Raw genomic sequence first — 288,358 nt, forward strand, 5'->3', positions numbered from 1 at the left:
TTGAAGAGAGCATCAAGGAGGAAAAAAGAGCATGAAGGACTTTAGATATTAGCTGAGGATTCCTTGGCCCAACACAATGTTTGATGAAGAAGACTCAGCCCAAATTTCAAAAAGATTGGGGCACTTTTTGCATTTTTGAAATTTTTGGCACAAAAAATAGGATTTTCTGCCCTATGCCCGCGCCACGTGGCGCTCACTTTTGCTAGGAGGCTCCAAATGATAAAAACTCAGCATTTTTTGATTTGGCATGAAATAATATTCTTGCCTACCAATGGCCAAGAAATTTGGATAGGTTTTGAGCCCTCAAAAAGGTCAAAAACACTCAAAAAATGACCTCACTGCCCCTATTTTGACACACAGGAAGTAGTGTTGGGAGAACTGACTTTTGGAGGGGAAAATAGAGGCCAAATTGAAAAATTCCACTTGGGTTGGAAATTAGACAGGTAGACCTTTCTAACAAGCACACTTGGAGCTAATTTGGACACAAGGAAGGCCTCCAAAAGTGGGTCCAAACAGGCACTATGCATAGAGAATCAGGCGCAGTGCATAGGGAAAATTTTGCGAGTTTGACCAAGTATACTCTGTTTTTCGCCTAGCTTTTGTCAGTTTGAATTTTCACTTTATTAATGGAAAATATGTGATGTAATGTAATGTACATTGATGGATCATGATGTAAATGTGTCAAATGTTCACTTATAGAGGTAGATTCATCAATTTAAAAGTTGTTTGAAACTGAATGAATCAGTGCCCTTATTTCTAGAGGCATGCTGTTCTGTTGCCTGATTTCTAGTTCTCAGTTTAGAATTAGTTGAAACAGCTCCTAAACATGTGAGCTCGACTGCTAGAGGCTAGGATGAGCTATGGTCTGTCTATATTATGTGGTTTTTAAGTCATTAGCATGGTTGGACTTTTGAGAAAGCAAGGAGCTTCATTGTACACTCATATCAACATTTTGGCTAAGGAATTGAGACCAGGGTTTGCAACACTCTTTGGGATCCATGTGGCAATTTGTCTTGGTACAGTGCTTTCTTTTGTAATTGTGAATTTTCTTATGTCTTATGTATGCCATTATCTATCTTGTTTCTTCTTAACTAAACAAACATGAGTGTAAGTAGAATCCATTGAAATTGCAGTGCTCTACTTGAGGTTTTCTTTAGTTTCTTGATGTTTTTAGCTGTTTGGAGAGGATCCATGAATTTCTTTGCCCTCTTCAGCTCCTCACCTGTCTAATCCTTCCATCTCACTCAAATTGAAGTGCCAAAAACAATTGCCTACCTTGCCCGATTGAGATCTCTGCAAGACTGAGCCTCCATCCCCGCACCCAAAATCTACCTTTCCATCTGAGCCAACAAAAATATCATTTTATTCAGTCAAAATCTCTTGCACATATACCTAGCCTAAGATCAGTATTTCTATCAGTCATCTCAAGCCCTCATCGATCATAATTTGCTGAGATTGACCCAGAGAGAGCCCTCTCCTGACCTGGTAGGGCTAGCTACCAGGTTAAGCGTGGTTTGATGTTGGTCTTGGAATCATACCTTTCTCATCCTGAGGTAAATCTAGGCACTAATAGACTTTTGTTGTTAGCCTCCATCATGTTGTTCCTCAGGCTTCTCTGATTCAAATATAACAATATGTTCCTCGTGATTCTCTACTTTATTTGTAACAATGTATTCCTTAGGTTTTAAGGTATCTTTTCATGCAACAACCACTTGTGCCCTTTTGTTTGGGCTCTTTCTACCAATTGACTATTTCAATTTTCTCTTTTTCACCTTCAACTTTTCTAAAGCATCCCTAATTTCTTCAAAAATATTTATTTCTTTAGTTTTTGTTTCAAGTACCATTATAGCTTCAACAATTACTTCCTATGGTTTTTCTTCTTCATTATGGAACTCCTGATGGTCCTTATCCGACGATTCACTAGAAACCTCCATAGGCTCCTCTGTTCTTGCAATTTTTCCTCCTAAAGATGTACTAGAAGAAATCTTAATAGAGGTCCACCTCTTACGATTTCGACGACCATGTCTAAGAGATGTATAAACCCTACCTTTCTTTGAAGCTACATTTTTTCTACTCTTAGAGGGTGTGGCTTATTTTATTTTCTTAGATGTTGTAGTTGTTATACTCTTAAGGGGTGTGACTAATCTACTCTTGGGTGTCATTTCAACACTATCCTGATGCTCCTCACTCTCACCATCCTCTACACCAGCACAAGCTATTTCTATTAGGCCATTCCATGAACTTCCTTTCTCTTGTAACGAGTAATTATGATCAAATGATAAGTGCATGGTTGGTCAATTAAGTTTCTATATTTTTTCCCCTCTCATTACCTCTTCCATATGCTATAATGATTTCAACAAAAAAATACGGAAAATCTATCCATTTCCCTATCCTTAGGTGTGCCACCAATTAAAAATGGTAATTGAATATGATCATAAAATGACCCTCATAGGTATTTAATTTCTTAATGGAAAGGGATACATCTTCCCAAAGGTGGGAAAGAGATATTTTGTCAAAATCCCTACCCTTGGTTCTAAATTCGTTTCCTTCCTACAAAAACATGATCTTGGCTGAAGGATTTTCCACCTTCCCTGAAAACAACCAAGGCCCTGTTTGTGGAATCCCTATTACACATTCGATTATTTATTCTGTAACAAAAATTATAAAACCCCTGACTTTAGAGTTTTATTCATTTAGGTCTTGAGAAAAATATAGAGAAACCAACTCACTAAAACCCTGCAATTTCATGAAATAGGTCAACCACCCTGAATTTCAGAAAATTTCCAAAGCCTTCAGGTATCGTAACAACATATTAAAAGAGTCAGGTTCATGCCTTACCATGCTACTTCCATGACTGACTAAGACTATAATTTCTCAACACTGCTAGAGACCTGTTACAGAGTTGCCTCGATTCACATAGACCCTTGCTAAGGATAGAATGTCGAGATGTTGGAATTGCTAGAGAACAAATTGAGTTTTTAGTAAAAAATAACTTCACACAACTACACAAGTTTTTAAATATAATAATAAAGGTAGTAATGGTAAGGGTAACCATGGAAAAAATAATTTCGGTTACCTTGATCCAATTATATGTGAGGGTAAAAGCTAATGACGTCTGAAAAGTCCATTCATACATTATTATAAGGGGTGAGGAGATTTCCTATTCAATGATTAATGATTCAGGTGAAATCATAGTGTATCATTTAATGACATGATACACTCATCCCCCCCATGTATTATAACAATCGTTATCAACATATGTGCATTAGGGTAATTATGTCACTTCTTGAGTAAAAATCTCACAAAAGAATGATAAAATAACAAACTTGTCCTTGGTTTACCGTTATGATGACATGGGACTGAACTAGCCAAATCATGTTGTGAAGATATCCTTATGGCACAAATTCAAAGGTGAAATTTTATTGGTATGATGAGGTGAAATATCCATGTTGTGATAATACCATATCAGCTTTGGGATCAAACTGTTAATTTGAAGCAACAACAATGAGTTTCAAAAATGTTTTGAACTATAATAGCAATGTTAGTAACAACCTGTTGTAGTTGCTGCAACAACCCCTCCAAAATTTTTGACCCTTCAAAATTTCGAAGCCCCTTTACCATCCCTATAGTGGTAGCCTATTTTCGAGACCTTTTCAGGATCCTTGAACCCTCTTCATCTGCGAACCCAACTCCCAAAATCCTTCAAAACCTTTAGATCTTGTCCTAGTCGCGGATCGCATCAAAACAACTCTTGTAAGATGAAAAATTGTGACCTTGCAACCTAACCAAATTAATTATCAACTCAAGTCACTAGGTCACAGTGAAAATTTTGCGACTTATCTTTCCTCCATACGACCTTGCAACTGTGTGACCTCTCTAGGTTGCAAGGTCATAGGGTCGCAAATTGCATGTCCATGCATTGTGGGACTAATGTGATTTTATGACTCTATGACCCTTGTGGTCATGAGGTTGCAAGGTGGGAAAGGTCTAGAGAGAAAACAAGTGCGACCTATGTGACCCTCTGACTTAGTGACCCCTTGAGGTCTCAAGGTTGCAAGGGTCACAAACCCCTAAAAATTCACTTGTGAGACCCTTGCGACCCATGCACGTGCAACCAAACTTATAAATATTAGGCTTTGCTAGTCATTTCGGCAACTCGCCTGGTCACACAAAAGACTGAGACGCTCGGTGACTTGGAGGAGGCATGCGACCTATCAGGTAGGTGACTCTACCCCTCCCTTGCTAATCATTTCACTTTTCCATTTGTCTACCTCTACCACCCTCACCTTGCACATTCTAGAACAAGGGGTTTTTTATCTAAATTTTCAGCTCATTTTTAACCAGAAACCCTTAGGTGCATAATTTGTTCCTTAGGAACACCTCTGAGCATTTTCTTTGGCCATCCTCATCCCAAATTGGCCTACATTCCCCCAAGACCAAGCCAACTAATCCTAAGAGGCCCCAAGAGTCCATCCTGAGCCTCATTCCACTCATCGAATCACCTAAGGAAATAGGTCACACGGCCAAAGGCCACGATAGGCAAATGGGTGCGACCTTGTGACCCTTGTGACCTCATGACCCCTATTAGACATCGATATTCATGACCATGTGACCTTTGCAACATGTGACCTGTGTGACCTAGCCGTAGTTACTGACTTACCAGTCGCCAAGTCGCGTGCTCATCTGTGCGACCCCCTGATCCCCACGACCTTGTGACCTACCAAGAAAACACTCTCCCGAGAATCTGAAAAATGTAATTTGTGCTTGCTACTAAAATTTATTATTCACGTTGTCTCTCTCATAATAGGATTGTTTGATTGACATGGCAGGTGAAATTGATCTTGATTGCGTTTTTTTCTCCTCTTTCGACGGCAAGACAACACCCGTAGTAGCGAAATCTTCCCATAGGAGTTTTGAAAGAATTGTGTAGGAGATTCACCAAGATCCACTATCCCCCATCTATGTGGAAACCACATGCACTATCAACAAAAGCACCAAGATCTACTGGTTTAACATTTACGCAAAATTCTCTAAACAAGACATCCCTGAAGACCAGGAGGATTTCCAAGTATATATAAATGTCAAGAGGTTGAGACTCCACAAGGTGGCCTCACATCCCCTGATTTTTCCATGCACTGATACCATTGAGTGGATCATACGAAATATAGACACACATCAGTGGATGGTAAGGGATCACTCACGCACACCATTCGCAACTATCTCCTCTACAGACATCGCTGCATATTACAAATTTCCCGAAAAGGAGGAGTCATTTAACACCCAATGGCTCTTAAATTTTGTAATTCCCACCAAGGACATTATGAGGGAATGGTGGGAAGACCCCTCCAATTTATGGGTTAGAAGTGATCAAATTTATAGAACAGAGGGAATAAAGAAGGTTTATCCGTTGATCACCTCAGGATCGACATTGATCTTTTTCTCAAGATATGGGTCCCTATCATGTACGCCATCGCTACTAGGGGTAAAACTTTCAACTGGGCCAGCGTCCTAGATTCAACACTAAGAAAAAATATAGTTGCAACTAAACATCTTGATCTAGACCAACTATCAGAATTCTATATGGCATCATACCTCCTAGATGCAGTGTGTGAAAGGTGCTAGTTTTACCACTGGAGATACAACTGGACCATGGTTGCAGTAGAGTCGGTGCATGAACATTACAAGATATTTAGGAAACCTAGCTATAAGGGTATGCTCAATACCATCTATGAATCATTTACTACCAAATTGTATCAGGTGATTTTCGTGGAAGAACCCCTTTACATGCCAAAGAGGGCCATGGAGACCATTGTCAAAGTAGCGCATTGGTTCCCAATCCAGGAGGAGACCTTCATCAGAGTTTTTGGATATTACAAAACCCCACACACATGTCCTTGATTTTCCACAAATAGAGTTCTCATGCAGGAACTGTGCTATCAAATGATCCAAGGGTTTTCAAAGGAAATGAGCAAAGGGGAAGAAGAAGCCTTGGCATGCTTTCCCTCTCATTATTGCAGCTTACACTGCGGAAAAATTCAAGGAAATGGAGGAAGAGGCCAAAGAAATCAAGGGATGTCATTTTTTGACTCTGAACCATTGTACATATGATCTTGAGAGGGCAGTAGTGGCTCACTGCAAAAGGGAAAATTTCAACTAGTCATATCCCATTCCAAGCATGCTCACGAAGATGGGATTACAAACTGGTACAATGCTACCAGGTAAATTAGCCCTAGTAAGCAGCAATAAAGATATGATGAGCAACTTGAACATTCCCAGGAAAATGTCATCCTTCAAGAGAGATCAACGTATCTAAAGAGGAACAAGGAGTAGCATAAGCCAACTTGGAAACTTAAGAAACGCAAGGAAAAAGAGGTTGAACATTCCCCATGTAACCAATAGTAGAGAAATGCAACCTTGGAAAAGAAGAAGCAAGACATCAAAAAGAAATGAGAAGAAGAGCTCAAGCAATCGCACGATTCAGGTGACCAACACTCTAAGGACCAGCTCGAGAAAAGAAAGTGGCTCGAGGAAGAAGAGAAGAAGAAGTAGCTAGAAGAGAAATGATTAAAATAATAGGAAGAAAAAAGGCCAAAATCAAACAAGAAAGGAGGAGACTAGAAAAAGAGTGGAAATACCAAGAAGAGGTACGCAGGTGTTGGGTGCAGGAATTGCACTTAAGCAAACTCCTCAACACTTAATTCTCAAACCAGGGTTTCGTAAACTTAGAGACGAAGAAAAGGTAATGCCAGAAGTGGTATGAACTTTTCCTATTTGTAATCCTACTTCTTAAATGAAATGTTTCAAAATCAGACAGAAAACAATATTAAATGAAATCGACACCAAAGTAATCTTAGTGCTGTAATGTAAAAGAATAATTTGCAAGGAAATCAAGTAAAGGAACTTTCACACTACTAGAATCAAGCCTAAATGCTGAAACGAAATACTATATTTATCTTTAGTATAGATGGCTAACAACTAACAAGTGGGCCCTTGCAAATATCTATTTCCCAAATGATTTTACTTCTACACCAAGCAACCTATTCTTGTACTATTGCAATCTACTTGCACTAGTGCAGGTACAATACTTATGTTAAAAACTATATTTTACCTTCTTTACTGAAGATTTATGTCTTTGTGGAGGTGATTTAAGCCTCAAGGCTTAGAGCACTTTGTTCCTATGACAAGAGACCAACTCTTCCACTGAGACAAAGTTTCCTTCACCAAAGTTTCCAATTTACATCTGAAAGAATTAAAAGATGTGTTGAAAAGAATTGCAATTGCAAGCTAGATTTTGAGATAAATTACACCTGAAAAGGAATGCTTTAATTAAATGAACTTTGCAATGAAAGTAAACTTCATAAAGCAAAAAAAAATTGGAATAATCAAAGCAACAGTCAAAGTAATTTGCATGCATCAAACTAACTTTCAGCGATTCACTCATAACATTTCTATTACTTTTTCTTAAGTCATAAAATGCAAGTGTAAAGTATGGTGTTTGTAATAGCATCCTTCCTTAATTCACGTAGAAATTCTTAGATTCTTCAGAAGTATAACTATTAACATTAAGAAAGATTACTTGAATTAACAATACTTTTGCTTGCAGGAATAAATGAAATTATAAGCAGGAAAAGGAACGTAACACTTACTGTGAAGTAAATGAATAAACCAGAGTGCAGGAAACTACATGCACTGATATAGGAAGAATCTTCCTACCTGACCCGAGCGGAAGCAAACTAAGGCAAAAATTGCAGGAGAAGAATTGCAGGAAGGAAATTGCATGAAAGTAATTGCAGGAAAGAAATTGCAAGAAAGAAATAAACTGAATTAAACTTCAAAACTTCAGATCCGTTCACTCTTGAATATGAAATGAATTTAACTCATAACTTTTGAAATAAACATAAGAACAATCCAAGCCACGCAACTGCAAATGAATAAATGTTTACACAAACCTTTTAAATGGAGAAAGCACAAGGGTAAACGAGATGGGTTGGCTAGGCCCTAGCCAACCAGCTTGTTTCCCATTTAGGAAACGAAATGGTTCAACATTTAATCATGCATGAAATAAAAATTAGACACAGCATGAAGAAAACATGGCATGTTCTTTGTATTAAAATTGATTAGCAAATATACATGATAATGCAATTCCAGCCCAGAACCGAGGACAATACCAAAGTAGAAAGTAAATGAAATTACAAACTCAGATATCGCTAGCTTGGCTCTACCTACGGTCTACATTATATACAGTCTCTTGGCCTTAGCCATATTCTACTAATTACAGTCATTTCCTATTCAAGCCTTTCGGCCGAATGGACTAACAAAAAACATTGCAAAACCGGCTAATGGTTATAATAAAGCACGAACTTTGCTGACCGTAGACCATATTCTTGGCAAGTATCCCTAACTATACGTTGCTAGTATCCATCTTCAGATAGTTTGCAACCGAACTAGGATTTGTGGATAAAAAACGCCCATGTGGAAGGATTCAAACTATCACGGAGATCATAGAGTAACATCATTGGCGGTGCAGGAATCTGCCTGCACTGATCACGCTAAATAATGATTAACACTTAGTTCTTCAATTACTTTTAGGAAAGTTAAACATAAGTTACAAGAGATACTAAAAGGCATGAAATCTATGTAAAGTAATTAATAAAGCACTTAATAAATCTTAATTATGAAATACGAAGTATATGTAGGAATAGATGATTATCTTGGACTAGTGCAGGAATGAGAGGGTTAAATAGAGATAAAACAGAGGTTAAGGTTTATGGGAATAGGGTAAAAATAGAGAAATTTGGGACACCAACATCCTCCCATCCCTAAGCTATTGTGTGTCCTCACACAACATTTTACCTTTTGCAAAAAATCTTCAAAAATGGGTGGCCAGCTCTCAATCCTGTACTTCAATACTTATCCTACTTTCACTACCATAGCTTTTTACCTCGGGCTCCTTTCAGCTGATTAGTCACCTTCTTGAGGCATTTTTAGCACTTGGAAGCCTGATACTTCCATAGTTTCACTTGTTTTTTTCTGCTTCCTGACCTCTGCGAGTAACTCCACCTCGCCTTACTTTTGCCAATTTTGCTCCTTCATGACCTGGTTCAAAACCTCCAGGTTATGAACTTTCTGCTCCAATTCCACTATTCGATTGTTGAGGTAGAGGGTAGAGGGCTCCATGCTCAGATCCTCTGGTGTAAATACCTTCTCTGCAATGGACTCAAAGCAAGTCCCGTCATTGTCAAGATTAAGGTCATCTAGCATTTTCATTATGACATCGCTAAGAGTTTCTGCACCCGGGGTTTCCTTATCACTGAGGGTTTTGGTGCCCCCCATAGCCTTCATGCCAAGGGTTTCAGTACCTTGTGCACTTAACTCCACAAGATTTTTAATGCATTGTTCTTCCAATTCTTTAGGGGATTTAGTACCCTGTTCATCAACAACATTGAGGGTTTCCATGTCCTGTTCATCGAAATTGTTGAGGGTCTCCATGTGCTATGCCTCATCATCCTCGTGACCCTCTGCTTGAACTTCACCTGCACTCAGTGTCATCTTCTTCTTTCTTAATCTGTGAACAAGGGTAGACAACAATATGTCATCTTCCTTTTCCATGTTTTCTTCATTTACCATGGTGTGGGCTGCTGCATCTACAAGCATTGAAAGGTTATGGTCTTTAGGTGAAACCTGAGGTGATTCATCAATCACAATCAGAGAGCTTGAACAATACTGATTCGTCCCTGGAGAGATAGTCTTCTTCTTTGTCAGGGTTTTGATTTTTCTTTTCCTTACTGAGGGCAGAGTGTCTTCAATAGAGTTCTTTTCTACTTGCACTAGCATGCTTTTACCCTTTTGCTTGGTAGGGAACGATGTCTCTACCTTCCTTTTCTTGCTTACACTCATCCCAACAGACTTCCCTACACTCCTCCCCTGAAACTCCTTCAAGAATGCCTTCCAGGCCACTCCCTTTTCTTCCAGCACTTTCTTGGCGAGGATTGTGATAAGCCCATGATGATATAGCTTATATGTGACTTGGCTTGCGTCCCCATTTTGCACACCTTTTTCCATTTTCTCGAGACTTCGGAGTAGGTAGTAAGGAAAATTAATAAGTTTCCTCAACTCAAAGTGCAACAATAGCCGAATGTGATATACAAACATTAAATAATAACGTCCCTCACAGGTTAGGAACTTCTATAAAATGAATAGGAGGTCTCACCATTTTCCAATCATGGCACTGCATGGAAGCCCCTTCTTCCAATCAACTTTGAGCTTTCTATCAATCACAAACCGACGCCATCGTTTCTTTTCAAGCCACACCTTTTTGAACCACTACTCCCCTGTAGTTGGAAATCCTATAGCTCACATAATGGACTCCTCCATGACTTTGAATTCTAATGAGCCGACCCTAGCTCGGCCTCCTTCAAACGTCTTCACAAACTCCAGTAGCACCACGGCCATGTCGAAGCCATTGAACTTCTGCAAAAATGGAAGGAATCCAGATTCTTGCAATAGTGCAAGACTGTTTTGGTATTCTGCAATCTGATCTATCTCCTTCAAGGACGATGGCTCATTCCTTACGGGTGCCATGTTCGAATTTGTCACAATTCCCTGTCACAACCTCAAAAGGATTTCAGTGAGCGATACCAACGGTTGCTGAGAATTTTATGCCGGAGGTTCATCCATCCTCCGTCTTTTTAGTCCCATCCAACCAATCATGTTTAATGATAAAAATATGGCTCCTCGGATCAGATGCAGATATGTATCATCCTCCTATGGGTGAGTAATAATGATTGGATGGATGTGGTGGAGGCTTATGCGGCGGTGGTGTAACAGTCATAATGATCAGGTTATGGGGTAAGACTGATGACAAAGTGATGGGAGAGTGTTTCAAAGGAGGTGAGTATGATTTTTTGGAGAATCTGTACTATCCCACAGTCTACCAAATAATTCAATTAAGACATATTTCAGTACTCATTTAAAAAAATTAGATTTCAGAACCCAATATATCTTGCACTTTAAAAATTTCCCTAAGTCAGTTAATGATAAAACAAAGTATTAATTAAAATATATAACGCTATGATCTATCAGTGCATGAATTACTCATGTGCAGAGTAATAAAATTCCATAAACATTCTTCATAAGACGCTCCTGGAGTGTGTGAATTTTGTTTTGCACTTGCTTCCACAGTCGATCGTGCTCCTGCACTGATCCTACTTGCACTGCACAGTGCTTGCACTAACTACTTGCACTGCGCATCTTGCACTAGGGATTTTACCAAAATAAAAATTCTGATAGAACACAATTCTGTAGCTGGAATTTTAAAAAAAATTGCCTCAATATACAAGAAAAGTTTTATTTGCCATCCTTTGGTGTTTCATGAGCATGCCTTCTAGATTGACTGCATCAAATTCTGAAATCAATTTATGATGGAATAAAGAAGTGGGAAAGGGGTAATTTTTAGAATGGGAAGGAACATTAAAGCAGGGATTCCAAGAATATATCACCAAAGGGGATAAACGAGAATGGGATGTGGAAAAAACTCAAGGGAGAAAAGAGGGATTTTATGGAATTGGATAGGGATAATTTTATTTTAGAAGAAAAAGGAGGGTGATTCATTATGGGATTCAGAAAAAAAAAATAGTGGGAATTACAAAATGGGAAAATAGAAAAAGGAAGAATTTTATCTTCAAGGTATGCCCTCACTGGTGCCGGAAAAAATAATTGCAATGGGAATTAAGCGTTTAGTTGGATAAAAATTTCCATGCTAGTTACCCCAAACTTGGGTAAGGGTTGGGTTGCTTGAACCTGCTTCTTCTTGGTGGAAGCCAGCATATCTAAAAAATCAAGTAACATTCCTTTTTTATTGAAATTTCGATCTTCCTACCAGCATGCTGGTTTTCAAGTTGATTCGTCTGGAACCATGTCAGTCAACTGATTTTCATAATTACAGGAAAAAAAACGATACTTTTTAATTTTGTCATTTTCTTCTTTTATTTATTTTTTCAATGAGGAAAAGAAAGAATCAAATCTTCAATAGGTTGGTGTTACCACCTATCAACTCCTTTTTAGATTGCTGTTGGACTTGCTGTATAAAATCTCCTTTAGTAAGGGGCTGAAAATATACCTTCAATCTATGCCCATTTACTAGGAACACAAAATTCCATCCATCAATAGTTTTAATCTCTACCGCTCCATTTTCAAACACTTTGACCACCTCATAGAGTCCCATCCAGTGTGTATGGAATTTCCCTTTAAAATATTTCAATCTAGAATCATAAAGGAGTTCCCAATCACCTAGTTGGAATTGCTTCTTTTGAATAGACTTGTCATGCCACTTCTTGCGCTCCTATTGAACCAAGATGTTTTGCTGAAAAAACATCTCTTCGGAATCCATCTAACTCATTCAATTGTAGAAGATGTTGTTGTTGTGCTTCAGAGAGATCTAGCCCCAATTGGACTGCAGTCCTAAAAGTCTTGATCTAGAATTCTATTGGCAAGAGGACTTGTTTCCCGTACACCAGCTCATATGGTGTGTGTCCTATGCTGTTCCTCCAAGTGGTTCGGTATGCCCACAATGCTTCCAGTAATTTGTCAGCCCAATCCTTTCTGTGCATATTTACTATCTTTTTGAGGATGGCATCAATCACCTTGTTTGTGGACTCCACTTGACCATTTGCTTGCGGGTGATACGGTGTAGATTTCCTGTGCCATATTTTGTAATCCTCCATCACACCCTGTACTAGATTAGAAATAAACCACAGTCCATTATTAGAAACAATTTCTCTTGGCACACCAAATCTAGTAAATATTTTAGTAAAAATAAAATCAACAACAAATATTTCAGTAGCAAAAGAAACAGCGTTAGCTTCTACCCATTTTGTAATGAAATATATAAAAACCAAAATATGCTTTTTATTTAATGATGTTGGATTTATTGGTCCTACAAAATCAAAGGCACATTTTTCAAAAGGCTTAATCATAACTTAAGGACATAAAGGCATTCAATTGGTTTCATTAGGCTGGCCAAATCGCTGACAACTGTCACATCACTTGACGTACTGTTTGGCATCCTTAAACAAGGAAGGCTAAAAATAACCATCTCGTAACACTTTGTATGCAGTCCGCTTATCAACAAAGTGACCGTCACAAGGTTCATCATGGGAAGATTTTAAAATATCAAACACTTCTTCCTCTCTTACACATCTATAGATAATGAGATCTGCTCTAGTGTAAAAGAGGTCTCCTTGAATCCAGGGATATGAAGCACTTTTGTGTATGATATTTCGCTTTTCATGAGCGGATAAGTGAGGTGGTAATTTTCTGGTGACTAAATAGTTAACTATGTCAGCAAACCATGGGGATTTTGTTGACACAACAAAAAGATGTTCGTTAGGAAAATCATCATCAACGGGAATTGCTTCTCCAAGATTATTTAATCTTGAAAGATAATCTGCTACTACATTAGATTTTCCTGGTCTATCAAACACTAATATTAAATTCTTGTAACAATAATAACCACCTAGTCACTCCATTGCTAGTTAATGGTTTATTCATCAAATATCTTATCACGGAATGATCAGTATGTACAAAGACTTCATATCCTGTGATGTAGTGTCTGAATTTATTAATGGAAAATATTACAGCTAAAAACTCTTTCTCAATAACTGTGTAATTTAATTCAGTGGGTGACAAGGTTTTACTAATGAAGTAGATGGAATAGGATTGTTTACATTCTTCTTGTACTAAAGCTGCACCAATAGCAGTATTTGAGGCATCAAAGGAAATATGAAATGGTAGGGACCAGTTTGGTCCTCTCAAAACTGGTGCCTGAACTAATTTTTCCTTCAATGTCTCAAAGGACCGTTGGCAAGCTGAGGACCAAGAAAGCTCACTATATTTAGCCAAAAGTTGAAAAAGCGGGGTTAGCTATCCTAGAGAAGTTCTCAATGAATCTCTTATAGTAGCCAGAATGTCCTAGAAAACCTATCACTTCCCTTTGAGTTTTGGGTATAGGAAGACTCAAAATAATTTCTATTTTTGCAGGGTCAACCTGGATAGCTTTGTCAAAAATAAGAAGGCCAAGAACCACGCCTGCCTTGCACATCAATCTACATTTTCTGTCACTCAAGGCGAGATGAGCTTCTTGGCAATGAAGAAGCATTTTTTCTAGATTCTAGATAGCTTCGTGAAATGAATCACCAAACATAGAAAAGTCGTCCATTTAGATTTCCACACACTCAAGGTTAGCAAAAATAGCTAAGACTGTAGAAATTTTGAATAATTTAACACATATTCACAGAGATTATCCTGATCATACAATTATAAGCGGAAAATGTATAATACATAATCTCCTCTACGTTGATCATCAATTTACAGAAGCAGAAACATTCACAGGCACACATAGAAGCATCAATCAAACTCATTAACATAGTATGTATCCCGGGGAAAGCATCTCGCTAAAATCCCACACTATCTGTATATTATATTAATTGAATCATGTGACATTACAAAGTACAATGCTTATCACAAGCAATCCAGTACCAGCTCCACCTGTTACACACAATACAACTCAGATCTGATCTCCAAATCTCCCCCGCTGCTTGCCTGCCTCCACAGCTCAATACCTGCTCAAGAACTGATAAGAATGGCTTACCAAACTCGTATTTGACCTGCAAATAATCACTCACACTCTATTGGACGTGAGCACAGGCTACAATTCTTGATATTGGCCAATTCATTGGCATACTCAATCCCTCTGATTGTGCAAATCATCATGCACAACTATAGTGACAACTGATAGCAATCTGATCCTCTAACACCTGTCCCTGCTGAACTGAACATGCACTGACATGCAACTGAGTTAACTGATGTATTCTATAGTTGCATTATGAGTTAATAACTTGTGAATTAATTAATAACTAATTCACCCAACTCATCTCTAGTCTATTGATCAGTTAGACTAAATACAACTAGTTTAACAAGGCTAAACTGAACACAACTCCATCAACTGCACCTCCAGTCCACTAAACTCAACTCACTTGAGTTCTAACTGAAGTCCTGTATGCAAATATTAGTCATCCCATAGGTAACCACGTATTTCCCTCTGGGATCTGCATGTAACACATCCGTAGCTCATCCTGAAGTGCTCCAAGAGAATAAGATCAAGTTTATAGTCTAAATATTATTATGAGACAATAATATTTGACTTTTCTATTTTTGACAGCCAGTCTAAAAATAGACTTTGATCACTCACACTGTGATCACTCACACTGTGATCACCCACACTATGGTCACCCAGACTGTGATCACTCATACTGTGATCACCCACACTATGATCATCCACACTGTGATCAAAAATAGAACTTGCGCCATAATTTGCCTGCGGGCCCACTTAGTGAAGGCGACTCTTTTCACTAAGCTCCATCATCTTGTTGCATTCTCAACAAGCATTTCTTGTTGCACACTTTTCAACACTCCCTCTCAACAAGAAAGGCTTCCTCTCAAACCCGATCCTGTAACTCTGGGATGTTCTCCATGCAACACATCTGGCCGGTCCACTTGCTCTGTCATCAAAGTCTTTGACTGCTATTGCCTCTGTCGACTGAAGACTCTGCATCTCTATGCTCTTGAGTATCTGACTGCTCTAGCCTCTGTCACTTTGATCTCTGACTGCATCCATGCCGCTGCTGGTTCTATCTCCCAGCATTGCATCCGAACTGCACCTCCCAACTGACCTCCCTGTTGGGCAAGAAACACCCTCTAATGCTGAAGCTCTACCTACTGCTGACAAGTGCTCCCTCTCTGAAATCTGCGCTACTGCAACATCTCCATGCATCTCACACCATTGCACACTTCTCTGTGCCACCTAGGACTGTGCAAAACACGTGTGCCTCTCGCATTGCTGCAGCCTGCTAGCTACGCGCTGTCCTGGGATTCCCTGCACTGTCGCTCTCTCTGTCGCTCCATCCGTATCTGTCTCTACCCAATCAGTCAGTTCCTGCTACTACACATCAGGGCTCCCGTAGCAAGGTCTCATCCAAGAGGTTGGGTACCTCAAGGATCCTGCCCCTCCTCCTTAGGATGATCAATCCACACCACCCCACCTCCTACCTGGAGGTATGGCTGCATGCGATCCCTTAGCCCACCTGGCACAAAGTTTTCCCCTACTGGAGGTCTCTTGATGAGTAGATGTCTCTACTCGATCTCCTCTCAGCTTCCCTTGTTGTGGCTCCTCCACAACCTCCTGAAGCTGTTGCACCAATTGTGGCTCCTCCACAATCGTCTGAGACTTCTTCTGGCTCTGCATGTTGAGAGGTAATATACGCTCCCCCTCAACCACCAAGTCTCCATCAGTTGCCTCGCTGCTCAAGGCTTCGCATGCATCTTGAACCTCAAGAGCATATAGGTTCCTGACCTGTGAACCAATCTCATGACAATGAAAGCATCTCACCTTCGACTTGTCAACCTTCTTCCCATCACTGGAAGAACTGGATTCGGAAAGAGAAACCTTCTTCTTTCCCTTCTTCGCCTTACTCACTAAGGCACAGTTCTCCTCATCATGCATAGATGAAGAACTGTCTCTGGTGCTCCGTCTAATCTCCTCCTGCATCAAATCCGACCATAGTCGTTCCCAATTTGGCAGTTTCTCCCTTCCATTCACCGAGTCCTGGTAGCTATGCCAACTCTTAGGAAGGTCAAGGAGTGCTAGACTCACCATCCTCATCCGAAAGTCACCCCCACACTTCCTAGCTCATCCTGGCATTGGGTGAACTTCGTGAGATACTGGGGCATACTGTCTCCATTCTCACACTGAATGTTTCTGAGTTTTGCTCTTGCTTTGGAATTAAATTCGAATTCCACCAGCTCAAAACTCAACTGCTTCCGATCTAAAATTCGTGAGAACAAAGTATTTCTTGTACAGAGATCGATTGTATGGGCATTCACCAGATATCTCACCTTCTAAAAGAAGGATGAATCCAGAGGCTACCTGGCCTGATTATAGACTCTGCCTGAAGAAAGAAATTGTAAACACTTTCTGAATAGTAGATCTGATAATCAATCCTCGCTTTGATATCCTGTAGAACTTTTCCTACAAATCAAAGGGCTCCGATACCATGTAGAAATTTTTACTAATTTAACACATATTCACAGAGATTATCATGATCATACAATTATAAGCGGAACATGTATAATACATAATCTCCTCTATGTTGATCATCAATTTACAGAAGCAGAAACATTCACAGGCACACATAGAAGCATCAATCAAACTCATTAACACAGTATGTATCCTGGGGAAAGCATCTCGCTAGAAACCCCACATTATCTGTATATTATATTGATTGAATCATGTAACATTACAAAGTACAATGCTTATCACAAGCAATCCAGTACCAGCTCCACCTGTTACACACAATACAGCTCAGATCTGATCTCCAAATCTCTCCCGCTGCTTGCCTACCTCCACAGCTCAATACCTGCTCAAGAACTGATGAGAATGGCTTACCAAACTCGTATTTGACTTGCAAATAATCACTCACACTCTGTTGGACGTGAGCACAGGCTACAATTCTTGATATTGGCCAATTCATTGGCATACTCAATCCCTCTGATTGTGCAAATCATCATGCACAGCTATAGTGACAACTGATAGCAATCTGATCCTCTAACACCTGTCCCTGTTGAATTGAACATGCACTGACATGCAACTGAGTTAACTAATGTATTCTATAGTTGCATTATGAGTTAATAACTTGTGAATTAATTAATAACTAGTTCACCCAACTCATCTCTAGTCTATTGATCAGTTAGACTAAATACAACTAGTTTAACAAGGCTAAACTGAAGACAACTCCATCAACTGCACCTCCAGTCCACTAAACTCAACTCACTTGAGTTCTAACTGAAGTCCTGCATGCAAATATTAGTCATCCCATAGGTAACCACGTATTTCCCTCTGGGATCTGCATGTACCACATCCGTAGCTCATCCTGAAGTGCTCCAAGAGAATAAGATCAAGTTTATAGTCTAAATATTATTATGAGACAATAATATTTGACTTTTCTATTTTTGACAGCCAGTCTAAAAATAGACTTTGATCACTCACACTGTGATCACTCACACTGTGGTCACCCACACTGTGGTCACCCACAATGTGATCACTCATACTGTGATCACCCACACTGTGATCATCCACACTGTGATCAAAAACAGAACTTGCGCCATAATTTGCCTGCGGGCCCACTTAGTGAAGGCGACTCTTTTCACTAAGCTCCATCATCTTGTTGCATTCTCAACAAGCATTTCTTGTTGCACACTTTTCAACAAAGACTGCCCTTTGAAAGATAGTCGGGGCATTACATAGCCTAAAGGGAAGCACTCGGTAAGCAAATGTAGCCCATGGACATGTAAAAGTGGTTTTGTCTTGATCCTCAGGTGTAATCTATATCTGCTTATACCCGCTAAAGCCAACTAGAAAAGAAAAGTACTTCTTACCAGCAAGGGTATCGAGTACCTAATCGATGAAAGGAAGGGGGAAGTAATATTTGAGAGTGGCTTTATTCAATTCTTTGTATTCAATATAAATGTGCCATCACCCATCTTTTTTCGAGACTAATACCAATGGAGAGACCCACTGGCTGTCAGAAATAGGATAGATAAAATTAGCATCTAAGAGTTTTTGCAATTCTTCCTTTACAGCATCTCTTAGAGCTGGGTTCATACACCTTTGGGGTTGTCGGATAGGTCGAGCTCCATCCTGAATATAGATATGGTGGGTACAAGTTTCAGGAGGGATTCCTTTCATATCTTCATAGCCCCATGCAAACACATCAAGATGGTTTCGCAAAAATTTCACAAGCTGCTCTTGCTGAGAAGAAGCCAAGTCTAAACTGATATGCAAGGATTTACCTGGACTAATCTCAACAAGAGTGGTATCAGGCTCAATAGTACACAGAGGTGTCGCTAGAGATGGTGGCGAAGGAGGTAGAGAGTCATATCTTTCCTAAAATTCTAGACTAAAATTCTAACTCAATGACTCAAAATTGGGCATGGTGTCTAGATTGTTTAGGAAGTCTTGAATCTCACCCTCCTGCGAGAACTCAACATTTTGATGTATCAAGGAAACGGGCTGAGTCTCCTCATCACTAATGTAGTCTAACCATAAAGTGTCTCAGAGCTCTTGAATGGATCTAGCAAGTGGATACAAGGTGACCTTCTTCCTAGAATGTCCATGGGAAATATACATGTCACCAGAACGACAACCAATATAAGCTTCGGCTGTAGCAAGCCATGGTCGTGCCAAAATCAAGGGATGTCCTCCCACAGTATTCTTTGGCTAAAGCACAGTGAAGTCTACGGGGTAGGACCACATCATCCAACACCCCTTTCGGCTTGATTTTAGATATGTCTACTAGTTCAAGCACAGTGGGAGTAGGACAAATATGGACCAATCCAAGGTGATCCATGGTTTGCTTGGTCAAACATTAATGGCTGCCGCTAGGTCTATAAGTACATTGGAGACAGGTACATCACCTATCTGAACAGAGACAACTGGGATTCCAGGGTCAGCATATTTCTACATGTACATACACCCTGCCATTAACTCTGCTACTCTACCAACAAATTGAATAGTTTGAGGTTCTAATATTCTCCTTCCCGGCTTCTTGAGACAGAGTTCCCTAATGATTTTTGTGCAAATGGGGATCTCTTTAATAGCTTGGAGAAAAGGTACCTTCATGAAAAGGTTCCTAAGCTCAGAAGCCAGGCTCGACTTAGGAATGGGGTCTTTATTCTCCACAGCTAACCTCTCTGGATAGGGAGGTTAGTTAGAAGAAGATGGAAAAGGCTCAAAAGGTACGAGGATAGGCTGGATGGTGTCATATTTTTCAAAATGGTCAGGAGTTTCCTCCTAACATTTCTTATTGATAATCACCATAGGCTTCTTTTTATTTTCTGAGGTTACTATCTTCCCTGATCTCAAATGGAGGTCATTGACTCCAACTAGCATGTACTGATATCTGGATGAAGAAAGTGGGTTCATAGAATGGATCATTTGTATCGCTTTGTTATTGGGATTGGGTAAAGGTTGGGCAGGTAGCTAAGGAGGTCTAAATGGTGGAGGTAAAGGTAATGGTGGCATTGGCTGACTCAGCTGAGGTAATGATTCTTGTGGCATTGGGTAAGGTGCATATGTAGGAGGGTATGACTGCATAGGTGTAGGATAGGAATGGTGTGAATGGTTTGGCCCTCTCCATCCTTTTTGCCAAGATAGGGAGGTTTTTCCATAATGATATTGGTTCCCATGCTGCGAATGTTGAGAGTGACTAGTATTAGGATAGGAATATGAATGTGAATTATAACCAAAAAAATGCAGTGGAGGTTCAGGAGCCATACCTGCACTTACATGAGGCCAGTTTATTCATGCTCCCATAGCATGCAGTGATTCGGCTTCAGGTTGTCCTCCTTCAAGTACAACTTTCAGCCTGGATATGGATGGACATTTTTCCATGGCATGGTTCTCTATACAAATTTCAAGTTTATTAGTTTCTTTAATATCAAGAGGACATTCTCTTAAAAGATGCTTTCTTCTACATTTTGGACAAAAAATAGACAATGACTCTTGTTCCTCTACAAGTTTTTGCTGAAGATTCAAAGAGTCTATTTGTTTACTAACAGTATTCATTATTTCAATTTTCATATTGTCCATTTTGTTTTCTAATCCAATAATCATAGAATCAATAGATTCAGTTTTCTTATTTCTATTTCGAATTCCTTTACCAGATCTATATGGGTTCCTCGATAATTTCTTGCACAAGTCACAGATTTGACCAAAAGATTTTTTAGCAATATCCGCTTGTCCTAACAGATTTAGATTATTCCTAGCATCATCAGTAAGCGCCCATAAGAACAAGGTTCTAATGGTACTTAGATCAAATTTGTGCTATAACCTTTAGAGGATGTACATGAATCTCTCTAAGTAGTTCTCTAGAGTCTCATCATCATTTTGCACAATAGTAAAGATTTCATTTTGAATATCTCTAGTCTTACAATATTCCTAATATTTTGACAAGAACACTCTCTTCATTTGTTCGCAAGAAGATACAGTGTTTCCTCCTAGTCCCATGAACCAACGGATTGTTGCGTCCTTGAGAGTTGTAGGGAACAACTTTAACTTCTAGGCATCAGATGAATAATCATAACTTCTACACAAAATATCAAACTCAAATAGGAAAGAGACTGGGTCTTCATGTACCTTACCATAGAAATGAGGAAGAGTTGATGGTGATTTTTTTTTCATTCGTACTTGTGTATCAGGATCCACAATTGGGAATCCAAAAGTGAACTATTCCTCATGTACCTGATTTTCACCAGTTCCCTTTGCATGGTCTTCATGATCTTCCATTGTTGTTCCTCCAAGAGAACCACTCTCAATAGGATGAGAAATCTGACTATGGGTTCTAATAGTCCCCTTCTTCCCCTTCGTGGGCTGTGTCAGACCTGGACTATTGTTGCCAGAGTCCAAGTAGACTGTTCTTGTGTGATTAGTCTGGGTTTGGTTGGACTTTCTGCCTGCAAAAGAAGGCCCAATATGAGATTTTATTTCATATTGACCAGTATTTCCTCGGCCCTTAGTGGGCTTCAAACCCCTACCTCTTTCAGGCATTCATCTCAAAAAATGACAAAACGAAATTCAAATAAAAGCTGCAAATTCAAAAATAACCTAGCACCTATAAATTCCTTAAAACAATAGAAGCACACTATAGGAAAAAATAATAGCAGACTTACCCCTATTGCAAAAAAAAGAAAAATTCTTACCAATTCAAATCGCCTTCCCAGCGACGGCGCCAAAATGTTGGGTGCAAGAATTGCACTTAAGCAGACTGCTCAACACTTAATTGTAAACACGGGGGTTTCGTAAACTTAGAGACGAAGCACAGGCAATGCCAAAAGTGGTATGAACTTTTCCTATTCCTAATCCTACTTCTTAAATGAAATTTTGTAGAATCAGACAAAAAACAATGTTAAAGGTAATCAACACCAAAGCAATTCTAGTGCTGGAATGTAAAAGAATAATTTGCGAGGAAATCAAGTAAAGGAACTTTCACACTACTGGAAGCAATTTGAAATGCTGAATTGAAATACTATGTTTATCTTCAATATAGATGGGTAACATCTTAACAAGTGGGCCCTTGCAAAGATCTATTTCCCAATTGATTTTCCTTCTACACCAAGCAACCTGTTCTTGTACTATTGCAATATGCTTGCACTAGTGTAGGTATAGTACTTATGTGAAAAAGTATATTTTACCTTCTTTACTGAAGATTTATGTCTTTGTGGAGGTGCTCTAAGCCTCAAGGCTTAGAGCACTTTGTTCCTGTGACAAGAGACCAGCTCTTGCACCGAGACAGAGCTTCCTTCACCAAAGTTTCCAATTTACTTCCAAAAGAATTAAAAGATGTGTTGAAAAGAATTACAATTGCAAGCTAGATTCTGAGATAACTTACATGTGAAAAAGAATGCTTTAATTAACTGAACATTGCAATGAAAGTAAACTTCCTAAAGAAAAAACAATTCAAAATAATCAAAGCAGCAATAAAAGTAATTTGCATGCATCAAACTAACTTTCGACAATTCACTTATAACATTTCTATTCCTTTTTCTTAAGTCATAAAATGCAAGTGTAAAGTATGGTGTTTGTAATAGCGTCCTTCCTTAACTCACATAAACATTCTTAGATTCTTCAGGAGTATAACTCTTAACATTAAGAATGATTACTTGAATTAACAATACTTTTGCTTGAACAAATAAATGAAATTATAAGAAGAAAAAGGGATGTAACACTTGCTACGAAGTAAATTAATAAACCAGAGTGCAGGAAACTACATGCACTGGTACAGGAAGAATATTCCTACACGACCAGAGTGGAAGAAAACTAAGACAAAAATTGCAGGAAAAGAATTGCAGTAAGGAAATTGCAAGAAAGTAATTGTAGGAAATAAATTGCAAGAAAGAAATAAACTTAATTAAACTTCCAAACTATGTATCCGTTCCTACTTGACTATGAAATGAATTTAACTCAGAAATTATGAGATAAACATAAGAACAATCCAAGCCAAGCAACTACAAATGAATAAATGTTCACACAAACCTTTTAAATGGTGAAACCATAAGGGTAAACAAGTTGGGTTGACTGGGCCCTAGCCAACCAACTCGTTTCCCATTTGGGAAATGAAACGGTTCAGAACTTAAAACCCCATGAAATAAAAATTAGACATAGTGTGAAGAAAACATGGCATGTTCCTTGTATTAAACTTGATCAGCAAATATACATGATAATGTGAGTCCGGCACAGAACCAAGGGCGATACAAAATTACAAAGTAAATGAAATTACAAACTCAGATATTGCTAGCTTGGCTCTACATACAGTCTACATTATATACAGTCTCTCGGCCTTAGCAATATTCTGCTAATTACAGTAAGTTCCTATTCAAGCCTTTCGACTGAATAGACTAACAAACAACATTGCAAAACCGACTAATGGTTATAATAAAGCATGAAATTTGTTGGCCGTAGACAATATTCTTGGCAAGTATGCCTGACTATACGCCGCCAATATCCATTTTTAGATAGTTTGCAATCGAACTAGGAGTCGTGGATCAAAAACGCCCGTGTGGAATGATTTGAACTATCACAGAGATCACGAAGCAACATCGTTGGCGATGTAGGAATCTGCCTGCACTAATCACGCTAAATAATGATTAACACTTAGTTCTTCAATTACTTTTAGGAAATTTAAACATAAGTTACAAGAAATACTAAAGGGCATGAAATCTATGTAAAGTAATTAATAAAGCACTTAATATATATTAATTATGAAATACGAAGTATATGTAGGAATAGATGATTATCTTGGACTAGTGCAGGAATGAAAGGGTTAAATAAAGATAAGACAGAGATTAAGGTTTATGGGAATAGGGTAAAAGTAGAGAAATTTGGGACACCAGCAACAAGTAGGTTGAGGAGCTCAGGAACAAGAAAGAGAATGAGGAACAAGAAAAGAAGTGGCTAGAGGAGGAGCAAAGGAGGAGGGAAGAGGAAGAAAAGAGTAGAGAAGAGGATGAGAAGTTAAGGAAGAAATAAGAAGAGGCCAATAAGGAATCTCAAGAAGACTCTGAAAAACAACAACAACATGACAAGAAAGTTGAGAAACCTCCACTCGATGTTTCCCCATCCACTCCCCTCACGAGAGGACATCTCCCTCTCATAGAGCTAGGCATTCTTGAAGAGGCAAAAGAGGAAGTACTGGACCTGACCAAACTCACTTTTTTTCAATAAGGAAAGAAGGAAGTGTAATGCCAGGAACCTTGAAGAACCTATATCAGTGACCATGGAGAAATAAATTGTTCTCAACAACACGATTAATCCTGAGATGATTGCTTCTGTCAGGAATGCTTTTGTGACTACATCTAAACTGAATGTTGCTAGGACAAGCAAACAAATAACGGAATTCCAGAACAAGCTCTATGCATATGAGAAAAGGGATGTGAAAGTAGAATAATATAGAAGGAATGCATAAGAAGAAAATGCGGCCATCCACTTGATTCACTGTAGTCTAAAAGAGCTACAGGTTACAATCAAGGATGAAGCTAAAACCCTTAATGGATCCATCATGATGGTTTATTTGGAAATGTAAAAACTACATCATACCATGATTCCAATTCTAGCCATAAAACCAAACACAAAGGAAAGGTCTATTATGCTAAAGGAAGTCGTCGCAGCTTTGGATATCATGCATGAGTGGTACACCAAGTACCCAAGTGCACCAATATTACTCCCAATAAAGGATTCGATCACCACACAAAATGCCAAATTCCAGCTTTGCATCAAGATCCAATCATGAGATAAACTAGCTAAGGATGTTGGCAAAGTGTTGGCTTCTTATACACACCTTTTGAGTGGTTTGGAATTGGTGATCAAGAACCATGGTGTTTCGTATATTAGGGAGATCAGGAAAGTAAATAAGAAGGAGAAAATCTCACAGGAAGTTTAGGCATTTGTCAACACCTATAGGTAGGCTGCTAACTCAAATGACCTACAAGTTAAAAAGGAGAATACCACGTGATACATGGTGGAACTGGTGAGAATGTACATAAAGCTAATGACCCTAGCCAATCAGGTGAACGTAAAAATGAGCACTCTCATCTTGGATGCCTTCGAGTGTCTACACAAGAATGACAAAGAACAATTGAAGATATCCCCCATAGCTGCTAAGTACAAGATTTGGCACACTTACATAGTGGTGCAACTACATTTAAACCTCCCAGAACTGTCTATTAAGTTAATAGGATATGATTTGATTTTTTTATGGGATTAGAAAAATAGAATAGAGTAGGGAAATAATAGAAGATCTGAAGAGTCATAAGGAAGTCTAAAGTTCATGAGGTAGTCGAAAGTCCATGAGGGAGTTCAAGAGTCAAGGGTAGACTAAAGGTGACCTTATCTTCTATAAATACACCCTCATGACATATTGTAAGGGACTTTTAGCTTGGGACTTATTTTGGATATATATTTTTTCGAGAGAACTTGTGCTCTTTTAATAAATACAAGGAGTGATAGTTGTTTTCCACTATTGGATTGGATGAATACTTTATTCTGCAATGCCATGGATATTATTAGCTCGAGGTATCAAAGGTTCCTATGAGTATTGATGTGCAGTCTCCTCGTATATCTTCCTGTGCTATGAATCGTGTTTTGCAACACATAGATGGTATATGATATGCTAACTCTATACTTAAATTGATGAACTATTCTATTGGTATTGACATGATTTTATCATAGGGTGTGAATTCACTTATTCTTATTGACGCTTACGTACTTTGAACTTATTTATAGTTGTTAACCATATTATTTAAATATGCATGATATTGTTTGAAGTTTTGTTAACAATGCTTTACTTAAGGTTCATGTTGTAACGTTCTAATGCTGCTATTTATGGTATTCGTGTTATGAAAATTCATCGGTTATTTCCTTGTGTTTGTTTAATTTCATGTGTTCTACTTAGTTGGTATACCACCTCTATCCGAAGCAAACTCAAATCACCTGTACAATAGTTGGGCCTAGATACCGAATGTGATCCCCAAAAAAAAGGTGTAGAGTCTAATTAGGATTCTACACCGAGGAGATCCATTTTCTATTGGTGGAGAATTACAGCCCATCAACACAACCATAGGGAATTGTTAAAAAATACTAACATCTTGGTCATATATTCACCTATAAAAGAAAAATCCAAATGAGTTGCAAGCTAAAATATATGCACAAAATGAGTCCCAAACTGAATCTGTAACAAGAAAACTTGAACCATTAAATAAATGTTTAGAAATAATTGTTATAGTGCTATTACAAAGAAATAAAAAAGGTTTGACCTTTAGCAAGCTAGCTTTCGATCACCACAATCATCCAATAAAGCCCTAAATGGGTTTTCAACATTGAACATTTATTTAATTTTTATATTTTATCTTTTTTTAATTTATTTTTTAGTTTTCTTTTCTTAAAAAAAACCAAGTAATTGGAAGCATGGGAGGAACCTCCTCTTCCCCAACAACTTTAAGGTCTCCACTTTCAATTGATATAACATTCAAAAATGAATCCTTCGAGGCAAGTTTATGATAAAACCTGAGACGATGTCTATTCACTACAAAGGATACTTGAGAATTATTAATAGTTTTTAATTTTACAATCCTGTTGTCAAAGACTACTTCTACTTCATAGGGACCTAACCACCTAGTTTGGATGTTACCTATAAAATTCTTGAATCTAGAATCATAGAGTAAGGCCTAGTCACCCTTCCGAAACAACGTTTTTCTAATATGCCTATCATTCCATTTAGCATGTTTTCGTTGAATAATTTTTTTTTGTTTCACATCAGTTGGGTTCTTTTCCTCTATCTCATTCACTTGTTTTAACCTTTTTTCTTGAGCTACAGTAAAATTTAAATCTACTTCTAAGGTAGTCCTCAATGTTTTAATCTCAAAATCAATGGGGAAGGTGTGATTCTTACCAAAAACCAATTCACATGGGAAAAACGTGTAGTATTTCTCCAAGTTGTCATGTAATCCCACAATACCTCAAGAAGTCTCTACACTCAACATTTCCTATGTATTGCCACAATTTTTGTAAGAATTGCTTCAATTACTTTATTAGTACTTTCCACATGTCAATTTTCCTATGGATGATATGGCGAATTATTCATATGATGAACTCCATATTTTCTAACAAGATCATGTATCAACTCAGAGATAAACTATTCTCCACCATTTGTTACTATTTCTGTTGGCACTCCATATCGAGAAAAACATTATTCAAATAACAATTTTGCAACATCATGATCAGTTTCCCTAGTAAGAGCCTTGGTCTCTATGCAATTGGTAACATAGTTTGCACAAAAAAGAATGTAAACCTTCTTCTTAAATGTAGGATTGATCAGTCCCAAAAATTTCAATGCCCATCTCTCAAAAGGCTCCACTGCCAGTTGGGGTTTTAATTGAATTTCGTCTGATTATGTCAGCTCACACATTCTATGGTAGTTGTCACAACCCTAAACATACCTCTTTGTATCTCAGAATATGGGCGGCCAAAAGTATCCCATCTGTAACATCTTATGTCCTTTAATCCTATTTTAAAAATTCCCTCGTCAAGGTCTATCATGGAAGGCCTTGAGGATCTCGTGGATTTCATCTTCCCTCACATACCTCCCCTTTTTTTTTAATCAAAAGTAGTCTAAAAGAGGCTTCCATCCACCTAAAATTTTTTGGAACTCTGTTGTACAATCTTCATTCATTTTCTAGGAGAAAAGTGATGAGGAAACTTTCTTGTGGCGAGATAATTAGCAATATTTACATACCAGGGTGAGTAAGTGGACATTACAAATAGATTTTCATCTAGAAAAGAATCCTCAACATTCATATCATCAATAGCATTAGTTAGCTGAGAAAAAAATATGCAACAACATTATCTTTTCCAAATTTATCTATGATAGTAATAACAAACTCTTTGAGTAACAAAAACCACCTAGTAACCCTAGCATTTCTAATAGGTTTATTCATTAAAAATATGATGGTTGAATGATATGTATCACAAAAGTTTGGTAACCAATAATATCGGGCCTAAATTTATTAATAGTGTGTACAAAAACATGAAATTCGTTGTCTATGATAGTATAATTTAGCTTCATAGGGACCAAAGTTTTGCTAATGTAATATATGGTGTATGGTTTATTTCCTTCTTGCTATCCAAGCACAACTATGTTGTGTATATTAGAAGCATCTAGAGAGATGTGGAACGACAGATTCCAATTTGTTCCTCTCAATAAAGCGGTTGTTGTTACACATCTCTTCAACTCTACAAAAGAGTTGTTACACTTATTAGTCCACTCAAACTCCTTATCTTTTGTTAATAAGGAAAATAATGGTAATGCAATTTTAGCAAAATTTTCTATAATTTTTTTGTAACACCCTACTTTTCCTAGAAAACTATGTGGCTCTTTCTGTGTTTTAATAGTGGAAACTTTTAAAATTACCTCTATCTTTGTCGGATCCACTTGAATACCTACAATAGAAACATAATTTCCTATATAAATACCCTCAATCATCATCATATGGAATTCCTCAATGATGAGAAAGAGATGTGTTTGAATGCAATGCTAAAGTACTTTTTCAAGGATCTCCAAGGCTTCATCAAATTCACTCCCATAGGGTGTGAAATCATCCATAAATATTTCTAGGCAGTAATTAATCATGTCAATAGCTCGATAAAATACTTTGAAAGGTTGAAAGTGCATTACATAACCAAAAATCTAAGACTTTGTAAGCATAAGTACCCCAGGGGAAAGTAAATGTGATTTTATCCTAGTCTTTAGTGACAATCCGAATCTGGTTATAACCACTAAACCCATCCAGAAAACAAAAGAACTTCTTACTATATAGTAATGAAAAATGGTCCTTTTGAGTGGAATTATTTAATTCTCTATAGTCTACATGCACTTTCCACTTCCTATTATTCTTAGGAACAAAAACCATTGGAGATACCCACTAACTGTCTGAAATATGATAAATGAAATCTGCATCTAGAAGTTTTTGGAGTTCTCATTTTACAATAACTTTCAAAGCTAGATTCGTTCTTTGTTGAGGTTGCCTAACATGTCTGGATCCTTCCTTTAATTAAATATGATATGTACATGAAGTAGGATGAATTTCCTTCATGTATTTGTAACCCCATGCAAAAGCTTCCTTATATTTTCCAAGTAATAACACTATTTTTTCTCTTTGTTCAGTAGATAAATTAGGATTAATGTTAAATGTTTTTAAAGGCTAAAATTCTAATGGTATACCTTTAAGACTGAAGGTATTAGGTATATTATGTGTAACAGTTTCATAAATAAATTATTCCTCGTTAATCTTATCTATTGAAAATTTTAACAACTAGGATGTACAAGGTGTACCAATAGAAGGGCCACTGGTAAAATTACTAATGAAATCATCTTTAGTCTCACTTTTAAATTGTTAATATTTTCTTATACTGACTACTAGACGAGCATCCATTTCTTCCCACTGAAATTCTGATTCTATAGGGTTTTCAAGTTTAAAACATGACTTAGAAAGAGGATATAGGACAAGATTATTGGTGATATATCCATCTGAAATAGTCATACATCCAAACCTACATCCTATATAAGCATCAACAGTTTCCAACCATGGTCTTCCTAAATCAAAGGGTGTCCACCTAGACATGTTTTAAGTTGAAGCAACATGAATTCTACTGGGTGCTGCCAAGAGTCCATTGAAATAATAACATCTTCTAATATTCCCTCAGGTCATATTTTTGACTTATCTGCTAATTCTAAAATAGTGGGATTTGCTCATAAGTTAATAAGCCCAAGTAGTTCCAATTCTTCCTTAGTCATTATATTGATGGCAGCTTCCAAATCAATCAAGGTAATTGGAAGAGCTATTCCACCAATATGTATAGTCATAATGGGGTTCTCGGGTTCCTCATACTTGGTAGGCACATTATTTCCTAATATTAAATCATATAATTTACCAATAACATGCATAGTAGGAGGGTCTCGAGGTTTCCTACCTGGATTTTTGACACACAAATCCTTAATTGTTTTAGCATAAATAGGGACATCTCGAATTGCTTGAAGCAAAGGAATCCAAAGATGCAAATTCTTCAATTCTATTAGAAAGTTAGATTCAACTTGGAGAACATGTTTTGCCTCATTCAGTCCTTCAAGATAACATGGGCTCAAAGAAGTCTCACTTCTGGTAGTTGTTATAGGTTTCACAGCTAGGGAAATATTTGTTGTTACAATGATGTTAGCTATTACAGGAGCATTGTTTGGTTTTACAAGAGCACTGTTGGTTCTTATAGTCTCATCCACATTTTCAACACTATGTATGTCACCATATCTTACAAGCTATTCTTTTCCTACAAAACCTTAAATCACATCTCCTTACCCTAGTATGTTTTCTTCCTCATTTTCTATTATGTCAGGGGGAAGAGTGGGGGTTACTATCCTACGTGATCAAAGTTGAATCTCATTACATTCTACTGGTGAAATGTAGTAAGTAGGAAAAATTGAGGATCATACCTATTGTACCACCTTATTATTAGGTTTACGATTAGGTTGTGCATGCAGTTGAGGGTGCAAATAAGGGGCACTCATAGGAACATTGGAATGTAGTTGTAATTGTTGTTGCATTGGTATTCACACAAGAATCTCATTTGGGAGAGAAGGTCCATGACAAGGTTGAGGCCATGAAGAGACATGCAAGTAGGGCCAAGGCATCAGATATTGAAATAGATATGGGTTACGGGGGCTTCCATGAAACTCCTAAATATTAAAATTGTTGGGGTGGTTATTGAAAATTATATACATTAGACCAAGAATTAAAAGGAGAAAATGAGTCTTGCATCATACTGAGTGGTCTAAGTTGCCAAGGATTTTTAGATCCAACAAATTAAGTTGCTTCAACATCTTCCCCTACTTCTTTATAAATCACCTTTAGTCCAGGTAGTGAAGGGAATTGATCAGTGGAATGATCACGTTCACATATGGTGAAACTATTAAGTGGGAATTCCTTCAAGGGATGCTTCTTTAGACACTGAGACTATAAAATGGCCAATTCTTGCTCAAATTCTCTTTGTTTTTTCTTTTATTTTAATACATAAAACGGAGAACACATCAAACTCATTATGTCAATTTTAAAGTTATCCAACTGATTCCCAGGTTCTACATGAGTTTCTCTAGTATTTTCTAACTTCAAAAGCCCAATAGAGGTGTATGTGTCATGATCTGATAGCTAGTAGATCTTTTCGACCTCCTTCAACAAAGTTGAACTATGTCATCATAGGACTCCTTAGATATATCTCCTTTCCCCAAAAGATTCAACATATTGAGGAAATCATCCCTCATTCCCTTAATCAAGATTGTTTTAACTATCTCCTTATCCAAATTATTGTGCTGAAATCTTTACAAATTATACTGAAGACATTTAACATATTCCTCCAAATTTTAATCTGGTGTCTAAGTAATTCCAAATATTTCATCCTCCAAGACCCTAGAATAATAATAGTCCTAGTACTTTTCTAGGAAAACTTTCTTCGTTGCATCCTAGGTACCAATGGACCCCCCATCGAGTCCCATAAACCATTTCAATTTTTCCCCTTTTAATGTAGTTGGAAACAACTTCAATTTTTGTTCCTCAGTGGTGTATTCATAACTTCTACAAAGCACATCAAATTCAAAAAATAATGTTTCAATATCTTCTAAGACAATACCTTGAAAATTGTTAACTGTAGATATGGGTATATTCTTCGTTAAAGACTAACCTTGAAGATTTCCAATGGGAAAATCAAAGGTGCTAATTGAACTTTTTTCCATAGTGTTTTGTTGAAAATTCAAAGCAACTGTTATAGACAGTCCCCTTGGTGAAGGAGACTATTTTTACCTTCGTGACGGAAGTTTTACTTCCTTAGGTGATGGAAGTTGTTTGGGCTGCTATAGTTGTTCAATTGGTTCAAGATGATCAGATAGATCCAATGATCCTGATAAGTCTTTGTTACTTTGTGTAACAACAATTTGTTTCATTTCACTGCCAAAGTCCAGAGTATGATGACCAAACATTTTTCCCTCGAGAGTAGATCCTTGGCCAATTAAGTTTTTATCCCCATAACCTTCCTTCTTAATTTGGTCCTATCCTCCTGTTGCTACGGAAGCATTAGAGTCCCTAGGGCTTGTTTATGAAGGTTCCTCAAACTCTATCTCTTTGCATAATACAGATGCATCAAGAGATACTAGCTTCTGTGGGGTGATGTTAATAGGTTCTTTCATTTTTATCACCTTCCCTTGAGTGGAGGATTCTTCTTCATCCATCAAAATAATTTCATATATATAAGTTGTCCTTCCCAAATCTCGTTTCTTTTTCTTCCTTCCACATCCTCTTTCACCTACATGGTTATTTTTATTGGGGGCACCATGTTTTTCTTCCTCACTGCTCATGCAATGAAATCTGATGTGCCCTAATCCTAGCGAGGTTGAGACTATTTCAGTATGTCAAAGTGATGCCCAGGTTCTTACCTGTCCTCTTACCACTTGAAAACTTTAGAGTCAAGAATACATCTACCTCACTTCCACTCAGTGCATGCAAATAAGTTAGTCACACATATGCACCTTAATAGCCTCCTCGTCAATGATGCCAAAAATGTCACATGAAACAATTGTTCCTTTAAATTGGAGAAACATGTCCACTTTTACATTAATTATCAATCTAGGTAGGATTTAATTAAGGCTATCACACAAATTCTATTCAAGGGAACTATTAACTAACATAATGAATCTCAAACCAAGGTCATTGCACACTCATTCTTAACAAACATTCAAGTGGTTACACGCTTCAATACAATCGGAAAAGAGTCTCATGATTGCAGAATAAACTACGTTGTTACATAACCATTCTCACTCAGAAACAACACTCCCAAAACCCATCAATCACTCAATAAAATGTTGAACACACACATTCAAAGAAAGTGTAATCCAATCTGTAAAATAAAAGTCAATAACATGTTTCTATACTAGTATGAGGGACCGGTCCATGACTATATTGTCACACCATTTAAAATATTTTTGCAATCAATAACTCATAAATAAAATAAGCAGTAAAAACAATCACATAATTGAGAAGAATTAATGCAAATAAGTAATATACTTTAATTAACTAGCGATCCTTGCTAAGAAGGGGGCCCCTTCCTCATCGCCAAGGGTTGGTGCACTAAACTGCACATAGGTTACTTAAAGAAGAAGAACATCATGAGAATATTTTGATTCTCATTTGATCTTAAAATAAAAACATATCTTAATAATTGATAAAGCAATTTCCATGCTAGGGGTGAAGCTATAATAGTTTCCCTTAATTGCAGTGATTTTTACAAAGAGACTCGGCTAAGTGATATTTCTGCTCCATTAATATCTCCCAGTAGTTGAACTAACTTTGACTTGATGTTCTCCTAAATCCGGTCCATATGACCTATTGGAAAAATATAGCATGCATAGGAAAAATTGTTCTTGTATCAGCAACAACTCACAGAGCCTTCAATGAACTTAATAAAGGGAATTCAATATGCAATCATGTAACAACAACTTCAACAAACCACTTAAACCTGGAACAACACATATATTAGTTTTGTAATAAAAATCACCTAAGACAGTAGTTTTGATGCCAAATTATAAGAAGAATTATACTAATAAAGAGACATATGGAGAAGGACATAATTAGGTTAATAAATTCTATTAGAGTGGTAGAATATGGTCTCATTGGTCAAAAAGGAGGAAAAAGAAATAAAGAAATAGATGCAAAAATATGACAATTTCATGGACCAACAACACTTTCAGCTAGTATATGGGCCCATTGAATTGAAATTAGTTTCCTTTCATTTAGTGTTTCAACTGAAGAATTTAAAGAATCTAGTTTGATTAACAAGTATCATCCTCTATTGGCCCTTGATGAGCAATGAACTTCAACTCTGAATAAGATCAAAAAGAGGAAACATACTCCCAGTAAGTATTTTCATAAAATAACTAAAGTTGCAACATTTGAAGTAGGTCAAAAAGTATTATCATTGGATTCTGTCCATGCAGATAAAGGGAAGCATACAATGTTTCAAGAGTTATGGATTGTTCCATATGAAATAACAATGGTAATGGAAAATAATCCATACCTACTAAAGGATGATGATGATAGGGTTCTGTGATGCCCTACAAATGGAGCACATATCAAGCATTATGTTGATCCCTCTTTAAGGTCAATTCAACCTTGATCATTCCTCTACTCTTGTTTCTTTGTTTTCTTTTATTGTTCTTATTTTATTGTCATTTTTTATTTTTCTTCGCTATTATTTGTTGTTCATTATTTAACGTTGTTGTTGTTCATATGATCCTTTTGAGAGTTTTATTTGAATTGTCAAATATATATATATATATATATATATATATATATATATATATATATATATATATATATATATATATATTTAAGATGTTTATAAAGAACAAAATACAATTGGTCTGGCCAAAGTTCGCATAGAAGATGACGACAAACAATACTATAATTAATTGTCAATTATTGTTAGTGGCTTTTAGACATGGTGTTCATCTAATCTATTCATTCCAACAATATTTGAAACTGATGTCTCCTATATTTGTTTTGGTAAATACTTGTGTTTTATGAAGATTTCAAATGATAAGCTGAGTGAATATTTATTGTCTATAAGATGGGTTTTGGGGTGGTTTTACATATTTTCTCTTCTATTCTTCAAAACCATAAATCATAAATTTAATATAGTCACCTATATTTCCCTATGGATTCACCCATTGTTAATAACGATTTCACTAAAATATAATTTTTTATTAAGCTACAAAATCCCCCCTCCATCATTGCCTTGTGCTTCCTTAAATGACTCTAATTTTGATTTGTTTCTTTTCTTGACCTATTTCATGACCAAAGGAAGGGGGACACCATATAATAATACTTGATATTTCATGAATGTGTGCTATGTGAAAAATGCCTTAACTAAAAAATATGGAATATGGATGTGAATGATCAGTAATAATGATATGCTTAATGTGATTTCAACTTGTACCTATGGATTCCATGAAAGCCAAGTGCATGAATACAAATGGTATTGGAATAAATTTCATGAAGAAATTTACAAAGTCTAAAGAAAAATTGGTATATTCTACCACTCACTTTGATTGCAAGTGTTGGAATTAATTATATGATGGTATTGCATATGAAAAATGTTGACATTATATGCTTGAAAGTTTACATTATATGTATGATATGGCGGCTCATTATATCGGTGAGTGAATTATAGGTATTCTCATAGCTTTGATATTGGTTTATATGTATGGTGATGTTTTTGGCACCACTATTTTTCAAATCTCAACAAAATGTATTGTTGCAGGACCATTGTGAATTTTTCAAGGTGAATTTAGATATGCACCACCTACATATTTGATCCACATGGTAATGCATATGTTCTGGTATTGTTTTAATGTTTGGAGTGTTGTTGTTTTCATGGATGTTGAAGATGAATAAGATGTTGATTCACTCCAGAGAAAAGTTAGGTTACAATTTTGAGCCTGATTAACTCGTTATTTTCATGCCATTTTTGCATCCACCAGGTATGAAGTGGCTTGACACCACTGTCAATATTAAATGCAAATCTTGAAGGTGGGAATTAATAATAGACAATCATTGCACATGTCCATAGTGTTGATCAAGCGTTGATAATTTTTTTAATTGGAATATCTAGGATTGCCTAGGATAAGGATTTTTGCATGCAAATAGTTCACTATAAATTAGGAATTTGGTGATCATTTTGAAAACCTTTTATCCACTGTAAGTTTCTATGTTATCTAACTTGTTGTCATATTAGGTTCTAATTGTGAGTGGTAAGTAGTAAGTTTATTTGTTAAGGCCATGGAGTAACTGTTGTACCACATTTGTAGGCCATGTGTTGACTGAGAAAGAGATAATTTAGGTAAGTTGGTATTTACATGGTTAATTGCAAAGTTGGCATGTATTCTTGATGCAAAATGATGGCTCTCTATTTTCTTTCATTTCACTGAATTTTCCCTTGTCTCTAGCTATACTACCAATGGAAATTGTATATTTTATCATTCTTTATCATGTCAGCAATATTTTTCCCAATAGACTATTTTTTAGTGAAATTAAGTTTATAGTAAACCTTATGAAACTAGTTTTGAATCTCTGAATAATTAAAGGCCCTATTTTGACCTAGGGTTTTATAAATAGCTATGATTATGAACATTACACATTACATTTTCTTGAGAAAATACTCTCAATTTTGTAGCAATTGTGAGATCCCTCATGCAAATAATGGTTCCATTCATTCTCAAAACCCTCATTGTAATTGTTAACTCTTATGTTCATGAATTTCAATGAAAATTTACCCTTCTCCACTCATTTCTCTAGCCCATCAGCTTAAACCCTCATATTCTACAAAATCCCTAACCCTAAGAATTCAAGTATCATGCCTTCTACCATTATTCTAAGCTGTTTCAGATATATTTGGAAAAATTATATCCAATTCTTAGAAATTTTATAATATGTTATAGGACTCAAAGAGAGGTTGAACCTGTGAAGAAAAAAAGAACAAAATGAAGAAAATCAATATTAAAGCATAATGACATTTGTCTGAAATAAAAAGAGCATGTTTTGAAATATTTATGAGGCATTCCTTTTCCAATTTGATTCTTTGTTACCTCATTTCACTAAAATTCTTACTCTCACCTCAAAAACCCTCATTTTCCCTCTGTAAGTGAGCTCATTGATTTGTTCCTTGGATGCAAGATCATTGTAGTGATTTAAAAGGTAAATGTGATAATGTTTTAAATATCAACCTGTTTTTTGTTATTTGTTATTGTTGATATTGTGGATCACTTGCAGATGTGATTTCTCATCCATGTATACCAGTCATGATGGGTCGAGCTAGAAGAAGTTGGCCTCCTAGTATATGGGATAGAGGGAGAAATAAGAAAATATATTTCTATGTACACTTTAATGTTCGCTCAAAAAAAATTCATCAATTAGCCACCATGGGAAACTTGTTCCCTGGTTCTCCAAATCTCACCTGTTAACCCCCAGTATCTCAATGGAGTTCTTCTTCGCCTCTCAGGCCTAATTATTCATGAAATCCTTATATAGAATTTTATAAAAAATCCTAAGTTAATTTTCATGAGGATGGTTGGAATCCATCACCAGCCCCTCCTCACATAGAATACAAAGGCCGAGGAAAAATCCTACCCATTCCTACTCACAATGTGCATGCTCATTCTCACTTTTCAACCACCGTAACACTTATTATCCATCTAGAGTGTCCAGCCCCAATTCCAATCTCAAATATATTATTCCTCTTGCTACTAAAATTACCCATGCTACTCCTACTAATGCTTTTTTTACTAGAATTCTTGTTTTTGTTCACCCAATTTCTAAACTTGTTGATTCTAATCCCCTACCAGTAGACTCTACTAGTCCTAATATAGATAAGTCTTCTCTTCATCCCAAATTCTCTAATTCTAATCCTATTTCTATAGTTGCGTCCCTAAAAGAAGGACACAAGGGAAAGGAGATGGTGTCTAATGAAAATCCTACAAAATTATTTACAAAGAAACAAGTAATTTCAATTGAGAAGCTTTTTTTTGAAACAGCACATAACTCAACCTTTTTCTCTTATAGATTTTTACTTATTGAGCTACTAATATAGTTTTAGACTCTTATTTTTTTGTGGTTATAGTTTTTGTGATGGTTTTGATAATCATCTCATGTGGGCATTTTCAATGCACTTCTTTTATGGACATATTACATATATATTTTTGGAATTACGGGATGAGAGTCAATATTTAATGATATACTATTATGTGGTACATGCCTATGTGGAGAACATGAGGGATTCTCATGCATAATTTGAATTTACTTTAAATTATTCTAAGAAATATGATAACATAATATGCCTATGGATGCAGGTAATCCTTCCCTCTTAAGGCACATAATGTTTCCTATTTATTAGGAGTCCAACCTTAAGATTATTTTTCTTTGTTGCCATTTATGTGTGCTACTGTGTTGCAGATGTGTGGTTGATTTTCATTGATGTCAACCTAGTTGGTTAGGCTGAATATGTGTTGGATATGCATGACTATAGGTGGTTGCCGGTGGCTTGTGTGTGGATAAGTTGCAGATGGTCCTTAGCATGTCTACTTGCTTAGACTAGCTTGGAGATAGTCCTTGGCTTGTCTACTATCTGGAGATGATGGTTGAGGTGTAGATGGTCCTTGGAGGTTGGATGATCATGTGTTGCACCAGCGTGGATGCCTTTCCATGATGATTGTCTTTATGATCATGTTGTTTCATACATATGGTGAGTGTTGCTACAGGTTTCAAAGATATTGAGGTTGCTGCTTGAGGAGCTGGAGTTGTTGATCTTGGCCCTAAAGTTGTCAGAATAGGTCTATCATTTCATAGAATTGTTCCTCGCTTATTCATCAGTTGTATACCTATTTTAGAGGCTTGAAGGAGTGTATAGGAGTAGAGTAGATGACGGATCAAGTGGCTGAGGTTCTGTAGTGAAGGAAAGATGTTTTACTTTAGTTTTAGGCCCAATTGTTGAGTATGGTGTTTGTATAGAAGTGGTAGTTTTGGATTGGATTATTCGGGAAAATGAAGATAAATTTCAAAATTATAAGACATGGATTTTGTGCAGAACGGACCCAATCAACTTCCTTATGAGATTTTTTTCGAAATTCAGTCTAGATTGAGAGGAAAAGAAGGTTCTTTGCCTTGGACGTAGGCACAGAGCCTTGTGGGAGCATCTAGAAGTCCTTGTGTGATGGCATAGAGGCTTGTGAGAGCATCTAAGGCTCTGGATGCATGCAAAATGTGTCATGGGAGAATCTGAGCCTGTAGATGATTTTTCTTTGTCTTTCTTGCACTCCTCAAATGTTTTATTTTCTTTTTATGTTATATCTTAATCGAAAATTTTGAGTGTGTGGTCGGAAAAGGCTGTGGTGTCTCTAGAAGAGAATTAAGTTTGAAGATATCAAAGGGCTAGTGGAATTAGTGATTTATTTCGTCAAGATACCCTCCTAAACCAAATCTAAAGCATGTGAAAGGAGTGGTTAAGTCTTCCATGGCCTATAGCATTTACTGAGTTAATCATCTTAGGAATTTGATAAATAGAGGAAGACATTGAGTTTGTTTGGTTGGTTGATTAGAGAGTGTGTGAGCATGCTAGTGCGAGAGAATTGTGAGTGAGTAGAGTATGTAGCAACTACTCACATATTCTATGCAGAGATAGATTAGAGATTTGTGAGCAGAAATCATACATAGAATTCATAAGAAGATGCAGAATTTGTGTGTTGATTGTGGCAAAAATTTGTGCCTCTTGCTGTGTGTTTGACAGAGGTGTTTTGGTGTGTGAGAAGTGAAGAATTATCTTCACCAGAGTAGAGATTTGTGAGCATAATGCTAAATTTATTGGGTTGCTCATGTTGAGCAAATGAACCCAGTATGAAATATTGTGAAACGCGGTTCGCATGGAGGAAGTGAAGACACATTGAGGCTTCAAAAGATATAGTAATTTGGCAGTTCATGGTAGGAAGAGATTTCTCTATCCAATAGGAATTAGAGAGTCCCATTGGATTTGGGCGAGGATCATTCATTGTGGGAGCTTCCAGCAGATGGTGGTTTGTAGATCCACAAGAGGAACAAATTTCTAAAATAATAGATGCTAGCATACTATAGTAGAGTCCAAGTCTTTCATATTATGGTTGTAAGCTAATCCATGTATATTTGTTCAGCATATTAATAAAATTTTTGAGTAGTGCAACAACACAAGGGTGGTTTTCTCCTGAAAGGGTTTCCAACAGAAATATCAGTGTTCTTATGTGTGCGTGCTTCTTATGTGTGTTGATATTTCTCATGGTGGTTTCATATGTTGTTGTAATTTCAGTTTATTGTTGCATATATGTTTTATGAACTAATGGTGTGGATATGCATGGATAATAGATATTGAGACAAAGTTTAAATTGGTGAAATTTGATGAAATTCCATCACTACTGATTCACCCCCCCAGTAGGTGAATATATTTCCAACATCCTTCTTACATATTCAAGTGATTTTATTTATTCAACTAAGTAAACGAAATAAAAATGATTGAATAAATATACAAAAGGAAGCTTAACTACAAATACTTGCTTGAGGAAGGAAAATGGAGTTGAACCTTTACATAGAGTATGGTATGATTTAGTTTGATTAGGTTGATTTTGGGATAATTTATTGCATTGTTTATATGTTTGGTCTCATGAAACTCTTGTTGCACAACTTATTTTAAATAGTAGCAATGAATGGGGGTCTGAAACTTTCACTTGCTAATTAAGGTATATTTCACTTTGGCCATTCAAGATATTATAATTGTTGTATATTTGTCATTATTGATAATTAGCATTTTGTGTAGTAGTATACCAATGTCCAAAAGGTCTCACTAAGCTAGCTATAGCAAGGCCAAGGCTTATTTATTGTTCTTTGTTACTTGCATTTGACTTATACGATTCATAGACATAGTCATTTGTAAAGGAGATTCTTGTCACAAATTATCTTTAATCTATTGAGTTTGAGTTTATTATATCTAAACAATATTTTCAAATATACTCAATGAAGGATCTATTACTCATCTTACCATATTGTGGCTTATTTCTTTTATTTCTTTTATTTACTTTCCTTATCATAATATCTTTTGTGTTGTATATATCATATCTCTTGTTAATAAATTTTTATTTTAAATACAAGTAGTGAGTTTGGTAAAGTTTATGTTACATGATCATCACTATGTGTTTGATAATCTATCACATATATGTTGTGTTCTATACTTGCAAAGAAAATTATTTTCAACCACTTTGATCCTATTTCTTTTTTGATTTCTAATGGTATTAGTGGTCGCTATAAATATTTAAATAGGTTAGTAGTATTTATGTTAGTTGTGCACACGTGTTAGGTAGTTAGCTCAAAGTTGTAACATTTTTTAAGAAGCCTATAAAATTTGGGTAACATTCCGATATTTCTTGGTTTAGCTCACCAAGGATTCAAAAAATGTTGAATGAATAATGTTTATATTTTTTTCCATCAACAAAATTCAGTCGATAATATATATGACATGATTTCCATTTCTTTTACAGAATTTTGGATGCTACAACATTTCACTTTCTTAGATTAACACTATTAACTTAAGATGATTCTTTTAAATAGTTACAAAAGCTACAATATTTCACTTTCTTATATTGAAATTGATAATTGAATGTAAAGTGGACTTGAGTCATATGAGCATGTTATCCTTTTTCATTAGAATGTATTTTAATTTTATTTAGTAAGCTATGCAAGTGTGTTTCTTTTTTCATGCAAGTAAGTTTTCTTTTGAACTAAATTATGCCAAGCAGATGGCATGGTGACAACAAGATCTCAATTGGATGAGGACTTCAAATTGTAGTTTGTTTTAATTTTTCAACTGATTTCATTTCATTAATTTCAGTAGGATTCTAAAAAAATAAAATTCAATTATTTTTAGGTGTTGTGAGAACCCCCCATATACTAATCCATGAGCTAGACAAGGATTGTCAACCGACAAGAAGAATTCAATCATGTTCAATAATGTTTTGAGTGAATAATGATCCTCTAAGAAATATATGAAATCCTAAAGAAGTTGGAAACATTTATGCATCTTAGGAAGAGAAAATCTTGATAGTAATCAAAAGAGTACCTTCACTCTACGAAATTATAGAAATGTATAAAGTCCATGATCAACATCAAGAAGAAGATATAGAAGAGACCAAACAACCATGAAAAACATTTGATGAGGAGAAGATATTAGAACCTAAGATTAAGGAATTTCTACCATGCTTGTCAGCAGATCCTTTATGGATTTAGGAGACCAATCATCAAATAGTAGAAGATTTACATCGCATGACAAAGGAGGACATGCGAAATGGTGCTAATGAATAAGAAAACCAAGAGCATCATAACTACATTGAACTTTGGTTCCAAATAACCATTAGTTCGAAGAACCAATCTCTTCTTCAAAATTTATTGATATCATCTCAATCAAAGAAGTTGGTCCCTATTTTGGTATGTATCAAAAACTATATTACAAAATTGAATATCACTACATTTTTAACCCTATTACACACTTGAATCCACTAAAAATACTCCTACACTTGATAAAATGTTTATTTTTTCAAGTAAATTGATTAAATGAATATAGTAGTAGAGATAAAACTAAATCTAATCATGAAAACTAGTTTAATCACACAACTAGACATGAGTATTACTTGAAAACTAGGCATATAGTGGGAAAAGGTCTGAATAAATTTATGGAAATTCATGTTGGTTCCTCAATTTTGTATTATGGTCCTTGAAACCAGTGATGTTCAATTCTCATGTTAGATGATGGGGGATTTCCTATGACCATCCTTATAGCAAATATTGTCTCATGTTGGTTCCTCAATTTTGTATTATGGTCCTTGAAACCAGTTATGTTCAATTCTCATGTTAGGTGATGGGGGATTTCCTATGACCATCCTTATAGCAAATATTGTCTCCTCAACTTTAGCACTTCAAATGGGTTCAAGATTAGATATGTTTTATAGTACATTGGAACTTGCATACATTAATGGAAAGCCTCCTCATTGACAACAATGGGAATACAAAAATGTCTCTTGATTGTCAAACCTTGCAGGTGATTCAACTTTATCTCCCTTATTCATTCATATCAAGATGTACTTTTCTACCTTGACACTCATTCTCATTAATGGTGAGTTGTCTCACATTAGTTAATGGTATATTCATTAACTATTGACAATCCAACAAATTCGTTCTATGCTTGACTCTAGGAAATTTATTCACATAGATTGAGCTGGAAAAAAATCAATTATGGATGAAGTTTGCATTGTCTCATGAAACTAAGAACAACATGCAACTCTTAGAATTGTTTAAAAAAAATGCTAAACAATGTAGTTTGTTTAAAAAGAGGAAGCCCTCTATTGTTGTAGCACATTTCTATGTTTTGGTAGTAATTTTCAATAAAAAATCTTCTAAATAACAACACAACAAACTTTCTAGAATCTTCTAATATAAAAAGTTCAACACACATCTCCATGCATCACAATAAGAATAACCAAGTTAGAGCAAAAATAGCAAAATCCAAATGTATATTCCATCTACTTTATTCAACATGGGTATACACAACATTAAAAGTTCTCGCATCAATAGGTAATCAAAGGTAAAAAGATATATATATGTATATATATATATATATATATATATATATATCAAATCCCTTACTTATCCATTTAAATTCCACCTTATAGCCATCTGATTTGTGATGCATGCTATGTTGTCATTCTCGTACCCTTGATGCATGCTTATTAAAGAATTTAAAATATGTCATTATCTTCCTATTCTCAATCTAAAAATTGATCTCGCCAACTATTTTTTGTTTTTATAAAATATCTTAGAAAAATGCATGATGACATGCATCATCCACTGTGGGGGAAAGGGAATTTTTTAATGTGTTTAGTTCTATATTTGACATATTTTTGCCACAATTTTGTACATCCTGTTTTCCTCCTTATTTATCCATATTGACCATTTCACCATTCCCCTCACAATACGATTGTCAATATGTTATGGAATTTCTTATTTTTAATGAATTTATGAATTGAAATATGTTTTTATTATTTCTTGTAATGATGAGTTTGTATGTCAATAGTGCAACGTTGAGAATATTTTGTGTTGATTAGATGAAACCTAGGTTTAACGAGGTCAAATCCAGTTCAATTAAGTAGTTGATTTTTACACAATTCACCTTCAGTTTGCAAATTTTAGTACTGGCAATTTGGTTCCAAAAAATGGAGGAAAAGAGGTTCCAGTCGCAAATGTGACGTCATATTCCTATAATAAAGAAGAAGACAACAATATGATTCCAAATTTAGAGGTTATCTTCGGCAAGGTTTTGTACAAATTTATTGTAATCATAGTTATTTTCATATGCTTATGCAACCAAAGTTTAGACCAAAATAGTTTCTGTAGCTAAAAAAATACCTATAGTAGCCTCTTTAATTCCTATAGAATCCTATTTTCAAAGGAAACTTTTAGGAATTATTTGCAAATCAAAGGGACCAAAATTGGACAAATACAAGACATGGGTTTTCTTAAGAATATAGTAATATGAGAGAAACTTGAAAAATTCTCATAAAAAAGAATATTTTAGGAATATTTGAGAATTTTTTTAAGGTATATTTTTACCTTTTACCATTATACATGAATAAAACAAGAATTCATTTTTTTGCACAACAACCTCTCTTCTTCATCAAAATGAAACTTGGAAGATACTCTATGGTAAAGAAGGTAAAAATACATCATCTTCATTTTGAAGCTCTCAATTTGGACTTAAAATAAACTTGTGGTGTATATTTTAGTGCAATTTGGACAACATGGAATATGAAACAAGGCACAAATTGATTTGAGCATATCTTGTAAATCGTGCATATATTTGCATTTGAAGGATAGTAAATCAACACAAAAAAATAAAATAAAAAATTCTAGTTTTTGAAGAAATTGGTTGGACCATCACCTATAGGCATTTCTCAATTTTCACTAGATTTGTGCATTTATTCACTGTCATTTTTTGGTGAGAAGATGCATAAATGTAATAATTTACATAACAGGTTTCAACATTATCATATTTTTGGTAGATATCATGACTAATCAATACCAAAATTTTCATGCTTTACAATTTGAGTTCTCTTTAGTTGGTTTTTAGCAAATATCGAAGCAAATATCAAAGGTTGTTTTACCTAATCTTCTAGAATTTTCCCATTATCCTCATTCATTAGTACCCTCATTACCATATATTTGTCCATCTTCATCTCATACAAACTTCATAAGACATATGAGAAATAATATAGATGATTTCCATGATTTAATGGTTACTTCGAATGGTTGTTGTCTTTTCCTAACTTTCCTCTAAAAGCTTGGTGTTTTCCAAATTTTCTATAGCTACAAATATTATTGAATATCTACATAATATCGTGTAGTAGATAGTTGGAGAAGTAAAGTTTCCATGTTATTTATAAATTAATGAATAAGAACTAGCAAAATATAAAATATGGGTTTTGTGTAAAATATGGTTGTTTAGGTGCATCATGAAAAAAAAAACTAAAAAAAATAGGGGTTTCTTGGATGAAATTTAAAAGTATACTTATTAAAATTATTCCTTGAAATTACCACCTCCATGTTTGACGTGCAGTTCTTGTGTGCAATTTTGGGAAAATGGATTTTATGAGGTTTGATGTCATTTGATCTTCTTATGATCTCCCCATGATGTTCAAAGGAACTCTACATAATGTTGATCAAAGAGAACTATTATGGTTATCTTAAACAACCCCTCGAATCTCAATAGGGAGAGTGAGATAGTGGGATAAGTATTCCCATAATTTTATGCCTTGGTGTCGTGATTGATTTAAAAAGGAATTTACGAGTTTTTTTTATATGATAAGGAAATTTTATTTACAGAGACACTAAGACAGAAAAATGAAACTAATATATACACAATAATTCCCTGAAATTCATAAAGATTCTAAAATATGAATATGCTAATTAAAATTTAGCAAACATAAATTGAAAAAAAGGAAGACATCCAAAGCAGCAAACTAACCAGTGTTTTAATTTTTTTTAGGCCTCTTAGCACTATAGAGACTTAAATTCATTAATTTACACGTTAAAGAAAATAAACTACCAATAAAAAATAAGACACGAGATATATATGTACAAAACATAGAGAACAATGTTTCTCTTTAATAATAAAATGTCTACAAATACAACATAATCAAAAAGGAAGATTCCTATGAAAAACCATTGACCAAATCATATTCTAAACATCTACAATGTAAATAATCATATAGAAAAGTCTAAGAAAGCAAAATAAATCATGAGAGAACCTCTAAAACACCTTCATATGATTTGATATAATGGTAGACAACTTATTTCTTTGCAAAATTAATAGTTCTTAACACTTGTTAGGTAAAACATAGACCTTCAAAAAACATGTAAAATGAAAAAAAAATCAAGTTACATAAAATAATGTGTCCAAAGGATGATTGGATTTTCTCATTAGTTAGTATATTCCCTTTGAAAATGATTTTTTGCCACCTATTGGTTTAGACCCTTGTAACTCAAAAAATCTCATAATCAGGAGGAATAAATGACAACTTGAACTTGGTACATACCTCTCATTGTAGTATTCCCACCTATCCTTCATAGCCCCATTCCTATTTTATGTCTCCTCAAAGTTGTTGGGGTTTTGAACCACTTGGATAATTAATTATGATGCATTCACTAATCAAGTTTCTATTATAGGTCAAGGATGGGGTTTTAAAGGTAAAATCAAAATGAATTAAGTTTATAAATTATATATATCATTTTCCTAGAAGATGGTAACCACCTTATTCCATAAAATTAAGTCATTTAATATGAATTTTAACCATCATAATAATATGTTCATCATAAAATATGTGTTTCATATAATAAAAACAAAAATAAACAGGCTACTATATAATGTTCATAAGCAAACACATTCTCTATACATCCATAAAGAACCATAATCATTTATGCATATGTATGTTGAAATAAATATCATAAAAAAGAAAAGCATAATCTCCTTGTGCCTCCTAAAAAACCCCTTGTCTCTCCATCATCATGATGATCTATGCATGAATGCGCCTCCAAATGGATGTGCAATCTCAATTAAATGTAATATATGTATCATAAAAACACTTAAAAATGGCATGCATATAAATAATTTTAGTGAATATATCCATATCAATATAGAAAATGGCCATGAGTATTTATAAAATAGCATTGATTTAATAAACCAAAAATTAGAAGAAACAAACCATAATTCATCGAAGTCAAAACTCGATCTAAAAGCATGTATGAGTTGTCATTCTAATCTGTGAGAGGGAGAACTTTCAGGTTGTTTCTCTTGCTGGCCAAGATGGGATGTCAAAGAGTGGGGGGGGATGACTATCAGAGGGATCATACATGGTGACTTGAGATTTTTTTGTTTCATTGCTGGAAACAAGTTGAGGAGGCTTGGTAGCATACTTTGAGGATTGATGTTGGGTCATTATAATACTAGTGATTACCCCATTACTATTGTAGTTGTATCCCTTATTAATATTTTTGTGCCCCTATTGTCTCCATATTGTTATTACTGTGCCCCATAGAATCCCTCTATTGTTATTTTTGTGGCTTTATATTATTATTGTTAGGTCGGCTGGGTTATATTGTGACTCCTTAGACTCCTATATATAGAAAGGAGGTTTTGTCATTTGAATCATCCAAGAATTGTTCATTTGTGTAATGTAAAGGAGGTTTCCCCCTCGAAGAGGCTGAATTCTAAGGCGTTGATCTCTCTTTTCTATCTTTTTGTGAGCTGGTTTCATAAGATTTGGTATCAGAGCTTTGGATTCTAAGGTTTTGCTGCTCCAAACAGGTCATCGTGGCATTTTCACTATAACGTTTTCTGCGACGTTTCAAAAGCTAAAGAAAAACCCATTTGAGCAGAAATTGCGCTGAATCTCGAGTTCGAATTTCAGAGCTTTTCGCACTATATTTGCAGAGATATGATTTGAGGAATTTGGTCTTTTTGTAGACTCCTGAATTACATTCCAAACATGTGACCTGGGGAAAATCGTCATAACTTTCTCTTTAGCATCGGATTGAAATTTCGTAAGAAGGTACAGAAAGAGGACAGACTGTAGTTTATTTTATATATTTTTCAGAGCCAAAGCTCAAAACAGTGACTCGTGGCACATCGTACAAGTTCGCTCTACTGAACTAGTCTATAATCAGGTCATCTTAAGAGATTGTGCATAACTCTTCCTTGGAGAATCCAATTTGGATCAAACTAGTGGCATTGGAAAGAGGACATAGAGGGCTACTACAGATCACAATTTCAGAACTGAATGATCCAAAATTGCAGAGATAAATCAGATTCAATATCAAGCTTCTACAAAGTGATAAAAGGTGTGTAGTTTTTTTTAAATTTTTGTATAAGCTTGGTTTGAAAAATTAGTTTGAATTGGTAATTGATGCCCCGAGGAAAGAAAATGCAAACACCTAGTAAGCAACCTAAAACCTCTAGCATGACTCATCAAGAAGAGGAAGAAATGCAACATGATATATCAAAATTACAAGACCAAGTGCAACAAGTGTCACTTGCACAAAAAGCAACAGAATCTAAGATGGATGGTTTAAGGAAAGATGTAGAAGCTAAGATGGATGGTTTAAAGAAAGTTGTAGAAGCTAACATGGATTACTTAAAGAAAGGTGTAGAAGCTAAGATGGATGGTGTTATCACTCAAGTTGTCCTTAAAGTTCCTTAAAGGATACGGCCGAGGTAACCACAAACCAATCTTTGGACTGCAGGTCCTAGCCTACCAGCAGTCGGAGAGGGCTCTCTCTTTTCGATTTAGCTTTGTTAATGGTGATTTTAGGCTAGTTATTAAGTACAAGGGGTTTTGTTTGAATTTTGGTGGGAAGGGTGATGCTTTCAAGTAAAGAGGCAGGGATATCATGAAAGTTTTAGAACCATTGGGCGTGGAGTCAAGGAGTAGGACTTCTGGTGCGTTTTCTTGGTCACAAGAGGAATATGGAGCAAGATAACTACACATGAAACAACTTTCAAGGTAAATGGAGATGGATTGAAGGCTAAGGAATGAGAGGCAATTAAGAATCTCTCATTAGGCTTAACAGAAGGAAGGTGAATGAGCTCTATCTAGGAGCAATAAAGAATCCCTAGATAACCGTCAAACATGAGTGAATTAGGGGAAATATGAGCCACCGGGAATTCATATTCATTTCTAATTCAGATGAAAACATATAGAAACAGCAGAAATTGAGCATAGAGGGCAATTAAACCAATTCTAGACTATTCATTCTTTCTGCTATTTTGGATGGTACATCAATGGAAATCAAAGGTAAGAAACACTTATTGAGTCATATCGCAGCACAAGAATTCCACATTCAATTCCTGAAAACATTCATACACAACACACAGTCATTCCTCCAAGCTTTTCAACAGTCTTTGATTAAGTAAAACATCAAGTATACAGAGCGAGTCTCTCTTGGAGCTATACAACCAACCAACCCCTTTAAACAATGCATCAAGGTGGTTTATATAGGGAAAATATCTAACAATATTCATTACAGTAGATCTTAAACAGATATGAGGGAAATGAGTTTTTAATCTAATCTTGTCGTGAAATAAATGCAAGAAGCTATCTAGGCGCCACACTGGGAAGCTGCCTCAAAAATATGATTTGAAATCTATCCTTATGGCTCTGTGCGGTTCATTCAGCCATAACTGTGCTTTGGGCTTTGATCCCCTACTCTTGAGTGGATTTGATGTGTGTTAACTGTGATCTGAGAGCCTTTAAACGGTTGTACCGCTTTCTTTGACTTTGTTTGGGGGCTTTTAATGTTCGCCCGCTTCGAACTGATACTCTTTAATTTAATCCGGGCTTCATCTTTCCTCTGATACTCTTTGACACTTGAATCGGGCCATTTTCTCTCCCTCGGCGTGTTTGAAACTGTCAAATCACCCCTTTTCTGCCCTTTCAAGGCAAGAATGGTTGCTGCAAATGATTTCCGTGGCTTCTAGAATGCTATTGGCGCTAGCCAATGTAAATAGGAATTATAAATGGAGAAATCCTGTTTAAAACTGTGAATTTTCGGGCCTCTTGGAAGCCAAACGATATGAGGCTTTCCATTTTGGTCATTTTCGTGCATCGAAAACTGCCTCAGATTTTCATTCCAGGCTCTCTTTGCTGCGATTTGCGCCCTTCGCGCCTTCCTTTAGTGATGACGTCAGCATGACGTCAGTATGACGTCAGCAGGGGGTCCCAGTACGATAGTGACGTGGTAGGATGATGTGGCAGTACGAAGGGGTTTTAACTCGGAGATCAGCAATCGGCAGGGATAGAGGACAATGGTTTTTATATATATGATGCGATGGGGGCGATCGCCGATTTCGGAAAGGCGATATGGCATGCGACGGTGTGATAATGGAAAATATTGCGAAAATGAATGGATCACGATGCGATATACTTTCGGATGCGATAGCAATATCGCATCAGCGGATGAGAGGGGGCGTATGTATATAGGTAAAAAACCTTGCGACTACCGATCGCGAAATCGCATCGGCGAAGCGATTTCGGGGGACTATAAAGGGGCGGGCCGATGAATGAATGCTACGAGGAAGACTTATCGGAGGGGAGTTAATGTGATCGGAAAAGGGCCTTTTAAAGCTTTGGAAGGGTTTTTGATGCATCGGAGTGAGTTCGATGGCATTTGAAGGGGGTTTTTATGTTTTGGAAGGAGTCCAAAACATCTTAGGAAGATGGTTTTTTGAGTGAAATGAGGGTTCTTACTAAGTTTCAAGTAAACTTAGTAATTCCGAAGCGATACTTATGGCTATATTTGAACCAGAGGAAGGGATAAGTATATAGGGGAATTATTGACATAGTTTTAGTGGGGGGAGGGGAAAAAGATAAGGAGTTACATAATAAAGTTAGCAGTTAATATGAAATGTGATTTTAGGCTATTAAGGGGAAAATGACTCGTATAAGAAATATAAGCATCCTTAAGCAAAGCAGATCTTTACTTAGGCAATGATATGGCAAATGATGAAACTTAAGAGATATCAAGCAGATCTTGACCTCTTTGGGGAAGTTAGTGAATGATTTGGGGAATAAGAAGAAGGGGGAGTTAGTCATGTCTCGCTTGAAGTCTTCCACGGGAAAATTGCTTTGCATTTGTGATCTGAAAAGGTATAACAGTTGAAAGCATGAAATGGATCACACAGCTTGATTCTGCAACCACCAAACTACTTACCCAGCCTACTTGCCTAACATTTTTTCTTCTTTTGGTTTGGGTGCACTTGAACTAGCATACCCAGCTTTTCATTCTTTTCTTCTTGTTGTCCTCCTATCTACATCTACACTTATTTCATCCAGGGGCTCAGATTAAGCAGTTGAGCATCCTTGTTTCTCTACCTATCTACAAATCTGCCAAGATTAAGCTGTTTGGACAGATGTTGATTCTCTAGATTCTACAACAAGAAGTTGAAACCTAGGGAGACCAAGATTAAGCTGTTTGGACCTCCCTTAACTGAAAAAACTCATCAAAATGGAACAACTCATCAAAAGGGAACATAGCAGTGGCATTTAGACTAGCACACTCTCATGGACACTTCTCTGGCCTCTGTAGCAAATATGGAGCATTGCAGCATGCAAAGTATGACATATTTGGCATGTAAAAATGTCGATCATGAAAGATGAATACCTGTTGCAGCAGGAGGCTAATAGTGGCTCCACTTGGGGATGGATTTTCCTTGTGAAAAGCCAAGAACAGCAGGTCAGATTGCCTTGATCTTCTATTGTTGCTGTAGGACTGAGACTTTCTTTGTGTTGACTGTTAAATGCATGGGACTTTGACGTATGAGCAGCGCTTTCCCTCAACTGAATTACTGCGAATATGAAGCACTACCTGCTTTCTTCTGCGCGCTTGATATTACATGCACTTTTTCTTGAGAATTGCCTTTTGAAATAAACACAAAAAGGGAGCAAACTGGAGCAACTACTCTTAATGTTGTTTTTTTAACAAGCTGTAGATGTAATAGTAAAAAACGCTCCTCTGTTTTGATACTATTGACTGAAGAGTTGGAAACCCTTGGAAGTAACTTGATAACCGAGAGCAAATTTTAGGTGCTTCTCTTTGAAATTAACTTCAAACAAATAGAGGCTTCGAATGTTGCGCTCCTTTGGCTCTTTTCTTCAGAACTGTGCTCTTTTCCCAAAATCAACGCAAAGACAGAGCTTTGAAATGGAGGACTTGCACTACTCTGTCTCCATACTATGCTGCATGGCTACTAGCAATCGAATTGCTTATGAAAAATAAAAGTAAAGCTCTGATATATACAAACACTAATGTACAGATATATACAGGGGCACCGTATCCCTTAAAAGGGGTCTCGATAATGTTTCAACATTCAACCATTTACAGGGCCATCTTCCATTTTGCTGTCATCTATAGTTTTGAAAAAATACGTGTTATTGCCTTGCACAGCACTGATAACAAATGGGCCTTTCCAAAGAAAATCAAATTTTGCATGCTTTCCCTTGTCTTCTCTTCATGAGTCCCACCTCAACACTTTATCGCCAATAAAGAAATCCTCAGCTTTAGTCCTTTTGTCAAATGCTTTCTTTAGCCTTTCTTGCACAATTTGAGCTCTATCATACACATGCTCTCTGGTTTGCTGGAGATGAATGGTCTGATTTATTTTTCTTTGAATATTATTTGGTTCTGCTTGGATCTCTTCTAACAACTTAATGATAGGAATGCCCAAGGAAGATGGAAATCTGGCCTCCATGCCATATACCAGCTCATAAGGGCTCATCCCAATGGATTTCTTTGTTGAAAGTCTGTTTGCCCACAGGGCATTTGTGAGCTTTCTATGCCAGTTCTTCTTGTTGTCTTCTAAGATATTTTTTATAATATTGATCAGACTCTTGTTGGATGATTCGGCCAAGCCATTACCTTGAGGGTAATAGGCTATAGAGTGGCCTAAGATGATATGAAATTTATGGCAAAAGTTGATCATCTTTTTGGATTTGAAAGCAGCAGCGTTGTTAGTGATGATCTTCTCCGGGCAGCCAAATCTGGAAAGGATATTGCACTCAAGGAATTGGATAATTGTGGAGTCATTGGCTTGCCTACATGGGATGGCCTCAATCCACTTGGTGAAATAGTCGGTGGCTGTTAAAATCCACTTATGTTGGCCTGAGGAAGAGGGATGGATTTCTCCAATGAAGTCGAGACCCCATTGTTGAAAAGGCTTTTCGGTTGAAATGGGATTGAGAGGCAGAGGCAACAGCTTTCTTTTGCCCTCAAAGATTTGGCATTTGTGGCACGAGGTAGTAAACTTCTTTACATTTGTAAACAAGGAGGGCCAATAGAAACCAGCCCTTAGAATTTTATCAGTAGTGGACTTCCAATATAGATGTCCTCCACAGTCCCCTGCATGGAATTCTTTCATGACATTGTTAGTTTCATTCATGGTTAAACAATTGAGCAATATGCCCTCATGATTTTTCCAAAATAATGCGGTATCTATGACGCAAAACTTTGAAGCCTTCATCTTTAAAAATATTTTCTTGGTTCTAGACAATCCTGGGGGAGCAAACAGGTTTAACAATACAAAGCATATATTAGCATACCGTGGAGATTGCAAAAAGGTTTCACTGATTTGTGGAGTCGCCAGCTCCTGTTCATTGTCTAGTTGGTTAATGTCTAGGGCTTCAAAGTTTGTTTCGGACATCAGTTTGGCTAAAACTTGTCCCTTTATCAGCTTGGTTGGTTTTATTTCAATGTCATACTCAAGGATACTAGCAATCCACTTGCCTCTTTTGCCCTCTAATCCCTCTTGGGTTAATATGTCTTTTACAACAACATTTGGGACATAGGCAATCACATGTGAATATAAAATGTAAACTCGGAAATCTTTGATTGCTTTAACAAGAGCGTAGGCCTGCTTCTCCATGATTTGGTACTTCAAGGGAGTATCTCTTAAGGCTCGGCTGAAAAATGCAATTGGCTTTTCAGCTCCTTGATCATCCTTTTGCAAAAGGACAGCAGCTATGGTGTGCTCAGATGCAAATGAGAATATGATGAAGTCCCTATCAAATTGAGGACTTGTGAGGACTGGGGCTTGGGTTAAGGCAGATTTGATACTCTCAAAGGCTTGTTTGGTTTCAAGAGACCATTTTACCTTGGCATCCTTTTTTAACATGTTGCTTAACAGTCTTATCAGTTCAGCTAGATTTGGAATAAATCTCCTTAGGAAATTGATCTTTCCTAGGAATGCTTGCAATTCTTTTATATTCCTTGGATATGGGATTTGCAAAATGGCTTGGATCCTTTCAGGATCTATTCTAATCCCGTCTTTTGAGATGATATGGCCGAGGAGTTTTCCTTCTTCAAGGCCAAAGAGGGACTTCTTGGGGTTCAAGGAAATGCCGTATTTCCTACATGTCATGAATATTTGCCTCAAATGTTTTAGGTGCTCTTGATCAGATTTGGAGAAAGGGGTTAAGTCATCAAGGTAGACAACTAGGAAATCATGTATTTCCTTGGAAAATGCAATATCCATTGCCCTTTGAAAGGTAGCACCAACGTTTTTAAGTCCGAAAGGCATCTTCACATACTTAAATGTTCCCCATGGTGTGGTAAAGGCTGTCTTGTCTTGATCGTCCGGGTGAACTAGTATTTGATTGAAACCTGAAAAGCCATCTAGCAAAGAGATTCTCGATGACCCCACTACTCTTTGTAGGATGTGGTCCATTTTTGGCAAGGGGTAGTGGTCTTTTAGGGAGACTTGGTTTAAATTTCTTAGGTCTACACATAGCCTAATCTCACCTGTCTTCTTTCTTGTGGGAACAATATTGGATACCCATTCAGAAAATCTGATGGGTGCTATGATACCTACTTCAAACATCCTTTTCACTTCCTTTTCAATCAAAGGAAGGAGTACGGGATTAATTCTTCTAAGTTTCTGTTTGAAAGGATTTTGATTTGGTTTCAAGGGAATGGTGTGTTGGATCACTGAGGTGTCATAGGACTTTAAATCCTCATAACTCCAAGCAAATACATCTTGGAATTCTTTGAACAAATCAACATATTTGGGCTTTTGATCAGTTGGCAAAGATTGAGATAGTTTGATCATTTTGGGCTTCTCTGCTGTCCCAATGTTATGTTCTTCTATAACAGTGTTTAGGGGCTATATTTTTGGCTTTTTGGGAACATCATTAGCATCAAACATATCTTCTAATGGAGTAAGGCCAGCAGGGAGAAAGTTATCCTTTAGATCAATGATCTCGGCCTCTGTTTTGGCTATTTCCTCCAAATGCATCTGTTTCAGCTCTTCTATGTTTGCATTGTCAAAAACAGTTGGGTTCAACATTTGTTTGGCTGTTACAGCTGTCATAGCTTGCTGATTTTCATTTGTTTGCTGTTGTTCATCCGTCATGGTATCCATGTCAATGTTAGTATTTGAAAACTCATCCTCAAGAGTGAGGAAATTGTTAATTTTTTCATCGCTTTCAAACACTTGCCAATCTTTAACATTATTTGGGATAGCAGGCCTATGTTTTATCTCGGCAGTGAAATGGTGATTTGGCTCAAAGGGAAGCTTGCATATACTAGCAAAAGTGGCTAGACTATGTGCATGAATGTTATGATCTCTTGAGATCTTGGCAAGCATGGATTCAGTGAATGTATTGAGTATATTAGTGGCAGTAGTCCTATAGGCCCTCATTCTATTGTCATTAGTAACAAAGTTGCCTTTCATTTGTTGGATTACTAGGTCGGAGTCACCTAGAATAGACACTTTGGCAGCTCCTAAAGTTCTGAGCAGCCTAAGGCCTAGGAGGAGTGCCTCATACTCGGCCATGTTGTTGGTGCATTTGAAATTTAGTCTATATGCATGACCTTGTGCATGGTTGTTATGTGTGTTGTGAATCCATATTCCAGCCCCTGCTCCTAACTTGTTTACTGAACCATCAAACTCTAAATACCATGTGATTTCTTGCTTGTGGTTAGTATTGAGAATTTCAGTCATTTTAGAATTGGGCGGACCTGAGTCTTGTGTTTGGCGAGGTTCTTCTTGTGTGCTGGTTGCATTGGCTGTTGTGACAGTCTCATGGGTATGTGCAACTGATTCTTCATTGATGTGTTCTTGTTGTTCTAAAGCCAACAGCTTGACATCAGTTGAAGGGCGGCTATTATTATTAAACAAAATAAATGAATCCATATCAGTATGGATCGAGTAGATGGGGAAGTTTTGTGGCTCATCCTCGCTACTCACCATATATTTCATGAGTGTTTCTCTATATAGTCTTTTTGGTTGCCCAAAGACTGATATAGTGGCGTAAGAGAGGTCTAATTGCAACGATCCTTGGAGTTTTGCTCCCCAAGATCTTGATAGGAGCATGCCGTATTTTGGTGGAATGTCAGCAACCACCACATCCATGAGGATTGTCTTGTTAGGATATTGGACTAAGGAGACACACAAGTCTTTGATTAAGCCTAAACACTTGACTTGACTTGAGTCAAAGGAGAATAAATCTTTGTATGGCCTGGTTACGTCCAGGTTTAGTCTTTCCATTACCGCTTTGGGAATAATATTGTGCGATGCACCTGAGTCAAACATTGTGTTATGTAAAATTTTATCATGGATATGCAAACTGATATAAAATGGCAAGACTGCTCCATGGACTGTTTTTCCATTGACTTCTGGGCCAAAGAGTAGCTCTCGGGTATCATCTAAAACATTTACATCATCCTTAACCTCTGGCATTTGTAACGATCTTTGTATTTGATGCCTATAAACATCATGCTTGGCAAGCTCTGAGAGGGGGATGGATATCTTAAGTTTTCCAATCTCTGCCTGTAAATTAAATGGCTTTTCCAGTGGAGTCTTGGTGTTGATGATGGAAGATTTCTCTTTTTCGTTGGAATTATCAGCGATTTGCTCAGTTATGGGCAGGCTTTTTGGAACGCTGTGCACGTCTTCCTTTGAGGCAAAAGGCACGACAGGCTGTTTTTTAGAAGGCTATTCAATAGTTGTATCATCTATGGTTACGGGCTGTGGGTTTGGGACAGATTGTTCAACGTGTTCTATTATAATAGCCTTGCCTTTGATTTTATCGGGATGTTGTTTTTCCTTTGAATTGATGGGCTTGGGCACATCAATTGTTCTAGTTCTTAGCTTATATTGCTTGTTTAGCTCATAAACGGCTGGGTCATAGGATTTTTCAAAGTCAAAAGATTGTTGGGTTTGAGTTTGGCATTGATGCATGTTATCGTTATTTTGGTCTCCTTTAGTTAAGAAGACGTGTTGCTCGTTCTTCAAAACCATTAGGTTTATGTGAGTGTCTTCTATGGGCTCATTAGCTGTTGATGTCTCAACGTAATGTTCTTGGAAAGGAGGCCTTATTTCACGGTCTGGGCTCACCCTTTCGGCATTTGGGTTGTGATTCCTTCTAAAGTTCGGGTTCCTAACAGCGTTGGTTTGCTGCCCATCCCAAGATGATTTTTTCTCAACATTGTCCACTCTGTCTACTAGCCTATGCATGCCATTGATAAGGGCATCTAGCTTTTGGTCTATGGCTGAGGGTTCTTCCTTAAAGGTTGTTCTCCTCTCTGTTCTGGCTCTGTTTCTTTTGGCAATTAAATTTGCCTCCACAGTGACAGCCACGTTTTGCATTTCGGCAAGGCTGTTAGGGGCTCTTTCTTTTAATTGGTAGGCCATATCTGGGTCAAAACCATCAGGGAATTTATACAAGGCAAGGTTAGGTGGAGGTCTTAAGTTCTGTGGTATTGTGTTGTAGACATTATTGAATCTTGCACAATAGTCCAAAACAGTTTCTTGAGGGCCTCTTTTAATTGTATCGTATTCGGCTAGTATGTGCAAGGGGTCTTTCTTTTTCTCCCATCTGTTGATAAATGACTGGTACAAGGCTTCTGGGTCTGCTATGGAATTAGCTGGGAGTGCTCTAAACCAAGTCCTGACATCGCCTGTCAAACTTTGGACAAAAATCTTCATTCTCACCCCATCATCGTCAATCTCATAGCTTTCAAAGTAATCCTGCATTTTCTTTGTATGCTGAAGGGTTGTGCAGGCATTCGTGCCATCAAAATAAGTTATTTTAGTCTGGTAATCCTGAGGCATAGCCCCGAGGTTAGCAGGCAGCTGTAGGGGTGCATATCTATTAGCCATATTAACAGGTATAAGTGGAACGACTGGAACAACTAGGATAACAGGAGTAGTAGTGGTAGCATGCATAGTGAACGAAGGTGTGGAAGGAGTGCTTTGAGAGGTGGATAGGGAACAAGGGGAACTAGGAGTTGAACGAAATAAAATTTTGACCGGGGTGGGAACACTGCTTGGCCAAACTATGTCAGGATTAGAATGAGCAAAGTCTTCTTTTCGCTCTAATTTCCTGAGGTTTCTTGGGATTAAATTCGGATTTTCAAAAACAGCTGGTGGATTTGGGTCTGGGTTTGACCTGGTATTATGTATTTTCTTCTTAGGAGCCAGCTTCTAAGAAAAGTGGGTTAGAAAGAAACTTTTGGAGGTCAGATTCCTTCTCAGTGGAGCTTTCCAACTTGATTTGTGAAATTAACTGAAGAGGTCCCCAGTGGAGTCGCCATTATGTTATCACTCAGGTTGTCCTTAAAGCTCCTTAAAGGATATGGCCGAGATAACCACAAACCAATCTTTGGACTGCAGGTCCTAGCCTACCAACAGTCGGAGAGGGCTCTCTCTTTTTGATTTAGCTTTGTTGATGGTGATTTTAGGCTAGTTATTAAGTACAAGGGGTTTTGTTTGAATTTTGGTGGGAAGGGTGATGCTTTCAAGTAAAGAGGCAGGGATATCATGAAAGTTTTAGAACCATTGGGCGTGGAGTCAAGGAGTAGGACTGCTGGTGCGTTTTCTTGGTCACAAGAGGAATATGGAGCAAGATAACTACACATGAAACAACTTTCAAGGTAAATGGAGATGGATTGAAGGCTAAGAAATGAGAGGCAATTAAGAATCTCTCATTAGGCTTAACAGAAGGAAGGTGAATGAGCTCTATCTAGGAGCAATAAAGAATCCCTAGATAACCATCAAACATGAGTGAATTAGGGGAAATATGAGCCACCGGGAATTCATATTCATTTCTAATTCAGATGAAAACATATAGAAACAGCAGAAATTGAGCATAGAGGGCAATTAAACCAATTCTAGACTATTCATTCTTTCTGCTATTTTGGATGGTACATCAATGGAAAACAAAGGTAAGAAACACTTATTGAGTCATATCGCAGCACAAGAATTCCACATTCAATTCTTGAAAACATTCATACACAACACACAGTCATTCCTCCAAGCTTTTCAGCAGTCTTTGATTAAGTAAAACATCAGGTATACAGAGCGAGTCTCTCTTGGAGCTATACAACCAACCAACCCCTTTAAACAATGCATCAAGGTGGTTTATATAGGGAAAATATCTAACAATATTCATTACAACAGATCTTAAACAGATCTGAGGGAAATGAGTTTTTTAATCTAATCTTGTCGTGAAATAAATGCAAGAAGCTATCTAGGCGCTGCGCTGGGCAGCAGCCTCAAAAATATGATTTGAAATATGTCCTTATGGCTCTGTGCGGTTCATTCAGCCATAACTGTGCTTTGGGTTTTGATCCCCTACTCTTGAGTGGATTTGATGTGTGTTAACTGTGATCTGAGAGCCTTTAAATGGATGTACCACTTTCTTTGACTTTGTTTGGGGGCTTTTAATGTTCACCCGCTTCGAACTGATACTCTTTAATTTAATACGGGCTTCATCTTTCCTCTGATAATCTTTGACACTTGAATCGGGCCATTTTCTCTCCCTCGGCGTGTTTGAAACTGTCAAATCGCCCCTTTTCTGCCCTTTCAAGGCAAGAATGGCTGCTGCAAATGATTTCTGTGGCTTCTGGAATGCTACTGGCGCTGGCCAATGTAAATAGGATTATAAATGGAGAAATCCTGTTTAAAACTGCGAATTTTCGGGCCTCTTGGAAGCCGAATGATATGAGGCTTTCCATTTTGGTCATTTTTCCTTAGCGATGCGCGATTAGTGCTAAGTGCTAATCGCGCATCGAAAACTGCCTCAGATTTTCATTCCAGGCTCTCTTTGCTGCGATTTGCGCCCTTCGCGCCTTCCTTTAGTGATGATGTCAGCATGACGTCAGCAGGGGGTCCCAGTACGGTAGTGACGTGGCAGGATGATGTGGCAGTACGACGGGGTTTTAACTCGGAGATCGGCAATCGGCAGGGACAGAGGACAATGGTTTTTATATATATGATGCGATGGGGGCGATCGCCGATTTCGGAAAGGCGATATGGCATGCGGCGGTGTGATAATGGAAAATATTGCGAAAATGAATGGATCACGATGCGATATACTTTCGGATGCGATAGCAATATCGCATCGGTGGATGAGAGGGGGCATATGTATATAGGTAAAAAACCTTGCGACTGCCGATCGCGAAATCGCATTAGTGACGCGATTTCGGGGAACTATAAAGGGGCGGGCCGATGAATGAATGCTGCGACCTCCAACAGTGATATCGCATTGGAGGAGAGGAAGACTTATCGGAGGGGAGTTAATGTGATCGGAAAAGGGCCTTTTAAAGCTTTGGAAGGGTTTTTGATGCATCGGAGTGAGTCCGATGGCATTTGAAGGGGGTTTTTGTGTTTTGGAAGGAGTCCAAAACATCTTAGGAAGATGGTTTTTTGAGCGAAATGAGGGTTCTTACTAAGTTTCAAGTAAACTTAGTAATTCCCAAGCGATACTTATGGTTATATTTCAACCAGAGGAAGGGATAAGTATATAGGGGAATTATTGACATAGTTTTAGTAGGGGGAGGGGAAAAAGATAAGGAGTTACATAATAAAGTTAGCAGTTAATATGAAATGTGATGAGAGAGCGCTAAGTATGTAATTTTAGGCTATTAAGGGGAAAATGACTCGTATAAGAAATATAAGCATCCTTAAGCAAAGCAGATCTTTACTTAGGCAATGATATGGCAAATGATGAAACTTAAGAGATATCAAGCAGATCTTGACCTCTTTGGGGAAGTTAGTGAATGATTTGGGGAATAAGAAGAAGGGGGAGTTAGTCATGTCTCGCTTGAATTCTTCCATGGGAAAATTGCTTTGCATTTGTGATCTAAAAAGGTATAACAGTTGAAAGCATGAAATGGATCACGCAGCTTGATTCTGCAACCACAAAACTACTTACCAGCCTACTTGCCTTACATTTTTTCTTCTTTTGGTTTGGATGCACTTGAACTAGCATACCCATCTTTTCATTCTTTTCTTCTTGTTGTCCTCCTATCTACATCTACACTTATTTCATCCAGGGTCTCAGATTAAGCAGTTGAGCATCATTGTTTCTCTACCTATCTACAAATCTGCCAAGATTAAGCTGTTTGGACAGATGCTGATTCTCTAGATTCTACAACAGGAAATTGAAACCTAGGGAGACCAAGATTAAGCTGTTTGGCCCTCCCTTAACTAAAAAAGCTCATCAAAATGGAACAACTCATCAAAAGGGAACATAGCAGTGGCATTTAGACTAGCACACTCTCATGGAAACTTCTCTGGCCTCTGTAGCAAATATGGAGTGTTGCAGCATGCAAAGTATGACATATTTGGCATGTAAAAATGTCGATCATGAAAGATGAATACCTGCTGCAGCAGGAGGCTAACAGATGGCATGGAAGCTAAGATGAATGGCATGGACGCTAAAATTGATGGCATGGATGATAAGATGGAAGAATTGAAGATAAATATGAATAAGTTGCTACAAGAAATGGTCACTAATGGTGAAAGGGTAGTAAAGGAAACTCATGATGAGAACAAAAGAAATGTTAATCATGATTCCATAAACTCTAATGTTGGATCAAAGACCTACCATATTCCAAAAATCGATATGAGGAAGTTTGATGGCAAGGATCCCACAACATGGATATTACAGATGGAGCAATTTTTTGATCTCAATAATGTGCAAAACACACAAAAGGTATGTATTGAAACTTTATCTTTCAAACCAAATCAGTTTGTATGGTATCAATGGCTTTGCTCTCATAAACAAATTATCACTTGGGCAATTTTTACGGAATAATTGACAACACATTATGAGGATACAAAAAGCGACACTTTTTTTAGCCAATTGATAAGTCTCAAACAAAAGGGTTCAATAATGGAGCACATTGAGGAGTTCCAAAAGTTGAAATTAAGGGTAAAAAATATTCCAGAGGAGCATAGGATTGATGTGCTCATAGGGACTTTAAAGGATAATATCCAACATGATGTTCGCCTTTGGGAACCTGATTCATTAGAGAAGGCATTCAGGTTAGAAAGAAAAATGGAAAGCAAAATTATGGCAACTAGGAAGCATACCACTCACAACTATAAAGATGGAAGTGTTGTTGCCCCTAGTCTTCCACAACCTATAAGGTTGACACCACAACAATTGGAAGAAAAAAAAGCAAAAGGGCTTTGTTACAGTTGTTATAACAAATACATTAAAGGTCATAAGTGTGTTGAGAAGAAATTATTCTACATATATTGTGAGGAGGAAGAAGAAAAGTAGCAATAAAGGTCAAAAGAAGAGGATATACTCGAGGAACAAAGCCTAGATAAAGAATAAATGAATCTAACCATATCTTGTAATGCATTGGCGAGAATTACCACTCAAACAATCAAGAAGAAAAAGGTAATAGTGTTGATTGATTCAGGAAGTACCCACAATTTTATTCATTGTAAGGTAGCAAAAGAATTGAATTGCTTCTTATATCCAGCACCAGAGTGTCAAGTGATGGTTGCAAATGGAGGAACAATAAATTGCTTTGGAAAGTGCCATAATATCAAGTTATCCATGGGAGAATATGTATTGACTAGCCCAATGCTTTCCATTCCAATGGGAGGTACTGATGTTGTACTAGGAGTCCAATGGCTACAATCCTTGGGTACAATAGCTTTTAATTTTCAAGAACTTTTCATGAAATTTTCTATGGAAGGAAAGGAAGTTGAATTAAGGGGTACTACAGGGAAACCGGGAAAGATAATCAGCTCTAACGGTATGACAAAGCTTCTAAAAAAGGAACAAAGAGGTGTAATTGCACAATTATGTTCGCTAGATGTTTCCACGTTGGAATCATCTATATCTCCAGATCTCCAAAAGGTCTTGGAAAATCATTCCAAGGTATTTGAGACTCCCAAAGGTCTCCCACCTATTTGTGATCATGATCATGCTATTCATCTGATTCCAGGAAGTGTTCCTCCAAACATCGGGCCGTACAGATATCCCTATGCCCAAAAGAGTGAAATTGAACGTATGGTTGCAGAAATGCTAGAGGCTGGTATAATTCAATCGAGTCAAAGTTCTTTCTTTGCTCCAGTAGTATTGGTGCACAAGAAGGATGGATCATGGCACATGTGTGCGGATTATTGGGAGCTCAACAAGCTCACTATTAAAGATAAGTTTCCCATTCTTTTCATTGATGAATTACTGGATGAATTGCATGGATAAATTTACTTCACCATGTTGGATCTTCATTTAGGATATCATCAAATCATAATGAAGACTGAAGACATTCTGAAAACAACATTTACAACTCATGAGGGTCATTATGAATTTTTGGTCATGCCTTTTGGCCTTATCAATGCACCTTCAACATTTCAAGGTTTGATGAATTCCATTTTCAAACCATTCCTTAGAAAATTTGTGCTAGTAATTTTTGATGATATACTAATCTACAATAAGTCTTGGAAGGATCATGTTGAACATGTTGACATGGTGCTAAAACTATTGGAGGAGAAACAATTATATGCAAAAAGATCCAAATGTTTCTTTGGAGTAAAAGAGGTGGAATATTTGGGTCATATTGTATCTCATGAAGGCGTTAAGGTAGACCCTAGCAAAATTAAAGCCATTAAGGAATGGAAAATCCCCACATCCATAAAGCAACTGCGAGGATTTATCAGGTTGACAAGGTATTATCACAAGTTTGTTCAGAATTATGGGAGAATAGCAACACCTCTAACAACATTATTGAAGAAAGATGCATTTTCATGGACTCCAGAAGCAACAAAGGCCTTCAAGCATCTTAAAAAGGCAATGTGCCAAGCACCAGTCTTAGCTACACCAGACTTCACAAAAACCTTTATTGTGGAATGTGATGCTTCATGAAATGGAATTGGAGCTGTTTTAATGCAAGATGAAAGACCCATTACTTTTGAAAACCATCCAATCAAGGGAAAGTTTTTACACAAAGCTATTTATGAGAAGGAAATGTTGGCAATACTCCATGCACTTAAGAAATGGCGACCCTACCTAATGGGAAGACACTTCAAGGTAAAAACGGATCATCATAGGCTTAAATACATTTTAGAACAAAGATTATCCTCTGAAGAGCAACAAAAGTGGGTCACAAAGATGTTGAGTTATGACTTTCAAATCATCTACAAAAAAGGGAAGCAAAATGTGGTGGTAGATGCACTCTCAAGAAAGGATGAGGATGTGGAAGCATTGTTGTGCGCCATTTCTATTATCCAACCAGATTGGATAAACGAAGCAAGGGAGGAATGGAAGAATGATGAAGAAGTGTGGGCACTTATTCGAAAGTTACAACAAGACTCCAGTACATCTGATACATTTATCTGGAAAAATGATTTGTTATGGTACAAAGATCGCTTATACCTCTGTAATAATTCCCAGCGAAAACAAAAGATTCTTATGGAATTGCACACTTCTCCCTTAGGAGGGCACTCAGGATTTTTAAAAACTTACCACAAGGTTAAGAAGGAATTTTTTTGGGAGGGCCTGAAATCAGATATTCAAAATTTTGTGGCGGAATGTTTGGTTTGCCAACAAATTAAAGTTGAAACAATTAAGACACCGGGTCTATTACAACCTTTATCCATTCCAAGCCAACATTGGGAGGAGGTTTCAATGGATTTTATCACAGGTTTACCCATGTCTGAGGGAAAGAGTGTCATCATGGTGGTAGTTGACAAACTTACCAAGTATGCACACTTTTGTGCATTATCACATCCATTTAAAGCCAGTACAGTTTCTACTGCATTTATGGAAACAATTCAAAAGCTACATGGAAACCCAAAGATTATTTTAAGTGACAGAGATCCCATTTTCACTGGAAATTTCTGGACAGAATTATTTTCTTGTCTTGGTACTTAGTTAGCTCATAGCTCATCTTATCATCCTCAATCTGATGGGAAAATTGAGATAGTAAACAAATGTTTGGAAGTATATCTTCGTGCTTTGTATCTGATAAATAGACACAATGGGTCAAATGGTTGCCTCTGGCTGAATGGTGGTATAACACTTCCTTCCATACAACAACAAAAATGACCCCATTTATGGCACTTTATGGATATCAACCACCATCCATCACATCATATTTAAGAGAAAATTCTAAGGTTCAAGCAGTGGAACATCACATCGAACATCAACAACAAGTCCTCCAACTCTTGAAGGATAACCTCGTGTTGGCACAGAATAGAATGAAACAACAGGCAGATCAACATCGCAACAAAAGAAGTTTTGATGTAGGTGATTGGGTATTCCTACGGCTACAACCATATAAGAAAATGTCCCTCAAGCAAGCTAAGAAGGATAATAAATTATCACCAAAGTATTATGGTCCGTACAAGGTGTTGTAAAAGATTGGTACTATGGCATAAAAATTGGAGCTTCCTGCAGCTTCTCGATTGCACCAAGTTTTCTATGTTTCATGTTTAAAGAAGGTTCTAGGCAACAAGCTCCCAGTTCGAACAATATTTCCAGAACTTAATGAGGAAGGAAAACTTATATTGGAACCAGAAGCAGTCACAGAAACAAGAACTCGATAGTTATGAAATCGATCAATTTCAGAGTATCTTATCAAGTGGAAGAACTTATCCGCTAAGATTCCACATGGGAGGATGAGAATTTTATACAAAAGCATCCATAACTACTCAAGCATTGAGGACAACACTTTTTTGGAGGAGAGGGGCATTTTGGGTCCCTATAATACTAGTGATTACCCCATTACTATTGTAGTTGTATCCCTTATTAATATTGTTGTGCCCCTATTGTCCCCATATTGTTATTACTGTTCCCCATAGAATCCCTCTATTGTTATTTTTGTGGCTTTATATTATTATTGTTAGGTCAGTTGGGTTATATTGTGACCCCTTAGACTCCTATATATAGAAAGGAGGTTTTGTCATTTGAATCATCCAATAATTGTTCATTTGTGTAATGTAAAGGAGGTTGCCCCCTCGAAGAGGCTGAATTCTAAGGCGTTGATCTCGCTTTTCTATCTTTTTGTGAGTTGTTTTCATAACAATTGACCAATGGGATGAGAAAGAAAAACGGTATGTCTAGAAATTTGAGCAATAAATAAGGAGGTTGGTCAGTAAGTCTAGAGGATTGAGGTGTTGCTTGTGGAGAGGGCACGACACATGAAGCGGTTGACTACAATTGATGAGAAACATAAGGTTTAGGAGTAGGAGGTGGTGTTAGTGAAGTTTTTTCCAACCCTAAACTAAACGTAATGGTTGTGGTTAGATTATATCTTACCAACTATCATTAACTCGTACTGTAAGTGGTGTACAAATGTTTGGTGGCATAGGGATTCCAATGTTTAGCATGTTTTGAATTGAAGGTTATGGAGGCCAAACTATAGGATAAAAAATGGATTGAACAACAGGTTAGCTAATTATATTTTATGATGTTAGTTTGGAGTGACTACCTTAGTTCCTCCAAATCTCTATCAAAATGAACAAAAACCCTAGGCCTTATTTCTCTTCTTACCCACAGATTTTTATCCCTGTTATTTCTTCCTCTTCCCCTATTTCTGTTGTAAAAACTCATGCTGTAACATAAACATTAAATAATTGCATATCATGAGGAAATGAGGCTTTCTAGTGTCAACCAATTTATTATTATGAGTTTTTGAAAAAATAAACAACCAAGAAAAGAATTAACAGGGACAAGATATTTGCTTGACATATCAACAGAACTTAGCTAGCATTATAGATGTATAGAGTACTGCAATTTTTAGAGGTGGTGATATATGTATATATAGATAATAATGTACTGTGAGAGGAGAAGACTTGGAGTATTCAACCCTTTGTTTAACAAATGATTGTATATGATTATGCAATGATGCAAGAATGAAACTCTTCAACATAAGTTCGAGGGTTTCATAGATTTGTTAGCAAACAAATATGGGGAATTTTGTATGTTGAGCAAGGTGATAAAGTGTACAAACTCTTAATGCTTTATGGCTATAGATTAATCAACATTTTGTCCTATAGTGGGAGAAAACAATGACAACCCGATGGCCACTAAACACACAAACACAGACATATCAACAAAAATACATATATGAATCAAATGGGTATGCAAATAAATTTATTTTTATCGAGTGAAGATTCTAATTTACATCACTGATGGGGAAAACAATGGTTATTCTTTTTTTTTAGTTGAATCTCAGAGTACCCATAGTAATAATCATGCTTGTCAACATTTCAAATCCCAACAGGGATCCATCATGAGGACAATTACTGAATGATGATAGAAGAAGAGCTGAGTGAGAGTATAAATAGTATTAAGATATTTTTAAGATCATTTTTATTTCAAGGAGATGAGGTTGGCTTGAAATTTTATATTTATATTTATTAATTTTTATTTATATTGTTTTATTATTTAAAATAATTATTAGCCATGTTTTAAAGTTTTATTATAATTTTGTAACAAACTGTATTTTCATATTTATATTTATATTATTAAAGATATTTTAATAAATAGTTTTTTTATTAATATTAATAGATTATGTATAATGTTATGTTATTATAATGTGATATTTTGTAATGTTTTATTAGATTATTTAGTTAGATAGATTTTTAATTTTTTAATTTACTATTATATTTTAATTCTAATAAATTAATTAATTGATTCATAATTATTATAATAATAAAATTTTTATTTGATAATGATTTATTTTATTTTATTTTATTTTAGTTACTGAATATTATAATTGGGTACTAATTACTTGTATAGTAAGTTAAATGCTATTATAATAATTAATTTTTCTTATAAATATTTAATGATGCTATTACTAATTATTATAAATGAAATGTTCCTATTATTATGATAACTAATCTTTAAATAATTATTATTCTTTTAATTATAATAAATATTAACTAATTAATTGATTATTTCTAATACAATTGGTTATATCATTATAACTTAATACAGTAATTATTATTATATATGAAATATTCTTATTATTATTGTGAAATAATTATTATTATAGTATAACTAATCATTAATGGTTATTATTTTAGATACTTAATAATAATAATAATTAATTATTATTAAGAATCACAGTAATAATTATTTTTTATTTTTTTATTTTTAGTATGATATCATAGAATTATAATAAGAGAGGAGAGGAGTTACCTGGCTACCTGAAATATACTGGTGGTCCTAATCCCTTTGATTAAAGGAAGCCAACTTCCACTAATCTTGATACTGTTGTCTCTGTTGAGATTATATGGATGTTTTATGATTTCAAGAGCCTCCCTAATCTTTCATCTATGATATTGTTCCTCTCTTGTGATAATTGAGGCGCTCTCCAAACAAACTTGGTGTTTCGTTTTTGAGGAATGCTCTGCAAGGGCTCACGTATGAGACCTTCCATTCTTAATATCTACCCCATGTTCTTTTATTCTTTTCTGTAGAGAGCGCCCTATTTCACCAATGTAACACTTGCCACAAGAACAATCAATTTTATAAACTCCTTTGAGTTGATGTCTATTAATATCATCCTTGACAAACCTCATACCTTGCTTAATTGTTCCAGTTGCTGAGAACTGAGTGACTATGTCTTTTCTTTTTAAGATTTTGGAAATCCTATCTGACACCCCTTGAATATATGGTAGGAAAGCTCTACTACACTGAGGAAGGTTTTGGGTCTTAGGTTCCTCTGAAAACGCTCTCCTTTCAACTCTTTCTATAGCTCTCTTAATATCTTTTTCTCTATATCCTATACCTTTAAATACCAAAAATAGATGCTTCTTCTCTTCCTCGAGATGATCAGAGTTAGAGATTCAAAGGGCTCTAATGGAAAGAGTGTTAATGACAACAAGCTTCTAGGACGGGTGATGGTATGATTCAGCATGGAGATAGCTTTATGTGTGAGTTGATTTTCTAAAAACTTTATGTCCTAAAGAGACATCCTCCTTTCTGATGATAAGAACATCTAAGAATGGGATCCTATTGTTTTCCTCCACCTCCATAGTAAATTTTATTTTTGGATAGATAGAGTTAAGGTGCATAAAGAACTTATCAAGTTCTGTCCTACCATGAGTCCATTTTAAGTTGGTATCATCGACGAATCGTTTCCACCAAACTGGCTTCAAAGGGTATGTTTCAAGGGCTTTCTTTTCAAAGTATTCCATATATAAGTTGGCCACAATTGGAGAAAGGGGTGATCCCATTGCCACCCCAGATGTCTACTCATAGTAATCTCCTTGAAATGTGAAAACTATAGACCGTAAAGAAATCTCAGCAAGTTTTGTAGTTTCTGGTCAGTAACCTCATTTATAACTTGAATAACTTCATCTAACGGGATCTTGGTGAATAACGACACCATGTCAAAACTTACCAGGATGTCATCCTGGTCTACCCTCTCATTTCTTATAAGTTTCACACATTTGACACAATCATATATTTGTGTGGCTTAGAAGCATAGAAAATTTTAGGGGCGAATGTTCGCCCTTTGGTGAAATTAAGGGGTTTTAAGTTTTTAGTGGGTGAATATTTTGTATCATAGCACGTTTTTACAAATCACCTCAAATAGCCCACCTTATCTTAAGGGAGAGGGTAAAAAAGGTAAATTTAGCCCTTGAAATGGAGTTGTAACCCTCCATTCGCCCATTTTCAAGAATAGGTTTTATTTAAGGGAATCCTATGGGCCAAATACCATATTTATAAAAGAGGTATGGTAATGTTATCTCAAAATCAGGCCCTGGAAGACTGCAGACTAGGAAGACTTCAGGTAACTGTTTCAGACCAATCTTTTAGCTAAGGCTTAGCCTCCTTAGCCTGAGAGGGCTCTCTCAAAGGATTTAAGGTTTGTGATTGTGATTGAGATGGCTAACTCTTTATGAAACAAATAGGAATGAGGCTGGTAAAATCTAAATTAACAAGCATCCATTGGGCTCATGGAGTCATATGTCATTTAGTATTAACAGTGAATTGGCTTTGCAGTAAAATCAAGGCATTCAGACTTCAATATATATAAAGTGCAGCAGACACAAAAGGGACAGTATATGAGTAACTGAAGGAAATTAGAACACTGCAAGTGATTTCTAAGTAATCAAGTACTCATCAAACTGTAAACAACATGAAACACAACAAGAGGAATTCATACATTGAAGTCACTATGATTCTTGAGCAGCAGAAGCCATTACTGTATTACCAAAATAAACAGAGTCTTTACATAAGCTTGACAACAGAGCTTTTTTACATAAACTTCCAACCCCTATTACATTTCCCATTCTTCTATATATAGAGTTCCTCCTTAAACATTAAGGGAACTCGAAAACTACTTCTAATGACACCTGTTTAACTTTTAACTGTCTATTTAATGTAACAAACTTCAACTAGACTTTCTAGAGGTCTAAATCAAGTAGGATTCTAACACCATGTTATGCTAATAATAGCCTTGGTTACAATGGTCCTCGTTCTTTGACATCTGGTTCCTTTTTAGTTTGGCTGTGATGAATGTTCAAAACTCCATACTGGTCTTCAATGCCACATCTTCTCCATTGTCCTGAAACATAGGAAACTACCCTTGCTCATCGGTCTTTAGTTTGCCTTACAATTTTCGAATCCAAAGAAGCATGTCCTTTATCTTTGATTATCCAAAATGTAACAGATGGCCACGTCTTTGATGTGCTGTCCACTTCCTTTATGTGTAAAGGCAAAAATTCTTTCAAGCTACTTTGACATACCTTGCACGGTGATAAATGTGCTCACTTTATGACAAAAAATTTAAAGTTGGATTCGAATCCATATTTTTTCCACCTATCTTGACCTGGTTGAATGTTGAAGCTTCAGATGATGCCTTGTATATATTCCCCTTTCAAATTTCCCGCTTATGTTTCAAAACCGGTTGATTGATATTGGATTATTTAGCTTCAGCAGTTTCGTAGCGCGCTACGAAACTGCTGAGTTGTTTCAAAAATCACAGTTTCAACCCAAAACTTCGTTATTTGAGCACTTTGCTGTTAAAAATTCTTTCAACTGTTTCAAGACTTCTCAAAACTGAATGGGAATGTTTGAAAAGATTATACCAAGCAAAACTATCAAAACTTTGAGACATATCCTTACTTGAAGTGAGATTTCTTTATGGAGATTCTTTTTGCTGGTTCAATTGTATCTTTAAGTCTTCAATTTGTTTCTTCATTACTTTGATCCCAGACCTGAGGTTTGTATTGACTTTTCTGATAAATTGAGCTTCTTTTATTGCAGGAGTAGTCCAGCTTTTGAATTGAACACTAAATTCAACCACTTCAGGAATTTGAAAAGTTTGGTCCTCCCACCGAGCTTGCATTTGGTTGAAATAAGCCTCCTTAACTGCGAATTTCCTAGCAGCTTTCTTCAATCTGGCGATCTCAAAGTTGGAAGATTCCAATCTCCTTTTCAAGTCTGCCACACCACCTTCTTCTTGAGTGGCAACTGTTTTGCCTTTATCCTTTCTTTCATGTGGCCGTGTCACCTCCCCTGTTTCATCAGCTCTTGGTGGTACCTCCTGTACTTGTTTGAACTTCCTTGTTATGGGTCTCCTGGGCTTAAAAACAAATTGATCAACTTGATCATCAAACTTGAGTTTCTTTGAGGCCTTGACCCTCTTAGCCTTTTCTTTTCCTGACTGCATCAAATCAGCTTGAACTAGTGGGGACTCTTCAATGTCAATTGCTTGCAATAAATCATTTAAGTCTCCCTTTGAAACAGGGCTTTCTTCAATAGCCACTGACTTACCCTTTTCTTTTGCCATCTGACTCCTAGTCCTTCTTCTTTGAACTCCTTTTCCTGTGCTTGATTCATGTGCAGTTTCTTTGACCTGAGTTTTTTCTTTCATTGACTGCTGAGGTGTATCCTGAATGGTCAGTGGCTTGGTAGACTTTCCAACTTGTTTCCTTGCTTTTAACTTTGAAACCCTCTTGGCTCTTGTTTCTGTTTGAGGACTGGTTGTTGTTGAAGGTTCTTTTGCCGCTAGAGGGCTGAGACCGGTCTTGCTTTTGAAACCGGACATGAATATGAATGTGTCCCAGTCTCTGCCTACCCTCTGGAGTTCATGCAGAACCATTAACTTAACCAAGCCATGGTGGAAAAGTGAAGTCTCACAGGCTTCTTTTCTTAGTTGCACTTTGTCACACATTTTACTTAAACTGCGGAATAAATAAAAAGGTAGATCAATAGATGTCTTGCCTGTGAAATGCAACATCAGTTTAAAATGGTATGAATACACTTTGTTATATCTCCCTTCACAGGTTAGATACTTTTGTATACAAGTAAGCAATTGGGCATATGATTCTTTAACATAACTTCTGGGAATAGAATTGCTCAAATATGAGTTAATGACTCCTTCTTTAGAAATTATTTGCATGGATTCATGTCAAATTTGAAATTCTTGAACCAATTTTCTTGCCCTCTTGGAATTTCTGTAACTGTGGATATCATGTCTGGTGAGACCTGCAATTCCAGCATGCCTTCCTTTGAGTTTAGCCCTGTGAAATTCAGTGCAAATTCCTTAGTCACTTGTGCATATCCTCCCTGGAGCTTCTTTCAAAAATTTCAACATCCAGCTTGTTTAAATGCCTGTTTGACCTCTATGTTCTTCAAGGTTATATCCAAACCTTCAGGCTCGTTTCTCAGACATTTGCCTGATCTATGGTCTTTCCTTTCTGCCGATCCCTCCATGAAGATTCAGTGACCTGTAGGCTGGAAATGCTAGCGCTGCTCAAACTCCAAACTCTGCCTCGCTTGAATGGCTGCCTCACTTGATAGTTGCCTCGCTTGATGACGATGTTTTCAAATTGAAATCTAGTAGATTTGTTTCTCATGCAAGGCATACAATCATCATTAAAACTGAGCATACCTGGCCTTTCTTGGAACTTGTATTTCGTGTGTACCAACGTACTTAGTGATTGCAATAATGGAGATAAGCGGTTGGAGATGATATATGGAATGCATAAACTGACAATGAATGACGTAGCCATAGATTAACTTGACAGATTTGACAGTTGGGAAAGATTCGCTGCAGAATGCACGAATCTCCGATTTCGCAGCGCGGTCAGTGTAAATTTTGAATGATGCACTGCGAAATCACCTAAAACCTATCGCACTGCGAAAACACCTAAAGGACTATTGCGCTGCGTAATCACCTAATGAACTTTTGCACTGCGAAACTGCTAAACAGGATTAATGCGCTGCAAAAACACTTCAGAATGGTTACATGCGCTACGCAATCACCTAAAAAGGCTTTGTGGTACATAATGATTTTTAAACCAAACTGACACATGGCTATGAGATCGGTGATGAATGAGGGTGACCAGTGATAGATGAGAATGCATGCTTGACTCAAGACCTCCTAAGACTCAGACTCTAAGGACAAACGAAATCAAACTTAGACTAACACTGACCTTTATCATCAAGCTAGTATGAGAAATTTTGTCATTAGAATTTTTAACTGATAACAGGTAAATTAATAAGAATAAAATAAATGAGAGGTATGGTAAATAAATAAAACATTTTTTATATTTACTCCATATATCACCTTATACACATGCAAAGGTGTAAACAAATAAAAATATAAGTAAAGTGGAGGTATGGTAAATAAATAAAACCTCTTTTTATACTTACTCAAAAGGTATGGTAAATAAATAAAAATATAAATAAACTAGACGTATGGTAAATAAATAAAACCTCTTTTTATATTTAGTCCATAACCCTCGTTCTATTTATGAAGGCTCAAGAAAGAGGTTTTATTTAAGTGAATCCTATGGGCCAAATACCATATTAGTAAAAGAGGTATGGTAAATTAATAAAAATATGAATAAACGAGAGGTATGGTAAACAAATAAAACATTTTTTTATATTTACTCCATAAGTCACCTTATATTTACGAACACTCAAAAAATGCGTTATATTTAGGTGAAACCTATGGGCAAAATACTATGGGACAAATACCATGGACTAGATTGTCATTAATAAAAATAAAAATGGCACATGGTATTCACCCATGGTATTCACCAAAATGGCACATGGTATTGACCCATGGTATTCACCTAGAATGTAGCCTATTTAAATGGGGGAATTAAACCAGCATAGATCCATCTTTACTCTGGATCTACTAATCCCCGAGAGGTATCAAATATCGTGATATGCAAACTAGCATAGAGTGAAAAAATATTTGATCCCTCTCGGGGCTTGGTGGATCAAGAGTAAAAATGGATGTTGTAATTTAATGTATGTTAAACATTTTAGCTTGGTTAAAATAAAAAATAAAATAAAATTCAACTATTAATTTTATTAATTTTTATAAATTACTAATAGTAATTTTTAAGCTCCAGGTTTATGATAACCCATGGTATTGACCCATGGTAATACCATGGTATTCATGTGAGCATAGACTATTTAAAGGGGAAATTCTATTATCTTAGATCCATCTTAATTCTGGGTCTACCAAGTGCTCAGAGGGATAAATAGGTTTCATGCCCCTAAGAGTGGTAGATGTGGAGTTAAGATGGATATAGGTTGGTTTTTATGATAATGAAGATATTAAATAGACTTAGGAAATTATATTGTAAAAACATATTAAGGTGAATGGTTAAAGCATAGACATTGGACAAGTATATTTGTGTACTTCTGTTTTAAACTGAAACAAATCCAAGGCTAAAAGGAATGGATTGATTGCACTAGTCATCCTTCTATAACTTTCCAACATATGCTGGAGTAAACAGATTGTAATTTGGGTAATTTTTCTAACTACAAACAGGAACATACTTGTGTATTGGTAGGGTGGTTACGAGGTCCCTAGAAGTGATGAATTTGAATTTTTCTTGGTTTTATATAGTATTAGGTTTTTTCTCATGCTTTCTGTGAATGACACGGGTGAATTTTATCCTACACCCACTAGGTTATTGATATGTAATTTCAGTAATTTTGATTTCAAAAGATATTTTAAAGAAATGCAATGATTTCATTTGTGTATTCAATAAAAACAATATTCTAATGGAATTCTACATTTGTGGTTTACCTATATAGATTCCATGGAGAAGTGTTAGTGGTGTGACATCAATTGTCTGCAAGCAGAGGCTTTAGTTTTACTCTTTTTGGAAGCAAATACTTTCTTCCAACATTTTTGAGTTCCATGAAAAATTTGAAAGTCCTAATAGTATTCAATTATGGGTTCAAGAGAGACATAGTATTCAATTATGGGTTAAAGAGATCCACACTGAATGATCTATCGGCCTTATCTTCACTTAGTTTAAGACTATTCACTTGGAGAGCCTGCATGTGCGCCCACTTCAAGAGCATAGTAAAGTCATGTAGAACTTAGAGAAGCTATCTTTAAGCTTTTAGTGAAGAATGGAAAAATGTCTGGGTTCAATAACAACCAGTCGAGCATTAAGCTTCCAATAATGCTAGATTTTAACCTGGAGCACTTTTGTGATTTGGAGGAGATGCCCCCTTGTATTTGTGACACATCTTCAGTTGTGAATTTGACTATTACTAACTGTCATTTCCTTCGAAAGTTACCTGATGACTTGGGGAACCTCAACTCTTTAAGAATGTTAAGGAAGGAAAGAAAGTACATTATGCTAAGTTCTCTTATGCTTTTCAAGTTTTTCTTGGATATCTACAACGTTTCAGGTAGGAAAGTACATTATGTTAATGAAAATTTGTCTTGATAGAAAGGCCCAATTTCAAATTCTAATGCTTTCAAAAAACATTGTATAACTGTAATGTTTCTAAAAGGAAAGCATATTTTTTCAATTTAAGTATCATGATCCCATGTTCCAACTTATTTTTCAGTAACCCATTAGGCTTTGTAGCTTTGAATAAATCCATGTCTTTTGATAAGATCCTCTTCCAAATTAGAACGCAATTTCCTTTTGGCAATAACCACACACAATGTCTTGATTTTGTTATTGAGAAAATAGAGGTTGTGAAACAAGCTTGTGCCATACAAGGACTTGATTCATTGATTATGTATCAATAATGGCTCTTGATGTAACAATGTCTTGATTTTGTTGCTTGAAAATAGAGGTTACGCTTTACTATTTCACAAAATTTCTTACAATCTTTCCATAAGTATTGATTTGTAATCTCAGTCACTGAGGGATGACAGTAATGAAAAAGGTAATATTCCATGGTTTGAAGTTACCCTCTTACTAAATATTTAAATATATCACCACAATTTAACTGTTAGTTAAAGGAATTGTATTTGATTTGTAAACAATTCATTGCTTAATTTATAGATTTTGATTTTTTCCCTTTTTTATTTTTTTCTCAGATTTGGTATGAGATATATTCCAATATTTGGGTTCCCTAGTTTCCCCACCATAGCTATGAGGTTCAGATGCTATCACTAAATATTCTTAGAACGTTACAACTTTTCTAGTAAGTGTACTTTGAAACATTGTTGTTGCTTTTCCATGGTGTTAATGCAAATAAGCACTACAACTAGTGCCATTATTTAGATTAAGTGCCGAAATCTAGGTGGTCTTGTAATGAGGGAGTGATTGTTTTCTAGCTACTAAGGCCATATGCATTTTTATCTCTTATGTTGTCCTAAGATATTCAAAGTCAAAATAAGAATTGAGGTCTCGTTTCCACTATAGATTGCAGTCAGTTTCTTGAACATAATATATAGTAGATTATTGTTTACTAATCAACTGTGGATGTGATCCCTCATAGGAAAGGAAATTCAAAGTGACTTTGATTTCACATTGATTTGTCAAAACATCCACACAGGAAAGGAGATTCAAAGTGACACTAATTTCACATTGATTTGTCAAAATGGAGGCAAGAGAAAAGGAAACTTTGTATTCAACAATGCTCTTAATTTCATATGTACATGCATAGACATATTAGTAGAAAATATTGAAGGGTTGCCTAAGTAATATTTTCCATTCCACTACATTCTTTACAGCTTGTAAATAAATAACTCGGAACAATTCATTACACTACTTGTTATTCTTTATTAATCAGTGGTTAAGATTTTGATATTGAACTGACTAAGATTTTTCTTCCTTCTGTGAAATTGTGTGTTCTATAATGCTTCTTTTCCATTCACTATGTATAGCATATAAAGTGTGTCTAATGGAGTAGGAAGATTGGAAAGTCTTGTGATCCTTGAACTATGTTACAAGGTATAAACCGAACGGGGCAGGGTAGGTACATCCCCACAAAGGGGTCACAAATACCAAAGTTGGTATTGGCTAGTGCCTTGAGCTAGAAAATTTCCTTTACCCTTGTATTAACAATGAATCCAGAGAGGATTCTAATATTATCTTTATAAGATTTATATTAGTTAAGATTGATGAATAAAATTCATGAGACATGAGCTAGGATTTCCTTGCAAGGTGGTTGTTGATTATTGGAAGATATGATGGCCATTATGTCAGGCTAGGTGGTCGCACTCCCTTGATCATGAGCACGATTGTGATCAAGATGGAAGACTTCATAGTCTAGTTTGATTGTTTAGTAGTGATAATTAGTGGGCTCATTCACAAAAGCTTCTATTTCACTAATCCTTTTTATAGAGTTGCTAGATTCAATTTCCAAAGGTTTTAATTACACTATAGAGTTGAGTTCTGAGAGAGTTGTGATTCACAGTGTTATGTATAGTAGCTATGACACTTGAATGAAGACATGCATAGTAGATGTATCAGACTCTGTTATAAGCTTACCTGCATATTATAAGGGACTTGGTTGGCTTTTTTATACTTTTATAAACAAGTTCCATTTCGTGTAAATGTGAAAAAAATAGTAATATTTCCACCATGTGGTTCTTGTCATATATGGTTTTATACTTTTTCAAAAAATTCTCTAAGAGTTCACAACACTAAGATTCACTAGGACCTTACAAAGTTTTATTATTTAGTGAAAGACTCACCAAGATCTTACAAGATTTTATAATTGAGTAAAATATTCACCATGCCTGGTGAGAGATTCGCCAAAAAATTATATATACATATTATATTATTGATAAAATCGCCTTCCATTTTTCCTATATACCATTTATTATACATATAAATTTAGGGGGGGTTCTTAAAATTTTCCCTGCTTAGAAGTTGAGTGAATTGATTGGTTTGTTAGAAAATTGAAATGAAAGCCCCCTCCTCCTTTTTATTGAACTAATAGAAACATAACAAAATTTATCATTCAACAAATGTGTTCAAGAATTTTGTATAATCGAATGAACTAGTGTTATGAAAAAAATTATTCTTCCTCGGTCATATAAAATGAACAAGGATTTTGCACACTGGTAATGTCACCATGATTTTGTGCCCAAGACCTTAGGTTCTTGAGGGATCCCATCGACATGTGGTGTGTAAAAAAGAAAATAACCAATTTCCCTGTAAGGTTTAACGAACGGTATATTAAGATTCAATCCAATGTACCATTGTTATCATAATCATTAAACTATGTGTTAAAACAATGACTACCATTATGTGTCAAAAACCATTTCAAATTATAGAAAGAACATAGTATGTACTTTGTGTTTCTATATATATTGATTTTTCTTTTGAAAGTTTTCTATAATAGAGGAAAATCATATCAAATATGTTGTAGTTCAATACTTTAACAAGTGAAAATGTGCACAGAAGAGACCTTCTAGTCGAGAACAGAGCGTGTAAAACAAGTTGAATGTTTGATAGCTCATTGAAACACTGAAATAGAGGTGAAAGAAGAGAAATTAACAAAATAACAAGTGCTTTTGTTCCCGAGGTCTCAGCCTCAAGGGATCATACTATGTAATGCAAGAGCAATTAAATAAGGATACCACGGGGCAAGACAAAGCTTTAAAAAACTTCACGATGGGCCTTTTAATCATGCATACAAGTAAACCCTGACTTCAAGAAGACATGCAAACATAAAAGAATGAGTCTGATGAACTTATTAACGTTTTTAGATAATGAGGAGACATGATTGTAGAAAATATTTGTGATAATATCAAGAAACTAGTGAACAAACACAAGGATAAACCAATGCAGGCCATAAAGAACTCCGTGTAACCATGAACTCATCAATAAATGGAGTAGCTTATTCATCTTCGACATACTTGGAAACTTAGCACTCAAGAGAAAACAATCACAATGCAACCCAATCCCAGTCTTTCCTCCCCGCCCTCAAGAAAAGAATTCAAAAGAATTTGCTAATGAATAAATGAAATTGCAAAACAAAGTATTACGAACACCCCCTTGAAAGATCGTGAACATGTGAAAATTTGTCATGCTATGATCGAGGTTGAAGAGATAGCGGCGAGTAAATGTTGGATTAATGATGAATGGCAACATGGGTAGCTATATTTTCCTAACAATTTGAAACTCAAATGTCATGTAGTATTCATAACAATGTCAATTGTAGTGATGGAAAAGAGGACTGTGCTATCTAAGGAATCCCTAAAATGTCGAGGTGATAAGGTGGAAATTCTCTTCAGCAAAGGGTTAAGCTGAAGTAAATGAGAATTTGATCACAATGGTAAAAGCGGGATTTACATTTAAATCGATATCATATGGAGATTATGGAAGTAATGAACGATATAAATGCTCTAAATAATGGATCTTAGGTGTCATGTGAATGAACGCCCAAAGACATCCACAGTCAATTTCCAGGTAGTGCGAAATTAGCTTAGATACTTATGAACTTTCTGAATTGCTATATATATAAAAAACATAGTTCATGACATGGTCAGATACCATACCAATTCTTTGTTATAATTCCATCCAATATTTGTTCAATGATGGAATAAATATTGCTCCAAGACCATGGACTCATATATTATTGTCATTTGAAATATTAAAACATAAAACCAAAATCACAAACCCTTGCATCTTAACGATAATCAATTGAGATACCATATAATCCAAGTTAAGAACCATACCAAATTATGTCTTGAGATCAAAATTAAATATTTTTAGCACTAGCCCTCACTATTACCTTAAGTCACACATTACAATATACTTCATGAGCTCGACATTAGTATAAACCATATCCTTCAACCATATATATGAATGTGTATGCCATAGCTTTTACATGCTTATATATATATATATATATATATATATATATATATACATATAAAAGCAAGATTGGCATCATAAAAATACATGTTTAGGTTTATTTCACATCTGTAGTTCTCATAGCAAGGACTTTTTGCCTAAATTGCAATCATAATAAAAATTTGAAGCATGCATTGGTCACAAATCATTACATATGGTAGATAGTTTATTTGAGTTAAGTTCCCACCTACTAGTTTTATTTTTCATATATTTTTCTTTTAAACTTTGACTTTAAAATGGGAAGACAGTCGTTATGATTAGCGATTTATTTTTTAATGTTGACGTGCATTCAACACATAATTTTCATATGTTCTTCACATCATCTCCATTATTCTAAATATAAGAGAAGTTTGTTACATATCAATTTATTAAGCGAATTGTTCTATCTTGTTATGCCATAAGGCGTTCCCCTATGAAATGAAATTATCCCTTGTCCACTTGTCATCATTGTGTCCATTAGATTATATGTTACAGGATCACATGATTTTCAGCGGTTTGATCAAAGGTAGTTTCAATAATCGGTTAGATCAATTGTTTATTGTTTATCGACCTACTCTGAAAAATGATCCTACATTCACCTGCAAACAAAAATGTGACCATGATTCTCTTCTTTTGGGATCTCTCAAGCACACTCACAATGCGTAGATTTTATACTTGTGAGATTTTGAGATTGTTTCATCCACTTGAAATTAGGATGAATCTAGAAATTTACAAGTTGCCAAGTAACCATCAACCTCATGTTTTTTTAATTTCGAGATTGTTTGATCCAGTAGATGAATCTAGAAAATTTATAGGTTTTCAAGTAGCAATCCACCTGATGTGAAAGAATTTGCAGTGGATTGTTGAAATTAAAGATATGAAGAAGACGACATTTGGAAGTGAAGTTAAAAGCCCTCCATTCAAATTAAAAGTGAAAGCAATTTCACTTCGATCTCGAGAGGTATCCACTTTCGGCTCTCATTTTAATCTCCCTAGTACAATGCATTTGATTGAAATCATGTTTTAACTAACAAGTGTGCTTTTACCATTTTAGCGTCGAAAGGTCTAAAAGATAAACGATTTTTTCCCTCACAAATACCGTAGCACTGAAATCCATCCAGTGCAGCTCATTTTCCCAGCGAACAAACAAGAACTCTCTAGGCAATTGGAACAACAACAAGAGGTGGTGGGAACAAATCCTACCATTTTCTCTACAATTATAGAGCTATTACCTAAAGCCTAACCACAAGTCCTACATATAGATGTCTGTAACCTTGAAATACCCGTTAACTCTCGACAGATGCGCTTTTCCCTTTAGCTTGAACCTTGGAAAGTGTGGTCGAGGCTAGAACCATACCGTTTGAAAATAATGGTACAATAAGGGGAAAATATCATTTCATTTCATTCCACATTTTTGTATAATCAAAACTTGTTTCTATCACAAAAAATCTATGGACATGAGTTCAAATCACAGGAAGAGCCATTAAAAGTGGGGTGCGGCCCTAATTCAATCTGGCCTAAATTTGGAGAGCTATAGATCGATTATTGTGTTAGGTAGCCATAAAGAAACGAGATCAACCCATTTGAGGCACTTAATTGTTATATTTTCCACTCATTTTTCTTCAATCAATTACAGTAATCCAGAGATAATTTACATAGATAGATCGAGGATGGCCATAACAAACTTCATCATGACAATGTTGGAGTGGGTGTTGTAGTCCTCCTCCTCAGGAGCGACGTGAAGCAGTCCGCCAATATCTTCAAACGAAATATGCACCAAATACACACCTAGCTCGAGGAAGAGTCCAATGTTGTCTCTAAGTAAGCTAGCTACTCTTTTTTCCAATCCAGTTTATTTTTTTAGCATTTTTAAGGTTAAAATCTCGAATTCTATTTGGTGGTTTAATATTATCCTAGAAAATCATTTATGCATTCCAATCCAGTTTATTTTTTGGGCATTTTGAAGGTCAAGGTCTCGAATTCTGTTTGGTGCTTTAATATCATCCTAGAAAATCATTTATGTGTTTAGTTCATATTCCCTCTAAATACCAACTTTTATCTCGACATGTGAGAAGTAAAAACTAGTAGAAATATTGTTGCATAAAATATAATATTTTTCTATAAACAAGCCCTTGAATCTGGCATGTATAGGACCAAGTTCTCTCTTGTGACCTTTCATCTCTTTTGTTCCAAAATCTATTAGTAATCACAAATTTCAAATCCCTTGAATATTCAGACACGGTAAATCATGTTCTTTTTCATTACCAAGAATTAGTATTGATGCATGTGCTCAATTAAATTGATGTAATTCAAATTTTGAACAAACTACTTACTCTAGCCACAATGGAACCTCTGTTATAGCACTATCCAACAACTTTTATATAAATGCTTAATTTGAATCTTCAATGCAGAGTGGAAAGCTTGTTTTAAATCGATAACGTCTAGAAAATTCAAAATCCATCTCACCTTGGATGTGAGCTAAGGGTTCTCCAATAGATTTAAACTCAAAAATTTCACATCAATATTAAGCTTTGACCACAATGACTGCCATTAGACTATTCAAAGTACTGTTGTACAGTTAACAATATTTCCTATCGAAAATGACGCCATTCTTTTATCACCGTTTTCTTTTTACACAAGAGAGTAGACCATAATCTTCTTTAACAAATACCAGTTGTTGATGGCTTATTGATTAATGGCTGTCAAGTTCTAGGTATGTACCTTCCACTATGGCAATGCTCTATTTTCCATATGCGTTATTGGATTTCCATCTGAAAGAGCATTCAACATGACAACTTTTCCATCAAATTTAGCACTTCCAAAGAGGGGATTGTGTAGAACTTTGCTTTTGTAGAGTAAAGAGATTAAAAGTCAAGTGCAGGAGTTTTCAGTACAAAGGTCAATTAAACTAAGTACCTCTCCATGTGCATTGTGGATTTCTTGTTATCTTAGTGCCAAAGGAAGATGAAACATGGTGGATGGATATGGACTACCCTGCATGGAGCAAGTACATTGTTATGAGCAAAGATCCACTGCTCCTAAATTAATTGATCAATTCCAAGGTGCACAGTATTTTACAAATCTATATTTAATATTCAGTCAACATTAACCCAAAATTTGAGGGAAAAAACATGCAAGACAACCTTCAAACTAAACAAGGGTTGTATGAATGGTTTGAAATGATTGTTAGGTTGCGTAAACAACTTAGCTTTAAAACTTACATCTTCTCTGCATGCTAGGATTTGTATCATCATGTCATAGATTTCACTAAGAGGGAGATGTATAAGCCTAGTAAATCTAACATTACAAATTATTCTAGGAAGGGGAGGTTGAGTGAACAGAGTTTTTTGAAATGAAAATAAAATGTCTATTGACATGCAGAACTAATGGTGAAAGCCACGTGTTGAGTCCTTAACTGTCTTAACTCTACTAGATCGGTTGTCATGAAATCACTGAATCTATATTTCTCATGCACTAATTGAACACCCTTATTCATTACTTTCAAAATTGCTAATTGAATAGCCTTACTCATCAATTTTTGATGATGCAGACTTTTGTCTTGCAATGTATTATCTGGTACACACTTTTTTTGTTTTTTTTAATATAGAAGTGCAAGATACTCATAGTTAAACAATTCTCGGGCTTGATAATTCCATTGGTTATTTTAAATTTGGATCAGATGTTATGTCTCTGGATGGAAGAGCATCTACAGACTAATTCTGAGATAGGTGGAGATGGAAACTTCACGTTATAGTGATGAAATCATCTTCCTCACAAGGGAATTCTTCTCCTACTATTTCAGGGAAAACTAGTGTCGATTCAAACTGCTAGTCCCACTAAGACAAGTAGCTATCTTAGAAACAAACAATGAAAGTTTTTCAAGATTTCCTTTAAGTGTGATAGATGGAAGAGAAGAAAAGAGGACCAACCTGGATCTTCTGCTTTTATCCTAGCTTGATTTCTCCTTTCCTTGATAGAATTTGTCACTCTTCTCCTACTTGTCCCACTTCAAAGAGTACCTGTAGAGTCAAAGTAACAACAAACTATTAAAGCATCTCTGTCTAAAACATCATAAACAATGTGGAATCAGAAACACATTGACCATACAATTTCATTCATAAACAATAAGATTCACAAATACAAGATCATATGGAGGAAAACTCAAAGAACTTTATTAATAGTAATGTAAGAGAGGATTACAACCCAGCTGTCTGATCCAGCATCATCCTCCCAGTTGTAGAAGCCCTCTTCACCTCATGAACAAGCAAATCACCCAACAATGCAATGTCTCTTCTCACCAACAAACCAACAACACTTCCTTACAAAATACAAAATTCTAGCCTCTAGATCTCTCAGATGAGGGATCCATTTATAGATGTCTTGCAAGTGTATGAGTCAGCTTTGGGTTTTTGAATAGAGTCATTCCACTGATAGTTCTTGGTTCCACTTGGAGATTTCATGATGTCTTACTCATCCCTAGGTGAATTCAAAGAGGTAGGTGTCACAGGAGAAGTTTCTGGAAGATTCCATGATCATCCACCTTGAAAACTATCTCTGCCATTTGTCTATTCTCACTCATCACACCCCACAGAAGGCTATTTGAGTATTCATCGCACCTGGCCAGTTAGGCAGTTAGTATGCATCGCACCTTGCCCATGGAGCAGTTTGTATGGTCCAGTTTTGGCTAGTTCTGAGTAGTTTTTCAGGTGGAACTTCTGGGAAATGATGTAATCAGTTGACCATGATCCCTTAGGGTGTCAAACAACACTTTTAGGGACTTAAGGAGCCCTTAGTTTATGGACATATGAGTTTGGGGTTGCAGGTCCCAAATATGTCTATAACAGCTGACCCCTAAAGCATGAGGTCGTAAATCTTCTGATGTCGGGTGAAATTCTTTATTCATGAGGATCTGAGGTATTCGAACTGGAAGGTGACCTATATAAGATACAATACAATACATCATAATCATATTATTTTCATGATCTAGCTAAGGCGGGAATTCCCATGCTGAGCTTTATAAATTCATTTTCATGTACATAGGACAGACAATCATCCGTTGTTGTAGACTTATGATTCTTCGCATGAAGAATCATCTTCCCTAGTTTAGATGACCATCTGTGCAGCTTCCGTGTACAATTGATGTCTTTATTTTCCTGAATATATCATAGCTCTGATGGATGAAACTAGATCTGGGGTCTTCAAAACTCATACAATCTTCGCCTGACGTACAAGTCGATCCATGTGAAAAGATGTTCTAAAGTCGAACATGGAAAGACATCGCCTGATTACCAACCAATGATGTAAGCTGTTAACAGACACGAGAGGAGTCACTGATAATTATGATGACCCTCAAGGTACTACAGTACAATTCATGTGGTGTGAATATATGAGCCAATGTCGAACACCACGCAAAGTCTTTCTGTCGAAGGTCATTCATGTAAACCTGTCACCAGAAGTGAGAAACTTGACATTGAGGCATCCAAGCTTCAAAGTACTGAAAGGGTTGTTTCTAAGTCAACTTCTTGGATAGTGAGCTGATGTCGACAAGAAGTGACCTGTCGTAGGAGGGCCTTGATGTATCCCACATCTACGATGTGAAATGGAGCAAATGATTTTTGTGGAGGTGAAAACGATCTGATGATATGAGATTCAGGAATGACGGTCATGAAAAATGAAGCATGGATGTAATGCAGTGGATGAGGCATTTTCTGGATGGTGAACTCTCTGAATGACTTGTCTTGAACATATTGGCAACACTAATATGTACTGGTAGTGTTAACCCCATGGATGGCACGACGAACCAATGGTGACAGTGAATGGAAACCCAACCCAAATCAATCACGGTGATGGAGTGAAAGTGTCATGTTGAAGAGTGACTTGCTAACAATTGAGTTCTTCAAGTTTTCTTCCCAATTTTTCCCCAGTCATTGCTGACCAGTACCTCTTTATTTTTGACAAGCTCAACGAGGATAACATATGCTTGGTCTATAATTTTCCCTTCGGGCAAACCTGTTGCTTTGTGTTTAGCGAGCTTAGCATCAGTGAGACTCGTTCTTGTCTGGGTGGACAAGTTTGTCGCTATTGTTTTAATGAGTTTAACGACAAAAATAACTCGGTCCTTTTCTTGTTTAGAGAGTCTAAAAATGGATGAAAATGAGACTTCAATGGTCCTTTTTCGTGGCATAATCCCTTAAGTCCGAAAAAGTGTAAAATAATACGAAAGGGATGACTTTTCGATAGTTTTAACGAGCCGACAATGACAAGCACTCGATCCTTTTGTTTAATAATCTCTCAAGTCCAAAAAAGATTAAAATATATGAGAGGGATAGCGTTCCCCTTACTTTAACGAGCTGGGAAGGCTAATAGCTCGACGATCTTTTTATATTTAACGAGTCTAAAAAGAGTTTAAAAGAGGCTCGTTTTTTAGGAATGAGTGATATTTCTAGGTAGCAGTTGGTTACAGGTAAGTTTGGAACTTCTCAAAACATGGCAGTGTGAAGAGGGTGGCAATTAGAATCACTCATCGTAGATGTTCCTCAAAAGGGTAAACAATCAAGTGGAAGCATATGGTCAGCCGCATGAAATGGAGGTGACGGAAGGAACACAACCAAAGTTCACAAAGGGCAGATAGCAAAGCGATCACAAAGGTTATTTACCAAAGGCAGGCTTATTTTTTAATGAGCTTGAACATTGTGCCAACATGTGCTCAGTGCAGGTTGATTTTTTAACAAGCTTGAACCTTGCAGGAACATTGCTCTTACCAGTCTTTTGATAATGTCTCTTGGTAGATTTATTTTTTAACGAGCTTGATCACTACTATAACATGTGCTCATGAACTTTTTATGTAAGCTAGAAACAACCAAGCTATGAGGTTAAAGGGTTAAGAACCTACAAACTAAGAAAATCAAAGGTCGCTTTTCACTTGCATGCCCCTAGGTCTTTCAATAAAAGGAGAGTTTCTAGTTTACCAAATGGAAGTTCCTGTGGTTAGGCAGGATTGTTTCTGTCGACCGACAAAACTCTTCCTTTGCTTTGCCCATCGAAATGGACGAAGGTGATTGCTGTAAGCCCCAATCACATAACGTACGAAGATGAATGTTGTAAGCTTCACAATCGTACAAAGGAAATAATTGGTCAGACTGATCACATAACCTATACGGGAATGTTATTTGATCCAAGTATTATGACCTTTCAAGAAAATCTCTCTTTTCCTCTGGGTTCGCCTGTCGAAGCAAACTAGGGTGCATGCCCCCAATCTTCATCACACTCACCACACTACTCGTGGTAATTAGGTGGATGGGATGAAGATGGAAGAGACATTGTTGATGCGAAGAAGCCATTTAGGGATGATGGTTGATTTATGGCTGTGTTTGAACCAGGAAATGAAAGCTGGTCGACAAGTTGCACCAGTCTGCCTTCATGTGGAAAACACATCACTCGAAAGAATGTGGAAACAATGGCTTCCATGCTATATATATAATCACGTCCAAGGAGTAGATTGTAATCTAGTGGGCTTTGGACTACCATCACGTTCAAATGAATAGTTTTCTTTCTCAAAGTTATCGGTAAACTTGGAAGGATCCCTAATGGTCGACTGGTTCCTTTGTTGAAGCCTGAAAAATTTTGTTTTTTAGGCAAAAGCGATGGCGAACCAAGTGCTTTCCAAGCAGTTGAGGAAAGGATACTCACCGAAGCCCCTTCATCTATGATTGTGCTAGACACAATCATTTTGTAAACTTGTACTATGATTCGGAATGGTACATTAGATGGAAGTCGAGGTTTCGTTAGTTGATTCCAATCAAAGAAAACAATTAGACTGCTCAGAGGAGGTACCGGATAAATGTCTGGATAAGTTTCATGAGCTAGGGGGGTCTCTTCCTGTTGTGAAGAAATGGGCGGATTTCCCCCAAGTTCATTAGACTCTATATCGACAAAAATAATTTGAACGGTGTCGTTCTCATCCTCTTTGGAAACTAAATCATTTGAAGGTGGATTTTCTGAAGGCAAGACTGGGTCGACTACCATCTCGACCAGTTGACTTTGATCCGGTATGGACTCAGAAGGTTCACTTTCAATGATTGGCAATTCGATTCACAATTGAGTTATGTCAATCGGGTTTTCAACTAGCGAAGGACTTGGTAAGAGTTTCTTATATCTGGGTGGAAGCTGCTGCGGTGAAGTAGGATGGTTATCCAAAATGCTTTTGGCTTCGTCCAGAAAAGGACAATGGTGAAGAGTGTGATCACCTTCAAATAACCTACATGGAACTCTAACTTTTCCTTTTTGTCTGTTGACTTCGCTTTCACTAGTTGATGGTGTGCTGTCAACCTGACTGTCAGGGGTTGATGACACCGAATGGTGCAACCGGGGAGACCATTCTCTCAAGATCCACAGAATGCAAGGGTAATCTCGATGGTAATGGTTCTCTTTGAAAGTTGCACATGGAGTTTTTGGTTTGGAAACTTTAGTGTGTGGATTTTCACCAGACGATGCTTTGGTGTTCCCTTGTTTAGTTGGCTTCTTTTTCTTCTCCTTCCCTTTCTTTTTCTTCTCAGCTACTTGGTTTTTAGTGTCACTAGTTTCACTAAGCGAAGAGGAAGAAGGGGAAGGAGAAACAAACGAAGTAGAAGGTGAAGGGGTAACTTCAATATCACCTGGTTGCTGATAAGATTTTTGAGGAATTGTAGTGTTTTGAATGATAGAGGTTGATAAAAGCCATACCGGCAGGCCGATTGCGATTCCTGGAAGGGACAATGTAGCCATATATGGAGAACCAATATATCCCCAAGAGGAGAAAGGACCAGGATTCCCCCCCAAGGGGGATTCCTTGATTGGTAGATTCCATTATCTCAACCTCAGATCAACGTAGGAACAGGGATTTTATTCCATTGAAAATAAATTTTAAGACGCTTTGACGCAACTTTCTTTTTCAATTTTTAAGAGTCGAGAAACAACTAAAGGTGACTCTAGTCGCCTTCAATTTTTAATGAGCCTGAAGTGACAAGTGCTTAGATGGACCTTTTCTTTTAAGGAGTCAAAAAGGAATGAAAGTGACTGCTCTGGAAGTCTAGATAGAGGGTTTACCAAATCGATCGTAAAACTGCAAAATACACCTTGGTGATAAATGATAGAGAAATTACCAAGGACTTATGTACGACAGTCAATCTTCCTGAATGTTGTGTTCAGTGCATTACGATCAATAGGGTGGCAGACACGGCTTCCTAAGGATAAAGGATATCAGCCTATTATGGTCTCCCAATATATACTCGATGGTATGGGGAGCACAAGTCTGTATTGGCACTTGTCGTATCAAAGAGGAGGAATCACCCAGCCTTTGATGAAAATGATAGTTACTAAGTTTTACGACGGCGCAACACGTCTCTAGCCTAGACTTCTAGATGTGTTGCGTTAGATTCCAAAGCATTTTTATGTTCATTGAGGTTTTTTTTAGAGTTGATCTTGCTTGGAAGTTTGTCTTTCAATGTTCACCGCGTGATGTAGATGTGAAATTCCTAAATATGCAATCTAAAATGAGAAACAGTCGTTTATTTTCTTTTAGCAATGAAAATCCTAGATACAAAGGAAAGAAGATAATGATTTTCTTTCACCAGAGAGCATAGAGCACACACTAAATGCACTTTCCTAAATCAAACTTTGCAAGTAGTCAAAATGTAGATGCGCTTGCCTCCTTTTTGGTTCAAGGCTTGCAAGCTATGATTACAACAAGATTTCTATCCAATGGTGACATTTTTCGAAGAATTTCTCCAATTATCACAGAGGAATCACCTAAGACAACCAATGATCTTACCTTAGATTCCTTTTCTAAATGGAGACCCCTTAGAAGGGCATACGTTCTTTCCAGATTGTTTGGTGCTACCCCAAGGCACTTAGCATATGATGCTACTTTTTCCCTCTGGGATCATAGAGTATCCTCTTTCACTTGCCACCCTTTTTATTTTTAATGGACATGGGGTAGGATTTGATCCACTTATGTGAGCATGGGTCATGACTTGTGTGAATATTGTGCTTAACTATGATAATCCTATTGGAATGTTTGAAGTCTACTACAATAGAATATAAGTTACAAACTGTTTTGATATATGATACTTGGGTGGAAAGGAGAACTCTTGAAAGCTGGCCTTTTGAATTTACAGGTTGTTCATCTAAAATGTATAAGTCATTCTAGTAAAATGTTGGAATGGATGTCAAAGAAACTCCTATCTATTTCTCATAAATATAAAAAATAAGTTACTTCTTCATTCCATTTGATTTTCTATATTCAAATGGTATTTTGTATCCATGATTGTTACATAAATTGCGAAAGTGTAAACTTGAAACCATTTATTTATGAGTTCCAATATATTGGTCAACTTTACACCTAGTTTGTTCTTGACGACATGGTTAACATATGCTCGTATGTTTGTGTATGATAATTATTCTATCAAACTAGATTTTGTAGGCCATTCGCACAGGATGGGTTCATCCTACTATCAACCTAGAAAATCCAGAAAAAGATGTGGTAAGTAGACTTTGAATTTTCTTTGTTTTGATGCATGTGGAATTTTAACATATAGAAAATACTTAAGTATAAATTAGTTCAAAGTGATATTTAATTTATGGTTCTTCCTTCATAGCATGGATACATTTGTACAACCTGACTGATTTCGAAAAATTGTTTTCAAGGATATGAAATTCATTGTTGGACCAAAAAAGGAGAGATTAGACATTAAAATTGCTTTATCCAATTCTTTTGGATTTGGAGGTCACAATTCCTCTCTCGTTTTTTCTCCTTATGAAGAATGTAATGAAAACTAACCTTTTCCTTGATAATTTTATCATGTTATATGCTCAAGGTTGGAAGTGGTTTGGCCTTCAACTTGGATTGTACTGAAATTTCCAATGGGATATCTATGCAATCATTACTATTATTTCATGGTGAATCCATTTTTTGCATTTACAAGGAATTTGTATATTTGTTTGAATAATTTCACACTTAAAACTCATGTGTATATGTCAAATCACAAGAGCATCATAGATATAAGAAAAGCAATTGAAATGAATTCGCTTAAAGATAACATAATGTAGATACTCCTTGTGTTCTAAAGGGAAATACAAAATTAGTTGTGGTTAGATGTTGGTAGATCACTTCTCTCAACAATAGTATACTTGCAAATGCTTTTCCCCTTCGCTTTGTTTGTTGGACATAAAATATATAATCTTAGTATTACTTCAGACCACAAATTGACCGCCAATATCTTCAAACGAAATATGACCCAAATACACACCTAGCTCGAGGAAGAGTCAAATGTTGTCTCTTAGTAAGCTAGCTACTCATTCTTCCAATCAGGTTTATTTTCTGAGCATTTTGAAGGTTAAAATCGTGACTTCTGTTTGGTGTTTCAATGTTATCCTAGAAAATTGTTTATGTGTTCGAATCCAACTTTTTTTTGGCATTTTGAAGGTCAAGGTCTCGAATTTTGTTTATTTCTTAATTATCATCCTATAAAATATTTTATGCGTTTAGTTCATATTCCCTCTAAATGTCGGCTTTTATCTGGGCATGTGAGAAGTAAAAACTAGTAAAAATATTATTGCGTAAAAGATAATATTTTCCTATAAAGAAGAACTTACATGCTGCATTTACAGGACCAAGTTTTCTCTGGTGATCATTCATATCTTTTGTTCCAAAATCTATTAGTAATTACAAATTTCAATTCCCTTGAATATTTAGACGCAGCAAATCATGTTCTTTTTCAGCACCAAGAATTAGTATTGATGCATGTGCTCAAGTAAATTGATGCAATTCAAATTTCAAACAAAATACTTGCTCTAGCCACAATGGAACTTTTGTTCTAGCACTATCCAACAAATTTTATAGAAATGCTTAATTTGAATCTTCAATGCAAAGTGGAATGCTTGATCTAAATCGGTAACGTCTAGAAAATTCAAAATCCATCTCACCTTGGATGTGAGCTAAGGGTTTTCCAACAGATTTCAACTCAAAAATTTCACCTCAATCTTAAGCTTTGAGCACAATGAATGCCATTAGACTATTCAAAGTACTATTGTACAGTTAACAATGTTGCCTATCGATGATGACGCCATTGTTTTATCACTTTTTTTTTTTCACAAGAGGGTAGACCATAATCTTCTTTAACAAATACTAGTTGTTGATGGCCTGTTGATTGTTGGTTGTCAAGTTCTAGGTATGTACCTTCCACTATGGCAATGCTCTATTTTCCATATGCTCTATTGGATTGTTGTTTGAAATAGCATTCAACATGATAGATTTTCCCTTAAATCTAGCACTTCTAAAAGGGGGATTGTGCAGAATTTTTCTTTTGTAAAGCAAAGAGATTAAAAGTCAAGTGTAGGAGTTTTCAATAGAAAGGTCAATTAAACCGAGTACCTCGCCATGTACATTGTGGATTGTTTGTTATCTCAATGCCAAAGGAAAATGAAACATGGTGGATGGATATGGATTGCCATACATGGAGCAAGTACATTGTTATGAACAAAGATCCCATGCTCCTAATTTAATTGACCAGCTCCAAGTTGCACAATATTTTACCAAGATAGATTTAATATTCAGTCAGAATTAACTCCAAATTTGAGAGAAAGAACATGCAAGACAACCTTCAAACTAAACAAGGGTTGTATGAATGGTTGGAAATCCTTTTCAGGTTGTGCAAACAACTTAGCTTTAAAAAGTACATATGCTTTGCATGCCAGGCTTTATATCATCATGTCATAGATTGCACTTAGAGGGAGATGTATAAGCCTAGTCAATATAACATTACAAATTCTGCTAGGAAGGAAGTAGTGGCTAGGAAGGGCAGGTTGAGTGAATAAAGTCTACTGAAATGAAAAGAAAATGTCTATTGACATGGAAAACTGATGGTGAAAGCCACGTGTTGAGTCCTTAACTATCTTAACTTTACTACAATGGTTTTCATGAAATCACTGAATCTATATTTCTCATGCACTCATTGAACACCCTTGTTCATTACTTGTAGAATCACTAATTGAGCAGCCTTGCATGTCAGTTTCTGATGATGCATACTATTGTCTGGCAATGTATTATCTGGTACACACGTTTATTAACTTTTTAATACAGAACTGCCAAGATACTCATAGTTGAACAATTCCCGGGATTGCTAATTCCATTGGTTCTTTTAAATTTGGATCAGATGTTATGTCCCTGGATGGAAGAGAACATTTGCAGACTGATGCCGAGATGGGTGAAGATGGAAAACTTCATGTTATAGTGAGGAAATCATCTTCCTCACAAGGGAATTATGCACCTACTTTTCAATTATTTCAGTTATTGAAATGTATCAAATCCTCCCCTCTTGTAAGGTCAACTAGCCATCATAATATAGACATATATTCTCTTCAATCCTCTGAGGGTGACCATCTTCAATAGAGAAGATTATGTTTCTATGATGTCAAGCGGATCGATGAGCCCCCTATGATGAAATACAAACAATGAAAATAGCCAAAACAACAACCCACATGTTTGTGTTGTGAATTTTGTTCATTCTTCCCAAGGCCACAAACCCATAAACTTAGTGGGTGTTGCATGGTGAGTGTACCTAATTTTTTTCAAACCTATGTTTGGTTAGTTTGGTGGCCTCCTTGACCCTAGATATTAGCTTCTACATTGAGCTCTCTCTTCATGCAGTAAAATGAGATTTTTCTTAATGTGCTTGCCTCCTTTTTAGTTCAAGGCTTTCAAGCTATGATTACAACAAGCTTGCTATCCACTGGTGACATTTTCCGAAGAATTTCTCTAATGATCACTGAGGAATCACCTAAGACAATCAATGATCTTACCTTAGCTTCCTTTGCTAAATGGAGACCCCTCAGAAGGGCATATGCTGCTGCCAGATTGTTTGGTTCTACCCCAAGGTGCTTAGCATATGATGCTACTTTTTTCCTTTGGGATCATAGAGTATCCTCTTTCACCTGCCACCCTTTTTATTTTTAATCAACATGGGGTAGGATTTGATCCACTTATGTGAGAATGGGTCATGACTTGTGTGATTATTATGCTTAACTATGATAATACTATTGGAATGTTTTAAGTCTACTAAGTTACAATACTTTTTCTATATGATACTTGGGTGGAAAGGAGAACTCTTGAAAGTGAGCCTTTTGAATTTACAGGTCGATCATCTAAAATGTATAAGTCATTCTAGTAAGATGACAAAACAAATGTCAAAGAAACTCCTATCTATTTCTCATAAATATAAAAAATAAGTTACTTCTTCATTCCATTTGATTTTCTAGATTAAAATGGTATTTTGTATCCATGATTGTTACATAAATTGTGAAAGTGTAAACTTGAAGCCATTTATTTACGAGTTCCAATATGTTGGTCAACTTTACGCCTATTTTGTTGTTAACGATGTGGTTAACATATGGTTGTATGTTTTTGTACAATAATTATTCCATCAAATTGGATTTTGCAAGCCATTCACACAGGATAGGTTCATCCTACTATCAACCTAGAAAATCCAGAAAAAGATGTGGTAAGTAGACTTCGAATTTTCTTTGTTTTGTTGTATGTGGAATTTTAACATATAGAAAATACTTAAGTATAAACTAATTCAAAGTTCTCTTTAGTTTCTGGTTCTTCCTTCATAGCATGGATACATTTGTACAACTTGACTGATTCTGAAAAATTGTTTGCCAGGATATGAAATTCATTGTTGGACCAAAAAAGGAGAGATTAGATATTAAAATTGATTTATCTAATTCTTTTGGATTTGGAGGTCACAATTCCTCTCTCGTTTTTTCTCCTTATGAAGAATGTAATGAAAACTAACCTTTTCCTTGATAATTTTATCATGTTATATGCTCAAGGTTGGAAGTGGTTTGGCCTTCAGCTTGGATTGTACTGAAATGTCCAATGGGATATCTATGCAATCATTACTGCTATTTCATGGTGAATCCATTTTTTGCATTTACAAGGCATTTGTATATCTGTTTGAAGAATTTCACACTTAAAACTCATGCGTATATGTCAAATCACAAGAGCATCACAAATATAAGCAAAACAATTGAAATGAATTCACTTAAAGATAACATAATGTAGATACTCCTTATGTTCTAAAGGGAAATACAAAATTAGTTGTGGTTAGATGTTGGTAGATCACTTCTCTCAACAATAGTATACTTGCAAATTATTTTCCCCTTCGCTTTGTTTGCTGGACATAAAATATATAATTTTAGTATTACTTCAGACACAAATTGATTGCCAATATATTCAAATGCAATATGCCGCAAATATGTGCCTAGCTCGAGGAAGAGTCCAATGTTGTCTCTAAGTAAGCTAGCTACTCTTTTTTCCAATCCAGTTTATTTTTTGAGCATTTTGAAGGTTAAAATCTCGAATTTTGTTTGGTGGTTTAATATTATCCTAGAATTTTTTTTATGTCTTCCAATCCTGTTTATTTTTTAGGCATTTTCAAGTTCAACGTCTCGAATTCTATTTGTTTCTTTAATATGATCCTAGAAAATCATTTATGTGTTTAGTTCATATTCCCTCTAAATATCGGCTTTTATCTAGGCATGTGAGAAGTAAAAACTAGTAGAAATATTATTGCATAAAAGATAATATTTTTCTATAAAGAAGCACTTGCATCTTGCATGTACAGGACCAAGTTTTTTTTGGTGATCTTTCATCTCTTTTTTTCCAAAATCTATTAGTAATTACAAATTTCAATTCCCTTGAATATTTAGATGCAAGAAATCATGTTCTCTTTCAACACCAAGAATTAGTATTGATGCATGTGCTTAAGTAAATTGATGCAATTCAAATTTTAAAGAAGCTACTTGCTCTAGTGACAATGAAACTTTTGTTATAGCACTATCCAACAAATTTTATAGAAATCCTTAATTTGAATCTTCAATGCAAAGTGGAATGGTTGATGTAAATCACTGTCATCTAGAAAATTCAAATACATCTCGCCTTGGATGCGAGCTAAGGGTTTTCCAAGATATTTCAACTCAAAAATTTCAGCTCAATCTTAAGCTTTAAGCACAATGAATGCCACTAGATTATTCAAAGTATTGTTGTACAATTAAGAATGTTGCCTATCAATGATGATGTCATTGTTTAATCACATTTTTTGAACACAAGAGGGTAGACCATAATCTTCTTTAACAAATACCAGTTGTGGATGGCATGCCTATTGTTGGCCCTCAAGTTCTAGATATGTACCTTCCACTATGGAAATGATTTATTTTCCATATGTGTTATTGAATTGTCGTCTGAAAGAACATTCAACATGGAAGCTTTGCCATCAAATTTAGCACTTCCAAACATGGGATTGTGCATAACCTTCCTTTTGTAGAATAAAGAGATTAAAAGTCAAGTGAAAGAGTTTTGAGTACAAAGGTCAATTAAACCATGTACCTATCCATGTGCATTGTGGATTTCTTGTTATCACAGTGCCAAAGGAAGATGAAACATGGTGGATGGATATGGAATTCTCTGCATGGAGCAAGTACATTATTATGAACAAAGATCCCCTTCTCCTGAATTAATTGATCAACTCCAAGGTGCACAATATTTTACCAAGCTAGATTTAATATTCAGTCAACATTAACCCCAAATTAGAGGGAAAAAACATGAAATACAACCTTCAACTAAACAAGGGTTGTATGAATGGTTGGCAATGATTTTCAAGTTGTGTAAACAACTTAGCTTTAAAAATTACTTGCGCTTTGCATGCCAGGCTTTGTATCATCATGTCATAGATTGCACTCAGAGGGAAATCTATAATGCTAGTCAATCTAAGATTAAAAATTATGCTAGGAAGGAAGTACTGGCTAGGAAGGGCAGGCTGAGTGAGCAGAGTGTGATGAAATGAAAAGAAAAAGTCTATTGAAATGAAGACCTGATAGTGAAAGACATGTGTTGATTCCTTAATTGTCTTAACTCTGTTACAATGGCTGTCATGAAATCACTGAATCTATATTTCTCATGCACTCATTGAACACCCTTGTTCATTACTTTCAGAATCGCTAATTGAACAACCTTTCTCATTAGTTTTTGATGATGCAAACTGTTGTCTTGCAATGTATTATCTGGTACACACTTTTGTTGTTTTTTTAATACAAAAGTGCCAAGATACTCATAGTTGAATAGTTCCCGGGCTTGCTAATTCCATTGGTTCTTTTAAATTTGGATCAGATGTTATGTCCCTGGATGGAAGAGAACATTTGTAGATTGATTCCGATATAGGTGAAGATGGAAAACCTCACGTTATAGAAAGGAAATCATCTTCCTCTCAAGGGAATTCTGCTCCTACTTCTCATCAATTTCAATTATTGAAATATATCAAATCCTTCCCTCTTGGAAGGCCAGATAGCCATCATAATATAGACATATATTCTCTTCAATCCTCCCAGAATTTGACTCCTAGGGACTCTAGCTTCAATAGAGCAGATTATGTTTCTATGATGTCAAGTCAAGAAATGAGCCCCCTGTGATGAAATGCAAACAATGACAATAGCAAAAACAACAAACCACATGTTTGTGATGTGAATTCCCTTCATTCTTCCCAAGGCCACACACCCATAACCTTAGTGGGTGTTGCATGGTGAGTGCACCCAATTTTTTTCAAACCCACCTTTGGTTAGTTCGGTGGCCTCCTTGACCCTAAAGATTAGCCTCTACATTGAGCTCTCGCTTCACATGGTAGAATGATATTTTTCTTAATGTTCTTGCCTCCTTTTTAGTTCAAGGCTTTCAAGCTATGATTACAGTAAGCTTGCTATCCACTGGTGGAATTTTCTGAAGCATTTATTTAATGATCATTGAGGAATCACCAAGGACAGTCAATGATCTTACCTTAGCTTCCTTTGCTAAATGGAAACCACTAAGAAGGGCATATGCTGCTGCCAGATTGTTTGGTGCTACCCCAAGGCACTTAGCATATTATGCTACTTTTTCCCTCTATGATCATACATTATCTTCTTCCACCTGCCACCCTTTTCATTTTTAATGGACATGGGGTATGATTTGATCCACTTATATGAGCATGGGTCATTACTTGTGTGACTATTGTGCTTAAATATGATAATCCTATTGGAATGTTTGAAGTGTACTATAATAGAATATAAGTTACAAACTATTTTTCTATATGATACTTTGGTGGAAAGGATAACACTAGAAAGCTGCCCTTTTGAATTTACAGGTTGTTCATCTAAAATGTATACGTCATTCTAGTAAAATGTTAGAACGAATGTCAAATAAACTCCTATCTATTTCTCATAAATATAAAAACTAAGTTACTTCTTCATTCCATTTGATTGTCCACATCAAAATGGTATTTTGTATCCATGATTGTTAGCAAAAGTGCAAACTTGAAACCATTTAATTCTGAGTTTGAATATATTGGTCAACTTTACACCTAGTTTGTTCGTGATGACATGGTTCACATATCCATGTATGTTTGTGTATGATAATTATTCTATCAAACTAGATTTTTCAGGCCATTCGCACATGATGGGTTCATCCTACTATCAACCTAGAAAATCCAAAAAAAGATGTGGTAAGTAGACATCGAATTTTCTTTTTTTTTTGTATGTGGAATTTTAACATATAGAAAATACTTAAGTATAAACTAATTCAAAGTTCTCTTTAGTTTCTGGTTCTTCCTTCATAGCATAGATACATTTTTACAACTTGAATGATTATGATATTTTTTTTTTCAAGGATATGAAATTCATTGTTGGACCAAAAAAGGAGAGATTAGACATTAAAATTTCTTTATCCAATTCTTTTGGGTTTGGAGGTCACAATTCCTCTCTTGTTTTTCTCTTATGAAGAATGTAATGAAAACGGACCTTTTCCTTGATAATTTTATCATGTTATATGCTCAAGGTTGGAAGTGGTTTGGTCTTCAGCTTGGATTGTACTGAAATTTCCAATGGGATATCTATGCAATCATTATTGCTATTTCATGGTGAATCCATTTTTTTCATTTACAAGGAATTTGTATATCTCTTTGAAGAATTTCACACTTAAAACTCATGCATATATGTCAAATCAAAAGAGAATCAGAGATATAAGTAAAGAAATTGAAATGAATTCGCTTAAAGATAACAAAATGTAGATACTCCTTGTGTTCTAAAGGGAAATACAAAATTAGTTGTGGTTAGATGTTGTTGGATCACTTCTCTCAACAATAGTATATTTTCAAATGATTTCCCCCTTCACTTTATTTGTTGGACATATGTTGGCTTAGGGGGTCTTGACCCAGGTCCAGAGTTAGTTGTGCCAACCAAAAAAAATCTACACTACTGGCCCTTTCCGCAACAACCCACGTAGTGTAGGTTGCAATCTCACCCAAAGCAATATGGGGGGATGCGAGAACCAAGTTTCTGCATCTAGAGACTAGTGTGATGTCTTCCAGCACCTCAGCTCTTCCTTCGCACATATCAATACACTCTTAGGGTACTGATGAGGCTCATCATTGGGTAAAATATATGGACCTTAAGACACCTCCAAGCTTACTAAAATCAACTCTTCAAATAATTCCTTACATGTTTTAATTATATTTTGCTTAATGAGATGAGTAAAAGTAGGACATTATGTCTAGTGGTCTAATGTGCATTGATTGTAATTTTTTGGGAGAAAATTATGGAAAATTATTGCTAATTAAGGTGAAAGAACTCAAATGAGACAAGAAGGAGAGATTATAGGAGATGGATATTCCTCATTAAGTCTTCACTCATTCAAAGATCCTTCAATCAAATCACACCAACTCGAAGTTGCAGGCAGCCGAGTCATGAGGATCATTTGTAGCCGAGCCAGTGATAGTTAAGAACCAGTTTATTTTGAGATTAGGAGCCAAGCCTCCCTAGATTTAATGAAGTTGTTGTTAAATTCAATTGTATAAATAAGGAGGCCGAGAGCCTCATTAGGTTTCGTATTTTTTATGCAAGATAACTAAGACTTTTGAGTTGAAGGAATGTGACAAAAGCACTGGTTATGCATTTTTTTTATATGCTAATGAAATGAGCATTTTGTTGATCCAACACTGAGTTGAATCAGAGAGATGAAGCTCTTGGGTTAGGGCCCAACCCTAGTAGTGGAGGTGCCTCTTACTATACTTGTATGCTTAGGTTATTTCATAGATTACTTGTTGAATTGATTTTGACATTGTTACATTACAAATATTAGTGAATTTGATTAGTTTTCTTCCATTTTTGCATAGATTTAATAGTAGCTTTAGAGAGATAAATAAATACCAAAAAGACTGATAACATGTGGATCTTACCTCATTCCTCCCTTTAGGGACCATGGTTTGAGGAAAAACCCTCATTCAGCCCAAAAAGACAAAATTCCGGTTTCTTATGAAATTTAGGGTTTTTCTGCTAACTAGGTCAGCATCTTTCAATTTTCAAAGATAGGTTGTAGTTTTCATTTATGATATATTCATCTTCGTCTTAGATTTCATGGTGTTTTCATAGTAGGCTCCAAGCATTTCCATGCATGAACTAGGAAAATAAATGATGAAATTCTGCTTTCCTATGTTGATGTAAACCTCTCTTGTTTTGACATGATTTATGAGTAAATGGCAACAATGATGTCTATATTCTAGGAGTTTCAAAACTGTAAGAAGACCTTATATCAATAGCCTCTACCTAATGTTACCCATCCATGATTGCCAAAAGTCACTAAGTCCGTAATCCGAGTTATCATTTCACAAGGACAACTTGCCATGCTTGTTGAGCAAATCCAACCATCATACAACTTTGGTTTGAGTTCTAAGGGAATCCTAACCACTTCCTTGCCTTATTCCTTCCCTCACTCACCTTCCCTAAGCCCCATACCACTATCCAAATCACTCCTTATTCTTTTGGCCTGTTCCTGTAGGAAAACAAGGGATCTTGTAGGTGAATTAGGACATCCTGTAGGATGACCTGTAGTGGCTTGTTTTGAGCCCGATTTGTGAGAAATGCATCACGAAAGATAGGATAAGACCCCTGCTTGCCTCCCAAGCCATCTGACCCATCACAACCATCTCTCTCCACACCTAACCCACCTGCCATAAAATCAAGAAGAATTAGCATTCATGTTTCACAAAAAAGACAAAAAGAAAAAGGTTTTTATGCTTATTCATGTGCACATCAGTTAAGTGTTTGATTAGAAAGGATTGCATGCTTAGGTTAGTTAGTATTTCACATGTGTCAGCTTAGAATTCTTCTGAATCAAGGTATATTAAAAAATAGCTAGATGAGTTGTGTGTTTTAAGCATCTATTTCAGTCTTTCTTTACTGCAGCAGGTAGCATTTCAATTCTCTTAATTAGGGTAAAATTCTCCTTTCTCAATTGGAAATCAAACTTTTTCTAAATTGATAGAAGGCTAGTTTGAGAAACCCTTGTGGTCTATCACCCATCTCATTGGTGACAAGAGAGTGGACCCATTGCATCTACCTATGAATACAACAGTTTCACCTCCAAGTTTGTACTAACCCCAGGTTGATGAAGTAAAGTTGGTAGCCCTAAGAGTTGCAGCATTCTTGCTGCAATACTAGTGCTCATCACTTTTTGGTGTCATTGTCGGGGAGGTGTCTAAGTAGATGTGATTTTTTCTTTCTTTCTTCCATTTCTTATCTCTTTCATTCTTCTATTAGTTTCATTTTTTCAAGATATTTGTAAGTTGGTTTGCTTTCCTTTCCATTCTGCAAGTGATTTCATTCAGCAATTAGTTTCAATTCAGTTGTCTTTTCTATTCTGCAATTAGTCTTAAATCTTGAAAAAAAACAAAACAAAACACTTCTTTCATGCCTTGTAGGAATAGGGATAACTTAGGGAAATTTCTACCAAATACCCCCACCACTTCAAACAACCAACCTTCCCTCTTCTTTGGTGGTTGTGAATTAGAGGACCCCTTAGGCACGCAACCAGAGATTTTTGCAGAGCCTATAGAGGAAGAAGAATAACCCAATCCAACTAACATAATGGTTGAAAATAGAAATGAAACGGGAGATAGAGAAATAATTGAGGGTGTTTTTCCCATCAAAGAAACCAATGGGGATACCAAGATGAAAAACATAATCCCCTCTTCTCTTCCTCACTTCCATGGCCTGATTTCAGAAGATCTAGATACTTTCTTGTTTGAATTCATTGTCATATGAGGAACTTATGACTACACCACTCATGATCAGAAGTTGAAATTATTCACATCCACTCTCAAGGATGTAGCTCTGCGCTGGTTCATGGGTTTACCTGGGGATATTATCACCACCTGGGATCAGATGAAGAAAGATTTCAACAACAAGTATAGGGACCACTGGGGGTCCAAAGACACCAAAGAGGAAATTTTTAGAATGATCTTGGGGTATGATGAGGCCTTAGAGGATTATGAGGAAATATTCCATCTCAGCTATAAAAGGGCTAGGTGCAAACTTGATCTTGAGTCAATTAAGCTAGTACTACTCAAGGGAATCAGGGAAGATCTCCTAGATACCCTAAACCTGCTATCAAGAGGGGACATCTACCACCTACCCTATGAATATATCAAGATCATTTTTAAGAACCATGATAGGGTAGCTAGGGAAAAGGGTAGGTGTAGTCAAACAATGGCCAACTCATCCTCTTCCAACACATCTATAAAAAGTGAAATTGGAAACATGTTGGAATATTTTAAGAGTGAAATGATGCAAACCCTTGCCCTACAGATGGACACTATAAAATCAAGAGGAAGCAGGAGGAAGCAAAGAGAGAATTTGCCATCTTCTGCCCTAGATGCACAAGGAAGAACCCTAGGAATGAACATCCATTAAACCTTATAGAAATCTACTCAGTCTGTGAAGAAAACCACTCCATAGACAAGTGCCCTTCTCTACCTATACTAAAATTTGTGTATCAGGGAACTGAAGGGGTGACTGAACAAATCTACTACATAAATCAAAGGATGCCTCATGGGCCTCGACCATACTAGCATGGCATGCAAGGGTCATCTTATGCATATTACAACTCTAACCAAAACACATACATTCCCTCTTGGCCCCCCCCTCCTGGTCTATAGCTTCTCTCTGGTATTTTGCACCTCAGTACCATTCCCAGCCATGTTTTGGGAAGTTTTAGTGTCTTTGGATAAATGCCTAAACCCCTAGACTAGTAGCTAAGTCTAGAACAAAAGTGCAAATAATTCTCTACTTTTTCTATAACCAATATATTAAATAAAATAGTAAAGGAGCCTACCTGAAGCTTTCGCTTACTCCTTATCTCCCTTGACAAATTTTGTCGCTCCTTTCCATACTTAATCCACTTGAAAAGTACCTGAACACAGACAAAAGACAAAAACCGATCAAATCATATGATAATGATCTATTGATTAAACATAAAATGGAATCAAGTACATAATACACATATGAAAGCATCAATAAACAATAAAAACATATGGAAAAATATTTGAACACTTTATTCATAAAAGGAAGAGTTACAACCCAATTTGCTTGATTCAGTGCCACTCCTCCAGTTTAATCCCATCCTCTCCTCATAACAAGCAAGACATTTTGACATCATTACAATACATGAAACCAACTCAAGTCTCATACTAACAGCATCTCCCTATAATTCAATGATTTCCAACCCCTGATCACTTAGATGAGTGGTATTTTTATAGGTGAATGAAGGAAGTTATGCCATAAATGGTGATAATGAATGACCTCCCAAACTTAGGATTTAGTTCCATGGAGGAAGGGATAAAGGGATTGATGTTCCTTAACTCCTTCCCTCATCCAATTTCGAGCCCACAGGAGTGGATAGCATTAGGAAACTTCTAGGGGCATCCTATGGATAATAATATTCCAAACCCCAATGCAGATTTCACTCAAATTCGCCCAGCGCAGGCCAAAGAGGGCTCAAGTGCGCTGCAATGCACCCTGGCAGTGTACTGGGCTGCACTGCAATGCACCCTGATAAAGGCCTACCTGTGCTAATCTTCTTAAAGGTAGTTTTTGGATAATTTCAGTCATGGAATCTCTTGGGAAGGAGGCATTCTGATGGTTGACTTCATTAAGGGCATGTAACAATTGAATTAGGGTTTAATGGGCCATAATAGTATTGATCTGTAAGTCAGCGTTGATGTGCCCAAATGGATATGTAACAGTTGCCCCCTAAAGCATGAACTCGTAAATATGTATGTCGAGTGAAATGCTTTAATATGTGGAGAGGAGGTTCTAAAGTAGAAGGTGACCTGCATCAATTACAATACATATATCATGATAATTTGATTTTTTCTCATGAACTTGCTGAGGGAAGGCATACCCATCCTCAGCTTATAAACTTTCATTACATTTACAAATATAGTCGTCTACAGATATAGACCCATGAATGGATGACCATGAATGTAAGGCCATTGTACATTTGATTTAGTACTCCTGAAAATATCGTAGCCCGAATTGATGAAACCAGATCTGGGGTCTTCAATCTCGTTCAATCTTTCGCTCTGAAGTCGAACATGGGAAGACATCATCTGATTACCAACCAATGATGTAAGTCGTTAATAGACATGAGAGGAATCATCGACAATGATGTTGACCCTCAAGGTACTACAGTACATTTCGCATGGTGTGAATAAATTATTTGATGTCAAACACCATAAAAGGTATTTCGGTTGAAGGCCAGTGATGTCAACCTATCGCCGGAAGTGAGAAACCTGGCATTGATGTATGCAATCCTCAAGGTACTGAAGTGGTTTTTCTAAGTCAACTTCTTGGATAATGTGCTGATGTCGATAAGAAGCGACTCATCACAGGAGGGCCTTGATGTATCCCACATCAACAACACGAAACAAGGTAAATGATTTTGTAAATGAAAATCAACTAACAACAGAAGGTTCAGGAATGGCGGTCATGAAAATGAAGGTTTACAGTATTGCAAAGGATGAAGTTTGAATTGAATGACTTCTCTTGAACATGTCGACAACACTAAAATGAATTGGTAGCATTGACCCAAAACAAAGTAATGGATGGTATGATAGACCAATGGTGTGATAACCATCAAGTTGAATGACCCAACCCACATAGTCATGGTGATGAGGTGGTTTTCCCCTTTTTCCAATTTTCCCCAGTCATTGCTGACGAGTACCTCTTTATTTTTATCAAGCTTGAGGAGGATAACATATGCTTGTTATATAATTTCACCCTTCGGGTGAATCCATTGCTATTTGATGCTTTAACAAGTCTAGCAAAGGTGAAACTCAGTCTTGTCTAGATGGACAAGTTTGTCGCTATTTGATGTTTTTAACAAGTTTAACGACAAAGATAACTCAGTCCTTTTCATGTTTAGAGAGTTTGAAAAGGGACGAAAAGAAAACTCCAAAAGTTCTTTTTCGTAGATTTGTCTCTCAAGTCCGAAAAAGCATAAAACAATACGAGAGAGAACCTATTGATCATGTTCGATCAACGTATTCCTTTTTCGTAGTTAATCTATCTCAGCCTGAAAAAGGGTTAAACTTATACTGAGTAGATATCAATTCCAATCCGTTAACGAGCTGGAAATGACAAGCGCTCGACAATCTTTTCATGTTTAGAGAGTTTGAAAAGAGCTTAAAGAGGACTCCAAGGTGGTTCCTTTTTCATTTTAAACAAATCTCAAAAAAGAGATAAAAGTTTGCTTTGTGGTCAAAGATATTCAATTTACATTTGAGCACATCAAATTTTGCATGTCAGTTGTCAATCCTGCTCAAAAAACCATCAAAATAGATTAAAAATACCTGTTTCATGGATAAAATGAATAAAAACTAATGTTTACTCAATTAATGTGCAAGAAATAAACATAAAAACGAGTTTTACCATTCATTTTTACTGTTTCACATTTACCCTTTGATTTTGGTGCTTTGGAGTAGTTTTACCTCAAAGTTCATCAGCTGATTGATGAAGATTCAGTGGACCATTCCTCGTGTCGTCCGGGCCAGGTAGGAGCTATCTCTATTCTCTTTCATTTCATATCATTCAGTTTCAGTTTCAAGCAAAAATTTTGAGTTTTTGGGGCCCCCGGGGTTTCAATTTTCCAACCTGGGATCAGCGCACCCATTCATCATTGAAAGGTGCACTGCAGTGCACTCACCTATAAGGTTTCATGTATTGCAACGCGTTGTCCCTAAGGCTGGGATATGCTCAGCGCAAAACCCAATTTCATTAAGCTATTTTCACCCAAAAATTCTTCTGTTTTTTGCAAGAAATGGATCCTAATTTGCCTTATGGTTGTAATTTCAGGTATTCATCATATCATAATGATGATTACATGGAGGGAATGAGAACATGAAGAACGGGATATTATTGCCCTAAATAACCAGGGCACGGTTGAGGCACTAAGGAATTGCGGGTTACTCAAATATTTCCAATTATCTGGTATGAGGTAGCGAATTGAGCTTTTGCAGTTCCTTGTTCGTTCATGGGATCCTACTGATCAAGAATTTCAAATTAGAGACAAATTTGTCTCAATTACCATCGATGACCTATACTTTCTTACCAGACTTTTGAGGTGTGGTGCCCCCATCTCACTTTCTAGATTTCCCAAAGGGGGTGAATCAGTGAGAGATTACATACGACAGTTCTGTCAGCCAGGTGCACAACCTAGCAGGGACAGAAAGATTAACATCAGGGATGTTAGTGATTTAACATTGAGGACAATCGTCTTTACCATTTCCAAATTAGCTGGTAGCACGACACTACATTTGGCAAACAGATCATACATGCAGTATGCATTAGAGTGTTTAGAGCCAAAAGTGTTCAACTAGTGCGAGGCAGTACTTTCATCCTTGAAAGAAAAACTGACCAAGGTGAAAAGCGGAAAGACAAAGAACTTTGGCTATGGGTCGATCCTAATTTCTTTCTCCTTGGAGAGAATTCCACTTATGCAGCCACAACTTGTTTCATTGGGTGTATCTGGACCTAGGGATCCATGGATGCAGAGATGGGTAGATCTTATGGCTAAGCATGTTGGTCAGTCATTGATTACATTTACCCTTGCATTCTTTGAGTGGCTTGATCAACAAGATATGGCCATCGCAGAGTATCCATATTCAGGGATGGATTTCCGTGGAGATCCAGACTTGATGTTACCAGTTGGAGCACAATGGGGTGCTATAGGTAAATTGTTTGACCAAATTGTTTTTTGATTTTAAAGTTTCTACATTTTTCTGTGTTTTTTGATTGTTTCAAAGAATAAACAAAATAATTTTTTATGTACACAGACATTGGACTTGTTCAACCTGTGGGGCACCAACGATAGGAAGGTGGTCTAGCACAGAGACCTGTTGGGAGAGCAGTTCTCTGAGACTTAGATTTAGCTGAGACACTGGCTAAACTACAGGACCACATAGACAGTTTGACCCTATGCATTCCAGATGTCCAGATCAAGGAGTTGCCTATGCGACTGCAGTGCCACACCATTGGTATTCCAAGTCATTAGATGAGACTTTTACGCATGATAGCAGAGGCTGTGACCTATTATCATGAGCACCACTAGTCTACATGGATTTTTTCTACATACATTTTGAGTTTTTGGTTCAGATGACCAATTTTTGTCTTGGACACAAACTATTTGTAAAATTTTTTAAAACAACTGTCTATTTTACTTTGAGAGTTTTATTATGGTTATGTGATGCAATCCTATTCAACTGATGATATGAATTGAAAATATTTACTTTACATATGTCGCAAATGTCTATTTAACACATAATTTGCTAGAGAATCAGTTAATGTGTTTAGATTTTTGGAAATATGTTGATATTGAATGAACTCAAAATACCTTTCCAAAATATGAACTCTAAGGAACATGTGATGAATTGCTGGGTTTGAGACAGTATAAATGCCAGTAAGTTGTAGTACAACGAGTTGTGAGTCTAGCCTAATGATGATTTGTTAGAAAATTATATATTACGGAGCAATGGAACACATAAAATATTGCAGAAATATAAACATAGAAAACGCACAAAACAAGAGAGACACAGATATACGTGGTTCACCCAGTTTGGGCTACGTCCACCCCGAACAACCAGTCCTTCCTTTCTATTATCCAGCAAAATGAAGAGACACAACCTACAGCAAATCCGCTGTAATATCCTCTGTTTTCTCTCACAGTCTCACCTCTCTGTTTCTCGCTCACAGAATACACATCTATCACACAGCCTCAAATACAATACCATCATACAAAGAGAGGGGTTGCCTTCTAGGGAAAAAAACCCTAAACTAAACATAAGTTCTACCGTCAGATCATCCGCCTAATGAACGGCCCAGATTGACTAGAAATTACTATACTTTTACAAGGCAATTTTACAGTTGTTTTTAGCTTCGAGGGCACTGCCCCTGAAACGCCCCGCCAGGGGGGGGCTCCCAAAGGTCGCAGTCGCCCCCCCCTGGACCCCCCCTACAGCGAATATTTTACGGGTCCTATGTGGCGATACCTTTGAATATAGAAGATAATCAGGCTCCACACCCAACAATCTCCCACTTGGAGACTGATTGTAGCAACTCCATTGCTGCTCCATTTGCTGGACAATGACTCCTCTTTGGACCTGGCTGTTTCTCATCTTCATCGTCAACCTTGAAGACCAACTAAAACTGAGCATATTCTCAGTTTCTCCCTGGTTACAACTTTTGTTAGCATATCTGCAGGATTCTGGCTAGTGTGTATCTTTTCCAGCTTCAACTCTCCATCTTCCAACACTGATCGTATGAAATGGTACTTGAGTTGTATGTGTTTAGTCCTGGAATGAAATGCTGAGTTCTTTGCAAGATGAATGGCACTTTGGCTATCCCTGTATAACGTGCCCATATCATGCTCCTTACCCAATTCACCCATAAACCTTTGTAACCAAATCATTTCTTTACTAGCCTCTGTAACAGCAACATATTCTGCTTCTGTTGTTGAAAGTGCAACAACACTTTGGATTTTTGAAACCCAACTGACAGCTATTCCTCCAACAGTAAATACATATCCTGTAGTGCTCCTCCTGTTATCTCTGTCACCTGCCATATCTGCATCAACATATCCTTGTAGGGAGATGTTTGAACCACCAAAGCATAATGCTTGATTTGTGGTACCTTTCAAATATCTGAGAATCCATTTCACTGCCATCCAATGTTCCTTTCCTGGATTTTTCATGTACCTGCTTACAACTCCCACTGCATGTGCAATATCAGGCCTTGTGCAGACCATTGCATACATTAAGCTTCCAACTGTTGATGCATATGGAACTTTAGACATATAATCCATGTCTTCTTGGGTCTTTGGGCACATTTCCTTGCTAAGTTTGAAATGGCTAGCAAAAGCTGTACTAACTGGTTTTGCATTGTGCATGTTAAATATTTTCAACACCTTTTGTATGTACTCATTCTCAGACAATGTTAATTTACGATTTTTCCTGTCTCTAGTTATTCTCATACCAAGGATTTGTTTTGCAGCTCCCAAATCCTTCATTGCAAATGAATTTGCCAATTTTCTTTTGAGCACATTTATTTCCTGCATGTTAGATCCTGCAACAAGCATGTCATCTACATACAATAGCAATATAATATAGCTGCCATAATTTTGCTTTTTCAAATAAACACAATGATCAGAGTGACATCTAGTATAACCTTGTTCAGACATAAACTTGTCAAATTTTAGATACCACTGCCTTGGAGCCTGTTTTAAGCCATACAAGCTCTTCTTCAACCTGCACACTAGTTTCTCCTTTCCTTTCACCTCATATCCTTGTGGCTGCTGCATATATATCTCTTCCTCCAAATCCCCATGGAGAAAGGTTGTCTTTACATCTAACTGCTCAAGATGCAAATCTTCAACTGCTACAAGACTTAAAATAGTTCTGATTGAAGTCATTTTAACAACAGGAGAAAATATTTCATCAAAATCAATACCTTTCTTCTGTGCAAACCCCTTCACCACAAGTCTAGCTTTATACCTCTGTTTTCCTCCATCTTCTTCCTTCAGCCTGTAAACCCATTTATTCTTCAATGTAGTTTTTCCTACAGGCAACCTAACTAAATCCCAAGTCTGGTTATGCATTAAGGAGTCCATCTCTTCTTCCATGGCTACCTCCCACTTCTTCCTGCTTTCAACCTGCATTGCTTCTTCATAACATTCGGGTTCACCAGAATCAGTCAACAATAAATAATATAATGAAGGAGAGTATCGTTCAGGGGGTCTACTTATCCTGGTAGATCTTCTAACACCACTTTCAGGTGTTTGGGGTGCCTGTTGTTGTTGTGGTGGTTGTTGTTGTTGTGGTTGTTGATTATTATTATTTTCAGGCACCTTTACTTTTTCAGTGATTTCATCAAGAACTGCGTATTCCTTGTTTTACTTTTCCTGTTTCTTTTCCTGCAACTGATTCTTATACAAGACCTTTTCATTGAATATTACATCTCTGATCCTAATGATTTTGTGATTTTCGTAATCATATAAGCGACAACCAAAATCATTAACACCATATCCAATAAAGGTACATTTCTTTGACTTTGCCTCAACCTTTGTTCTATTTTCTTTATCAATATGGACAAAAGCCTCACAACCAAAAGGCTTTAAAATAGAGTAGTTTACCTTTTTACCTGTCCATGCTTCCTCTGGAACACCACCATCCAAGGAACTTGAAGGCCCTCTGTTTATTAGATAAACAGCAGTATCTACAGCATCTACCCAAAACTGTAAAGGCAATCCTGCATGCAATCTCATGCACCTTGCACGCTCCATGATTGTTCTGTTCATCCTTTCTGACACACCATTTTCTTGTGGTGTTCTTGGAACTGTCTTCTCTCTGTGAATTCCATGTTCTGAACAGTACCTATCAAACTCTTTGCTGCAATATTCACCTCCATTGTCTGATCTAAGACACTTCAATTTCTTTCCTGTCTCAATCTCAACCAAAGCTTTCCATTTCTTGAAAGTATCAAATACATCAGATTTATTCTTAATACAATAAATCCAAGTTTTTCTAGTTGCATCATCAATAAAGGTAACATAATAACGAGAGCCACCGAGAGATGATACCTGAGCAGGTCCCCATACGTCTGTATGCACAAGATCTAATTTTTCGTTCTTCTTTTCTTTCCCAACTCTGAGAAATCTGACTCTCTTCTGTTTTCCATAAATGCAGTTCTCACAGAAGTCCAAATCAACATTCTTCAAACCTGGCAACAAATTACTTGAGTGAAGAATCTTCATCCCCTTTTCACTCATGTGTCCGAGCCTATGATGCCATAATGCTGCATCTGCTCCTTTGGAAGTTAAAGCATTAACAGAGTTAGAAATACCATTGCATAAATACAATGTACCAACCTTTTCACCTTTTGCTATTACCAGGGCTCCTTTGGTGACCTTCCAAGCTTTATCTGTGAAAGTTGTCACACAACCTTCACCGCCTAACTGCCCTGTTGAAATCAGATTTTTCTTTAGATCTGGAACATGCCTTACCTCCTTTAATAGCCATTGGTTTCCATTCTGCTGTTTTACAAGAACCTTACCCATTCCAACGATTTTACAGGGTTTATCATCACCCAGACGAACTTGTCCAAAATCTCCTTGAACATAGTCATGAAATTATTTCTTATCAGCTGTGGCATGGAATGAAGCCCCTGAATCTACCACCCAGGAATCAATAATATTTTCGAAAGAAAGAATCAAAGCATCTTGTAACACCTCACCTGTCACATTTGCTTCATGATTGTTTTCTTGCTGTGCATCTCCTTCTTTTTCCTTTCGAGATCTACAGTCTTTCTTTAGGTGTCCTTTCTTTCCACATTTCCAACACACTATCCCCGATCTGGACTTGGATCTACCTTTCCTTGATTTACTGCGATATCCTGAGCTCTTTCCTCTTTCCATTTTTCTTCCTCTAGACTCTGCACTCAAAGAATTTCCCGATGTCTCACCGAAGCTTTTCCGTCGCATTTCCTCGCTAAGGATAGCGCCGACAACATCATCAAACTTTAAAGTACTAGATCCAGAAACGGAGTTACTAATGGCCATTACCAAACCATTCCAACTTTCTGGTAATGAGCACAAGAATAACAGAGCTCTAACTTCATCATCAAAGTTTACCCCTACAGAACTTAACTGACTTGTAACTGTATTAAAATCATTTAAATGGTTTGCAACAGATCCACCTTCCGACATATTCATATTAAATAATCGTTTCATAAGAAATACCTTGTTTGAGGCCGAGGGTTTTTCATATAGTTTCGACAACATCTGCATCAAACCCTCTGTCGTGGTTTCCTTCGAAATGTTGAAGGCGACTGACGCAGCAAGGCACAACCGTATTGTTCCGAGTGCCTTTCTATCGAGAAGGTTCCATTCTTCGTCTTTCATACCCATCGACATCTTTGTTTTTCCGCCCAATGGTAGGTATAGATCTTTCTGATACAGATAATCTTCCATCTGCATCTTCCACAGCGAGAAGTTTTGGCCATTAAATTTCTCGAACCTAAACTTACCATCTTCCGCCATTGCTCCCACTCGAACCAGGAACCTTTCTTTCCTACGAGTTCATCAGCTAAATAGACCTTCGGCTCTAATACCAGTTGTTAGAAAATTATATATTACGGAGCAATGGAACACATAAAATATTGCAGAAATATAAACATAGAAAACGCACAAAACAAGAGAGACACAGATATACGTGGTTCACCCAGTTTGGGCTACGTCCACCCCGAATAGCCAGTCCTTCCTTTCTATTATCCAGCAAAATGAAGAGACACAACCTACAGCAAATCTACTGTAATATCCTCTGTTTTCTCTCACAGTCTCACCTCTCTGTTTCTCGCTCACAGAATACACATCTATCACACAGCCTCAAATACAATACCCTCATACAAAGAGAGGGGTTGCCTTCTAGGGCAAAAAACCCTAAACTAAACATAAGTTCTACCGTCAGATCATCCGCCTAATGAACGGCCCAGATTGACTAGAAATTACTATACTTTTACAAGGCAATTTTACAGTTGTTTTTAGCCTCGGGGGCGCTGCCCCCGAAACCCCCTGCCAGGGGGGGGCTCCCAAAGGTCGCAGCTGCCCCCCCCCTGGACCCCCCCTGCAGCGAATATTTTACGGCGGTGTTGCCACCCCCATTTTGAACTGGGGTCCTATGTGGCGATACCTTTGAATATAGAAGATAATCAGGCTCCACACCCAACATGATTCGGCATATGCCAAGTGAAATGGAATCAGAGAGAAGTTCAATCAACGTGCTATACTAAGCAATATTGTTTGTCGATCGACCAATACAAATCCCTCTAAAACTCACTAACTCACCGCTTGGAGTGAAAATGGCCCATGATGCAAAGGAAAAGTTCTGCGTACTACGACTAGCCCCATCGGCGTAACCAAAAAATGGTTCTAAAAAGTTTGACATCTACAACAAATGCAAAGTGGATTACTTAACCAAATAAAAACTCTAAAGGAAACACACACAAACATGCAATCAAAGCATATATACAGTGAGTTTTACTACACTTAACTAAGCATAGTAACGTTTAAGGTACAGCCCATTTCAGGGTTGCGACAATGGAATCAAATCATAGTCTACTAATTCGTAGGCACCTTTCGTCAAAACACGCTTAACAATATAAGGGCCCATCCATAGAGGTTCAAATTTTCCTCCTCCAAGTTTATCAGACTCATGATCGTAAATCAAGACCAAGTCACCTTCTGAGAGACACGAGGCTTGACATTTTTATCATATTGCGCCTTAATATGTTTCTTATGTGCTTCGTTAGCTAATGCGACATCACGACGGGTTTCATCCAGATGGATTAACTCCAAGAAATGTGCTTCTTTTCAGAAGTGTCGAGTAGCAGGTCAATCGCGAGTTTGAGAGACGAGATTTCACATTGAATTGGTAAGACTGCTTCCAAACCATACACCAACTGAAAGGGTATGAATCCGGTTGCATTTCTCACCAAGGTTCGATATGCCCACAGAGCCGAGTACAAGATTAAATGCCAATTTCTTTTATGAACTGCAACCATTCTTTGCAACATGCGCTCAAGGACTTTTTCGATGGCCTCAACTTGTCCATTAGCTTGTGGGTAGGATGGAGTAGAACTATCATATGACAGTCCTAACTTGCTGGTCAACTCAACCATCATGTGATTGCAAAAATGCGATCCATGATCTATAACTATGGCTTGTGGTACACCAAACCTAGCAACCACATGGTTGAAGAAAAATAAAGCAGTTGTTTTGCCATTGTTGTTCAATGTTGGCATCACCTCGGCCCATTTGGTAAAATAGTCAACAACAACTATAATATACCCATGCCCCCTGGCCGAGGAGGGGTTACATGTCATAAAGTCAATGCCCCATTTGGCGAATGGGCCAATAGCAACGATTGGATGCAAAGGTGCAGGTGGTAATCTGGTTTTTTGGTCATATATCTGGCATGCATGACAGCTTCTGACAGCAATAATGCAATCTTTGAATATGGTTGGCCAGAAGTAACCAGCACGGAGAATTCTCTGCATGGTAGCATATCTAGATAAGTGTCCACCACAAGCACCTGAATGACATTCATTCAAAGCTTTCTCGGCTTCCTCATGAGTGAGGCACCTACGTAAAATCATATCGACACCACAACAATAAAGCATATCACCAATGATCAGATAATCTTTGGCTTGGTATCGGGTACATCGTTGTTCAGAGAGAGAGGTATTATGATGCAAAATCTTGGGTTTGGAGATAGACCAGTATATCTCCATACCACGGATCACTTGACGAGATAAGAAACAGAGACTCATCCAATATTGATCCTTCTGATCGCTCATTCCTTATCTCCCTTGACTAATTCTATTGCTCCTTTCCATACTTAATCCGCTTGAAAAGTACCTGCACACAGACAAAAGACAAAAAACAGTCAAAGCATATGATAGTGATCTATTGATTAAACATAAAATGGAATCAAGTACATAATACACATATAAAAGCATAAATAAATAATACAAACATATGGAAAAAGCTTTGAACACTATATTATTAAAAGGAAGAGTTACAACCCAATTTTCTTGATTCAGTGCCACTCCTCCAGTTCAATCCCATCCTCTCCTCATAACAAGAAAGACATTTTGACATCATTACAATACTTTAAACCAACTCAAGTCTCATACTAACAGCATCTCCCTATAATTCAATGATTTGCAGCCCCTGATCACTTAGATGAGTAGTCTTTTTATAGGTGAATGAAGGAAGTTATGCCATACATGGTGATAATGAATGCCCTCCCAAACTTAGGATTTAGTTCCATGGAGGAAGGGATAAAGGGATTGATGTTCCTTAACTCCCTCCCTCATCCAATTTCGAGCCCACAAGAGTGGATATCCTTAGGAAACTTCTAGAGGCATCCTATGGATAAGAATATTCCAAACCCCAATGCATATTTCACTCAAATTGGCCTAGCACAGGCCAAAGAGGGCTCAAGTGCACTGCAATGCACCCTGGCAGTGTATTGGACTGCACTGCAATGCACCCTGATAAAGGCCTACCTACGGTGATATTCTTAGAGGTAGTTTTTGGATAATTTCAGACATGGAATCTCTTGGGAAGGATCATTCTGATAGTTGACTTCATTTAGGGCATGTAACAATTGAATTAGGGTTTGATGGGCCCTAATAGTATTGATCTATAAGTTGGGGTCAATGTGCCCAAATGGATCTATAACAAGCCAACCAACCATCCATTTCAGCCATATACACCTACACAACCTCAGTGGAATGCACCACCCCAAGGGTGGAGGCCCCCATACAACAATGCTCCAGCCTTATTGCCTTCACCCCCTACTCAGCCACAACTTTTACACCATGCTCCACCTAAACAAACTTAGATGCCTTCCAAACCAAATCCGAACCTGAACAAGAAATAGGAACATCAAGTCTACAGTGGAGAGACATCCTATCCTGCTTATGCTGTGGAAATTTAGGAAATCAAACTTAGATCTGGGAGAGTTCTTCTATATAATCAACCTCCATCTCCACCTAGGGAGAGTGAGGAAGAAAGAGAGGAAAGTATGTTTAGAGTGAATCCACCACCCTTTCCTGAAAGATTAACTCATCCAGTCCAGCATACCCCAGAAGAAAATGAACTTCTGGGTGAATTGAAAAATCTATGTGTCAAAGTCCCACTTCTCCAAGTTATTAAGGATGTACCTATTTGCAACAAACTGATTAAAGGGAAGTGTTTCAAATATCCAGGGAGGCTAAAAAGAGACACCCCTACCATTAATGTCATTGGACTGTTGTTCGACTTAATGCTGGGATAGGTAATTTTCCCAAAGTATTTAGACCCTTGAATCCCTGTAGTAGATGTACAAATCAATGGCACCATTGTCCCACATACCTTGACTGCTCTTGGGGCTGCAATTAATGTAATGACTGAGGACACCATGCTCAAGTTGAATCTCCATGGTTCATTAAGAAAGACCATGACAGTCTTGCAGCTTGTAGACCGATCCATAGTAGACCCTGAGGGGATTGTTGAGGATGTGCTCGTCTCCATTGACTCTAGGGAGTACCCTACAGACTTCTTAGTTTTCCAACCTAAGACCAAATTTAATGGTTATCCTCTCATACTTGGGAGGCCTTGGCTAGCCACTGTCGATGCCTACATCAGCTGCAGAGATGGAAACATGACTATCAAAAATGGGCATCTATCCAAGTAGTTGATCATGTACCCTCTTGCTCAACCATATAGACTAGAACATGACTTACCTTTATGGCTAGAAGAGGAGGAGGAAGATGAATTCTACTCCGCCTAACTCTATACCCTAGAAACTGCCATCGGAGGAGGACAACTTGATGAAGATGATTTGATTGAACACATCGTCTAAAATCCAACTCTCAACACCTTACCTCTAAAGGAAGTAGTGAAGAAAACCAAGAAAAACCATCAGATTAATCTATGCTTAGTTGATTCAAACCCTACTCATGTCAAGACAATATAATTTGGCCCTGAAAGAACACTGAAAATCAACACCTCTCTTTCTGTACACTAAGAATAAGAGTTATGTAATATGCTAAGCGAGCATTTGGATGCCTTTTCTTGGATGAAGGGAGTGAACCCCTCGGTGTGTACTCACCACATTTATATCAAAGAAGGTTGCAAACCAGATTGACAATCCCAAAGGAGAATGAATCTAGCTCTCAAGGATATAGTCAAAGAAGAGCTGCAAAAGCTGTTAGATGCAAGATTCATCTACCCTATCTCGGACTGTGAGTGGGTGTCTCCTTTGGTGCTAGTTCCAAAGAAAAATGGAAAGTGGAGGATTTGTGTTGATTACAGAGAATTAAATAAAGTAACAAAGAAGGACCATTTCCCTCTACCTTTCATTGACCAAGTGTTAGATGGCCTTGTAGGGAAAAAGTTTTTCTCTTTCTTAGATGGGTTCAATGGGTACAACCAAATCCAAATTAGCCCAAAGGACCAGGATAAAACCATCTTCACCTATCCTTGGGGTAATTTTGCTTATAGGGTCCTTCCATTTGGTCTATGCAATGCCCCTACCACTTTCCAGACGGTAGGCCTGAGTATCTTTGTAGAGCTACTCCATGATGCAGTAGAAATTTATATGGATGACTTTACATCCCATGGGTGTGATTTCCATGAGGCTCTCTCTAACCTGGGTAAGGTGTTGAACAAATGCATTGAAATGAATATATCCCTTAGTCCTGGAAAATGTGAGTTCTTGATGACTACAGGGACTGTTCTAGGTCACTCAATATCCTAGGAAGGACTATAGGTAGACCCAAATAAGATAGCCATCATCAAAATGGTCCCAATTCCGAAAAAACAGAGGGATGTCAGAATTTTTTTAGGTTTATTTGGATAATATAGGAGATTTATAAAATAATTCAACAAGTTAGCTTCTCCTTTATTTTGGTTATTGGCCAAAGACTCTGAATTTTTATGGTTAGAAAGCTGTCAAGAAGCCTTGGACACCCTAAAGGACAAGTTGACTATTGCACCTATTCTCCAAGGCCCAAATTGGGCTCTTCCTTTTCATATACATGTTGATGCCTCTCACAAAGATATAGGAGAAGCTCTAGGCCAGATAGATGACAAGATACCTTATGCCATTTACTTCATCAGTAAGAATCTGTCAAAAGCCAAGCTGAACTACACAATGACTGAAAAAGAGCTCCTAGCTATTGTGCATTCATTAAATAAATTTAGACATTACATTACTGGTTACCAAACATTTGTACATACTGACCATGCTGCAATTAAATACTTGATGAATAAACCTGATGTAAATGCCTGGATTATTAGATGGTTACTTTTATTGCAACAATTTGATTTAACTATTATTGATAAGCCTAACAAGGAGAATGTAGTTGCATATTTTTATCTAGATTGACTTTGCCTGCAGGTGAGGAAGGAATGGTTGATGATCAATTACCAAATTAAAATTTATTCGCCATTTCAGTTCTCTCTCCATGGTTTGCTAACATAGAAAATTACTTGGTGTCTACATAGTTTCCACCAAACTTGTCCTCCAAGGAAAAGAGAAGGATCATAAGGAAGAGAACCCCATTCACTTGGATTGGGGGCAATCTCTTCAAGCTAGGTCTGGATCAAATTCTAAGAAGATGTGTCAAGGAGGAGGAAGTCTTCGACATCCTCCTGGCCTGTCATGATGGGCCTTGTGGAGGTCACTTTGTAGCCAAAAGAACAACATTCAAAGTACTACAAGCTAGTTATTATTGGCCCACTTTTCACTAAGATCTAAGGAGGTATACCAATCAGTGTGATCGGTGCCAAAGGATGGGGAAACCTACCCCAAGGGATGAGATGCCTCTGCAACCTCAAGTGACTTTCCAGCCATTTGATAAGTGGGGCATCAACTTCATCGGGCCCATTGACCCTCCATCCAAACAAAAGCAATACATCATTGTGTGCACTGACTACTTAACCAAGTGGGATGAAGCCAAAGCCATCAAGGCAACAACAGAAGAAAAGGTGATTGAATTCTTAAGGGAAAATGTGTTTTATAAGTTTGCATACCCTAGATAATTGGTCACTAATCAAGGAAGTCAATTTACATCTCACATGATTGAAAATTTGTTAATCTAGCACAAGATTAATCACCGAACATCGACTCCTTACCACCCACATGCTAATGGGAAAGTGGAGGTAACCAATAGAGCACTGGAAGGCATTCTCACCAAGGTGATTAGCAATAGCAGAAATAATTGGGCAGATAGATTAGTTGAGGCCACCTGGGCCTACAATACCACGTGGAAGACCACCACTGGTTATACCCCTTATGAGCTGGTTTATGGGAAGAAAGCATTGTTGTCCATTGAATTTGAATACAACACTTTAAGGATGGTGGCACAACTGGATCTAGATATCATCAGGGCACAACAAGAAAGATTGCTCTAGCTAAATGGGTTAGATGAATTTAGGATGCATGCCCTCCTACACACATGGTGATTCAAGTTCAAAGGAAACCTTGGCATGATAAGAATATAAAATATAAACAGTTTCAAGAAGGTGATTGGGCTTTGTTGTATGATTCCTAGTACAAGGATTTTAAAGGAAAGTTAAGAACTTCATGGTTAGGGTGTTATGTAATAGAAAAGTGTCATGATAATGGTGTTGTGCAGATAAGAACCATTGATGCAGAGGCTATCCCTTTGCTTGTCAATGGGTATAGATTATATATCTACAAGAAGCCCTTGTCCAAGCAAGGATTCATAAATAACAATAGCAAGACAATGATGGTGGTGGATCAAGTCTGAACTTCCACCCCTCCAAGTACCTGAAGAAGAAAAAGGAAAGAAAAAGAAAAAAACACAAAAAAAGAGAAAAATCAAGAGACTCGGGTGAAAACCTCCATGAGGCACCTAAGTCCCACTGTTGGGTTGAAAACCCATTGAGGCGGCCTAAGGGTGTTTTAAAAAAAAAAGGAAAAAAAATTATCTTTGGGTGAAAACCTCTTTTGAGGCACCCAAGGCAAGCAACTAGGATGAAAACCTCCATGGAGGAAGACTAGTTGTTTTACAAAAAAAAAAGAAAAGAGGAAAAGAGAAAAGATACAAAAGCTTGAAATTTTGTTTTGCAGGTCAGTAAGAGGAGGATAGGCACAGCATGAGAAGGATAGAAAGACCTACAATATCCATTTTTTAATCCACCCATTTCATATCTTCCACTATTCACCTAGTCTTCCATTTATAAACCCCTCCACCTCATCTCATTCAAACTTTGTGTTTTCTATGGGATTCCTTGTAATCCTACAAGAGTTTCCTATATGAATGACATTGAACTTGAAAACCACATGAAGGACAGTCCGAGAGCAAGGTGATGACACAATCTGGTGTCTTGATTAAAAACCATTTAATCGACCACACCATAGACATTCCTTTCATCACCATGTCACGCCGACAGCCATCAAAGAAATCAATTCAAAAAATACAGATTACAAAAAGAAAAAAGAAAAAAATAGAAGAGAGAGAGAAGAGGGAAAGAGAAACCATACCCAAAGGCAACATCTCTCACCTACCATTCCCTACTACCCTTCTCCACTCATTTCAACATCCCTTATGCTTTAGAGTTGAGAAAAAGCATGAACTTTTAAAGGACAGGCAGCTACAGGACATCCTGTAGGTATCCTGTAGGAATTCTTGTAGCAACCTATCCCACAAAGGAAACCACAGAAATTGCAGCCATCTTCCAAACTGGGACTACAAGGATGAAGAAGCTCCTCTAGAGCTGAGTAGTAGGAAGAAGATCACCAACAACAATGTCCAACACCTGCACATCAAAAGAAATAAGCATCAAAAGGCGCAAATACACAAAAAGGTATGAAAATTGAAAAGCACAAAAAAGAGGCACCACTCTCCAACATGCATCATAAATGAAGCACCTTATCCATAGGTATGTCATCGTACTCATTGTTAGCTTATTGGGCCCTGACCCAGGTTCAGAAGAGTTTTTAGCCAAATAAATCCCGTGCTATGGCCCTTTCGGCAACAATCCACGGAGCGTGGACTGAAGTCTCACTTGAAGTAGTAGGGGAGGGTGCTAGAACTAGGTTTCCACACCCTAGGTATGTCTTGATGAGGTCTGGGGGGGTCACAACCTGATATACACACTTACGCTATTCCGCACAACTATCTAGTCTTCACGAAGATCTACGATGGGGCTTTCTTAGATCTTTAGTATTATTGCAGTTATTATAGATCTAATTTATTCTTTAAGGTCTTTAATCAAGCATTTAACAGTTAAACCCAGTGTGTGCAATCATAAATCTTAAATATACTTACAAAACCATAACATAAGCATAAACATTTAGAGCTGTGATCAGATACACAATAATTCCAAAATACTTATCTTTATTAATCTTCTGTTCAATACAACCCAATTTGTGCACAATCATAAATCTTAAATATACTTACAAAACCATAACATAAGAATAAACATTTAGAGTTGCGATCAGATACACAATAATTCCAAAATACTTATATTTATTAATCTTTCGTTCAGTACAACCCAATTCCACTCTACACACATAGCTGCAGGGGTCTGCACACACAGCAGCAGGGGTCCGCGCACAAAGCTGCAGACTCTACCAGGCCTCTACGCACACAACTGCAGAGCCTACTTTAACCACTACCACCCATGACTTGGACCTACAGCCTCAGAACACTTTCGCTTTTACAAACCCATACACTTTAGATTTATAACCAAGCTACTGTTCAGAACTACCTTCTAAACCTAGATCCTTGCTCTATTTATACATTCCCATGGTCCACCGACCATGGGCAGGTCGACTTGCTTTCTCTTATCTTACATTTTTCTTGGGCAGACAACCATTTGATTTGACTCATTACAATTCGCGCTCTGCGCACTTCGCAAAGCCTTTACCATACTTTTTACCCAAAATTGCAGACTGTAAGTCCTAAAACCCTTACGCAGGGGGTCCGCTGCCCAACAGGCCCCCAACACAATCATCGTGATTCGTCTCGAGTCACTCGGCTAGTGCAGTGATCTTTGTGTGGAGGTTATTCAACAACTTTTGTTCTTCGCTGACCTCCATAACACATTCTTCTGCCATCTGCTGTACTTTTTGTGCGCGAGCCTATGATACATCATTATCAGCTTCACTTGTTTTTCGAAGTTCATCTACTACCTACAGGTGGGCTAACTTTCCCTTGATGCTAGCGGTGACCACGAATGCCTCATCAAGCCATGGCTGGATGTGTTCTTTAAGGACTGCTTCTTTCTGACGAGTGGCATCAACTTGTGCCTTGAGAGCCTGGGCCTCCCTCATCTTGGCCAATTGCTGAGTGAGGGCAACTGTCTACGCGGTCCCTTGAACACTATCATAGGCCTACTGCAACTCCCATGCTTTAGTCTCTAACCACTGTAATGTTGGATCTTCCTGTAGTGAAGTGACTGTGATACATGACTGATCTAGCAAGCCGGTGCACTCCTATATGGCACGTGCTATTACTTCCCGCCTAAATTGGATGGCGCATTGCCGCTACTCTCAAACTTCTGGTGGTGTAGAAGGTTGCACCTTGAGTCTCAGTTCGATGATCTATAAGCTGAGGTCCAACTGTACCTTTGCTGCTTCTTCCTTGGCCTCGCATAACCCACTAGCCAACTTGTGGATCTGTGTTCCTATAAGTAAATCTATCGCAATCTCGAGGACAGTGGCGTGACAACACGCTTCCTCCACAATTCGCTCTAACTGCCGATTCTATGCTAGTGCTTCATCACATTGGAGGCTCAATTGTTCAATGTTAATTCGTTGCTCGCTGAGCATCTGTACCGCGTGTCCTTCCCTAGTGTGGAGCTCCATCGTTGTGCCATCCTATAGCTGGTATAAGACTTCACGTAGGAGGGTAGCCAAGTATAATCCAAGTCCCGTGAACCGGCCTACCATGGCTCTGTCCTCGACGTTGTCTGCTATCAATGCTCCAACTGGAAGTGTTATAGTATTAGCCATTTTGGCTCGCAGCAGCTGCTCAATTGCTTACGTACCTGTAGCTCCAGGGGCAGCGATCACTCTCGTCTGTGGGGGTCGTGATTGAAATTCTTGCAGTTGCATCCTGAGTGCCCCTAACATAGTCTACTGCTCTGTCATGGCCTCATCGAGCGCCTCCCTGGTAGCTTCATGAACTGTATCCCCAATGTCACATAGGTCACCCTCAGTCAATGTGATAGGTTCCTCATCCAACTTGGATGCCTTGGTCTTCTTCCTTGACTTTGACCGCTCTGTTGCGCGCGATCATTTTAAGGGTGAACAGGTGGTGCTTGGCCCCACACCTTTTGTCACATTATCCATTGCCAAATTTGTGGTTACATTCGGACCTCTTTCATCGTCTGTTATAGTAGCCCCTCCTATTGTCACCTAGTCTGTGGTAGCCTACACTACCTCCCGAGACGCCCATACTTCCTCAATGAGCTGTTCATTTCACTTCTGCTGTGCTAGGAACTTGGTGGTAGCCATCTGCTTTTGGATTGCAGCCTCATCATGCCCTACCGCATCTAGTCCGCGCCACTCTGGTGGCCAGGTATCAAGCACCACGAAAACAACATCATTAGTGTCGATGAAGGGAAGCGTGGTCCACGTCTGCTCTGGATCCTTGCGTGCCTTGATATACACATGGTGCATATCTACCTTAAAGTCAGCAATGTTTTTCACACTGTCATATACTTCAGTAGTTAAGTGGGGTTGCTGGTTGATCCACTATCGTATGTTCGCATCCATCAATATCCAGAAAATCTTGACTTCGCAGATTCTCGCGGCATCCTTCATTGTCCATAGTGACACATATTTGGCTGCCTCTGGCCACTCTTGGTCCAGGGAAGGGAACTGACTATCCTCAGGAAATTCACCTGTAAACAATGGATAAAAGAAACCATGCATAGTGGAAGGTCTTAAACCGTACCCCTTCTACGCATTGCTCAGCTAACACGATGACCGTTGCTGGTACCTCACTGCCTCGACATTTTCTCATTACCTTCCCTGCCAGCAATTGGGTAGCAATGCAGACCCCTTTGTCCTGAATGCTAGTAATAACATACCCTCTCTGCTTTTTCTCCAACTTGTATTTCTTTTTCATGGTTTCCGCAATCGTCAAGTCGCCACCTATGCCCACTATTTCCATGGGGTCCCTTCCTTCGCAGGGAAGCCGAGAGATCCTATGAATGAGTTCCACTGTGATGGGGATGGGTTTTTCTAGCCATAAGTATCCATCGTGCAACAGGCAGAGCAGTTTCCTGATGACCAATATTGTGATTGGGGCCCGATGAAAATGTGGGATTGATAGGAGGTGGAGTAGCCTGACCTCCTCCACCCTTCACAGCCATTCCTGCGGTTGTAGTGTTGTAACGGCCCCCTCCATGCTTTGTTCCATCAGTTCGCTAGTTTCTAAATGAGGAAACTTCTCAGTATCCGCGAGGTCCCAGTCTTCAAATTTCATAGTGGGAATGCGGCCAAACATCGTTCCTTCGAACAGAACCCCTTTGGGGAGGGACGGGGTTATAAGGGTGCTTTTAACAGCATCCAAATCTTTAGGTACCTTGACCCTCCCTTTCTGTGGAGGGACATACTTAGGTCGTTTCGCGGGAGCCCGTGCTGGCTGGATATCTTCTTCTATCTCTTCCTCTGGTTCCATCTCTTCAACAAAGGTTAGAGGATCCTCTTCCTCATCATCGCTCTCAATAGTAATGATTTTACCCTTTTCTTCCATCGACAGTTTGTTGAATTGTGGATTCCGCAGAGACATCCGTACTGGTGCTGCTACCTGAGGGTCCTTCTTGGTCCGCGATGTCTGGGGTGATTTAGGGATTTCAGCTGTCCCTCCCACCTGTGACGCAGGGTTTTGCGTAACGTCCTTGGTTGTGGATATCGACCTTAGTAGGGACTCCTGCATTTCCTTTGGCAATTCTTGAAACCATGTGCTTTCTTTTACGACTGCCTCATTCATCCTACTCCTGTCTGCTTGAACACAGAATGACTTAATATGCAAAGGGCCAAAGGTTGTTTGGTGACAAGCCACCTATGCTTTATATACCTTTTCGAATTCAAATTCGGCCATGCCCCCCATTCGTGGCTCATTAATGCGATTTTGGCGGTAGATCCATTCAACCCTATGTCTTAATTGCCCGCCGCCCGCTCCTCGGTGTCTTAAATGGGACATCTTATCATGAATAGTATCTACAACGGTCACCTTCCATCCTTCCCACGTGGCAACACAGTCCCTCGTATGCGGACGCGTTCTATACTTCATACTGATCCTGCGCACCACGTTCGAACCACGCAACCTCCCTATAGACTTCTTTATAGTCCCGCACCCTCTTCCAACTACATGGAGCGCTAAGACTGGGCCTCCTACGGATAGTCAGGTGGTCACACCCCTCATGTGAGGCTTCCACTTCCCTACTAGCCCAGGCTACGGGCACCCTTCACGTACCTTTGAATCTAGTAGTGTGTCACATTTTGTGCTTCTTCATTCAGTAGGGTGCAGTCACAACCATGATAGCAGGGTCGCAGTTCGTACAAGTATCGTAGGAGGGCCGACCAGGTTTGGTCCCCTTATTTTTAGATTCGTGTGGCCTATTTGTATGACTCTAATTTTTATTTTGTTGATTTCCTCATCTAGCCTCGCGCTTTTCCTCCTTAGCCTTGCCCATTCCTCATCAAGTTCGTGAATTCTCAAGCTGTCGTGCCAAATAGTTTCATGCAATCGCCGAATTCCTTCACCCAGGTTAGTTTAAACTATAGGGGCGGAGATCGGGGAAACTCTCTCCGCTCTCCTAGTTTCATCCGTTCTTAGCACAGATAGGGCCATCTTCACATGCCTCATTTTGTTTATGGTCCTATATGCTCATCGAGCCCTTGGTACGCGCATATTTAGTTGGGGCGGTGGTTGCGCAGCATACGACTACATCCCTCGTCATAAGTAGGTGCCCAAACCACTCTGTCCTGGCCGCCCAGACTACATTCAATGCTGAGGGCCTCTAACCCGTACATGCGGCCACCTTTTACGATCACACTTATTCCACCTAATCTTCCCAAGTGCTCTCCACCCTTGTGTAGCTGCTGCGCGTAGCACCCTTTCTTGCGCACTGTGCCGCTTCTGCCCCATAAATGTAGTTCCCCAGCGGTCTACGAATTCTTCCCTATTTGTGGCACTATCTTCTATTTGCAGTGTCCTTCCTTATGTTGTCATGTGCCGCAATGATCTAATCATCATATTATGATTTAGCGTTGTAACTTCATGCAATCGGTTCTGCCATCTCTTTATCTCTTCATCTGAATCGGTTGTGCAGGAACTATCACGTTCCCATGAAATTCTTTCGTCCGTCACCAAATTCACGTGATCCTAGTTTTGTGCTGTTATCTGGTAAATGCAGTATAGTTCATCATCATTGTCCTCATCATGCATAGGTTCAGTGTAGCACGTTCCTTCGGCTAGATCCAGCGGAACAATTACGCATAGCGACTTTTTCTCAAACATCATTTTTCACTTGTTCAGGTTAATGACTACATTCATGTCCATAGCCCAATCTATCCCTAATAATGCGGGGTAAGAGTTACTGTCATCCACAATCTCTATTACCTCGAAATATGTCTGTGTACTCGCACCATCAATATCCACAGTTACCCCTTGTAGTCTTCCCATGGGTATGATCTTCTGTTGATTTTCCATCCTCAATTGAATAGGAGACCACTGTAACGCGGGTCGCCCCATCCATTCCCAAGTCTATTTTGGTAACACATTCACATCCAAACCTAGGTCAAGAACTACCTGATCCATCTCATATTCACCAATTTGCGTTGTCAGCCACATTTCCCTCCCCGTAAGCAAAGTATGCTTTCCCATCTTTCGGACTACGCACGGTTCCCCTGGTCCTGCGCACTTAGTGATCAACTCTTGGAGTCCTTGAACTGCCTCATTGTCTCGTAGTAGCTTCATACAAGTCTCTAAAAAGGTAGTAAGCATAGATGGATCCATTCGTGGTTCTGGTTTCTTCTTACTACCTGAGGTAGATACATCCGCGAAGCTCTGCGTAGCTTCCATATCCATCTCCTTTGCGCGTCCCAAGTCAAGTTCAAATGCCTTTGTAGGGGTCTTGCAGACCCATACATCATCCCCAGGTTGCTTTTCCTTATCCTCCCCTATATTTGAGCTACTTCTAAGTACCATGTTCCTATTGGGGTCTCCTTCGCATGGTTCTGTCCTCATCATTTGGACATTTTGAGTTGGAGCAGGTTGTAGTACCCCCTTCTCACGCATCTATGCAATCAACGTCAGACAATCTACTCCTTCATGATCAAACTGATAGCAGTATGGGCAACTTATTCTAGTCGGATTACTATAGTCATGCACATAGTGCCTAGGTCCTCCACAGTTGTAGCAGATTAACTGTCCGCGCCCTCGTCCTGGTCCCATCCCTCCTCGACCTCGACCTCACCCTTGGAATCCACCCCATGCTATTGCTGCAGAGAGGTCAGGGCCTCGCGTTTCCGTATGCATTCGATAAGTTGGAGTCCTATCCATCATTAGTTCATAGCTTCGACATGTCCGCTCATCGTGACCCACTGATCTACAAAAATTACAATATAGTTGCTACGGAGTCTGGGTATACTTCTGCACCATGTGACAGTTGTCCATTGCATGCTTCCCCCCTACCTGACAAATCGTGCACCAGAGAGCAGCCTTCATCTCTGGTCTCAACAACACTGGTCTCCCTCCTACCAAATAGTTCATGAATACAGGACAGTGATCATTATCGTGACCTTGGCCCTTACATTTTATACACCACACTTCTTCTCGCGCCTCTGACTGGGGCGCCCTATCCTTCTTCAAACTCTGCATCTCTAGGCATAGGTTTTGTAGTTGTGCGTGGATTTTTTGGACTCCCAACCCAAGATCTTGTATTGGCGTTTCATGCAACCTCATCGCTATCTCTAATGCTTCAGCCTAGGTCAAGATCTTCTGTTGTGACAGCATCGTCCTTAGGTGCGGTGTTAGGGATGCCACAAACTAGGCACGGTGTTGTGCATCTGAAAGCATCATATTAGCTTCACGGATCATACTCTTCAGGTGCTGATCCAGATCCCATGGAGTCTCACCTAGAAGCATCACAATTTCCTTAAATCCGATGATTGACTGAGTTTCTGATTTTGGTCAACTAAACTCTTTGTTCAAGGCATCCTAGATCTCTACAATTTCGGCATTCGAATGATCGCTAGAGTGCTTAATATACCACGTCAATGTGCAATCCTGTAGTGTGCTCACCAAAGTAGCCTTTTTAATGTTGTCATCCGTAATGCCTTAGGCTTCCCATACTGCCTTCACCACAAACCAGAACTAGTCTGGTTCCTCATTTCATATGCCTGTAAACACAGGCAACTTGATCTCACTCGCCATTCCCACCCTTGGAGGTGGTGGAGGTTAGGTAGGTGGAGATGGGGTGGATGTAGGTGAAGAAGGTGACAGTGTGGATGGGGGCTGTAATTGTGGAATGCGCTTCTTTATCAACCGAACTGCACTTCTTGGAGAAAACCCAGCAAGCTCCTCCTCGCTTTCCTGCGAAAGTGAAATCAAGGGACTGTTCTCTAATCCTTTGATCCCTTAATAGCCTCTTCCGCTCCGTGTTACCCCAGACATCAATGGATTTTCATAACTCGTTTTTCACATAAGAACATTTTAATCTAGGTATTCAATGATTTGATGTACTTACCTCATGGCCCTTTGAGAAAACGTCTTTCAGCTTCACTGTAGCTGATAATTGTGTCTATTGCGAATTCAGTGATAAACCCTCCTAGTATCTGATCCAACCAATGATCTACAGCCCGCGTGATCTTATCTTCAGATGCCTCTAGCCTGCGCACTAACCCCTGGAGTCCACACTATCGGCTGATCAAGCTTACACCTCCCTGTTCTATCTGCTAGCCTCGCGATCCACTTATACAGTTCTAATGAGAAGGACGCAAAGAAGATCTCATGGATTTTTGTGTATATGTATCGATCTAGCCACCTCTTCTCAGATATCTGCGGGGTTTTGTTTTCCTACACCATGAACTCGTGATGCTTCTAATCCAACCACTCGTCAATCTATTTTTTCATAGGGTTCTTGTGTTCTGACATCAGACATCCCTTAGGCAGATCCCTGTCCCGGAAACAGAACCATTTGTTGGCTTATTGGGCCCTGACCTAGCTTCGAAGGAGTTTTTAGTCAAACAAATCTCGCACTACTGGCCCTTTTAGCAACAATCCATGGAGCGCAGACTGAAGACTCACCCAAGGTAGTAGGGGAGGGTGCTGGAACCAGGTTTCCACACCCTAGGGATGTCTTGATGAGGTTTGGAGGGGTCGCAACCCGATCTACACACTTACGCTATTCCGCACAGCTATCTGGCCTTCGCGAAGATCTGCGATGGGGTTTTCTTAGATCCTTAGTATTATTGCAGTTATTATAGATCTAATTTATTCTTTAAGGTCTTTAATCGAGCATTTAATAGTTAAACCCAGTGTGTGCAATCATAAATCTTAAATATACTTACAAAACCATAACATAAGCATAAACATTCAGAGCTGCGATTAGATACACAATAATTCCAAAATACTTATCTTTATTAATCTTCCATTTAGTACAACCCAATTCCACCCTGCGCACACAACTGTAGGGGTCTATGCACACAGCTGCGGACTCTACCAGGCCTCTGTGCACACAGCTGCAGAGCCTACTCTAACCACTACCACCCATGACTCGGACTTATAGACTCAGAACACTTTCGCTTTTACAAACCCATACACTTTAGATTTCTAACCAAGCTACTATTCAGAACTGCCTTCTAAACCTAGATCCTTGCTCTATTTATACATTCCCATGGTCCACCGACCATGGGCAGGTCGACTCACTTTCTCTTATCTTACATTTTTCTTGGGCGGACAACCCTTTGACTTGACTCATTACAATTCGCACTCCGTGCACTTTGCAAAGCCTTTACCATACTTTTTACCCAAAATTGCAGACTTTAAGTCCCAAAACCCTTACGCGGGGAGCCCGCTGCCCAACACTCATGCTCTCTCATTAGTATGATATCATCAAACCTGTAGGATTATGTGAGAGTTGGTTTTATAAGTAAAGGTGGCCAGTTAATGTGGCCACCTTCAACTAGTCGATGAGAAGAAAACAATTAGACCACTCCATGCGTGGAAAAAGTAAAATCAAGAGAAAAAGGGAATAAAGCCAAAAATGGTTGAGTTACGAAGGAAAGGAGTGGGAGATGATTACGAGGTAAGGTGGAATGATGGACTCATAATGGGACCAACGGTCCAAAAGGAGGTGCTCGTAATTAGACACCCAACACACCACCCCACACGATCATCCATATATAGAAATAAAACATTGATTCCCATACAAAGAGAGCAAGCAACTTCAAGAATTCATCGAACGAAAAGGTTGCTCTCGGCCTTCCTAAAGCAAAACCTACAAGAAACAGTTAGCATGTACACCACAGGAAACCTACAGGAAGCCTATAGGATACAAAGGAATCAACCTACAGGGCTATCAGTGGGCACTAAGGGATGTGAAATCAAGGGTTATTCTCACCAGAACTTAGCAAAGTGTGGTAGGAGCTATACCTTCCATATTTTCCATTTGAAAAAAAAGGAAACCCTCAATTTGGGTAGGAAATTGCAGTGCATCTCAAGATAGTGGAATTGTATTGCATGTCACTAAAAGTTAACATTCAAAACTCCCTCACCTACCAAAATTCTTAAATTGTGTCCACACAAGCCTCCACAATTACTAGGGAAAGATGATAGGAGGTTTCAACAAGAGAGAACCCATAAACATAGCAAGGATCCACCAGCATCCTCCTATAGTGGAAATTTTCACAAGGCACTAATGGATGGGGTTCTTTGAGAGGATGAGAGGATACGATGATGATGTGGCCAGAGAATTTGCCCTCTCACTCATACCCCTCACTAGGACCAGTGCCACTACTATGGTGAAAGGTTTATCAATAGCAATTACCCCTAAAGTTATAAGCATAATCACTACTCCCTTTCGGGTTACCATGGAGAAAATAAGAGAAGGGTAACAACACCCTTGCAATGAAAAGCTTCTTTTGGAAGGAGAAGAACCAATGGAGGACAAAAATGGGGTTAGGAGGGAGAGCATTCCATACCCTTGGAATGAAGTCAGTTACCACATCATTAAATACATTTCATGTGAAGGGAGATATAGTGTAGTGTATGGATACCACTTCAGACTCCTCCAAGAACTGATATTTGGATCGAACACACCTCCTCAAAACAGATTGAGTATACCCTACTTTCTTCTAAAATCAATGATAAACATGAGCATCAAAGTGCAAGAGGGAAAACATAAACAACTAGCCCATCATGGGTTGATCAAACTCATCCTTGAAGATGCTCTACGAAAGTTAAGACTCCCTATTGCGTGGACAACATTTACAAATATGTAGGAAGAAGGAGAAATGAAAGCTATTGAATATGATAGAAGCCCTATTGCTAGTGAGGGAGAAGAAGAAATAGAAGAGGAAAAAGGAGAAGAAACATAGGAGTATATTGAACAAGAAACAAAGGAGGAAAATGAGGAAGAGACGGAGGAGGAAACAAAAGAAGAAACAAATGGGCAAAGTGAAGAAATAGAGGAAGAAATGAAGGAAGGAGGAGAGAAAGAAGAGGATGAGAAAGAAAATGGAAAAGAGGAAACATGACAAAAGGATGAACATAGGTCTACAGCTCAAGACAGAGAGGAAGAAGAATCACCAAGGGTATCCCCAGACCCTACAGAAAAAGAGGCAACAACTTCTCTTACTGCCCTAAGTACACCTGTCAAATCAAAGGGGAAGAGGCAAAGACAAACTCCACTGTACTTAAAGACAAGAAAGAGAACTAAGATTAGACAAGGAAGACCTCAAACCCCCACCAAAACTCCAATTGTCATTGAAGATTCATCAAAACAACAAGAGAAGGCAGCCCCTCTAAAGAAAATTGAAGGAGAATGATCATAAAAACAAGCTTCTCCCAAGTCTCCAGCCATTAGGGGATTTTTGAGGTCTAAAATGGGCCTCCTAAGGATATTATAAAATAATAGTGGAAATATTAAAATAAGATTCGATTACATTATCAAATTTTAGAGGCAAAAGAGAAAAAACTATATTTTTCAACTCATATTTTCAACTTATCTCCCTATGGGATTTCTCAAATTTCAAGCGGAAACACTTTTTGGATGCATAATTTGATTCCTCATCCAAGGAGTACCCATGTTTCATACTTTTGACAGAACCTATTACATGAAAAACAAGAAATACATGAAAAATGTGATTTTAATCACGTGTTTTCATGTATTTCTCATTTTTTGTGTAGTAGGGTCCATCGAAAGTATGCAACATGGGTACTCCTTGGATGAGGAATTAAATTTTGCATCCAATGAGTACTCCCACTCAAAATTTGAGTAAAACCCCAGGGAGATAAGTTAAAAATATGAGTTGAAAAAATAGTTTTATTATTTTTTAATTTTTTTTATCTTTTTATTTTTTTACTCCAAAAATGGTGACTCATCCCCCATGGTTGACACCATCATCTTGAATCCTATTACTTCTTATAACTTTACTTTAGTTGTACATTTTTCTTAGGAGGCCCATTTTAGACCTCAAAATTCCCCTAATGTACCTATGTTAGGAGGCTTGTCACAAGTTCAGAATCATTAAAGGGAAAATGTCTCCTACAAAAGACACAAACAGACCTACAGGAAGCAAAGGCCATCCTACAAGAAACACAGAAAAAAGACCAGGAAGGTATCAATCAACAAGAAACAAAGGAAGAAGACTAAGAACTAAGAGAACCTAGTCCACAGCCAAAAATAAACTCCCACTATAGTTTCATTGAAGGAGGTAGGGTGATACCATAGAAATTTTCCATTCCCCTATTCTTTGAACTTGAAAAAGAGAGGGCAAAGATGCACAGGCGGATGAAAATTGTCAAATCAAAAAGGGGTAGAGGATATAGGCCACATGGAGGAGAAATTGAAGGAGATGGGTAGAAAATTGAGCATCATAAGAGACAGAGAAGCAATGATGAAATCTCAGCTAAAGGCTGAGAAGACATGGCTAAGGAAGAAGCTACAGGAAAGGGAATGGCAATTGGAAACTATGGCCAGTTTGTCCATGGAGGCAATCCAGTGCAGGATTCCAGCAAAGTCTTATGCCTTGTACATCAAGGAACAATGGCTACAATTCCAAATAAAGACCCTAGCACAAAGAGAAACTATGTCATTACAAGCCTATAGACAATTCATTGATCTTTGTGATCAAAGCAACTTGGAAGATAGAGAAAAAATATCTGAGTTTTACCTACGCAATTTGGCCTTGACAGATTTAAATGTGTGGGACCCAAATCCCAAGCTAGGGGACTTACAATTGATGGCCTTAGCATCATGGATGAATCATGAGGAGGAAAGAGCTACAAAGATGAAAAAGGTAATGGCAAAAGAAGAGACAAAACCCCTAATGATCAGAGCAGAACAATCTAAACCAATGGCTGTCATCAACACCCACAACCTCATTGCAAATGACCCCAATCTTGGAACGAGGTACCTTTATATACAAGAACAAATAGTCACACACTTTGAAGACATGTTCATATTACTAGGAGATGACAGCTAGGAAGCTTGCCAAAGGAGATGGAACACCTTGCCTTATAACCTAAAAATTACAGAATATCATTCTCCTGAGAGAATGAGAGAGGCACTAAATAGAACCCCAATGTATAAGTAGGCACTACAAAGACTCAAAGTCAATTGGATTGGCTTGAGGCTCAGTCCACCATTTCTTTTGGGAATGTTGGAAGGAAGAAAATAATAAGAAGAAAGAAAGCAGTGGGAAGAGATAGAGAGGAAGGAAGGATTTTATTCACAAGAAGAAGAGACTACAACATAAGCATGGGATGTCAGCGAAGCCACCAGAGCAATGAAGGGCATAGACATCGATTGAGTTGCTCAGAGGATGAGCAACACTTTTAGTAGGGAGTGATTATGAGGCTCATCATTGGGTAAAATATATGGACCTTAATACACCTCCAAGCTTACTAAAATCAACTCTTCTCATAATTCCTTACATGTTTTAATTATATTTTTCTTAATCATATGAGTAAAGTAGGGTGTTATGTCTAGTGGTCTAATGTGCATTGATTGCATGTTTTTGGGAGAAAATTATGGCTAATTAAGTTGCAGGAACTCAAATGAGACAAGAAAGAGAGATTATAGGAGATGGATCTTCCTCATTAAATCCTCACTCATTTGAAGATCCCTCGACCAAATCACACCAGCTCGGAGTTGCAAGCAGCCGAGTATTATAGACATTTTTGGGCACTGCAACCCCAATCATAAATGTCCATAAACCAAGGGCTCCTAAGTCCCTAAAGGTGTTGTTCCAACCCCTAAAAGAACAAGGTCAGCTGATTACATCATCTCCCAGAAGTTCTCCATGAAAAACTACTCAGAACTGGTCAAAACTAGATCATTTCACTTGCTCCATGGCCAGGGTGCGATGCATCCCACCTAAATGCACTCTGGAAGTGCGATGCATGTTGAAAAGCCCTTCTATGGGGTGCGATGGACGAGAGTAGACAAATGGTGGAAGCAGTTTGCTAAGTGGATGATCTTGGAATCTTCTAGAAACTTCCCCAAGACACTTGTCTCTCTGAATTCACCTAGGCATCAGTAAGAGATCATCAATCTCCAAGTGGAATCAAGAACTATCAGAGAGAAGACACTAATCAAAAATCCAGAGCTGACTCACACCTCTGCAAATATCTATATATAGATCTCTCATCCCAGAGATCCAGAGGTTGGAGGCTGGAATTTTGTATCTTGTAAGGAAGTGTTGTTGGTTTCTTGGTGCAACATCATAGTGTTGGGTTATCTAAGCTTTTCATGAGGTGAAGAAGGGCTTCTTATTGAGAGGATGATGCTGGGTCAGAACAATTGGTTGTAATTCTCTTGGCTCTTTCTTGATTATCAATAAAGCTATTCAAGTTTTCCTCCACATGTTTGTATGATTAATGTTTTATGCATTTGTGTGGTCAATGTACATCTGATCCTATATTGTTTATGATAATAGATCTATGTTCTTGGATAGTATTATGCTGCTTTGATTCTACAGGTGCCCTGTGAAGCTAGGTGGACAAGGAAGCGAGTAGCAAAAGATATATCAGAAGGGAGAGGAATCGAACAAGGAACCAAGCGCAAGACAGAGGTTGGTCTCCTTTATTCTTCTCTCATCTATCTCTCATAAAGGAAAACGAAAGTAGTTTTAGTTTGTTTGTTTCTAAGGTAGCTACCAGCCTTAGTGGGATTAGCAGCTCTGCATAGACACTATTCCCGGTAACAAAATGGCGACTCCGCTAGGGAGCGAGTAGATTGTTTGTTCATCTACATTTGTTTACTTTATAAACTTACAGACGGAGCCTGAAGTCAAGCCAGCTAGCCTTCGAACTGCATTTGCTATGCAAGTGAAAAGTAGATCAACGCTGCTTCAGTCAATCTCCAGTTTTTGTTTATGAATTAAACAATTGATTTACAAGCTCCCTAATTGCCCTTATGGTGGCTCTAGTAACCTCCTTAGATCTACCCCTGTGATTGATTTACTGATTACCACTTGCTCGGCCAAAATCCTTGAACTGAACTGCAAACTGTGACCCGGAACCCAATCAAAGTCTCGTTCTTGGTCCAGCGCATTGTCTATTCTGTGAACTTCAAATGCAGTGCACTTCCCGAGTGTAGTAGGTGCGTTGCATTTCAGTTTCACTGTGTTACAGGTGCGCTAATCAGACAAGGCCTTGTTCCTAAATTTTGGTTTCTGTGTTCATTCTTTTCAGCTCTATTCAGGAGTTTTACTGCCTGTAGTCAGTACACCTCTGTTTGAAACCCCTTCCTTGCTGTGATTCCGCCTCCATTGTGCAAAGAACTGTAAATGTTTTTATGTATTTTTTGAGTCATTTTCAGTTCTCCTTTACAAAGAAGTAGCGTAATTGTACTGTCGTTTCTTGATTTGAAAGTGTCGCAAGTGTCGTTTTCAATCATAGAAGAGAATCTGATTGTTCTTGATAGTCAATTATATTGTTACTATTGTATTTGATCTGAATTAGTAGTTTTTCTAGTGTCGAAAGCAAGTTTTCAATTCCAAATCGCAAAGTTTTGTCATTGTCCTCATTTTGTCTTCAAAAGAAACTTGTTAGTAATTGTCGCTTTGAAAAATAATTCAGATTTGCGCTTAGCTTTCTTTTTATCATTTACACATTAAGAAGGCTGAAAACAAATACATGCATGTGCATTTGCATTTAGAATATTTGTCAGTTTGATTTAGGATAGTGCATATAGTGTGTGCTCTTTGCTCTTTGTTGAAATAACGCCATCTCTCTTTCCTTAGTTGCTAGGGTTTTCATTTGCAAAAAGAAGACTAAACAACTGTTTATCATCTTACAATGCATTTTAGGAATTGTACATCTACATCATGCAGTGAACCTGAAAGGAAAATTTCTTAAGCAAGATCAACTATAAAATAAATTTAATGAATCTAAAAACGCTTTGGAACCTAACGCACAACATTTAGAAGTCTAGGCTAGAGATGTATTCCGGCGTTGTAAATCCTGGTAACTATTGCTTTCACTGTTGGTTGGGTGATTCCTCCACTTTGAGACGACAAGTGTTAGTACAGACTTGTGCTCCCACGTACCGTCGAGTATATTTTGGGAGACCACAATAGGCTATATCCTTTATCCATAGGAAGTCGTGTCTGTCGCCCTATCGATCGCAATGCACTGAACACAACATTCGGGAAGATTGACTGTCGTACCGTAAAAAGTATTCTGCAATTTTGTGATTGGTTTGGTAATCCCTCTGTCTAGATTTCCAGAGTAGTCTCTTTCGTTCCTTTTCAGACTCCTTAAAGGGAAAGGTCCATCTGAGCACTTGTCACTTCAAGCTCATTAAAAATCGAAGGAGACTAGAGTCATCTTTTGTTTTTTCTCGACTCTTAAAAATTGAAAAAATAAGTTGTGTCAAAGCGTCTAAAATTTATTTTAATCGGAATAACGTCATTGTTCCCTCGTTGGTCTTAGAAGTTAGTCTCCCTTCATCGCAAGTTCTTGTAGAATCGCTAGGAAATATTTTGGATAGACTAGATATGTCTGAACAACCGTCGACATCCAGGACTGTGTCATCTGATGCAGCAGCAACAGAACCTCCTGCTGCTACTCCAACAATGTTCGTTGGTGTACCATCTATCCCGGCAAGTTATCAACAACAAGCCGGAGTCCAATTAGGGACTATTTCGACGACATGGTCAGTTCCTATTTCTTCATCCGGATTATCATCTGGTATTTCTTATGTTGAAACTCAAAAAATTGATCCAATGTGTCTTCAAAGGCCAATCTACCCTTTAAGTACTGGATTACCACCATATGGAGGGCAGTATGCCTTTTAATTGTTCCCTCCTGGAGAACAACCATATGGGAGTTTACAACAAAGTTCAGGTCAAACTGGAATTACATCCAGTGGTTGGCACCAATACTGCCTCGACAACCAAGGGTTGTATATTCAATGCAACCAGTCCACCCTGTGTCGAATATTCCCACTATACCTACTATGGTGACTGCATCGCAAGTACAAGCACTACCTATTGTATGTCAACCCCAAGTTTCTCAGGTTGCAATACAACAGCCTCTTGTCTCAACGACTCAATCACAACCTCAGGTTAGTGCCTCCTTATCTAGAGCGACTCAGGATTAAACAAGTACTATGACTCCTCATCTTGGTCAATCATCCAGTATTGGACAACAGAAAATGGTCCAACAACCATGGCCGGTTCAATCTCAGCAACCGCAATTCCAGCAATCATATCAAGGACCTGAGCAACAAGTCTTTGTAAGTAATGGGCAACCGCATTTCCAAAGTGGTTATCAACAACCATACTATAATGGTTATGCCCATCAACCTTATCAAAATTACCAGCATCAAATACATTATGTTGGTATGCAAAGACCCACTGCTCAGGCGATTCCATCTTATCCTGGGTATGCTTCGCCTAACCTGAATCAACAGTTGCCCTTTGTAGCAACTCTAGAATTACCAGATCTAAACCGGCTGATGAATGATCCAATTGCTTATGCCCCTTTGTGGCTGGCGATTCCGCATAAACTTCCATCAGATATTCCTAAATTTAATGGAAATCTGGGTCAAGATGCGTCGAATCATGTGATGACCTTTCATCTGTGGTGTTCATCTAACACTCTAAATGATGATTCTATTAGGCTTCGCCTTTTTCAGCGAACGTTAATTGGTCCAGAAGCAAAATGGTATATCGAATTGCCTAGAGCTTCATTCGATAACTTCAGCACCCTAGCCACAACCTTTTTAACCCATTTTCAGCTACCAATAAGGTACGAAAGAGGAACAAAGCTTCTTACCAATTTCAAATAGACAACGGCCACTCACATATCTGATCATATTCGTGAGTGGCGACGTCGTCGCAGAATGGTAAAAACGTATGTTCCTGATCAGTTGTTAGCTGAATGGTTTATTAAGTCATTATTACCTTCTATCACAGAAGATGTGGCAAAGGGAGGAGTCGTCACTGAAGAGCAAGTTATTGCTCGTGCACAATATCTAGACTTGATCTATACTCAGTCTAGCACGCTCTACGATAACATACATGATGCTCCTAGACCGGAATTTTCCGTTCCTCCCCCCCCTAAATCAAACAAAGACTCTCATGTCGGCGATGGCGTGATAGGTACGACAAGCACGAAATCAAAAAAGGCTACATCTAAGAAAGCCCGTAAGATTTCTGATCAAAATGCAAACGAAGAACTTCTCGCCTCGAAGGTAAATGCCGTGTCGACCGACAAGGGCAAACAACTGAAGCAACCAGGGGGAAAGAAGAAAAAGAAAGGGTGAAAAAAGAAGCAGGATGATTCATCTCCTGAAAAACCTTCTGCAAACCCTTCTGGGCAAAGGAAACCCCCTGTGGGGTGTCAAACATGCGATGAGGATCATCGGACGAGAGAATGTCCACATAAAGCTGAAGTTAAGAAACTCTTTAAGAGTTCAAAAGCCTCAGCAGTATTGACTGATCCGTTTCCAAACCCGGGAACCAAACTGGTTGCTAATCAAAATGCTTCCCGATCCCAAGTGCTTATGTTGTCTATCTCAAAGCAGCAAAATGATGCTTTGACAAGGAATAAAGATTACAGGAATCCACAGCTGTTGAACAACAAGGCTGCTGATCAACTGAGTAGTTCGACAACAACTTCAACCAAAGTTGTGCCACCCATCATTCCTGAGCTAACGATAAAGCTGCCAAAGGGAGTAGTACACAAATCGACATTTAATCCTCGTGCTAAAGTAGCACAGAATTATAATATAGTAGAGGACCTGGCCCAATCACCGTCCGCTATGTCGACACTTGAGGTACCGCAAAATTGCCCCTCCCAAAAGTAGGCTCTATTATCAGTAATAGGTGGGCTTGAGCCAACAGATTCCAATCTTGTATCCTTTAATCATAAAGGATATGACCCTCAGTTACCAGCTCAACTAGCTTTCCTTATTCAAGTGAAAGCCCTCAACAAAACTATTCATTGAACAATTATTGATGAGGGGGAATCTACATGTATTATTTCGATGAGTTGCTGGAAAAATTTAGGCTCACCACCCTTGTCACGATCGTCAACGATTTTAAAAGCATTTGATGGATGATCATACACTCCATACGGGATTTTAAGTAACTTGCAAGTTGAACTGGGGGGAAAAACAGTAGAAATTGATGTTGAAGTAATCGACGAAAACCTTGATTACAACATCCTACTGGGAAGGCCCTGGATATATGCTATGGCCGCAGTTGTGTCGACCTACTTCAGGAGGATTGCATTTCCCTTCCAAGGAGGAATTAAAATCGTCGACCAACAAACATTTCTCCCCAACAGTTCACAAGTTACGGGAAGCATTCCAATGATCCATGGAAGCAATCATTCGCTTCAAAATATTGGAGTAGGCCTCCTAAAAGACCCTACCTTAATGGGTACTTTTGCCCTACCACCCCCAAGTAATCTGGCGGAAGTGGCCACAGTGGACCTGCAATATGAAATCTTCTATATCTAATGGATTCAGAAGATTCCTAAACATTTTGTCAGCATGGATCATCGCCCTAATAGAAATATTGTAGCAATCAATTTTCTTGGCCTGGGGGCAAACCCAAATCAACGCTCATCGAGTGTTTGGATAGATAGGTCCAAGGAATATGGTACCTCTTCAGATCCTTGGTTGCATGTACATTCTACAGACAAAGGAATCATTCAGTCAATGATGTTAGGAAAGGCACCATGGGAAGATTACCACCATCATTCCCATCTTCCGGATTACCACGAAGATTATTCCCATGACCTTAATCATCCTTCAGTTTTTGATTTTCTATCAAATACTGTAAATACGGTGGATTATGAGGATAGTTCTTTTACTAAATCAACCTCATTAAAAAATGAAACAACTCCCTTTCCAAATCGAGTCTTTGATTACGAGCTCGTAAAATCCAAGTCGAGTCCTTCAAAGATATCAAAGGTAAACCTTCATTCCAGCCACCAAGTTGAATGCAATGAAGCTTGGGGGGCATGCACCTCGATTTGCGTTATTATGCTGGGGGCATGCAAACTTATCATGAGCAGTGTTACCGCAGGGTTAAAGCTCGTTAAAAAATAAACCCGTATCGAGCAGTTTTAATGCGGAATTCAAGCTCGTTAAAAAATAAACATAAGCAATGAGCAAGTTTTCCCCCAACGTTTAAACTCATTAAAAAATGAACCATTTTCTGGTAAATAACCATCGTGAATGTATTATCATCAGCCTTTTGAAGCCTTGGTCGTGTTCTCACCATCGCCTCCACTCTGTATTGGCCGATCATTCACCTCCACTTGATTGTTTACCCCTTTTGAGGAATAGCTACGAAGAGTGATCCTGTTAGCCATCCTTGTGACACTTCCGTGATTGGAAAATTCCAAACCTTACCTGGAATCAGCTGCTACCCGAATCTATCACTCGTTCCTCAAAAAATGAGTCTCCTTTAAGCTCTTTTCAACTGACTCGTAAAATATGAAAAGGTTGCCGAGCAAATGGCCTCTCCATCTCGTTAAAGTGACCGGAAGTGCTATCCCTCCTTTAGATTTTAATCTTTTTGGACTTGAGGGATTATTACACAAAAAGATCGAGCGCTTGTTTTGTTCGGCTCGTTAAAAGTACCGAAAATTCATCCCTTTTGTATTGTTTTATACTTTTTTAGACTCAAGGGATTATGTGACGAAAAAGGATATTTTGGAGTTTCCTTTACATCCCTTTTCAAACTATCTAAAATTGAAAAGGACCGAGTTATCTTTGTCGTTAAACTCATTAAAACCGAATAGCGACAAACTTGTCCATATAGACAAGACCGAGTTTCACTATCGTTAGGCTCGTTAAAACATAGCGATGGGTTTGCCCGAAGGGAAAATTATAGAACAAGCATATGTTATCCTCCTCAAGCTTGACAAAAATAAAGAGGTACTGGTCAGCAATGACTGGGGAAAAATTGGGAAGAAAACTTGAAGAAACATTGTTGGTAGCAAGTCGCTCTTGAACATGACACTTTCACTCTGCATCCGAGTCGGGTTGGGTTGTTCCATTCACTGGTCACATCACCATGGTTCCGTCACACCATCCACATATGGGGTTAATGCTACCAATCCATCATGTCAGTTTCGCCGATATGTTCAAGAGAAGTCGCTCAGATAATTCACCTGTGTCTCACCCACTGCAATACATTCACGCTCCATTCTTTCATGACCGCCACCCTGAACCTTATATATCACCAGATCGTTTTCACCTCCATTAAAATCATTTGCTCCATTTCGTGTCATTGATGTGGGATTCACTAAGGCCCTCCTATGATGGATCACTTCTTGTCGACATCAGCTCATTATCCAAGAAGTCAATCTAGGAACAACCCTTTCAGTACTTTGAAGCTTGCATGCCTCAATGGCAAGTTTCTCACTTCCGGCAACAGGTTTACATCAATGGCCTTCGACCGAAAGATTTTATGTGGTGTTTGACGCCAAGTCCCTTATTCACACCACGTGAATTGTACTGTAGTACCTTGAGGGTCATCATCATTATCAGTGATTCCTCTCGCGCCTGTTAACAGCTTACATCATTGGCTGGTAATCAAGCGATGTCTTTCCATGTTCGACTCCAGAACATCTTTCACATGGATCGACTTGTACTTTGAGTGAAGATCGAACGAGATTGAAGACCCCGGATCTAGTTTCATCCATCCGGGCTGTGATATATATTCAGGAAAATAAAGACATCAAATGTACATCATTGCTGCACAGATAATCATCCAATCTAAGGGATGATGGCTCTTCCAGAATCATCAGTCTACACTTAGACGATTGTCTGTCTTATGTACATGAAAATGAATTTATAAAGCTGAGCATGGGAAATGCCCGCCTCAGCTAGATCATGAAGATATTATGAAGATAATGTATTGTATTGTATCTTATTACAAGTCACCTTCCATCTTGAAAAAACTTCGGATCCTCATGATAAAGCATTTCACCCGACATCAAAAATTAACGACCTCATGCTTTAGGGGGCAACTGTTATAGACATTTTTGGGCACTGCAACCCCAATCATAAATGTCCATAAACCAAGGGCTCCTAAGTCCCTAAAGGTGTTGTTCCAACCCCTAAAAGAACAAGGTCAGCTGATTACATCATCTCCCAGAAGTTCTCCATGAAAAACTACTCAGAACTGGTCAAAACTAGATCATTTCACTTGCTCCATGGCCAGGGTGCGATGCATCCCACCTAAATGCACTCAGGAAGTGCGATGCATGTTGAAAAGCCCTTCTATGGGGTGCGATGGATGAGAGTAGACAAATGGCGGAAGCAGTTTGCTAAGTGGATGATCTTGGAATCTTCTAGAAACTTCCCCAGGACACTTGTCTCTCTGAATTTGCCCAGGGATGAGTAAGAGATCATCAATCTCCAAGTGGAATCAAGAACTATCAGAGAGAAGACACTAATCAAAAACCTAGAGCTGACTCACACCTCTGCAAATATCTATATATAGATCTCTCATCCCAGAGATCCAAAGGTTGGAGGCTGGAATTTTGTATCTTGTAAGGAAGTGATGTTGGTTTCTTGGTGCAACATCATAGTGTTGGGTGATCTAAGCTTTTCATGAGGTGAAGAAGGGCTTCTTTCTGAGAGGATGATGCTGGGTCAGAACAATTGGTTGTAATTCTCTTGGCTCTTTCTTGATTATCAATAAAGCTATTCAAGTTTTCCTCCACATCTTTGTATGATTAATGTTTTATGCATTTGTGTGGTCAATGTACATCTGATCCTATATTGTTTATGATAATAGATCTATGTTCTTGGATAGTATTATGCTGCTTTTCTTCTACAGGTGCCCTGTGAAGCTGGGTGGACAAGGAAGCGAGTAGCAAAAGATCTATCAGAAGGGAGTGGAATCGAACAAGGAACCAAGCGCAAGACAGAGGTTGGTCTCCTTTATTCTTCTCTCTTCTATCTCTCATAAAGGAAAATGAAAGTAGTTTTAGTTTGTTTATTTCTAAGGTAGCTAATAGCCTTAGTGGGATTAGCAGCTCTGCATAGACACTATTCCCGGTAACACCGAGTCATGAGGATCATTGGTAAAAGAGCCAGTGACAGTTAAGAACTAGTTTATCTTGTGCTTGGGAGGAAAGATTGCCTATATCTAAGGAAGTTGTTGGAAACTTCAGTTGTATAAATAAGGAGGCCTAGAGCCTCATTAGGATTCAGATTTTTTATGCAAGATAACTAAGCACTTTTGAGTTGAAGGATTGTGACAAAAACACTGTTATGTATTTTTTTTTATATGTTGATGAAAATGAGCATTCCCTTGATCCAGAACTGAGTTGACTGAGAGGGCTGAAGCTCTTGGGTTAGGGCCCTACCCTAGTAGCATAGGTGCCTCTTATTGTACTTGTATGCTTAGGTTATTTCATAGATTACTTTTTGAATTGATTTTGGCATTGTTACATCACAGATATTGGTGAATTTGATTAGTTTGCTTCCATTTGTGCATAACTTTAACAATATATTTATAGAGATAAATAAATTCGAAAAAGGTTGATAACATGTGGATCTTGCCTCATTCCTCCCTTCAAGGACCATGGTTTGAGGAAAAACCCTCATTCAGCCCAAAAATACAGAATTCTAGTTTCTTATGAAATTTATGGTTTTTCTGCTAACTAGGTCAGCATCTTTCAATTTATAGAGATAGGTTGTAGTTGTAATTTCTGATATCATAAGCTTTGTCTTAGATTTCATGGTGTTTTCACAATATGCTCCAAGCATTTCCATGCATGAACTAGGCAAATAAATGATGAAATTATGCTTTCCTATGTTGATGTAAGCCTCTCTTGTTTTGATATGATTTATGAGTAAATGGCAACAATGATGTGTATATTGTAGGAGTTTCAATAGTGCAGGAAGACCAAATATCAGCATTCTGAGCCTAACCTTACCCATCCATGATCACCAAAAATCACTAAGTCCATAATCCGAGTTATCGTTTCACAAGGACAACTTTCCATGCTTGTTGAGAAAATCCAACTGTCATACAACTTTGGTTTGAGTTCTGAGGGAGTCCTAACCACTACCTTGCATTATTCCTTCCCTCACTCACCTTCCCTAAGCACCATACCACTATCCAAATCACTCCTTATGTTTTTGGCCTATTCCTGTAGGAAAATACGGGATCCTATAGGTGAATTAGGACATCCTGTAGGACGACCTGTAGTGGCCTGTTTTGAACCCAATTTGTGAGAAATGCGTCACAAAAGATAGAGGAAGACCCCTGCTTTCCTCCCAAGCCATCTGACCCATCACAACCATCTCTCTCCATACGTAACCCACATGTCATACAGTCAAGAAGAGTTAGCATTCATGTTTCACAAACAACACAAAAAGAAATTGGTTGCTATGCTTATTCATGTGCACAACAGTTAAATGTTTGCTTAGAATAGATTGCATTCTTAGGTTAGTTAGGATTTCACATGTGTTAGCTTAGAATTCTTCTCAAGCAAGGTATCTTAAAAAATATCTATATGAGTTTTCTGTTTTAAGCATCTATTTCAATCTTTCTTTACTGTAGTAGGTAGCCTTTCAATTCTCTCAATTAGGGTAAAATTCTCCTTTCTCAATTGGAAATAAAACTTCTTCTAAATCAATAGAAGGCCGGTATTAGAAACCCTTGTGGTCTATCACCCAGCTCAGTGGTGACAAAAGAGTGGACCCATTGCATCTACTTGTGTATACAACACTATCACCTCCAAGTTTGTACGAACCCCGGGTTGATGAAGTAAAGTTGGTAGCCCCAGGAGTTGCAGCATTCTTGCTGCAATACTGGTTCTCATTAAGAACATTGTTGCAATTTTGTCAAAATGGCCTTCAGACCTTTTTGATGGTCTATGATTAGTCTTTGTGGCACTTTAATAGTCAAACTATCTACTTACGCACATCATAGAGCAGTCTTAGATTAGGGTTAGTGCAGATTTACTTAAGTTATTAGTAAACATCAAAGAATGCATCAAAGTCTTCGCAGAAATACTTAAACATGCATTGCATACATTAATAACACTTATTCAAGGGAATCACGCAACATTTAATCAATATTTCATAAAACACATCATTCATTGACCATGTAGAACTAACATAAATAAACATAAATATGCAATAATTCTTTGGAAATTGTCTTTATTGATCTTCAATTCAGGATTATAGACTCGAAACTACCCTCCGCACACAACTGCAGAGGTCCGCACACTCAGCTGCGGACTATACCTAGGCTTGTGAGCAATCAGCTGCAGAGCCTTTTCTCTTCTATCTAGTGCACTTCTTCTCACTATCACTTCATCATACTACTCATAATTTCCTTAGACTCTTCTAAGACACACCTATTTATATCCTTTTTCATGCAATGCCATGGTCCTCGGACCAAGGGTGAATCTCAAAACTGACTCAAAATTTACATAAAACAAGGGGCTAAACCCATTTGACTCTTATTCATTTATGCACTCCGCATCCATAAATCATGGAGACTTTACATTATTTACAAAAACTTTACCAAAACTAGGTTATTTTAACCCCACAACTAACCCAGGGGACCCCATCCCAATAGGTTCCCAACACAAAGATCATGACTCACCCTTGAGTCACTTGGCTGGCGCGGCAATGTTATTGTGAAGATCCCCCAGCTCCACATGGATCATTGTGACTTCGGCATCGCTCTGAGTTACTGCTTGCTTGACTTCCTTGACCAATTGTTCCATCGTTGATCCTTCTATGACCAGCCTCATCATCTATTGTTTCTACTGCAACCCTTTAAGATTATCCTGAATGGTAGTCATGACTTGATAAGCTTCCCCTAACCAAGGCTACAACCTGGCCTTTAGGAAGGCCTCCTTCTCCTGTGCTTCCTCCACCTGTGCTAGGAGCTGTTTTCCTTCCTGTAATTTAACAAGGCGATGTGTTGGTGATATGGAGCGCGTAGTTTTCCTGACTTCATCATATTGCCGCTGCAGCTCCCTTACCTCCTTTGTTCAGTGTCTGCAGGTTTAGAGTCTCCTGCAAATTGGTCACTAGCTCCATAGCTTTCTCTAACAATGTCGTACAATCAGTGACTGTGGAATCCAAGGTGTCCATTCCTTCCTTTATCACGGCTTCGCATTGCTCCCGGTGTTACAGGGAAAAGTGTCTATACAGAACTGCTCTATCCCACTAAGGTGTGACAGCTACCTTAGAAACAAACAGAGAAAAGCTACTTTCGTTTTTCCTTTATGAATTATAGATAGAGAGGAACAGAAAGACCAAACTCTGTCTTGCGCTAATCTCCTGATTTGATTCCCCTCTTCTTTGATAGTCTTTAGCTACCTGCTCCCTTGCACGCCCAGCTTCACAAAGTACCTGTAAGATCACAAAAGCATAGCACTATACAAAGACATGGATCTATAATCATAAACAATCTAGGATCAGATGTAAATTGACCATACAAATGTAACAAGCATCAATGACACAAGAGCATGGAGGAAAACTTGAATAGCTTTTATTGATAAAACAAGAAAGAGCCAAGAGGAGTTACAACCATTTGTTCTGACCTAGCATCAACCTCCCAACAAAGAAGCCCCTCTTCACCTCAAACAAAGCTTAGATCACCCAACAATCTGATGTTTGTCTCAAGAAACCAACAACAATTCCTTACAATATGCAAAATTCCAGCCTCTGGATCTCTGGGATGAGGGATCCATATATAGATGTTTGTAATGGAGATGAGTCAGCTCATGATTTGATTAGTGTCTTCCCTCTGATAGTTCTTGCTTCCACTTGGAGATTGATGGTCTCTTACTCATCCTTGGTCGAATTCAGTGAGGCAAGTGTCACAGGAGAAGATTCTGGAAGCTTCCATTGCCTTTCCACCTCGCGGAATGACACTGCCATTTGTAATTTCTCGCCCATCGCACCCCATAGAAGGGATTTTTGAAACCCAACACACCCACACAGTGTATTTAGGTGAGATGCAACGCACTTGGCTAGTGGAGCAGCTGAAATGATCCTGTTTTGACCAATTCTGAGCAATTTTTCATGGAGAACTTCTGGGAGAAGCTGTAATCTGTTGACCTTGTTCCTTTAGGGGTTAGAACAACACTTTTAGGGACTTAGGAGCCCTTGGTTTATGGACATTTCATGCTTGGGGTTGTAGGGCCCAAAAATGTCTATAACAGTTGCCCCCTAAAGCATGAGGTCGTTAATCTTTTGATGTCGGGTGAAATGCTTTATTATGAGGATTCGAAGTTCTTTCAATGCTGGGAGGAGACCTGTAATAAGATACAATACAATACATTATCTTCATAATATTTTCATGATCTAGCTGAGGCGGGCATTCCCATGCTCAGCTTTATAAATTCATTTTCATGTACATAGGACAAACAATCGTCTGAGTGTAGACTGATGATTCTGATAGAGCCATCATCTTTTTTGATGATTATCTGTGTGGAAATGATGTACATTTGATGTCTTTATTTCCCTAAATATATATCGCTGCCCGAATGGATGAAAGTAGATCCGGGGTCTTCAATCTCGTTCGATCTTCACTCGAAGTACAAGTCGATCCATGTGAAAGCTGTTCTGGAGTCGAACCTGGAAAGACATCGCCTGATTACCAGCCAATGATGTAAGCTGTTAACAGGCGCGATAGGAATCACCGATAATGATAATGACCCTCAAGGTACTACAGTACAATTCACGTGGTGTGAATAAAGGACTTGGCGTCGAACACCACGCAAAATCTTTCGGTCGAAGGCCATTGATGTAAACCTGTCGCCGGAAGTGAGAAACTTGCCATTGAGGCATGCAAGCTTCAAAGTACTGAATGGGGTGTTCCTAGATCAACTTCTTGGATAATGAGCTGATGTCAAAAAGAAGCGATCCATCACAGGAGGGCCTTAATGAATCCCACATCAATGACACAAAATGGAGCAAATGACTTTAATGGAGGTGAAAACGATCTGGTGATATAAGGTTCAGGGTGGCGGTCATGAAAGAATGGAGTATAAATGTATGGTAGTGGGTGAGACACAGGTGAATTCTCTGAATGACTTCTCTTGAACATATCGGCGACACTGATGTGATGGATTGGTAGCATTAACCCCAAATGTGGATGGTATGATGGGACCATGGTGATGTGACCGGTGAATGAAACAACCCAACCCGACTCGGACATGGAGTGGAAGTGTCATGTTCAAGAGCGACTTGCTACCAACAAAGTTTCTTCAAGTTTTCTTCCCAATTTTTCCCCAGTCATTGCTGACCAGTACCTCTTTATTTTTGTCAAGCTTGAGGAGGATAACATATGCTTGTTCTATAATTTGCCCTTCGGGCAAACCCATCGCTATGTTTTAATGAGCCTAGCGATAGTGAAACTCGTTCTCGTCTATAGACAAGTTTGTCGCTATTAATCTTTTTAACGAGTTTAATGACAAAGATAACTCGGCCCTTTTCAATTTTAGAGAGTCTGAAAAGGAACGTAAAGGTAACTCCAAAATTCCTTTTTCGTCATCTAATCCCTTAAGTCCGAAAAAGTATAAAACAACACAAAAGGGATGAATTTTCGATACTTTTAACGAGCTGAACAAAACAAGCACTCGATCTTTTTTTGTAATAATCCCTCAGGTCCAAAAAGATTAAAATTTAGAGGGATAGCACTTCCTGTCCCTTTAACGAGCTGGAGAGGCCAATGGCTCGGCAATCTTTTCATATTTTACGAGTCAGTTGAAAAGAGCTTAAAGGAGACTCGTCTTTTGAGGAACGAGTGATAAAATGGGTAGCAACTGATTCCAGGTAAGGTTTGGAATTTTCCAATCACGGCAGTGTTACAAGGATGGCTAGTGAAATCACTCTTCGCAGCTGTTCCTCAAAATGGGTAAACAATCAAATGGAGGTGAATGATTGGCCAATGCAAAAGTGGAGGTGATGGTGCAAACACGACCAAGGCTTTAATGGTTGAAGTACTACATTCACGATGGTTATTTACCAGGGAATAGTTCATTTTTTAACGAGCTTAAATGTGGGGGGAAACATTTGCTCATGGCTTATGTTTATTTTTTAACGAGCTTGAACTATGTGCTAAAACTGCTCGATTAATCCAGTCGTGAGATAAGAATGTCTCATATAAAAACGGCAATTTTTAGAGTTTTGCCCCACATCCTTTCTTTATGAAAGTTAGGAAACGACCAATCCTACGAGTTTAATGGGTTAGAGGACCTACAAATTTAAAAAATAAATAGTCGCTCTTCGCTTGCACACCAAAAGGCTTGCATGCCCCCAGGTATAAAACAAAGTTTCAAGGTTACCCCTTCTTTATTCCGTTAAAACATTTGTTTTACAGAGAGAGGCCTACCTCTTACAGGTTACCCAAAGATTGTTTTATTCACAGCGCAAACAAAACACTTCTTCGGCGATGTTTATCGAAATAGACAAAGGTGAGTGAAGGAGGCTACTCCACTCACGTAACTTTGATAAGAGAATATTGTTCTAGAATAACCCCCTCTTCCAATCACGGATGGGAGTACAGACTAGTTATATTCTCTCGCGGAAACCTACCCTATACCCGAAGTTTTCCTGCCGAAGCAGACCAGGGTGCATGCCCCCTGGGTTTCAGTCATGTCCCCTCGAATCACTCGCGCTAATCGGGTGGACGGACTGGGGATTGAGACATTTCTTGTGTGAAAAGACCATTTAGGGATGGTATATGACTATTTGCTCTGTATGATCCAGGAAATGAAAGCTGGTCTACGAGCTTGACCACTCTCCCTTCATGCGGAAAACACATTACTCTAAAGAGTGAGGAGACAATTGCTCCCATGCAATAAATATAGTCTCGTCCAAGGAGTAGATTGTAATCCAGGGGTCCTTGAACTACCATTACATTCATGTGAACTATTTTCCCTCTCAATGTTATGGGCACATTGGGAAGGATCCCTAACGGTCGACTGGTTCCTTTATCAAAACCTGTTAGATTTCTCATCTCAGGCAAAAGCGATGGCGAACCAAGCACTTTCCAAGCAATTGAGGAAAGGATACTCACAGAAGCCCCCTCATCTATAATGGTACCAGCCATAACCATTCTATATATTTGAACAATGATTCGGAATGGTACACTAGCTGGTAAACGGGGTTTGCCTAGTTGATTCGAGTCGAAGGAGACAACTAGGTTGCTTGGAGGTGGGACCGAATAGACGGCCGGGTACGACTCTGACGAACTTCCTTCCTACGGTAAAGGAACGGGTAAATTTCCCCCATGTTCATTGGAGTCTGTGCTTATGAAAAGAATTTGGACGGTGTCATCCTTGTTCTCTTCAGTGACTGTATCATCTGAAGATGAAACCTCTGAAAGCAAGACCGGGTCAACTGCCGCCTCGACCTTTTGACTTTCGTCTGGTATGGGTTCAGATGGTTTATCTTCAATGGTAGATGCTTCAGCCGACCACTTGAGCAGGCCAGCTGGATTTTCAACCAGTGACGGACTCGACAAGAGTTTTTTATATCCAGGAGGAAGTCGTAACGGTGAAACCGGACGATCGTCCAAAACTCTTTTAGCTTCGTCTAAGAAGGGACAACAGTGGACGGCATGATCGCCTTCGCACAGTTTACAAGGAAATCTATATTTTCCTTTTTGTCCTGGGGCTTCACTTTCACTAGTTGACGGTGTGTTTTCAACATGACCATCAGAGGTTGACGACACCGGGTTGTGCAAACGAGGAGACCAGTCCCTTAAGATCCGAGGGATGCAAGGACAATCTCTGTGATAGTGGTCTCCTTTGCAAATGACACATGGCGATTTAGGCCTGGTCGATGCAGTGTGTGGATTTTCGCTAGACGACGCTCGTTTGCCCCCATTCGCTTTTGGCTCCTTCTTCTTCTTCTCTTTCTTCTTCTTTTCCTTCTTCTTCTCAGGTACTTGACTTTTGGCTTTACCAGCCCCGTCAAGCGAAGAGGAAGGAGGAGAGGAAGAATTAGAGGAAGTAGAAGGTTGGTGGGTAACTCTGGACTCGTCTAGTTGCTGATTCGATTGTTCAGGAATTGTGGTGTTCTGAATGACAGAGGTTGAGAAGAGCCATACAGGCAAACCAATTGTCAGTCCTGGAAGTGACAATGTGGCCATATGGGGTGCACCAACATCTCCCCAAGAGGAGAAGGGACTAGGATTTCCTCCAAGGGGAATTCCTTGGTTGGTGGATTCCATTTTCTCAACCCAAGATCAATGTAGGAAAGTGTAATGAATATTCTGTTTAAAATAAATTTTAGACGCTTTGACACAACTTGTTTTTTCAATTTTTAAGAGTCGAGAAAAAACAAAAAATGACTCTAGTCGCCTTCGATTTTTAATGAGCCTGAAGTGACAAGTGCTCAGATGGACCTTTTCTGTTAAGGAGTCTGAAAAGGAACGAAAGGGACTGCTCTGGAAATCTAGGTAGAGGGATTACCAAACAAATCGCAAAACTGCAGAATAATTTTTATGGTACGGCAGTCAATCTTCCCGAATGCTGTGTTCAATGCATTGCGATCGATAGGGCAGCAGACACGGCTTCCTATGGATAAAGGATTAAGCCTATTGGGGTCTCCCAAAATATACTCGACGGTACGTGGGAGCACAAGTCCGTACTGGCACTTATCGTCTCAAAGTGGAGGAAGCACCCAACCATCAGTGAGAACAACAGTTACCAGGCTTTACGATGCCGGAATACGTCTCTAGCCTAGACTTCTAAATGTTGTGTGTTAAGTTCCAAAGCGTTGTTAGATTCATTGAATTTATTTTATAGTTGATATTGTTTATGAAGTTTGCCTTTCAGGTTCACCACGAGATGTAGATGTAATTCCTAAAATGCAATCTAAGATGATAAACAATCTTTTTATCTTCTTTGTGCAATGAAAACTCCTAGCTACTAAGGAAAGAAAGACAAAATCTTTTCACAAAAAGCAAAGAGCACACTCTAAATGCACTTTCCTAAATCAAACGAATCAGACTGTCTATATGCAAATGCACATGCATGTATTTGTTTTCGACTTTCTTAGTATATGGATGATAAGAAGAAAATTGATGCACAAATCTGAATTTCTTTTCAAGCGAAAAATATCAACAAGTTTCTTTTCGAAATCAAAAATGGAGACGATCACAACACCTTACGATTTTGAAATGAATACTTGTTTTCGACACTAGAAAAATTACAAATTTAGACCCAAAACAATAGTAATAGGATAATCGACTATCAACAGCAATCAAACTCTTTCCTACGATTGAAATCGACACTTGCGACAGTTTCAAATCAAAGGACGACAGTACGATTATGCTACTTTTGTAAAGGAGAACTGTAAATGACTGAACAAACACACAAAAACATCTACAGTTCTTTTGTACAAAGGAGGCGGAATAACAGCAAGGAAAAGGGGTTTCAAACAGACATATACTGATCACAGGCAGCAAAATTCAGGAATAGAACTGGAAAGAATGAATCACAGAAACCAAAACTGCACAGAGCCTAGTTTGATCAGCGCACCTGTAACACAGAGAATTTGAAATGCAGTGCACCTTGTCCACTCGGGAAGTGCGCTGAAGTTCAGATTCTCTGAACAGTACCTGCGCTGGGCCAGAAACGAGACTCTGTTTGGGTTCTGGGTCACAGTTTGCAGTTCAGTTCTTGGGTTTTGGCCAAGCAAAAAGCAATCAGTAATGCAACAATCAGGGGTAGATCTAAGGAGGATCTAAGAGCTATCACAAGGGCAATCAGATAGTTTGTGAATCAGTTGTTTAAATCATAAACAAATCCAGTAGATGGATTGAAGTAGCAGTTATCTACTTTGCATTTGCTATGGAAAATGCAGTTCGAATGCTACCTGTAAGTTTATGAAACAGACAACAAAGAATGATAAACAAACAAACTAATACTTCCCCAGCGGAGTCGCCATTTTGTTACAGGGAAAAGTGTCTATATAGAACTGCTCTATCCCACTAAGGTGTGACAGCTACCTTAGAAACAAACAGAGAAAAGCTACTTTCGTTTTTCCTTTATGAATTATAGATAGAGAGGAACAGAAAGACCAACCTCTGTCTTGCGCTAATCTCCTGATTTGATTCCCCTCTTCTTTGATAGTCTTTAGCTACCTGCTCCCTTGCACGCCCAGCTTCACAAAGTACCTGTAAGATCATAGAAGCATAGCACTATACAAAGACATGGATCTATAATCATAAACAATCTAGGATCAGATGTAAATTGACCATACAAATGTAACAAGCATCAATGACACAAGAGCATGGAGGAAAACTTGAATAGCTTTTATTGATAAAACAAGAAAGAGCCAAGAGGAGTTACAACCAATTGTTCTGACCCAGCATCAACCTCCCAGCAAAGAAGCCCCTCTTCACCTCAAACAAAACTTAGATCACCCAACAGCCTGATGTTTGTCTCAAGAAACCAACAACAATTCCTTACAATATGCAAAATTCCAGCCTCTGGATCTCTGGGATGAGGGATCCATATATAGATGTTTGTAATGGAGATGAGTCAGCTCATGATTTGATTAGTGTCTTCCCTCTGATAGTTCTTGCTTCCACTTGGAGATTGATGGTCTCTTACTCATCCTTGGTTGAATTCAGTGAGGCAAGTGTCACAGGAGAAGATTCTGGAAGCTTCCATTGCCTTTCCACCTCACGAAATGACACTGCCATTTGTCATTTCTCGCCCATCGCACCCCGCAGAAGGGATTTTTGAAACCCAACACACCCACATAGTGTATTTAGGTGAGATGCAACGCACTTGGCCAGTGGAGCAGCTGAAATGATCTTGTTTTGACCAATTCTGAGCAGTTTTTCATGGAGAACTTCTGGGAGAAGTTGTAATCTGTTGACCTTGTTCCTTTAGGGGTTAGAACAACACTTTTAGGGACTTAGGAGCCCTTGGTTTATGGACATTTCATGCTTGGGGTTGTAGGGCCCAAAAATGTCTATAACACCCGGACCTCAGGCGGAGTAGTGGCCTGCAACTTTAACTACAACTCTGTAATCTTCATGTTGAGCTCAAAGGCTACCCGTCCAACCTCTACTTTAGCCTCACGCACACCAGCGGCTAGTTTTCTAATCTTTTCTTTTGGCTATGCTTCCTTCAGGATGTGAAGTTCAAGCACATACTTGCATGCCTCTCCTACTATTGACTCCAATTGTAAATTATGCGCGTGGAGGATCTCCTTTCCCTTGAGAACCTACGTTTTTTCAATGAACAGTTGCTGGTTATTGACTTTAATTTCACTAACAACACTGAGTACTCACTGTTCTCTGATCCAAATCTCTTTCACGACTCCCTGTAGTAATGCATGTAATGACTCAAGTGATAATGCAACAACGCTCAATCCCATTTCTGTGACTTTGTCAAGCAGTACACGTTGTTCATCTGTTTCGGTGCGCACTGAGCCTTCAGGCAAGGGGAAGACTCTCACATCTTGCAGTCAGGCCATCTTCATGACTGTACATTTTCCCTGTGCCAAATTTCCTTGTGCGCTGCTCACTTTTCTGACATCTTCTTGGATCTTGGTTTCTTGGAGCCGCAACTCTCGTAGATCGTTTTAAACACCTCCCAATGTGTGCATGTATTGCTGCTCAAACTGCTACATCACTTCTGTTGTGGTGTCCCTGACTTTATCATTGATCTCATCAAGATCGCTTTCTTTTAACACCATGGGATCAACCTATGTTTTCTGAGCTTTCTACTTTTTCCGCATTCCACCTTGTTGCTCCATTCCATGCCTTTATAAAATGAAGGGGGTATGCTGCCCTTCATTGCCTCCGACACCTTGTCCTGAAAGATCTCCCGTCTCTGCCTCTAGCGAAGGTGACTTGTTACCTTTTTAGGACTCTCATTGGTTTTTTTCTGCCTGCTCCTTATTAGTGCATTACTACTCAACACGAGCCTTTTCGGTGAATTCCTTCTTTTTCTATGTAGCTAGGTTATGCATGGCCTTCTTAGCTGCCTCCTTCCTTTTCAGTGGGGAAGAAATTTCCACACCCATGCTTGGTCCAGTAGCTAAGTCTAATGGGTTGCGCTACTCTGCAGGCCATTTTTCTACCACCTCTTGCACATTTGTTTCTGTCACCAAATAGGGAAAGTCATGCCATTTATGTGATGGATCCTTCCGCGCTTGGATATATACTCTATGGAAGTTAGCCTTGAATGTTGCATAGGCTGACAACTGTGTGGACAAGGTTGGGGACAACCTCAGACGTTGATTGATGGCCATGTAGAGACTCATTTCCATAAGAACCCAAAATATCTTCGTCTTTGTAATCCACGCGACATCCTTTATAGACCATAAGGAAGCGAATTGTGTTGCTTCTGGTAATCCTTGCTCGAGGAGAGGAAATTGGCTATCCTCCAGCAATTCCCATGCAACGAGCACAATTGACAGAAATAACCAAGGGTAGTGAAATGACTTGGATTCATCCTGCCCCTCGCGACAATTCGCTAAGAACTCCTCGCACAGGTACCTAGCCCAATTGAATTGTACGCCTTTCAAACACTGTGCATCGAGGGAAACCACTGGTGCAGGAACTTCATCCGTGCTACATTTTATCATCACCTTCTCAGCCAAGATCTAGGCATCTAATTGAACTGTCAGGTCTATTATAGAAATAATTGAATATCCTCGTGACTTTTTGATGAGGCCGTAATCCCTCTTCATCCTCTTTGCAAGATATTTTTCCCCAGTCTTTCCTCCAAACTCCTTAGCTAGGTTCAGGCCCTCATAATGCAAGTGCGTGATTCTATCAATCAGCATGTATGTAATGGGTATAGGCCCTCCAAGCCATAGACAACCATCGTGCACCAATGTGAGAAGCTGGCACACACATATTGTGTTGATGGGGGTGCAGTGGTAATGTGGCAGCCATTACAAATTGAGTAACCCTGATTACTCAAAACCATAGACCCATTCCTCTGTTTCCAATACTGTAACACTTGTTTCTTCATAATAAACCCTCCTCATATACTCTTCAGTTGCCAAGTGTGGGAACTTAGCATGATTTGAAAGGTCCCAATCCTCCATTTTTAATAACGAGACCCTTACAAGTCAAGGGCCTTCAAAAGGGACCTGCTCAAGTAGCAGGGGTGTGGATATCATAAATTTCTCAGCATCTGGGTCCTTCGTGACCTTTTCTTTTCCCTTCCGTGGAGGGATATACTTGGGTAGCCTTGTTATGGGTTCCACTCCTTCAACATCAATATCCTATGTCCCCTCGGCTCCTTCTGCCTCCAGGAGAAATACTTTCACTAGAGGCTTATCTTTCTTCTGCGTCTGTGTTGCAGTATGCTTCTTTGGGGATGCGCATACCTGCACCGACTTTTTTTGTTTTTCCTTTGCTATGGGTTGCTTCTCTTTCATGGCAGGTTGTTTGGCTTTTGTCATGGTCGGTTTCGTCCTAGGCAACCTCGGCACCATGGGCACTGCAGGCATAGCTTCTACACTTGATACTTATGGTCCTGGAGCATCTGACAAAACTGCTTTCGCACCGAGGGCCTCGGCAGGGTTGGTGGTAGTCATTCTCTCCATAAACAACTCGCGGGCTTCAGGAGAAATTTTTGTGTGTGATGGGAATTCTTCCCAAAACGCTCGGCTCATAGGCAACAAACAGCGAAATTCAACAACAATTCTAAGAGTGCAAAGTGTTCTCTGTTGGACTGGCACGTGTAATTTATAGGGTGTTTTGAATTCAAATTTGACTGTTCCCACCAATTTCTAATAATAAATGTTGTTTTGGCAGCAGATTTTCAAATATTTTTTCCTTAAATGCCTCCACCCCACTCCACTTAACCCTCTTCTAGTCATCAAGTCATGAATAGTAACCTCAACATCACTTTCCTGTTGTACTGGACAACATCCTCCTCCATGGCGCAGTTTCCTATGCATAGCTTTATGGGTTGTATCTCTGTTATTCTCTGCGTAGCCTACCCGTTGCTTTTTCCTCCAAACTAGCCAGTGTAGTTTATAGTCCCGCACTCCCTTGCAATTGCCTGGAACACTAAGACTATCCTACTGCGATATAGTCATTGTGCAGGATCCCCTGTATACAACTTAAATCTACTCCCATTCACTCTTCCTAGGAAAGGTTCCCCATTCAACTTCGCGAGCTGAACTGCACCTCCATCTGTAATCTCTTTGATAATATATAACCCTAGCCAATGCATCTAGAATTTCCCTAGAAATTTAGTGAATTTAGTATCATATAACAGGACAAGATTGTTTACCTTGAAAGTTTGAAGCTTGATATGGAGATCATGCCATGCTTTTTCACATTCCTTCTATACTTTTTTATGAAATCCTACCAAAAATCGATCTTGTTCGAGCTCCATCAGCTGCAAAAGCCATTCCTCTAAGCCCTTGTGATCCGCCATATCCGTCAGGGCTACTATGTGCAAACAAGACATAATGTATTCCATCAACGTTATAGTTTCAACCCCATAGACTAATCGGAACAATGTTTTCCCTGACATCTTCTTACGGGTAGCCTTATAAGCCCATAGTACTGCAGGTACGTGCACATCCCAGCATTTCGTTGCGCATTGCAGATATTTGTCAGCGCATTCTCCAAAATCTTATTAAAGGCTTCAACAGTTCCATTGGCCTGCGGGTAATACAGTGTACTCTTCTGATGGTAGACCTGGAATTCTTTAGTCAAGGTGCTGATCATTTCGTTGAGAAAGTGCGTACCTCTGTCACTCATCAATACTTTCATACAACTGAACCTAGTTAAGACATACTCAAACGAAAACTTAGCTGTCGTAGCCCCTGTACAATCCTTAACCGGCTATGCTTCCACCCATCTGGTTAGATATTATGTCACGGTGATGATATAGCACGCACCTATTTTCTTTCTTGGGGGATGAAATGGCCCAACAAAATCAATCATCCATTTCTCATATGGCTGCAAAGATACTTGAGGATGTAATGGAAATTCATCCCTTTGCAATGGTCTACCAGTTCTTTGACATGAATCGCATGCCTTTATGCCTTGGAATCCTTGTGTAGCGTTGGCCACCATAGACCTGCATGAACAATATTCCACATAGTCACCTTGCCTACATAATGACCTCCCATAGCTCCCCCATGAGCTTCAACAATAATGCTATCCCGCTCAAAATATAGCACATACCTTCGCAATATTTCAGATGTACCCATCTTATACAAATGTCCCATAATAACTAAAAATTATGCTGTGTGCACCACTAATTCCTTCTTTTGCTGACTTGTATATCCTTCTGGTGCCATCCCTGTAGTCAAGAAGTGAATCATGTATGCAAAATGATTATCTTCTACATGCATCGCAAAGAGCCGTGCATATGGAAACTCTTCCTCTAGATTAGTAAGTTCTTCACCTGTTTCGATCTGTGACAGATGGTTAGGTCCTGCATTTAACCTCCATGGCTTCACAATGACTTCAAAGTCATACTCCCAAAATAATATCAACCATATGGAGATCTTCCCCCCAACACAGGCTTATTAACCAAGTATTTCAAGGCATAATGATCTGTGTACATCCTTAATTTTCCTCCAAATAGATAATGTCTGAATTTTTGCAGTGCGTACACCATGGCCAACCCTTCGCACTCAGTGGTTGAATAATTCTTTTAAGCCTTTGATAATTTACTACTCGTGAAGGCTATCGGATGGTCCATTTCTCCTTCACCGGCCTGCATTAACATTGCACCCAATGCAATGCAAGAGGCATCCACATGTACATGAAACTCCTTGTTCCAATAACGGAATACCAAGACCGGTGCAGTGACCATCTTTTCTTTCAATACATCTAAGTTGCGCTGACATTCTTCATCCCAACAGAATGTTGCGTCCTTCTTCAAAAAGTTCTCCATGGGCGCGGTAATTTGGGCATAAGGCTTGATAAATTTTCTGTAGTATCTCGTATGCCCGAGCGTCATGCATATTTACTTAATGTTCCTTGTGGCCTCCAGATTCACTATCACCACAATCTTTACAGGGTCCACCATCAATCCTTGCTTGTACACCATGTGACCCAGAAATATCCCAAAGGGAACACAGAATATGCATTTCTTCAAATTCAACACAATCTGGTATCTGCGACACGTATCCAACATCAGGTGCTGACTTGCTACATGGTGCTTTACTAATCCGAACACCATCCACTCATCAAAGTATACTACCAGGAACTTATGAATAAACTCCTTGAACGTTATTATTACTATGCAGGAAAATATCATAGGTGCATTTTGAAGTCCAAACGACATCACAGTATACTGAAAACAACCCCACTCCATCGCGAAGGTAATTTTTCTCCTATCCCCAGGCATGATCTTAATCTAATGACACCTAGAGAATCCATCAGTAAAGGAGTAGGCCTCCTACCCTCCAACATTGTCTATAACTTCATCTGTAAATGGTGTTGGGAATGGGTCATGGACACATGCATCATTAAGCTTCCACAGGTCTACACAGATCCTTATATCACCCTTTTGTTTCTTCTCATGAACCACCATCGATCTCACCCAATCAGATTCTTCAACCGGTTCTATGATTCCTACCTCTTGCATCTTATCTAGCTCTAGGAAAACCTTTTCCTTGTATTTAGGATTAAGGCAATACGACCTCTACTTAATAGGCTTCACGTCTAGCTTCAGAGTGATCTTCATAATGCCCAAATCGCCAACTATGCCCTTCAAATCCGAGAAATTGGTAGGGAATAGATCCTGGTATTCACAGAGTAACTCAACAACTTTATCCACGGTAGCGTCATCCCAATAATCTTCAATTTTTGCGAACTTCGGTTCTGCTTCAGCACCAATGATTACTTACTTTGTCTTCAATGGTATGGTAATATCAAGGTTTTCTATTTATGGGCCTTGGACTTCGCGATGCCCTTCTGCCTTTGGAATATTAATGTTTCTCAGATTTTCATCCTCTTCTTCAGCGGTCACATTATAGCATTCCAGCGCATGGCGCAACTGGCTACTCCAATCTGGTTGGGTCCATTCCATAGGCTCTTGGAGCATTCTCAAGATAACTTCCTTAATCTCTTGTAGAGCTTCATCGATGCTTTTGAAGTCATCTTTAAAACTAAAGGTCAATAAGAACCCTTCCCTCAATATATTCCATTCCGTAGTGCCATTTGCTCTGTTTCCAAATACTAGTTCATGGGAATTGTATCCAAAGTATTGAAAAATATGTGTACCCACTCTGGCTGCAGTTTTGTCCCCCATGCCTTAGTCCATTTTTCTAGGTGATCATGTGGATCATCCCTTCTATTATATTTCTCAGTGAATATAGAGTTAGGATGCCCAAACCATAACCTCATCATTCTTTTGTAGTCTCACCATCCATCAAAGCTATCCTTATGCATTCCCCACCATCATGCAAGTGTAGCGCACAGTGCCAATTCTAATTCTTGGAAGCAGTGATCCTCATGGACTTCACGCTCAAATTCATCCATAAACTTATCCTAACACCAGTTAAACCATCATAATAGGGTAGTTTCCTTACCTCCGATGAGACACAATGCAACGACTTCGTCATCATATTACATAGCAGTGTGGATACTTCATGGAAATGATTATGTCAATGCTCCAACTCTTCATCTAAATCATAGGTGCAAGAACTCTCCCAGTCCAATGCAATTCATCCATCTACTGTCGGATTAATCTAGTCTTGGTCTCACGTTGTTATTTTGTAGATTTTATCTAGTTCATCATCACTTTCTTGATAATATTGGATTCGTTCAATGTAGCGAGCCCCTTCTACAGGGTCCAAAGGTAGTACAACCCGAAGTGCTTTCCCTCGAAACGACATTTTCCTCTTATTTAGATTGATGACCCCATTCATATCGATGGCCCAGTCAATTCCCAGGAGCACGCGGTATGAATTACTGTCATCAACGATCTCTATAACCTAAGAGTCGACCATCGCGCTCACACCTTCTATGTCAACTGTTACTCCATATAATCATCCCATAGGGATGATTTTCTATTGGTTCGTCGTTTTGATATGAATCGGAGACCACTGCAGCGTAGGTCTCCCCATTCTTTCCCAAGTTTGTTTCAATAACACGTTCACATCAAACACCAAATCCAAAATTCCTTGGTCCATCTCATAATCACCTATCTGTGGAGTGAGCCTCATCTCGCACCTCGTTTTTTCCTTATGTTTGCCAATTTTTCTGACCACCTCGTGTCCATCAGGGACCTTGTCTTTGTTGGTGCATTTATTTATTAATTAATGCATGCCTTCCACATCTTTTATATCGCGCAATAGTTTTATGTAGGTCTCCAAAAACGTGGTAAGCACAGAGGGATCAAGCTCTGCAGGCACGCTGGTTTCTTACACCTTTTCCTGGCTTCCTGAGGTGGAGGCCTCAACGAAGCTTTTCTTGGCTTCCATAAACATTTCCTTAGCGTGATTCATATCAAACCCAAATTCCTTCTCTAGGGCCTTGTGGACCCATCTGTCCTCTTCATGCTGCTTACCTTTATCATCACTAGTCATTATTCCACTTCTTAGCACTATGTTCATGCTTTGATCTTCCTCACACGGCTCAACTCTCATCATCTGTAATTTCTCCATAGGCTGTTGAGGTTGCACTTTCTTTTCCTACATCTTAGCTATCAGCATCGGGCACTCTTCTATAGTATGATCAAACTGGCTACAGTATTGATATGACGGGCATGTCTGATTCTGACATTCTCATGTGTAGTTCCCTGGTTGTCCACAGTTGTAGCAAACGATCTAACCGTAGACTCTACCAGGCCCTCTTCCTCCTTGGCCCCATCTGTGTCCCCGATAACCTCCGCGCACTTCTTCGGCACCCTGCTGTGGAGGCCGAGCTTTTGTTTGCATCTGGTATGTACGTGTCATTTCCATCATCAGCTCATAGCTTTGACAGTGGTGTTCATTATGGCCCACCGATTTGCAGAATTTACAAAACAACTGCTGGGGTGTCTGGACGAAGTTTTGAAGTAAATGACAATTATCCGTCGCATGTTGTCTAGCAACATGACAAATAACACACCATAGTGCAACCCCCATCCTTGGCCCTGTTGAAGCTTCTAGCTTCAGGAGAATTGTGTGGAAATTCTCACTATAGATCACCTGATAATGCAATATACTAAAGAAAAATACTTGATCTACTTCTAAAAACAAAATTGCAGAAGCTTAATCAATTTTGAGCAAGATAAAATATAACACATATAACAGATGAAGAAGAAACAATCGCACATGAACACAGAAGAATAAACTAGGGAAATCCTCAGCTAAAAACTCCGATCTCTATATTATCATACAAGTGGAAATATCTCCGGATTACACAAATCTTTAGCTCACAAGCTATCCATCTCTCAGTACAATCCCTCAATGCTACTCATAGACAGAATAGACAACACATACGCCTTCCGTCAATTCTCCAAGCCTCCTATTTCCTTGCGTAGTTTCTCTTGGGTCCTCAAGATGCCACCTATGTGTAATTACCTCACACGCTGCTCACCAAACTCAAAAATAACTGTGCAATCCTCAAAGAAAGAATTCCTTCTACATGCAAGAGATATCCTCATGGGAATATTCTGGCAACTGATAGTACATTGTCCCATCCTTTGATCTCAACTGGGTCTCTGTCTGAACTGACATGCATGAGTTATTTATGAGAGAATATTCAGTTATCTAAAGTACACTAGTTGCATGCATGCATGCATTGACTAAATTAACTCACAATCAGTTCCACAAACTATTGGAACTAATCTAACTAGACTTAACTCAGTTAACTGAGCTAACTAATTACAACTTAAAGTACAACTCATCCTAATCTCCTTAATTAAGGGATAACTTCCTAAATCAAAGGGATAACTGTTGCATGCCTTCACATAGACTTCATGTTTGATTTTCTCTAACTAAACAACTCGAGATGAATTAATTAATTATTTTACAAATAGTTGTTCAGCTCAAATTCGAATTTTAATTCACAATTTTAATATAGGGACTGATTAAAATTGGAATGTATCCCGAAATTCTATTTATAGCAATGCTATTTTTAGCATTTCTATATTTAGAATTTCTTGTTGCTATTTTCAACACTCCCTCTCAACAAGAAAGGGATTATTTGTCACCCCTATCCTATCTCTGTGGAACTCGAATTTGCATTTTTACAATGCGTTAGTCAACATGTCTGCATCCTACTCCTCGGTCGAAACATACTGCAACAAAATGATCCTCTTCACCACATAGTCTCGAAGATGATGATACCGGATATCGATGTGCTTGGAGCTGTCATGAAATACTGGATTCTCAGAGAGTTTGATACAACTCTGATTATCGCAATAGATCACAGTTGGATCCATCCTTTGATCAAACAACCCAACTAGAATTTTCCACATCCAAATGGCCTCACGTGTTGCTTGACTGGCAGCCATGTATTCATCCTTTGCTGAGCTGAGTGCAACTGACCTCTGTTTCCTGTTGTACCAAGAAACTACAGCTGAACCAAGGTTGAAAATTCCTCCTAAAGTGCTCTTTCGATCTCATGGACTCCCTGCCCAATCTGCATCTATGAAACCCTAAAGCTTCACTCCCTCTGTCCATCTATACCATAATCCATACTGAGATGTGCCTCTGAGGTATCTCAGCACATGCTTAACAGCCTTCCAAAACAGCTTGGTAGGCTGAACCACAGCTTGATTCAGTTGGTTCACTGCAAAGCACAAATCTGGTCGTGTGTTCACTAAATACATCAATGAACCCACAAGCTGCCGATACACAGTAGCAGCTACTACCTCACCTAAAGTAGCATCCTCCTTCCTCCAGTTACCTGCTAGAGGAGTCTACATGGGCTTGCACTTCTCTTGTGGAATCTCCTGATTATCTCATTGGCATACTTGCCTTGAGACACAAACACTTCCCCATCCTTCTACCACACTTCCATCCCTAGAAATTAGTGCATGAGACCCATGTCTTTCATCTCGAACTCTCTTGCAAGGTCGTCCTTACAAGATTTGATCAACTAATCATCACCTATTAATATTAGATCATCAACATAAAGAACAATGATCAATGGCTTACCTCCTACCATGATATGGTATAGGTTTGCATCTGCTTCACTTTTTGTGAAGCCCAACCCAATGAAATAGCTGTTGATCCTAGTGTACCAAGCACGAGGTTCTTGCTTTAGCCCGTATAAAGCTCTCTTGAGTCAGCACACATGTGACTCATGATCGAAGGTCTCAAATCCTTCCAGCTACTCTATGTACACCTCTTCATCAATCTTGCCATTGAGGAACACAGTCTTCACATCCATCTAATGGATCTTCCAACCCATCTGTGCTGATAGTGCCAACATCGATCTAATAGATGAGTACCTTGCTACAAGAGAAAAAGTCTCATCATAGTCAATCCCCTCGACCTGTGAGAAACCACAAGAAACAAACCTTGCCTTATGTTTCTCCACACTACCATCAGCTGCTTGCTTTATGTTGTAAAGCCATCTAAAACTCACCACTGACTTGTTCTCTGGTCTTGGAACAACATCCCAAACACTGTTCCGAACTATGGAGTCATACTCCTCCACCATAGCATCAACCCACACTGGCTACTGCACTTCTTCCTTGAAGGAAGATGGTTCGGTCTATATACATTCCCCAACAAGGGCCATGTAACTAGTGTATTGCTCAAGTGACCTCCTCTGTCTGCGCTGAGAAGATGGTTGTCCCACATTCTCTCTCGCATACATTAATAATCTATCAGCTTCCCTTGACCATTTCTGCCCATCTCTGGAAGACTCTGCATGAGTGGATGTCTCCACTCTTGGATCCTCTGCATGTGGCTACTCCACATCAGTCTGAGGCTCCTCCTCCTTCAGAACCAAAAGTTCCTCCTCTGCATGCAACTTGAGCTCCTTCTCAAGGGAAAGTCGCATAGCCTTCTACTCATCGAACTTTAGATCTTTGCATACCACTGTCCTCTGACTGGTAGGCAAGAACACCCGATAGTTGTGGGGTGTATCAGTGTACCCCACAAGTATCCCCAACTCTGCTATTGGCTCTAGCTTCTTCCAGGCATCTTTGGTCACATGGAAAAATACCAATGAGCCAAAGATCCTGAAGTGACTCACTTTAGGTCTCTTCTCGGAGAAAGCCTCCTCTAGTGTCTTCATCCCCAGTATACAATGTGGGCTCCTATTCTTCAAGTATATCATTGTATTAAATGCCTTAGCCCACAAATGAAGTGGTAGGCCTTGGTCATGCAGCATTGCTCGAGCTACTCCCATAATCGTTTTATTCTTTGTTTTGGCCACCCCATTCTGTTGTGGGTTATGGGGTGTCGTCAACTCTCGTTTAATTCCTTCTACTGCACAGAAGTCCTTAAACTCTTGAGACACATACTCTCTACCATTGTCACTTCGTAAGGCCTTGATATTCTTTCCTGATTCTTTCTCAACCAAGGCTTTGAACTCACAAAACATTTAGAAGGTTTGATCCTTCTTCTGCATGAAATAGATCCAACATCTATGAGAAAAATCATCAATGAAAATGACATAGTACCTTTGTTTACGGTGGAGGCTGTCGAGAATGGTCCACACACATTTGTATGAACTCGCTCCGGGATTTCTCCAATTCGACTATCTCGATCTTGAAAGTAAGATTTTGCATACTTACCCAAGGTACAACCTTTGCATGTATCCACTTGCTCAAGGTTACCCTTGGGAAGTCCAGTAGAAATCTGCTGCATGATCTTCAAGGCCCCATGGTGCAAGAGGCCCAATCTTCTATGCCATAGCTCCCCAATATCTTGGCTTTGCACCAACTCTGCTTTGGAACTCAATACAACATAGTCATCTACCTCCAACTTGTAGAGATTCTTCACTAGAATCCCAATCCTTTTGGTCTATCCTGTGCCGATGTGTCTTAGGTGTTAGGGCCTAAATCTACCTCAGGCTGAGAAAGGTATGATCTAGGATAACATCAAACCATGCTTAACCTGGTAGCTAGCCCTACCAGGTCGGGAGAGGGCTCTCTCCTTGTCAATCTCAGCAAAATATGATCAATGAGGGCTTGAGATGACTGATGTGAATATTGATCTTAGGCTAGGTATGTGTGCAGAAGAGCTTGATTGAATATAATGATGTTTTTTTGGCTCAAATGGAAAGGCAGATTTGGGTCTAGGGAATGAGGCTCAGTTTTGAAGAGATCTCTATGGGGCAAGGTAGGCAACTGATTTGGCACTTCAAATTGAATGAAATGGAGAGATTTAGATAGGTGAGGAGTTCAAGAGGGAAAAAAAAGCTTAGGGATCCTCTTCAAATAGCTGAAAACATCAATAACTAAGCAAACCCTAGGTAGAGCACTACAATTTCGATGGATTCTACCTTTATCCTTGTTTGTTTTAGTTAAGAAGAAGCAAGAGAGATAATGGCATATATAAACACATATAAACTTACAATTTACAAAAGGAAACACAATACCAAAGCAAGATGCCACATGAATCCCATAAAGTGCTGCAAACCCTGGTTTATTCCTTAGCTAAAACTGCTAAGATGAGTATACAATGAAGCTCCAAGCTTTCTCAAAAGTAAAACCATGCTAATGATTGAAAAAAAATAAGATATAGGCAAAAAACAACTCATCCTAGCCTCTAGGGGTCGATCTCATGAGTTTAGGAGCTGTTCCAACAAATTCTAAACTGAGAACTAAAAAGTAGGCAGTGCAACATCATGCCTCTAAAAACTAGGGAACTGATTCATTCAGTTGCAAACTACCTTTTCATGAATGAATCTACCTCTATGAGTAAAAATTCAACATAATTACATCAAGATCAATCAAATTACATTAAATTACATCATGAGTTTGACACTAAGAAGGAGAAAAGTCAAACTGTCGAGAAACTAGGCGAAAAACAAAGTATTTTGGTCAAACTGAGCAAAATTTCTCCAATGCATCGTGCTGATTTCCCTATGCGTATCACCTTTTTGCAGCTGATTTTTGAGGCCTTCTCAGTGTCCAAATTTTCTACAAGTGGGCTTGTTGGAAAGATCTACCTGTTTACTTTCAAGCACAAGTGGAATTTTTTAATTTGGCATCCATTTGCCCCTCCAAAACTAAGTTCTCCCAAGACTGCTTCCTGTGTGTCAAAAAAGGGGCAGAAAGGGCATTTTTAGGGTGTTTTTGACCTTTTTGGGGGCTCAAAACCTGTCGAAATTTATTTTCCATTGGTGAGCATGCATATTTTTTTCATGAAAAATCCAAAAATGCTAATTTTTCATCAAAAGGAATCCCCCATCAAAAGCAAGCGCCAGGTGGCGTGGTGCATTAGGCAGAAAAACCTGTTTTTTGGCCCAAAAATTCCAAAAATGCAAAAAGTGTCCCAAATTTTTGTAAATTTGGGCTGAGTGTCCTCCATTAGGTGCTATGCTGGGCCAAGGAAGCCTTGGCCAAGATCTGAAGTTTATCTTGCGCTTTTTTCCTCCTCGATCTCTTCTTCAACTTGGCCTTCAAGTTCCTGATTCTAGCTTGGCACATCATATTCCTTGAAAAATAGTGATATGCCATGTTTATCAACATATTTTTCTCAATTATGGCCTTCTCCAACATCCTCTCCAAGTGGATATTAGTCCTCTCCAACCAAGACTCACGATCAGCATTTATTTCTTGCTCAAGTGTTGTGAACTTGAATTTCCTCCTTTCGGCAGCTTGCCGGTTTTCTCATATGTTTCTTAGCTCCATTATGGTTTTCTGATCATGTAGTTGTTTGTTTCTTTGCTACAGATATTTGACGATACACTTGGTTCCTTGTAGGTTGAGAGACAGATGATGAATGTCGGCTTGTTGCTCCTGGATGATCTCTCTAAGCTTTGAGCTTTGTGAGCCCAAATCGGTGTCATCATCCTGAATAAGAATAAAATCTGTCTCTTGCTCTCCTAAAGGCCCCTCATCCTATAATGGCCTCTTGCCCTTGTCCTAAACCTACTCTGCTAATGGAGGAAGCAAGACCCCTTCCACCCGAGGTGGAGATAATACTCGCTTTGCTGCTACAAACAACCTTCTAGTGCCCTTTTGATAGGTGACAAATACTGGCACACTAGCGGTTTGTATCTCATGACTCTCCTACTGATGTGAAGGTCCACCTATCTCATGAAAAGCTGTTGGAGGTACTTGAGGAGCAGTGAAGACCTCATGTGAAATGAAATCCTCCCATGAGATGTTCTGTAAACTAAGCTGATGCATGACCACAATCTTGATCAGTGCAAAATGATATATACTATTATACTGCTACTGAGGAGTCTTCTTGTGCACTATGGTGGTCATCTTCTCAATGTTCTGACAAATGAAGTAGGGGAGATTCATCATTCTCACCTTGGTGAAGTGCATCAACAGTCTGATATGGTAGGCATATAGGCGAGAAAACCGGCCCTCAAAGTTGAAATACTTAATTATGAGTTTCATCAAGGGTGCATATGAGTCTTTCAGGTACCGAAAGGGAAAAACTCTGCTGAGTTGTCTCAAATAACCGGGTTTGACGTGGTTCATAATGTTCCCTGTCAATTTGCTACCTTTTATTCCACTGCTCTCCGACATTAGGAATGCCGGTTGCTAGAGAAATAGACTCCGGTGTCAAGGTGAATGTCACACCAACTAGAGTGGCTTGGCCATTATGTAGATGAAGCACAAACAATCTGGCCAACTCATGATGGTACTGGACTCTAGCAACCATCTCACAGAACTGATAACAGGATTGGTGTTGGAAGCATGTGATAGCAAGAGGGTAGGCCTGCAGCTCGGCAAGTGAAGTAGGCTCCTCTCGTATATGTTTGCCACCCTTGTGAGGTCTCCTTGGTGCATGCATTTCTGTAGGAGAGTCACTGTGTGTCTCTTCATCTCGGTCATATGAAGGATCAGATTCCATGTTTGCTAATGTGTGAGTTTTCTTGATGAGTATGAAGAGATTTATGGTGTTTTTAGTTTTCTGCCACCAAGGGTAAGAATGTATGAGGGACTGTGGAGGGAGAGGGTATGAGGGGTTTGGGAATATTATGACAAGTTTTTTTGGGGAATAGGGAGTTTAGGGAATAGTATGTAAGCTTAAGGACAACAATTAGGGTTTGGGGATTTTGTAGTTAGGATTTGGGAAAATGGAAATTAGGGATAGGGGTGAATGATTTTAGGAATATAGGAATTAGGGAATGAGTGTATAAACTAAAAAATAAATGAAGGAGTCAAAGAGTAAGGGAGTGATGAAATAGACCTGGTAGCAAAAGCATAAATACAAACCCTAGGCAATTGTTTTTGAGAAAAATTGCAAAGAGGTAGGGTTTGATATTTTACACACTAAACCACCATAAATTCTAAGAAAAACTCTTTCACTAGCAAGGGAAGAACTTTAGACTTACTTGCACACCATAGGATTGAGCAATTTTGGAAATTTGGGAGTTTATGGTGAAATCGGGCTTGCAGCTCTATGCATTGTGCCACAAACCCAACTCGTCGTGCCCTTTATATGCGCCGTGCCAGTGTCTTTTTTACACTGTGGAGGGTGGCCCAATGCGTCGTACCTTCTCTGTGTGCCACGCCTCTCACCCAATGCGCTGCGCCCACGAACTTGTACAGTTTTGCTGCAATTTTGCTCCCTTTGTTCGACACGGCCTTTTCTTTTTTTGAAGAATTCTTCAGCGAAAATCACATGGAGAAATTTTTGTCGACGCGTTTCGAACCAACCAGTGTGGTTCATCGTCAGGACAAGTTGAATGAGCAGATCTGGCTATGCACTTTAAATAGATAGGGCAGAATATCCACTGACTCAGATTTCAGCTAAAAAGACAACAGCTAGATTTGACCTGATAACGGCTAGTTTGACCATGATAAGGGGTATTATATTAATTTATATTATTTATTTATTTTATTTATATAAAAGAAATTTCAGTTATTAATATAGAATAAATTAATATAATAAATTAATTACAAATCAATTAATTTTAAATATATTAATAAACCTAAATTAATTTAAAAATTGCTAGAAAAGTATACTAGAATGGGTAAAATTAGTAAATCATTAAACAATAATAATAAATAAATAAATAATTTCAAATATATTAATTAACAAGAATAAGAATAAAATTAATTTTAAACTGTTAAATAAAAATATTAGTTAGTTATAACGGCTAGTTTGACCATGATAAGGGGTATATATATATATATATATATATATATATATATATATATATATATATATATATATATATATATATATATATATATATATATTCACTTATTAATATAGAATAAATTAATATAAAATAATAAGTAAAACATAAAATAAATTAATTTCAAATGTATTAATATATTAATAAAGTAAAATTAATAATAATAATAATAATAATAACATAAATAAATACATAAATAATTTCAAATATATTAATTAAAAATTAATTTTAAATTTTTAGATAAAAATATTAGTTAGTAATATAAATATTCGTAAAAAAAAAAAAAAAAAAATATTAGAGAACTCAAGGGTTGGAAATATAAAAATTAATTCAAGGTCAAAAAAAAAAAAAATAGTATATTAAAATAGATTAATTTTAAAATTCACTTTATGTATTATTAATTTTACCATATTAAAATTAATTAATAGTTTAAATTAATTATTTAAAATAGATTTAAATTAATTTTTGTAGATAAATTAAGTTTAAATTAATAGTCAAAAAGCTTTTACATATAAATTAAAAATAAAAATAAATAAATATAAATAAATGAATAACATAAATAAATAAATAATAATAATAAATAAATAAATAAATTACCATATAAAAAATAATATATCGATGAAATAAGGGTGGAAAAGAAAGAAAACGACTAGGAGGAGATGGCTGGGATCCAGCAACTACTGATCTTCCAGTCATCTTCTCTATTGAGATTGTTTGGTCTCTTTTCAATCTCCAGGCCTTTTCTTTCTCAATCTTTTTTCTTTGAATGCAAATGAGCTTTTTGAATCATGAAAAATGATTTATATACAGGAGCTTTTGATTTTTCATTCATAAAACCCACTTTTGTAATGTTTGCATTGTGACTTACTTTGTCAACTCTATTTTTTGGGAAGTTTACTTTATTCGTGCCTTTGATGAACTAAATGACTTGATTTTTTGTTTGTCTTGCAGGGTATGGAGCAGTTGAAGCTTGGCAAGGTGACTAGGGTTGCCATTGATGTTTTTTACATATGAGAGAACTGAAACTACACCAATTTATACAAGAAAAACCTAAAATACTCTGTTTGTTTTGAGGAAAAATACGTTTCTAAGCAAGTGATTATGAAATTAGTATGGAACTTTATTCAACCTCCTCATGCACCTGCTGATCGTTATTGGACATTTTGAAGAGATTTTTTATGAAACCCTAGACCTAATGAAACTAAAACCCTAGAAATGACTCTTGCAAATTTAAAGACAAAAAGTGACTGCAGATGATCTTGATGAATGGAAATGGGCCAACAGGTAAAGGACATGAGGGAAAATGTACAACAAGCCACTACCGTCAGATGATCCATGCTCCTAATGGAATGCAGCTGACTGAGCGAGACACCTAATATGCAATGCAACAAGAGAATTTGATCTCTGATGGAGGGATGAAGATACCAACACTAACATTGGCTCCAATGGGGATGGTAGCTCCTTGGAGGTGCCAAGAACTACAGATCTCTGGGAAAGCAGGCAGTGCCTTCGTCCATTGGGCTATGGAGTCAATAACTTTGACAAACCAAAACTAGACTCTTGACTCAATTTCAAGACTAAAATCGACTTGAAAGACCTGACTCAAACAAACCAAACCAAAACTGAAATCAAACCTTAGTTTTATAGCCTTCACCTCAGGCCCCAAACTGAAAGAATGAAAACAGTACACACTTGCAATGGAATTTAAACAAACCAGTATGTACAATGATACATATGATAGCAGAAAACACTTCACAAATAGTACCATTTGAGTAGCTGACCGTTGACCGGCCCACCGAGATAGTCTTCGCCATTCATTTCTTGCAAAAGGAAAGCATTTTGGCCCCGATATGCAGCAATCCTGAAAGGTCCTTTCCAAAGATTTTCAAACTTGCCATGCTTACCTTTCTCTTCGTTTCTTGCATCCCACTTCAGTACTATGTCTTCTATTTGAAACTTGTCCACCTTTGCCTTTCGATCATATATCTTCTTGATTCTCTCTTACAGCTTGAAAGTGTTTTGAAATACCTCCTCTCTAGTTTGCTGCAAATGAATCATTTGATTGATTCTCCGCTGCAAATGATCATCTTCGTTGCCCGCTTCTTGTAGGAGTTTAACCACCGGGACTGCAAGAGAGGTCGGGAAGACTGTGTCCACACCATACATGAGCTCGAAAGGAGACATGCCTATAGATTTATTTTGACTTACTCTGTCTGCCCAAAGTGCATTGACCAGCTTTTTGTGCCAACTTTTCTTGTTCGTTTCCAGCAGCTTTTTGATAATGTTGACCAAAGATTTATTTGAGGATTCTGCCAATCCATTACCTTGGGGGTAATATGCAGTTGAGTGCCCCAAAGTGATTTGATATTTATGACAAAAGTCAATCATTCTTTTAGATTTAAAGGCTACTGCATTGTCAGTGATCAGCTTATTTGGACAGCCAAAACGAGACAAAATGTTGTTTTCAAGAAATGAAATAATTACCGAATCAGTGGCCTGCCTCGTGGGAATCACCTCAATCCATTTGGTGAAATAATCCATCACTGTGAGGATCCATTTGTGTTGCGCTAAAGAAGAAGGATGGATCTCGCCAATGAAATCCAAACCCCACTGTTGAAATGGAGCACTTACTTCAATGGGCTTGAGTGGTAAAGGCTACAACTTCCTCCTACCTTGAAAAATCTGACATTCGTGGTAGCTTGCTACTGTTTTGTACACATCAGCAAAAAGATTTGGCCAACAATATCCAGCTCTCAAAATTTTATTGGCTGTTGTCTTCCAAAAAAGATGGCCTTCGCAATCTCCCTTGTGAAAGTCTTCCATAACCTATTTTGCCTCTTTTCAACCAAACAATTGAGAAAGACACCACCAGGATCTTTCCAATAGAGTGCGTTATTCATGATACAAAACTTAGAAGCATTCAATTTTAGTGTCCTACTTTTGTTCTTAGCAATTCCAGGTGGTGATGATAGATTTTGGAGTACATAAATAATGTCTGAATACCAAGGAGAAAGAAGAAAAATTTCTGATACCTGAGCGGGCAGACTCTCTTCATCTTCCTCGAACACTACAGCAATGAGATTAATGTCCAAGGCATGCAAATTTGACTCAGCCATTAGTTTGGCCAACCCCTGTCCTTTGATGAGCTTTATCGGTTTGATCTCCACGTCATATTCCAACAAGGCAACAATCCATTTGCCTCTTCTCCCCTCTGGATCTATTTGCACTAAGACATCTTTAACAACAGCGTTAGGGACATAAGCAAGGATGTGAGAATGCAGAATATAAACCCGAAAATCTTTCAATGCCTTTACCAAAGAAAGAGCTTGCTTTTCAATAATATTGTACTTTAATGTCGCATCCCTTATGGTTCTGCTGAAAAATGCAATTGGTTTCTCAAGCTGGTCTCTTTTCTGCATCAAGACCGCTGCCATAGTATGATCCGAGGCAAATGAAAACAAAATGAAATCCTGAGTATAGTCCAGGCTGATCAACACCGGAGCTGAAGAAAGGGCCAATTTCACCAAATTGAAAGACTTAATTGCTTCCACAGTCCACTTCACTATACTATCTTTTTGAGCATGTTTGTGATTTCCCTTAAATGTTCTGCAATATTGGGCACAAAGCGACGTAAGAAATTCATCTTACCATTGAATGATTGGATTTCCTTCTTACTTTGTGGAAAATCAATTTTTTGAATGGCTTCCACCCGAGATGGATCGATGCAGATGCCCTCCTTTGATATAATATGACCGAGAAGCTTACCTTCATCCATGGAAAACAGACTTTTCTTTGGATTGAGAGATATACCATACTTCCTACACCGCTAAAATACAATCTTCAAATGATAAAGGTGCTCTTCATCTGAATTAGAGAAAACTGTCAAATCATCAAGATAAACAACTAGAAAAACATCTTTTTCATTAGCAAATGTGATATCCATCGCCCGCTGAAAGGTTGCACCAGCATTTTTCAATCCGAAAGGCATCTTTGCATAGTGAAATGTTCCCCACGAAGTGGTGAATGTTGTTTTCTCTCTATCATCCTCATGGACCAGAATTTGGTTATAACCCAAATACCCATCGAGTAGTGACATGCGGGATGCTCCAACTACTCTTTGAAGTATGTGATCCATCTTAGGCAATGGATAGTTGTCCTTCAAAGATACTTTATTCAGATTTCTAAAATCAATACATAACCGAATCTCACCTGTTTTCTTGCGCATGGGCACCAAATTTGAAATCCAATCTGAAAATCTTATGGGGATGATGATACCGGCTTTGTACAACCAATTCACTTCCTTCTCAATTGAGGGTAGTAGCTTTGGATTTATTCTTCTTAGCTTCTGACGAAAAGGCTTTTGATTTGGCTTGATTAGGATGATATGTTGAATTATGCTTCTGTTATATGCCTTCAAATCTGAATAATCCCAACCAAATACATCAATAAAACAAGATAGTAAACTGATATACTTTGCTTTTACCTGTGGAGGCAATGCCTTTGATAACTTCACCATTTTAGGATTTTCAGCTGATCCAATGTTCACATCCTCAACTCCTTTCTCGGTTGGCAGCAAGCTCAGTTTTCGGGCCACATCATCCTGATCGAACAACTCCTCTAAAGGTATTATACCTTTAGGAATGACGTTGTCCTTCAGCTGCAACACTTCCATCTGATTGAATTCTATATCTGCCTCACCATCATCATACTCCACATCAATAGAAGTGTCTTTGAATTTACCTTCATTTTGCAGAAATTCATCGATCTCTTCATCATCTTGAAACACTTGCCAATACCTTTGATTGTCGAGAACAGCTGGGCAATGTTTCACATGAATCTCAAACTTGTTGTTTGAATTCATCAGAATTTTCAAATTACTTGCTGCTGTTGCAAGTGAATCTGCAATAACATTCTGAATACGAGGGACACATGTCAAAGTGTAATCTGAAAATACTCTCAAGATATCTAATACCGCATTGTGGTAGGCCCGCATTCAAGGATGCTTAGCTTGGTATTCTCCTTTCACTTGCTTGATAACTAACTCAGAGTCACCATACACTGAAATCCTTTTAGCATTTAACTTTCTAAGAATTTTCAAACCAGTAATTAAAGCCTCATATTCAGCCTCATTATTTGAACAGTCGAAAGCTAGTTTATAAGAACAGACCCTTACATTGCTTGGAACTTTGTTTGGGGTGAAAACAGGGTTCCATATCCAAATTCCAATTCCAACACCTTCCCTTCCTACCACGCCATCAAAATCCATGCTCCACAGGCCTGCTTCGTCCTCTTCCAAATGCTGAAATTCTGTTTTCTCTGTTACTCTTCCTTGTTGTCCATCAATATGTTGCTGCTGTCGAAAGGTTGATTGCTCAGTGGTACTATAAAGTCTTTTTCTTTCTTGCTTTAAGACCTCTCTGAAATTTTCAGTGATCTCTGGAATGTCTTCTACTTCAACTACTTGGCTATTTACATCATTAAAGCTATCTGAATACAAAACAAATGATTCTAAATCAATATGTACATAGTTGATTGGATGATTTACCGGTTTCTCCTTGCTAGTAATCATGTACTTCATCTTCTTCTCCCGGTATAATTTCCTCATTTGATCAAACACAAGAATAGTAGCATAGGAAAAATCAAGCTGCATTGTCCCTTTAATCTTTGTTCCCCAAGATCTGGAAAGAAGCATGCCAAATCTAGGAGGTATATCCGCCACAACCACATCCATCAAAACATTTTTAGCCAGAATCTGATCTAAACTGACCACCAAATCTTTGATGATACCAATGCATCTTACTCTACCAAAATCGAAAGAGTAAAGTTCATTATACTTCCTGGTGATATCCAATCCCAATTTTTCCATGATGGCCTTAGGCATGAGATTATGAGAAGCTCCGGAATCAAACATAGTATTGTGTAATACATAGTCATGCACCCTGAGACTGATGTAAAAAGGAGCTACATCACTATCTTGAGACTGACCTTCCAATGCTGGACCAAAAATCAACTTAGGTCTATCATCCTCCACGTTCACCATATCAGATGATGGATCTAAATTTAGAATCTTAGACACGTGACCTTTGTAGCTGTTTTTCTTCATCAACTCAGTCGAAGGAATAGATAGTTTTAACTTAGCAATTTTATTTTCTAAGTTAAAAACTGAAATTTTCACTACTTCTTTCGCTGAAACATCCCTCTTTTTAGTTTTCTCCTTTGATACACTTGGCAGATTGGATCTTTCATTTGCTGATGGTGTTTTTTTGGTGGTAGGATCAGCTGTCTCTTTTCCCTTTTTCTGCACAATGGGAGGATCATTCTTTGGCACTGTTGTCTCCTTCCTTTTCTAAATTGGATTTATGGGCACATCTCTACTTCTGAGTGAATATTGTCGCTGCTGGGCTAACAAAGCATTCATGTATCCTCTTTGATATTCATTAGACTCCTCCTCAAGAACTATTTCATTTGCCAAGATGAAATTTTCGTCCCTTTGTACAGCTGAATTCTCATAATACTCCTCATCTTTAGTGTTAAAAATTGGCATATCATCAGGTGTAAAGAAATGATTCTCTTCTCCAATTACGTTCTCCTCATCAACTGATAATGGACCATGTACAAAATTCTGCTATAAGGGTGTCTTTACCTACTGCTACGCTGCTTGGTCTTGTGCTCACTACTCTCTTTGCTTGATTCTAAATTGTGGTTGTTGCTGACCATGGAAGTTGGGATTTCTAACTTGTGGCTCAAGCTTGTAAATTGTCAATCTGTCAAACATCTTCTCCATCTTCTAAAGCACTTGATCTGAAGTGGAAACCTCTTCCTTTATTGTTACCTTCTTTTCAGCCTTTGCTCTAGCTCTCTTGGCAAGTAGATTTGCTTCAACGCTGACTGCAATTTTCTGCATGTCTTCCAAACTAGCCAGATATCTTTCTCTTAATTGATAGGCCATATCAGGATCGAAACCATCTGGAAATTTAATCAAAGCCAGTCGCATAGGTGGCTTTATATGATCAGGAATTTCATTGTAAACAGAATTGAGTCTAATACAATAATCTTGAACAGACTCACCAACATTCTTCTTGATGTTCTCATATTTAGAAAGGATCTGAAGAGGGTTTTTCTTCACTTCCCAGCAGTCCAAGAATTGTCTCTTAAGATTAGTCAATGTAGTAATACTTGCAGCCGGCAAAGCTTTGAACCACTTCCTCACTTCACCTCAAAAGGTTTGTACAAAGAGTGTCATAGTCATATTTTCAGCATCAATCTCATGAAGGTCAAAGAAATCTGCCATCCTATCCACATGTTGCTGAGCTGTAACACCGTGAGGAGTGCCATCAAACAATGGAATTTTGCTTTAATAATCGGTGGGCATATCATCCAAATTTTGAGGCAGCACAAGGGGTGAAAATCGAGCAACCATTTCTCTTGGTGGATTTGCAATTGGTCTTGGGGATGTTGGGGGAGTGGGTGCAGCTAATGTATGGGGTGTATGTGGTGTAGATGGAGGTGGCAAAATTTTTGATGTTTGAGGGGTAGAAGGAGTAGATGGAGGTGACACCATAGCAGATTTCTGATCAGAGATGGAAGGCTGCACGAGAATGGTGAGAATGAAGGGAGGTTCAGTAGGAATTTTTGAACTAGATGCAATTGCAGATGACCCAAGAGTTGCAGATGCAGACTCTAAAATTTTGGGAATTTTTGTAGTCGTAATGATCGTTTGAAGTCTCAAAATATAATCATCAATTGATCTATTTGCCTTTTCAATTTCAAGATCTTTAACAAACTTTAGATTTAAGGCAGTAGAACCAACATCACATTCAGATTTGGTCTCAAACAAAGGCAACTCAAACTACGCGTCAAATTCAAGATCTTTAAGATACTAAAAAACAACAGGACATGAATGAGATTTGAACACAGGAATCACAGAAATTTCTCGGTGAAGAATTCTCGATATAAGATTGGGATTTTCATACACAGGAGGTGGATCAGGATTCGGATTTGCTCTGGTGTGTCTTCTGGAAGCCAGTGTGTTATTAGTTTCAAGAAATCAAATGGACATTACCAACTTGTTCAGCCTATCAAATTCTAAACTTATCATCCAAAGGTTTAGAATTATCAGATGTACTAGGGCAATTTGCAAGTTAGATATTTCCGTTTATAAGACTAGACTAGAGATTGACTGAAGCAGCGTTTATCTACTTTCGCTAATGCAAAGCAAGAGCATTTCGAAGGCTACCTGGCATAACTTCAGGCTCCGTCTGTAGTTTATAAAATGAAGAACACTAACAAACAAACAATTTCAGTTTCCCCAGTATGGTCGCCACTATGTTAGTGCCTAAATCTACCTCAGGCTGAGAAAGGTAGGATCTAGGATAACATCAAACCACGCTTAACCTGGTAGCTAGCCCTACCAGGTCAGGAGAGGGCTCTCTCCTTGTCAATCTCAGCAAAATATGATCAATTAGGGCTTGATATGACTGATGTGAATACTGGTTTTAGGCAAGGTATGTGTGCAGAAGAGCTTGATTAAATATAATGATGTTTTGTTGGCTCAAATGGAAAGGCATATTTGGGTCTAGGGAATGAGGCTTAGTTTTGCAGAGATCTCTATGGGGCAAGGTAGGCAACTGATTTGGCACTTCAAATTGAATGAAATGGAGAGATTTAGACAGGTGAGGAGTTGAAGAGGGAAAGAAAACCTCAGGGATCCTCTTCAAACAACTAAAAACATCAATAACTAAGAAAACCCTAGGTAGAGCACTGCAATTTCAATGCATTCTACCTTTATCCTTGTTTGTTTTAGTTAAGAATAAGCAAGAGAGATAATGGCATACATAAACACATATAAACTTACAATTTACAAAAGGAAACACAATACCAAAGCAAGATGCCACATGAATCCCATAAAGTGCTACAAAACTTGGTCTATTCCTTAGCCAAAACTGTTGAGATGAGTATACAATGAAGCTCGAAGCTTTCTCAAAAGTCCAACAATGCTAATGACTGAAAAAACATAAGATATAGGCAAACAACAACTCATCCTAGCCTCTAGGGGTCGAGCTCATGATTTTAGGATCTATTCCAATAAATTCTAAATTGCGAACTAAAAAGTAGATAGTGGAACAACATGCCTCTAAAAACTAGGGAACTGATTCATGTAGTTGCAAACTACCTTTTCATGGATGAATCTACCTCTATGAGTAAAAATTCAACATAATTACATCAAGATCCATAAAATTAAATTAAATTACATCATGAGTTTGACATTAATAAGGATAAAAGTCAAAGTGTCAAGAAACTAGGCGAAAAACAGAGTATTTTGGTCAAACTGAGCAAAATTTCTCCAATGCGCCGCGGTGATTTCCCTATGCATAGTGCCTTTTTTCAGCTACTTTTGGAGGACTTCCTGGCATCCAAATTTTCTTCAAGTGGGCTTGTTGGAAAGGTCCCCCTGTCTACGTTCGAGCACAAGTGAAATTTTTGAATTTGGCTTCCATTTTCCCCTCCAAAATTGAGTTCTCCCAAGACTGCTTCCTGTGTGTCAAGAAAGGGGCAAAAAGGTCATTTTTAGGGTGTTTTTGACTTTTTTGGGGGCTCAAAAGCTGTCAAAATTTCTTGGCCATTGGTGAGCATGCATATTTTTTCATGAAAAATCCAAAATTTCTAAGTTTTCATCAAAAGGAGTGCCCCATCAAAAGCAAGCGCTAGGTGGCGTGGCGCATTGGGAAGCAAAACCTGTTTTTTGGCCCAAAAATTCCAAAAATGCAAAAATTGTCCCAATTTTTTTGAAATTTGGGCTGAGTGTCCTCCACTAGGTGTTATTCTAGGCCAAGGAAGCCTCGACAAATATCTAAAGTTTATCTTTCACTTTTTCCTCCTCGATCTCTTCTTCAACTTGGCCTTCAAGTTCCTGATTCTAGCTTGGCACGCCATATTCCTTGAAAAATAGTGATATGCCATGTTTCTCAACATATTTCTCTCAATTATGGCCTTCACCAGCATCCTCTCTAGGTGGATATTAGTCCTCTCCAACCAAGACTCAAGATCAGCATTTATTTCTTGCTCAAGTGTTGTGAACTTGACTTTCCTCCTTTTGGAAGCTTGTCAACTTTCTCGTATGTTTCTTAGCTCCATTATGGTTTTTTGATCCTCTAGTTGTTTGTTTCTTTGCTCCAGATATTTGACGATCCACTTGGCTCTTTGTAGGTTGAGAGAGAAATGTTGAATGTCGGCTTGTTGCTCCTGGATGATCTCTCTAAGCTTTGAGCTTTGTGAGCCCAAATCGGTGTCATCATTCTAAATAAGAATAAAATCTGTCTCTTGCTCTCCTGAAGGCCCCTCATCTTGTAATGGTCTCTTGCCCTTGTCCTGAACCTGCTCTACTGATGGAGGAAGCGAGACCCCTTCCACCTGAGGTGGAGATATTACTTGCTTTGCTGCGGCAAACAACCTTCTAGTGCCCTTTTGATAGGTGACAAATACTAGCACACTAGCGGTCTGTATCTCATGACTCTCCTGTTGATGTGAAGGTCCACCTATCTCATGAAAAGCTGCTGGAGGCACTTGAGGAGCGGTGAAGACCTCATGTGAAATGAAATCCTCCCATGAGATGTTCTGTAAACTAAGCTGATGCATGACCACAATCTTGATCAGTGCAAAATGATATATATTGTTATACTACTACTGAGGAGTCTTCTTGTGCACTATGGTGGTCATCTTCTCAATGTTTCGGCAAATGAAGTAGGGGAGATTCATCATTCTCACCTTGGTGAAGTGCATCAACAGTCTGATATGGTAGGCATATAGGCGAGAAAACCAGCCCTCAAAGCTGAAATACTTAATTATGAGTTTCATCAAGGGAGCATATGAGTCTTTCAGGTACCGAAAGGGAAAAACTCTGTTGAGTTGTCTCAAATAACCGGGTTTGACGTGGTTCATAATGTTCCCTGTCAATTTGCTACCTTTTATTCCACTGCTCTCCGACATTATGAATGCCGATTGCTAGTGAAGTAGACTCCGGTGTCAAGGTGAATGTCACACCAACTAGAGTTGCTTGGCCATTATGTAGATGAAGCACAAACAATCTGGCCAACTCATGATGGTACTGGACTCTAGCAACCATCTCACAGAACTGATAACAGGATTGGTGTTGGAAGCATGTGATAGCAAGAGGGTAGGCCTGCAGCTCGGCAAGTGAAGTAGGCTCCTCTCATATATGTTTGCCACCCTTGTGAGGTCTCCTTGGTGCATGCATTTCTGTAGGAGAGTCACTGTGTGTCTCTTCATCTCGGTCATATGAAGGATCAGATTCCATGTTTGCTAATGTGTGAGTTTTCTTGATGAGTATGAAGAGATTTATGGTGTTTTTAGTTTTCTGCCACCAAGGGTAAGAATGTATGAGGGACTGTGGAGGGAGAGGGTATGAGGGGTTTGGGAATATTATGACAAGTTTTTTTGGGGAATAGGGAGTTTAGGGAATAGTATGTAAGCTTAGGGACAACAATTAGGGTTTGGGGATTTTGTAGTTAGGATTTGGGAAAATGGAAATTGGGGATAGGGGTGAATGATTTTAGGAATATAGGAATTAGGGAATGAGTGGATGAAACTGAAAAATAAATGGAGTCAAAGAGTAAGGGAGTGATGAAATAGACTTGGTAGCAAAAACATAAATACAAACCCTAGGCAATTGTTTTTGAGCAAAATTGCAAAGAGGTAGGGTTTGAGATTTTACACACTAAACCACCATAAATTCTAAGAAAAACTCTTTCACTAGCAAGGGAAGAACTCTAGACTTACTTGCACACCATAGGATTGAGCAATTTTGGAAATTTGAGGGAGTTTATGGTGAAATCGGGCTTGCAGCTCTATGCGCTACGCCACAAACCCAACGCATCGCACCCTTTATATACGTTGCGCTAGTGTATTTTTTTACACTGTGGAGGGCGGCCCAATGTGCCGCGCCCACAAACTTGCACAGTTTTGCTGCAATTTTGCTCCCTTTGTTCAACACAGCCTTCTCTTGCTCAATCTTTCTTCTTTGAATGCAAATGAGCTTTTTGAATCATGAAAAATGATTTATATACAAGAGATTTTGATTTTTCATTCATAAAACCCACTTTTGTAATGTTTGCATTGTGACTTACTTTTTCAACTCTGTTTTTTGGGTAGTTTACTTTATTTGTGCCTTTGATGAACTGAATGACTTGATTTTTTGTTTGCCTTGCAGGGGATGGAGCAGCTGAAGCTTGGCAAGGTGACCAGGGTTGCCACTAAAGTTTTTTACATATGGGAGAATTGAAATTACACCAATTTATACAATAAAAACCTATAATTCTCTGTTTTTCCTCGAAACAGGGTTTTGAGGAAAAATACATTTCTGAGCAAGTGATTATGTAATTAGTACTGGAACTTTATTCAAGCTCCTCATGTGCTTGTTGATTGTTATTGGACATTTTGAAGAGCTTTTTGATGAAACCCTAGACCTAATGAAACTGAAACCCTAGAAATGACTCTTGCAAATTTAAAGACAAAAAGTGACTACAAATGATCTTGATGAATGGAAATGGGCCAGCGGGTAAAGGACATGAGGGAAAATGTACAAAAAACCACTACCATCAGATGATCCATGCTCCTAATGGAATGCAACTAACTGAGCGAGACACCTAATATGCAATGCAACAAGAGAATTTGATCTCTGACGGAGGGATGAAGATACCGACACTAACATCAGGAATGCCTTTCCTTTACTCTAGACTACATCATAGCCTTTGTCTTCCAACATTGCGACAAATACTAGGTTCTTCTTCAATCCAGGCACATGCTTTACATCAGTCAGGGTGAGAGGAGATCCATGCTCCCTCTGAAACACAATTGTGCCTTCACTTGAAACATGGTACTTTCCATCATCGCCCAACTCTAAGTGCACCTGGAGGTCCTTCTCCTCCAAGGTACTGAATAAACTCTTGTTGTCGGTCATGTGGAATGAGGATCCACTATCCAGGTACCAAACACAACCCACCATCAATGAAACCATGCATGCGATGAGGGTGAAATCAAATTCGAACTGTGAGGCGAGTGCCTTACCATCTGATCCTTTCAAGGATCCCTTCTTGGATTTCTTCTGTGGACAATTTGTAGCATAATGGCCCACCTCATGACAATTAAAGCATCGCACTTTAGATTTGTCAATCTTCTTCCCACCATGGCAAAGAATCAATTTGGAATGGGAAGCCTTCCCTTTCCCTTTCCTAGTCCTACTCGGTAAGGCTAGATTTTCTTCTTCATCATGCTTTGATGAAGAACCATCTCTGGTGCTTCTCCTGATCTCCTCCTGCATCAGATTCGACCACAGTCGTTCCTAATCTGGCAATTTCTCTCTTCCATTTACTGAGTCTTGGTAGCTATGCCAGATCTTAGGAAGACTGAGGAGAGCAAGACTCATCGTGTCATCATCGACTGTCATGATTCCTACACTTCCAAGCTCATCCCTGTGGTGGTGAGCTTGTTCAGATATGTAGAGATCGTGTTACCCTTTTCAGACTTGATTTTTCAAAGCTTATCTTTCAGCGCCAACTTCCTCTGATCGTTGTTGTTCTGATATAGATCCTTCAATGTTTTCCACATTAAAAACGGTGTCTCCTTCCCATGGAGACTTGAGAGAATGTGGTGTCAAACTCCCTCCAGAAGAATCCTCCTCACTCTATCCACACATTTCTTCCATTCCACCAATTCTTGGGCATTAGCAGTTGTTGGCTTGGGGACTTCTTGATCAATGAAGTCCTTCAAACTGTTGTCCTCTAATGCCACTTCCATGCGATCCTTCTAGGATATATAATTCGAGCTGCCATCTAGGGCATACTCGAGTCTCATACCATTGAACGCCATTGGTGAAATTTGAGATGTGATAAGAATTCAATTTCTATAATCAAGAACTTCAACCTTCCAACTTCTCCCTTCTTTGTATATTGTTATTTGCTTTGATCACCCTTGCTCTAATACCATGTATAAATTCTCACTGTAGATCACCTAATAATGCAATATACTAAAGCAAAATACTTGATCTACTTCTACAAACAAACTTGCAGAAGCTTAATCGATTTTGAGCAAGATCAAATAGAACACATGTAACAGATGAAGAAGAAACAATCACAGATGAACATAGAAGAATACTCTGGGGAAAGTCTCAGCTAAAAACCCTAATGTCTGTATTATCATACAAGTGGAAATATCTCCGGATTACATAAAGCTTTAGCTCACAAGCTATCCAGCTCTCAGTACAATCCCTCAATGTTGCTCAAAGAGAGAATAGATAACACATATGCCTTCCTTCAGTCCTCCAATCCTCCTATTTCCTTTCGTAGTTTCTCCTAGGTCCTCAAGCTACCACCTGTGTGTAATTACCTCACACACTACTCACCAAACTGAGAAATAATTGCGCAATCCTCAAGGAAAGAATTCCTTTTGCATGCAAGAGATATCCTCATGGGAATATTCCTACAACTGATAGTACACTATCCCATCCTTTGATCTCAACTGAGTCTCTGTCTGAACTAACATGCATGAGTTATTTATGAGAGAATATTTAGTTATCTGAAGTACACTAGTTGCATGCATGCATGCATTGACTAACTAAACTCACAATCAGTTCCACAAACTGTTGGAACTAATATAACTAGACTTAACTCAATTAACTGAGCTAACTAATTACAACTCAAAGTACAACTCATCCTGATCTCGTTAATTAAGGGATAACTTCCTCAATCAAAGGGATAATTGTTGCATGTCTTCACATAGACTTCATGTTTGTTTTTCTCTAACTAATTAACACAAGATGAATTAATTAATTATTTTACAAACAGCTACTGAGCTCAAATGCAAATTTTAATTCACAATTTTAATTTAGGAACTAATTAAAATTGGAATGTATCCTGAAATGCTATTTATAGCAATGCTATTTTTAGAATTTCTATATTTAGCATTTCTTGTTGCTATTTTCAACAAATTAGCCCCCCTCCTATAATATAATTCAAGTGCACAGAATAATGGTCTTTATCGTGCCCCTGGCTCTTTCACTTCAGACACAATACTTTCGCACGCACCTTGGGTTTAGTCTCCTTGCCTTTCTTCAAGCCCTGCAATTCTAAGTGTAGACTCTATAACTGGGAGTGGATCTTTTGTACCCCCAAGGTGGCATCCTGAATAGGCGATGCATGTAACCTCATCACCATTTCCAAGGCTTCCACTTGGGTTCCTATCATCTGTTGTGACAAAGAAATTCTCAAGTGGGGCAAAAGTGAGGATATAAACCATTCACGACGCTGACTATCTGTGAGATGCATGTTATCTTCTCGAATGTGACACTTCAATCTTTGATCCAGTTCCCACAACATCTTATCAACCTTCATCATGATTTATTTGAATCCAATTACTGACTGTGAGTCAAACTTAGGCTTACTAAACTCCTTGTTTAAAGCTTCCCTAGTCTCTACTAGCGATGCAAGAGGGTTATCAGAACAATACATAATATACCAAGTTAGCGTGAAATCCTACATAGCGGTAACCAATTGTTCCTTATTTATATTGTCATCAGTAATTTGTTGCGTTGTCCACACATCATTTGCAAAAAACCAAAACTGTTGTCTATCTTCACTCCCTATGCCCTTGAAAATCAGTAGCTTCATCATGTTTTCCATGTTGAATGGTGGTGGTGGAAGTGGAGGTGTGGGTGAAGGTGTATGTGAGGGAGGTGGAGGTGGAGGCAAAGTGATGGATGACGTGTTCATGGAAAACCCTACGTTATTAGCTAGACAACACTTCGCAGTGAAGCCCACACCGCTCCTTTGTCGTCACTTGAAGGAGGTCTTATTAATGAACTATATTTTGGACCTGATCTTTCTTGATCTCTAAAGAGTCTTCCACTTTGCGTAGCTCCGAAGATCAAGGAAATGACATCACTAGTTTTTCACATAACAACATTTTAATCCAGGTATTCAATGATTTTAAAAACTCACCTCGCGATCCTTTGAAAATCATCGCTCCACTTCGCTATAGTTGACTGAGGTATCAACTGCAAATTCTATAACAAATCCTCTTAGAATCTGATCGAGCCAATGATCAACAGCCCACATAATCTTGTGTTCATAAGCTTCTAATCGTCGCACTAGGTCTGGATTCCACACTATAAGACTATCGAGCTTCCACCTTCCTTGACTGTTTGTTAATTTAGCTAACCACTCGTACAATTCAATCAAAAAAGTGTAGAAGAAGATCTCGTGTATCTCTGTATACAGATACTTGTTCAACCACTCTTATTTTGACACGTGCATATTCCTGTTTTCTTACGTTGCGAACTCGTGAATCTTCTGATCCAACCACTTTTCAATTTCTTTCTTGGTCGGATTCTAATGATGCGGCATCACAAATCTCTTTCAAGTAGATCCCAGTCCCGGCAACAGAACCATTTGTTGGCTTAGTGGGTCCTGAGCCAGGTTCAAAATTAGTTATGCCAACCAAAAAAACCCTAAACTACTGGCCCTTTCGATAACAACCCGCATAGCACAGGCTACAGTCTCACCCGAAGTAGTATGGGGGGATGCAAGAACCAAGTTTCTGCATCTAGAGACTAGTGTGATGTCTTCCAGCGCCTCAGATCTACCTTCACATAGATTAATACACTCTTAGAGCACACTGCTACAATTATGTAAAAATGGCCTTTAGACCTTCGCGAAGGTCCAGGATCAGTCTTTGCACACCTTTAACTGTTAATATATCTACTTATGCGCATCAGAGAGCAACCTTAAATTAGGGTTCACACAAATTTACTTAAGTTATTAGTAAACATCAGAGTCTTTGCGAAAATACTTAAACATGCATTGCATACATTATTAACACTTATTCAAGAGAATCACACAACATTTAATCAATATTTCATAAAACACATCATTCATTGACATCGAGTAGCATTAATAGAAATAAACAGAAATAAACAATAATTCTTCGGAAACTGTCTTTATTGATCTTCAATTCAGGATTACAGAGTCGAAACTACCCTTCGCAAATAACTGCAGGGGTCTGCACACTCAGCTGGGGACAATACATAGGTATCTTCACACTTAGCTATAGAGCCTTTTATCTTCTATATAGCCCACTTCTTCTCAATATCACTTCATCATAGTACTCATAATTGCCTTAGACTACTAAAACACACCTATTTATAGCCTTTTTCATACAATTCCACGGTCCGTGGACCATGGGTGAATCTCAAAACCGACTCAAAATTTACATAAAACAAGGGGCTAAACCCCATTGAATCCTATTCATCTATGCGCTCTGCATCCAAAAATCGTGGAGACTTTACATTATTTACAAAAATTGTACCAAAACTTGGGTTATTTTAACCCTAAAACTAACCCAGGGCACCCCATCCCAACAACATAAAATATATAATCTTATTATTACTTCAGACCACAAATTGACTGACCAATATGAAAATCCCACAAGATGATAAATCAAGCTACATTTGCTGAGAGTGCAATGGCTCATCACTTTGAATATGATGACTGAAGTTGTGCTTGAAGAAAAAATTTGCCAAACATTACTTGATATTAAACAGTGAAACACTATCGGCAAAGAAGAAGAGTGGTTGTACTCTTGGTTGAATGATTTGATTTCGGAGGCAGAAATTTTTCTAGCACAAAGCATCGTGATAATAATGATGACAACAACTCTGGTGATAATGGGTAATGATGAGATTACCCAGATAAACCCGTGGTTGGAACGATCACCACACATTTTCCAACTACATAAAATGAATTGTGTGACCTTCAAATTTCCATGCAAGTTAGTTTGTTTTGTGGCTTTATTTAGAGTTTGATTGAGATTTTAGATCAACAACAAGATTGGAAACAAATTTAGAGTCTAATGTACTTCATAATTAAATGTTGTTTCATGGTACAATTATGTCAACATTTCAAATGAATTTGTGTTTGGAGTGGACAGAAGGCCTGTGATCAGTCTTAGTATTTGCATGGCATTGATTGGATATACATTCAAGAAAACAATTTCATCAATGTGCATGCATATGATGGCCATTTTAAGGTGTTTGTGAACTCCTGTGAAAATTCTTTTTATCTCATTGATAAGATATGCATTCTCACATTCTCAGTAGTGATTTGTAGGGTGTGAAGTGACCAATAGAGAAATTGCAAGTTGATCTGACAAAGTTTAACTTTTAAATCAAATATAGTGTTTGTAGGAAAAATATTTGACAACATATACTCATATGACCTAGATGTTGTGACTGTCAAGCCTTTACTGTTCATCCATTTCACTTGCAAGATTCCATTGTTGCCAAAGTAGGGATATTTAGTGTCTGCAACCACTCTGAGGCAACCTTGTGTCAAGCAAAAACATGGTATTATGTAATCTTTTCAGATTAATTTGACGTCCTTTTTGTAAATTAATAGTTTGTTTATGGAAAATGTGAAGTACATTGAAAACCTGTCAATTTGTCAATTTGCAAGCAAGACTTAAAAGTAGTTCTTTCTTAAGTATCTTTGTTATCTTTGGGTGGATTATGGTATTGATAAACTTTGAAGCCAAAGACCCATTGTTGGGACTCAGAAATGTCATATTTTCATCCACCTATTTCTTCACTATTCCTTATATTTCATCATCCCATTAACCTTTTATCATATCATTTTCATACATACATTTGGTTTTCACCTTCTTATTTTCCATTTTATTCATTTTTGTATTACAAGTGAATTTATGATTAAATATTAGAAAATATACATATTTTATATATATCTCAAGAATATGTGAGTTTTGTGATGTGTAGGAAATATGTGAAGAATTAATATCTCCTCCACCATATTAAGGAGATAATTATGCAAGCCTTTTCCTAAGGAGAAAATCATGGAGGATTTGGTTGGAATATCTTATCCAAGATATGTGAGAGATTTATGGAGGATTCAAAGGGATCATATTTTGTAATAATGGGAAAGTAGTTAAAAATGCTTGAGAGATTTGTGGGATCATATCTTGTAATAATGGGAAATTAGTTGAGAGTGCTTGAGAGAATATTGGATATGTAATTATGAGAAGGTTATCTTCCTCATGTATATAAGAGAGTGCTCTCTTCATTTTGATAAAGGAAGAATGAATAATGGAAAGGAATTCTTAGTTTTTTCATCTTTAATTATACACTTTCATGATTTGTCATTTGATTCTTGTAATATAATTTGAGATAGTTTTATTGTTGTGAGCTCACATATGTTGTTTGTCATGCAATTCTTCACATGTTGTATTGCTTTCCCCTTATGCAATTTCTTGCTTTCCTAGTTAGTATTTCAATGCCTTCCTAGATTAATTTGATTTCAGTAATTTAGATTAGATTAGATTAGTTCCACTTTAGTCCTGCATATATAGTCCATGTGTCTCGTAAGTCTACGAACCTCGGATTGAAAAATTAAATAGTTGGGCAAGTACTACAATAGAATTAAATGATAATATTTGCACCCAACATTTTGGCGTCGTTGCCGGGGAGGCACAATGGATTGAAGTTTAGTTTGATTTTTCATGCAAGTGTGTTTAGACATGTTCCTAACTCCGAGGTGTTAAGGCGGTAAGACGTGGGGAAGAGCCTACGCATCGCATTCGAAATACCGTAATGGGCTCGACCTCTTATGGATCAGGGCATGTAAGGTGTGTTTACATTTATGCAAGTGTGAATTTCAATTTCTGCAAGTGTGTTTGATTTTCACAACTGTGAAGAGTGTTTGATGAATTCATGGTTCATGGTTGTAATTGAAGCATTCGATTACTCAATTAATGAGCAGTCCTTGTAAGAGGGTTTAATTGAGTATTGAATTCAAGATTATTTCTGTGGTCCTTTTGTTTTTAATTCATTTTTTTTTTTAGTGTGCTGATTTTTTTTGTTTTTAGAATCTCTTTCCACATGGTTTTATAATGAGTGTCAGCTTGGAACTACTCACTCAGATCCTTGCAGAAGTCAGAATCTCTTCTTCCCTGGAAAAAGAGATCTTGACAAGAATTGACAGTTCAACTACTCCCCAAGAAATAAACGAAGATTCAACATATGAAGAATCCTGCATATCTGATGGCGAACAATCATTCGAACAGGAGATCGAGGAAGAAGAACAGCAGATCGGAGTAGAAGAACAGGAGTTACAACATGATCTAAGTGAGAGAAATTGTGCTTATCAAAGTTTTATCGAACAATGGTTCCAGGTAAGTACTAAATTAGATTCGTCCTTTTATTTTTCTTTAGTTGATTTGTAGTTACAGCAACTAGACTCATTCACTTTCAAATATTTTCATCCATCATGTAAAAAATTAGTACTGAATCTATTGTTGTTACTGCAACGTGAGTGGCTTCATTGGAAGTTTAATTACACGTAACTAATTTTTTTTTCTAATTAGTATAGAGTAAGTAGGCTTTCATTTGTAGTTTTTGCTTTCATTTTCAGTTTTGCTTAGAATAAGTATGCTCTCCTCCGCACTTAGTGCAATCGCGAGGATTAGAAAATAGGGATGATTTAGACTAATTTCAGGAATAAATGAATTCGTGTTTTGCCTAATCGATTTTATTGTTAATTTGCAAATCATTTTTAGTTGAAACTGTGTCTCGCTTGCAATTGATTGCATTTTCTGGCCACACTAAAACCTGCAGCAAGCAATTAGATGATAAAACCTGCAAAAACAATTAAATCTGAAATTTCCCAGGTTCATTGTTTCGCTTGGGGCCGATAATAATAATAAAAAAAAACTGTGAGTTTCATTGGACCGTGCACGAACTTGTAACGTTCTGTCTCCGTCTGTTCATTTATCATTGAGCTGTAGCGATGCCATCTCTTTTCTCTGTCTATTCATTTATCGCTGAGCCGTAGTGATGCCATCTCTTGTCCCCCTCTATTCATTTATCGCTGAGTCGCAGCGTAGCGATGCCATAAATCTGCAACTCTCTTGTCTCCGTTTATTCATTTATCACTGATCCGTAGCGTAGTGATGCATCACCATGGAAGAATATTCTTGTCCAGGTGGGAATGAAATCGATGGTGGTTTGACTCCAAAAAAAAAAAAAACTGTACTCTTGATACTCTGGCTTTACACGTCGAACTGGCACTGTTACAGAATAGACAGTTCCAAGATCTGGGTCGGTTGAAACATTTAACTGTACTTTATCCTCCGAGTCAATCTCCACAAAATCTGAGAGTGCACCCACAATATTGTTGATGATTTTTCATTTTGCATCATCAGTTACAGCACATCTGTCAGAAAAGAGGATCATTTTCAGTCTCTGCTTTGCTATCTCCGCATTTGAAGTTCTCTTGAGTTTTCTGGGAAACAATATGTTCCATGCCCAATTTATTCGTTCAAAAAAAACTCATATTTATAGCTTTACAGATAAAGTCATCAATGTCCTGTGTTATAGAAACGCTGGAGAGACCATCATCCCCAACTCCATAACATTGATAAGACTTTACTAGGTGATATCTTCCTTATGACAAATGCCATTGCATGGGTATTTGCAGTGGAAGCATGGAGTGACAGTCACGAACAAATGAAGTGCTATATTTGCATCTATCCACCTTAGAGAATAAAGTAGGATTTCAGGGAAGCAATGCAGAAGCATGAATATCGAGCCTGCTGGACGTCGTTGTGGGTGGAAAGGCCATCATTTTCACTAAAATTGGAGATTGTAATCCCGCATAAATATATCACCAAGCGATGGTACGTTATGTTATGGGATTTAAACCCTGTACACATCACTGCTACTATATATTGTAACTATTAAGAGGACCATGCCGTTGCTTACTTGTTAAATTGATTGAGGAATGAGGGTTGGCGAGTAATGAGAATCCGAGCTTGAATTCATCTTATCCTGATGAGAGTGCTAAGGGGATTAAATCGTGGGTTAGTAGTCGACACTTCTTGTCTCACTATCATCTGTATATGTTTACGTCATTTTCAAAAAAAAAAATAAAAAATAAAAAATTGCTCTCATTCATTCATACACTAACTACTTGTTCCCTAAGAAATACAAAAGTATTTTCAAATGTTTTAAATCAATTTTCCTACAAACCAATAACAACATTTTGAAAAATTATTGCACAATCAATGAGTACATTGCATGGGGACATGCAATATTTCTAGTTGGGGGGAAATAAAAGTATGTTGGATTTTTTTTTGGTGAATTTGTGGGCAAAAGCTAGGATGCATATACTAACAAGTGAAATGAGATTGGTGTTATGTGTAGGTCAAAGAGAAGCTTATGCAGAAAGCTCAACATTACAATGTGACACCCTTTTCATCCATGATTAGTGTAACTTCGAAAAATAACTAAAAAAAAATGGACATTTCATAAATTCTTGAAAATGAGCTAATTTGTTTTTGAGTCACTTCATACAGGAATGATCGATGGAGATGGCACACAAAGGTGACAATTTTTATGCAGGAATGGTGCTAAGCGTTGAAGACAATCTAATGCAAAAGTGATTTTTCGAAATCACAATGAAACATGCATCATTGGACGCTTGAAGGAACTAATTCTTCACTGCACATATCATGACATTTTCCACTACACAAAAATCCTTTTGCGTCATGACTACTCACCTATTTCCTTCCAAACGCCTAGACCATCCTTGTGTTGCAGCCCATCTTCCATTTCCTTATCTTTCACGACTTCATGCACGCCTATTTTTCTGAATCACATACATCCCTTTATCCTTTTCAGTTTATTTTTGCCTTCTAGTTTGCCTTCTGAATAAAACTCATTCCCTTTCCATGATTACATTGCCTTGATTTCCTAGCCATGCTGATCCACACTGCTTGTCCGTGAGTTCTCTCCATTTATAGTCCTACCACATCTTTTTGTACAAACTCGCGTTGACTGATGTGGGATTCCTTAAGGCCCACCTTTCAACAAGTCTTGCCCCATCGACATCAGAACCTTATTTGGGAAATAGACTAGAGTTCCTTTTCAGTACCTAGAGGCTTGCATGCCTTAATGGCAAGTTCTGTCGCTGACGATCATGGGAATACATCAATGTCCCTTGATCTTCAGATCTTGCAAGTGCCTCGACCTCAACACATCCATTCGCACTTCGCAAGATGTACTCCGGTACCTTGGCACTCATTGACATCAATGGTGAGTTGCCTCGCATTGGTTAACGACATACATCAATGGCCGGTAATCCAATGATTTCTATTCATGCTCGACATCGACACATTCATTCGCATGTTTAGAATTGTACCATCGGGTTTGTAGCGGGTGAAGACTATACACTTTTTCATGACTCCCTCAACAGTTACAGCGGCATGAATTCTGATCTATGAGAGTACCACAGTTCCACTTTCAGCGTTTATCTTTTCCATGATCAGTAGTTCAGATTCCTTCATTTCCTAGGATCCAGTTACAACAACATCAGTCACATTTTCCTGACCCAACAACAGCAGTAGTTACATTCTTATTGCATAATTCATCATTCTTGGGTAAGTAGAGGTATGTTGTTTTCTAATCTTTAATCATGCAATTCCTTATATGCTAACTTGAATATTTTGGAAAATTCCCTCACCATGCTACATTTCCTTTCATGAGCCATGTCAAGTTGCATGAGGACATGCAACCAATTCAGTTGAGGGGGGGAGAACTATATTCACTACATATTCACTTCCATGATTCCATTTCTTCACCACTATCACTCCATTTACCATTCACCAACATTTATTTTCCAATGATACTTTGTTGCACTTTGCTTCATACACAATATTGGCATGCTTCATTAATATTACAAAAGGGATTTCTTATGAACATTATGATTTCCAGTGAGTGTTTACATTATTATTGAAGAAAAGAGAACAGAAAATGAAATGAATGTTGTTAACACAAGAACCAACATTCTTTGTATTCATGGTTGTCACACAAGAACCAACCATAAGAAAATGTAAATTGTTACTCATGTCTTTCACATATCCTGGAAACATTCATTATTAAAAGACATCATCATGTAAAGCCAAAGTTCAAAATGCCAAATGTTCTTAAAGAGACCCATGCATGGTTGCATGAGGACATGCAACAAGTTCAGTTGGGGAGGATGTTGGGACTCAGAAATGTCATATTTTCATCCACCTTTTTCTTCACTATTCCTTACATTTCATCATCCCATTAACCTTTTATCATATCATTTTCATACATACATTTGGGTTTCACCTTCTTATTTTCCATTTTATTCATTTTTGTATTACAAGTGAATTTATGATTAAATATTAGAAAATATACATATTTTATATATATCTCAAGAATATGTGAGTTTTGTGATGTGTAGGAAATATGTGAAGAATTAATATCTCCTCCACCATATTAAGGAGATAATTATGCAAGCCTATTCCTCAGGAGAAAATCATGGAGGATTTGGTTGGCATATCTTATCCAAGATATGTGAGAGATTTATGGAGGATTCAAAGGGATCATATTTTGTAATAATGGGAAAGTAGTTAAAAATGCTTGAGAGATTTGTGGGATCATATTTTGTAATAATGGGAAAGTAGTTAAAAATGCTTGAGAGATTTGTGGGATCATATCTTGTAATAATGGGAAATTAGTTGAGAGTGCTTGAGAGAATATTGGATATGTAATTATGAGAAGTTTATCTTCCTCATGTATATAAGAGAGTGCTCTCTCTTCATTTTGATAAAGGAAGAATGAATAATGGAAAGGAATTCTAAGTTTTTTTCATCTTTAATTGTACACTTTCATGATTTGTCATTTGATTCTTGTAATATAATTTGAGATAGTTTTATTGTTGTGAGCTCACATATGTTGTTTGTCATTCAATTCTTCACATGTTGTATTGCTTTCCCCTTATGCAATTTCCTGCTTTCCTAGTTAGTATTTCAATGCCTTCCTAGATTAATTTGATTTCAGTAATTTAGATTAGATTAGATTAGTTCCACTTCAGTCCTGCATATATAGTGCATGTGTCTCGTAAGTCTACGAACCTCGGATTGACAAATTAAATAGTTGGGCAAGTACTACAACAGAATTAAACGATAGTATTTGCACCCAACATTTTGGCGCCGTTGTCGGGGAGGCACGATGGATTGAAGTTTAGTTTGATTTTTCATGCAAGTGTGTTTAGACATGTTCCTGACTCCGAGTTGTTAAGGCGGTAGGACGTGGGGAACAACGTACGCATCGCATTCGAGATACCGTAATGGGCTCGACCTCCTATGGATCAGGGCATGTAGGGTGTGTTTACATTTATGCAAGTGTGAATTTCAATTTCTGCAAGTGTGTTTGATTTTCGCAATTGTGAAGAGTGTTCGATGAATTCTTGGTTCATGGTTGTAATTGAATCATTCGATTACTCAATTAATGAGCAGTCCTTGTAAGAGGGTTTAATTGAGTATTGAATTCAAGATTATCTGCGGTCCTTTTGTTTTTAATTTAAATTTTTTTTAGTGTGCTGATTTTTTTTGTTTTTAGAATCTCTTTCCATATGGTTTTATAATGAGTGTTAGCTTGGAACTACTCACTCAGATCCTTGCAGAAGTCGGAATCTCTTCTTCCCTGGAAAAAGAGATCTTGACAAGAATTGACAGTTCAACTACTCCCCAAGAAATAAACGAAGATTCAACATATGAAGAATCCTGCATATCTGATGGCGAACAATCATTCGAACAGGAGATCGAGGAAGAAGAACAACAAATCGGAGTAGAAGAACAGGAGTTACAACATGATCTAAGTGAGAGAAATTGTGCTTATCAAAGTTTTATCGAACAATGGTTCTAGGTAATTACTAGATTAGATTCGTCTTTTTATTTTTCTTTATTTTATTTGCAATTACAGCAACTAGACTCATTCACTTTCAAATATTTTCATCCATCGTGTAAAAAATTGCTACTGAATATATTGTTGTTACTGCTACGTGAGTGGCTTCATTGGAAGTTTAATTACACGTAACTAATTTCTTTTTTCTAATTAGTATAGAGTAGGTAGGCCTTCATTTGTAGTTTTTGCTTTCATTTTCAGTTTTTCTTAGAATAAGTATGCTCTCCTCCATGCTTAGTGCAATCGCGAGGATCATAAAATAGGGATGATTTAGACTAATTTCAGGAATAAATAAATTCATGTTTTTCCTAATCGATTTTATTGTTAATTTGCAAATCATTTTTAGTTGAAACTGTGTCTCGCTTGCAATTGATTGTGTTTTCTAGACATACTAAAACCTGCAGCAAGCAATTAGATGATAAAACCTGCAAAAACAATTAAATCTGAAATTTCCCAGGTTCATTGTTTCGCTTGCGGCCAATAATAATAATAAAAAAAACTGTGAGTTTCATTGGACTGTGCACGAACTTGTAACGTTCAGTCTCCGTCTATTCATTTATCGCTGAGCCGTAGCGATGCCATCTCTTGTCTCCGTCTATTCATTTATCGCTGAGCCGTAGTGATGCCATCTCTTGTCTCCGTCTATTCATTTATCGCTGAGCCATAGCATAGCGATGCCATAAATCTGCAACTCTCTTGTCTCTGTCTATTCATTTATCATTGAGCCGTAGCATAGCGATGTATCACCATGGAAGAATATTGTTGTCCAGGTGGGAATGAAATCGATGGTGGTTTGACTCCAAAAAAAAAAAATTGTACTCCTGATACTCTGGCTTTACACATTGAACTGGCACTGTTACAGAATAGACAGTTCCAAGATCTGGGTCGGTTGAAACATTTAACTGTACTTTATCCTCTGAGTCAATCTCCACAAAATTTGAGAGTGCACCCACAATATTGTTGACGATTTTTCTTTTTGCATCATCAGTTACAACACATCTGTCAAAAAAGAGGATCATTTTCAATCTCTACTTTGTTATCTCCGCATTTTAAGTTCTCTTCAATTTTCTGGGAAACAATATGTTCCATGCACAATTTATTCATTAAAAAAAAACTCATATTTACAGCTTTACGGATAAATTCATCAATGTCTTGTGTTATAGAAACGCTGGAGAGACCATCATCCCCAACTCCATAACATTGATAAGACTTTCCTAGGTGATATCTTCCTTATGACAAATGCCATTGCATGGGTGTTTGCAGTGGAAGCATGGAGTGACAGTCACGAACAAATGAAGTTCTATATTTGCATCTATCCACCTTAGAGAATAAAGCAGGATTTCGGGGAAGCAATGCAGAAGGATGAATATCCAACCTGCTGGATGTCGTTGTGGGTGGAAAGGCCATCATTTTCACTGAAATTAGAGAGTGTAATCCCACAGAAATATATCACCAAGTGATGGCACGTTATGTCATGGGATTTAAACCCTGTACACGTCACTGCTACTGTATATTGTAACTATTAAGTGGACCATGCCGTTGCTTACTTGTTAAATTGATTGAGGAATGAGGGTTGGCGAGTAATGAGAATCCGAGCTTGAATTCATCTTATCCTGATGAGAGTGCTAAGGGGATTAAATCGTGGGTTAGTAGTCGACACTTCTTGTCTCACTATCATCTTTATATGTTTACTGTGTCATCTGTATATGTTTACGTCATTTTCAAAAAAAAAAAAAAAAAAAAAAAATTAAAATAAAATAAAATTGCCCTCATTCATTCATACACTAACTACTTGTTCCCTAAGAAATACAAAAGTATTTTCAAATGTTTTAAATCAATTTTCTTGCAAACCAATAACAACATTTTGAAAAAGTATTGCACAATCAATGAGTACATTGCATGGGGACATGCAATATTTCTAGTTGGGGGGAAATAAAAGTATGTTGGATTATTTTTTGCGAATTTGTGGGCAAAAGTTAGGATGCATATACTAACAAGTGAAATGAGATTGGTGTTATGTGTAGGTCAAAGAGAAGCTTATGCAGAAAGCTCAACATTACAATGCGACACCCTTTTCATCCATGATTAGTGTAACTTCGAAAAAAACTAAAAAAAAATGGACATTTCATAAATTCTTGAAAATGAGCTAATTTGTTTTTGAGTCACTTCATACAGGAATGATTGATGGAGATGGCACACAAAGGTGACAATTTATATGCAGGAATGGTGCTAAGCATTGAAGACAATCTAATGCAAAAGTGATTTTTCGAAATCACAATGAAACATGCATCATTGGACGCTTGAAGGAAATAATTCTTCACTGCACATATCATGACATTTTCCACTACACAAAAATCCTTTTGCGTCATGACTACTCACCTATTTCCTTCCAAACACCTAGACCATCCTTGTGTTGCAGCCCATCTTCCATTTCCTTATCTTTCACGACTTCATGCATGCCTATTTTTCTGAATCGCATACATCCCTTTATCCTTTTCAGTTTATTTTTTCCTTCTAGTTTGCCTTCTGAATAAAACTCATTCCCTTTCCATGATTACATTGCCTTGATTTCCTAGCCATGTTGATCCACACTGCTTGTCCGTGAGTTCTTTCCATCTATAGTCCTACCACATTTTTTTGTACAAACTCGCGTTGACTGATGTGGGATTCCTTAAGGCCCACCTTTCAACAAGTCTTGCCCCATCGACATCAGCACCTTATCTGGGAAATAGACTAGAGTTCCTTTTCAGTACCTAGAGGCTTGCATGCCTTAATGGAAAGTTCTGTCGCTGACGATCATGGGAATACATCAATGTCCCTTGATCTTCAGATCTTGCAAGTGCCTCGACCTCGACACATCCATTCACACTTCGCAAGATGTACTCCGGTACCTTGGCACTCATTGACATCAATGGTGAGTTGCCTCGCATTGGTTAACGACATACATCAATGGCTGGTAATCCAATGATTTCTACTCATGCTCGACATCGACACATTCATTCGCATGTTTAGAATTGTACCATCGGGTTTGTAGCAGGTGAAGACTATACACTTTTTCACGACTCCCTCAGCAGTTACAGCAGCATGAATTCTGATCTATGAGAGTACCACAGTTCCACTTTTAGCGTTTATCTTTTCCATGATCAGCAATTCAGATTCCTTCATTTCCCAGGATCCAGTTACAACAACATCAGTCACATTTTCCTGATCCAACAGCAGCAGCAGTTACATTCCTATTGCATAATTCATCATTCTTGGGTAAGTAGAGGGATGTTGTTTTCTAATGATTAATCATGCAATTCCTTATATGCTAACTTGAATATTTTGGAAAATTCCCTCACCGTGCTACATTTCCTTTCATGAGCCATGTCAAGTTGCATGAGGACATGCAACCAATTCAGTTGAGGGGGGAGAACTATATTCACTACATATTCACTTCCATGATTCCATTTCTTCACCACTATCACTCCATTTACCATTCACCAACATTTATTTTCCAATGATACTTTGTTGCACTTTGCTTCATACACAATATTGGCATGCTTCATTAATATTACAAAAGGGATTTCTTATGCACATTATGATTTCCAGTGAGTGTTTACATTATTATTGAAGAAAAGAGAACAGAAAATGAAATGAATGTTGTTAACACAAGAACCAACATTCTTTGTATTCATGGTTGTCACACAAGAACCAACCATAAGAAAATGTAAATTGTTACTCATGTCTTTCACATATCCTGGAAACTTTCATTATTAAAAGACATCATCATGTAAAGCCAAAGTTCAAAATGCCAAATGTTCTTAAAGAGACCCATGCATGGTTGCATGAGGACATGCAACAAGTTCAGTTGGGGAGGATGTTGGGACTCAGAAATGTCATATTTTCATCCACCTTTTTCTTCACTATTCCTTACATTTCATCATCCCATTAACCTTTTATCATCTCATTTTCATACATACATTTGGGTTTCACCTTCTTATTTTCCATTTTATTCATTTTTGTATTACAAGTGAATTTATGATTAAATATTAGAAAATATACATATTTTATATATATCTCAAGAATATGTGAGTTTTGTGATGTGTAGGAAATATGTGAAGAATTAATATCTCCTCCACCATATTAAGGAGATAATTATGCAAGCCTATTCCTAAGGAGAAAATCATGGAGGATTTGGTTGGCATATCTTATCCAAGATATGTGAGAGATTTATGGAGGATTCAAAGGGATCATATTTTGTAATAATGGGAAAGTAGTTAAAAATGCTTGAGAGATTTGTGGGATCATATCTTGTAATAATGGGAAATTAGTTGAGAGTGCTTGAGAGAATATTGGATATGTAATTATGAGAAGGTTATCTTCCTCATGTATATAAGAGAGTGCTCTCTCTTCATTTTGATAAAGGAAGAATGAATAATGGAAAGGAATTCTTAGTTTTTTTCATCTTTTATTGTACACTTTCATGATTTGTCATTTGATTCTTGTAATATAATTTGAGATAGTTTTATTGTTGTGAGCTCACATATGTTGTTTGTCATTCAATTCTTTACATGTTGTATTGCTTTCCCCTTATGCAATTTCCTGCTTTCCTAGTTAGTATTTCAATGCCTTCCTAGATTAATTTGATTTCAGTAATTTAGATTAGATTAGATTAGATCCACTTCAGTCCTGCATATATAGTGCATGTGTCTCGTAAGTCTACGAACCTCGGATTGACAAATTAAATAGTTGGGCAAGTACTACAATAGAATTAAACGATAATATTTGCACCCAACACCCATTATATTTTATAAGTATTGGCATCACAAGGTATATATTTTGGACAAGTTTTTCAAATGAAAAGCTTCACCATTTCACCTTTCAAACTATAGTTACTTGCTTCAACCAACAACCTTCATCAATGCCACTCTTCCTTATGCTACAACCTTAGGGTGTTCCCATTGCAACATGAGGTGCAATTGCTAGTTGTAACCTCTTTCCTTTTATGAAGGATCAGTTATATGTATAAATATAAGAGAATATTAGTAATTTGGGAGGAGCTAGGAAGATCGAAGGTAAAGTTAATCTCGGTGTTAAGCATGTGTATGAATCAAATGTTTAAGATTTCCATTATAGTCCTTGGATTAATATCAAAGAACAAATTGCACATTTCTATATGACTTGAGTTTGAATGTGTGAGCTACGATTTGACTTTAATTATGTAGTATATTAGAAATGAAGATCTAGAGCAGCAAGAGCCCATTGTGCAAGGTCTCATTGGCATTCTATTTTAGAATTTAAGTTTCATTTATGTTATTTAGAATTCAAAATTTCATTGCTTACAATTTTCTTATTGATTTATGTATTTGGTTTATGGAGGATGTTGTTTTCCTCTTATTTTAATGTTGTATATGAACTCCATGAGTTAATATATTCTCTTCATTATTTTAACTAATTAGATAGATTACACAAGCTAGTACTCTAATGCTTAGATTATAATTGTACTTGATAATACAATAAATTATAAATCATAGAATCATGTTAAATTTTGTATTAGATTTAACTGAAATGATTTTAGTAGGATTTGGTCCTACATTTCCTTTTTTTGCATGTTGAGGTCTATGAGCCCTAGGTTGATGATTAAATGTAGAAATTAAAAAACAATTAAATTACATAACAAATACTTGCATGGGAAAAGCAATTGCATGAATTATGGCATGAAAAGAAATGATTATCAATATTTTGAGAAATTGTTAAGTGCTAAAGTGATTGATGTGAAACCCTCACCCCACAAAAGGTAAAGTGGGAAGGCTAATTGCAAGTAACATTAGATAATATAGGCATCTTAGTTGGGAGAGTAATTCTGACACTATCAACCTTGCATAATTATTCTTTTTGCTAAAATAGATGGTTGAATGCATTGTGAAGTGTTGGAATGGATGAAAAGAAATAAAATAAATTAAAAATGATGATATAAATTTGTATAATGTAATGAATGTTTCCTTTCAATTTGAAATGGCATGAAATTAAAAATGATTAGAGTGATGAGTACAAGAGAATTTGGAGGCCTGTTTTAGTGGTTGCAGTGAATATTATATTGAAAGGATTTTATGCATGAAGACTAACAATTGTTTGGATGAGTGAGAACACATAGTGTAGGTAAGATTGCCATAGATATGGAATTGAATGTTACCCAATAAAAAGGATTGGTATCATCACTTGAAAAAGAGTCAAACATTATTACAAAGAGTCTCATATTTGTGAAATTTGGTTTTTGTATGAAACTGGATGACATCAAATATTTTTAATTTGAACTATAATGATTGATCTCATGGGAATTTCATGCATGTGATACAGGTGAGATAATGCATATATCCAAGGAATATAAATGATTATTATGAATTTTAAATTCCAATAACAAGATCATCATGGCTATACTAGAACCCTATGACATGCCTTGATCATTGTTGAGATGTGCTATGTAACCTTAGAGAAAACTAGAATGATTCCTTGGCTTCGTGACTCTACAAGTATTTGTATCTCTCTTATGCAAGGAAGTCTTGGAAAATGATGGATCTCCTAAGGGATTATATAGTAATGAAGGGGATGCTTGGGCTTGAAGAGTATGTGACTACAAGGAAGATGAGACTTGAATACATGTTTTGTAGGAAATCCATGTCAGATGATAGATAATATCATGATTAAATTTGGGTGTGTATGTGAAATCACTGAACTGGACATGTCTCCTATGGAATCCTTGGGAAGCGATGGCCATACAAATAAGTAATGAATTGAAATTTTCATGTTGAAATGTTTGTTTTCTAATACAAATTGAGATTCCATATGGAAAAGTTAATGGAAAAGAAAATGTGTGTATTAAATGAAGAGAATGGTGTTGCATGCATAGTAGAAGAATGAAGACATAAACATGTTGCAGTAATTGAACACTGAGGATGATGTTATTCCAACTCGGAGGGAATATAATATCTGATCATGTTTTCATTGTAAAATTTATAATTTAAATTGTTAAAAAGAATATATGGATAATTTATTTTTCTACTATATTGATCACCATAAGGTATATATACCATTATGTTGTAAACATTGTAAACATTTTTAATTTTTCAATGTATAAAATTAAGATGACCAAGATTGATAAACTTGAGAGCCTGTGAACACTATTATACCAGAAATGAGGAAAGGGAAGGGGGGTTTAAGTTATTTCTTTAATATTTGTTTTATATATCCTTCCTTATCATATTCACCTTATTTAAGATATTGTTTTCCTAAATTATGATGCATATTTGCTAGACAATGGGCAAGATGAACAAAGAGGCCTCCTAGATCTATTGCAATATTTTTCTATCGCATAATGGAAATGGTAAGGGTGATTATTTAAATTAGATTACATGAATGTTAATGAAGATAGAAGACCCAATTGAGTAGCTAGATACCTCACTCCTATTCAGAGTTCCTGCTACAACACCATGATCCCAACACCTACACACATGCATAAAATAATAAAGACAATGTCTTCACCTTTTTGGGATGTCAAGTTAGACTTCAAAAAATATATAATCATAGAAGATAGAATATGATATTATATATGCAATAGCGAAGAAAGGGAAACCAAATTTTTATTTCATGTGTAATAAAAATACAATAGATGTTAGAGTAGACAATTATCCTTGCTGCTTTTCATCCCTTAGCTAACTCACAAACTAGGCTCCTTCATGAATAAAAAAAAGGCCTAGTATAGTGGTATTTCTATAGCATAAAATATACCTTGATTACTTTCTCCTCCCTCCCACCCCTAAAAGGGTCTCATTAAAAGGGAATTCATAGATCTAGGAGGATGTATCTAGACAATGAGGGCCATGAGAAGTTACAAAATCTCCATAATTATTGACCCTAAGCCAACTCATGATATCCTAGGTTTATTTTATCCTCTTGGGAAGGCCAATGTATAGAAAATCTAAGCTCCATCACTCCTTGCTTCAAGTCCAGTTATATATTGATTGATGGACTATATACTAGCATGGGAGCAATCTTATAGAAGGAAACAATGTTGTGGGAGTGGTGGAATTCTCAAGTAGGCACATTCAAGGATTAATATGGGTGGATTAGAAAATGCAACTAAAGAGGGTTTATTTAAGGTTTATCCTACTAAAATGAAGTGGAAAATAGGCTTATAAAAGCTATTAGTAGTGGATAAAACCAATTCCTTGAGATATTCCATCACTCCTATACTTTAGGAAGGTGTCTTCCCTACATTCTTGGAATAAGAAGATGTGGTAGGGGGAACTTCTTGTTACGAAAGAATGCATGGTAAACATGAAGAAGGGAGAAAAGTGAAGGCAAAGGGAAGGAAGGTATTTTTTAGAGAGAAGACTAATAGGAAGTGGAGTACTAAGACAACATATGTTAGACCAAACATGAAATTAAGTTCTATTTCTTACCAAAAGATCGAGGAAATCTACAAGGAAGTTTTCTGACATTAATTGGGCCTTTCTATGATCTCACTAAAAGGAACTAGAAGGATATACTTTTGAGGGACTAAGAAGAAAAGAAGAAAGTACTCTTGTGTTGTGAGATGTAGGTAATGTGGGAGTTATAACTACTTTATCTTTAAAAAAAAATTGCAATGGAATTTACCTTCGGATTAAGATTGGCACATATGAGCAAGGTAGCCATAACTTCCTCCCTAGTTTACAATGGAATGTTATATTTTGACTAATACATACATATTACATAAGGATGCTCTTCATTTGTTCTAAATCAACTTCAATATCACAATGGTAGAATTTGGATTTCCAAAGAGTAAGCTCACCATAACATATATTGTGGTTTTCTTCTCATACAAATACAAAGAGTGATTATATTATATTATGTGAATATTTATTTATATAGTTCAATAGAATGATAATAGTGAATTATTATGAATAATGATTTATTTTGGAAATTTTAGAAAAATAATAATAATAAAATATTTTATTCTTATTATGATCGAAATTTACATCATAAATTACAAAAATGGTTAACTCATTATGGATTAAATAGATATTATAGCCTTATCTGAAAAATGGAGAATATTCATACAAATCAGGCCCTTTAAACCAAATGCTCACTGAAAAATCTAAGATTCAAATTTAAAGATTTAAGGGGATAAAATCCTTAAGAAGATAAAAACTTATGACAAATAGACAATTAATTAATCCAAAAAATAATTCACATATACATCTCTCACCGGTGGTCATTCCTTATCTTTAATTAGGGATCATGATTTAACTGTTAAGCCACACATCTTATTATTATCAAAGAGAGGTTGGAATCATTAGATCGCTCATGTCTCAATTGTGATTCGGACCATCACATTACTAAAGTAAAAAAACATACTAAAATAACACTTTAACTTAATGAATTTAAAAAAGTTGTTAGTGTTAAAATACCCTAACATCCCTGGTTAAGAACAAATTTGGATAAAATTGAAGGGATTAAAAAAAAAAGTGAATGAAGGATACGAAAAGAAGTACCAGAGCATATCGCTTAACAATAATTTCATGAAATCTAAAATAGACCAAAGACTTAAGAACTTGCCTTAAAAATTGATTTGTCAAAATGTTCATGGTTTGATCATCTATATGGAATGATAGCACTTAAGGACATAGTCTTTAATAAGCTTAACTTTTGATTTTCAAATGTGTAATAGTTACACTAATGTCAAATTGTCTCCTTTTTAGGTTAGATATCTCATTGTCACACTGAAGAGTGGTTCCATGCTATTATTAGAATCGAAACTCAAAGGATTTGTTCAAGCCATAGAGCTTGCACAAATTGACGTTTAATACTATATTGAGAAAATATAAACGACATTTTGTTTCTTGAAATCTTAAAGTGAAGGGTTTGATACCAAGGTGTAAAATTCTGAACATCAAAATCATTAACCTAATTAAAACATGTATAATCAACCAATATAAAATGTTCCCATAATTGTGTTTTATGCTAAAGGGAATTGTATTCGAAACAGGTTAAGGAATCCTTTAGTTTTTTAACAACGAAGAAGATGTTAAGATAAGTATGAGTTAAACGCAAAGAATTATTGTTAATTGAGTTTTTTTATTTATTTTTTTGGAAGCTTTTTCATGGATTTTTTTTTGTCTATTTTTTTTTTAAATTTCGCAAAAATTTATTGAAATTATAAATTTAATAAGTAATCTATACACAATCAGAGTGTCTTAAAATTTTTCAAAACCCTAAACCCATATATACAATAAAAAAACAAATTTATTTAATTCAAATATTTCCACAAATTTTAACACCAAAAAATCTCACTAACAATGTTCCCTACCTGGTCAAATACAAAGTAGCATCCGTTTATTCAAGCCCCGGTGAGGTTGATAAAGTGTCGTAACACCTAAGTTATTTCCTACAGCCCCAGTCAGTCGAAGTTTACAATGGGAGGTCCAAACTGGCCCCACAAAGATACCATTTGGAAGATTCAAACACAAGGGAAAATGACATTAGTTCAAAATTTTCTATGGAAAGAAAAGGAGCTTCCTTACATCTTATAAATTTCTCTTCAATTTGATAAAACATTTAAACTTCTACAGTAAAGTCAGTCATGGTTGCTAATAGTACATGGCTTAAAATTTTATAATAAAATAAACCATTGTTTTTTAAGTATATTTTATAGATAAATATATATTTTAAAGAATTCAATAGATTTGAGCATACGATTCCCAGTATATTTAGCTCTTTGAGAATTTATCAATGAAGAATCTTTTTGTTGTCAATTAGACCCGGTTAACTTTAATTTTAAAAGCGATTTTTTTTTCCTAAATCGTGATTTATTAAATTTTATAGTAATCATTATTTTTTTTATATATTGATGGTAAGAGTATTTTTTTGTTTTTATTCAAAAGTTTTTTATTTCAAACTTAGGGTGAATGAGATTTGTTCATTTGTTATTTTTATTTTTTTAATTGATGGTCTAGATTGATTTTCAAAGGAATATACTCAACATATGCTTAGTCTCAATGCTTATAAATGTGTTAGAGAGTTTGTTAGGTTGCAATGACTTTTAATAAATTTAAAAAAATTGATGTCCGAAGTTGTCTTATATCTTGGTTGTAAAGGATAGAAACTCTTCAACACTTTTGTTTTTCATCAAGCCCTGAGATTCTTAAGGGTTAAGTAAAATCAAAGTTAATAATAATATTTTTGTTGCAATAGTTAATAATAATATTTTTGTGACAATAACTTTTTTTGTTTTATATTTCTCAATGGTAAATAAAAATGAAGCCCTTGGCTATATCAACCCCATTAATATTTTTAATGTGGTTGTACTAGTGCTATTAAATTTGTGATGTCCCCAGTAATTGTAAATGTTTAAATTACTACAGCTAAACAAACTGAATTCTATCATAATTTTATATAATTAAGTTATGTAAACAGTGAAAATGTTGTTATGATGAAAGTTACATACTCTTACATGTTAGGTGGTTAGCTTGGTAGTTACCCATCCTAACTAATTTCCTTCGAGATTTATTCTCAGGAAAAAGGATCAAGAGGGTAATTTTTGGTACCTAAGATCAGAAAAAGAGGAAAAGAAGGAAGTATTAAGATGAGAACATTGTGCTGAAATGTTAGGCAGGTTCCTAGAGCTAAGTCTGGTTTGGACTAGATAGTTGTAACAAAAAAAAAAGACTATAGTCTTAAGAGGAAAATCCTGCATGTGAGAAGCAGCTCGAGGGGAGACAAGTTGATTAGTCGGTCTCAAGTTGGGAGGAAAAGAAACAAGTAAACTAAATTCTGGTAACAGATTAATAGCTGGAGGTTACCGCAAACTCAGATAAGTAAAATCTCATGCTGTATAGGTAGAAGGTCTACTATATGGTACTAGGAATTAATATTTCTGATTTTCTTGACTAGCAGTTGCTCTAGAAATAGAAGGGGTAGTTCTCATTACCCTGTATAAACAAAATATATGCAAGTCTATGTATTCTGAATTATAAAAATAACTATTTGAATTTCGAAGTAGGAAAATTGATATAAGAAGTTTATTATTTATTAAAAACCATAAAAATAAATTATTCTTCCATTAGTTCACATAGAACAAGGGTAGAAATACCATGCGCACAAACATTGTTTCAAGCAAAGTATTAGAATTAGGAAACTGAAACAAAACATAGAGAAAATATTGTATTTTGTTCGAACGAAACTCGAATATAACATAGAGAAAATATTGTATTTTGTTTGAACGAAATTGGAACAGAACATAGAGAAAATCTTGTATTTTGTCTGAATGAAACTGGAACAGAACATAGAGAAAATATTGTATTATACTTGAACAAGTTAAAAGAAGGAAAGCGGTGAAACAGTCCTTTTGGAAATAGAAATTATAGATTCAAGAAAGAAAAGAAAAAAACAAGTCAGGTGACATTTAAACAATCCTATTAACACATGTCCACACTCATAAAATCACATGTGAATGTGAGTTATAAGTATAACAAACCCTTAAACCCCTTATTAATAGAATTAAACATAAACTTTATACCAAAAATAATTACACCGAGAGTTCATTCTGGAAAATTCAATAACACTTAAACAAGAATCTTATACTGTTCCAAGAAGGCCTACCACATAGAAACCAAAGGTGTGCCTTCTCATCAAAAGCTATAACCTAGTATGAATTCATTACCAAGAAAGGCGAGAACCAAGTCTGGGCCAGGGTTTTAGCTGCCAACCGAGGGTTTTCATTCAGAACTTATTACAACCATAAACGTCTAGGCTAACCCAAAAACCAGCGAGCTCATATTTCAATAAAACTCTTATAACTAGAGGAGAAGTCTAAATACCACATTCCAGGTCGAGCTAATAGTTTCTTCCGAAAGGAATTTCATTCCCATGAAGCCAAAACCCTACTATGTAAAAACCCAGATGAACTGTAGATGGGTGAAACTCAATACCTGATAGTTAAACTTGGCCATTCTCCACCAGACTCTATCGACTGAGCAGAGGACTTAAGCTCTAACATCCGCTCCAAATCTTGAAGGATGACGAAACCCTCTAGATTTCCTGGGCAAGAATAACACAGGGTTATAATATGATATTCTTTTAAAAGAAAATAATCAAACAAGTTATAAAAACTTTTGCACTGAGCATATAAACATTACCTGGAAAAGGAAATGTATGGATACCCTCCTCATAGTAGGGAGACGAACAAAAGTGTTGGTGAATCTGTAAGAAATCAAATTGCTTAGAAAGGTGATATGACCAATGAAGAAACCTAAGAACCATGATGATTATGCCAAGGTTACCGGAGGAAATTCCTATGGAATTTACCTGTGCAAATGAGATAGCACCTTGCTCGGACGCAGAATGAATGAACTAGGAAGGAGGAAATGCAATGACATTGAAGTGATGGTGAATGCAGAGATCCAAGAGATCACCCTCCATAGTTCGATGTAACACAATGACAGGAAATCATTTATGAGGAGCAACTCCTGAGGCTAAAGGACCAATTGTATAGCATTTGAAGACTCCAGAGATATAATACCGCCAAGCCTAGGGTCGTCGTAATGCCAAGTAGGAGTTAATGCAATAATTAATTAGTCGAACATGGAACATAAATATCTTGAGTACAATAAGTAAGGAAGTGTTTTAATTTTTGTGTAAGTTAAGTATTAGTTTAATAAAACATGGACGAATATAGGTAGGAATTCAAATACTTTAAAGTGTGACTTATTTTTGGTAAAATACACCAAGGTTTATTTAATGTCATAAGATTACTACCAAATAATGTGTCCTGTATGAATATTTTGGTACCAATGATAATATTTGTTTTTACTATCATAATTCTCAATCAATTTTATTTTTTTTACATGGTGACACATGGGTGTGTGACATGTGGTATCAGAGCACTCAAGTTACAAAGCTAAGACCTTTGGGAAATAAGTGAATAAAATAATTTGTGATGTGTAAAGAGAAGGAAAGGAAAAGCAACCAAAATGAGGAGGACTGAAATTACACCACACAGATCTGTGACAGGAATAGGACCAAAATATTTTCAAGAAGCCAACCTTGAGGTATGGGTATGGTTGGGGGAAGAGTTGCGCAATACCAATACTGCAACCTTGAAAACTGTACAAGAACTGAAGGACGAGATGGCCCGATTACGGACAGATAATGAAAGGCTAATGCAGGAGCAGGAAAAGATCATGAAGATTCTGTCTGATAGACAAAACCAACCACAGACAATTCCTAGTCCTGATCACAAGAACATGATTGGCAAACAAGAGTTTTGAAACCGAGAATGTAGAAACAAAGGCAGTGAAGAGAATCATGGGGAAGAATCTGATAATGTATTAGAACAAAAAACACATAAAAGACAGAAAATATAACTACAAGGAGAATTTCGGAAAATAAAACCTCCCCTCTTTGATTGTGAACAAGAAGAGGTAGTTGAAGCCTAGCTCATCAATATGAATAAGCATTTTCATCTGTATGAATACGACCATAACTTAAAGGCTCGTTTGGCCATCTTTCAGCTGTAAGGAAAAGCCACCCTATGGTGGGAGGAATTAAAAACGATACATGGAGTAAATGAGCAGAGCATAACTTGGGAAAATTTTCAAAAGTATTTTAAGGAGAAATATTTAACTGAAAGATTTTATGACAAAAAGGCAAAATAGTTTCACTCTTCGATTGGGTTAGTTGTCTATGGATGAGTTCATAGCAAACTTCTTGTCCTTACTTCAGTATGTCCCTTACATATGGGAAGAAGAAGACAAAGTGTAGCAAATTATCAGCAGTTTTCTGCTATTCATGAAAGAGCGTATCGAGTTTGATAACCTGAAAACTATGGATGAAGTTATACAAAAGGATCGAATATGCTATCAACAAAACAGGAAAAAGGGAGATGTGGGAAAGAGATGGGATGCCAAAAATGGGATTAAGTTTACCTCTAACAGTAAGGGAAATAAGGCCATAGTCAACAAGGGACCCCATAAAGGAAAAGAAAATAGGAATATGAACAGAAATTAGCCCAGATTTAAACTTCCAAGTGAGTCCAAAACAAATGAACAGTTAGATAAAACTGAAGTGGAAGTAACAACTAGACCTTAGTATGGTGTTAAGCATGTGTAGGACTGCATTATGTCAAAAAATTTCCATACCACAATGGAACTCATTAGGTTGCACAGATTCAAGACACATCAATTGTGGGGGAAGTGGCAATAAGTACTGCTAAAATCAATGTTTCCCTTGAAGACCATCAGGCAGAATACCAACCAACCATGATAGAATTTGAAGGTAAAGTCTTCGACCAAACTATATCCATTTTAATTGATCCAGGAACTTTGAGTTATATTAGTCCCAACATAGTAGAACAATGCTCTCTACGAGGTGTTAATTTTAAGAATCCTTGGTTAGTACAACTAGCCATGAGAGCGAAAGGAAGGGTGTTGACCAAGGTTAGCAACTGCCCCGTGAAGTTAGCAGGTCAGTCTATTCTGGAGGACTTGAATGTGTTACTCTTAGGATCGTATGATATCCTAATAGGCATGGACTATGTAGAAAAACATTGGTCCCTCATTAACTGTAAAATGAAAACCATTAATTATATGGACGAAGAGGGAAAGAGGCAGGAAATTCAGGGCATACTAAGACCAATGAAATTAAGGCCTATAACAAAATCATAATTAGAAAAATGTATCATAAAAGGCTGTCAAATTTATTTAATATGGGTAGGATATACTAATTCAAAGGAGAAATTTGTTTCTTTAGAAGATATACCTATGGTGCAGAATTTTCCGGACATCCTTCCTGAAGAAAATCTGGGACTTCCTCCAAAGAGGGATATATATTTCACCATTGAGTTGATTTCGGGAGATGCCTTGGTATCCCGAGCCCCTTATCACATGAGCATACTGGAGTTAATAGAATTAAAAATGCAGCTACAAGAAATGCTTGATAAAAAATATATCCACTCGAGTGTATCACCTTGGGGGGCTCCAATGCTTTTTGTTAAGAAAAAGGATGGAACCTTGTGAGTGTGCATGGATTACCATGAGGTAAATAAACTAACCATCAAGAATAAATACCCTTTACCTTATATAAATGAGTTGTTTGATCAAGTGAAAGGTGCGACTGTGTTCTCAAAGATCGACCTTTGTTCGGGTTTCCATCAAATTAGGATAAAGGAAGACGACATAACAAAAACAACCTTTAGAACTCATTATGGGCACTATGAGTTCGTTGTGATGCCCTTCAAACTAATTAATGCTCTTTCGACCTTCACGTGCCTCATGAACAATATATTTCATCAGTATTTGGATAAATTTGTGTTTATTTTTATCAATGACATACTAATTTACTCTCGGAATATAGGAGAACATAAAGAACATATTCGTATTGTTTTGCAAGTTTTAAGAGAACATCAATTGTACGCCAAGTACATCAAGTGTGATTTCTTTAAAGAACAAATCTAGTATTTAGGACATGTCATTACCAAGGATGGAATTGTAGTGGATCCAGAGAAAATAAAAACTATAATGGAGTGGCTAGTACCAAAAGATGTGATTGATATTAGACCATTTATGGGAATAGCCGGATACTACAAGAGATTTGTTGAAGGTTATTCTAGGGTCACAAAGCCCATTACCTCTCTGCAAAAGAAACGAAAAACTTCTAAGTGGACCACGGATTGCCAAACAAGTTTTGAACAAGTTAAGCATTTAACACCACCATGCCCATTTTGAGAATTTTTGATCCGAACAAAGATTATGTGGTTTGTACAGATGCCAGTGAGGATGGTGTAGGTGGTTTACTAATGCAGGAGGGCAGGGTTATTGCCTATGAGTCTAGGAAGCTTAAGAAACATGAACAAAAATATTCAACCTATGACTTAGAGAAAACCGTAGTCATTCATGCATTAAAGATGTGGCGACATTAATTGATGGGTAAGAAATTTCTATTAATGATTGATCATCATAGTTTAACTAACTATTTTAAGCAACCCACTTTGAATGCTAGGAAAGCTTGCTCAGGCGACTTCCTAAGTGAATTTTATTTTAAAATCAAGCACCTTAAAGGAAAGGAGAACCAACTCGTGGATGCCTTAAGTTGGAAGGTAAAATATATATATGAGGTCTCTTTCAGTGAATTACGAACTACATTTAATGAGCAGATTAGAGAGGCAGTAATGCAGGATCCAGAATATAATTTTTATGGAAGAAAGCTAAAATTTTAAACAACAATGAACAACAGCTAGGTTATGAGGTAAATCAAGAAGGTACACTGATTTATAGAGGGGGAATATATGTACCTAATCAGAAAAATATTAAAAATTTAATTTTAGATGAATATCATAAAATTTCGTATGCAAGCCAACCCGGTTACAAGAAGTTAATTACTGCACTCAAAAAGTAATTTTCCTACCCCCGTATGAAGAAAGAAGTAGCTGAGTATTTGGCTTGCTGTCTGGAATACCAACAAGTGAAAGCGGAACACCATCACCCAGTTGGATTATGCCACCCATTGCCTATTCTAGAATGGAAGTGGGAAACCATTTCCATCAATTTTATTACAGGACTACCTAAGTCTAAAAAGCAGAACGACTCAATAATGGTGGTAGTAGATAAGTTAAGAAAATCTTCTCACTTTATACTAGTGCAGTCAACCTACAAGGTTGTACAAATTGCTAACATATTTATGCAAAACATTTTTAGATTACATGGAATACCAAAGACTATAATTTCCAATCGTGATGTAAAATTTACATCAACATTTCGGAAGGCCTTATTTGGAGGCTTAGGCACACATCTGCACTTCGGCACTGCTTACCATCCTCAAACATATGGGTAGACTGAGTGAGTAAATAAAATAGTTGAAGATTTGTTATAAACTTACGTAATGCAACAACCATGTAAATGGGAGGATTACATACATTTGGTAGAGTTCTCTTACAAAAACGGTTACCATACATCTCTATAGATGAGTCCATTTGAAGTATTATATGGACGTAAGTGCAGGACACCCTTGAGTTGGGGTGGCCCAGAGGATAAATTGATGCTAGGACCAGACATGTTAAAATAAATGGAGGATATGGTTAAAAAAGTACGTTCTAATTTAAGTGTTGCTCAGGATTGAAAAAAATATTTTGCTGATTAGAAAAGAAGTTTCCAGGAATTTCAAGATGGAGATCGTTTTTATGTTCGTGAACGAGCCATGAAGAGTACATTGCAATGGCGTGGATGTGCTAAGTTAGCACCCTGATTCTATGGTCCTTTCCAAATTTTGGCTCGAATTGGGCCGGTGGTTTACCAACTTCCCTTACCCAGCCATATTCGTGTGCATAATGTCTTTCATTTTTTTGTATTAAAAAAATACATCTATGATCCTAACCATATAATCAATTGGCAGGATATATAGGTAACTTAGAAGAGTTGTTTAAGAACATGATATGTTATGAATAAGTTGTAAGACTGATAACTAAAGGAAAGGACTAACTAAAATTTGTTTTCACTCTCTTGTGTATAGCTCAAACCGGAAGGCGAGTTCTTGGTCGAACCCCTGGGTATACTTGATCAAAGAGAAGTAATGCTGCGGAAATGAGTTATCGCCCAAGTTAAAGTGCAATGGAAGCAATTTGCACCAAAGTAGGCCACCTGGAAAGATGAACAGTTTATGAGGAAGACTTTTCCAAATCTATTTCCCTTAGAGAAACATTCGGACGGTGTTTAATTTTTTGGGGGGAGATGTGATGTCCCCAGTAATTGTAAATATTTAAATTACTACAGCTAAACAAATTGAATACTACCATAAGTTTATATAATTATTATTGTGATTAAGTTATGCAGACAGTGAAAATGTTGTTATGATGACAATTACATATTCTTACATGTCAGGTGGTTAGGTTGGTAGCTACCCATCCTAAATAGTTTCCTTGGAGATTTATTCTCAGGAAAAAAAGATCAAGAGGGTAATTTTTAGTACCTAAGATCAGAAAAAGAGAAAAAGAATAAGATGAGAACATTGTGCCGAAATGTCAGGCGGGTTCCTAGAGCTAAGTCTTGTTAGGACCAGATAGTTGTAACAAAACAAAAAGACTGTAGTCTTAAGAGAAAAATCCTGCATGTGAGAAGAAACCCGAGGGGAGACAAGCTGATTAGCCAGTCTCACAGTTGGGAGGAAAACCAGCAAGTAAACTAAGGTCTGGAAATATATTAATAACTGGAGGTTAGCGCAAACTCAGATAAGTAAAATCTCGTGTTGGATATGGTAGAATATCTACTATATGGTACTAGGAATTAATATTTCTAATTTTTCTTAATGAGTAATTGCTCTAAAAATGAAAGGGGTAGTTCTCATTACCCTGTATAAACAAAATATATATGAAAGTCTATGTATCCTGAATTATAAAAATAATTGTTTGAATTTCGAAGTAGGAAAATTGATATAAGAAGTTTATTCTTTATTAAAAAGGAGAAAATTAATCTATTCTTCCATTATTTCACATAGAACAAGGGTAGAAATACCAGGCGCACAAACATTGTTTAGGAAGAGTATCTAAATTATGAAAGTAGAACAGAACATAGAGAAAATATTGTATTTTGTTTGAACGAAACTGGAACAGAACATAGAGAAGATCTTGTATTTTGTTTGAATGAAACTGGAACAGAACATAGAGAAAATCTTGTATTATACTTGAACTAGCTAAAAGAAGGAAACCGGTGAAATAGTCCTTCTGGAAATATAAATTATAGAATCAAGAAATAAAAGGAAAAAACGAGTCAGGTGACATTTAAACAATCCTATTAATGCATGTCCATACTCATAAAATTACATGTGAATGTGAGTTAAAAGTATAACAAACCATTAAACCCCTTGTTAAGAGAATTAAACATAAACTCTTATATCAACAATAATTAGGCCGAGAGTTCATTCTCGAAAACTCAATAACACTTAAACAAGAATCTTATATTGTTCCAAGAAGGCCTGCCACATAGAAACCAAAGGCGTGCCTTCTCATCAAGAGCTATAACCCAGTATGAAGCCATTACCAAGAAATGTGAGAACCAAGTATGGGTCAGGGTTTTAGTCGCCAACCGAGGGTTTTCATTTAGAACTTATTACAACCATAAATGTCTAGGCTAATCCAAAAACCAAGGAGATCCCATTTCATTAAAACTCTCGTAACTAGAGGATAAGTCTAAATACCACATTCCAGGTTGAGCTAATAGTTTCTTCTGCAAAGGAATTTCATTTCCATGAAGCGAAAACCCTACTAAGAAAAAACTGAGATGAAATGCAGTTGGGCAAAACTCAATACCCGGTAGTTAAACTTGGTGATTCTCCACCAGACTCTAGTAGTTGAGCAGAGGGTAGAAGCCCTGCCATCCACTCCAAATCTTGAACGATGAAGAAACCCTCCATATTTCCTAGGAAAGAATAACACAAGGTTATAATATGATGTTCTTTTAAAAGAAAATAGTAAAAAAAGCTATAAAAACTTCTTCACTGAACATATAAACAATGCTTGGATAAGAAAATGTATCGATACCCTCCTCATAGTAGGGAGTCAAACAGAAGTGATGGTGAATTTATATGAAATCAATCTTCTTAGAAAGGTAGTATGACCAATGAAGAAGCCTAAGAACCGTGAAAATTATGCCAACAAGGTTACGACTAGAAATTTCGGTGGAATTTACCTGTGCAAATGAGATAGCACCTTGTCCGGATGTAAAATGTCTGAACCAGGAAGAAGGAAATGCGATGACATTGAAACTATGATGAATGCATAGATCTGAGAGATTACCCTCCCCTGTTTGATACAGCACAACGCCAGGCAACCGTGGATGAGGAGAAGCTCCCGGGGCTGAAGGACCAACTGTATAGGATCTGAAGACTCCAAAGATATAATACCGCCAAGCCTAGGGCCATTGTAATGCCCAATAAGAATTAATGCAGTAATTAGTTAGTCGAACATGGAACATAAATATCTTGAGTACAGTAAGTAAGGCGGTGTTTTAATTTGTGTGTAAGTTAAGTATTAGTTTAATAACAGATGCACAAATATAGATAGGAATTCGAATACTTTAAAGTGTGACCTAGTTTTTGGTCAAATACACCAAGGTTATGTTGGCATTATGATACAAGTGTTGTCCTTGATGGCAACTCACACAGATGATAGATCATAGTGCAGCAGGTCAATAGCAAAGAATTGATGATCATAATACTCAGAATGGTAGAAAATGAGATATCCGTAGGCTCCTATTCACAAAGCTGTGATCATCGATAGGTTTCGCAGGTGCACCGTTTAAAGAGTGTGGAAATGTTCGCAGGTGTTTTGAACAAAAGGTGCGAACCTAAAATACACGGGCTTTCATGCAGAGAAAAACACGCATGTGGGAAATCATATGTTTGGTCCATGGTATTTATCCAACGTTTTTGATCCTATGGTCTTGGTCCGTGGTTTTGCTTCTAAAGTATTGAACCCAGGTTTTGGGTCCCTAGTATTGGATTCCTATGGTTTTGGACCATGGTTTGTGTAAGGATTTGTCTATAAAAAGGAAAGGAGATCATTTGGCTGGGCACCGATGTGTTGAATATCTTAAAAAGAAAAAGATCTGAAATTCTGGTGATCGGTTGGTGAGTGATAGCTAGATCTGAATCAAGGAGAAACTTGAGTATCATAGACAAATCTACTAATGGGTAGAGATCTCCTTGGCGCATGGTCAGTTCTGTAGATCCAATAGTCTGGGGTATGCTTGAAGTCTGAAAAATTGTCTATACCCGCAAGACCGCAAGTGCAGACAAGGCATAGGTGCGGACACCCACAGGCCAGACATGGCCACAGGTGCAGAGAACCACAGTCCAGAGACGGTTGTAGGTGCGGAGAACCACAGATCAGACACAGCCGTAGGTGCGGAGACCCGCAAGTCAGCCACGACCGCAGGTATGGAGATTTGCATTTTTCAGACAGCGCGGGTGCGGATGCTCACAGGTTACTATTGGTGAAGTTGCAGACCTTTCTTGGAATTTGTTTTAGCTGCTTTTGTCTATTCTGCAGTGTTCTAGGTCCAGAATTGGTGTTTGGTTGCTGTTATTGTTTTCTGGTTACAAGATTCTGAGAAGTGTTTGATTTATTCTATATATTGGGGCTTCAGTGATTCAGTTTTGAGTGATGTAAATATTGATGTTGGTTGATTATGTGTTTCAATAGTATTGATGGGTCCAGTATGTAAATGGGATGAAATGTGGCCTTTCATATTATGATGTTGTGTTCCATGAGTATCCAGTCTGAAAATGTATGAAATGTGGTACCTGGAGGAAGAAAGAGAAGGTCGTAGCCTTCTGTAGGTCGGCACCTACGTACTAGTATATCAGCTAGTACAAGAGCTAAGAAAACAAGTAAATATAGGAGCTTTTCAGTAGGCTTGCACCTACGTACTAGTAAATGGATCGGCTAGTACAAGAGCTAAGGGGGTTGTAGCTCCCTTCCAGGAGTTTCTGGAGAACGAAAGAAGGTTGTAGCCTTCTGCAGGTAGAAGCCTGTGTACTACACTAGTACAAAATATTGTAAAAGGAAGTTTTCTTATTAAAGGAAGATAGAGACGACTTGCAGCAGGTGGTTTTCACCCACATTGGGTTTCCACCTTATATCATGGTGTTCATGTGTGCTTCTTGTGTGTGATGATATGTTTTACTACTTCGGTTTACTATTCATATGATTAATAATGTTCTAATGCACTCATTAAGGATCAACTAACTGAATCATAAGTTTACTGGATATACACTGGTTGCATTAATCATAGTTGTGGAAGTAACGTATATGAATCTAAATATGGAAATGAAAAAGTTATATTGATTTGATAATACTGATTCACCCCCCCCCCCCTTCTCAGTATTATTTACAACGATTGGTATCGGAGTAGGTCCTTTGGTTGAAGCTTGATCGCTTGAAGGAGATCCATAGAACAATGGGAAAGAAGCTCAAGAAGAAAGCACCCAAGAAGAAGAAGACATCTCAGAAAGACAATGACAGTGGGAGAATTGATTGGGGAATATGTGGAAGAAGCACTTCAGATTCATAATCATTTCAGAATGAAGATGAACAAGATATATTAGGTATGAATTTCTTATCCTCTAGTGATACAGTTATCTATCCTTTTGAAGATGATGAAAGTGGTAACGAAACAACTAAATTTTCTCTTATGGGTGAGCAAGAAAGATATCAAATAGAGGCAGAATTTAAAAGGCTCACAGACAAAATTAGAGATCAACAAGATCTATTGAACAAAAGGGAATGTGCCTTCAAAGAAGAATCTACCAAACTAAAGGCTCAACTAGAGGAAGGAAACAAGGTAAGGAAGCTATTCAAGGAAAAAGTCAAAAGTTGCAGGATGAAGTGACATCATTAAGAAATGAAGTAAATGAAAGAAGCACAACAATCAATAAACTTAGAGATAGATTCAGTTACTATGAAAGGCTTGAAGCTACGATCCTCTCACTAAAGGAAGATCTTGAAGAATCAAAGAAGCAGAATAAAGAACTACTCCAAGCTCTTGAAAAACAAGAAAACAAAGTTCTTGAACTAAGACATCAGTTGGAAGAAGGAAGAAAAGCTGAAGGAATCATGAAGAAGTAGTATCTTGAAAAGGAAGAGCAACATCAGGTTGAGGTAAATATTCCAAATGATCAATTAGAAGAAAAGCATAAGCTCTTATGATTTCAAGATAGTACTAAGATCTTGGATGATATACTTAGTAGTCAAAGGTCTTCTGCTATCAAAACTAGTCTTGGCTTTCATGAATCTGTTGAAGGTGAATTTAGTTCACAAAATAAGGCAAGGAACTCCAGTGCACAATCTAAAATACTCAACAAGGAAATGAGAGGACAATCTCGTCAACAACCAAGGAAAGAAATTCTTCAAAGAAAATCTTTTACTCCTCTGATGAATAATGTTGAATGTTATATATATCATAATCTTGGACATGTTGCAGCCAAATGCAGAAGGAGAATGGCTCAAGACCATCACACAGAAAGATCATCATGTTCCAGGTACTTTAAGGGATATTTTTATTCTTGCAATATGTTTGGTCACAAAGCTGTTGACTGCTACAGAAGGAGTATGAAACATATGAGATGTTATGCATGTAACAAGCTTGGACATATAGCAAAGGAATGTAGGAACAAGGTACGAGCCCCACACCAAAAGGAGAAAACATCATCACTCTTAAAGATATGGAAGAAGAAGGAAGTACAGTCAAAGAGATGTGGCGCAGCACCATATACAGACATCACAAACTCAGGGGGAGCTGAATGTATAAAACTTCAGTGTCCTAAATCTCATATGCAAGTTTCATAAAGGGAAGTCGCATATATACGCGAGTTAGACACTGCACAATCGTGTATATGTCAATCAAAGGAAAGCAGTGGGACAGGCTCAGGAAAAGGGTCTGATGATTCAGTCCATTACTTGCTCTGTTTGATAATGGGTACAATCTGCTGATGATGTGTGGAAATGTCTTGACACTTGTTTAGAAGTGTTTTGATCCTAACTTGTTTATGATGATGCCTTGATACTTCTTGCTGATATATGCATGATCAGATCTGACCATAAACAAGATGGCACAGGTTCAAGGGGAGTATATACTTTTAAATGCATTGTTGGCATTATGTAGTCCTTCGCAATGATGCTTTTATGGCTAAATGATATATCTTGTTATGATTATGAGTTGTCCATGACAAAATCTCATATGATTCTTGGGGTTACATAAGTTGATGTCCAGATCAGATTTGTGATTGATTCTTTGATTATGCATATACGGTGTTTACATGATGATCTTCATAAGGATAAAGAAAAGTACAAAGCTTGAATACACATCTTCATTTCTTGATGATGAGTCACTCATATGCTGCTGTCGTCACATGCATAAAGATCATATAATACAATTATGATGCAGGATTTCTATAGTTCTTGGTGCTCATATGGATGAGGATTGTTGTTGTTAAGAAGTCTCGACAAATGATCTTGAGCTCAAGATACATAATGCTGGATACATGAATGATTACTCAAAGTTGCATGGTTGGAGACATGATGATGATGAGTTCTTACCTATATTATGATAGATTGATACTTACATATGTTGATTGATGCAGATATTCCTAAAGTGATGATACCTGGATCATGCAGATCTTGATGTTGATGAGACGGCCATGGTGTTTTTCACATATGATTTGGTTGCTAGTCTAGATGCTGTTGACAGACGCTTATGGAGCAAATCATACATTATGTATGATAGTTGCTGATGACTATCATGATCTTATTTAGATGTCTGGCCTCTGTTATAAATGTCATATCAATACTCATGATGTAATAGTTTGTCTCTATCTATATTCATTTGTTCATATGATGTAATTTGTACCCCCCATGCATGAGAAGAATGATGTAATGTATAAACGCTTGGTATCTGGTGTATCCCCACTTGGTTTGGTGGATGATTCAATATTGATATATCCCCACTTGGTTGGGAGATGGATGTATGTATGAGTCTTTGGTGATAGGGAGGTCACTTATGATGTATGGAGTCATGTTCTTTCTTATAGAACATCTTTTTGCAGACTTTGCTTACAGTCAGGGGGAGCATGAACAACACTCTTCAGCAGAACAAGAGATTTCAGCATGTACTCAGAAGGAGCATGGACAGATTGGTACACCTTGGCATATACAAAGGGGGAGCTCATTCAGAGGTTTCAGCAGGTACTCAGGGGGAGTATGGTCAGCAGAATGTTTACCAAGGAAAGAGAATATCTTGTTCTGCCCTTTGCCCTTGATGTCAAAGGGGGAGAGTGATTTGATGTTGTTGCCATCAAGTCCAAAGGGGGAGATTGTTGGCATTATTATACAAGTGTTGTCCTTGATGGAAACTCACACAAATGATAGATCATAGTGCAGCAGGTCAGTAGCAAAGAATTGATGATCAGAATACTCAGAATGGTAGAAAATGAGATATCCGTAGGCTCCCATTCACAAAGCTGCGGTCATCGATAGGTTCCGCAGGTGCGTTGTTTAAAGAGAGCGGACATGTTCACAGGTGTTCCGAACAAAAGGTGTAAACCTAAAATACACAGACTTTCATGCAGAGAAAAACACACACATGGGAGATCGTATGTTTGGTCCATGGTATTTGTCTGACGTTTTTGATCCTATGGTTTTGGTCCATGGTTCTGCTTCTAAAGTATTGAACCTAGGTTTTGGGTCCCTAGTATTGGATTCCTATGGTTTTGGACCATGGTTTGTGTAAGGCTTTGTCTATAAAAAGGAAAGGAGATCATTTGGCTGGGCACCGATGTGTTGAATATCTTAAGAAGAAAAAGATTTGAAATTCTGGTGATCGGTTGGTGAGTGATAGCTAGATCTGAATTAAGGAGAAACTTGAGTATCATAGACAAATCTACTAATAGGTCGAGATCTCCTTAGCGCATGATCGAATCTGTAGATCCGATAGTCTGGGGTAGGCTTGAAGTCTGAAAAATTTTCTATACCCGCAGGACCACAAGTGTAGACAAGGCGTAGGTACGGAGACCCGCAAGCCAGACACGGCCGCAGGTACGGAGAACCGCAGTCCAGAGATGGCCGCAGGTGCAGAGAACCGCAGATCAGACATGACCGCAGGTGCGGAGACCCACAGATCAGCCACGACCGCATGTGCGGAGATTTGCAGTTTTCAGATAGCGGGAGTGTAGATGTTCACATGTTACTATTGGTGAAGTTGCAGACCTTTCTTGGAATTTGTTTTAGCTACTTTTGTATATTCTGCAGTGTTCTCGGTTCAAAATTGATGTCTAGTTACTGTTATTGTTTTCTGGTTGCAACATTCTGAGAAGTGTTTGATTGATTCTATATAGTGGGGCTTCAATGATTCAATTTTGAGTGATGTAAAGATTGATGTTGGTTGATTATGTGTTTCAATGATATTGATTGGTCCAGTATGTAAATGGGATGTAACGTGGCCTTTCAGATTATGATGTTGTGTTCCATGAGTATCCAGTCTGAAAATGTATGAAATGTGGTACCTGGAGGAAGAAAGAGAAGGTCGTAGCCTTCTATAGGTCAGCACCTACGTACTAGTATATCAGCTAGTACAAGAGCTAAGAAAACAAGTAAAGGTAGGAGCTTTTCAGTAGGCCTGCACCTACGTACTAGTAAATGGATTGGCTAGTACAAGAGCTAAGGGGGTTGTAGCTCCCTTCCGGGAGTTTCTGGAGAGGGAAAGAAGGTTGTAGCCTTCTGCAGGTAGAAGCCTGTGTACTGCACCAGTACGAAATATTGTAAAAGGAAGTTTTCTTATTAAAGGAAGATAGAGACGACTTGTAGCAGGTGGTTTTCACCCACATTGGGTTTCCACCTTATATCATGGTGTTCATGTGTGCTTCTTGTGTGTGATGATCTTTTTTACTACTTCGGTTTACTATTCATATGATTAATAATGTTATAATGCACTCATTAAGGATCAACTAACTAAATCATAAGTTTACTGGATATACACTGGTTGCATTAATCATAGTTGTGGAAGTAACGTATATGAATCTGAATATGGAAATGAAAAAGTTATATTGATTTGATAATATTGATTCACCCCGCCCCCTCTCAGTATTATTTCCAACAGTTTATTTAATTTCATAATATTACTGCCAAATAATGTGTCACTTATGAATATTTTGGTACCAATAGTAATATTTGTTTTTACTATCATAATTCTCAGTCAATTTTATTTTATTTTTTTTATTTTTTTTACATAGTGAAACATGGGTATGTGACAAAATTTGAAACTCTTTTATGTTCTTTAGGGTTAATGAAAAAGGTAGTGAAGTAATATATATTCATAATATTTGTACATAAATATATAATGAATTTTTCATGTAATTTTCTAAATTTTATATAAATAAATTGGTTTGTATCATGTAAAATGTAGTATCAGTATAGATTTATTTTATTTTTGGATCTACCAAGAGTCTAGAGGGGTCAATTCTTTCAAGATGTAAACTCATTTTGAGTACAAAATTTATGGTAAGGTTTGCACCTTGAAGAGGCTCGATTCCATTTTACTCTTGGTAGATTTGGAGTTAAAATTGACCAATGTTGATTTTTAACCACAAACTAATAAAATGTTTTGAGTATTCCAAATTTTTAATTTTCATTTGTATATAAATAATTGAAATTGAAAAGTTTAAATTATAATTCAAATTCTCCACATTTAAATGTTACTGCATACCTCCTCATATATTTCGATGTAGACAAATATTTCTCTCTTTCTTTCTCTCAAAGATCTCAATTCCCTATTAAATATTGAATGAATTAGAAATCTCTATCATACCTTCGATTCAAAAGAACATATTAATGAGATTATATATATATATATATATATATATATATATATATATATATATATATATATATATATATATATATATATCTATATCTATCTTTCGCTCAACATATATATTGAAATGTTTGATTTATAATCTATATTAAACAATTTTTAATTATTATCAATTTTGAAATATTATATATGAATTCCAAATTAAGAAGGGAATAAATGACACATCTTTTTTACAATAGAAAGTGAAAATATAAAAATAATAGTAATAATAATTTAAATTGTTTTATTATATTGTTTCTAATTTATAGTTAATTTTTTTGTTTTATATATATATATAGATTGAATATTAACTAAGCATAATATGGATTAAACATCATGTACTATTAATAATATTATTTTTACATCTCATTTGTCAATACCATATTTCCTCATATTAAAAAGTAATTTTTTTTTTTTTTTTTCACTTTGATTATTTTATCTTTCTATATAGATTCTGATGTAAAATTAAAGTGGAAATTGAATTATTTTATTAATGGTCAACATTGATTTTCTTTTATATTTCAATTTTTTAATTTTTAAATGTCATGTAAGTGACAACATCTCTCCCATATTGAGTTGTAGAATGCCTCTAAAAACAAACATACAAACATGGTTTATCATGTGCCATTTTGAGAACCATATGAACATGGCTAAAAATGTTAGTGTTGATATCCACTTAAAATTGTTTTCGTAGAATATTATGTTACTTATTAAATTATTTAAATTTTGGTTAATTTATTAATTAATTTAAATAAAAAATTATATTTATAGTTAATTACCATTTTTATTTATTATTATATATTACGAAATTTTTTTATCTTATTTTTTTAAGTATTTAACCAAGAGCTAAGAGGGACCAATTCTATCAAGATATAAACCTCTTTTTGAGTGCAAAAGTGAATGAAAGGTTTGCACCTTAAAGAAGTTTTATTCTTCTTAGCTCTTGGTAGATTTGGAGTTAAAATTGATCTATGTTGATTTTGAACAAAGTAATAATAAAATATTTGAAGTATTCCAAATTTTTAGTTTTCATTTGTATTTAAATAATATAAATTGAAAAAAAAAATTTATAATTCACATTCTCCAAATTTAAATATTAATACATGCCTCCTCATATTAGGAAGTAGAAAACATATATCCAAACATATATATATATATCTTGCGCAATCTATATATTATATTGAAATATTTAATCTATAACTTACATTTTTTTATTAGTCATTATTATTAGTATTCTTATTAACCACAACAATTTAAAAATAGAATTATTATTATTATTATTATTACCAACAATTTAAGAATGGAATCTGTGAAAAGTGAAAATATATATATATATATATTTTTTTTTTAATTCAAATTACTTTATTAGATTGTTTTTTTTTCTCTTATTATTATATTTATGTTTTAAATATTACATATTAATTGAACATAGCCTGAATTACATAGTATTAATAATATTAGTTTTACATGTCATTTGTCAACACCATATCAAGTAGTGAAGGTCTTATATATTACCTTCATACTAAAAGGTGAATTAATTTTCTTTTACTTTTAGTTACTTTATCTTAGTATATAAAGTTTGATGTAAAATTAAAGTATTTTATTGATGGTTGAGTTCTATTTTTTTTCCAATTTGTTAATGTAAGTATTATTTTATTATTTTAAATGTAACATTATGGGACATCTTTCCATATAGGCCTCTAGAGTGTCTCTTGACTCAAACATATGAACATGATTTATCATGTGCAAATTTTGGAAAAAGATATGAACACTGTTGAAAATGTTAATGTTGATATCCACTCAAATTTGATTGGATAGAATATTATGTTACTTATTAAATTTATATTTTTTTGTTAATTTATTAATTGTTTTTATTGAAAATGTATATTTATAATTAAATTTCATTTTTCTTTATAATTATATATTTTAAAACATTTTTATTTTCCTAGATATGTATTTAAGTATCATATACTTATATTATCTTTGGATCTACCATGGGCAAGAGTGATCAATTATCTCAAGATGTAAATCTCTCTTTTAGTGCAAAATTTAAAGAAAGTTTCTCACCATGAAGAAGTTTGATTCCTCCGGGCTCTTGGTAGATTTAGAGTTAAAATTGATTTGTGTTGATTTTGAACAACACGATAATAAAATGTTTTCCAATATTATATATGAATTCCAAATTAAAAATTGGATAAATGAAATATAGTGGAAATTGAAAATATAAGAAAATTCGTAACTTAAATTATTTAACTATTAAAATATTTTGTTTTAAATATTACATGTTAACTTAGCATAGCATGAATTACATTTCAGGTAGTATTAATAATATTATTATTTTTACACTCATTTGTAAACACTATATTGATGATGATGATGGTGGTGGTTAACGAGACCAAACTTTGGTCTATTGGACCTAAAGAAATAAATTATTTAGTTTGATTTAAAATTTTATTCCTATGCTCAAAAAGCTTGGAGAGAAGCCTCCCGAGCTCACTATAATTTTTATATGGTAGAAGGCTAGGAAGGTCAATGTTGCGACAAAGATTATGAAACTGAGATCTATTGTGGTTGTATGCAGGGCACTCTAAGAGGAAGTGGTTTTCATCCTGGATGTTCCTATTCTCACAGAGATGGCAGAGCCTATTAAATAGTGAAGGAATTATGTATGTTCTTGTACTAAAAAGCATTTTTTTTTAGTTTTTCTGTGTTAATGTAACTATCATTTTATTATTTTTAAATATAATGTTACTTGACAACATCTCCCCCATACTAAGCTGTAGGATATCTTCCTACAGTGGACTATAAAACACCTCTCGACATAATAAATATTGAATAAAATTGATTATTAATTTTAGTATAGTCTAATTTATAGACAAAATGGCTTTTTTTCACAACAATTTTTCGCTTAATTTTAATATGTAGAATTAGAATTCTCCATACATTTTTCCTCAAATTAAATCTATTTATACTTTCAAAATTTTATTTTAAATAACAAAAAAATTATCTAGTGAAAAATAATTAATTTTCTATCCATTAAACTACGCAATTGATTATAAAAAAAAAGACAAAGATGTATGAACATATGTATGACATAAGTTTACCAGAAAACCGAAAGAAAACTGCACATTTTCCAAGGATCTTGATAAAGACAAAACTGTTATATGTGTATAAATAGTTAGACTCAGGCACCACGACTGGGAGATTTCCGATTCTACTTTCCAGGTGGAGTTTTGCACATTGATTTGGATGCTGACTTCTAGGGTGGACTTTTGTACAGATTTTTCTGATTAGGGATGGAATTTCACGTTTAAATTGATGGAATTTGACCAATAAATTGATGTAGTTTGACAAATAAATGGTTTGTCATTAGGTGATTTGCTATCAAATACAGCTAAAAAGTAAAGTAATATGGAAAGTGACTAAAGTTGTAAAAACAGAGAGGTTTTAAATTTGAAATTCTTACCGGGCTTGTGACTACCACACAGCTCAGCCATGCCTCACCCACCCTCTCGTGAACACAATAACCGCGTGGCACTCTGACAACGCGCTTTATCATATTCAGAAAGAGATTTTCCATACCACAACCAGTCAGAGCAGCACTGCTCCTTCCGCGCAGCTTCCTGCTCCTCTCATCGATCTAATGGATGGACATACCTATATATATTATCTGCCAGCCTTTATGTTTCTTCATACAATACGATCCATTTCAGTATCAGATCAGAATTAACGAGCGTTCGAAGAAAGGGATTATAAGGCGCTGTAGAAGAAATATTATTGAGAATATGGGCAATTACGTTTCCTGTCTCTCTTCCAAAGTTCCGTCCAATGTTGTGAAGGTCATTGCGTTGGATGGCAACGTCCAAGAATTCGAGAGGGCCGTTAAAGCCGCGGAACTGATGCTCGACAGTCCCCACCATTTCGTTTGCCATTCCACCTCTTTGCTAACCGGGCGCCGGATCTCAGCGCTTTCTGCAGACGAGGAGCTAGAATTGGGGCATCTCTATTTCCTTCTCCCCATGCGCAAACTCCACTCCTCGCTCTCGCCTTCCGAAATGGCTTCCCTTGCCTTTAAAGCCGACTCGGCTCTTCAGAAGTCGACTTCGAATTACAGGAGCCTGCCCAGAATTCTCCCCGTGTTGGGTGACTTGTGCCAGTTTCCTGGAGACAGAAGATTGGCCGCCATGAGCGGCGGAGATAAGTGGAATGAAAAGATTGTTGGTGCGGAACCGAAGCAGAAATTGCAAGTGGACGATGCAGATGCTGTTGGGGAGGTGAGGGAATCAAGCATGAGATTCCCCAGGGGAAAACACTGGAAGCCTGCGTTGGAGACGATAAGAGAGTCCCCGAGGGCGGTCAGGAGGAAGAGTAATGTAGTGTAATATTAATTCTATTTTTTTGGGTAATATTTTAGAAATTTGCAACTTACAAGAATTTTTCTGATTTTCCAACCATCCATATGTTTCGAAAGTGAATCAGATCTACATTTTCTGTGTGTAAATTTCGAAAATGCCCAATATTTTCAGTTGCCACAATTCAGCATGAAAAGCTGGTCTACTCTTTGGCATGATAGTGTTTCAATTTGGCGCGAGCTTTAGCATCACTAAATTGACATCCAAACAGCTAAATGTATTAGACTGAGAAATCTGTTGTTATAGGTGGTAATTGAAATTAATAAATATGGACCTTTACCTTGGAGGCATATGTTCCTGTAGGTGGTAATTGAAATTGCTGTCCTTCAGTAATTGAATTTTTTGGTGAGCCAGCGAATGAGTGGACTGCGAATTTTTGTTTAATTAAGAATGGTGTCAAATTCTTTTTCCAGTACGTAGAATGGTGTCAAAAGTTATAGTTGTATTTCCTTTACTTTCAGATTTACGAAGGTTTAATGTAAATGTTGTGGCTCTTTGATTGGTTTGGATGCATATTTCCTCTAGCTTATATAGTTTATAAATTTCGATAATGTTGATTTTAGTTTATCCTTGCGGTATGTATTAAATGTATAATTGAGATAAGTATGGTAATAGTGTTTAAAGTCATTAGGTTATGTATGGAATTTAAATACAAGTAGAAAATAATAATTTTTTTTAACTATTCAAAATATATTTAATTAATATTTTAATTCTTTTAATAATTTTTATTGTTTTTGTCTGGGATAGTTTAAGTGGTGATGGCCATGGAATAAAGTCTCACCGAATTGGAGATCTTGGGTTCAAATCTTGTACTACCCTTCGGGGTGAATAATGGACATGTAAAATAAAAAATGAGAGAGTCCTATCAAGCTTATGAAAAAAAATTATCATTGTCTTTAAAATATTGTTGTCCACGTGTTTTGGATAGACAGTGATCGGTTGATTTGTTAAGGCACTCCTTGATGTGAAGTAACCGGTTCAATTTCCCGTGTTTTGTTAAGGAACTTCTTGATGTGAAGTCACGGGTGTTTTGGATAGACAGTGATAGGGTGTTTTGTTAAGGCACTCCTTGATGTAAAGTCGCGGTTTAAATTTCCTGTAATTTCCCGTGTTTTGTTAAGACACTCCTTGATGTGAAGTCAAGGGTTTAATTTCTTGTTAAGGCACTCCTTGATGTAAAGTCAAGGGTTCAATTTCCTGTCTCGGAATGATATATTGGACATGACGAAAATATAATCCTCCCAAACTTAAAAAAAAATTATGATAAAAATATTGTAACAATTGTAAAAAAAATGATGTACTAAATTTTTTAATAAATAATAATCATAATAATAATTTTAATAAATAATAATAATAAGATATTAAATAAATAATAAAATAAACATTAAAATATTTTTTTAAATTAAATAGATAAAATATATAATTTAAATTAAACATGAAATTTAAGGAAAAAAAAATATATATTTAAATTTAGAAAGTTTATAATTTTTTAAATTTTTAATGAATTGCAAAAAAGTTAACAATTTAATTTAATTAAAAATAAATTAATATAAAACTAGAGTGATGAAGTAACTTTATATATGGCTATGATTTGTATTAAAAATATAAGATATTTATATAATACATTGTAATAGTTATTTGAAAAATTGAGTAAGAGATTTCTAATATATCTAATACATAGAGTGGACACTCCACTCATCATTATGTATTTTGGTTTTTTATGATATGAGGAGTGTCCACCTAAATCCATTACATAGTTTCTTCGAAAAAATCTCTACAATATATAATATTTAAATAATAATAATATGATTGTTAAATTTAAATAACATATTTTTAAATATATAAAATTATATATTTGATATTTAAATCTAATTAAATAATTTTAATATAAATTATTAAATTTAAATCTATATAAAATAAAATGCTATAAATTTAATTATATGAGTTATAATATATATTAATAATTTTTTTTTTCCTATTTTTAATAAATGTGAAACTAAGATAAATTTATGTAAATTTTTAATTAATCTTTTTTTTGGTGTGGTTCACAGACACCTTGGTCATTGGGTGGCCGCTACGTCCACAAAAATATCTGGGCTAATCAACAACCTCTCGATTAGCGAGGCACTGATTTGACCGGTTGAGCTAACCCTTAGGGCTAAATTTGTAATTAATATAAAACAAATTTCATATATATATATATATATATATATATATATATATATATATATAAATTTTACATAGAAAATTCTTTAAATAAATATAATGAGTTTTGTAATTTTATGTATATTAATTTCTCAATTGAATTTAGTTTAAGTGGTTGGGAGGAATTATTGTGATTCTTTCTACCTAAGTTGTGATTTTGTTTTTAAGTTTACTTAAGAGCTTCGTATAGAGGTTAAAACAAAGACAAATAAATATTAAGAGGTTTAACAAGATTAATAACAAGTGTTGCTATAGAGTGGGTTATAGGAACTCCTTGAGAAATATATTTGCATAGATTCATCTTAAATCTACCAAGCACTTAGAGGGATCAAATCTCTCATGATGCAATCTTTTTTTTGAGTGCAAAACTTGAAGAAAGGACTGCACCTCAAGATATTTCATTCCTCTCATCAGTTGGTAGATCCTTAATTAAGATGGATCTATATTGGTTTTTAATAATATTATCGATATTATATAACTTTCACATCTCTACATATAAAATTATTCTCATTTCAATTATATAAAAAAATGATTTAATTTCCTTCTCACATTGGTTTTATAGGGTTGTGGCCACCAAGGTTTTGGTGATGTAATAAAACTAAATGGCTCTAAAAATGTAGTATCTCTCAGCTTGAAAAAACCTAGAAAGAAAACCTAATCTTAAAATTCATTCCTTATCTGATGCTTGGATGTTTGATAATGTTCCAGTTAGAATTAATGCTTTCGGGTGTGTTATAGATTTATTAATAGTTGTGAGTTTCTAGGTTAGTTATTTTCAGTTAATCATATCCATTTTTATTGGATCTATGCAATGATATATTCCTGTATATGTAATGATTTTATGATCAATAAACATATAGTGATATTTGTGTTTGGCTTGTAACTATGTTTCCTCTCTCATTTTTTATGTTGGTATCATAACATGTTTTGGATTAAATCCCTCATGGGAGGGCTAGGAAGATGTGAGAGCCATGATAATTGGTCCTCCATGAATAAATATGTGTGTGAGAGTATATTTCTTTAGATTAACTTAGGTATCATAGTGATAATTTCCATGTTTTATTATGTGGTGTTGTAGCCATCGTGAATTATTGAACCGCTACTGCTATGAATCATTGTCATGTGAGTGAAACCCTAGGATGTGACAAAGTCAAAGTCACCATTGGAGTTAGTGTTGAATGTTGCAGTTCTCTTCATCGCTATAGAAAAATATTATCCTCACAACATTGTTCGCTAACTAGTATTGGCAAGATTTATATTGATATAGTCAGAGGAGATTGGTGAGCTAGAGCTACCCATGTGTTAATAAATTACCCCATGATTGCTAAACTGCCACAATCGATCACCAAAGGAAGAATAAAAAAGTGGAAGGAAGCTATGTGGAAACATGATTTTTATAAGGTTAAATTGTTAAATTTGTTGTTTCTACTAAATGGGGACTAGATGCATCCTTTGTTATAGATGTTGTAAATGAATTCACCCAGGTAGACAATGTTCACTTGTGAAGATTAAGATTGGGAATTTCAAGGATCTATAGCCCATGTCTCCAACTTATGTCCAATTTTCATGAGGGTGTCATTGTTGTCTGAAGTAGGTAAAGATGATTTAAAATCTTTGCAACCAAATCTCTTTTGTGATTTCTTGAGTATCTGTTAAGTATCCTTGAAGTTGATTTACATGGTTTCTAAATTTCGATGGTTTTGAGTGATGTGAATTATATGGACTAAATTAATAGCTTTCTAGTACTAGAAGCAGTGGGATTTGATAGCCTCATTGTGGTGTGATACTTTCTTTACTTTTTAAAAATGTGTCATACTATTATATTTTGGTTTTTAAAAATTTTATATGATGAAGAACCAATTACAATACATAATAGCATAATTTAAATTGGTGGTTCTTGATGCATACAATGACACAAGAACACATCATTGATTTGATTATATTTATGGTGAGTTATAAGTTGGTGGTGTAATCTGGAGCTAAGAACATTACCTTATAAGTTATTTTTATTTGTCTATTTAAGAGGTCACATTGTTTTATTCGCTTCAGAATACATTTGGTATCGATACTTCCTTTCTAGATAACTGTTGAATACAGTGGAAGGCCATGTATTCAGCATATGGAGGTATGTCCCTAGAGTGATTGAGTTACTAGATATATTTTCTTGTGGAAGCCCCGACAAGTCAAGCGTGTAAATATTATCAATCATAAAAGTACATCAATGATGGGAAGAAGTGGTTGTATCTTAAATGATGTTGGAAATAATACTAAGAGGGGGGGTGAATCAATATTATCAAGTTCTTTTAATAAATCTTCCTTATTTAGTCTTTGAATTATTTTTGCATGTCAGTACCATAAAATAATGAGCATGAACAAAGAAAACAGATAGTCACACCAAAGAACACAAGATGTAAGGTGGAAACCCAATGTGGGTGAAAACCACCTGCTGCAATATGTCTCTATCTTCTTTCAAATTAGAAACTCCTTTTACAATGGTTTTGTACTGGTGCAGTCCTTTACCAGTACGCAGGCTGCAACCTGCAGAGAGCTACAACTCTCTCTCGTTTTCCAGTCTCTCCTGGAAGGGAGCTACAACCCCCTACTTCTTTTCTTTCAAGGACCACTTTTCATAAATTTTCAAACTCTGCACCTGCGCCTTCTATGGCGCTGCGACCACCGCACCTGCGCCTTTTGTGGCGCCTCCGCACTGCGCCTTCTGTGGCGCCTCCGCACTGCGCCTTCTGTGGCGCCTCCACACTGCACCTTCTGTGGCGCCTCTGTGGCGTCTCCGCACTGCTCCTTCTGTGGCGCCTCTATGGCGTCTCCACACTGCGACTTCTGTGGCACCTCCGCACTGCGCCTTTTGTGGCGCCTCTGTGGCATCTCCGCACTGCTCCTTCTGTGGCACCTCTGTGGCGTCTCTGCACTGCGCCTTCTGTGGCGCCTCTATGGCGTCTCCGCACTGCGCCTCCTGTGGCGCCTCCGCACTGCGCCTTCTGTGGCGTCTCCGCACTGCTCCTTCTGTGGCGCCTCTGTGGCGTCTCCGCACTGCACCTTCTGTGGCGCCTCTATGGCGTCTCCACACTACGCCTTTTGTGGCGCCTCCGCACTTCCGCAGCTGCAGCACTCGAGAGATCACCCTTCGCAGATTCGCTTTCAACTTCCCTTTCATAGATCAAACTTTTAAAACAATTACCCAATATTTCAGATCTTAAGATATTCGATTTGCAAGGATGAATTAGCTAAGTGATCTCCTTTGCTTTATATAGGCTTAGGCCTTTCACAATACCACGGGCCAAAACCATAGGATCAAAAAACTGTTGGACTAATTACCATGGACTAAAGGTAAGTTCTCCAACATATACGCGCTTTTCCTCATAGGTTCAAATACCAAGGACTAACTACCATGGACCAAAGGTAAGTTCTCCAACATATACGCGCTTTTCCTCATAGGTTCAAATACCAAGGACTAACTACCATGGACCAAAGGTAAGTTCTCCAACATATACACGCTTTTCCTCATAGGTTCAAATACCAAGGACTAACTACCATGGACCAAAGGTAAGTTCTCCAACATATACGCGCTTTTCCTTGCATAAAAATTCGTGAACTTTTTCTCTACATGAAATAAACTTTTCTCTGCATATAAGTGCGTGAACTTTTCTCTACACTATAATTTATTATCTGAGATGAGTGAGTTGCCATCAAGTACAACATATGTATCATAATGCCAACAATCTCCCCCTTTGGACTTGATGGCAACAACAACCAATCACTCTCTCCCCTTGACATCAAGGGCAAAGGGTTATGCTCCCCCTAAGAACATGCTCCCCCTGAATATGAACCAGATCTGCAAAGAAGAACCATAATCCACTAAACACCATAAATGACCATGAAAGAGATAGAGACATATTGCAGCTATATTCAGACCAGCATCCATGAACTCCTTCTGTACATCCTCCATAATGTCAACAATGCATTATATGCTCCCCCTGAACCTGTGCCATTCAATCTTCAACCAATCCGCAACCCAGCACATATACACATATACCCCAGATGAACCATACGTACAACCATCAATCAGAAGAGTTTCAACAATAAGATGATGCATCAACTACCCCCAGCTTTTGCCTGAGGTATTCAAAAGTCTCCCTGGGCAATGGTTTGGTGAGAATATCAGCAACTTGTTCCTTAGAAGGAACATACTCCAACTTGACCTTCTGTTCAAGCACTTGTTCCCGGAGAAAATGATACTTGATTGGTATGTGCTTGGTTTTTGAATGCATGACTGGGTTCTTTGAGATGCTGATTGCACTTGTGTTATCACATAGGATGGGAATAGGTGGAGTACAAGTGATTTGAAAATCCTGCAAGGTCTGCATCATCCAAAGGAGTTGAGTGCAGCAAGAGGCAGCAGCAACATATTCCGCTTCAGCTGTAGACAAGGCAATCGAACTTTGTTTCTTGCTGAACCAAGATACTAGTCTAGAACCCATAAAGAATGCACCACCACTTGTGCTCTTCCTGTCATCCACGCTTTCGGCCCAATCTGCATCTGTATAAGCATGAAGTGTGAGATCTGTATCTCTAGGATACCATAAGCCATAATTTTGATTCCCTTGAAGATATTTGAAAATTCTCTTCACTGCCTAAAGATGAGTCTCCTTCGGATTTGCCTGAAATCTTCCAACTATTCCAACTGCATGCATGATATCCGGTCGGGTACCTGTCAAATAAAGTAAACTTCCAATCATAGATCTGTAGGTTGGTTGATGCACTGCTGCAGATTCATCATTTGCACTGAGGCTACATCCTGTGACCATAGGTGTACATACTGGTTTTGCATCTTCCATGCCATATTTCTTCAAAATCTGTTTGAGATACTTGGTTTGAGACAAAAAGATCCCTCCTTCTTTTTGTTGGATTTGCAAAACAAGAAAATATGTCAATTCTCCTAGCAAGGACATTTCGAATTCTTTCTGCATCACCAAGGCAAAGCTTTGACTCATAGCTTCTTCATTGCTACCAAAGATAATGTCATCTACATACACAACAAGTATTAGCAATTTGTTATTTTCAACTTTTATATAAATATTGCTATCTGTTGATCCTTTTAAAAAACCTTGTTGATGAAGATATTTGTCCAAACGATAGTACCAAGCCCTTGGAGCTTGTTTGAGACCATAGAGAGCCTTTTTCAATCTGCATACAAGATTTGGATCATTTCCAAGAATGAATCCATCTGGCTGCTCGATGTATACTTCTTCTTCCAAGTCTCCATTCAGAAAGGTTGTTTTCACGTCCATTTGAAATACTTTGAAGTTTTGAAAGCTTGAGAGAGCAAGGAACATTTGGATGGCCTCAAGTCTTGCAACCGGAGCAAAGGTTTCTTCAAAGTCTATTCCTTCTTGCTGCGCATACCCTTTACAAACAAGTCTGACCTTGTTTCTAATTACTTCTCCATTTTCATTCAATTTATTTTTGAAGACCCATTTTGTTCCGATAACATTCTTATCCTTTGGTCTAGGAACCAGCTCCCAAGTGTTGTTCTTTTCGATCTGCTCAAGTTCTTCATCCATTGCTTTCACCCAACATTCATCTTTGCATGCCTCTTTCACATTTTGTGGTTCAGTGGAGGAGAGTAATGCCAAATAGCTTGAATCTTCTACAACTGTTCTTCTTGTTTGTACACCTGCTTCTTTCTGTCCCACAATCTGAGATTCTGGATGATTCTTTTGAACATATCTGGATGGCGTCTTTTCTTCTATTCTTGTCTGCTGCTCTGGTTCTTCTTGAGGTTCTTCTTCTTCATCATTCTGTCTTTGAGGGTAGCCTTCATCTTCTTCAATGTCTTCATGATGTTCTTGCCTAGGAATGTATCCCTTCTCATCAACCACTACAGCAATGTTGTCAACAATTCTGCCAAGTCTTTTATTGTAGCACTTGTATGCTTTGCTATGTGGAGAGTAACCAAGAAGAATGCCTTCATCTGCTCTAGGTTCAAGTTTGCCAAGTTGCTCATCAGTGTTCTTAATATAACATTTGCTCCCAAAGATTTTGAAGTGCTTTACCGAAGGAGTCTCACCACACCAGAGCTCATGAGGGGTTTGAGTGCTATTCACCCGGACATTTTGCTGAGGAGTTCTAGCTGTAGAGAATTCTCTTCTTATCCCATGTTCTTCACAGAAATCGAAAAATTCATTTGAGGTAAACACCCCACCTCTGTCGGATCTGAGGCACTTAATTTTGTATCCTGATTCATTTTCAACCAAGGCTTTGAAGGATTTGAATTTTTCGAATGCTTCATCTTTGTGCTTCATAAGTCCTAACCAGACAAACCTGGAGAAATCGTCAATGAATAATATCAAGTATTCTTCTCCTTGAGGTGTCCTTTTCCTGAATGGACCACATGTATTTGTATGTACTAGCTCAAGAGGCATGCTAGTTGATCCTTCCTTCTTTGGAAAGTTAGTTCTAGTTTGCTTTCCAAACTGACATGATTTGCATATGGTGTTGTCTGGAATTTTGATATCTGGAAGGTCGCGAACTGCTTGATATTTTCATGCTTTCCTTATTTGTGAAAAGCTTAGATGCCCCAACCTCCGATGCCATAACCAGTGTTCATCATCCTTGCTTAGATAGCATTGTTGTTGTCCTTCTTCAAATATGTATAGATTATTTGGAGTTCTTCTAGCTTTGATCACTGTTTCACCTGTATCAAGATCATGAACACGACATCCGTTTGATCTAAATATCACCTCGGTTCCTTGATCACACATCTGGCTGACACTTAGAAGATTATGTTTCAATCCATCAACATACAAAACATTTCCAGCCTTGACCTTTTCTTTTAACTGAGCAATGCCTTTTCCTTTTATAGTTGCAGGAGTATCATTTCCAAAAGAAACTTTCTTTCCTTTTTCAAGAGCAGAAAATGACTCAAGTTTTTCTTTATCACCTGTCATATGCTTCGAACATCCACTGTCAATGTACCATAGATTTTCCTGTCCCTCTGCATAAAATGCTATCCCACATCTTTCTGTTTGTGGTTCCTTTATTCTCCATGTTTTGGTGCTTGATGCTTGTTCCTTTGTCTGCAGAAACCTGCTCCTGCATTCAAAATATTCATGACCAAAATTATTGCAAATAGAACATTCAACTTCATTTTCAAGAACCGAAAAGTTGTTATAGGTCCTTTTTGTAATCCCGGTCATACTTCTTTGTTTTTGAGCTTCTCTAGTCATGATTGTTTTATATGCAACACATTGAGCTGCCTTGTGACCAAAGTTATGGAAATAAAAGCATTGTCCATTGAAGAAACTTCTGCGGTTATCAAATCTTCCGGCCAAATGATTGTAATTTCTATTGTCATCCATTCTTGAACCAAATTGAGAAGATTTTACCTGTGGTTGGTTGTAGCTTTTGTTCATCCTTAAGATGGATTGCCCCTGATAGCCTCTATTTGCAATTCGTCCCTGCTTTACCTGATGGTCTTCATTGTGCTTTTGCTCATTCCTTCTTGCTGCATCAAGATAACTTTTTGAGGTGGATGCTTGAGAAGTTCCTCCATTATAGCCCAGACCTGTCTTGTTTAGTGGAGAACGCTGTACATTGATAATCTCATCCAAAGTTTCAGATCCTTTGACAAACTTAAGATTAATAGCTTTTGTTTTCTCAATTTCTTTTCTAAGACCAACAATTTCACCTTCTAATTTTTCAAGATGTTTTTCCTTTTCATCAATTTGAAATTGTAGAGTATCAATGATCATATTCTTTTCTTCTACACATCTCTTGAGTCTAGTAATTTCTTCATAAAGGCTATCCACATCTATAGCATCCATATAATCATCATCTTCAAATGCCAATAACAGTTTATAGTCATTACCTCGTTCATCTTCATCACTATTTGATAGACCATCACTATCTTCATGAGTGTAGTAACTTTTCTTATTTGCCCTTTGTTTCTTGTTCCATCTAGCAGGTTCCTTTCCTTTATCCTTATAAGGACATTTTGCAGCATAATGACCTACTCTTCCACAAGCAAAGCATTTAAAAGGTAACTTACCTCTGAATCTTCCAGAACCCCTTTGAAGATTTCTGACAAAATTTGATTCTTCTTCTTCTTCTTCTGGCACGTGACTTGCTTCATAATAATCTTCTTTGCCTGACGCCTTGAAAGCAGCTTCTCTTCTGTCTGATGGACCTCCCTTCCAATAATTGAAGTTTGTCCCATCAAAAATTGGTGGCCTGATTGATGCTTCCCTCTCATAGTTGCTCATGATGAATGATCTTCCTTCAAGCTTCTCTGAAGGACCTGCTCTGATACCAATTGTTGGAAATAATACTGAGAGGGGGGGTGAATCAGTATTATCAAGTTCTTTTAATAAATCTTCCTTATTTAGTCTTTGAATTATTTTTGCATGTCAGTACCATAAAATAATGAGCATGAACAAAGAAAACAGATAGTCACACCAAAGAACACAAGATGTAAGTTGGAAACCCAATGTGGTTGAAAACCACCTGCTGCAATATGTCTCTATCTTCTTTCAAATTAGAAACTCCTTTTACAATGGTTTTGTACTGGTGCAGTCCTTTACCAGTACGCAGGCTGCAACCTGCAGAGAGCTACAACTCTCTCTCGTTTTCCAGTCTCTCCTGGAAGGGAGCTACAACCCCCTACTTCTTTTATTTCAAGGACCACTTTTCATAAATTTTCAAACTTCGAACCTGCGCCTTCTGTGGCGCTGCGACCACCGCACCTGCGCCTTCTGTGGCGCCTCCGCACTGCGCCTTCTGTGGCGCCTCCGCACTGCGCCTTCTGTGGCGCCTCTGCACTGCGCCTTCTGTGGTGCCTCCGCACTGCGCCTTCTGTGGCGCCTCCGCACTGCGCCTTCTGTGGCGCCTCCGCACTGTGCCTTCTGTGGCGCCTCTGTGGCGTCTCCGCACTGCTCCTTCTGTGGCCCCTCTGTGGCATCTCCGCATTGCGACTTCTGTGGTGCCTCCGCACTGCGTCTTGTGTGGCGCCTCTGTGGCGTCTCTGCATTGCTCCTCCTGTGGCGCCAATGTGGCGTCTCTACACTGTGCCTTCTGTGGCGCCTCTGTGGCGTCTCCGCACTGCGCCTTCTATGGCGCCTCTGCATTGCGCCTTCTGTGGCGCCTCTGTGGCATCTCCGTACTGCTCCTTCTGTGGCGCCTCTGTGGCATCTCCGCACTGCGCCTTCTGTGGCGCCTCTGTGGCATCTTCGCATTGCGCCTTCTATGGCGCCTCCACACTGCGCCTTCAATGGCGCCTCCGCACTTCCGTAGCTACAGCGCTCGAGAGATCACCCTTCACAGATTCGCTTTCAACTTCCCTTTCATAGATCAAACTTTTAAAACAATAACCCAATATTTCAGATCTTAAGATATTCGATTTGCAAGGATGAATTAGCCAAGTGATCTCCTTTGCTTTATATAGGCTTAGGCCTTTCACAATACCACGGGCCAAAACCATAGGATCAAAAAACTATTGGACTAATTACCATGGACCAAAGGTAAGTTCTCCAACATATACGCGCTTTTCCTCATAGGTTCAAATACCAAGGACTAACTACCATGGACCAAAGGTAAGTTCTCCAACATATACGTGCTTTTCCTCATAGGTTCAAATACCAAGAACTAACTACCATGGGCCAAAGGTAAGTTCTCCAACATATACGCGCTTTTCCTCATAGGTTCAAATACCAAGGACTAACTACCATGGGCCAAAGGTAAGTTCTCCAACATATACGCGCTTTTCCTCATAGGTTCAAATACCAAGGACTAACTACCATGGACCAAAGGTAAGTTCTCCAACATATACGTGCTTTTCCTTGCATGAAAATGCGTGAACTTTTTCTCTACATGAAATAAACTTTTCTCTGCATATAAGTGCGTGAACTTTTCTCTACACTATAATTTATTATCTGAGATGAGTGAGTTTCCATCAAGTACAACATATGTATCATTATGCCAACAATCTCCCCCTTTGGACTTGATGGCAACAACAACCAATCACTCTCCCCCTTTGACATCAAGGGCAAAGGGTTATGCTCCCCCTAAGAACATGCTCCCCCTGAATATGAACCAGATCTGCAAAGAAGAACCATAATCCACGAAACACCATAAATGACCATGAAAGAGATAGAGATATATTGCAGCTATATTCAGACCAGCATCCATGAACTCCTTCTGTACATCCTCCATAATGTCAACAATGCATTATATGCTCCCCCTGAACCTGTGCCATTCAATCTTCAACCAATCCGCAACCCAGCACATATACGCATATACCCCAGATGAACCATACGTACAACCATCAATCAAAAGAGTTTCAACAATAAGATGATGCATCAACTACCCCCAACTTTTGCCTGAGGTATTCAAAAGTCTCCCTGGGCAACAGTTTGGTGAGAATATCAGCAACTTGTTCCTTAGAAGGAACATACTCCAACTTGACCTTCTGTTCAAGCACTTGTTCCCGGAGAAAATGATACTTGATTGGTATGTGCTTGGTTTTTGAATGCATGACTGGGTTCTTTGAGATGCTGATTGCACTTGTGTTATCACATAGGATGGGAATAGGTGGAGTACAAGTGATTTGAAAATCCTACAAGGTCTGCATCATCCAAAGGAGTTGAGTGCAGCAAGAGGCAGCAGCAACATATTCTGCTTTAGTTGTAGACAAGGCAATCGAACTTTGTTTCTTGCTGAACCAAGATACTAGTCTGGAACCCATAAAGAATGCACCACCACTTGTGCTCTTCCTGTCATCCACGCTTCTGGCCCAATCTGCATCTGTATAAGCATGAAGTGTGAGATCTGTATCTCTAGGATACCATAAGCCATAATTTTGAGTCCCTTGAAGATATTTGAAAATTCTCTTCACTGCCTGAAGATGAGTCTCCTTCGGATTTGCCTGAAATCTTCCAACTATTCCAACTGCATGCATGATATCTGGTCGGGTACCTGTCAAATAAATTAAACTTCCAATCATAGATCTGTAGGTTGGTTGATGCACTGCTGCAGATTCATCATTTGCACTGAGGCTACATCCTGTGACCATAGGTGTACATACTGGTTTTGCATCTTCCATGCCATATTTCTTCAAAATCTGTTTGAGATACTTGGTTTGAGACAAAAAGATCCCTCCTTCTTTTTGTTGGATTTGCAAACCAAGAAAATATGTCAATTCTCCCAGCAAGGACATTTCGAATTCTTTCTGCATCACCAAGGCAAAGCTTTGACTCATAGCTTCTTCATTGCTACCAAAGATAATGTCATCTACATACACAACAAGTATTAGCAATTTGTTATTTTCAACTTTTATATAAAGATTGCTATCTGCTGATCCTTTTAAAAAACCTTGTTGATGAAGATATTTGTCCAAACGATAGTACCAAGCCCTTGGAGCTTGTTTGAGACCATAGAGAGCCTTTTTCAATCTGCATACAAGATTTGGATCATTTCCAAGAATGAACCCATCTGGCTGCTCGATGTATACTTCTTCTTCCAAGTCTCCATTCAGAAAGGCTGATTTCACGTCCATTTGAAATACTTTGAAGTTTTGAAAGCTTGAGAGAGCAAGGAACATTTGGATGGCCTCAAGTCTTGCAACCGGAGCAAAGGTTTCTTCAAAGTCTATTCCTTCTTGCTGCGCATACCCTTTACAAACAAGTCTGGCCTTGTTTCTAAGTACTTCTCCATTTTCATTCAATTTATTTTTGAAGACCCATTTTGTTCCGATAACATTCTTATCCTTTGGTCTAGGAACCAGCTCCCAAGTGTTGTTCTTTTCGATCTGCTCAAGTTCTTCATCCATTGCTTTCACCCAGCATTCATCTTTGCATGCCTCTTTCACATTTTGTGGTTCAGTGGAGGAGAGTAATGCCAAATAGCTTGAATCTTCTGCAACTATTCTTCTTGTTTGTACACCTGCTTCTTTCTGTCCCACAATCTGAGATTCTGGATGATTCTTCTGAACATATCTGGATGGAGTCTTTTCTTCTATTCTTGTCTGCTGCTCTGGTTCTTCTTGAGGTTCTTCTTCTTCATCATTCTGTCTTTGAGGGTAGCCTTCATCTTCTTTGATGTCTTCATGATGTACTTGCCTAGGAATGTATCCCTTCTCATCAACCACTACAGCAATGATGTCAACAATTCTGCCAAGTCTTTTATTGTAGCACTTGTATGCTTTGCTATGTGGAGAGTAACCAAGAAGAATGCCTTCATCCGCTCTAGGTTCAAGTTTGCCAAGTTGCTCATCAGTGTTCTTAATATAACATTTGCTCCCAAAGATTTTGAAGTGCTTTACCGAAGGAGTCTCACCACACCAGAGCTCATGAGGGGTTTGAGTGCTGTTCACCCGGACATTTGTTTTGTTGAGAATAACAACCGCAGCATGTGCAGCTTCACCCCAAAAAGTTGCGGGAGTTCCCGACTCATCAAGCATAGCACGAGCCATTTGTTGGACTATTCTGTTCATTCTTTCCACAACTCCATTTTGCCGAGGAGTTCTAGCTGTAGAGAATTCTCTTCTTATTCCATGTTCTTCACAGAAATCGAAAAATTCATTTGAGGTAAACTCCCCACCTCTGTCGGATCTGAGGCACTTAATTTTGTATCCTGATTCATTTTCAACCAAGGCTTTGAAGGATTTGAATTTTTTGAATGCTTCATCTTTGTGCTTCATAAGTCCTAACCAGACAAACCTGGAGAAATCGTCAATGAATAATATCAAGTATTCTTCTCCTCGAGGTGTCCTTTTCCTGAATGGACCACATGTATCTGTATGTACTAGCTCAAGAGGCATGCTAGCTGATCCTTCCTTCTCTGGAAAGTTAGTTCTAGTTTGCTTTCCAAACTGACATGATTTGCATATGGTGTTGTCTGGAATTTTGATATCTGGAAGGTCGCGAACTGCTTGATATTTTCATGCTTTCCTTATTTGTGAAAAGCTTAGATGCCCCAACCTCCGATGCCATAACCAGTGTTCATCATCCTTGCTTAGATAGCATTGTTTTTGTCCTTCTTCAAATATGTATAGATTATTTGGAGTTCTTCTACCTCTGATCACTGTTTCACCTGTATCAAGATCATGAACACGACATCCGTTTGATCTAAATATCACCTCGGTTCCTTGATCACACATCTGGCTGACACTTAGAAGATTATGTTTCAATCCATCAACATACAAAACATTTCCAGCCTTGACCTTTTCTTTTAACTGAGCAATGCCTTTTCCTTTTATAGTTGCAGGAGTATCATTTCCAAAAGAAACTTTCTTTCCTTTTTCAAGAGCAGAAAATGACTCAAGTTTTTCTTTATCACCTGTCATATGCTTCGAACATCCACTGTCAATGTACCATAGATTTTCCTGTCCCTCTGCATAAAATGCTATCCCACATCTTTCTGTTTGTGGTTCCTTTATTCTCCATGTTTTGGTGCTTGATGCTTGTTCCTTTGTCTGCTGAAACCTGCTCCTGCATTCAGAATCTTCATGACCAAAATTATTGCAAATAGAACATTCAACTTCATTTTCAAGAACCGAAAAGTTGTTATAGGTCCTTTTTGTAATCCCAGTCATACTTCTTTGTTTTTGAGCTTCTCTAGTCATGATTGTTTTATATGCAACACATTGAGCTGCCTTGTGACGAAAGTTATGGAAATAAAAGCATTGTCCATTGAAGAAACTTCTGCGGTTATCAAATCTTCCGGCCAAATGATTGTAATTTCTATTGTCATCCATTCTTGAACCTAATTGAGAAGATTTTACCTATGGCTGGTTGTAGCTTTTGTTCATCCTTAAGATGGATTGCCCCTGATAGCCTCTATTTGCAATTCGTCCCTGCTTTACCTGATGGTCTTCATTGTGCTTTTGCTCATTCCTTCTTGCTGCATCAAGATAACTTTTTGAGGTGGATGCTTGAGAAGTTCCTCCATTATAGCCCAGACCTGTCTTGTTTAGTGGAGAACGCTGTACATTGATAATCTCATCCAAAGTTTCAGATCCTTTGACAAACTTAAGATTAATAGCTTTTGTTTTCTCAATTTCTTTTCTAAGACCAACAATTTCACCTTCTAATTTTTCAAGATGTTTTTCCTTTTCATCAATTTGAAATTGTAGAGTATCAATGATCATATTCTTTTCTTCTACACATCTCTTGAGTCTAGTAATTTCTTCATAAAGGCTATCCACATCTATAGCATCCATATAATCATCATCTTCAAATGCCATTAACAGTTTATAGTCATTACCTCGTTCATCTTCATCACTATTTGATAGACCATCACTATCTTCATGAGTGTAGTAACTTTTCTTATTTTCCCTTTGTTTCTTGTTCCATCTAGCAGGTTCCTTTCCTTTATCCTTATAAGGACATTTTGCAGCATAATGACCTACTCTTCCACAAGCAAAGCATTTAAAAGGTAACTTACCTCTGAATCTTCCAGAACCCCTTTGAATATTTCTGACAAAATTTGATTCTTCTTCTTCATCTTCTGGCACGTGACTTGCTTCATAATAATCTTCTTTGCCTGACGCCTTGAAAGCAACTTCTCTTCTGTCTAATGGACCTCCCTTCCAATAATTGAAGTTTGTCCCATCAAAAATTGGTGGCCTAATTGATGCTTCCCTCTCATAGTTGCTCATGATGAATGATCTTCCTTCAAGCTTCTCTGAAGGACCTGCTCTGATACCAATTGTTGGAAATAATACTGAGAGGGGGGGTGAATCAGTATTATCAAGTTCTTTTAATAAATCTTCCTTATTTAGTCTTTGAATTATTTTTGCATGTCAGTACCATAAAATAATGAGCATGAACAAAGAAAACAGATAGTCACACCAAAGAACACAAGATGTAAGGTGGAAACCCAATGTGGGTGAAAACCACCTGCTGCAATATGTCTCTATCTTCTTTCAAATTAGAAACTCCTTTTACAATGGTTTTGTACTGGTGCAGTCCTTTACCAGTACGCAGGCTGCAACCTGCAGAGAGCTACAACTCTCTCTCATTTTCCAGTCTCTCCTGGAAGGGAGCTACAACCCCCTACTTCTTTTCTTTCAAGGACCACTTTTCATAAATTTTCAAACTCTGCACCTGCACCTTCTGTGGCACTGCGACCACCGCACCTGCGCCTTCTGTGGCGCCTCCGCACTGCGCCTTCTGTGGCGCCTCCGCACTGCGCCTTCTGTGGCGCCTCTGCACTACGCCTTCTGTGGTGTCTCCGCACTGCGCCTTCTGTGGCGCCTCCGCACTGCGCCTTCTGTGGTGCCTCTATGGCGTCTCCGCACTTCTCCTTCTGTGGCCCCTTTGTGGTGTCTCCGCACTGCGACTTCTGTGGCGCCTCCGCACTGCGCCTTCTGTGGCGCCTCTGTGGCGTCTCCGCATTGCTCCTTCTGTGGCGCCTATGTGGTGTCTCTGCACTGTGCCTTCTGTGGTGCCTCTGTGGCGTCTCCGCACTGCGCCTTCTGTGGCACCTCCGCATTGCGCCTTCTGTGGCGTCTCCGCACTGCTCCTTCTGTGGCGCCTCTGTGGCATCTCCGCACTGCGCCTTCTGTGGCGTCTTTGCACTGCGCCTTCTGTGGGGCCTCCGCACTGCGCCTTCAATGGCGCCTCCGCATTTCCATAGCTACAGCGCTCGAGAGATCACCCTTCACAGATTCGCTTTCAACTTCCCTTTCATAGATCAAACTTTTAAAACAATAACCCAATATTTCAGATCTTAAGATATTCGATTTGCAAGGATGAATTAGCCAAGTGATCTCCTTTGTTTTATATAGGCTTAGGCCTTTCACAATACCACGGGCCAAAACCATAGGATCAAAAAACTGTTGGACTAATTACCATGGACCAAAGGTAAGTTCTCCAACATATACATGCTTTTCCTCATAGGTTCAAATACCAAGGACTAACTACCATGGACCAAAGGTAAGTTCTCCAACATATATGCGCTTTTCCTCATAGGTTCAAATACCAAGGACTAACTACCATGGACCAAAGGTAAGTTCTCCAACATATACGCGCTTTTCCTCATAGGTTCAAATACCAAGGACTAACTACCATGGACCAAAGGTAAGTTCTCCAACATATACGCACTTTTCCTCATGGGTTCAAATACCAAGGACTAACTACCATGGACCAAAGGTAAGTTCTCCAACATATACACGCTTTTCCTTGCATGAAAATGCGTGAACTTTTTCTCTACATGAAATAAACTTTTCTCTGCATATAAGTGCGTGAACTTTTCTCTACACTATAATTTATTATCTGAGATGAGTGAGTTGCCATCAAGTACAACATATGTATCATAATGCCAACAAATGAGTCGAGTGGGAACCTCAAAGTTGTAGTGAAGAAAGAGCATAGTTTGTGAGACTTCGGTGTGGGTAGAAGTACTAAAGAAAAAAAGATAAAAAAAATATCGGTGTTGTTGCTACAATATTGTATTTTGTGATTTTAATATTTGTAATTTAAGCATTAAGGGAGGGAGCTAGAATTAATTCTTACAAGTTTGTTACATGTTGTTAATTTTTGTGTTCCTAAGTTACTTATTTTTAGTTAATCATATCCACTTCTATCAGATCTAGTCCTTGATTTATTCTTATATATGTAACCATTGTCTAACTAATAAAAATGTAATGATATTTCTTTTTGGTGTGTAACTATGTTTTCTCTCTTATTCTTTAAGTGTTTATCCTTCACTAACTCAACCAACTCATCTAACATTTTCTTAGTAATTTGAATGTTGTTTAGTTGGAATAATCATCGATCCTATATAAACACTTGTTTTTATCTTGAACCTCAATGCCTAAATGGGTTTTATTAGTGGCTAGAGGCTTTGGCCTTCACCTTCCTTGCTACAGATGATCTAGGGGGATATTAGTGGCCACCCACCTATTCCACTCGGACCCCACCATTGTTTCTTTTCGGTTTCCTTAATTGTAGCACCACTCACTATTTTTTATAGTTTTTTCGGGTCCTAAACTTCCAAAATCGTTTTGAGGGACTAAAAGAAGTTTTTAGGGAAAACGAAGAGATCGGAAAAGTCCCGAACAAGACCTTTAAATTTTTTATGGCTTCCTCTTCAAGATCTTTGAAGCGGGGTATTATGAAGCCAAACAATGATCGTATGCCAAAGTTATGACCCTTAGAAGTTGATGTACCAATTTACCCAAACTAGACCCACAATTTTGGTGCTTCATCTCGTAGGGTTAGTTTTCTGGATGTTTAGGGTTTTCCATTATTTCTCAATAATAAATAGCCTTTGAAACTCATTGTAACACATTTTAGAGGCATGTAGCCACCACATCTCTTCTCAGAGATAAGCTACCATCGCCCGAGCTAGTTTATTTTTATTTCTATGTGTAAGCATATTTCTGTTACATCTCTATGTCTATGGGTATCTCTGTATTTTATTGCATTCCTGCATAATTTTGGATCAGTGGTATTATAGCGTTCTTCTCTTCCTCTATTTTTCTTTGCATGTGATCTAGGTGGATATTGGTGGCCACCCACCTATCCCACTTGGACCCCCATAACTATCCCTTTCAATTTTCCAGTTTCCTTAATTGTAGCACAATTTACTTTTTTTATCATTTTTTTGGGTCCTAAACTTCTGGAGCCGTTTTGAGGCCCTAAACGATGTTTTTTTGGCAATCTACCACCAATGATTTTCTTATAAAATCGTCCTTTGCATCGTATTCCTCGAAGAGATCTTTCTAATAGGGTATCATGCACGTCAAACGGAGATAATATGACCAAGTCACAACCACAAAAAGTTGGTTGTCCAACTAACCCCAATGGAACCCATAAACTCTTGGTGTTACATTTCCTCAGGTTAGGGTTTTGGTTGTTTAGGGTTTGCTCTTATTGTTCAATAATAAAAAGGCCCTTAAGCCTCAGTGTAACATAGTTCAGAGGCATGTAGCCGCCACATCTCTCCTCATAGATAAGCTACCATCGCTTGAGCTAGTTTATTTCCATTTATGTTTGTAAGCATATTTCAGTATTTTACATTAATGAAATGAAGTATTATTTCTGTCGCATCTCTATATGTATGCTTATCTCTCTAATTTGTTTCGTTCCTATTTAAATCCATATCAGTGGTATCAGAGTGGTCTGCTCTTTCTTTGTTTTTCTTTACATGTCCCCAACGAGGTCGGGATATAAGGAGATAGGGCTTCAACTGGTCGAACCTTTGCAATACCAACCTCGCAGATCTCGATGGCCTCCCATGGCAGATGAAAATAAAGATGAGGGGGTACGAGATCCTATCAAAATCTTGCTCGAACAAGCCCTCGAGCGACAAAGGAACGTGATGATGGACAACTTTGCCCAGATCCTTCAATGACTACCTAGGGACGATGCATTTAATAGCTACTCTGGAAATGCCACACCATTTAAGGTACAAGTTAAATTTGAAATCGCTATATTCGAGGGTCAAATAGATGCAGATGTCGTAGATAAATGGTTAAATCTACTAGAAGGGTATTTTTCTGTTCATGATTTTTCTAGCCAGGAAAATATTACTTTTTCTCTTCTTAAAGCAGGCCCCCACGTCAAGAATTGGTGGCAAACCTACTGCGAGTAGAAGGATGAAAGTACAAACTCATTGTTTTCAGCCACTCCCACTTGGAATTCATTTTGGGACACCATCAAGGAGCAGTACTACCTTGTCGGGAGCTATGAGGACAAATACGTAAAGTGTGTTGAAAAGTGTGCAACAAGAAATGTAAATTTAGAAATTGCTAAAAATAGAACTGCTAAAAATAGAACTTCTAAAAATAGTAGTTTTTCCAATGAGCATTTTGGCCACCTTGGGTGAGAGGTGAAACTGCTAAAAATAGCATCTTCTAAAAATAGCATTTCTGGGTCCCTTCCTATTTATAGCAGTCCCTGGTCTATCTATAGGAAGTAAATTCAAATTTGATCTTACTAGTAGTTTGGAATATTAATTAATTAATTCTCCATGAGTTAATTAGTTAAGGAAAAGAAAACTTGAAGTCTTTGTGAGAACATGCAATTATTTCTCCACTGATTGGGGAATCTGTCCTTGATTTGCTCCACTGATTGCGGAATTAAGGATGAGTTCTATATTGAGAGGATCACTTGACTTAATTTAACTTAGTCAAGTTCAGTTAGATTAATTTAACAAGTTGTTAAATTAATGAGATATAGTTTTTTGATGTTTTCATGCACGTGACAACTGTTATTTTCAGATAACTGAGTATTCTCTCATGGATAACTGATGCATGTCAGTTTGGATAGAGACCCAGTTGAGATCAGAGAAGGGACAGTGTACTATCAGTTAGATGAATATTTTTCCTATAAAAGAAGCTCATCCATGATGAGGATTTATCTCCTTCGGGTTTGTGTAGTTATTTCAAAGGTCAGTGTTGTGTGTGAGGTGAGAATCACACAGGTTGCAGCTGGAGGACTCAGGAAAAACTGTGCATAGAAATAGGAGGCTTGGAGGGTAGATGAGAAGGTTTATGAGAAGCCTTTAATTGTCTATGAGCAGCAGAGGGATTGTACTAAGAGCTGGGTAGCTTCCAAGGTAAGGCTTTGTGTAATCCCGACATATTTCCACTTGTATGATAATACAAAGATGGGGTTTTAGGTAGTTGCTTTCCCCAGGTGAATTCTTCTGTGTTATGTGTGATTGATTCCTTCTTATAAGTTATATGTGTTCTTATTGATGTTGCTCATGGTTGATTAAGCTTCTGCTAAATTGTTTGTAGCAGTAGATCAAGTGTTTTGCATTAGTACATTGCATTACCAAGTTGATTTATAGATGGGAATTTTCTACATGGTATCAAAGCTAGCTAACTTGTAGAAAAAGTTCTACATGGTATCAAAGCTAGCTGATTTGTAGGAAAAATTCTAGAAAATTATACAAAGTGGACCATGTTGCGACAAGGAAGGGACCAAGATGTGCTAGAGTTTACCAATTTTTTTCATAACCTGCGCATGAAGTATTAAGGATTTTGAGAAACATTTGGTATTCAAGTACCGCGGCTACCTACATAGATACATCCAAGACAAGATGGACTTCCTAGACATATCCGCGCTCGGTACGACGTATTGATACACAATCAATAGTGAGCATCAGTTTAAACAGAAGAAGCAAGACTTTGGATCTGCGAATCTGAAGAATAAAGGACAAAGCCAAGGCCGGGTGACTTAAGAAAACCCGTCGAAGCCGAAAGAAATGAAAAACACCACAAAGTCAAAGAAGGACACGGGAAAGTGGTGTGAGTTCCATAAGAGCCCCACTCATAGCACAAGTGAGTGTCGGACCAAGTAGTCCCTAGTGACCGAGGTAAAGGCTTCAGAACCAGATGCATGTTCTGATCCTGAGTTAGAACTCGACAAGAGGAATGACAAAGGGAAGCAGATCATTGATGCAGAGCCCAACACTACTATTACCACCACTAAGAACCAAAAGAATGAGCTCGAAGATCCAGAGGAGGGGGAGTGTCTTTTCCACTCACAGATGTGGGTGAAGGGTTCACCGCTACAATTTATTGTTGACAATGGAAGCCAAAAGAACCTCATTTCAAAAGAGGTCGTGAAGTGGCTAGGACTACTAACCATACCATACCCGCAACCATACAACATCAGGTGGCTTCACCAAGGACGCGATCTCCGAGTCTGCCAGCAGTGCCTCCTTCCCTACAACATCAAGCCCTTCACAAATGAGGTATTGTGTGATGTTGCACCTCTTGATGTTTGTGATGTATTATTAGGCCAACCATACTTGTGGAAGTGACATGTTGTGTATGATTCAAGGCCTCGCGTTGTTATTATTTCTTTGCGTAATACATTATACAAGATACCAGAGGTAGTCCTACCTACCACCACTTCTTCGATCTCTGCTAAGAAAGGTAGTAAGATCATCTCCCAAACTAGAAAATTTATTTTCTTTCTAGTTCGCTGTAAAAGTAATGGGAAGATTGTAGCTAGATCCATGGCCCCCGGGAAGGATTCCTCCACATAGCAGAATCATGTTGATATGGCCATGAAACAATACAAGAACATCTTCTCTTCACCCACAGGGGTACCGTTACATTGTTAGATCAAGCATTCGTTTGATCTAACTCCCAGAGCACCTTTACCCAACGGGTCGACATATCGCTGCTCCATTCTTGAAAATGCCAAGTACAAGCAGCGACATGATCAACATTGGTTTCCACATAAGTTTCAAGTGGGAGACAAAATCTGGTTTCATCTTCAAAAAGAACACCTTACAAGAGCCCATCAAAAGTTGACACCACTCTGATATGGTCCTTACACCATTACCAAGGTTGTGGGAAATAATGCTTCGGAGCACATCATTCCCCCATTCCTTGGCTTGTATCGAGTGTTCAGTGTGGACTGCACTTGACCATGCTTCCCACCATTACTGGATACATCAGAGATTGTAGAACAACTCACCCGGGACCGATTTTAGTAAAAGTTTCCCCATCTCATGGAGGCACTCAACAAAATGGGGACCATTGCTTCCTAAGGGGGGAGGAATTATCTAGGTGGATGTTGGTGGCCACCTGCCTATCCCACTTGGATGCCCACAACTATCTCTTTCACTTTTCTAGTTTCCCTAATTGTAGAACAATTTACTATTTTTAGCAGTTTTTCGCGTCCTAAACTTCTGGAGCCATTTTGAGGCCCTAAATGACGTTTTTTTGGCAATCTACGGCTAGTGATATTTTGATAAATCATATCTTTTGTCATAGTCCCTGGAGAGATATTTCCAATAGGGTATCATTGGCATCAAATGATGATAATATGACCAAGTCATGACCCCTGGAAGTTGGTTGTGCAACTAACCCCAACGGGACCCATAAACTCTTGGTGTTACATCTCCTTGGGTTAGGGTTTTCTCCTATTGTTCAATAATAAAAAGACCCTTGAGCCTCATTGTAACATATTTTAGAGGCATGTAACCATCACATCTCTTCTCAGAGATAAGCTATCATCACCCAAGCTAGTTTATTTCCATTTCTGTTTGTAGGCATATTTCAGTATTTTACATTAATGAAATGAAGTATTATTTCTACTACATCTCTATATTTATGGTTATCTCTGTAATTTTTTACATTCCTATTTAAATCCGGAGTAGCATGTCACCAACAAGGTCAAGGTATAAGGAGTTAGGGCTCAATCTAGTTGAACCTTTGCAATACCAGCCTCACAAAACCTGATGACCTCCCATGGCGGAAGAAAAGAAAGATGAGGGGGCAAGTGATCCTTTCAAAATACGGCTCGAGGAAGCCCTCGACTGACAGAGGAATGGATGATGGATAACTTTACCAAAATCCTTCGACGACTACCCACAAGCAACGCATATTCATCCAACAGCCACTCTAGAGGTACCACTCCTTTTAAGGTACAATTTAACTTTGATATTCCCATATTTGAAGGCCAGAAAGATGTAGAAACCATAAATAAATTGTTAAATCTTTTGGAAGGATAATTTTTAGTTCATGGATTGTCCAATCAGGAAAATATTACTTTTACACTTCTCAAAGCTACCCCACACATCAAGGATTGGTGGGAAACCTACTGTGAACAAAAATACGAGAGGGAATCCTCATTGTTTTCAGCACACCCACTTAGAATTCTTTCCAAGACACCATCAAGGAACAATATTACCTTGTCGAGAGCTATGAAGATAAATACATAAAGTGGACTATGCTACAATAGGGAAGGGACCAAGATGTGCCATAGTTTACAAAAAAATTTCCATGCCCTTCGTAGGAAGCTGGGTATCAAGGATTCTGAGCGGCATTTGGTACTCAAGTACCATGACTGTCTACACAAGTACATCTAGGAGGAGATGGAGCTCCTGGACATCCTCACTCGGTACGATGTATGGATACATTATCAAGATTGAGTAGAAGTTTAAATAGAAGAAGTGAGACTTTGGATCTCTGAATCCGAAGCCAAGAAAAGACACCCCCAAACCATAAAGAAAAGGACAAAGCTAAGGAAGGGTGACCTAGGAAAACCCGTCGAAGCAGCAAATAAAAACACCACGAAGACAAATAAGGACATAGGAAAATGACGTGAGTTCCATAAGACCTCTGCTCACAACAAAATTAAGTGCCGAGCCAAGCAGTCATTGGTGGCGATGTTGTAGTCTTCCGAATCAGATGCATGTTCTGACTCTGAGTCAAAACCTAATAAGGAGAATGACAAAGGGAAGCAAATCATTAACACGGAGCCTAGTGTCATCGTGGCCACCACTAAGATCTAGAAGAGTGATCCTAAAGATCCATAGGAGGGGAACGCATCTTCCACTCACAAATGTGGGTGAAGGGTTCTTCGTTGCAGTCCATTATCGACAATGGGAGCCAAAAGAACCTAATTTTAGCAGAGATCATGAAGAGGATGGGCATACTAGCTACAACACATCTGCAACCATACACCATTCGATTGCTTCACCAAGGATGAGATCTCTACATCATCCAGTAATGTCAACTTCCCTACAGCATCAATCCCTTCATGGATGAGTTACTGTGTGATGTTGCTCCTCTTGAAGTTTGTGATGTATTATTAGGAAAAACATACTTGTGGAAGCAACATGCTATATATAAATATTCACCTCGATCTGTGATTATTACTTTGGGCGATAAGTTATATAGGATGCTAGAGGTAGCCCCACCTACTGCCATCTCTTTTATCACTACAAAGCAATGAAGTAAGATCATTTCCCAACACAGGAAAATTGTTTTCTTGATGATTTTCCCTTAGGAAAAGAAGAAGTTTGTGGCCATGGATTCCAAACAAGGCTCCTCCACACAAAAACAACAAATAATGGAAAAGGTCGTGGAGGAGTACCTTTGCACCGTTAGGTTAAGAACTCCATTGATATGATCCTAGGCGTGCCTCTACCCAATGAACCGATCTATCGACACTTTGTTATAGACAACGATGAGGTCAAGAGGAATATTGAAGAGTTGCTGTAGAAAGGGAACATTAGGCCCATATCATCACCCTGTGGGAGCCCTATTATATTGGTAAAGAAGAAGGACAAGACCTAAAGACTTTGTATAGATTATTGGGCAGTGAACAAGATCACTATCTGGAATAGGTAGCCAATCCCATGGATTGATGACCTTCTGGACTAGCTCAAGGGGGGGAAATATTTCAGTAAGATTGAATTGAAGTTCTATTATCACCATGTGCTTATTAAACCCTCTGATTCTGGAAGACTTCCTTCAAATCCAATGAGGGTCTTTTCAGTTGGTCATGCCTTTTGGGATGACTAATGCCCTCGCAACCTTCATGATATTAATGGATGACATCTTGCGACCCTTCACCAATGTATTCATGGTGGTGTATTTAGATGACATCTTGGTCTTCAGCCAGAGTTGGGAAGAGTGCCTCCACAAAATTTGATAGGTCTTTCAAACCCTACGACACCACAAGATGTGTGCTAATTTGGAGAAATACACTTTTGGCATGACCCAGGTTCGATATCTAGGGTACATCATTAAAGAGCAGGGTGTGCATGTGGACCGAGCCAATATACAATTCATTTGAGATTTTCTAAGCACAACCACTCTAATAGAGCTCTGCAATTTTCTGGGTCTTGCCAATTTCTATCGTAGGTTCTTGTTGGGGTTCTCTTATATCACTTGGCCTTTAAGTCAAGTCACCAAGGGTGGAGCAAAAGAAAATTTCTTTTGGTATGAATCCCAACAAAAGGTGTTTGTCGAGTTGAATAATTGCCTCTTCTCTACACCAGTTCTCGCATTACCATACTTGCAGCAACCATTTTAGATTGAGACAAATGCCTTCGACTATGCTATTGGTGCAATTCTTACTCAGTAGGGGCATCCAATAGCATATCACAATGGGACACTTTCAGACACAGTCCAAAATTATCCCACCTATGACAAGGAGATGTATTCCATTGTGTAGGTTTTCTGACAATGGAAGCATTACATTCTGGGGACTGAAATTGTCATCCACATAGACCACCGACCCCTACAGTTCATATAGACACAAGGGAAGTTGTAGAACAATCATCATTAGAAATGGTCCACATACGTACAATATTTCCATTTGAACATTAAGTACAGGAAGGGCAGCACCAACAATGTTGCAAACTTCCTCGATTGACCACTGATCATGGCGCTCATCATTGTGCTCGACTCTTGTGGGCACGAGATTGTGGGATGGATGCATCTTTACAAGAGCGATCGAGAATCAGCAACACATACCAGGCATTCCTAGAAGGTAAGAAAGTTCCAAATTTTCACCTCCAGGATGCACTGTTATGCCACCTGGAACATTTATGTGTTCCTTCAACCGAGCATGCCAAGATTATTTGGCAGGCACACCACAGTGGGTCACTCAACATTTCACAGTAGGGAAAACAATGGCAGTGTTGCAGAAGTATTTTTGTTGGTTGAACCTTCAACATGATGTTGGGAAGTACATTAGATCCTGCACTGCCTGCACCACTACCAAACCGACCATCAAGAAGCAAGGCATATATACTCCTCTGCCTACTCCTAGTCGACCTTGGGAATCCATCTCCATTGATTACATGTTGTGCCTCTCTTCTACTAAGAATTACAATGACTACGTTTTCATGGTCGTCGACAGATTCTCTAAGATTGCCTTTCTGGCGGCCTGTAAGAAGAGTATCACAACAGAAGCCACTTCTAATATCTTCTTTGAACACGTGTGGGCACATTTTGGGATCCCATAGTCCATTATCTCAGATCTAGACAACAGGTTCATGAGTACATTTTGATCAATTCCAAGATCACTAATTCCACGACTTTCCGCCCCCGAACTGATGGCCAAACAGAGGTCGTCAAGAGGATGATTGTACAAATTTTGCATATGTACAACTCCAAGCATCTATGCACATGGGATGGAAGTCTCCCCTATGTCTAGCACAACTACATAGAGCTCTCCATAGCTCAACTAGCCACAACCCCTTTCAGGTGGGGTTGGGATTCTAGCCACTATGTACCATTGATGTGGCCATAACATTTGCAGCTACTCAGGTAGATTCAGGTCATGTCCAATCTAAAGCTGACAGGGATAACATATTCATTGAGCACATTCAACACATCCACCAGCAGGTCCATGACATATTGGATAGATCCAATGCTAAGTACAAGCAACGTCATGATCAACATTGGGTGTGACACAAGTTCCAAGTGGGTGACAAAGTTTGGTTACATCTGCAGAAGGAGTGCCTCGCTAGCCCCCACTGCAAGCCTCACCCGCTCAGATATGGGTGTTACACCATCACTAAGGTTGTAGTGAACAATGCTTTTGAGCACAACATTCCACCATTCCTTGGCCTGCACCAAGTGTTTGATGTGGACCGCCTTCGACCATACTTTCCACCATTACCGGACACATAAAACATTGCAGAACAACCCAAACAAATATAGTTAAACCCACACTGCATGGAACATGCCACAACTGATCAGATCATAGACACATAGATCAAGAACACTCACCAGAAGAATATCCAACTATATTAGGTTATGAAAATTGGCCAACTCCTGCACCAAGGAAAGTGGCTCATGAGGGACGAAGTTCAACAGAAGTTTCCCCATCTAATGGAGGCACTCAACGAAATGGGGACCATTGCTTCCTAAGGTGTGGGGGGGGGACTAATCTAGGTGGATATTGGTGGCCACCCGCCTATTCCACTTGGACCCCCATCGTTGTTTCTTTTCATTTTCCTTAATTGTAGCACCACTTACTATTTTTGGAAGTTTTTTGGGTCCTAAACTTCCAAAGCCGTTTTGAGGTGCTAAAAAACACTTTTAGGGTAAATGAAGAGTCCAAAATAGTATCGAACTAGCTTCTTTGTTTTTTTTTGACCTTCTCTTTGAGATCTTTGAAACGGGGTATTGTGATAGTCAAATAGAGATCATATGCGACAGTTACGACCCCAGGAAGTTGATGTACCAATTTACCCAAAGAGAGCCCACATTTTTCACACTTCATCTCCTAGGGTTAGGTTTTTGGATGTTTAGGGTCTTCCATTATTTCTCAATAATAAATATGCTTTTGAGCCTCATTGTAACACAATTCAAATGCATGTAGTCATCACATCTCTTCTCAGAGATAAGCTACCATTGCCCAAGCTAGTTTATTTTTATTTCTATATGTAAGCATATTTCAGTTCTTTGATATTAATGAAATGAGGTTTTATTTCTATTGCATGTCTGTCCATATGGGCATTTTTGTATTTTATTGCATTCCTCCATAAGTCTTGATCAATATATCTGCGATTTTTCCTAGGAGTCACAGACTTTCCCTTAGCCACCATTACACGAATTATCAGTAAACACCATGCAACACCAAGGCATTATTCAAGGGCACCAAAATTATCCCACTACTAATGGACACCCAACACAATGCTAAATTGACTCCCTACAAACCACGTAAATTCCCACTACTTGACTCAAATTACAGTTGAGAATCAAGAGGAAAGTTGGATTACAGAGAAGACTATGATAGCTAAGAAGATTGCTTGATAGAAATGGATAATTATAGACCAAACCAACACTTTCTATTATGAGAGGAAACCCACTATAAAAATACTCTAAAGCCAAACATAAAGAGTACAAAAGGGAAGTGAACCTACTAAAATTCCACATGTTAATAACACTCATCGCACAACCCATAATAATACAAGAATCATCTCCTTAAAAATAATCCATCCCAATTAGCATATTGATGTCTCTTACATCATTATAATGAACATTTTGATTTTGTAAACCATACTCCAAACCTTCATCATCATCACCCAGTAAACCTTACACCACCCATACCAAAATTAAGCTGCTAGGACATTATAATCTAATGAAAATCATACATACAAATAAAACTTGTATTAAAAATATAAATAGTCAATATTTGAGCATTGGACGTCTCTATTTTTAAAATTACTCAAGAATATTGTTATTAATTTTCTTCTTTGCACTTAGAGGTGCTTTACAACCTAGTATGGGGTAGATGTGTAGGTGTTAGATGTTAGATGTGTAGCAATTAGATGTGAGATGTGTAGGATATAAATATGTGAATATTTTTAAAATGTTAGGCTGATATGTATCCATATGTTATGCTATATTATGTTATTTAATATTTTACCTCATCAAATTACATTAAAAAAGTAATAATAATGAAAAGAAAATTGAGATTATATAGTAAATTCACCCAGGGTTTTTGGGCTCTAGGTTTTTGAAACCAATGGTTTTTCCATGGTACTCTTCTCTAATGGTCAAATTACATAAAAATAAAAATAAAATTAATATAAAATTTTAAAAGAAAAATATAATTAAGAATTAATAACTTTAATAAAATTGAGATAAAATAGTAAATTTATGGATGGAGGTTTTTGGGGTCTAGGTTTTACCAACGCATGGTTTTACCCATGGTATTTTTCTCTAATGGTCAAATTACATTAAAAAAGGTAAAATTAAAAAATCAAATCAAATAAAAAAATCAATAGTCAACAATTAAACTAAAATTGAGATAAAATAGTAAATTTATAGATGGAGTTTTTTTTGCTCCATGTTTTATCAACCTATGGTTTTTCCTATGGCATTCTTCTCTAATCTAGCCTATTTAAAAGTATTCTTCACCAATGTGATACAGTCACTGTAATAAAAAAATTTAGCAAGATCAAAATAAAGTCCAATTTCCACAACAAATATCATAACCCTAAATAATTTTTATATCCAATTTGGCAAAAAGAAACCACTCAATAAAGGCATGCTACATGAAGACTTTATAGATTTTTGGATTCATGTCTTCCACGTAAAACTTAGGAAAATAAAACTTTCCCACTTTGTAACATAACCTTCAAAGATTAGATTTTTCTAGGTTGTTTTATATGTTATTCATTGTATTTTATATGTTTGATATTTAATTCAAGTGTCAAGAGAAAAGTGAGCACAAAACAAAATATGGTACATGCAATCCAGCATTTTGTTTATATTTTTTGTCCACATTACAATTTATTGGATTTGCTCAATTTAGATTGTTTCAACCATTACTATTAATCACTGCATGAAAAATCACTAGAATATGTCTCTCAGCTATTCATAACAACTTAGATTGGATACAATTTTTAATGAGTTTTATTTAGGAGATCGAATGATACAATCAATATACAATTAAATGAAGGATAGATAATATCTTCAACTTTTATAAGGACAAAGGTATATATTATTATTGGGTTTTACGATATAGCATAGAAGCTTAATAGGTTTTATGGCTAACAATAGAGGTTCAAGTAGACTACCTTAACTACCAAGATTATATATATATATATATATATATATATATATATATATATATATATATATACATATATATATATATATATATATATATATATATATATATATATATACATATATATATATATACATATATATATATATATATATGTACATATATATATAGATAAATATATATATATATATACATATATATATATATATATATATATCAAACCATCCTAGATCCATCTTAAACCTTAATCTATTAAGTGGTGAGAGGGATCAAATCTCTCAAGGTGTAAACATTTCCTTAAGTTTTGCACTCAAGAAAGAGGCTTGCAACAAAAGAGATGTGATCCCTCTCTACGCTTAATATATCTAGAGTTCACATGTATTTAGGATGGTTCATATCAACTCTTATAACAAGACAAGTCATGCAATCATTACTGCATATTTTATTAATCAAGAAAGTCATAAGCAATCATTTTTTAAAAATGATATCATATAAAATGAAGGGGTTCACATGATTAACCATTAAAGGAAGAATATATAAAAAAATTATATCAACAAAAAACTATGTATGTGAATTATATATTCTTTTAAAAATAAAAATATAATTTCGATTTTTTTAATCTAGATTTTAATATATATTTTTTACCTAAACTTCTAACTGTGTTTAGAGATGAATTCTACAACCCAATGTGAGGGCGATGTGTGTATTAGACACATATGTTTCGAAAAATAAAATAAAACTTTTTAAATAGAAAATTAATGTTGACTCTAATCAAAAAACAAAAATGAGTATGCATGTTTAGTTAGTTTTAACTAAAAGCTTTATAAAACATCAATAATCTCAACCTAAATATGGTCGCTCGATTTTGTTATTGATATTACAACCCCAATGTAGTAAAATTATTTGAATCACTCTCAAAGATAAATAAAATATTTTGATGTCTACGTGACATCCTATAATTTTATATCAACTTTAACAAGAGATAGAGTAATTAGAACTAAAAAAGAAGTGTGAGTAAGATATCTAAACCTTATACTTTTCAAAAATATTTCAACACAAGATTTATATAAACTATTTGATCATCTACGTTAACCAAAATATGTTGATATCAACTTCATATATATCTATATATAGAAGGAAAATGTTGGAAGAAAATATTTAAATGTTGTATATAGTAAAATATCCAATATCGAAATAAAAAAAGTAATTGAAAGTTAAAAAATAAAATAAAAATTTTCAAATACATTATAATAAGTATAATAAGAGGGATATGTGTAATTCATTCTATTCTTAACATCAAATTAATATGTGACATTTAAAAATATTCATAATAATAAAAAATTGGGTCAAATCCATTTGGGATTTTTATATTTCTAACTGGATTGCTTGAAATAAGAACCAAGCCTGGAATCACATGTTTGTGCAAGGACCACAAAAAAAGCGAATAAGCAATGTGTAAGAGTTAAAAGAAAAATTCCAAAAGAAAAAGAGGTCATAGATAAAGGAAAAATAAAAGAAGCATTGTGAGCCATATTTACCTTAGAAAACTCAAGCATTATGAGAAACACATCGAGCAACAAGTCGGGTAAGGGTGGAGTTGCAGGCCCCGCTGGTGGGAAGATGCATAGAAATGATTACCACACAACAAGTAGAGGTGTGATAGTTATCTCAACAGAACCAAATAGATACCCATCATCCGATAAAACCCTAGAATCAACTATTGTGGATCTGTGGACAGCTAGCTTCATGATGTCCATGGGAGTGTGGCACACCTGGCTTCCTCTAGATTGTTCCATAACATTGTAATATAAATTAATAAAATCAATTTTATAATATATACTTTTACTAAGAGGCTTTGTAAATATAATACTTCTTGCTTATATGTCATTCCCAACGCCTTTTGAAAGAAATAAATACTGTTCATAATCCTCAATAAAGTGAGGCGGTACGATAACATTAATTAATATCCCAATGAAACATGCACAAGGAAAGTGATAACAAAAGTTATATGGGAGATTGGAGTTATAATCATTGGGTTTGAGCACTCCAATCTGATAGCTAATGTTGATACCTTGAAGGCATCGAACACAACTTAATGGTTGTTTATGTAAAGCCTCACCAACTTCTTTAACTAGAGAGCAGAGTTTTTTTGTGGCATATGTCTAAATTTTTATAATATTTAAAGTAGAAGGGTAATTTATTATTGTGATGATGTGGCCATTGTTTATTTGTAATATTTTATATATATACATGTGTAAAAATAAAAAAATAATATTGTTGGTGCAATGGGTTCGTTACAAGTATTACTATGAAAGATTGGTATTATAACAGACACCATAATTCAGGTAGGAAACTACCTTATAGGTTGAGTTTCACTGTGACTCTATTCTGGAAGATCCCTTGCTTAATATTTATTCATATGTATTGATTACAATGGTGTTCCTTAATTCATTCTAGTGGCTTATGCCTTCATTGACGACTGTGCAACTGTTGAAAAGAAAGAACTTTGTATTGAAAAATATGACTACATGTAGCGCTTGCAGCATTTAATGGTAATGTATATAGAACTGACATACCATATAATCCATTTCTGGATGTTATAAATAATCAATGTGTCATTTCACCATGACATTTGGGTATGGTGCATTCTATTTCACTTTTATGTTTTTTAAGATAGATTATTGATATAGATTGCATAGTGAAATTCTACTTTTATTTGGAGTAGATATTGTTTCAAATAAAACAATATTTTTCATATCTTATGCCACTAATGTTAATCCCAATGACTTCCATGATTGTTGTTCAAAAGGGGATTTTCCATATGGTTTTAAAAGGTCGTTAAGTATAGTTGTAAGAAATATCCCATGTAAATTACAACTCTGGTCTAAGAATAGTTTTTCCAATCTTTGTAGAAAATGGTGGTTATATTGGTTTTATTATTATTGACTATGAACATACATTATAATTATTGACTATCTACTATAATTAACTAGACTTCTTTATTTGATATTTTAGCTCACTAAATTGTATTGCTAAATTGAGCTTTTATAAGGGAATTAATGGTATGATATCACCGATGACCTATGGCAGGCATGATAAAGATTAAAACCTACCCACACAAATTTGATATCTAAAAATATATTTTGTTTCTTAAAACATAGTGAAGATATGTTGTTGGTATATATTTCATGGTGAAATTCTACTTGTATTAGAATAGATATTGTCTCAAATAAAAAAATCGTGCTCATATGTTATGCCACTACTGTTAATCCTAATGACTTGCATGATTGTTGTTCAAAAGAGGATTTTCCAAATGAATTTAAAAGGTCATTAAGTATAGTTGTAAGAACTATCCCTTGTAATTATGCAACTCTGGTCTAGGAAGTGTTTTTCCAATCTACGTAGTGAACGGTGGTTATATTGGTTTTATTATCTCATGCATACTACTCATAAGAAGTATGACACTTGTTGAAGGTAGTTACACTACTCGTACTTATCTAATTGTTGACTAGACTAGGAAAAGATTATTAGCTCCTCTATCTATATTATTTGGAATGTTTAGAAGTTATTTTGAATTTGGAAAACTAACTTCTCTAAAAGGAAAATGGAAATTATGTTTCTTGTGCGACGTTGTGCTTCTTGGCTTAATGGGCCTTGACCCAGGTTCGAAAGAGTTATTAGCCAAACAAATCCCGCAGCTATTGGCCCTTTCGGCAACAGCCCACAGAGCGCGGACTGAGGTCTAACTTGAGGTAGCAGGGGAGGGTTCTGGAACTAGGTTTCCGCACCCTTGGGATGTATTGATGTGGTCTGGAGGGGTCACAAACTACTCTGTGGCCTTCCGCCACTTTGTACTATTATTGGGCATCCACGTGGGTGTACTTTCTTATTAAGTGAAATTATTATAGATCTTCTCTTTTTGTTATACTCTTTAAGCAAACATTTAACAATAAAACCCAGTGTGCGCAATTGTAAAAAGATATAAACTCATATAACAGATGCATAAACCCGAACACAACAGATCCACGATGTTTCAGAAACAACTTATCTTTATTAATATCTTCTTTCCAGTACAATCTTCCTTCTACCCTGTGCACATAGCTGCAGGGGTCCACGCACATAGCTGCGGACTCTATCAAGCCTCTGTGTGCATAGCTGTGGAGCCTCTTTCTACCCACTAACACCCTTGACTCGAACTTATAGACACAGAAGTCCGATTACTTTCAGCAACCCCTCATACATCAGATCTAGTACAGAACAAAAACCTACCTTCTACCCTTAGAGCCTCGCTCTATTTATACATTCCCATGGTCTGCGGACCATGGTTAGAGCGACCTACTTCCTATTATTCTATATTATTTTTGGGCCGACAACCCCTTGACTCAACCTATTACATTTTGCGCTTCGCACATTTTGAAGATTTACAATATTATTACCCTAACTTCTAGGCTTTAAGCCCCAAAACCGTTACACGAGGCCTCCGCTACCCAACAGGCCCCCAACACAATCATCGTGACTCGTCCCGAGTCACTCATCGGTGCGATGATATGCGCTGCCTAGGCTTTGCAATCCACAATCCCTGTGAGTGACATACTTCATTCTGCTACTCCCTCTTTGTCTCTTGCAACTCTTCTTCTAGCTCCTACTCCATTGCCTCCACTAATTCATGCAACCAATGATGCTCATTCTGCTCTGCTCGGTTAACACAGAGCACCCCCTCATAGGATTTTAGCTCAAGCTGGGGTGCTGCATATGGGAATTCTTCGTGCCAACGCAACAAGTTTCCAATTTCTGGTCTCCTATACACATTGTTTTCTATAGCTTGTGTTGCAATTTTGCAAGACAATTGTTGCTATCCACGACATACCAGTCTTCAAGGTGCCTTAGAGATGAAATATTAACTATACTTCCATCATATGTCTCCGTATTGACAATATTTCCCTTATCTTTTATGGTTCTCTGGCGAGCCCATGGGTGAGGCAGCGACATCCGGACTAGTTCTGCTTCGTGTCTAAGAATTTCTGACACATCCCCTACCATTGGTGCTAAACTTTGCACGGTGCCTGCGACCGTCGACACCATACTAATGAGAAAGTATGGCATATCCATTGGCCATATCACAAGCCATGGGCTTAATCCTTGAGCGTAAATAATGAACAGTTCCACATCGACGGGAAGGCACAATAGCTTACTTTCCTCAAAATCGCAGATCGTTCAGCGGATGCCCCCCTGTGATTTATAAGCGTTTCGAAATTCAAATTTGTCGATTCCCTCATTTTCTGGTGCCGTAATGTTAAGCTTGCAGCAGATCGTTCCAGATCTCGCTTGTACCATGTCTCTTAATTGTCTGCTGCCCACTCCCTTTTGTGATAACGCAGACATCTTGTCATGAATAGTGTCAGCAACAGTCACCCTTTTGCTTGTCCTCGCAGCAGTGTAGCACCTTCTGCACAACCATGACCCTGGTGATATACCAATTCTACGCATCCCCTGATTGTCGTGCAGCTTCCCCACAGACTGTTTTAACGTCCTGTGCTCTCTTTGAACTGCCTGGAGTGGTGAGACTATCCTACGGTCAGTTAGTCATGCGATTGACCCACCCGTGTAGAGCTTCAGGCGACTACCATTTGCTCTGCCTGGGAAAAGTTCTCCATTTAGCTTGTTAAGCTGGACCACGCCCCCATCTGTGACTTCTTGGACTACATAGGGTCCCAACCAATGCATTCAAAGTTTTCCAGGGAATTTCTTGAACTTGCTGTCATAGAGTAATACTAGATCATTTTCTTTGAATGTGCGCATCTTGATATGGTGATCATGCCAAGATTTTTCCCGCTAATTTTGTACTTGCTAATGGAATCCTTCTAGAAACTGTTCCTCCTCAAGTTCTTCCAGTTGCGTGATCCTCTCTTCCAAAGCCGTGCAGTCTTCCATGCCTGTCATCGCTGCTATTTGTAAATTGGGTACAATGTATTCCATAGGCATGATGGCTTTCTCCATAGGCTATCCGAAATGGTGTCTGGCCCATCAAATTCTTTCACATTGTTCGATATGCCCATAGCATAGTAGGTATGCACAAATCCCAATAATTTCACTGAGAATTACATACCTTTGTCAATGCAGTCTCCAAGATTTTGTTGAAAGCTTCAATGATCTCGTTTGCCTATGGATGGTACAGTGTGTTTTGTTGATGATATATCTAGAAATCCTCAATGAGTGTGTTGATCGTCTCATTCAGGAAGTGCATGCCGCAGTCACTCATTAGAATTTTTGGACATCCAAACCATGTTAACACATTCTCGAACAAACATTTCGCAGCTGTAGTGGCCATGCAATGCTTAACTAGTTGTGCTTCCACCCATCGGGTTAAGTACTCTGTCGTGGTTGTGATATAATGTGCCCCCATCTTTTCTGGAGGTGTGATAGGCCCCAGAAAGTCGATTGCCCATTTCTCGAATGGTTGTAGCATCATTTGTGGCCTGAGTGGCATCTCATCCATCCGCGATGGTTTCCCCGTCCATTGAAATACGTCGCAAGCCCGACAGCACACTTTTGAATCTTGATCTAGGGTTGGCCACCAAAGTCCTGCATGAAGAATCTTTTGTGTTGGGGCACGTCCTGCATAATGTCCTCCTACAACCCCCCCATGTGCTTCGACAAGGATTGTTATAGACATTTTTGTGCCTTACAACTCCAAGCATGAAATTTCCATAAACCAAGGGCTCCTAAGTCCCTAAAAGTGTTGTTCTAACCCCTAAAGGAACAAGGTCAACAAATTACAGCTTCTCCCAGAAGTTCTCCACCAGAAACTCCTTAGAATTGGTCAAAACAGGAACATTTCAGCTGCTCCACTAGCTAAGTGTGTTGCATTGCACCTAAATACACTGTGAGGGTGCGTTGCATTTCAAAAATCCCTTCTGTAGGGTGCGATGGGCGAGAAATGACAAATGGCAGTGTCATTCCACGAGGTGGAGAGGCAATGGAAGCTTCCAGAATCTTCTCCTGTGACACTTACCTCACTGAATTCGACCAAAGATGAGTAAGAGGCCCTCAGTCTCCAAGTGGAAGCAAGAACTGACAGAGAGAAGACACTAATCAAATCACAAGTTGACTCATCCTCCTTACACATATCTATATATGGATCCCTCATCCCAGAGATCCAGAGGCTGGAATTTTGCATATTGTAAGGAATTGTTGTTGGTTTTTGAGACAAACATCAGAGTATTGGGTGATCTATGCTTTGTTTGAGGTGAAGAGGGGCTTCTTTGCTGGGAGGTTGATGCTGGGTCAGGAACCACCGGTTGTAACTTCTCCTGGATCTTTTCTTTTTTATCAATAAAAATTATTTGAGTTTTTCCTCCATGCTTTTGTATCATTGATGCTTGTTACATTTGTATGGTTAACTTAAATCTGATCCTAAGTTGTTTATGAATATAGATCCATGTCTTTGTATAGTGTTCCTCTTCTGTGATCTTACAGGTACTTTGTGAAGCTGGGCAAGTAAGGGAGCAGGTAGCTGGAGACTATCAAAGAAGAGAGGGATTGGATCAAAGGATCAGCGCAAGACACAGGTTGGTTCTTTCTATTCCTCTCTATCTATAGTTCATAAAGGAAATACAAAAGTAGTTTTTCTCTATTTGTTTCTAAGGTAGCTGTCACACCTTAGTGGGATAGAGCAGTTCTAAATAGACACTTTTCTCTGTAACAAAATGGCGACTCCACTGGGGAGCTAATTAGTTTGTTTTTTTATCATTATTTGTTTGTTTGTTTCATAAACTTATAAGTGGAATTCGAACTGCATTTGCCATAACAAATGCAAAGTAGACATATGCCGCTTCAATCCATTCACTGGATCTATTTATGATTTGAACAACTGATTCACAAACTATCTGATTGCCCTTGTGATAGCTCTTAGATCCTCCTTAGATCTACCCCTGATTGTTGAATTACTGATTGCTTTTACTCGGCCAAAAACCAAAGACTGAACTGCAAACTGTGACCCGGAACCCGGACAGATTCTCGTTTCTTGCTTAGTGCAGGTACTGTTAAGAGATCCTGAATTTCAGCGCACTTCCCAAAAGGGCAACCTACGCTGCATTTCAGATTCTCTGTGTTACAGGTGCGCTGATCAGACTAGCCCTGTGCAGCTGTGGTTCTTGTGTTTCATTCTTTCCAGTTCTATCTCTGCATTTTGTTGCCTGTGATCAGTATATGTCTGTTTGAAACCCCTTTTCCTTGTTGTTATTCTGCCTCCTTTGTACAAAAGAACTGTAGATGTTTTTGTGTGTTTGTTGAGTCGTTTACAGTTTTCCATTGCAAAAGTAGAATAGTCGTACTATCTTCCTTTGATTTGAATCTATCGTAAGTGTCGATTTCGATCATAGGAGAAAGTTTAGTTGCTATTGATGGTCGATTGTACTGTTACTATTGCTTTTGGTCTGAATTTGTGATTTTCTAGTGTCAAGAACAAGTGTTCATTTCAAAATTGTAAGGTGTCGTAATCATCTCTGTTTTTTATTTCGAAAAAGGGCTTGTTTATATTTGTCGCTTGAAAAGAAATTCATATTTGTACATCAACTTTCTTTTTAGCATCAATACTAAGAAAGTCGAAAACAAATACATGCATGTGCATTTGCATATAGACAGTCTGTTTGGCTTGATTTAGGAAAGTGCATTTACGGTGTGCTCTTTGCTCTTTGTGAAAAGATTGTGTCTTTCTTTTTCCCTAGTAACTAGGATTTTCATTGCACAAAAGAGATAAAAGTTTGTTTATCATCTTTAGATTGCATTTTAGGAATTACATCTACATCTCGTGGTGAGCCCAAAAGGCAAACTTCATAAGAAAGATCAACTTAAAATAAATTCAATGAATCTAACAACGCTTTGGAACTTAACGCACAACATTTAGAGGTCTAGGCTAGAGACGTATTCCGACATCATAAAGCCTGGTAACTATTGTCCTCACTGATGGTTGGGTGATTCCTCCACTTTGAGATGATAAGTGCTAGTACGGACTTGTGCTCCCACGTACCGTAGAGTATATTTTGGGAGACCCCTATAGGCTTAAATCCTTTATCCTTAGGAAGCCGTGTCTGCCATCCTATCGATCGCAATGCACTGAACATAGTATTCGGGAAGATTGACTGCCGTACCGTAAAAAGTATTCTGCAGTTTTGCGATTGGTTTGGTACTCCCTCTACCTAGATCTCCAGAGCAGTCCCTTTCGTTCCTTTTCAGACTCCTTAACGGAAAAGGTCCATTTGAGCACTTGTCACTTCAGGCTAATTAAAAATCAAAGGCGACTAGAGTCATCTTTTGTTTTTTCTTGACTCTTAAAAACTGAAAAAACAAGTTGTGTCAAAGCGTCTAAAAATTTATTTTAAACGGAATATTCATTACCCCTTTCCTACGTTGATCTTGGGTTGAGAAAATGGAGTCCACCAACCAAGGAATTCCCCTTGGAGGAAATCCTAGTCCCTTCTCCTCTTGGGGAGATGTTGGTGCACCCCATATGGCCACATTGTCGCTTCCAGGACTGACAATTGGTTTGCCTGTATGGCTCTTCTCAACCTCTGTTGTTCAGAACACCACTATTCCTGAACAATCGAATCAGCAATTAAACGAGTCTAGAGTTACCCACCAACCTTCTACTTCCTCTAATTCTTCCTCTCCTCCCTCCTCTTCGCTTGATGGGGCTGGTAAAGCCAAAAGTCAAATTCCTAAGGAGAAGAAAGAAAAGAAGAAGAAAGAGAAGAAGAAGGAGCCAAAAGCGAATGGGGGCAAACGAGTGTCGTCTAACGAAAATCCACACAATGCACCGACCAGGCCTAAATCGCCATGTGTCATTTGCAAAGGAGACCATTTTCACAGAGATTGTCCCTGCATCCCTCGGATCTTAAGGGACTGGTCTCCTCGATTGCACAACCCGGTGTCGTCAACCTCTGATGATCATGTTAAAAACACACCGTCAACTAGTGAAAGTGAAGCCCCAGGACAACAAGGAAAATATAGATTTCCTTGTAAACTGTGCGAAGGCGATCATGCCGTCCACCATTGTCCCTTCTTAGATGAAGCTAAAAGAGTTTTGGATGATCGTCCCATTTCACCGTTACGACTTCCTCCTGGATATAAAAAACTCTTGCCGAGTCCATCACTAGTTGAAAATCCGGCTGACCCGCTCAGGTGGTCGGCCGAAGCATCTGTCATTGAAGATGAACCATCTAAATCCATACCAGACGAAAGTCAAAAGGTCGAGGCGGCAGTTGACCCGGTCTTGCCTTCAGAGGTTTCATCTTCAGATGATACAATCATTGAAGAGAACAAGGATGACACCGTCCAAATTCTTTTCATAAGCACAGACTCCAACGAACATGGGGGAATTTACCTGTTCCTTTACCGCAGGAAGGAAGTTCATCAGATTCGTACCCGGTCGTCTATTCGGTCCCACCTCCAAGCAACCTAGTTGTCTCCTTCGACTGGAATCAACTAGGCAGACCCCTTTTACCAGCCAGTATACCATTCCGGATTATTGTTTAGATATATGGAATGGTTATGGCTGGTACCATCATAGATGAGGGCGCTTCTGTGAGTATCCTTTCCTCAACTGCTTGGAAAGCACTTGGTTCGCCACCACTTTTGCCTGAGATGAGAAATCTGACAGGCTTTGATAAAGGAACCAGTCGACCGTTAGGGATCCTTCCTGATGTGCCCATAACATTGAGAGGGAAAACCATTCACATGAATGTAATGGTAGTTCAAGGACCCCTGGATTACAATCTACTCCTTGGACGAAACTATATTTATTGCATGAGAGCCATCATCTCATCACTCTTTAGAGTGATGTGTTTTCCGCACGAAGGAAGAGTGGTCAAGCTCGTAGACCAGCTTTCATTTCCCGGATCACGCATAGCAAATAGTCATATACCATCCCTGAATGGTTTTTTCACGCAAGAAATGTCTCAATCTCCAGTCCGTCCTCCCGATGAGCACGAGTGATTCGGAGGGATATGACTGAATCCCAGGGGGCATGCACCCTGGTCTGCTTCAGTAGGAAACCTTCAGGTATAGGGTAGGTTTCCGCGAGAGAATATGACTAGTCTGTACCCCCATCCATGATTGGAAGAGGGGGTTATTCTAGAACAAGATTCTCTTGTCAAAGTTATGTGAGTTGGCGAGCACCGCCACTCACCTTTGTTTATTTCCGTAGACATCGTCGGAGGAGTGTTTTGTTTGCGCTGTGAATAAAACGATCTTTGGGTAACCTGTAAGAGGTAGGCCTCTCTCGGTAAAACAAATGTTTTAACAGACTAAAGAAGGGGTAACCTTGAAATTCTGTTTTATACCTGGGGGCATGCAAACCTTTTGGAGTGCAAGCGAAGAGCGACTATTTATTTTTTAAATTTTTAGGACCTCTAACCCTTTAAACTCGTAGGATTGGTCGTCTCCTACCTTGCATAAAGAAAGGATGTGGGGAAAAACTCTAAAATTTGCCGTTTTTATATGAGACATCCTTATCATACGACTGGATTAATCGAGCAGTGTTACCGCAAGGTTCAAGCTCGTTAAAAAATAAACCCGCATTGAGCAGTTTTAGCACATAGTTCAAGCTCGTTAAAAAATAAACATAAGACATGAGCAAATGTTTCCACCCGCGTTTAAGCTCGTTAAAAAATGAACTATTCCTCGGTAAATAACCACCGTGGATGTAGTACTTCAGCCATTAAAGCCTTGGTCGTGTTTGCACCGTCACCTCCACTTTTTCATTGGCCGATCATTCACCTCCATTTGATTGTTTACCCATTTTGAGTAACAGCTGCAAAGAGTGATCTCACTAGCCATCCTTGTGACACTATCGTGATTGGAAAATTCCAAACCTTACCTGGAATCAGCTGCTACCCGTTTTATCACTCGTTCCTCAAAAGACGAGTCTCCTTTAAGCTCTTTTCAACTGACTCATAAAATATGAAAAGATTGCTGAGTCCTTGGCCTTCCAGCTCATTAAAGGGACAGGAAGTGCTATCCCTCATCTAGATTTTAATCTTTTTGGACCTGAGGGATTATTACACAAAAAGATCGAGCGCTTACTTTGTTCGGCTCATTAAAACTATCGAAAATTCATCCCTTCTGTATTGTTTTATACTTTTTCGAACTTAAGGGATTAGATGACGAAAAAGGAATTTTGGAGTTACCTTTACGTTCCTTTTCAGACTCTCTAAAATTAAAAAGGACCGAGTTATCTTTGTCATTAAACTCGTTAAAAAGATTAATAGCGACAAACTTGTCTATAGACGAGAACGAGTTTCACTATCTCTAGGTTTGTTAAAACATAGCAATGGGTTTGCCTGAAGGGAAAATTATAGAACAAGCATATGTTGTCCTCCTCAAGCTTGAAAAAATAAAGAGGTACTGGTCAGCAATGACTGGGGAAAAATTGGGAAGAAAACTCAAAGAAACTTTATTGGTAGCAAGTCGCTCTTGAACATGACACTTCCACTCCGTGTCCGAGTCGGGTTGGGTTGTTTCATTCACCGGTCACATCGCCATGGTCACGCCATACCATCCACATTTGGGGTTAGTGCTACCAATCCATCACATCAGTGTCGCCGATATGTTCAAGAGAAGTCATCCAGAGAAGTCACCTGTGTCTCAACCACTACCATACATTATACTCCATTCTTTCATGACCGCCACCCTGAACATTATATCATTAGATCGTTTTCACCTCCATCAAAATCATTTACTCTGTTCCGTGTCATTGATGTGGGATTCATTAAGGCCCTCCTGTGACGGATCACTTCTTGTCAACATCAGAGCATTATCCAAGAAGTTGATCTAGGAACAACCCATTCAGTACTTTGAAGCTTGCATGCCTCAATGGCAAGTTTCTCACTTCCGGCGACAGGTTTACATCAATGGCCTTCGACCGAAAGATTTTGCGTGGTGTTCGACGCCAAGTCCTCTATTCAAACCACGTGAATTTTACTGCAGTACCTTGAGGTTCATTATCATTATCGGTGATTCCTCTTGCGCTTGTTAACAGTTTACATCATTGACCAATAATCAAGCGATGTCTTTCCATGTTCGACTTCAAAACATTTCTCACATGGATCGACTTGTACTTCTAATGAAGATCAGACGAGATTGAAGACCCTGGATCTAGTTTCATCCATCCAGGCTGTGATATATATTCAGGGAAATAAAGACATCAAATGTACAACATTGCAGCACAAATAATCATCCTACCAAAAGGATGCTGGCTCTACCAGAATCATCAGTCTACCCTCAGACGATTGTTTGTCCTATGTACATGAAAATGAATTCATAAAGCTGAGCATGGGAATACCCGCCTCAGCTAGATCATGAAAACAGTATGAAGATAATGTGTTGTATTGTATCTTATTACAGGTCTCCTCCCAGCATTGAAAGAACTTCGGATCCTCATAATAAAGCATTTCACCCGACACCAAAAGGTTAATGGCCTCATACTTTAGGGGGCAACTGTTATAGACATTTTTGTTCCTTACAACTCCAAGCATGAAATTTCCATAAACCAAGGGCTCCTAAGTCCCTAAAAGTGTTGTTCTAACCCCTAAAGGAACAAGGTCAACAGATTACAACTTCTCCCAGAAGTTCTCCACCAGAAACTGCTCAGAATTGGTCAAAACAGGATCATTTCAGTTGCTCCACTAGCTAAGTTCATTGCATTGCACCTAAATACACTGTGAGGGTGCATTGCATTTCAAAACTCCCTTCTGTAGGGTGCGATGGGCGAGAAATGACAAATGGCAGTGTCATTCCGCGAGGTGGAGAGGCAATGGAAGCTTCCATAATCTTCTCCTGTGACACTTGCCTCACTAAATTCGACCAAAGATGAGTAAGAGGCCCTCAGTCTCCAAGTGGAAGCAAGAACTGACAGAGAGAAGACACTAATCAAATCACAAGCTGACTCATCCTCCTTACACATATCGATATATGGATCCCTCATCCCAGAGATCCAGAGGCTGGAATTTTGCATATTGTAAGGAATTGTTGTTGGTTTTTGAGACAAACATCAGAGTATTGGGTGATATATGCTTTGTTTGAGGTGAAGAGGGGCTTCTTTGCTGGGAGGTTGATGCTGGGTCAAGAACCACCGGTTGTAACTCCTCCTGGATCTTTTCTTGTTTATCAATAAAAATTATTTGAGTTTTTCCTCCATGCTTTTGTATCATTGATGCTTGTTACATTTGTATGATTAACTTAAATCTGATCCTAAGTTGTTTATGAATATAGATCCATGTCTTTGTATAGTGTTCCTCTTCTGTGATCTTACAGGTACTTTGTGAAGCTGGACAAGTAAGGGAGCAGGTAGCTGGAGACTATCAAAGAAGAGAGGGATTGGATCAAAGGATCAGCGCAAGACACAGGTTGGTTCTTTCTATTCCTCTCTATCTATAGTTCATAAAGGAAATACAAAAGTAGTTTTTCTCTATTTGTTTCTAAGGCAACTATCACACCTTAGTGGGATAGAGTAGTTCTAAATAGACACTTTTCCCTGTAACAAGGATCTATCCTTGCTCAAATTCTGGTACATATCTACATAATATTTCATCATTGCCCATTTTGTAGAGGTGTCCTACAATAACAGTAAAGTCTATTGCTCGTATCACCAGTTCCTTCTTTTGCTGAACGGAATACCCCTGTGGCATGGTTCCTGTGGTTAAGAAGTGGATTATATCCTCAAAGTGGCCATCCACGATGCACACTGCATAGAGATGTGCATCAGGTAGTCCCTCCTCTATGTTCATGGGTTCTTCACCATTCTTAATTCGGGACAGATGGTCTGGGCCTGCGTTTAGACACCCCGGCTTTATGATGACTTCAAAATCATATTCCTGAAACAATAACAACCACCTACAAATGCACCCCCCCAACACAGGCTTATTCACTAGGTACTTTAGCGCAGAGTGATCGGTATACATCTTAAAGTGTCCTCCGAGTAGGTAGTGGAAATATTTCTAGAGTGTGTATACCATCACCAATCCCTCCCGCTCAGTATTGGAGTAGTTCTTCTCAGCTTTAGACAGTCGTCAACCTACGAACACAATTGGGTGATCAATTTCTTCTGCTCCTTCCTCTGTGAGTACCGCGCCCAACGTGATACACGACGCATCAACATGCACGTGAAATTCGATTTCCCATTTTGGAAGGACGAATATAGGAGCTGATGCCATCCTTTCCTTGAGCATTTCTAGATTTTTGTTACATTCCTCATTCTAGCAATAAGTAGCATCCTTTTTCAACAACTGTTTCATTGGTACTGTGATCTGTGCATAGCTCTTGATGAACTTCTGATAGTAACTAGTGTGTCCCAACGTGGCATGCAGCTGCTTGACACTTCACGGTGCTTGCAGATTGAGTATGACAATAATATTTGTTGGGTCTACCATCAGGCCTTGCTTGCAGACCACATGGCTGAGCAAGTTCCCGAAGAGGATGAGGAAAGTATACTTCTTTATATTTAGTGCAATCTAGTGCCGTCGGCAAGTATCCATCATTAACCGTAAGCTCGTGGTATGTTTCTTAACTAGCCCAAATACAGTCCAATCATCGAGATATACCTCTAAGAACTTATGTATAAATTCCTTGAAGGTAGCTACCACAACGCGCGAGAATATCACCAGCGCATTCTTTAGTCCAAAGGGCATCACCGTATACTGAAAAAAGCCCCATTCGGTAGCGAACATTGTTTTACTCCTATCCTCTGACGCAATCTTGATCTGGTGGTATCGCAAGAACCATCCGTAAAGGAGTAGGCTTCTTGTCCCCCAACATTTTCCAGGACTTCATCTGTAAATGGCATTAGGAATGGATTGTTAACACATGCATCATTGAGCTTCCTGAGATCCACACAGATGCGTATTTCTCCCTTTTGTTTTTTCTCTTGTACAACCATAGGAATTACCCAATCGGATTCCTCTACTGGTTCAATTATTCCTGCTACAAGCATTTTATCCAATTCTTTGCAGACCTTTGCTTTATATTTTGGATTCAACCAATAGGGCCACTGCTTGATTGGCTTCACATCCGGCTTTAGAGTTATCTCCATCATCCCGAGGTCGCGAAGGATTCCTTTTAACTCTGTGATTTTGGTCTTGAATAAATCCTAATATTCATGAAGTAACTTGACAACCTTATCCACCATTGCATCATCCCAATAGTCCCCAAGCATTGCATACTTCGGTTCCTCCTCCGTACCAATGTTCACTTGTTTCATTTTCAGTGGCGGGGTGATGTCATGGTCCTCGATCGTTGGTCCACGCACCTCATGACTCCCCCCTATTTCTGGAATATTGATGTTTCTGGGATTGTCCTCATCATCTTTGACATGTACATTGTAACATTCAAGGGCCCGACTCAACTGGTGCAACCAGTCTAGCTACACTATTTCTTCTGGTTCCAATGGTACTTTGAAAATGGTAGCCTTTACTACTTGCAACACATCGTCAACAGTGTCCATCCATTGGTCCTCAAATAAGAATGTTAATAAAAACCCTTCGCGCAAGATATCCCATTTGCCTATACCATGTCGGAGCTCTGTTTCAGTGTACCAGTTCCTTGGGATGACATCCAGGGTATGATAAAATAAGTGTACCCACTTCGGTTGAGGCTCTTCTCCATAGGCTTGGGCCCATCTGGTAAGGTGCATGTGCGGGTCATCACGTCCATCGTATTTCTCAGTTATTCATAGTTCCGACTTCCCAAATCTTATCTGCATCATGTGCCTGTAGCCGCGCCAATCTTTGAAGGTTCCTTCATGTGTTCCCTACCAACGCACAGGCATCGCGCGTAATACCCATTTTAACGCATCGAACCGTTGGTGCTTTGGTACTATGCTTTCAAACTTGGTCAGGAATTCATCTACTGTTGTCAACCCATCATACATCCACAGTTCACGATCCTGAGCTCTTACGCAATACAGTGACTTAGTCATCATATTACAGTTTAACGTTGTTACTCTGTTCAACTGATTATGCCACCGCTCGTCTTCCTCATCCAAATCTTCGGTGCAAGACTCTACATGCTCCCACAATATTCTTCCTTCCATAGTTGGATTGACCCAGTCTTGATTTCGTGTAGTAATCATGTAGATACAATCCAGTTCATCATCACTTCCTTCGTCACGCATGGGTTCAATGTAACGCGGTCCTTCAGCCGGGTCTAGTGGAATGACTATGCGGAGTGACTTCTTCTCAAATATCATTTTTCACTTCTTTAAATTAATAACCCCATTCATATTAGTGGCCCAGTCTATCCCTAACAACGCAGGGTAAGGGCTACTTTCATCCACGAATTCTATTACCTCAAAGTCCGTTTGGGTGCTCGCACCTTCTATATCTACTGTAATTCCTTGCAGTCTTCCCATGGGTAGGATCTTCTATTGGTTTGCCATCTGTAATTGAATAGGAGACCATTGTAGTGAGGGCTTTCCCATGTGATCCATCTCATAGTCACCAATTTGCGTTGTTAATCACATTTTCCGTCCAATACGCGAAGCATGTTTCCCCAACTTTCGAACCACGCGAGGTTCACCCGACCCTGTGCAACTGGTTATCAACACTTGTAATCCTTTAATCACCCTATTGTCATGAAGCAATTTCATTCATGTCTCTAAAAAGGTATTTAGCATCAAGGGATCCCTTTCCGACTCAGGCTGATCCTTACTACCTGGGGTAGAGACTTCCGTGAGGCTCTTCCTAGCTTCTAGACATGTTTCCTTGCGAACCCATGTGTCTTCCTTGGTTAGTTTCTCCTTATCCTCCCATGTGGATGTGCCACTTCTAAGCATCATGTTCATGTTAGGGTCTTTCTCGCATGGTTCAGACCTCATCATCTGGACATTCTACGTCGCCGTAGGTTGTGTGGCCCTTTTCTCATGAATCTGCACTATCAGTGTGGGCCAATCTATCATTTCATGATCGAACTGCTTGCAGTAGGGGTATGATATTCTGGTTGGGTTGGTACAATCTCACGTGTAGTGCCCTGGTCCTTCGTAGTTGTAACAGATTAGCTATCGACTGCCCCTTCCTAGCCCCATTCCTCCCCATCCTTGTCCTCACCCTTGGAACCCATTGCGCGCTATCGCCACGGCTAGATCTTGACCTCATGCCTTAGTCTACATCCTATAGGCATGGGTGCAATCCATCAGTAATTCATAACTACAGCAGTTTCATTCATTGTGGCCCACCAATCTGCAAAAATTACAAAATAGTTGCTGGGGGTCTGGATAAACTTTTGTAGTAGGTGACAGTTGTCCGTGTCATGTTTTCCTCCCACCTGATATATTGTGCACCAGAGCGAGGGTACCACACTTTGCCCCGCTTGTGCCTCTGGTCGCAATGACATTGGTCCCCCTGGTGTCAAGTAGTTTGTGAATATCAGACAATGATCCTTATCGTGGCCTTTGCCTTTACACTTTACGCACCACACCTCCTCGCACACTTTTGGCTTGGGCACCTTATCCTGTTTCAGATTCTGCATTTCCAAGCATAGATTTTGTATTTTCATGTGGATTTGTTGAACTCCCAACCCAGGATCCTATATTAGAGTCTCGTGCAACCTCATCACTATTTCTAATGCTTCAGCTTGGGTCAAGATCTTCTGTTGTGACAACGTTGTCCTCAGGTGTGGCATTAAAGGTCCCACAAACCACGCGCGGTGTTATGCATCCATTAGCATCATCTTAGCCTCTTGGATTGTACTCTTCAATCTCTGATCCAAATCCCAAGGGGTTTCTCATGGAAGCATCATGATCTCCTTGAGTCCTATAATCGACTGTGTTTCTGATTTTGGCTGACTAAACTCGTTTTTTAGTGCATCCCGGATCTCTACTATTCTGGCATTCGGGTGATCACTACAGTATTTAATATGCCAAGTCAGTGCGCGATATTGTAGTGCACTTACTAGGGTAACCTTTTTAATATTATCGTCTGTAACTCCATGCGCTTCCCACACTACCCTTACTATGAACCAAAACAGTTCTGGATCTTCACTTCCTGCTCCTTTGAATACGGGCAACTTGATTGTGTTCACCATGCTAAACTTCTGGTTTGCGCGCAGGTGTGGTAAGGTCACCTACGAACTCGTACCACTTCTGATCCAATCAATTTTCAATCTCTTTCTTCATAGGGTTCCAAACTCCCAACATCAACCATCCCTTAGGCAGATCCCAGTCCCGACAATGGAACCATTTGTTAGCTTAATGGGCCCTGACCTGAGTTGGAAGATTTATTAGCCAAACAAATCCTGTAGTTATAGGCCATTTCGGCAACAGCCCATGTAGCGTGGACTGAGGTCTCACCTGAGGTAGTAGGGGATGGTGCTAGAACTAGGTTTCCACACTCTTGGGATGTCTTGATGTGGTTTGGAGGGGTTGTGAACAACTTTGTGGCCTTGTGCTACTCTGTACTATTATCGGGCATCCGCGCAGGTGTACTTTCTTATTAATGAAATTATTACAGATCCTCTCTTTTTGTTACAGTCTTTAAGCAAACATTTAAAAATAAAACCCAGTGTGTACAATTGTAAAAAGATATAAACTCATATAATAGATGCATAATACAAAACACAATAGATTCGTGATGTTTCAGAAACAACTTATCTTTATTAATATCTTCTTTCTAGTACAATCTTCCTTCTGCCCTACGCACATAGCTACAGGGGTCCGCGCACATAGTTGCTAACTCTATCAGGCCTCCGCGCACACAGTTGCGGAGCCTCTTTCTACCCACTAACACCCTTGACTCGAACTTACAGATGTAGAACTCTGATTACTTTCACCAACCCCTCATACATCAGATCTAGTCCAGAAGAAAAAAACTGCCTTCTACCCTTAAAGCCTCGCTTTATTTGTACATTCCCATGGTCCACGTACCATGGGCAAACCGACCTACTTCCTATTATTCTATATTATTTTTGGGTGGAAAACCCGTTGACTCGACCTATTACATATCGCGCTCTGCGCATTTCGAAGATTTACAAGATTATTACCCTAACTTCTAGGCTTTAAACCCCAAAACCATTACGCGGGGCCTCTGCTAACCAACAATGCTTATGTGTTTTAAAGATATGTAGCTGAAATAAAAAATGTCATGGATACTTTTTTTCATTCATGCCTCTATATGCCTAGATATCTTCAACCATTTCCTTGTTCTATTTTTTCCTTCACTATTTATTAAGAAGAACTTGTAATATACAATCCTTCATGTTATTGGAGATTTTACCCACATCTGGCTTCTCTAGGGTAAATAGTGTTTGCATTGTGTTGCATTATGTGACTTTTCCATTGTAGTTCCATATTCATTTCATGGGATCTATGTCGTGATTTGAAATTTTTCTAATGCTCAGTGAGTCGAGCATAGCTTGATTATAGTAGTAGAATTTTTAAGATCTATTCTAGTGAGCTAACCATTTCCATATCCATGGTTGTTAATAGACAATCCAACTCAGAAAATCCCTATTATGGCATATTGAGGTATCATAACACATACATTGCAACAAATGGTTGTTGTTTAACATTGGATTTGAAGACCTTAATGAATAATATTAATATTTCTCTCACTCAAATTGTAGCATATCACATTTGTCTTCATCTATGCTCTTTATCCATATGTTATTGACTTATGGCGTTTCCTTTGCAACATATGGCACAATTGCTAGTTTTATTTTATTGCATTTTTTATGTAGAGAGACACTCTCTAACCCAGTATGGAAGTGATGTTGTAATGTTTTGTTATGCTATGTTATCTAAATAATTTTACCCAGTCGAATTACATAAAAATAAATAAATAAATTATTAAATCTTCTTATTAATTAAAACCCCTTGACTCAGTGAAATTACATTAAAAGATTTAAAAGTTAAACAAAAGTTCATTATTATGATTATTAATTATTAATAATGAAATCAACCTAGATTCATCGTAATTCTGGATCTATCAAGCTTCAAGAGGGATCAAATTTCTTGAGGTGCAAACCTATCCTAAAGTTTGCACTCAGAAAAGGTGTTTGTACCTCGAGAGACTTGATCCTTGCTGTGCTTGATAGATCTGGAGTTAAGATGAATCTAGGATGGTTTTATTGCAACAAGAGGGATTGGATTCTATAGCCTAGTGTGTGTAGAATATGTGTAATTCCTTCCATGCTCGACCTCGAATTAATCTATATCCTAAATAAATATTATTTACATTAAAAATAACAATGTCAGTTATTAATGTTTTATTTAAGTGCATTATAAAACATTAATAATCTCATATTGTTTGCTAGATTTGTTGTTGATATTACATTCACTTGCATAAAAAAAATATCTAGATATACCAAATTTAGAGATAGAGAAAATGTGTTTGTTTGTGTGTGTGTGTGTGTGTGTGTTCACTTCTTAAAATGAGAAAGATGTTGCTTACACTTTAAAATGTTTTATTGCATAATTTAAACAAACCATTGGAATATTCAGTTCAACTAATTTATTTCAATATCAACTTTATATATGTGTATTTATGAAAAGGAAATGTAAATAATAATAATATTAACCATTTCAATGCTCAAGGAGAAGATGTAATTTTAAGTTAAAAAAATGATTCCTTCATAATAAGAGCGAGACGCATAATTAGTTTAATTCTTAATATAAAATTAATATGTAACATTTAATAATAATAATAATAATAATAATAATAATAATAATAGTATTAATAATAATAATAATAATAATTATTATTATTATTATTATTATTATTATTATTATTATTATTAATAGAGGTCATAAATAAAAAATTTCAATATGTCGGGCTAGGTGATATTGATATCTATGTAAAAATATATTAATAAGAAAAAAAATGAATTCAACCACTGTGATCAATAAAAAAAATATTTCAAAATGGCCATATTAAGTAAAATATTTCAAGGTGAATAAGGTAGTTCATAATATGTCCTACCCTATAACCCTACACAACTTCCTATTACCTCCTCTACCATGAAATATTTTTTGAACCGCTTCCCCTACTCATCCCTTGGTCTCTAGCTCCCCAATGGTTATACAAGGAGGGAGAAGAGGTGGTGGCCCCTCCAACCCTCTTCTTGGACCTGACGCATCTACCAATGGGAAACACCATCAATCACCAAAGTCTACCTCCTTTGTAGACTCGGATTTGAATAATTCCAAAACTAGTTATGTCATGTCCTCTATGCTTGTTGACAACATGAACAGGCAACATCCTGATATCCTAATGTATATTCAAACCAATACATAAAAAGATAAGTCAACAATGATCTCATGTTTTCATATCCAGACAACCAGACTGAATGACAACATCCAACACATGGAATATCACACCCTAATATGTAAATTCATTAGGATATTTCCAACAAAAAAGTCCCTCCTACATTGGATAGCTTAGCACCTGAAGCCTAAAGCCCACTACTACAATGTCAAGCTTGGATTAAATGGAATCTTCACCATGATCTTCTCATGATAGGAATACTTGAAGGAAGTAATGGAAGGATGCCGATACTTCTTCAAATCAACAAACTTATACATGCACAAATAGACAACTATATTCAATCCAAATAGGGATGAATTCTCCTCTGCTCCTATCTAGATCCATATGTATTCCCTACCATATGATACTAGGATCATGAGACTCTTCAAGAAATAGGAAACAAATTTGGTAAAATTGTTTATCTCTCAAAGAAAACCAAGAAGAGTTTCTACACATCATATGAAAGGATCTACATTTATCTGAATATTGTGGGCTACCTCCCAAAAGCCATGGCCCTTCAATTAGAGGATAGAGACCAATTATAGACCCTAGACTACAAAAATGTTCCATTTTGTTGGACAAAAGGTCATCAACACATGAATCTCTTTAGAGACTACCCCATGAATGAGACGAAATAAGATATTGAGGATGACAAGTTAGAGGATATAGAGGGATTCACTAGAATCCAAAACAAGAAGTGGCACAATAGAAAATCCATCCCTTCCACAACTTCCAAGTTGTAAACCACCAGTAACGACTTCAAAATATTTGGATATATTCTAGAGGAACCTCAATAGTTGATAAAAAATCCTACTAAATATATCTATAAAGACAAGTGAGTACCACAACAATGAAAGAAAATGAAAATCACATATGGAGACAAAAACCACTTCCGTGAAGGAACCAATCAACACTCAACTAGAATATGACACTTAAATGGGCGAATAAGAGGACTTCATGGAAATGGAAGGGTTGGATGTCATATGAATTGAAGATGTATACCAATAAAACACAATCAATAAAATCCCACCTATGCAGATAAACCTCCTGGAAGTGACCCTTCAAAGAGTCAAAGAAAACCTGCAACTTGGTGTTCAAGCCGTCATAACAAAATATGGAAATAAAAGCATTAGATATTTCAAGAGGAGAGGTAGGAAATCTACTCTGCAATGCTTTGACGTCCTAAGAAGGAAACTAGTTGATTCAGGTCAATAGAAGTAGATCTATGAGATTTACTCATTCCAAGCCTTAGTTTAATCATGAAGATAACATCATGGAATTTTAGGGGTATGAATACTTGATCTAAGCATAGGATCCTACATCATAATATTCAACAAGCTCTCCCAGCAATCTTGTTTATCCAAAAATTAAAATGCGCCAGCCCATCCTTCAAATAAACCATGGCTAAGATTTGAAGATCTACCAAAATCCTATCAGTGGATGTAGAAAGTGCCTCTCAAGGTCTTTGGATAACTTGAAACCCATCTTAGATTAGTTTGGAGTTGATTATTCCTAGCCCCTCCCTCCTCATTATTTCCTACCACATACTAGGTGCTAATCTACATCGATTCATGAGACATGTCTATGGACCTTGAGTCCCAGAAAAAACAAATATATATATATTGGAACATATTTATTCTCTTAGTAATATGGTTGACATGCACAAATGGATCATTTATAGGGATTCCAACGTCATCACGTCCCTCCATTAAAAGAAAGGGGGTTGACACCATTTGGCTCATGAAGTAGAGGGTCTCAGCACCCTCATTAAAGATCTCAACCTAGTGGACATGAAAACCATCAATGGTCTCTTCACATTTAATAACAGAAGGGGAGAATCAACTCAAATATCCTCCCACCTATATCACTTCCTAATAGCTGAATCTCTACTTATAGAAGGCCATGAACTCCCAATGTAAGTTGTCCCTTTATGGGATTTGACCACTGGGCCATCGCTCTATCATGGAGAACTTTCAGTAAGCCTCTCAAATGTCCTTTCTGGTTTGAACAGTTTTGGCTTTCCAATTCTAACCTCACAGGAAAAATGGAAGAATGGAAGCATAGTAGGGCTCACTTCACAAGACCAGGGATGTATGTCTTCCAACAAAACCTAGAACACATCAAGCTCCTTCTCAAAAAAATGGAACCAAGAAGAATTTGGAAACATATTTTAGGAAAAATAGGCACTGGAGAATGAAATGGCTAACCTCCCTCATGAAATCATCCTTCAGGGTTGCACCAAAGAAACTAATGTAAAAGAAGTCAATTTAACAAGACAACTTGAATATCACTACAAGCAAGAAGACTCTATTGGAAATAAAAATGAAGGGTTAGCTAGCTGAAAGAAGGGGAAAAGAACAATTATTTCATCCACAAATTAATGATACAACATAGATCCAACAACTATATCACTTTCCTTCATAGTGAAGTAGGTGAAATTATAGAGAAACAGAAGGACATCGAGTTGGAATTATTTCTTCACTTTTCCAACCTCCGACTTGACCCGTAGACATAACACAATGAAGCCATTAACGAAATAACAACCAACATTCCCAAGCTGGTAATTAAAGAAAAAAACAAGGTGCTCATATGTCCCATTGAGGAGGAAGAAGTCCATGAGGATCTACATCATATGGAAAACATCAAGGCTCTTAGATCAAATGGCTTCACTATCATCTTCCTTAAGAAATGTTGGCAATTTCGTCAAAAATAAATTTTGGAAATAATAAAAGACTCCAGATCCAATAGATGCATTCTTCCTACCTTCAATGCCACCTTCTCTACTCTAATTCCAAACAAAGATAATGTAGCTACATTGGGTAAATACAAACCTATATCATTGTGCAATACTATTTATAAAATACTCTCCAAAGTTATTTCTAGCAAACTCAAAACCATTCTCCCTTTCCTCGTTTCTCCTAAACAACCTAGATATGTAGAAGCGTGCTAGATCATGGATGAAATTATCATCACTCACAAGGACATCCACTCCCTTAAAACCCTTAACATTTGTGGCATGCTCATCAAATTGGACATGTCCAAAGATATTGATAAACTCAACTAGAATCACATTATGCACACCCTCCTCAATTTTGGCTTCAACCCCCACTAGACTCGACAGGTCATGTCCTTGTTCACCTCTTCTTTATTTCCTATTATGGTCAATGATTCACCTTTTGGCAACTTCAAACACTCTCACAACATCAAATAAGGAGATCCTCTCTCCCCCTTCCTTTTAATTCCTTATGGTGAAAGGATTAAGCTGCTCCATTAAGGTTTCCTTTCACAAGGGTTCCCTAAAAGGCCTGGCTCACCCCAATGATTTCTCTCTCTCCAACCAACAATTTGTGGATGACACCCTTCTTTGTAATCACCCATTGATCAAAGAAACCATGGAGATCAAATCTATTGTGGACCTCTTTTCATTAGCCTCGGGCACCTTGGTTAACATAGAAAAATCCCAAATATTGTTCTTGAATACTCCTCCCATAACCCAAAGAAGCATAAAAAATACTATGGGGTCCTCCTCCACATCCCTTCCTTCCAAATACCTCGGGGCCTTGCTCAGATACTTTTCCATTAAAAAATCCTCCAAAGATATATTCTTGACAGGTTCACTAGAGAACTCAATTGTTGGACCTCCTATCCTCTAAACATAGATATTTGATTGGTCCACATCAAATTAGTCCTACAGGCCATGCCGACTCACCTTTTCTCTATTCTGGCTACTCCAAAATGGGTCCTAAAATATATCATATCTCTTCAAAGATCATTTTTTGGGGGAAGAGAGGATTTGAAGCATAAATGATCTCTATTAAAATGGGACACCATATGTCTTCCTAAGCTTAAGGGAGAGCTTGGGCTAATGGATCCAGAGATAGTTAACAATACCATGGGAGCCAAAATATGGTGGAGATGGATCAAATACACATCTAAACTGTTGGCCATACTCTAGCATGTAAAATATGCCAAGAACATAGCTAAGAAATATCTCATTCAACTCTCCACTCACACTCAGGGCCCCTTCATATGGAACTTGGCAAGTCTCAATAAAGGTATAATAAAAAAGCATAATTTCTAGTAGATCTATAGTGGCATAACTACTTGCTTCTGGACCAATTCCTAGAAACAACTTCCAGGCCTTAGCAACATCCTCAATACTCCTCTCATCCAAGAAATCTTCCACTCAACCAAATCTAGCTTGGTTCATCTCTTCTAGGAGGGGTTGGTAGACTTATAAATTCACCACTGGAAAAAAAATATTTTCTATGCAGGGAGAAGAAATGGAGAAACATTCTCATGAAGAGATCAATCTGAAAAAATGATGACCTGAACATCCTTCAATGGGGTTGTCAAAATCAAGGCATTTTCAAAATCAAGGAAGCTTATTATCTTCATCTCCAAAATCAAACCATCGACCTAGATCCTTTATGGAAAGAGTTATGGTCCATGAAAATTTGGCCCAAAATCTTAACCTTCATTTGGGTCTTGATTCGTTGGTGAACTCGCAAATGGGATAATATTGTGAAGAAAGGAATCCATGGTCCATCCAAATACTACATGTGCAATGCTCAATAGGAAACCATAGATCACATTTTTAACAACGACTCACTAGTGAATAGTCCATGGAGAAAATCATCTAAATGTTTTCAATGCCCAACTCTAGGATGGACAACATCACTCAGTCCATGAAAATTGGGCCAAGCATCCCTTCTAGAGTGCTTTTCTCAACTTGATCTAGACTCTAACTCTGATGTCCATGTTCTATGAATTTTATAAGAAATAAACCAAGGGATCT

At 37.7% G+C, this 288,358-nt stretch overlaps 1 protein-coding gene and 1 pseudogene across 1 annotated transcript; one reads left to right on the top strand and one right to left on the bottom strand.

The window, feature by feature from the left end:
* Positions 1-192,085: 192,085 nt before the first annotated feature.
* On the bottom strand, positions 192,086-192,791 carry LOC149177989 (cell division topological specificity factor homolog, chloroplastic pseudogene; annotated as a pseudogene).
* A 36,195-nt stretch (positions 192,792-228,986) lies between these two features.
* LOC149177990 (uncharacterized) lies at positions 228,987-230,056 on the top strand. The gene has a single exon (XM_089423513.1). The coding sequence runs from the start codon at positions 228,999-229,001 to the stop codon at positions 229,731-229,733; it is 735 nt and encodes a 244-aa protein (XP_089279639.1). The 5' UTR covers positions 228,987-228,998; the 3' UTR covers positions 229,734-230,056.
* The last annotated feature ends 58,302 nt before the right edge of the window (positions 230,057-288,358 follow it).

This window comes from Pinus tabuliformis, chromosome 4_1, assembly GCF_031772625.1.
Source record: "Pinus tabuliformis cultivar Carrire ecotype Pingquan chromosome 4_1, CPIR1, whole genome shotgun sequence".
Lineage (NCBI taxonomy): Eukaryota > Viridiplantae > Streptophyta > Pinopsida > Pinales > Pinaceae > Pinus > Pinus tabuliformis.

Excerpts from the sequence above, each read along its gene's own strand:
- LOC149177990 (XM_089423513.1), top strand. The coding sequence starts at position 228,999 with ATGGACATACCTATATATATTATCTGCCAGCCTTTATGTTTCTTCATA.